The sequence below is a fragment of the Rhinolophus ferrumequinum genome, chromosome 6 (assembly GCF_004115265.2).
Source record: "Rhinolophus ferrumequinum isolate MPI-CBG mRhiFer1 chromosome 6, mRhiFer1_v1.p, whole genome shotgun sequence".
Classification (NCBI taxonomy): domain Eukaryota; kingdom Metazoa; phylum Chordata; class Mammalia; order Chiroptera; family Rhinolophidae; genus Rhinolophus; species Rhinolophus ferrumequinum.
In genome coordinates this window covers 23,796,966-24,045,649 of record NC_046289.1, presented here as the reverse complement: position 1 = coordinate 24,045,649, position 248,684 = coordinate 23,796,966, and the positions used below count along the sequence as shown (strand labels likewise).

The 248,684-nt window shown below is 46.3% G+C and overlaps 5 protein-coding genes and 1 non-coding gene across 11 annotated transcripts; 3 read left to right on the top strand and 3 right to left on the bottom strand.

Moving 5' to 3' along the window:
* Positions 1-29,929: 29,929 nt before the first annotated feature.
* On the bottom strand, positions 29,930-39,680 carry NPC2 (NPC intracellular cholesterol transporter 2). The gene is made up of 4 exons (XM_033109458.1): positions 39,394-39,680; positions 35,139-35,246; positions 32,864-33,036; positions 29,930-30,736 (listed from the first exon to the last, which is right to left on the bottom strand). Exons 1-4 carry the CDS (start codon positions 39,473-39,475, stop codon positions 30,650-30,652), a joined length of 450 nt encoding a protein of 149 aa, XP_032965349.1. The 5' UTR covers positions 39,476-39,680; the 3' UTR covers positions 29,930-30,649.
* Positions 39,681-39,850: 170 nt separating this feature from the next.
* ISCA2 (iron-sulfur cluster assembly 2) lies at positions 39,851-43,406 on the top strand. Of its 2 annotated transcripts, none has more exons than XM_033108395.1 (4): positions 39,851-39,982; positions 40,220-40,322; positions 40,436-40,551; positions 40,977-43,406. In XM_033108395.1, the coding sequence occupies exons 1-4, from the start codon at positions 39,912-39,914 to the stop codon at positions 41,149-41,151; spliced, it is 465 nt and encodes a 154-aa protein (XP_032964286.1). In that variant the 5' UTR covers positions 39,851-39,911; the 3' UTR covers positions 41,152-43,406. The 2 variants fall into 2 exon arrangements, with proteins under 2 accessions (XP_032964286.1, XP_032964287.1); XM_033108396.1 differs by having other exon boundaries at positions 40,436-40,565.
* Positions 43,407-45,107: 1,701 nt separating this feature from the next.
* On the bottom strand, positions 45,108-141,025 carry LTBP2 (latent transforming growth factor beta binding protein 2). Of its 3 annotated transcripts, XM_033108392.1 has the most exons (36): positions 139,838-141,023; positions 132,290-132,360; positions 118,894-119,140; positions 91,391-91,581; positions 89,227-89,397; positions 88,736-88,942; positions 87,604-87,890; positions 86,508-86,610; positions 76,894-76,968; positions 73,641-73,763; positions 70,405-70,569; positions 69,939-70,154; positions 68,805-68,824; positions 67,568-67,607; positions 66,560-66,673; positions 65,349-65,477; positions 64,518-64,646; positions 61,849-61,968; positions 56,924-57,043; positions 55,721-55,843; positions 55,370-55,495; positions 54,822-54,947; positions 53,824-53,946; positions 53,598-53,723; positions 53,047-53,169; positions 52,215-52,346; positions 51,783-51,908; positions 51,065-51,208; positions 50,026-50,217; positions 49,834-49,917; positions 48,952-49,080; positions 48,448-48,585; positions 48,185-48,352; positions 47,584-47,865; positions 46,063-46,212; positions 45,108-45,639 (listed from the first exon to the last, which is right to left on the bottom strand). In XM_033108392.1, the coding sequence occupies exons 1-36, from the start codon at positions 140,329-140,331 to the stop codon at positions 45,494-45,496; spliced, it is 5,460 nt and encodes a 1,819-aa protein (XP_032964283.1). In that variant the 5' UTR covers positions 140,332-141,023; the 3' UTR covers positions 45,108-45,493. The 3 variants fall into 3 exon arrangements, with proteins under 3 accessions (XP_032964283.1, XP_032964285.1, XP_032964284.1); XM_033108394.1 differs by lacking the exon at positions 52,215-52,346 and having other exon boundaries at positions 139,838-141,025; XM_033108393.1 differs by lacking the exon at positions 56,924-57,043 and having other exon boundaries at positions 139,838-141,024.
* Positions 141,026-184,725: 43,700 nt separating this feature from the next.
* On the bottom strand, positions 184,726-219,972 carry AREL1 (apoptosis resistant E3 ubiquitin protein ligase 1). 3 transcript variants are annotated; one of them, XM_033108407.1, is made up of 20 exons: positions 219,818-219,972; positions 206,064-206,384; positions 203,545-203,605; positions 202,454-202,680; positions 201,280-201,517; positions 197,728-197,897; positions 197,300-197,480; positions 196,851-197,098; positions 195,316-195,393; positions 194,509-194,650; positions 194,254-194,375; positions 193,234-193,309; positions 192,588-192,697; positions 191,738-191,917; positions 191,437-191,562; positions 190,269-190,398; positions 190,123-190,181; positions 188,053-188,142; positions 187,459-187,634; positions 184,726-187,353 (listed from the first exon to the last, which is right to left on the bottom strand). In XM_033108407.1, the coding sequence occupies exons 3-20, from the start codon at positions 203,558-203,560 to the stop codon at positions 187,251-187,253; spliced, it is 2,472 nt and encodes an 823-aa protein (XP_032964298.1). In that variant the 5' UTR covers positions 203,561-203,605; positions 206,064-206,384; positions 219,818-219,972; the 3' UTR covers positions 184,726-187,250. The 3 variants fall into 3 exon arrangements, with proteins under 3 accessions (XP_032964298.1, XP_032964300.1, XP_032964299.1); XM_033108409.1 differs by having other exon boundaries at positions 202,484-202,680; XM_033108408.1 differs by having other exon boundaries at positions 206,064-206,379.
* On the top strand, positions 214,592-214,665 carry TRNAT-AGU (transfer RNA threonine (anticodon AGU)). The gene has a single exon. It is a non-coding gene; the product is annotated as a tRNA-Thr (tRNA).
* Positions 219,973-220,020: 48 nt separating the features above from the next.
* FCF1 (FCF1 rRNA-processing protein) lies at positions 220,021-235,947 on the top strand. Its single transcript, XM_033106967.1, has 8 exons — positions 220,021-220,082; positions 220,390-220,457; positions 221,841-221,912; positions 222,427-222,575; positions 230,421-230,493; positions 233,394-233,481; positions 235,109-235,203; positions 235,889-235,947. Exons 1-8 carry the CDS (start codon positions 220,080-220,082, stop codon positions 235,935-235,937), a joined length of 597 nt encoding a protein of 198 aa, XP_032962858.1. The 5' UTR covers positions 220,021-220,079; the 3' UTR covers positions 235,938-235,947.
* Positions 235,948-248,684: the final 12,737 nt, after the last annotated feature.

Here is a 248,684-nt window from a genome sequence, read left to right as displayed (position 1 = left end):
ACCCCACTGCACCCCTATACCTTGTGTTTCACTATTAGAAAACAATGGTTGCATTTCTCAGGCAAGCTGCCATGTGTCAGTCTCTCTCTACACGTAGGACAACCTAGTCCAAGATGTTAGCACATTTGTTTGGTGGCTCCCATGGCTTGTGTTGCTGTCTGTAGTGCTGAGTTCCCAGCAGGGCCCCCAAAGCCCTTGCGTTTTAGCCAGGTGCGTCTGCCCCCACAGATGACCCAGCCAATGAAAGGAAGGTGCACAATACCTTACCTGAAACCCCTGCAGCCAGATGTTTTTCAGAATTCAGAATTGTTCAGATTTTAACAAGGTAATATGGTGCAGCTACTGTATGTAAAACCCTTAGTAAGGTCTGGGGCAGCACCACATAATCAAGCACATTGATATTTCCTCAGAAAAATGTATGACAGCTCATCCCACGTGTTATCAATAAAGACATTAAACAGCCTCATGGCCGTTCAGGGTCTTCCCTCCAAATGAGTTCGTTTGCCTTGGACTTATGAACAAGCTTTTGGTCTTAGAGTGTTCTGGATTTCAGAATGTTGGTTGAGGGATTGTGATCCCACAATAGTTCCAGGGTTTGAGTTCTACCTTGGGTCAAATTGGCCTGCAAAAATTTCTAGGGTTGATTGAAATGTTTAAGCTTGTAAATTTCCTGGCTGGGCGTGCATAATAAGGTCTACTCGCCCTACTGACTGCCCACTACCTGTCAGGCTCTATACTGTTTGATAGGTATTATCTCTCTTATCCTGGGAGGTAGGATTGTCCCTATTTCACAAGTGAGGAAACAGGTTCATAGAGGTTAAATAACTAAGTGTGAAATCATAGACTAGTAAATGATGGAACCAAGGGTTTGAACCCTGATGCGATCCCAGTACCCGCATTGCTTTGCCACTCTGACTTTGCCTTAATGTCAAGGTGTTGGTTTGAGTGTGAACAGGGTCCAGATTAGTTTGTGGTGGGTTTTTAGTTGCCTCTACTGTGAAATGATGTATATTTACCTTGACAGTATATGTTTCAAGTTTCAAAAAATCATCCAAGTAATAATTGCTCATGAAGTAGACAAGGGAAGAGTAAAAGGCAGCTTTCTGCTTTGTGGCCTCCCCAGGCCCACTTCCAACAGATTAATGGCTTAGTGTGTATCCTTTCAGGAGTACATAGGGACCTTTTAGTACACATAGATGATACATTGTTTACCATGGCTTTCTTTTTTGTCTTAATATCTTTTCCTATCTGAACATACAGAATACCTTGTCTGTTCTTATTAAACTAGTTTTTTAAATGAAATGATAAATGTACTAGGCAAACAATAGCAGAAGGAATGAATTTCCAGTTACTAGACTTTAAGACATGTCTGTGTGGCTGTTTGTTTTTGAAGGAACGTAGTCTAGCAGTTAAGGGCTCTAGACCTAGAGGATTTTGGATACAAGTCCCGATTCTGTCCCCCATAAACTCTGTAACTTTGGATACGTTAATCTCTCTAAGCCTCAATTTCTTTATCAGTAAATGGACTTAATTGTGCTACCTCCCTCACAAAGCTGTAGACTCTAGAAGAGGTAATGGAGTTTATGGGTTTAGTGGTTTACTACGGTGCCTGGGGCAGAACAAACGCTGTAGTTCAGCCACACTCCTACCATTAGAGTAGATGGATAGGGACCCCCCTAAATTTGCTTGTAGGATAGCCGCTGTTTGATAGCACTGAGTTCTGTTATCCTGGAAAGTAAAAATAGGTGGATCCAGGGGCTGCTTGCTCTCTGCTCCCCTCCTCTCATTACAAATTGACCAGTCAAAAAATTTTGGAGGTCACTGCTCTTGGAAGATTGAACCTTGGACTTTGGCCACTAGCCTCCTGCCCTGGGAAAGGAGGTCGGGTGGATACATGGAATTAGGGTATAAATGTAAAGCATTGAGTTTAGAGTTAGAAGTTCTCATCCTAAATCTGCCACCACCTTTTTGTGATTTTGGGCAGAGCACTTCTTCTCACCAGAAGGTATCTAAAGCCCATCCAACTCTAGGGTTTTAAGATTCTGTTCTGATTTCCAGGATTCTGTTTTTGATTTCCAGGACTATGCAGACGTGGCAGCAGGGAACTCTTATTCTTAGAAAGCTGCTGGTTAGTCTGGCTTTGCTGTTTGGCCCACTTGGGAAAGCAGAATGCTGCTTAAGCATTGCCGGCTCTGGAATCAAAAAGGTAGGTCCAAATTTTGCCTCAGCCATTTCTTAGCTGGGCACGTTAACCTTGCTAAGCTTCCATTTCTTCATTATGTAACCTGGGGTTAATAATAGTGCCTAGCTTAAAAATAATACCTTTGTTATCGGAGAGTGGGCTCTTCTCAGCGCGGTGTCCAGGTTCTTGGCGTCTTGAGCAAAGAATTGAATGAGGCACAGAAATAAAGTGGTGAAAGAATAGTTTATTAGAAGAGATAGTACACTCCAAAGAAATTGGAGTGGATCCGAGCAGCAGAGAATGGCTCAAGGGCCCATTATTAAAAGAAAAAGTACACTCCAAAGGGTTTGGAGCGGTCCCTGAGCAAAAGGAAGGCTCAAAAGGCTCAAAGGGCTTAGGGCTCAAGGTGGCATTGTTAGGAGAAAAAGTACACTCCAAAGGGTTTGGAATGGGCTCCAAGCAAACTCAAGAGGCTCAAGGGACTCATTATTAAAAGAAAAAGTACACTCCAAAGGGTTTAAAGCAGACCCCTGAGCAAAAGCAAGGCTCAAAAGGCCCAAAGGGCTTGGGCTGGTGAGTTTTTATCTTTTTTCTCTAGAATGGGCTGTTCCTTTCTGGGTGTGGGACCACTTGATTGACACCTGTGATTGATAAGAGGCTATCACCTCATATTTTTAGACTGCGCATGTTCCTTTCCAGAATTCAGTCTGTTATAATGATATTAATGAATGTCCAGGCATATGTATGATATTATAATGACAGTATAATGAGGCCCAGGTGAAATGAAGGTCGTCGTGGCCTTTACTGTGCAGGTGGGAGTGGCCGGTTTAATCTAGTTGGGTATTTTGTACCCATTTGTTCCTCATAGGGGTAGATAATTACAATGAAAAGGGGAAGTTTTGGGCAGAGAGCGGAGGTCTTTTGGGCGGTTGCATTCTGTGGATTATGCAGGGATGCAGAGACCCGAGGCCCATCTCTAACTGCCTGCCTTGTTTTCCCCTTGAGAGACATGATCCACATAAAATCTCTATGGGAATTTGAGGGACAGAAGGTCTTTTCTTCTGTATCTGCTTCCTGCTGGGCAGGGCCATAGAGCTGTCCCTACCTGTGGGGGGATTCGTGGAACTCTCGTCCTGTCTGATCTCAGATGAGAGGAAGGGGTCTCGAGATCTGCCTGGAAGACCCCATGGGCTTCTTTGGTGGTGACTGGCAACCTTGCTGGGGTATCCTCTGTATCCCCAAGGCCCCTGAATGAGGAAAAATAGATTTTAATTAATAAATCCATTAGCTCTATAGAGCCTGTGGCCATTCAACCAGTCATTCAGGTGTTGTTAATTGTCCAGGAGTTAGGCCCGGAACGGGTAGGAGAGAACATTAGGCCTCAATGATTACAATCAACAAGTATGAATCACAAGTTTTAGGGTAATTACCTAAAGCAGGGGTAGGAGATTTCCATGATTCAGGTTAAAAACAATCTATTATTTATGATTAAGAAACGAATGGAGTTAAAACACTAAAGAAAGAAAACAAGAGTTTCTGTAGTGAGAAGCCCTTTCATTTGGCCTGTATCACCTTGAAGCTTAGTCCAGCCCTTTGCATCCACTTCCATAGGTTCTTGCGGTCGCTCTTCAGACCTCAGCCGCCAAAATGGTGGCTGAGGAAGCCTTGAACGGGGCAGGAAAGAAGCTCGTAGTGATTGACTTCTCAGCCACCTGGTGTGGGCCTTGCAAAATGATCAAGCCATTCTTTCATTCCCTGTCTGAAAAATATTCCCACATGGTATTCCTTGAAGTAGATGTGGACGAATGTCAGGATGTTGCTTCAGAGTGTGAAATCAAATGCATGCCAGCCTTCCCGTTTTTTAAAAAGGGACAAAAAGCAGGTGGATTTTTCTGGAGCTAATAAGGAAAAACTTGAATCCACCATCCATGAATTAATCTAATTATGTTTTCTGAAAACATAACTAACCATTGGTTCTTTAAAACTTGTAAGTTTTTATTTACAAAAAGGAAAGATCAAGTAAGAAATCATACTCAACTGCCATCTATTTATAAATGAGAATAAAATATTAATTCTACTGTCTTTAAAACTGTCTGGTGTCTTTGAATAGCTTTCAAAATAAACGAAAAGGGGCCATGAAAAAAAAATAGTACCTATCTCTTTTTGATCCTTCATTCTACAGATGTCTGTTGATTGGCCCCTGTGAGCCAGGTACCATGTTAGGCACTGGGTACAATTATGAGAAATACCAGAGGTAACTTACAGTCTAGTGTGAAACACAGACAATGATTGAATAATCATACTAACAAATATAAAATTGAAACTGTGACAAGTGCGGCTAAGAATGGCAATGTGATGTTTTAAGAACCTATAACAGAAGGACCTGATGTGATAAGACATTTCAGGTAAGGTTTTCCTGGGAAGGCGATGCTTGCATTGAGCGCTAGTTAGCTAGAAAAGAGGGGAAACGGAATGTATAAAAGTCCTGTGGTGCAGACAAGGAAAAAAGCCAGTGAGGCTGAAGGGAAGAGAATACAAGGGAACCAAGGACCAAGTGAGGGTGGAGAGATAAACAGGGTCTCACAATATTTTGTTTTTAATCCTAAAATCAGTGGGAGGCCATTGAGGATTTAAGCTCAGGCCACTATTATCAGATTTGCTTTTAAGAAGAGATTTCTAACTAACAATAGGTTTGGGGGAAGGTGCTAAAATGAGTTTAGACACACCAGCTACTGTGGTCCAGGTGAAATAAGATGGTAGGTTAGAATGGGGTAGGAATAGAGGGAGTTAGAGAGAAGTGAACAGATCAGAAAACTATTTAGGAGATAAAATTGACAGGACTTGGTAATAGAGTATGTGGGGTAGGGTGGCGTGGGGTGGCGGGTAGTGAGAGAGAAGAATTTGTCAGGAATGATGCCCAGATTTCTGGTTTGAGCAACTGGATGGCTGGTGGTGCCATATTCCAAGAGAGGGACTCCCAGAGAAGCAGCAGGGGTGGGGGAAATAACCTGAGTCACTTTGTACTTGTTGGCTTGTGGTGCCCCTAAGGCATTCAAGCTGAGTTGTCCAGCAGGAAGCTGGATATGTGGGTCTGAACTGGAAATACAAAGTTGGGGAAAGTTAGCAGAGACAGTAATTGATGCTCTGCACATGAATTAGATGCCTCAGGAATCAAGAATAGTGTAAAGAGGGCAGCCGGTTAGCTCAGTTGGTTAGAGCGCAGTGCTCTTAACCAAGTTGCCGGTTCGATCCCCACATGGGCCGCTGTGAGCTGCGCCCTCCACAACTAGATTGAAACAGCTACTTGACTTGGAGCTGATGGGTCCTGGAAAAACACACTTAAAATAAATAAAAGTTTTAAAAAAGAAGAGTGTAAAGAGAGAAGGCCTGGGTCTCAACCTTAAGGAAACCCAACATTTAATTATTGGGTATGAAGAGAGAACCTGAAAGGGGGACGAGGGGTGTGGGAGGTAAAACAAAGCCTAGAAATCGTTGGTTACAGAAGTGAAGGGAAGAATGATTCATAAAAGAAGGATTGCTCCACCACATGCAAAGATGATGAAAGGTCAAGTAAAATGAGGACTGAAAGATATTCGTTGTGTTTAACAACACAGACATTATTGGTGACCTTAGCCAGGGCTATAAATATTGAATGATGGGGTAGAAGCCAGGGTTAGGGAGAGAGTGGGAAGTGAAGAAATGATCACAGTGAATATAAAAGTGTTTCGCAACTGTGAAGGAGAGGAGCGAGATCGGGCAGTAGCCTGAGATTCTTGGAAGGTGCAAATTATATGGTGGGTATGAAATGCTTAGAATAGTACTTCGCCCGGATTGAACTGGGCCTGAGGCTATTTGCATTAGAGAAAAAGATACGACTTCTTTGAATGACCCAGGTATCTGACTTTAGTGCTTCCACATGACATTGGTGAAGCTTGCATTCTAGAAGTACACATGAACTCTTGAAAGGGAGACCCAGAGTACAGTTGGGAAAGGAGTAGATGCAAGCTGCTTTCTTCAGGAATCACATTGTCCCAGGTCAGGTAGGGCCAGCCGAGTCAATAACTGTGTTTCGGGATGAGGGGTAGGTAGAGCTGATTTCCCTGTGAAGATCCAAACCTGCAGGGCATACCTCTTTCTGTGTAATCCAGTCAAACTCCATGAAGCTTTTATCAACTACTTCAACTCACGGAGTTCTCTCAACTCCTATAGCTCTTAGGGCCTTATATAATTTATCAATTGTTTATATGAGACTACAATAAATGCAACAGATAAAATGGTATTTATTAGGAGGAATTTATTTTATAAGTTCAATTTTTATTTATTTATTATAAGATGAGTAAATGAGAAAAATAAGGCTGTTTGATAATGTTTTGTTTGTTTGTTTTTTAGAGGAATTCAGGGGTTCTATCAACTTCAAAAACCGACTTCTTTATTTTGTTTTGACTGTAAAAGAACCCCCAAATCCTGGTTCATTCAGATAAGCTATAGCAAATAACAATTTTGCCTTGCAATACCAGGATGTTTTTTAATTAATCAAACATGGTAGAAGGATATTTATTCTAAGGTCTGCAGAAAAATGAGCTAGCCCAGAGACAAGCTGGCTTTTGGTGTGTTTAAAACTATATATATGTATGTATGTACATTTGTATGTGTATGTAAATGTATATGACCGACTATTTTATGAATACTGTATTACCTGCTTCATTATATTTATTTGTTCCTCAAAACAACTCTATGAGGTTATTATTATTATTATTATCCCCATTTAATGTACAAGAAAATTGAAGCTCAGAGAGATTAGGCAGACTTCTGTTTTGGGAAACATGAAAATCTAGATACACTAAACAACCCTTCCAGTGAAAACACCTGAAAATTGTGGATACAATATTTTTAATGCATCGATGATTTGGCAAGAAAGTAAGTACTCTACAGAGTGAAAGAAGGAATTCAAATAATTGAGCAGATTACTAGAGCTGGCTATCACCCTGGAGATTTCTCAAGTTTAGTAAACTTAAACTTGAGATTTTGCAGACTTCCAGGGCTCAGGAGACATAGCCTAAGTGTTCTAGGTTTTTGTGATGTTTGAGAAGAAGGTAAAAATATTAATTTACTTTAGATTTCCATAATTTAAGCATGTAGAATTTTTCCAATATAATCACCAAAAGAATAATAATAGAGAATGTAGCTTTCAAACACACACCAGAAACAAATGGAGTGAAAAAAATAATTAATGCAAAAGAAGTCAAGGAAAAAAAGGGGGGGAACATAGAAAGGATGAGACAAATAAGATGTGCAAAATACAACATCAAAATTAATCCAAACAGTGTTTATTGCAGTTATAATAAATATTCATGGACTAAATGCTACAGTAAAAGATTCTCAAACTAGATTAAAAAACAAAACCCAGCTATATGCTTTTTAGAGAAGAGACATCAAAAGCATAAAAATACAAAAACAAGTGGAAAATAATATATGAGGCAAATGCTAACTAACAAAACTCTGTTGTGGCTATCTTAATAACAATCAAAATAAAATTTAAAGCAAAAAGAAGAAATAGTATAATCAGAGATAAAAAATGTCACTGAATAATGATTAAACTTTAATTCACTAGTCAGACAATAACAGCAAAAATTCCAAACTTACATGTTCCCAATAAAAAGGCCTCAAAAGGAAACTGAGACAAACAATGTTAAATATGCCAAAGTTCATATAATTATTAAGGGACAAGGTCAGGATTTGGATGCAGGACTTCAGATTCTAGTTCCAGCGCTTTCTACAAGTCTGATGGTAATGTCATATCTGACCCAGCGCTCTTCACCTGACTGAGCCATGGGGAGAGCAGAAACCCCAGAGCTGGGGTCCTAGCTCTTGTCCTGGCTCTGCTGCCAACGAGCTGTGTGACCTTGGGCAGTCACGTACCCTCTCTGGGCCTTGGTTTTCTTACACATAAAATGAGGGAGGTAGAGTAGGTAATTTTACACTTGAGCTTAGCCAAAAGGCAGAGAAGCAATGGTAATTTTAAAGATCTTTTTCAACTCTGATTTTCTTGATTCCATTTCCTTTCCCCCAGTTAGTTTTATCTTCATTTTGCTTCCATCTTAAAGAAGGGCCATTGGAACTCGGTGGTGATAGGGTGTCACATAGTCGATTTCCTGCCAAGTGAGAGCTGGAATCCACAGTCCAGCAGCCTGGTACATTGCAGTGTTCATCTGTCAGGGCTGAGTGAGTGCAATTAGACTTCCCAGGGAGGCACTGAGAGTCCAGGCCACAGGGTTCCAGGAGCCAGGACCAAACCCCTGCAGGAGCCACTGAGAGACCACTAAGCCTATAGAATTAGGCTGAGGGGAGGAGACGACAGCCTAGAACTATTCACAGCGAAGTCTCCCCAGGCGTTTCATGTTTTTGAAAATGGCCCTGAGAGAGATACTATCAGGAGGCGTAAGGCGTATTTAATGGGTTTTGGAAATTGGTTAATTTTGTCACTACTGTCTGGATGCTGCCCCGTGCATGCTAAGCATCTAGGGCCAGTGTGGGCTTGTGAAGAGGGCCAGGGTGTCCAAAGCCTTCAGAGAGATGTGGCACGGGGAGGTCAGGGCAGAGCTTCTGGCTGTTTCTGGTTGCCAAACAGACCCCAGCTAAGTTCAGGCCACTGGGCTGGGTATTGGGTCCGTGCCCTCTCCTGCTCCACAAGGAGTCACACCACCACTTCCTCCATCCCCATCTCCTTTCACATAGGTCCTCCCTCACCTCTCTTCCTGGGCCTTCCCACCCTTGCCCATAGCCCCTGGGTCCCCCACGTCCCCTGCCAGCCCTGAGTAAAGTACTTCCTGCATTCTCCCTTCTCCCATGCCTTGGCTCAAGAAGCCATCAATATCCTGCACTGAAAAGGAACACATAACTCCTCCCACGCCTGATTCACCGCGAACTGCTCTCTCTCTCTCTCTCTCTCTCTGTCTCTCTCTGTCTCTCTGTCTCTCTCTCAGCCCCTCCCTGGGCCCCTGGCACACACTTTCCATCCTCTGGGCCCTGCTTTTCCTCCTCCAGAGACATTGCCATCCATCAGCTCTCTGCCTCACTGGTCTCAGTTACTTTCCCTGACTGTTTTCAGCTTGACTATTTATGTTCATCCTCTCCCCTCTTCCTACTCCCCCTTCCTCCATTTGTTGCTGGATTTGGGTTTTCTGTAAGTTGTTTATCAGGGTTATTCTGCAGAATGGGGCAGAAAAGATGCCAAAGCAATGCACTTCCTTTCCCCCCCAGCCCAGGTGACTCTGTCCCCTCTCCAAAGTTTAGGGTCTTCCAGGAAAGAGGGCCATAGTCGCCTGCAGAAGCATGAGGTGTAATTTAAAGGGCCCAAGATTTTGAATCAGAAGACAGGAGTTTCGGAATTCGTTCTGAGAGAACTTTGGGTAGGTTCATTAATCTCTCTATGCCCCAGTTCTCTCATGTAAGCAATGGAGCTGTGATGACTGAGTGAAAAAAAGAATAGCTATCATTTATGGAGTATATTCTGTATGTGTAGTAGGCACTTTCGAATATGATTGCATTTAAGTGTGTTTGGGCTTTATAAATTAGGAAGTGCTGTGCAAATGCCAATTATTATAGAAAAACCCAGAAAACCACTATAGCGTCCCCATAGCTCTCCTTTGTGCCCAGAAAGTAATTAAACGGGTGCTTTTGAACAGTTCTGCTAATAAATTTTATACATACATCGTCTCATTGTTCTTCACATGAGTACACTGAAGTAGGTAAGCAAATATGATTCGCTCCATTCTATGGATGAAAGAGACAAAGACCCAGAAAATGCAGTCTGGGGAACTCTGTTTTTGACAATTTCCTCTGTTTCCTCCTGTCCCCTGTGTCATCCACCCCCCGTGCAGCGGGCTGGGGAGTATACCTACTCCATCTTCCCAGTGGTTAGTGGGGGTTGGGGTAGGGTGGGCAGTGTGTGTGTGAGTGTGTAAATGTGTGTGTGCCATGGGCAGCATCTTGAAAGATGGGATGAAAGGCCAGGAGAAGTTATTTGGAACAGCCAGGATGGAGCTGAGAGAAGCAGAGTGCCCCCAGCTAGCTGGGGTGACAAAGCAACACTGTCTCCAGAGGGAAGGGAAAGCTCCCCAGGTCAGCGTGTTGGCAAACTAGCTATTAAATTAGAAACCAGCAGGAAATGGAGCTGCCTAAGAAAAGGCATGGTGTGTTGTTACATGACAGCTTTGGAAGGCGGGGCTCTGAGTCCAAGAGTCTCGCAAGGACTTGTTCTTACTCTCTGCTAACCTTGGGCCAAACAGCTCACCTCCCAAACCATACCTGGTACCTCTCATCCTCAGGCCATCGGGCCGGACTTGGGCCCAGGAATCTGTGTGTGAACCTGAAGTCCTTTACAGGCAGCCAGTGTAAGTTCCAGGCCTCAGCTAACTTGTTACCTCCAATCATCAGAGGCTACTGCTAGTTCAACACAGGCTGAGTCACGGTGAAACTGGAGGGCAACCACGTCTGGGGCTCGTGCTGCCCACGCAGCTCAGCCAATAGACCCACCCAGGAGCTGGGCTATAAGAAAAGCATTTATTATCAGAGCACCGGTGATCTGAAAAGGCAGCAGGTTAACACCTTCAAAAACTGCCTTGACATTCTCAGATCACTTAGGGTATTTAAGGGAAAATCTGGAGTCTGCGTGGAGACTTCCCTCTGGCAACGTGGCTCAGCAACCCAGGAATAATGATAGGAGTGGCCTGGAAAGAATGCTAGACCACAGAGATTGTGATCAATAAGCATAAAGGTGTGAATCATAAGTTTCAGGATAATTTTCTAAAGCAGAGAACTGCGGACAAGGGACATTCCAGCTCAAGCCACAGGGGGATGATCTATTGTTAAGCTATAGGTCAAGGAAAGGAGAGGCCAGGGACATTGCAAGGCCTCAACATACTACCGCAGGGGTCCCCACCAGGCCCTGCTTCAATTGCACCAGCTTGCATACGCGGACCAGGACTCCCTCAGAAGTAAGAAGAAGACGCGAGGCTGTTGCTGACCCTTTCAGAGAGGCTCCAGTTCTCCTAGCCCTGACAACTCACTGCCCAGGTAGATTCATTTAAAAATTGCAGACAGCTGACGTCACCAGACACTAGGATAGGCTCTTCCTTACTCTCACCTCCATGTCACTCCGAGCATCACTTTCTCACCTCCCATGGCCCCTTTTCCCCCACCATTTCCTCTGAGCACTCCCCCCACCCCTCCTAACGCCCTGTGGCTCTCCCCTAGGGACACGGTTTCCCTTAGGATCATCTCTGATGGAAGTGACCTCCTCTCTCAGCCCTTGGGATGAGATGGTGCGATGGTGGCTTCTGACTCAACAAACCATTACACCCTCCCCTCTCTCAGGAAAAGCCAGCTGCAGTGGGTTCCTGCTGCCTGCTTTGCCCTCTGTTCTTCCTTGGTGCTGTCATGGGTACACTTTGCTCATGGAAGACATGGCTCTCCCTCTTCTGGGGACAACTTTAACAGCTACGAGCCTAAATGTCATCATCATCTGGGATGACATCACATCTGGGATGACATGGGCCACTCCCTCAATAACTTGGTCTCTTGCTTCAGACCTCCACTCCACAGCCAGCCCCGGAACCTAGTCATCTTGGAACTGCCCCATCTTTGGGATGTTAAATCCAAACACCATGGGGGCAGGCTACAATCCCACACCCGTTGTGCTCTCCACAGCCTGTCCTACAACTGTCCTGTGATATCATGGGTCCTCCAATTCCTTGGCTTTTTATTTTATCCCTGTAGCAACTCCTCCTGCTTTCCCTTCCACCCTGGGCCAGCCTGAGGTCCACATTCCACATCTTTTAATAGCCCTACCTCCATTGCCCCCTTGTTGTTTTATGACCCCCTTTTCGTAAATCCCCAGCCCAAATTTAATTCAATTATCCACCCTCTCTGCACCTCTATCTAGGATATTGGGCACTATTGGAGAAAAGTCAGACAGCTACACAGACCAACGGGACTACACAATCATAGATGGCATCACAACCAGGCCTTCAAATGGCCCAGAATTTTCTTCCCTTTCCTTAGCCAACTCCCTCTCTAGAACCCATCATCAGCTATTTCAGATCTTTTCTACTCTCCTCAAGATACCACCTTCCCTAACATCTCCCTCCACATTCTCAGCAGAGAACCTTAGAGAAAGTTAAGAGTCATCAGGCAGAGATTCCATCAACATCCTCCCATCAAAGGGACTTCATCCTTTCCATCATTTCTCTCTGGTCACAATGAAAGAGGTAGGGATCCAGAATTTAAGCTAATTCCTTCAAATGCTTTAGATCTGCTCTTTTCAACCTCTTTGAAACCTCATTCCATTGATTTTCCATACTTCTCTCTTCTCTTGCATTTCTTCCTCTCTGCAGGCTCCTACTCATTAGCATTGAAACATGTTTGAAATTCAGTCTTTAAAAACAAAACAAAACAAAGAATTATCTCCCTTATCTCCATCCACATCCTATCTCAATCCCTGGTATTCATTATCTATTGCTTGTGTAACTAATTTACCCCCACATTTTGAAACAGCCAACACAAAATAGTAAACATTTATTAGCTCAAAAAGTTTCTGAGGGTCAAGCATCTGAGATGAGCTAAGCAAGATGGCTCATATCTTTCATGAAGCTGAAGTGAAGATGGGGCAGCAATTATCTGAAGGTTGGACCAGGTCTGGAGGACCTGCCTCCACTATGGCTCGCTCACATGGCTGTTGGTAGGTGACCTCCATTCCTTGTCATGTCAGCCTAATGATGCGGCAGCTAGTTTCCCCCAGAGTGAGTGATCTGAGAGAAAGCGGCTTAAAAGGAAGCCACAATGTCTTTTACACTAGTAACTTGGAAGTGACATTCCATCACTTCTGCTATATTGCATTGGTCCCATGGAGCAACCCTGATAGAGTGTAGGAGGGCACTGGCAAGGGCAAGAGGAGGAGGAGCTAGGGGTCATTGGGGACCATCTTGGAAGCTGCTACCACGCCCCACTTCACAGCCAGACTTTTTCAAAGAGTTGTGCACCCTGGCTGTCTCCACATTTTGTTCCCACCTCTTCCCTCAGACTATTCTCACTGAGTCCCCAGTGACTTCCTTATTTTGAACTGAGAATTGAAAGCTACTTCTCAGTTCCTCTCCTAGCTGACCTCTCCATAACATTCCACCATGGCGAGCCCTCCTCCTTCCTTCTAAGCACTTTCTTCCTTGGCTCCAGTGATACCACAGGCCCCTGGGTTTCCTTTACATTTTGGCCCCTTCTCGATTGTATTCACAAGCTTCTCTTCACCCATCTGTCCATCTCTTAGGGTTGCTGCACCTCAGGGTTCTGCCGGGGTTCCATTCTTTGAACATCATTTGGCCTCGGCTAACCTCATCACCTGACACTCCCTGCACCCCTGTACTCTACCTGCCAACCCTACAGAACGTCCCATGGCTCCTGTCCCACTGTCATAATTTTCCCACTGTCCTCAGTTCAGACTAATACCTCAGGGCGATGCTTTGTCTAGTTTTGGATTCCTCAACTAAAGGAGGAAGAGAGAGGCCTGAAGGAAGTAAATATAAGGCCGTAAATTAACGGGGGGTAGTAACTGAGATTCATCAACCTCTCGTGGAGAAGCCGCAGGGGTGGTTTGATTATTGTTTTCAATAATCAAAAGCCTATAGAGGCCCCTTGCTTTGAGAAATACGGTCAACTGTCCTGTCTCCTCCAAAGACCAAAGAGGAAAAGGTTAAGTTTTAGTAATGATAGAAACAACAGATCCGGGTTAGAGATAGAGAAGCATTTGAAATGGCAGGATTAGCTAGAGCACTGTAAAATCTGATCAGCAGATTTTTACAAGTAGGTTAGTATTTTGCACGTCTGAGAGGACGCCTGGGTGGACGGAGCTAAGGGCACGCAGGTGGATTGGGTAACCCACTACACCCAAGGGTCCATACCTTCTGTGGCTGCAGGAGGGACGAGTCCAAGGCAGCACTGAGCTCAGAACCCAATCTCTTGTTCATTTCCAGCAGTGGAGTGTGATTTTAACAACCCCTGGGCTGCCGGATGGGTTCTTTCTGGCCTGTAGGTCAGGGCCGTCTGGCATTGCTGCTTGGTTGCACCAGTCCTAAAAGAGGCCAGAGGCTGGGGTTACAGGGAGGGAGGAGTAGAATAAGGACTGGCATGGCTTGGTATTTAGAAAAGAAGCAGTCAGGGAGACTAACCTTGGCTCAGGAGCTGGTTGGTGTGTCACATCCTCCAGGAAGCCCCCTCTGATATCTCCAGGCTGGCTTATGGCTCTTCCTCTGTGCTCCCACAATACCCTGTGCTACCGTGGTCCTGAAATGAACTCTGTGGCACTGAAATGGTCTAAGGGTTTATCTCCCTCCTCATCAAACTATGAAGTCCTTGATGGCAAGAACCATGTTTTGTTTACAGATGATTCTGGGCCTGGCACAGGGCATAGACGATGGAGAGCACTGGGTAAGACAGTCTTGAATAATTGACCTAGGGGACAAAGGCCTTGGGGGACTTTGTGCTACATCGTCCCCAGAGGAGATTTCAGAATAGCCTAGGAGAAAGCCCTGGCTTTTTGGAACCATGTTCCAACAGGACAACTGAAGAGATAACCCAAGGATATCTGGGTTCTGGTCTCTGCTTAGCCAGTCGTTAGCAGTATGACCTGATTAGCACAGGATAATCCCTTCCCCATGCCTCAGTTTCCTCATCTATCTAATGGGGATGATGACCCCACACATTCACTGAGTTGCCTTGAAAATCAAATGAGATAATGAGTGTGCAGGTGAAAAACATCTAGAGAGAGGGCTTTAAGACTTATACAGAGATAAGAAGTTATTAATAGCCTCATTATTATTCTTACCCAGAATGCCCATGGAAAAGCAGAATAGGCAGCCCCAGCCCCCGCACCCCACCCTTCCATACTATTTCTGTCCCTGGAAAGCAGGTTCTTGGAGTGGTAGTCCCCGCTTTGCCACTGTGGGAAAGGGGGTGAATATCGGGCGGAGCTGCAGTCTCTCCAGCTCTCCAGCCTGCCCCTCCTGGTGGCTCTCACCAAACACTTTGATTTAGAAAGCATGGCCAGCACTGGCACATTGGACATCTGAATGGCTGTAGGCAACATCTTGTGTCTGTCACAGAATCACTGGATGCGGTGGGGGTGTTGGAGAGGTGCTCAGGTGACCCCCTCCCCTTCCTCAGGCAGGTCCAGGTACAGGGGAAAGGAGCTTTCGTTCCTCTTCTGCATTTCGGCGGAAGAGTAAACAGCTCAAAGAGGCTCATCCTATTTCTCTTCCTACTTTTCTTCCCATGGCTCCTCCACTGCCTGCCTCCCACCCTGCCTGGGGAGAGAGAGCTATGGCCGGGAGTGGGAATAGATCCAGGTTTTCTCCACCCCACACCACTCCCTTCCCTATCACGCCAGTGTGATGCTGGTGTGTTTCAGCTGGCCGGTGACAGGGAGCAGCCAAGAGAAGCAGGTGACCTGAGGATAAGAAGAGGAAATCCAGATGGGTGGGGTCTGAGGGGGGCCCCATCTTCCATTACTTTCTGGAGACAACATTCAGGTTCTGCCAGCCAGCAGAATCCTCCAGAATGTAAGCCCTGCCGACTCCCAGTAGAGTGCCTGACCTTTCCATCACTGGGCCTCATCTTTCAGTTTTCCTGGTCTTAACGCGAACCTGTGAATGTCAGCATGATGGCAGAACAAATCTATAGAAGTGGGGTCTGAACTGGCTTTGGGGATAATCAAAGCCCCAGGCGGGACAGAGGGGAGAAAGCCAGAAGAAGGCATCTGAGGCCCAGGGAAGGCTGGTACCTGGAGTTCAGTGTCAGACTGAGGCTCCGCCAGCCTTTTCCAGGGCTCTGCCCACAGGAGGAGGAGGGCCAGCTGTGGTTATTGCCAGTCTCATAGGAATGGGCCATTATCACAGAAATGCAGCCCAGCTGCTCTGAGGAGGTTGCCTAACTCAGCTTAACTCCCCCTCCCCACTCAGCCAGCCAGGTCGGCTGGCTGCTGACTTAAAATGCTGCCCTCAATTCTATCTTTAGCTCTGGCTGCTGAGCTCCCAAGTGACAGGCAGGTTGGGGGCTTGTGCTAGGGTGGGAAAACTTTGCAGCTAGCAGGTTTGCTGAGAAGGTGGCACGGCTGCAAGGGGCAGGGCCGTGTCGTCTTCACTGCTGCCATTGTGGCCAGTGCAGTGGTGAGCACAGAGCTCCCTCCATACTGGTTGAATGGATGGGTAGATGGAGCAGAGGCCTCCAGAGGGGAAGTTGAGAGCACGGCCAAGTGGTCCACAGACCACGTCATGAACTCTGAAGAAACTCTGTGTCATCTTGGGCAAGTGACTTCCCTCCTGCCTTAGTTTCTTAATTTGTAAAAGGGGACTAGAAAAGCAATTTCCAGACCACCTGCATGGACCACTGCCACTCCCTCCACCATCACCTTTCATCCCCTACCCCCCACCCCTATAAATAAGGCGCTGCTGCTGGGCTTGATTCGGACAGAAGGGAAATGATGGATTGACAGGGCTCTCTTACCCCTTCCATCGGGTTTGAGTCATTTTTATCAACTCTGGGTAGTGAGCTTCCTGGAAAGAATTCTCTTAGACAAAGGGCAGCTCAGTTCCCCAAGCTCATCCGGACTTGAAAAGCCAGAATGAAATTGCTTTTTGCAGCAGGTGGCAAGAATAGCCCCTCAACTTCCTCTCATCAGAAGTGATGTGAAAATCTCTTATCTGAGCAATAAAACAGCAGCAAGCTCCCACCCAGCCAATTTTCTTTTCCAGTAAGAGAAAGTGAAGTGCCCAAGAAAGAATGCGGAGGCCCTGAGGGAAAGCCCTTGCAGGGCAGTGGGAGGGTGGGTTGGAAGTGTTTGGCCAGCGGATGAGCCAAACCCACAGCTGAACCTAGAGGAGAAATGAGCTGACAGAGAGCTGGTAAGGAGACTAGAGGCAGGGAGTCAGGACCCCTCCTCCTCTGTCTGTCCGGAGGTGGGAGGGTACAGCAAGCCTTTGTCTGAGGTCTTAAGGGGGATCTAGCAGCTTAGTGTCCTGGGACCTGGATGCCTAGGGTTGCTGACCCAGTGGAGCTCAGGGAACAAGGTTATTGGCAAGGCTGGAAGGCCCCTGTGGAAACGGGAGCCTGATCCCTGGAACTCCTTCTTCCCTCTTCCTCCTGGCCTGCTGACAAAAGGAATGGGGTGTGACTGGGACATCAGGCAAGCTATTTTGATCATACCTGCCTCCATTTTCCCATTGTTATGGTCTATGGAGATAACCTTTGACCCTGTCTATAGCGATATTCTGATCAAATCAGATTATGGATGTGAAAGTTTTTCTTTTTAAATGTTAAAACTGCTTTACAGGTATTATTCAATGGCCAGAGGGCTGGGGTTTAGTAGGCAGGTCTCTGTTTCTTCTAGGCTCTTCTCCCTCCTGCTCTTGGAAATGCTCCAGTGAAGCCCAGGGCCTGCCTCTCTCCCTCCTTTGAACTTCCTTCCCCCTTCCTTCTCAAAGGCATTCTCCTCCCACCCTTCTTTCCCCAGCTTTTATCCTGGTCCAGCCTCTGGCGCTGAGCTCCCTATAAGGCAAAGTTCCTGTTTGGACCCCCAGCTCCAACCTCCCAGCTGCAGCTCATCCCACACACTCCGGATGGAATCACTATGCTCCCTGCTTGGAAACCTGCTGCGTGTTCAGGTGTGCGTTGCACGTGAAGCCTGAGCCACTCACTCATCGGGGACTCACCTAGGCCCACTCGCTTCTGACCCAACCATCCCAGGCACCAACCCTGAGTGGCCCCTCTGTAGACAAGCTATGTCCTCCTGTCTCCAAACCAGCCCCTCACCCACCACCTGAAATGCCCTTCCCTTTCTCTCTGCTCACTCAAGAAAATATCCTTTGCGTACTTGGTCAAACTTTTCCTCCCCAAATAACCTCACTGAAACCTTGACCTCCCTTCCCTTGAACACTTTCTAGAATAAAACAGAATTGGCACTTCTGTAGTGTGTGCATATGTGAAGTGTGTGTCTGTGGGTTCTGGAAAGTTCTGTGAGGGTCATCCTTCCCAAAGGCACCATACTCACTGTTTCCCCTATGGTGTGTGTGATTGGTACAGGCTGCTGACTCACAGACTCATTAAGTAGGAAGATGACTGGGTGAGGTTTGGTGTCGGGGAAGGTGGCAAGACAGCGTCAGGTGCAGACGCTGCAGTGACCCTTACGACAGTAGGACTCCCCAGAGCCTTTTCACTAAGACGGGGCCACGGGTGAGCTCCTCGAAAGCCACTCTGCAGCACTCATCACCTGCAAGCTGTGGCGGGGATGTCGCCGAAGTGCAGACATCATCATCTCTTCCCAGAATGGCAGGCTGGTTGGTTTTGGCTGCGTGCACATTGCTAAGGGGTAAAGGCCCAGGGACTGCTTACGTGCACACATTGGGCTCAGCACATAGTCCGGGCCTATTTGGTGGTTTTAAATTCAGGGATGGCATGAAGAGTGCATTTTTGCTGCTAAGTCTGGCAATTTAACCCAGAATAACCTCTAGGTGCTTTCCAACCCTGCAATTTATTTTTGTATTGTTCTGGTTGAAAAATGAAAACCCCTCTCTGCCAGCAACTAATTTGCCAAAATAAACAAGAATTCTGTTTTTCATGACAAAGACGGCCCCTGAATGCCAATCTTAGGGCTGCCAGATTGCAATTTGAAGTGGGTGCATCCAGCACGGTGACAACTTGCAGGTGATTTATCGTGGAGGTTATGAGAAAAGGAGAAAACACAGTCAATAGGGAGTGGAGAAGTGTTGCCTCGTTCTTGCCTCACCTCTAACTTCTCTGGCAACAAATCTTGTGCCCTTGACTTTCTATAGTCCCCCCTTTTAGTTTTATTAAACTGCAGATGATTTTTTTTCCCCATTCTGTTCTATTTGGCTTATTTCCAGCCCTGTCCTGACAAGGGTGCCGCCTGGCTTGCTGCTTGCAAACCACATCACTGCCAGCACCTCACTCCTTGCCTTCCCTTCCCCTGAACGATGCATTGGAAAGGGAGGGGGCAGGTGTGGATCTGAGATACAGACTTGCTGAGAAGCTGGAAAGAATTTGCTCAAGTAGGCAGAGTGGGGTGTCTGGGGGTGGAGGCTCTGAGTGGTACCAGCCAGGGACCATTAGAGATTATGATGGGGGAATTAAAAGCAGTGATTATGTCTGAGAACACTGTCTCCTTCATCTCAGCCTCTGGGGAGAATCTATCCCAGTAATCACCACTCCTCTCCCCACTGCTGCTCTCCAGGCTCAGCTCACTCACAAGGACCCACCAGCCTTCCTCTCACACTTATTCTTCCAACTTCCTGCTTCCTACCACCTACCGCTGTGCACTTCACTAGTCATGGCTTTGCAACTTGAATGGTTGTCTTTGCCAAGATTCTATCTACTCTGGTCCCTGGGATTCCCTGGGCTGGACAGCAGGCAAGTATTTGTTGTACAGTGGTTTCAAGGTGCCTCATTTTAAAAACAGACACAGCCCTGACTTCGAGGAGATCACGGTTTCTCTTGGAGTCGCGGTAAACAAGATAACATGGAAACATGCAGAGAAACTAGGGAGCAATTTCCTTACAGGCTAGGGCAGGAAGTTAAATTCTCTTCCTACGTTCTGCTTTCATCTCGCGCTTGCTGCCTCCCCACCGTCCCTCCACAATTCCTCCCTGAATAATTTGGACACAACACGCCATGGAGTCTCTTATTTAGACCCTCTCCACAGAGACACAGAAGTGGCCCCAACTCTCTCTGGAGGAGGGGGCAGGCAGAGCACTCTTGATAATAAAATCCAATGAACAATTTACAGCCCAGATTAGGAGTTCTTTGCTATGAGTCAGTTCAACACTTAATGTGCAACTCCTCCGCCTACGGAACCCTGTGCCAGGTCTCTTTGGGAGTGGTGGGGGGTACAAAGATGAATAAGAAAAGTCTTGCCTCTAGAGAGCATGTCCTCCATGCATTCGTAATACCACATGACTTACAAAGCTTCAGTCATACAGAATCCTCCGGAATATGGTACTTTTGAGGTATTAATGCGTCTCAGACTCACTGCGCTACCACTAAAGTCATTAATGTCTTTAAAATCTCATGAGTTTTTATAATCATTGTAAAATTTATATTTTACTCTATATCAGTATTGGTTTTAATAGAAAATGATCCTCCTTTCCCCAATCCCTCACTCCTCAAAGTCTAGTTATAACTGAAGCGGTAGGAAAATGGGACAGTTATTCTGTATTTTGTAACCCAGCATCTTATCTGACACCCAAGGAACACAAGTACCCCCTGAGGGACAATCAGGATAATAGACACTCAATACCTATTTATCTATTCCCCCTCCTTCCCAGGCCACCTCCTAGGGCTGACCTTGCCAGGCCGTCCATTTTTTCCACCCTGAGCCTCCATTTTTCCTACCGTGGGCCTCCACCTCTTCACGCCAGGAACCTCCTCGTGCTGGGACCGCCCACCCCTGGCTTACCTTGTTTTCATGCTCCCTGTCCAGTTCTTGTTTTTATGTTTGGTATTAGTTGGTTTTGTTTTATGTTAAATTTTTATTGATCTTGCTAATAAATTATAAATTCCAAGGTAATGCATAGAAAATTTTAATGAAACAAAACATTTTTACCATTATTTCCTTTCAAAGGATCTAGGAAGTACCTAGATCATCTTAAGGAATTAATATTTTATTAGAAAATCGTAAAACACCAGAGCAAGGCTCTGAGGTAGGCATTTTCTGTTAGCTCATTCAGTCCTCACAACAGTGGTATAACGTCTCTCTTTATTTCCACTAAACGTGAGATTAGAAAATAAATTGCTGAAGGTCCCACAGTTAGTCATCGGTCGACCAAGATTTTGAATACATGGTAACAGGAAGTTACAAACCCATGGGCTTTCTTTCCCATTGCTTCTGATACACTGACTGAAAAGGCCTTATCCTTCAAATTGATCTCTCAAACAGGGAAAAAAGAAATTCTCTACAAGATCACCTCCTCTCCTTTCTCAGAATACTGCGTAATCTTTATAGTTCCTAATTTAGGGACTAACAGCTTCCTGCTGTTATTATAAGCAATGATGATTAATCCAAATGGGTTAGATCGCCTGTTTCCTAGTGTATTAATTTCAGGTGTTATTTCCTGAATTTGACTTATCCCACCCAGTTCAGGGGACTTAAAGCCTCTATGTAGATGAAGGAAAATGACGCAGATGTCAGATCTCCAGGGCTCCTTTTGTAGAGAGTCGGGAAGCGGTGAGAAAAAGTTTGAGTCTACAGGATTCTGGGTGGGCCCCTGAAAAACGAGTTAATCGGTCAGGGAGTATTCGTCAGGAATATATGCCCACATTAGCTACGAAGACTGCTAACCTCAGTCTGACTGACTGGCATTGTCTCTAGTTACTTTTGACTCAGGCTAACCCTCAGGCACATTTGCTGATTTGGGTCTAGGTTGCCAACACAGCCTGCAGAGTGGCCCTGTCCAACCTGCAGCCAGGAGCATGAAGTTTTGTTTGGTATTGTTTTTGGTTTTGGACACATAACCATTTAGGCCTGAGGCAAATAGTGGCCCAAAAAAGTCATTAATCAGTCCAATAATGAATTCATTCAAAAAAGATTTATTGGCCACCTGTGCCTTCAACTAAAAGCTGTGCTTGTCTCTGGGAATGATGCGATGAGCAAAGCAGAAATGTGTTCTACCCCAATGGTGGTTACAAGTTCCTGGGAGAGACACACATGAATCAAATCATCCCACCGGCATGGAATTCTGAATTGTGCCATGAAGGGAGAGAACAGGAGGCTGTGAGAATGGAAGCAAAGTACTTGATCTGATCAGGGGAAGGTGTCAGCGAAGACTGCCCTAAGGAAGAGATATTTCAGTAGAAATGTGGAGGATGAGTAGGAATTAACTAAACGAAGGTTAGTTCAGGGAGGGGGAGCATTCCAGGCAGAGGGGACAGTATGACATAAGAGACTCGTGGTTGGGGGTAGGAAGACAAACAACTTGAGGAACTGAAAGGAGACCAATGTGGTTGGAGGGGACAGAGAAGGAGAAGTGGGTCAGCGGGGCTGAGTAAGTGGGGGCCAGAATTCTGAAATCCAAATACATCATTTTAGCTGAGTATGTGTATAGTCACTGGGTGTGTAGTCAGGACATAACCAGTTCCACAGCAAATTAAGTAGGAGGGACTTTAAGTAAAAACAAATTAACCAGTATCAGTAGTTCAGGAGGAGGTAAATTCACTACAAGGAATCTTCCAAAAAACCTCAGAAGAAAAAGATCAGGGACATGTTTGTTGAATGAATGAAAGAAGGATAAATGATGGATGAATAAAGATCAAGGACAGTAGTAGACGTCTCCATTTCCAGCCATGCTTCCAGCAGACGTCCCTGACTGGACCCTGCCTCTTTCAGAACAAATCGCCCACAGTGCTCTGCCCACAGTCGGGTTGCCACGTCATTCTGTACCTGGGACGGTCACGGCGTTGTCCCACCGTATCACAGTGATTTGCTGCTTGCCTCTCCCACTAGACTCTGAGTTCCTTGAAGGCAGGGATGTTGCCTTACTCATTTTTTTCATCCCCAGGGTCCAACACGGTGCCTGGCGTTTAGTAGGTGCTCAGTAAGTGTTGCTTGAAGGAATGCACACTGTGCTGCCCATATCCATTCAACCAGACTGCATGGCGATCAGGACGGTAGACGTGAGCAGTTGCCTGAACTTTCTTATACGCGCCTGACTAACAGCAAACGTTTCAGGGGAGCCAGCTACATTAGACAGCTGTTTTGTGGCCGAATCTTAAACTTGTTCTTAAAGTGTTCAAATCCAGGACATTGCTTTTCTTGTGGGTTTTTCAGTGCGTGCGTTCAGCTCATCAAATCAGTAGGAGCTAAGCAGGAAAATGCAAAGGGTGAATTGCCAGTCTTTCCCAATAGCCCATGGTAAGTTTCTGAGTGTGAGCAGTCTTTGTATTTCCAAGCTACAGGTATACACCCATCATCTCCTTTTGTCCATATAACACCTCTATGAGGTATTTAACTAAAAGGGATGAAATGATTCATCCCAGGTCATGGCAAATCAGTCAGGCCAAGCGGCTTTTCTCCTACATTCATCCCACTGCCTTACTCCCTACCCAGCACTTGTCCTGATCTCAGTGGCCAGTCTGGGAAATGCTTTAGCTAGTTCTTTGGGCCTTGTTCCTGCTGAGCAAGGGAAGCTGAGGGGCGTCTGCCATGGGCTGCAGAGATTCAATGTACCAGAGATGGGAGAGACTTGGGGAAACCAGATCTGATTTCTATCACCCTCTCAAAGGCAACCTGATACAACATGCAGCTACAGAGCCATCGTCATGACCCAGGCAGGAGCAGCCAGGGGGAGGCAGGAGGCTTGAGGAACTAAATTGGAGATAGACAGCAGCCAGGAGGGAGGGGGAGCCATTTCCTCTGGAGCCCAGGACCAGGGAGCCTGCAGGCTGGAGACAGCTAGTGTTGTCAGTGAGTCCTGGACGCAGATGACAGCCGGCTTCTACAAGATTTGAGCTCGAGTCCTGTTCTACAGCTACCTATCTAGGATAGGGCACTATGTATCTTTCTTTAGAAGAATGAAATCACTTCAACTGTTAGCTTCCTGTCCCTTTGGAGACTAAGGCTGCTGTAGGGTTAAGTGGTCAGATTCAAAACCTAAAGAATCATGACATTTTTCCATATTAAAAAAAAATTCACTAAACATGAACTGCTGAGTGCTGAGTTCTAGGCATTTACTTAAAAGATGAAAGGGCAGTCTCTATTCTTAATATGTTTACAGTAGGTAAATTGACATACAAAAATTATACATGAAAAAGAATGTGGTTAAGTGTCATGAAGAGAGGATTAAAACCTGCCTTAATGAAGGCAAACCAGAGGGAGGGCCATCAGGGAGGCCATCAGTTTTGAATGGCACCAGGAATTAAATCTGGAAGACAAATCCATGGCAAATGCCTATGATTCTGGGCCATTGAGCAGTTTCCATGGCTGCAACCTCCCTTTCTTATCTAGGAGAATAATAACAATCAGGTGCTTGTTAGACTCAGGCACTACACGGAGCACTCTGCATACACCACCTCAGGTCGTCAGGAAACCACCCTGAGGTGGGTATTATCCTATTACACAACTGAGAAAATAGGGGCCTTCAGAAGTTAAATAAAGAGAGTAGAGCTTAAGAGTACTCCTCACACACACACGCACACACATACACACACACATATGCACGCAGAGTCGATCAGCTGGAGAGAGTTGGAGGTGGGATACGATGCCAGCTTATGTTGAAAAATTTTAATGTTATAGAAGTCTACAAACAACTACTGTGATCTAACAGTGAAAACCTCGCCACAAACCTTGGCGCAATACTCAGTTGCCCTGTGGAACAGTCAAGATTCTAGGTGGCATCTCTTTCTCTGGTGCCAGGCTCCTAGAGTCTAAAGCTCCCTGGGAGGGGCAGAGACCAACAAGCCCAGGGAGGAGAAGATAAGATGAGGAGAGAAAAGCGAGACCACACACTTCAGAATTCTGGAGAATCAGGTGCAAGTCTGATGGGCCAAACATATCTGTGATGGTCTCTCAATGAACGTCTTGGCCTTTGTCTCAGCCCTAAGCCCTTATGGACTCCCGGGATTTTCCTTGCTCTCACAAGTGTGATTCATGTCTGCTTCCCATGGTGTCCAAACTTCCCTTTTGTGTCTTATGAATGAAAAAGGGACTATGTAGCAAACCTGGGGGTTCCGGGGGCTACCTAGCAGACCTGACAAGCCCAGTGACCAAAAGTAACCACACGGGATGGTCTGGTCATAAATTCCTAACTGGGCAGGTCATGGCGGCTAGTCACGATCTCAGCTTCCTTAGCGAAGGTCAGTCTTTTCATCAAGTGAGTTCTGTCCATCGTCCTTTGCCTCTAGAGAGCATGTCCTCCATGCATTCGTAATACATCTAGGTATGCGTCTAGGATAACATACCTTTGAAATGTCAGAGTCATTTTCTATTTTACACCCCTGGAAGGCACAACACCCCCCCAACCAGAACGTAAGTCCAGAGAATCCCTCATTGTTATCTTGTTCCCTGCATACCACCTTCATATCCTGTAAATGTTAAATGTCAACTATCCTGTACCCACCAATGTCAAAGAAGTGTTTCTCCATTTTGTTTTTTATCCATTTCTATAGATTGACTCACTTTGCTTTCTCCTACCTTCTTCTTTTTTTAAAAAAATATTTTATTGGGGAAGGGGAACAGGACTTTATTGGGGAACAGTGTGTACTTCCAGGACTTTTTTCCAAGTCAAGTTGTTGTCCTTTCAATCTTAGTTGTGGAGGGTGCCGTTCAGCTTCAAGTTGTTGTCCTTTTACAGTCTTAGTTGTGGAGGGTGCAGCTCAGCTCCAGGTCCAGTTGCCGTTGCTATTTGCAGGCGGCGCAGCCCACCATCCCTTGTGGGAGTCGAAACCAGCACCCTTGTGGTTGATAGAACGCGCTCCAACCACCTGAGCTCATCCAGGAGCTCAGCGGCAGCTCAGCTCAAGTGCCGTGTTCAATCTTAGTTGCAGGCAGCACTGCACACCATCCCTTGTGGGAGTCGAGGAATCGAACTGGGAACCTTGTGGTTGAGAGCCCACTGACCCATGTGGGTATCGAACCGGCAGCCTTCGGAGTTAGGAGCATGGGCCGGCCCTCTCCTACCTTCTTAATCTACCACCAATCCAACCTTCCTTTCATCTTCTCCTTTGATTCTCATGTATAAAATAAGCTGCAAAACTGCCATTCTTTGGAGCATTTTCTCAATCTGTTGACTTCTTGCTTCGGGTCATGTCCTCAAAATTTGACTCAAATAAACTTGCATGAAACTTTTTTGTAGGCTGGAGTTCTTTCGTTGACAATCTCAATGAATCAGAAACTGTTAGTTCTGACAGAGATTCTAGAGATTATCTAGCGCAATCCCTTCAATGTATACACTACACGTTAGCAGTAGTTAATGGCAGAGCCACTAGAATGTTTTCTGTTTGTTTCAGTAAAAGGTCATCTTACTACTAAACACTGATATACGTTATTTCCCTTGATTGTAAAACCCAGAAAAGAATCTTACAACTGCTGTGCACATTCATTGAGAACCTCCATCAAACCTCGTCTTTAATATTTTGCTCCATCAGCAGTACCCCCTTTCGGGGTGGAGGCATGCGGGTGAGGAGGGGTGAGACAGGGAAGTAATGCATTTCTCTAATGCTGAGAACAGCGACTGCTAGTGCTGGCCTGCCCTTCTGCTTCCTCACCTGGAACCCCCGCATCTCTGCCACGTTCAAGGCCAGCAGCCATTCATTTCGTCTGCGAGGATCCTTATTGGCCTGACCCACTGGCAGTCAGAGCTAAACTGATTCTTTCACCTACTGGCTGCTTATCTGGGACACACAATGTGTAGAGAACAGCCTGCCATGCAGAGAGCAGCCAAGACTTTCCCTCTCGGAGCCCAAGCAGATGAGGCTGGCAGCACTGACATGCTAGGCCCGCCCCAGGACCTCACGTCCTTCCTCTCCATCTGGGACAGCAAGCATCTGCGCTCTGCGGCTAGCGTGGGGCAATGAGCAGAGAACAGGTGGGGAATGCCTGTAGAAAGCAGAAGTCACTGCTGTTCTTTCCCAGTGGTAAGGAGCTAGCCAGGTTCACCACGTTGCTCGCACTCTTCTGGGACCCTCAAGCCAACTATGCAGCCCATCTCCTGGGCTCTACCTGCCACTAGCTCCTTCACTCCTTGTTAGGAACCAAACCCCTGGTTTGGAGAGCATGGTAGGTTCCCATAGCAATGGGCCTTTTAACTGTTTCCACGGCAACCAACACCCAGACCATTTAGTTGCTAGTCAACTGACAGCTGTAAATGAATAGAATTCAGTTTAGAATATGAGGGCTAGGCTAGGAGATTCTCTTCATAGAAAAAGACACAACCACCCCAAATGACTCAACTTGGTTAAAGGCAGCATCTGTGGAGATCCCGCGCCACTTTCAAACTCAGGTCACACAATACTGCCCATCTCATTCCCAACATACACATGCAGACCCCTCAAAGGAGAATCCAAGGCCTTTAAATGCCCCAAGCTCTATTTCCTGTTCCATCTTCTTCCCAAAGGGCCCTTAGGAAAAACAGTTGTTCAAGGTGACTGTCATCGTGGGGACATTTCTCACACATAGCCCTTTCCTCTGCGTCAGTGCTTTTCCTCTGTACCATGACCCTGTCCTCACACCAACCCAGTCATTTAAGCAATATTTGCTTTTTGGATTCTCTGCCATAAGTAGCTAACTCCAGACCATCTTCCCTTAGTCTGAACCTCACCTATGTCAAGCCACCCTCCCCACATCTGTAGGTGTTCTCCGAGAACAGAGAACAGACTGTTTTTAATCAACCTTTGCAAAGCATGACTGAGATCAATTGGTTTCTTTCAGAAAGTCAAGTAAGATCTCAAAACTAAACATAGAGGACTGGAAATTACTCCATGCTTTATTGCTTTTTATTAGTCTGGTTTGACTAAATGCCAGGCCTCCCACCTAACACACTACCAAACTGGGGATACTAGGTATTGTGTTTCCTTGATTCTGTAAGCAGGGGTGATGCTCATGTTTTTTTTTTAAGATTTTTTTTTTTTTATTGGGGAAGGGGTACAGGACTTTATTGGGAAGTGTGTACTTCCAGGACTGTTTCTTCCAAGTAAAGTTGTTGTCCTTTCAATTTTAGTTGTGGAGGGTGCCGTTCAGCTTCAAGTAGTTCTCCTTTCAGTCTTAGTTGTGGAGGGCGCAGCTCAGCTCCAGATCCAGTTGCTGTTGCTAGTTGCAGGGGGCACAGCCCACCATCCCTTGCGGGACTCGAGGAGTTGAACTGGCAACCTTGTGGTTGAGAGCCCACTGGCCCATTTGGGAATCGAACCGACAGCCTTCGGAGTTAGGAGCACGGAGCTCTAACCGCCTGAGCCACCGGGCCGGCCGGTTTTTTTTTTTTTTAACAACTGGAGTCTGGGATTCTTCTATCCTGGAATTCATGCAAAAGAGGAGCTGTGTCTCCTCCATGGCTTGCTCAGTGGACTAGAAAAGTATGAGACTCAGAAAGAACATGACCTTTTTTATACAGCCTAAGATCCAGTGCTTCTCAAAGTTTTAATGATTTGGGGGCACCAGTGAACCATTTGTACAGAAGATGCCCTTTCAAACCAATCCCCCAGCGGGAGCCTACCTAGTTCACTGCTGCAGGCTCGTGTAGTCTCACAATGGCCGGTGAACAGCTATAAGCTGTTGCTTTACCCTTCTGCTCGGACTGAAGGGTATATACTAGCTGAACTGCTTTTCTTCTGTCATTTAATGTATGAGACAAGAGTATGAAATGCAGAGCAGGTAGCTGTTAGCCTCAAAGGAGCTCAATGACATGAGGAGTCTTCTGGGAAGAGGGAGAGAGCACACACGAGAAATGAGCTTTTCCAGGCACCTCAAAAAGTTCTGTACACTGTGGGTAGCCTCATTTTTCTGAGGCGACACAGCACACAGCAGATTGAAATGTGATTTTCCTGCTGTTTCTAGATGAGGAACAATGTCTGTCTCCTAAAATAATAGTTTCCGTTTACTATCTGTGCTGTGTGTGAGGGGTCATTCCGAATCTTTTATGTATCATCTCCTTTAATGATGTATCATCATCTTCTTTATCATAGCCCTACTGTTACTAGTTACTATCCCAATTTAACAGATAAGGATACTGAAATGCGGGAGAGGTTAAGGGATTCACAGATCGCACTGGTGGTTCTATTAATTGGTGAAGCCAGGATCCAACTACTGGCAGTCTGCAGCCAGAGACCACAGCAGTTTAACTGCTTTGGAATTTATACGGGTCCATCATGGGGAGACAGAGTGGGCTGTGCTTCTGGACACAATGTGAGAGGATACACAAAACGTCTTAGCTAAAGAGTACAGTGGTTGAATGGCTCCGGGAATTAACTAGCAAATCTTGGCTGTTGATAACTTCATTCCTGATCTATGGCTGTCCCCTGGTGGTTTCCCTGGGAAATTCACAAGCCAAAGAAATCCAAGTGAAATTAGTGGGATGAAATGAACTGGACCAAATAACTTATTTGCTGTATAAGCAACCCAACAAAAAACAGATAGCCTTTCGAGGTCCACGTTACTCAGCTCAGTTATAAATAGGGTTGTAATCCCTGTGACGGCTAAGAGCTGATTGACAGCACGTTGACTGAAACAGGAAGCAAAATACATGCTCCATGATTACACTTGTACTTCCAAAGGAGGCGATTCCAAGATTTAATGAACTCGGCCATTACTTGCAAGATCACATTTCATTGTTAAGCTTCTAGGCTTTCCTCAAGACAGAAGGTTCCCAAGACGACTATGCTTCACGCCAACTTGTGACCTCACTCCGAGCCCCTCCTCAATTCAGTTCCCTTGACCTTTCAAATGTTATTATTCAACTAGGTGCAGTTTGCTTTCACTGCTTATTTCAAGCATACTTGGTGGTATGAGATTATACAAAATAAAGCAAAACAAGGTCATTTTGTATAAAATAGATAGGTAAGGTCTACCAGGGCAAAAAGGGGAGAGAAGGTCGTTTCTGAAGAGTCATGTTTTTCCTGCACTCTGGGACACGGGACTGGGTGCCTACCTTCCATGGATCTGGGGTAAATACTCCATCTGAAAGAAGCAAGTGACCACGGCACCAATACAGAACACTGCCATCTTTTTATTTATTCAAAGGGACATTTCCAGGTACAGAAAGAAATCACAAGGTAATATTAGAAAAAAATAAAAATCAAACACCTGCTAATCAAGTGTTGCACTTAATGAAAACTACCTAAGACAGAAAAGGAGCCATGAGATCACCACTGAGAACAGTCACCCAAAACACCACCCCTCCACCGAAACGCTGGATACCACTGGAGAGCAGGGCATTGTTGTTGTTGCAGCGTAGCTAGAGGTGTTGTCAAGAGTCAGCAGACTTGTGGGCCAGATGCACTGAACTCAATGAGGCACTTGAAGATGTACTATCACAGCTAGAGGGATGTGGTTTGGAACCTGTCCTCCACTGCAAATGCCAATACCCCCAGGGCAAGTCAACCAATATCCTAAGCAGCCTCATCTGGGTCCTGTCTAGCTGGACCCTCCTTATTCCAACAGCAAAGAACACTGCAGACAATTAAATCAATCCCTACAGTCTCTCCTTTTCCTTCAACCCTTTTACAAAAGATGTTATTACAATGGCAACAGTTCTGAGCTCTCAGGAAATAGGGTCTTAGGTGCGGTTGGAGGTTGAGACGCATGAAACAGTTGTCTAGAAATTCCTTTCATCTTATGGCACTGATTTAGTTTAAACTGGACTTCTCTTTCTCTCCCTCCACCCAGGTGCTCTCATCCCCAGATGGACATATTGGCATCAAATAGTTCTAGCTTTCAATCTGTACTGGGATTTCCCAGCAGAAGAGACATTTCTCTTTGTCATCCTGAAGTTCCCACTTCACCACCAGTTTTATCTGGAGAAAGAGAAAAAGAATTGGGAAAAATGAAACTAGGACTTCACCTCAATCCAGAATTGGTTTAACTACGAATCCTAGATGTACATTTAAACAAACTGCCTAATTCTTGATGCTTTTCTTCTTAAATCCTCCCATTATGAAAGCCGCTGCAGCGGTGGGCACACCCTGTGTCCTTAAACTTAGAAGAGTAAACCAAGTTATACCTATGATTTGGTGTCAGCACCATATACTAACCTAGTTAACTTATCAAATATAATTTCTAAAGCATTGTTTTTCTGTTTTAGATCAATGGTACATAAACAAAGGCTTACATGAAAAATAATTCTACATTTAGACCATTTCTCATGTATGTGGAGATGTGATCCAGCTTTTTTCGACTGTAACCACGAAGAGCAGAGAGTAAAAAGTTAGATTCTTAGGTATAAGGAAACTTATGTGTTAGTTGGAAATGGAAATGTCAAAGCACAAAGGATGTCCAAAGAAGTCTACTGTTGTATGAATAACTTCAGTAGCGTTGCAGTATATAGTTTCAGTTAACTTCCTTAAACTGCTTTTGATAATAGTACACCTCATTAGGTATCTCTGCCTTAACTTGTTACACTCATACTATGAGCTGTCCTTTCTAATTCTTTTCCTTTGTGCATTTAAAAAAATGTATTTATTTTTCTCAGTCACAGTTGACATTCAATATTATTTTATATTAGTTTCAGGTGTACAGCACAGTGGTTAGACATTTATATAATTTATGAAGTGACCCCCCCATTAGTCTAGTACCCACCTGGCACTATACATAGTCGTTGCAACATTACTGACTATATTCTCTATGCCGTACTTTACCTCCCTTCTAATTCTTAATAAATCACTGACACTTTGCCAGTCCTTTCTTACGTGGACATTAGCTTACTTGGTATTAGTTACTACCACTCTTTTGTACTCAGCTGTTTCTTTACAACACAACATTTGAGGGACAGTGATACCCAGCTTTTGGAAACTTGTTTTGTGAGTTTTTCAAGACAAGTACATATTAACTATTTCACGTAGTGCTTAAGTTAACATAGCTTAAGCTGTTTTTCAAATGAAACGCAATTCACCTAACAATAACTACCATATATTAAGTGCCTACTATGTATCAGGCCCTAACTTGACACTCTGTATAAGTAACGGAGGCTCTGAGATGCCCAAGATTATATGGCTACTCTGCAAATTAATGTATAAATCTATCCCTGACCTTTAGGGTCACTGACATCCTGTAAACACAGACTCTCTATATTGGAGACTCTTTAGAATGTTCTTTACTTACTTGCTGCTTCTAGAAAATAAATGGCTAGATTGCGCCTGGTTCTATTTAATTTCCTTTCAAAAAATGTAACTCTCTTTTCTTCATGGAAAAAAGTAATCCTTTTATGTCTCCATTCTCATCAAGATTTGTGTCTTTAATACAGGCCCATTCCAGCATTCTCTACCTTACAAATGTTAGGTAAAAAAAGAAGTAGGTATAGCAGAGTCAGAGGTGAAGGTAGGGGTTGGCAGGCGGTGGAGGGGAGAACGAAGAGTGGAAAAAGCTCCCTCTGCTGTGGAGCTAACAAACTACTTATAGCTCTCTTGTTAACAGACAAACTACTTACAGCTCTCTTGTTAACAGACCAGGATTTTCTGATGACAATGCTGTAACCGCTTGAAATCCTGAACTATTTGATAACTGGCTAAAATCTTTCAACACTGCATAGGTTTTAGAGTCAGAAAACCTGGCTCTAAATCTAGGCTGTAATATTTCTTAACTGAGTGGACTCTGTTCATATTACATAACACTGGAGACTCAAATTTCTTCATCTGTAAAATAGGGATAATACCACCCCTGCACAGAGTGGTCATGAGAATCCAGTTAAATAGTAGATATAAAAATGGCTAACCATTAGACTATAGACAAAGAACGGGGGACACAATGGAAAGTATCTGCCATACCTCTTGGTTCCTAACACTCTAGTTTATCTCCTTTCCCTCAGGCTTCTGCTTCTTCATCATAGAGATGAAGGACTTCTACTCTAATCTTCTCTTCTACCTCATTCTTCAAATATATAATCTACTCACAAGGCCTCCAGTGTCCTTAACAACAATGTCACTTACAGAGGGGTAGTCACTCTTCACTGGTAGTTTATTCAGGTAGCTGTAGGTCTTGTTTTTTTCAATGGGGCAGTTGACTCCACTCTTACAACCATCAGACTCAGGAATGGGAAAAGCAATTGGGACGCCCATCAAGATGCCATATACCATGGCTTTGCTCCCTTGAGACTCAGTACCTGTGAGAGAGAGAGAGAGAGAGAGAGAGAGAGAGAGAGAGAGAGAGAAGAGAAGAGAATCAGATAGTGAAGGAAACAGCCTATTTCCAAACTCTAAATAAAAAATTTAGATACATTCTCAAGCAATGGCATTGCTATGATAATATGTACCTCTTAATTCCTAGGGCCTATTTCTCTTTGTAGTTATGCTACAGAGCAAGTATTCACTCCAAAACTTGAAAAATTACTGAATTATGGGGGGGGGGGTAAGGAATCACTGGGGATTGTTTTCTTTGCTCTTAACCCCACCTTGCTCTTCACTGCCTTTGTTTCTCAGGAGAATCAGAGCTACTTGGATAAATCACCTAATCCGACAAAGTAACTGATTTTTGGCAGTACACTTTCTATTTACTATTTACATCAGCTTCTGTCAAAGTGCGTTGTGTATCTTAAAAAGTGTTAGGAGATTGGTTTCTTGAATTCTCCAACACTCCTGACTAAAGGATTCCATTAGAAATTAAGAATAAAATGGAAGGCGAAGAGGGAATAAGGAGTCTACATGGACATGCCATGGATTGTAACAGTAGAAAAAGAGGCAACCTTTTAGAAACTAGGTTATTAGGTTGGTGCAAAAGTAATTGTGGTGGGGGCTGGCCCGGTGGCTCAGGCGGAAGGCTGCCAGTTCGATTCCCACATGGGCCAGTGGGCTCTCAACCACAAGGGATGGTGGGCAGTGCCCCCTGCAACTAGGATTAAACACGGCACCTTGAGCTGAGCTGCCACTGAGCTCCCAGATGGCTCAGTTGGTTGGAGTGCATCATCTCAACCACAAGGTTGCCAGTTCGACTCCTGCAAGGGATGGTGGGTTGCGCTCCCTGCAACTAGCAATGGCAACTGGCCCTGGAGCTGAGCTGCGTCCTCCACAACTAAGACTGAAAGGAGAACAACTTGAAGTTGAACGGCACCCTCCACAACTAAGATTGAAAGGACAACAACTTGACTTGGGAAAAGTCCTGGAAGTAAACACTGTTCACCAATAAAGTCCTGTTCCCCTTCCCCAATAAAATCTTTTAAAAAAAAAGTAATTGCGGTTTTTGCTATTATTTTCAATTGCAAAAACAGCAATTACTTTTGCACCAACCTAATAGAAAGAGGCACATTTCTTGCTAAGCTCTACCCTCCATATAACAAGATGGGTAGGAGGAATAAATATAATAAAATTAGGGCAAACAGAGTTACGAGCTGTTAGGTTATTCTGGAGATCCAGAGTATTGACTGTGCCCTTCTTTCTGTCTGGGTTGGTGATTACTTTTGTTTAGAAGGTATTAATACTGTTTTGGTTTGGAACAATAAAGGGGCCCGGGTATCATCTTGAAGCGAAACTAACTCTAATACTTAGAGCTGTTTTTAGGCTTAAGAACAAGAGATGGCAGGAATGTTGAGATTTCTTTTTTAGACTGTCTAGTCCAGTTCCATAGGATAGAAAATCAGAGAGGTATTCTAGAAATAAAGACTTTGCATTTGTCTAGATTCCTGGGCATCTGAAGGTGATGAATGTGGTACCAGAAAGCAACAAGTTCCAAAAATATTTCCTTAAAGTTAAAGAAAGCTCTCAGATTTCTTGATTGCTTCTTGGGTCCCCAGTGAGTTCCCTAAACCTTACCGAGGCTAAGTATTAACTGCTCTTGTATTTTGAGGCAGAACATAGGTATGTTGCTTGAAATAACAGTATGGAGAAGTTCTAAAGTCTACAGATTTGGGGTCTGTGCTAATACTCTGCAGTCTGTAGGTAAACAGAACTGACATTCCCATAAAAGCCTACTGTGCGATATGATCCCAAATAGGAGAGAGAGAAGCCAAGCTGTCTTTTCTCACCTGTAAACACATGGAAATCTCTCTCTTTGCTTAAAGGGAGTCTGGATTCTAGGAAACAGACATAGGGGAACCCCATTATGAGAAGGGTATCTAAGGGCATAGTGAAAGCTAGCTTTGCACAAGTTAGAAGGGAAGGCACAGAACTCTTGATTGCAGTTCCCCTCCCCCACATCCCTAAGCTCTTCCAATACTTGAGATTGATGTCATGCTTTAAGATGAATTTGAAGGTAACAGTCACTTTTACTCACTACTAGTGAAGGTGACATTGACGGTGTAAGACTCTCCTTTCTGCAGATGGCAGGGCTGGATGGGGCATGGGCTCACATTCACTTCCTTTATAACTCCAACCTCGGAACCTGCAAAAGAAGGAAAATGATTTGGAAAAGGAGGAAAATAAACCACCTAGGCTGTCCCTACTTAATAAGATGATGCTCTGCTCTCCCAATGAGGGTGAGCTCGTTCTCCAGGAAACTGCTTATATTTGATGGGTAAAGGGGAATTAAGGGAATTATAAAGTATACGAGGTCTGATAATTAAGTTCGCAAACTTGTTGCAATAATGTTGCTAACCTTTTTTTGCTATCAAGGGATAAGTCACTATGAATCTGTACCAACTGGACAGTTAACCAAGTTTACTATTTGGAAGTGCTGGGAAGGCTGCGTGAAAAAGTTAGACGACCTGAACTTCTCGCCAACAATTCATGGCTCTTGCATCTCAACAATGCACCAGCTCACACAGCACTGTCTGTGAGGGAGTTTTTAGCCAGTAAACAAATAATTGTATTAGAACACCCTCCCTACTCACCTGATCTGGCCCCCAATGACTTCTTTCTTTACCCAAAGATAAAGGAAATATCGAAAGGAAGACATTTTGATGACATTCAGGACATCAACGGTAATATGATGACAGCTCTGATGGTCATTCCAGAAAAAGAGTTCCAAAATTGCTTTGAAGGGTGAACTAGGTGCTGCTGGCATCGGTGCACAGATTCTCAAGGGGAGTACTTTGAAGGTGACTGTAGATATTCAGCAATGACGTATGTAGCACTTTTTCTAGGATGAGTTCGCGAACTTAATTGTCCACACATAGCCAGCTCCCCTACTCTACATCCTGGGAGGGCTATACCATGGAAAATCATCTCCACCCCTCTTTCCACTCCGGCACTGGATTTTAAAGCAGCACACATATGGCACAAGTCGCAGTGCTACTGTTTCCATTTGGAATCTTGAGAGTGGTTGCTCCCAAACTGTCCCCCCACCAGCTTTCAATCCTGTCCTGGTATCTCTCCAAATCAGTGGTCTCCAAGCTCTGTATACCCCACCAGTGAGAACAATTTAAGCAGGCACCTGCAATATACAGAGGTACACTCGACTGTGGAAACCCGTGTTCTTCAAAATAAGTATCTTTGAGGTAGGGTGGGTATTTTTTTTTAAAAAATGTTCACTCTAAACAAGGACAAAAGTGCTATTTATTCACAATAAATGCTTGATCAAAAAAGGTTAAGTACAAATCGTTAAAAATCCTGTTATCTCATCCAGGCCCCTGACACTGGACAGCTGAATAGGAGAAAGTGTAAGTGAACTGCTTCCTACCACTGCCGGTAACAGGGTCAGCATAAGCTCTCAACTCAGCCATCACTGTTGAGATAGACTCTGGGACCTGAGCCTGGGTTTGAAATCTCACTGGCCGCATTACTTACCGTGACCAACCTCAAGGCGACATGCTGAACCACTCGGGGATAATAATGGTACCTACCTCACAGAGTAGGTGAGCTAACATACATATAGCTCTTAGGTAAGTGTTGGGAACACAGTAATGCTATACAGTAGTCCCCCTTATTTGCTTTGGGTGGTTTCAGTTACCTGCGGTTAACTGTGTTCCAAAAAAGATTAAATGGAAAATTCCAGAAATAAACAATTCGTTAAGTTTTAAATTGTGAGTAGAGTGATGAAATCTTGCACTGTCCCACTCCATCCCGCCTAGGAGATGACTCATTCTTTTGTTCATCTAGGCACTTAGTAACCGACTGTTCCAGTCCCCGTATTACAGTGCTTATGTTTAAGTAACCCTAACTTTACTTAATAATGGCCCAAAAGCTCAAGAGTAGTGATGCTGGCAATTCAGACATGCCAAAAAAAAGCCATAAAGTGATTCCGTTAAGTGAAAAGGTATGTATGTATATATATATATAGTTTTTTCCATATATATATAGTACTATCCCTGGATTCAGGCATCCACTGAACGTACCCACCTCAGATAAGAGGGGACCACTGTATAAATGTTTACCATTATTGTCATTATATCAGGATTCAGTCGATAAATTGAACCTAGAATAGCTGCTCCTGGGTGGGTTAGCACATTCCCTTTTGACACACAAGGTGGGACTCTCACCTTGAATATATTTTGTGGGTAGAAATTATGGATCCAGCTGATAGAATGGGCTCTTTCTGACTCAAAAGTAGAACACAGGAAGACAGAAAGCAACCCGCAGGTTGGGAGCACATTTTCTGCTTTGCAGTCACCGGGTTAGCCCAGTCCTGGTATGAACTGAGAAGCTCATGGGGATGCTCTCTGCTTTCTCAGCCTGCACCTGCTCTTAGGTGGAACAGTTGAATCATAGTGAACAACACTGCTCCAGCTAGGTCGGTAAATATCTTGCAGTCCTTTATCCCCAGTTTGTTTCTCCATCATGGCAAAATTCTCAAACTATATAGGCAAGAATCCCCTTCTCTAAGACTCTCTCCCACTGTGTCCTATCTTCTACGGACAGGAAAAAAAAAATCCAGAACTTTAAGCAACAACCTATTGAAAATCAGTGCTTATGCTAAAGCTTTCCATGTCCAGCTTCTACCTGCTTCTTTCAAGACTGGGTCACATGATCTCGTAGGAATTGCGTAAAGGGTAGTACTTGTAGCTCCATCCAGTTTTTTGGTTGACAAGAGGTTCTTGGACTTCCAATGTCAGTAAATCAAACTCCTTAGCCCTAAAGTGCAGAAATTGCAAAACTAGTTTGCCTGACCCCATTTCTCACTTAAGGAAATGCCACTCCAGGGGAAAGTGGGTGTACAGTGGAACTCAAAAACTTTTGATGTGGGCGCTGAAGTTTTTACATTGTGTTTCCCAATTCAAAAGTAAATCGAAAATCTGTAACTGAAACTCTCCTTCCCGTAAGAAGTTCCTGCCATCCGCCTATGCCTGCTTTTTTCAAATGAGTAGAGCAGTCTCTGGATTTGGTTTCCTTAGGTTTTTTTTTTTTAAGGTTAATGTTACCATTGAAACAAAGTGGCTCAAAAACACACACTAGTTTCTTATTGCCTACCAGCTATGAGAACTTGGGCAAGGTACTCTATGTGCCTGTTTCCTCATCTGTAAAACAGACTGTGAGGGTTGAATGAGTTAATAAAATTAATACAGTGTCTTCATCCAAATGTTGTTAACTAAGTTTAATGGAGGGAAAGGCAGTAATTTGAGGTAATAAAAATATCTTCCAAGTGCCAGTCTCCTAGTTCAGTGGAATAGCGTTTGTTAAGAATTAATAGGCTAGCAGCGTTTATTCCTTAATTAATCTATCCCCCAGTTCCCACCTTCGTTTTTGCCTCAACATGAATTTTGATGACATAGTGGAAAGAGAATTTATTCCCTCATTTACTTTTTCAACAAATATTTATTGAACAGTTACTATTCTCTGGGCACTGGATATAGAGGAGCAAACTTATTCTGGTTCCCATTCTGCTGTGTGACTTTGGGTAAGTTACTTAATATCTCTGGAATTCAATGACTGAATATACGATCTCCAAGTCTTCTTCCAACGTACAAATTTTGTAAAATCAGTTCCATGCTTCTTTCATTTATCATTATACCTCTCCACTTCAGAAAAGCATGGTTGGAACAATTCTATACGCCTGACTGAACGAATTCACAATTTCTACAGCTCACCCCTGTATTTCTCAACAAAGATTCCAACCACAGCGTCGAGAGGGTTATGTGTCACAAGCTGTGACTGGAAACACGAGTTTTATAGATAGGAGTAATCACAAAACTTCCATAGCCCAAGGGAAACGCTAACGAAATAAGGCTTGAAAAAGAGAACTGACTTTTGACTTGTCAGCAAAAGGTAAATTAAAAAAGAGAACAGAGTGGGAGGGAGAGGTCATCCAAGATACAGACAAAAAAAAGTTCTGCGCCTCACCCCTCACTCCCCGCGCCTCATATGGAGCTTCGGTTGTCGGCCCTACAAACTTGAGGAAACTTCAGCAAAAGGCCCACATCCAGGAACGTCCAGGGACCCCAAACACTCGTTCCAAGGAAAGACACAAAGCTGTGAGCGGTCGAGTTTCCTCGAGGCCGGCACCTTCTCCTCCACCCCAGCCCACTCCACCAGGCGTCCGAGGCTAAGCCTGGGCGCCCACGGGATCGGCCCAACCTAGCCCCGGGTCTCAGCGCGGTGTTCTGGCGGAGGCTCCCGCAGAGGGCGCCGGAACCTCGGGCTAGTCCCGGACTCACCGCAGTCCTTGAAATGCACCGGCTCTGCCAGGGCGGAGGCGCTGAGAGCCAGGAGCAGCCAAGCGACGGCCAAGAAACGCATAGCTGCTAAAGAGCTTCCAAGCGCAAGGAAGGAAGACGCGACCGCCGTAGTCACAAGATATATGGGCAGGGGCTGGCTGGGGGTGGAGCTCAGTCAGGCAACCCGGTACCAGCAACCAAAGCAGAAGCCCCGCCCCCAACTCCTGGGAGCTTGGTTCTGCGGGATCTCGCCCGGGCGCCCCTTTCTCCGCCCATGTTGTCCGCTTTGCGGCGGGGTGGGCTACGATACATCTCCACCCCGCCCCTCTCTTTAGCTCCCGGCTTTGTTGGTGCGTCCCCACTTCCGCAATAGGAGCTTTTCTAGCCAACCAAATTCCTTCTTCTCCCGCACCACCCAATAGGCGTGCCCGGAGGCGGGGTCTCTGTGGGTCCTGCCTTTTGAGGCCCAGGCGAAGAAGAGGATTGGAGCGACGCGAGGGGCGGGTTGTGTGGAGAAGATGGCGGCCGCCTGGGGCCTATCCCTAGCGGCCGCGGCGCTGAGAGCGGTCACCCCCTGGCCGAGGAGCAGGTACCAAGCCTAAAAGGGCAGCTGGGAAGTGTTAAGATTTGCGCCTCCAGGACTAAGCAGAAACTAAGGTCTGCGGGGAGGTGAGGGAGTGGCGTGAGGTTGTTCAGTTGGAGGTCGTCAGGTTTGGCGTGAGCCAGTCCTGATGGGGGTCGTCAGGTTTGAATTGAGTCTGTCCAGGTGGGGGGTCGCCAGGTGCCCCTCTGCTCTGGGTTCATCCTCCTCTCTTGCGCGCGGCAGGCTCCTGGCGGCCCCCGCTGGATGGCGGGCGCATCGGGAAGCGTCGTCTTCCAGTCCCGAAGCTGGCGAAGGGCAGATTCACCTCACAGACAGCTGCGTCCAGGTGAGAGCAGCGGCGGTGCCTAGACGAGGGACGGAAATGCGGGGACCTCCTCTTAACCTACCCTTTTTGTTCCCTTTATCCGTCATTCCTGATCCTCTCTCCCTGCATTTCAGAGGCTTCTGGAAATCACCCAAGGGTCAGAATTCCTCAGGCTGGAAGTGGAAGGAGGTGGATGCTCCGGTTTCCAATACAAATTTTCACTGGATACAATTATCAACCCCGACGACAGGCAAGGAAAAAGGGGTGGGTCCTCAGAATGTGTATGGGGGGGAAGTGTCTCCGGTTTGACGTGCACTTTTATTCCAAATTTAAAAGTTTTTCTAAGGATGCTTAACACCACCCTTCTCACACAGTAGGGATACAGTGAAGATATGTTGCCTTGATTTAAAATAAGTTATAGGAGGAAAATATGTCCATAGGGTAGGTGGTAGAGAGTCAGGCTGGACTAGATTCCAGGCCTAAATCTCTAAGCATTTCCCAGTATGCGTTCCATTGAATCTTTTTGCCTCAATATCAGCACCTGTTGGAAGTAATAAGGGTGCTTTCTCTGTATTTCGGACAACTGAGGATGTGCACGTCTCACATCAGGGTACAGAGGGTGTCACGTTTTTGGTGTTTATGATATTCATTAATGCTTTCCTCCTATCTTTTCAGGGTATTTGAACAGGGTGGGGCAAGAGTGGTGGTTGACTCTGATAGCTTAGCCTTCGTCAAAGGAGCCCAGGTGGACTTCAGCCAAGAACTGATCCGAAGCTCATTTCAAGTGTTGAACAATCCTCAAGCGCAGACAGGCTGCTCCTGTGGTTCATCCTTCTCTGTCAAACTTTGATGCGATGACTGGTGACCCAGAGATTGCTACCCTTTGTACCAATTCGAGGAACCTGGGATTAGTGCAATTCTACAGGTTTCCTTCCAATCATGTTCCTCTCTCCGTTTTATTTCCCACAGTCCAGGAGTGTTGTGTTTTGCCACTGTTATTTTTAGAATGTGAAGCTTTTACTTTTGACTTAATTTCTCTTGCACAGTTCTAAAGCTAAGCTTCTAGATGCTGTTAACTAAAATTTAATAATTGAAACCCAGTATAATCTATAGAGCCTCCAAGATTCCAAAATTGGAAGTTACTTCTCTGGCCTTCAGAGCTGCTTGTACATATGTATATAGCTACGTATAAAAGCTTCATTTTAAAGAAAGTCCTCATTCACTCGTGTTTTGGATCAAAGTCAGAGAATAGGTAGTTTGAACACTGGTTACTAAGCTAGAAAGGATGAGAAAGGCAAATGAAATGTTCTTATTTTCAGCTCACCCTTCTTGAATGTGGTAGTTGACATCCTTATTTTCTGTGCAACACATTCGCTGCCTCCCATTTGTTAAAGCAGATACGTTTTCCTTTCACACTCATGAATCTGCTAGATTCACAAAACCAAAAGTCCATCACTCAGAAAGCAGACTTAAGCCCCACTGATAACTGAATCACTTGAAAAATAGCCTCTATACTCCGTACTCCTACAGACATTTCTGGATTCTATGATCATTTAGTGACTGAATCTTTTTAAGACATGTTGCTTCTCTTACCTTATGATGTAAGATGTCTCTGGTCTCCTGCATAGCAGGAACCTGTCCCTTTGTTGGTATAGATAACTTAGAGATTTTCTTTTAGGTTGGATTACCAGATAAAGTGAAGTATGTCCAGTTAAATTTGAATTTTAGATGAGTGACATAATTTTTAGTATGTGTCCCAAATACTGCATGAAACATACTTATACTAAAAATTATTTGTTGTTTATCTGAAATTCAATTTTAACTGGGCATCCTGTGTATTTATTTGTTAAACCTGGCAAGTTTACTGTAGGGTCAGTGAAAGAAAATCGTTTTAAGCCACACATTCCAATGAATTCTAAAGTACTTGTTTGGGTATGGCACTTAAACAGGCTACAGAGCTAGAAATCGTTGTGGTATATGTATGACAGTGCTGGGCAGCCAGAATTGCACGGACACCTAAAAATGGACAAAAATACCATCACCATGGTGAGTGATTTATACACGCTAATGTTGGGGAAACCACAGCCAACTTTCTTCTGAGAATTGAGCCGTGTTCTTTTGGCCTTCTGTTATAAAGCATCGAGTGGAGGGTCCGTATTTGGCAGGAGCATCCTATCTAGAGAAATGGGTAGCACTGATCATCACAGGGTAGCCCTCCCTTAAACTGTGGCCCTGAGCTCATGTCATGCAGCTCAGGCCCTAACACTGTCCAGAAACATTATTCCGGTTTTGTGTGTTTGTCTCAAGGGCAGGAAAGTACTTTTCTAGGAATCTAGCATTGATGTTTATGATTCCTCTTAAAATCCCTCTTTGCCATTTCTCCATAGAAATGCCACAGGGCTGCTTAAAGGAAGTTTGCTTTTAGAAGTTTTGAAATAATTATCATCTGGCTTTAATTGTAAAATAAGGTTAGGTAAATACATAAAGAGAGGGAACATTTAAGCAGTCTATGGCCAGCAGCTGTATTTAAAAATATTTTATTTTTTTTGGACTAGGTAATACATATGGTACAAAATTCAAAGAGACACAAAAGGGGATATAATGAAAAGCCTCCCAATCCTGTACCCATCTACCCAGTCACCCTCCCCACAAACCACCCTTGTTTCTAAGAATTGAACCCACAGGCATAACCCCATAGATATAATGTGAAATAACATTTGCACAAGAATATTCATTACAGCATTATTTTTAATAGCAAAAGATAGGAAACAATGGAAATGTCCATTACTAGGAGACTGATTAAATAAATTATGATTTATCCATTCAATGGAATAGTATACATTTGTAAAACAGAATGAGACAGCCCTTACGTGCAGGTATGTATTAAGTGAAAAAAGCAAAGTGTAGAACGGCATGCAGGGTAGGCTATCTGTGTTTGTAATACAAGGAAACGTGTACATGCATGAGATATCCCTGGAAGGGCAAGCAGGAAGGTGAGGGTTGGGAGGAGGGACAACGGGAATCGCATTTAAGAAGGCGCAATACCAGCAGGATATCCCAAGGAATGCTGAGGAGTTCTGTGAAACATGGGGTGTGAGGTGGAGTGCCAAGGTGGAGGTTAGCAGATACCCAATTCTCTCCCCTTTCTTGAGACAAATAGCAGCATACGTTACACTTTGTCATACAACCCTCCTTTTCCCCTTAATCTATTTTGGATATCAAGGCAGTTAGAGCCACTTTTTAGGGCTCCATAGCGATTGCTTCTAATCTTTTGCTATTTCAAATAATGCTATAATAAATAATCTCTTACATACATCAGTTCACATTTGGTGAGAATGTAGCTGAAGGTTAAATTCCTAGAAGTGGAACTATAGATTCAAAGAGTGCTTTTATAATTTTGAAAGACATTTTCTTATTATCCTCTTCAGAAATTGTATCAGCTTGTACTCTTTCTCCAGATGCTTGCCAACCAGGAGTCTTAACAAACTCCTTGATCTTTGCCAATCTGACCAAGTATCTGGGTCTGGTTTTAACTTGCATTTCTTTTATTATGAATGAAGGTCAGAATACTTTCATACGTTTAAGAACAATATATTTTTATCTGCTGCAAACATCTCAACTAGTATAGTGACCTAGAGCAAATTATTTAAGCTTCATGTGTCTTCATTTCCTCAGCTGAGTTGGTAATAAAAATATTAAGTAGGATTGTTGGGTGATTAAATGAAATTTGTGTATAGCATTCAACACTGCGGACCTAGCACATAGCAAGCATTCAATAAGTTATATGGCGGCTGACAATCAGAGCAGCAGGTGGGACAGGACAGATTAAATTAAGAAAATAGTGTTCATCTCCATGTCTCCAGGCACACGGAGCCTTGTTTACTTACATTGTTATTGATAAGAGAGATACAAAGTCAGAGCGTTCCTTGTCTTAGAAGAGTAAAGAAGCTTTTCTCATTGGAACCCAATCAGAGAGCTGGCAAAGGGGGAGGCACAGCCTCATTTCTAATACTTAGACTTAGCCAACATGGTGAAGAAATTTGGTTTAATATGAAACAAAAATGTGAGAGACCAGATGAACATTTCTTTATTCTACCGTGGTTCTAAACTAGCTAGCCAAGGTTGGAGTGGGTCTTTACTTGTAAACTCAGAGGAATGCCAGCCAGCCATTTTATGAAGGGGAAGAGGGCAGAGGCTTCTGGGTAGAGAGGAGAAACAACAAAGGCAATCTGGCTTCCCCCAAAACATGACTACACTGCATTTCACAAGCTCGAAAATAGACCTCTTTATTTTTAGCACATCAAACTGGTGTCCACAGAAGGAGAAGCCAGGAGAGAGTTGCGTCCTTTAAGGTGCAGTATGCGTCTAATGCAGGTCTTCGGAGATGGGCCTTGCCCGTGGCAGAACCCCTCGTGCATTAGGTGCTGTACTGGGTAGGTTTTGAATGTTTATTTGCTGGAAGCTACTGAATATTTTCTAGAGACTGTGTAAAACCCTGGCTCCCCCTGTCCTATCAATTCCCCATATTTTTAGTATTGCCCCCTTGCTTTCTCAGGCTCCTTGCTCCCCTTCACGTCTCACACTTCAGCAAGCTGGCATCAGTCTTGCTTCTCTCAGATGAGGGTATCTCCTGCCCCTCCCTGGGGCCACAGAAGTGACTACAGGGTGGAGATGTGGCAAAATCTGGTCCCGACCAGATTGAATAGCAGTGATGGTTCTTGGGGGAGGAGGCACTGGAGTGACTCCCCAAACTTCCTCCAATCCTTTTTTGCTCCATGGATTCGGAAGGCCCATCCGAGGGCAGGATGATCATCGTGGCTGGAAAAGGGTGTCTGTAGTGTGAGGCCGAAGGACCTCGCATGTTTGTACAGCTTGAGAGGGTTCGGGGGGATGAGGGCCATCCTTTGGTACGCATCCCATAGCAAGGCCAGGACAGATGGCAAACTGGGCCTCACGGCCAGTGGCTGAAGCATTAAAGCATTTGGTGGTGGTTGAGCCGAGCGAGGGCGTGGTGGCACGGAGGCTGTGACAGAAGCTCACCGCCAGCACCGAAGCTGGAGAGATGGAGGCAGGGCTGGCTGGGTGTGGGGCTGCAGGGCCTCCCGCCTGATGTCTCCCCAGCTAGGAAAGCGTCCTCAAGGCCCCTGCCTGAGGCCAATTTCCAGGTAGCTGCCCACACTGACTCCTCACTGCTACTCCTTGGCGGTGCAGTGTGGGGGGCCTGCCTCGGCCACATAACCTGGGGAGCAGTGGCAGCGGTAGGAGCCCTCGGTGTTCTCGCAGTGACCGTGGGCGCAGAGTGCAGCAGGCCCGTTCAAGTCCTCACACTCATTGACATCTAAGGAAGGAAAACAGAGCTGGCCGGCGCTGAAGGGCCTCTGGTCACTAAGCCCTGGCCCCTGCCCTGCAGTGGAATCCTAGGGATGGCAGCCAGAGGCTGAAGTGACTGTCCCAAATGAGCAACTCGAGGACACAAATTAGGTAGTCATGAGCCCATACCGTGCCCAGGAGAGTGGCCTGCTCCCTTGTCCCTGACGTTTTTTGGTCAGGGCACCTCCATGGAAAGGTCTTTCTAAACCCAGTGTAAGGCCCTCCAGCCGACCTGGCGCAGGCAGTCCCACTAGGGGGCAGTATGGATTTTCCAGCTATCCTAAGTTCAGACATGCATTCCTAACGTGAGCAGCGGGCCAGTCTGACCTCCACAGGGAATCATCAGGGCCAGTTTGCTTCCCGGGCATTGCCACTCTGAGGCTAAACTTACCCACACAGGCCATTTGGGCCATGTCCAGCTGGAAGCCCTCAAAGCAGTCACAGGTGTAGCCCTCCTGCACGCGCACACAGCGGCCATTCTCACAGCCATTCAGGATGCCACACTCCTCTGCCTGAAGCCCTTCGAAGCCGGCCTGGTGTTCTGGTAGAAGGAAGTCAGAGAAGGAAGCTGAGGCCTTGTGCCCAATCCCTGCACGCTCACCCTCTGTTGAATTCCTGGGGTGGGGGTGGGGAGGGTCTTAAAACTCATAAAAAGATGCTAAAACAAAAGACTATTCTTAAAAAATAACTGTGTGGGGCCGGCCTGGTGGCTCAGGCAGTTAGAGCTCCATGCTCCTAACTCCGAAGGCTGCCAGTTCGATTCCCACATGGGCCAGTGGGCTCTCAACCACAAAGTTGCCAGTTCAATTCCTCGAGTCCCACAAGGGCTGAAGGGCTGGTGGGCTGCGCCCCCTGCAACTAGCAACGGCCACTAGACCTGGAGCTTAGTTGCGCCCTCCACAACTAAGACTGAAAGGACAACAACTTGAAGCTGAACGGCACCCTCCACAACTAAGATTGAAAGGACAACACCTTGACTTGGAAGAAAGTCCTAGAAGTACACACTGTTCCCCAATAAAATAAAATTATAATTATATATATATATATATATATATATATATATATATATATATATATAACTGTGTGTCATTTTAGGTGGGCGAGACCTTTAAATGAGGCCTCCCAGGCAGGTTGGGATTCACTGCTTTTACAATGCCAGGCTCCTGAGCAGCTGAGTGTCTCTGTACATTTTAGGTTTTGTTGTGGTTGCGGGGAATGTGTTTTGTTAAGATCTTTAGATATATAGTTTTTTTGCTTTGTTTTGTTTTGTTTTTGCTGGGAGGGGTTTGGCAGCGAAAGTGGATTACCCTCACTCAATACCAAGCAAAACTACCTCTTCTCTCTAAGCAGCTCCCCACCACTGAAAAAGACCCCCTCCCGAATCTCAGTGCCGTCTTGATCAGTCTGATAAGGTGGCCGTGTCCGTGGCAGGGACCTGTCCATTGCACAGATGCCAGGCCTGAGGTCCTCGCTAGCATCCAAGTCCTGAGTGCTGGAATCACTGCCACTTACAAATCAAGTCACCACAGTGGGCTTTCAAAGTGATTAGAAATCCTTAATTCACATTTCAGGTCACAAGTTTGAACCTGTAGAGCAGGTTATTCTGCATACCCTAGGTGGTGTGGAGGGGAAAAACCAGACAGTACCCGAGGGCACCGGCTTTCTCTCAACTCCCACAGAAGGTTTCGAGGTTGGGACAATGGTGTCCCGTGCCTTTGTGTCCCCTGTGCTAGTTCGTCAGAGGGAGTTATTAGGGTCATTTGGAGCTGTCCCCTGAGTGACCTGTGAGGGGGCTTGGTGTGTCTTTCCCTTCCCTGTCCTCACCCTGCTGGCAGCAATTAGCAGGTGGAGGAGACGGAAGTGAAACAACTTTGATGCCCCACCTCTTCCCCATTTTTGCAGCCACACAGACCTGGATGGCTGGCCACATAGTACGGTTGGAGTTCTGAGGGCTGCAGGGGAGCCTCAAGGACTGGTGTACGGTCCCCGGGGTGGCTGGCAGTGTTGTGAAAGGGCGGCTCGGGGATGGCATCCTCAGGGCCCAGGTAGTTGTAGAAGGGGGCCCCGTCTGGGCCGTAGAGGCTGTAGTGCAGGTCATCGGGCCCTGGGCCGTACTCATAGCCTGGCCGGAAGTGGACCCCGGCCTCCCGCTCCGCTTCAATCCGGGCCACGTTGCACAGCTGAGCATAAACCTCTGGCAGGGAGGAGGGAGAGAGGAAGATGGGCCCAACTCCTGGGAGCTAAAGCCTGGTGAGTGATCCCCTGGCTTACTGCCCCAGGGAGAGAGGAGCCCGCTGGGATTGGTCCCCTCTGAGAGTTCCTGGCAGTGCTCTCTCCCCACCCCATCGCCTGCCCCGTTTTATCCCCAAACAATAGGGACAGAAGAGGACCACTATGATTGCCCTACTTTCCAAATCCCCCTTCCAAGGTGAGGGCATTCCCTACCCCGGGGCCTATCCCAGCTCTGCAGGTGTCTCCCCTCCCTCCAAGCAGACACAGGCCACCCCTCTCACCAGAGTTCCTGGGGGGGCACAGAGCACACTGCTGGCTCCAGGCCTCGCCATCCTGGCAGCAGCATTCTGTGTAGGTGGTGCGGCGCCCGTGCAGGGGTTGGCTGCACACATAATTGGTGACTTTTTTCCAGCAGATGTCCATGTGGATGTCGTGGTCAGGTAGGTCCTCTGGTGGCACAGGCACAGAGGCACATGAGTCCCCGACCCCCGTCCTGGTCCACTCCCCCTGCTGCCCGTTGCCCCGCTACCCCAGGCCCACTGACCCATGCCGTTGGTGCTATTTACGCAGCGCTGGTGACTGAGGTCCAGGGTGAGGGGTGGGCTACAAAAGCAATGGAAAGAGCCTTCTGTGTTCACACACTCGCCATTCTCACAGGCCATGTCCTGGCACTCGTCGTGATCTGTGGTGGCAGGAAGATGGGAGGAACGTGTGGGGCAGTGCCAAGGCGGCTTGCCCACGGACCACCTTCATAGAAAGGAGTTTTCTTGTAACTGACAATGAAGAGGTAGCACCTCTTCCCTGCTTCCCCTCCCTTGCTCCAGCCCAGCCTGGAAGGCCCCTTCCGCAGGGATACTTCTCCAACAGGTCCTCACGTACAGACCCTGCGAGCCCCACAGCTCCCCTCACCTCAGACCTGCCGGCAGCAGCCCCCTGAAAGGGGACTCCCAAAAAGAACGGGGCTGGCTGGCAGGGCTGGGTGAGTGTTCAGCTGTGGGCCTAGGTCAGCTGTGGGCCCACGGGTGGGGAGGGCAGCGTGCGTCCTCACCCTCACACTTCCTGCGGGTGGCATCATAGTGGTAGCCAGGATTGCACAGGCAGATGTAGCCAGGCACCGTATTGAGGCACCGGCCGTTCTGGCAGAGACCAGGCCCGAACATCACACACTCATCCGCATCTGTGGGAAGGCAGAGCTGAGGTGAGGGGAAGGTGAGCAGCAGTGTAGGTGGTACTTGAGACTAGTGGCTCTGAAGCCAGGCTTGCTGGGTTCGAATCCTGGCCCTGACACTTGCTAGTTGGGTGATTTCGGGCAACTTGCTTAAATTCTCCTTGCCTCAGTTTCAACCTAAAAAATGTAGACATGACTCTTAACCTCTTATGGTTGTTATGAAGATTAAAAGGTTAATACATATAAGGTACTTAAAGTTGTGCTTGGCACATAGCAAACACTTGAGGAAAACTACTTCATTTTCTATTATTTCCTTCTCCATCTTCAGGATTACGGCACTGAAGGGCTCACACATAAACCACCCACTTTGAGTATGGGTTCCCCAAAGTTTCTGGCTTTGCAAGTGTGGCCAGGGAGATAAGCAGCTGCCTCTGGCCTCTGTACAGCGGCACTGCCTGCTTCCCACTCTGTCCCTGTGCCCTGTGGCTGGGTTAGTCAAGGCATCACAGTAGTTCTTGGAGGGTTCAGCCTCGGGGGAGCAGAAAAACCAAGGTGGGGCTGTCTGGACACTCCCAAAGGAGCTCCGGTCAGAACTTGCAGCTAAAACTCTGCAGGTTGTCAGCCCTGGGACAGAAATGATGAAAGTGACCTAGGAGGCTGGGGCTGCATGCAGAGCTCCCCTGGGGACCTCTGGAGCTCAGGGGAGTGGAGCTCCAGCTCAGGTGAGTGGAGTTTGGGGATCAGGGTCTGTAGGGAGGTTACCTGTGTATGTGGTCTGTCCAAACATCCAGGCCCCTTCCACAGGGATGTAGCCTTTTCCACTGGGGCAGATCTCACTGAATTCGACTGTAGGGAGGCATCCAAGCTTAGAGAGAGCAGCACTCTGTCCCCATTCTCCCAGTATCATCCTGCAAAGCTGACCCTGAGAGGATCTGGGACCCTCAGGGTCCTTACCTGAGTCCTCGGCCGGGCAGACGTCACAGGCCTCTCCCCAGCTGGCACCCTGGGTGCAGCAGCATTCAGCCTTCGTGGTATTCCGACCCAGAAGGCTAGAGCAGGGCGGCTGGCCCTTGCGTCCAGAATAGCATTCCATGCGGATGGGGCCTGAGAGGTGGTCCTTTGGGGAGGCCGCAGGGATACTCTGACCTATGTGTGACAGACGCCCCTTGTTATTGTGTGTTCATGGCCCTCTGGGACACCCTAGTCTTTACAAATTTCACATTTATATACCATTTTACAGTGTACAAAATGCTTTTACCTATATTATCTCACTTGATGCTCTCAACAACCCTATGAGGTGGGCATTATTATCATCAGCTCCCTTTACAGATGAGGCAATTGAGGCTTCGAGAAGCTAGGTGACTTGCCACAGCCACCAGCTGGTAAATGACCCCAGTTCCTCAGGCGCCAAAGCCCCTGCTCTTTTCAGTATACCACTCTTCCTCCACTGCAGTGGGCTGCCCCCAGGCCCTGGCATGCCATATGGGCAGCCCTCTGCCCACTCCTCTGCTTTATACTGTACCCCAGCCCCTCCCACTCTTCCTTGTTCTAGGTCCTTTCTTTTCCCCAAGTTAAAGAAAGCTTGGGGTGAGAGGCTGAACCCAGCAGCTCCTGGGTGGAGTGAGGAGAGTCTAGCTTAGCTCAGCCTCCAGGCCCTCCTTAGCCGGAGGGCTTCCAGGGGTTGGATTGAGGAGCCCTCCAGGATCCCTGGACTGGTGCCCTCACCTGGCCTCAGAGCTTCCTGAGCCTCCTGCAGCGTCTTCACAGCTTGCAGCCTCCTGAATGTTTCCTGCCCTGGAGCAGAACCCCCTCTTGTCTTGACATTTGCTGCACTCTCAGACTCCTCGGCCTACCACACTCCCTTCCTAAGCTGCACCCCTATCCACACTGCTCCGATCTCGGCCCGGGCTCCCTCTCAGGAGCGGGAGCAGTGGAAGAGTAAGCCGCAGAGCGGTTGTGCATCATGGCTGGATAGACTACGGGGCATGCTCACCTCCAGCCACCCGCGGGCGGCAGTGCCCCTCCTGAGTGTCGTACTCCTCCAGGTCGCTGGCACAGAGGCACAGGAAAGAGCCCTCCACGTTTTCACAGAGTGCCGCCCCACACACCGCCAGCATGAGCTCACACTCGTTCACGTCTGCCAGGCATAAGGACAGGCTCATGGGCGCAGGAGAAGAGGCAGCCCAGGCCCTGCCCCTGCCTCCAGCATGGTGGGCCGATATTCATCCTCCCAAAAGGAAGAGGGTAGGTCTCAGGGGAAGAGCAGAAGTAGGTATGAGATAGCAGGGAGGAGGAACAGGTGAACAGAGGGCATGGGATGGGAGAGAGGAGGAGAAGGGTGACAGACAAGGGCCACTAAATGGACAGAGGAAGGATTCCTCCCTGTGCACATTCTCGGAACGCGCCCCTGGACACTGTGGTCTCTGGAGAAGGGTGGAGCCTTCATTGATGTGCTTGCTCCCCCTGCTGGTAGGATGTGGAAACGCTTTCCCCACCAACCTGGCCAAGGTGCCCGCGGTAGGCTGGAGCTGAAATCTCCCTTCCTTGCCCACTCTAAGAGGACCCATTATGGAGCCGTGACGGCATGAACATTTCAGGAGGAGGGCCCTAGGGCTTCTATCCAGGACAGCTAACATCGGTGGAGATGGGAAAAAGGGCCCGAGGGCCTGCCGTTCCCTGGCCCACACCCAGCTAGCCCGCAGGCTTCTCACCAACGCACTCCCAGCCGGAGGATGAGGTCTCGAAGCCCTGGTCACAGAGGCAGCGGAAGGAGCCCTCGGTGTTGTCGCAGAAGCCATGGCTCCCACACACAGTGTCATTGGCACACTCGTCTATGTCTGCAGGACAGTGGTGACAAGAGTGTAGGGGGTGCTCTCACTTGCTCCCTTTATTTGCTGAGACTACTTATTTATTTGGTCTAGTAACACTAAGATCTGTGAAAAATAACTCGGAAACAGAACAAGAAAACTGTAACATTAACATTCCTCTTCAATTTTTGTGTAAGCCCTGCTGTATGGAATATATAAAAAACTTAAAAACTTCAGTTGCAAACATAGTGTCCTCGGGAGAAAATAGTTGCTAGCCGGATACATGAACGTAGGTGTCCTCAGCCTTCCCACCTCTGACATTTCCTCCCTACTCACCAATGCAGTCTCCAGTCGGGGCCATGTGGAAGCCAGGCGGGCAGCCCAGAACACAGCGGTAGGAGCCAGGGCTGTTCTCACACCTCCAGGCCCCACACACGGGTGCTCCGTAGTCCTCACACTCGTCAATATCTGTCCCCAGAGCCATGAGAGGGAACAGCAGTGGCCAGGTCACTGCTCTGGCCCCACCTCTCTGCCATTACAAAGTCATGCCCACAACCATGCTGTCCTCGATCTATTCGGCGTTATTGTGCTTATCTCCACCCCAGAACCTCAGGTTCAGAGTCATTTCCCTGACCCAGCAGGGATGAATGTCTAAAAGAGAGTTCTGTGCTATTTAGGAAAGCACTGAGCCCTTAGCCTTTTGTGACACTCCTTTCCCCCATCCTCTCTTCCCTACATCAGAGCACTTTATACTTCTCTTTATATAAATAAAACCTTCACCAAAGTGTATTACAGAAAGTTGTCTTCATAACTGTCTCCCTTGCTCAATTTCAAGATTGCCCATGACTGTCTATTTGTCCCAGGAAAAAGACATTGAATCTAGCAGGTTTTTAATAAATGTCTATTGAATCAGTTTGGCTTTAAAAACTAGACAGTACGCTCTGCTAGCACGAGGATTGTGATTGTCTTCATTCTTCTCATCCTCGCACAGTCCCTTAGTCAGCAGGGGCTCAATAAATGCATTCTCCATTGGATGATTAATCTGTGGAAAGTGCTCTGCTTCCCGGAAACTACAGTTCTTGGTCCCAGGGAGCCGAAGACCAGGCAGGGGTTGAGGTGGTCAGAAATGGGCAGAACCCTGTCCACTCCCCCACCCTGGCACCCTTACCCACACACTCCCCACTCTCTGGGGAGGGCTGGAAGCCAGTTTCACACAGACAGTTGAAGGAGCCCTCAGTGTTGACACAGCTCCCTCCCAAACACCGGTCTTTGACTGCACACTCGTCCACATCTAGAACAGAAACACCTGTCAGCAGACCCAGCCACGGGTCCCTAGGGCCCTGGGCAGCTTCCTCTGGGCCCTAAGTAGCCCCCAGGGGGCCAGGGAGTGGCTCAGGGTAGGAAAGGGCTGGGAGATCTGAGGAAGAGTTCAGAGCTGGAAGCCCGAGGCCAGGCTGGGGGAGGAGCCCTGGAAATAGGGCTCTGTCAAGGGGAGAAGGGTGACACTCAAAGAGCTCAGAGGGCAAGTGCCTGCTGTAGACATCATAGAGAGGCCCTGGTGCAGGGTCCCGCCCTGACACTTGGCTCCCTCTCATCGCTGTCCGCCTCCCATCTTCCTAACCACGGGTGGGACCAGGAGAATTCTATTTCAGTACTCTAGACGTAGCCTCTAGCACCCCCTGCTGCTGGCAAGTGGACATGGCCACGCTGGCTTCTCACCCAGGCAGCTGGTGCCTCCCTCTGCGCTGGCAAAGCCCGGCGCGCAGAGACAGAAGAAGGACCCCTGGCTGTTGAGGCACTCGCCATGGGGTGCGCAGTACTCGTCTCCCACACACTCGTCCACATCTGCAGGGAGACGATAGGCAGTGGGGTCTCCTGGGGTTGCTCCCACCTCCCCATACACTCACTGCCTCCAGTCCCTGGTGGGGTGACCTGAGCAACTCACCCTCACACACGGTGCCATTGACCAGCTGGAAACCCCGGGGGCAGAGGCACTGGTAGGAGCCAGCCATGTTTTTGCACTCGCCTCCCAGGCAGCTGCTCTGGAGGTCTTCACACTCATCCACATCTGCAAGGTCACACAGGAGGAAGGAAGCTCCTAGCAGCACCTCCCAAGGACAGGACGATGGGGAGGACTCCAGAGGACCTGTCACCTGCCTGAGGTGTCTGGCCCCAAGGAGCATCATCCCTTATGAAGCAGCATAGTTTGGAGGAGCTGGGGAAGGAGGCTTTGGGGAGCAGGATGACTGCAGCTCCCTCCACTGTTGCTCCGGCTCAGCAGGCCTCCTTGCCTCTGGCTGAGCTTCTCTAGTTTCCCACACTATGCCCACCTTGGGCACACTCGGGCTCTCCCAGCCACCCTGGCCTAGGCTGGCCAAACCCCACTGCCTTTCTGCCTAAGATGGCTTAGATTTTACTGAGAAGCAATAGGAAAACAGATGAGAACCAAACCAAGGAAACAGATACAGGGAAACTGAGAAGGTAACAGAAACCAGAGTTTTGAAGTTGGCCTACAGATTGCCTGGTATAGGCCAGTGTTTTTCAAAGTACCGTTCCAGCACCCACTCTGATGAGGAACCGTTGGGGAACTTGTTAGAAAACAGATCCCAACCTCCCCTGCCCCCAAGAGAAGTTAATTTAGCACGTCTGGGACAGGCCCAGGAAGCTGCATGTCAGCAAACTGCCCCAGTGGTGCGGGTGCACAGTGAAGCCTGTGAGCCAACGGCTCATTGCCCCCTAGTCCCAGATCTTCAGTCGCCTTTCCAAGTCCTGTTGGGGGAGGGGTGAGAATAAGTGTCCCAGGTAGCCACCATCCAAGCTGGACAGAGGGTCTCCTAGTCTGGAAACAGCTCCTGCTATGTCTTGGCCACTCCCTTCTGGGAGGGTGATGGATTAGTGTCTCATATCCCATCTGTGCTCTCCTCACCTGCGGGGGGCTCTCACCTTCACAGGTGTGGCCCAGGGGGCTGGGCCGGTAGCCCTGGTCGCAGTCCCTGCAGGAGAAGGAGCCAGCAGTGTTGGTGCAGACTCCTGAAGGGCAGACTCCCGGAAAGGCACACTCGTCTAGGTCTGGGGCAGACAGCAGTCGGTCACTCCGGGGCTTGGGAGGGCTCCCTCCACCGGGCAAGGCAGGAACCTCCCCATGTCTCTGGCCTCCCTCTCTGAGTTTATAGAACTCTCTCCAGGCCCCTGGGGAAGGGCAAGTTTGGGGGAGAGGGCCAACACCCTCTCCCCCAAACGCTCCTGGGGCAACTCCACTGTCAGCTTCCCTCTCGTCCCTGTGACTGCCTTTTCTTTCGGTCTTCACCTCTAAACTTTGGGACTATGATAACAGAAGCTCTTCTTGGGGCCACGTCCATGTATAGGGTCCTCTAGCCTAGCCTGGAGGCCCTTCGCATCCGTCCAAAGCTAGGGGACAAACGGAGAGTTCTTGGAAGGTAAGAGAGCCTATATTCTTTGTCCCTCTCTGCCAACCCCTTCCCCAGGGTTACCTTCACAGGCAGTGCCGTCTTCATTCACCCAGTACCCACTTTCGCAGGCTGAGCAGGCAAAGGAGCCCTCAGTGTTGAGGCAAAGGCCCGTGGGGCACGAGGACCGGCTGGAACATTCGTTGACATCTGAAACAGGCCATTGAGTTCTGTGTGGGACTCTGCAGGACAGATATGTCAGGACAGTAGGGACTGACAGGTAGGCATTTGGGCAAAGGACAGGTCTTGGCAGTGATGTCTTGGGTCCACGTGGTTAGGGATGCAGGCCCAGGGGTGGATTAGGAGTGTGTGTGCGGGAGGAAGGAGGTACAAGCTGGTTTGCTGTGGAGCAAAGGCACTCCAGCATCGTCGTACCTTGGCAGCCCTTCTCATCTGAGGTGACCTCGTAGCCCCGCTCACAAGAGCATCTAAAGGAGCCCTCCAGGTTGATGCACCTTCCATGGGCACAGACCCCAGGGGTCAGACACTCATTCACATCTGTGGGAGAGAAGTCCAAGATGGTGGGCTGGCCTCCTCTCCTTCATGCAGCCCCCTTCATCAGGCTTACAGCATCTCAATTACGAGGCCCAGGAATCACCATTCAGAGGAGCTATAGGCCACGTTGGGAAAGCCATGAGGTCATCCCCGCGCCTGACACCACCCACATATGCAGGGCAGGGTGCCCTCCCCACCGAGCTCACTTCAGTTAACACAGAGCACGCTGCATACATCCTAGAAAAGGGCCCCAGGTCCCCCAGCCCTGGGGCTGCTTTGGCCCACCTGAGGACACCTGCAGTAAAGTGTGCAAGACCCTTGACTCATCTTACAGTGGGTCTGAACCTCTCTGGCCCCCTCCATGCCAACCAACTTAGAATGGTCTCATGTTCCCAGCCTAACAACCAGCTTCAATAGGTGAGTGGGCAAAGCAGAAAGAGGCCCAGCTATGCCTGGGTACATGAGTGCCACTGTCAAGGGCCTGGGAAATGTCTGCCCTCTCCAGGGCCTCAAAGCGTCTATTCACAACTCAGTCCCTCCTGACATTCTGAACCCCTGACCCTTCTTTCTGCGGGGGTGCAGGCGAAAGAACATTCCTCCTACAGCTGCCATGCAGCCCCCTGTGGAAGGAGACGAGCACCCACTGCTCTGTCGGTGTTGCTGTTTAGAGACTGCTGTTGAGACGCAGAAAAGTAGAAGACTCCTCCTCCCTGGAAACCAGATTGGGGTCTGGCTGCTACACCTCAACACCAGAGTCAGCCTCTTCCTAAGATGCTTGTCACTTCACTCTACCCAGCAGGAGCCAGCCACAGAAGCTTCTGGGACCTTGTACTATAACTACTGAACAGATATGGCCAAGAAGCCAGAGGGACCTGCACCCACGCTGGTTGCGAGGGCAGAGCACCAGTAACTGGAGCTCACCCATCTCATGCCCAGGGTCCTCTGGGAACCTGGCCGGATCATGGAGAACAATAGCCTCCAAGACACTTCCCTCTGCCCACCTCTTTCTCTCCCTGTGTGTGGGCTCAACCTGAGGTCCCAAGGTCAGACAGTCCTCTCAGGGCCCTGGCAAGCAGTCCTCACCTACACAGCTCCCGCTCTGGCCCCTGTAACCCTCCTCACAGGCCAGACAAGTGTAGGATCCGGGGGAGTTGACGCATTTCCCGTCAGGGCAGGTGCCAGGGTGACGGCATTCGTCAATATCTGCAAAACAACATCCCCTCCCTTGGTCATCCATCCCTTGGGAACCACAGCACGTGGGTGGGTCTGTGAAGAAGCAAATCCTTGACCCTGCCCTTGGTTGTGCAGAGGGAGGGATTCCAGTTTCTATACAGATGGAAACTAGGAAAAAGTGAGTGTTGTCCTGTGTTCCCAACTCCACCTTCCACCCACTGTCCCGGACAAAGATGGAAGAGAGATGGAAGAACTTTAGAAAGGGAGACACCCTGGGTGGATGTGAGAGGATGTGGTTACCACGAGCTGTGGGAGGGTGAGAGAGCTCTATTTCATGAGCAGGATTTTTGGGAACGGCCTTCATATCTCCCTTGGTGAACTTCTGTTCCTTTACAAGTAGTGACAATTACTGGGATTGTACATACTTGGGACAGCAGGCCCCAGAATAGATCACCAGCTGGGCAATGAAGGCAAAATGGGTTTCCTTGCACCAGAAAATGAGGACCGAGGATGACCCCCAATCTTGGATGTGGCCAAGACCAGCCCTGAGACTGATGCAGAGAGAAGGGTGGACACTGGCATGCTTTCTCTGCTGGAGGGCAGACTCTTCTTCAATCCAAGAACCATATAGGGCTCCCAGCACCCACTCTGGTGAGATCCAGGAAAGTCAACCATAAAGGATGAGCCTCCATACCAACAGGACAAGCAGGGAAGAGGGGGTCCATGGAGGGAGAGGAACAGCCGTCCTGGGACAAAGACAATACAGAGGAGGATGGATATCTTGTTCCCAGGAGCTGCAGGAAGGGTTCTTTTCCAGTGGGACCTGGCATCTTGGGGAGTCCATATCCAAGGCACCCAGGGGGCCTGGCTGAGCTAGGGAGGTCATAACACAGGGACTAAACCCTGGGTCGGGGCTGCAGGAGGACGCTGTGCTCCTCTGGCCCAGCGTTGAGGTTCCCAGTCATTACTCGTGACACACAGATCCACCTAGCTCCAGAGGAAACAGCAGGGTCTATTGTTCCTAAGTGGGTAATTGTCATTCTTTTGGAGGAAGTCGACCCAGTTATGCAGGTTCAGAGGCCCTACTGCCCAACCGGAAGACTTACTCAGCCCCATGGAGGAAATGCAGGAGGCAGGGGCAAGGGTCAGAACACAGGCTTATTGCAAAGGGACTAAAGCCAGCAGCTTTGGGCCCTGTTCTATGGGTGGATGGTGAAAATGAGTCTCCCCTGGAATCATTTGCTGTACATCAAAGTCCTCTGTCCCAGGGAACAGGGCCCTCTCAAGACCAAAAGTTCACGCTGAGGGTCCAGAAGAGAAAGACATTCACAGAGCAGATGGTTGGTCAGGTGGGTGTTTACAAGGAGATACCCAGAACTCCTAGGGAATCTTAGGATGAGGTTCACCTGAGATAAGGCTCATCGGAAAGAGGGCAGCCAAGAGCCCCGAGTTGGGATGTGGTGACACCACGCTAAACTATTCTAAGTGCTTCTGTAAAGACAGAGATGGAGAGAATGAGACAGAGATGGGGGAAATGAAAGCTCTAGGACTGCCAACTTTGGCCTCCCAGAAGAAAGCATCCAGGACCACATCCTGCTGACCTTGGCTGAGGTACCAGAAGGAGGCTGAACAAAGATATTGGGAAAGATAAGCAATCTTTGCTTCAGGGAAGCGAGATTTTGGGATGAAGAGAAGGAGAATAAGGAGGAGGCAAGGATCCTCCTCTAAGATCACCCGGAGGAAAAAAAAAATTAGTTTTGGGGCCTCTCCTGTGGGGATCAGTTAGTGTAGGAAGGAGATTAGATTTACCAGCAGCAAAGAGCCCTGGGGTCTGTCCTCCCCGAAATGTTCTGGGCACTTATGTGGAGGTGGAATGTCTTATGCTGGGCCTTAGGACACTTGTAGTCCTAATGCTGTTCACTAAATATCCCAGCTCTCTGCTTTGGACTAGTGCTGGCCAGTGAGCTATGAGTAGATATGCCATGTGTGATTTATGGACCAAAGCATATAATTGTGTACAACCCTGCAGAGTGCTATTTCTTTCTTCCATGGAAACTAGCCACTTTCAAGATGTTGGCTATTCCTTTAATCTGTTTCTAGAGTGAGCAAATGTGGGGTAGGGCACCAGTTGACCCACGATGGACATAGGGCCTTGGTCAGATATAAGTTTGCTGTATCCTGAGTCACTAAGATTAGGGCTGTTTTATTAATGCAGCAGAACCTATTCTTTCCTGGCACACCATTGCTGGTTTCCTTCTTCAAACCAGAGTCCCAGCCAGAGATTATCACACGTGAGAGGTCTGTCAGCAAGTGGGAGAAGAAGAGCAGAAGATCAAAGCAGCCCTGAGCCAGGGAGGCCTCTTCCACATGGGAGCCACTGGCTAAACCAATCAGAAGGAGCCAGATAAAGATCTGGATGAAATGGAGTCCACTCCTAACCACTCCTAACCAGTCTGTGTAAAAGGCACTGCATAACCTCACCAGATATCCTGAGGCTGTTCTCCCAACCCCTTGGTGCCTGGACTGGAGCCAGAGTTTTCTGCCTAGTCTAGGGTTTGATTTTTAATGTTAAGATCATGGCATGTTTTGGTAGGTTTTACCCTGGGCGTCAGGGGCAGGAGCTATCATTCTTACTTACTGCTATATTCCTAGCCCACGGCTGGGACACAGCTGGCATTCAGCCAATGTTTGGAGACCATGTGATTAAAACACCACATCCTCCTCGAATGAGGCTGCTGAAGAGACCCCAGAAGACCCATGGCAACAGTCACCCCAGGGACCAGCTTGCCGACCTGCTGTCTGTATGAGGATTCTGGAGCTTCTCTACCAGCACTTTAGTCTGTGCATGAGGAAACATAAGGGCACTCGCCTCTGTACCTTGTGAGAGCACAGGGTGGGGAGGGCGCTCAGTCAGGGGCCAGAAGCTCAGGTCACCTTGGATATGGGGGTGGGTGTGGGTGTGGGGACAGTAAAGCCCTTGCAGCCTGCAGGAGAAAAGAAGCCCTTTCCGTGGGAACCCAGATTCCTGGTACGACGGAAATGCCATTGAGACTTCGGATGGGCCGCTATCCAGACCACTCAGGCCTTTCACCAGAGATTTTGAGTTTAGTGGAGAAAGTGGTTTCTTAGTTGGAGAAAGAAAAAAGAGAGAGAGGAAATTGACTGGGTTCCCAGGGTGACGGGCTGGGCCTGTGGTTACCGATGGAAATCTGGAGAAGAGTGCAGGCTGTGTCAGTCTTTCTCTCAACAGACTCAGAGTGTCTGCCCTGGGCCAGGAACAGCCTGACCTCCCAGCCCAGGTGTGTCGGGAACCTTTCCTCCAGAGGGGAAGGGGACAATCCAGAAGCATGGTCTGGGACACAGGGGGAGTCTAGATGTGAAAAAGAATGGGGCCCTCAGATAGTAATACTACCCCTGTTCACTTAGGGTCTGTATGTGTGTGTTGTATGTTTTAGCTTATTCGGTCCTCACGTGAGTCTCTGAGATGTGCGTTGTGGTTCCCATTTTCAGAAATTGAGACAAGAGCCAAACCCAGGCCCCTCTCTGCCAGAGCCTGTGCCCTGAACATAGACTGGTTAGGATAAATCTGATCTTTTCAATATTCTGGTAATGTTTTGGTTCATTTCTTTTCATTTTGCTTTTCTTTTTAATGCAGTCTTATGTCAACTTTGTAATGTGATGACGAAATGAGGCAACCTGTCAGGTAGCACAATACCCGGCTCCTAGTCGGCCCCCACCAAATGCTAACTCCCTTCATTCTCCATTCTCCTGGAAAATACAAGGCTGTCTCCCTCTCTCACACTCATGAGGGAAAGGGGTTCCGGCTCTGATCATGCTTAGGCTTGAATTTTAAAGGGGGAGCCCCAAGAGGGAAGTATTGAGAAGGGAAGGTGCCATGCGGGGTGAGGGTGTGTGCAGACAGAGAGCTGTCTGTCCTGCCACCCCAGCCACCTCTCCCCAGTGCTAGGACCTTCTAGGACTCCGGACTTTGCTCCTGTAGTAGTGACATTGGGAAGGGGACTTGCCCTTCACAAGGCACACACGCTCACTCCTCACCTCTAGGACCCTCTGAACCCAGGCAAGTCTTGTCCATGAAAAACCTGGAGTCTGTGAGGAGGCTGGCCCTGGCCTCGGGTCCAGGGCAGGATTTCTCTTTAGGAAGAACCTTGATTTACCCTCATTTATTCTAGTCTCAGACAGTCTTGGGAGCATAGAACCCAGGCCTCTTGTAAGCATTTGACACTCCAGCCTGGCAGGAAGGTGGTAGTGGCAGAGTTGTCAGGAGGTGGCAGGTGCAAGACAGTCTGTGAGGTGACCAGTTAGCAATGTCACAGCCACTTTGGCTTAGGAACAAGGATAGAGGCTCATTCATTCATTCACTCATTCATTCAACTAGCATTTGTTGGGGGTATCCAATGCATAGACAATTATCATGGGTCATCTAAGGGTATGGTCCCGTCCTAAGGAGCTCACAGCCTAAAAGCTTTAGCAACAAGGCCAAGGCTAGGGCTCCAGTCACCTCCCTCATAGGCTGGTTCCTCCTCTCCGAACAAGGAGAGAGCTATGGCTCAAAGTGAGAGGCACGAGTGTCCAGAGGGAATGTTCCCGGGGTCTCATGTACATAAGTTGCTTGTGTTCCCTGCTTCAAGGGACGAACAGGATGCCAAAATGTCGCTGAGGGGAGGAAGGGCTCAAGAATTCCCAGACAGGTCTCTCTCCATAGGAGTGGGCTCCACATCAAGACGCCCCGTCAGGGACAAGCGGAAAGGGGCGTTGGGGGCAACCAGTGTGCGGGGAGGGACGAGGAGAAGGTGGCGCGGTACTCAGGTCCTTACCCTGGCAGTGTCCCTTCCTGACCATGATGTAGCCCTGGTCACATCGGCAGTGGTAGGAGCCCTCTGTGTTGGTGCACCGCCCCTTGTGGCATGCTTCTGGCTGCTCACACTCGTCTATGTCTGTGAACACACACAAAAGGCCTGAGTGGAGACCAGCCCTGCAGGGGGTCCTGGGCATCCCTTCAGCGGCCAAGGACAAGGACGGCCAAGCTGAGGCCCAGTCAGGGAAGGCATTCCGGCTGCAGCCACGAGTGGCCGGGGCTCCTATGCCAGGTCTGAGACTGACCCAGCACAGGCCCTGGCAAACTCCCGAGTTCCTTTCTCCCAGGGAGGCTACTTTTGGGGCCCATGAGGACCCTCACAGTTGTCTTCTCACTCCTCCCGTCTTCAGGCGGCGGCCCATGATCTGAGCAGGCCAGCAACGTTTCCCTCCTGACCCCAACACATCCCCCTGGGTTGGTCTGCTCCTAGAATTCTCAAGGACCTTCTTAAAGGTTAAGGAGCGAAAGGCGGGAACAAGCAACTTCAAGGTAAGGAAACCCAACCGCTAACCTACGAAGAGATGCTCATACTTATTAGTAAAGTGTAACTGTTACTGTAACTATTTAACATTCAAATAATTTATATTAACTAATGATATTACTGGAATTCTAGAGATTGTAATGATTAATATTAATGAATTATATAAATTAATGACATCATTCATAAATAAAAACAAAGTAAATAATTAAAATAATGGGATCGTTTTATGCGACTGGCAAAATTTAGAAAGTGGATGTTATCCTGGATGAGGCCTCATAAAGCAGCGGCCAGGCCCCACTGGGAGAAGCACGGAGCGCTGACCTTGAGCTCCCTCCCTCCTCCTCTCTGTTTGGTCTGGCAGAGACATCCCGGATACCCAGGCTGGCACGCAGTGGAACCCCTTGTCTGGACCACCTGGAGGAGCCACTGCTGGTCCTGGGCCAGTACCTCCGGCTGGGCCTACAGAGAGCATTGCCTCTGGCCCACAACACCTCCAAGGCCCTGAAGCCCAGAGAAACCTCTGGCCCACAGCCTCTTCCCTCGCTAACTCCAGCCTGTTCTGAGGACTGCTGCCTGAGTCACCTTCCTGAGAGCCAGCTGACCGCATCGCCACTTTCTGCTTATAGACCTCTACTGGCTGCCACTGCCTGCGGGCCAGCGTCCAAACACTTCAGCTTGGCACTCAAGACACTTCACAACTGGCCTCAGCCCCTGCCACTTCCTCCACATACCCCACGCTCCAGTCACACTGGATTTATCATTATTCCCAGCATATGCCAGGCTTGTTCACTACGCTGCTTTTTGCAGAAATGGTTCCTTTTCCCTGGAATACCTTCTGCTCCCTCTGGTCCTTCACCCTGCACGTAAGGGAGTATGTTGTTGGAAGCAAACCATGCTTTGGGACTTTGATTCTGTTTCCAGATTTGTCAACTAGGTGTGAGGTAGCTTGGGGTTTAAATTCACCAATCTGAGCCTCAGTTTGCTAACCTATAAAATGGGGATAAGGATTTCTACTGTATGGGGTCGGGGTGGTGAGCTTCATATAATAAAGTGCTTAGGACAGTGCTGGCATATAGTAAGTGTTCGTTAAGTGGTAGCTACTATTTATTCTGTTCCAGCTCAAACACCCCCCTGGGGAAACCTTCCCACATTCTTCTATACAGAACCAGTTGCTTCCTCCCCCCACAGGGCCAATTCATGCCTTACTCATCACACTACCCCCAGAGCTTACACAGCACCTGGCACATAGATGCTCGGTGCTGGAGTGCTGAGCGAATGATTCATACAAGTCTCCCATTCTTCGGTTAAGGTAGGTGGGTTTTTTTCCTCTACTCCCCTTGCCCCCACAATCAGGTGAAAGGACCTGGATGGTTTTGGTCTCTGCAGACCAGACCTTTAGGGAATTAGAACCCAAGGGCACCCTGGCAATGGGAGGATAGCCAGCTGCCTTGGCTTCCAGGAGAGGACCATTTCTGGGCTGCCCATCCCAGAAACACACTGTGAGTCCCAAGAACAACAGTGCCATTCTCCAGGTGAAGGATCCAACTGGGTTATGAGTCTTAAGGCCCTGCTTGGAAAGTGCTGCATCATATTCTTTGTGAACGTTTGCAACAATGTAGGTATGGCAGTATAAATTCTGCATATAAAGGTTTGTGTTGGAAGCATTTTTACCCAGTTATTCATGCAGAGCTTCCCAGGGAAGTTCAAAGCCTTGCAGGCATCTCCATGCTGCCGAGGACCCATGCTCTTTGTGCAAAGCCATGCTGGCTCCCCAGTCAGCCGGGTGTCCCAGACATTGCCCTCCTTACCCAAAATGAAAGCAGTTCCTTGTCACTCAGAATTCGGGAACCTGGCTTTTAGTTTTCCTCCCTAGCCCTGTCCCTGGACCCTCACGCTCTTGGCTTCGGCCACAATTCCTTGGAGTTTTTATGAATGTTGCTGCTTTTTGGATTCCTCCCTCTCCTTCCAGTCTCAGGGTACGTCAGCTTCCTGCCAGGTGCAGGTCAGAGCCCTGCTCCTGGTTCCCACAGCCCCTGTAACTCCCTGCACGCTGCAGCATGGTGACCAGGTGCTGTGAGTGCCTGGCTCTTCTTCCACCCCAACACGATGTGTGGGGTTCTGTGCCCATGTCAGGGGCAAGGGCTTACCTTGGCATTCCGGCGTGGTCCCGGAGGTGGCTGGCGTGTAGCCAGGGTAGCAGAGGCAGGAGTAGGAGCCCATGCTGTTGACACAACGCCCTCTTCCTGCGCAGGGATCCCTCAGACACTCGTTGTCATCTGGGCAGTGGGAGACGGGGAGGGAGGTCAGGGAGGTCTTGCTTGGGTACCTGCTAGCAAACTGCCCGTGCTAAGGCTGCACTGGGCACGGTGCTGTGAGCTGAGGAGGGGATGAGGGAGCAAAGGAGGCCAGAGGGATGAAACATCTCTAAGGCTGGGAGCCACAAAGGTGGCCCATTTGGCCCATTTGGGCACCAAGGGCCCCGGCGGCTGTCCCATGCCCCTCTTCCAGTGGCCCCACGCTCACGTCCTTTCTCCCTCAAGGCACAGCGGACGTGTCTACTTTGCACAGTAGTATTGGATGGGAGGAGGGATCAGGCCCACACGTGATGCTCTGTCTTGGTCCCAAACCTGTCCCCCAGGGATGCCCTAGTGGAGACATTTACAACGAGGGCAGGTCTCGGGCTGCTCTGCAGGCAGTGGGATGGCCAGTTGGGTGGTGGGCTAAGCTCAGCGCTGAGGCCTCCAGGCACCAGTTGGGGACCCCTGGGGTGGCTTTCCACTCTTCTGGAGTCCTGGAGACTCATTGGATGGTGCTTCTAGAGACTGGTCTCCCCAAGGTTAAAGTTAGTTTTGTCCATAGTGACTGCTCCCCGCCTAAACCCACCAACCACACAGAACTGCGTGGACATGCTGCTGCCTGTTCTCTTGACTCTGTTTCCCAGCCCTGCTGCCATCCAAGCCCAGGACATGAGTAAATACCCATGCAGTAGGCCTGACTGGGGTGCAGCCGGTAGCCGGGGTTGCAGATGCATCTGTATCCATCTGGGAGGCTCACACAGGTTCCAGGGCCACAGATGTTATTGGCTCCAGAGGCACATCTGTCAATATCTGTGGGAGACAGAGCGAAGCAGGGGTTATGGAAGAATAGGGGATGGGCAAAGGCAGTGGAGAGGGGTGGGAAGAGTTTGGGGGCAGGGCACAAGGGCCTCAAAGGAGCCAGAGAAACCTCATCCCACTCTTAGCTGGGCCCTCCCCTATCTACGTAGTACTTTCCTTGTCATTTCCAGGTACATTTTCCTTGTCAGACTCAGACTCCTGAGCTGAGCCCTTTCACCCAGCTCATATTGCTTTCCAGGCACAGGGGAGACCAGAACACTCCCTAGAGCAGTGCACTGAGCCCGGAGGAGAGGTCCTTGGAGCGGGCAGCGGGATGTCTTGGTTCAGGCCTGGGAAGCCCAAACCTCCACCCACCCACACTCTGACTGTTCCATCAGGCTGCAGGGCCCTTCTTTTGCCACAGGCAATCCAGACATTCCCCCTCCCCCAAGGTGGCCTCAGCCTGTGGGGTTAAGAGATCAGCGAGGCCCTAGTGCGGGCACATGCGAAATCACACAGCACAGGGGGCAGCAGTGGCAACACGGCCTCGCTTCTCTGGAACCAAGTCCCCAGACAACGAGCCTTTGAGGAATGACATTCCAGAGCAAGGTGGATTTGCCAGGGATCTCCCCACACGGCACTCCCTCACCAATGTAGTGGGCCAGAGGGGTGGGCACAGGCTTTCAGGCAGTTAAACAACCTTGGGAACTAGAACCAGTTCCTTCCTGAAAGTTGGCCCTCTCCGTGGGCAGGGGGCTGCCCACTGCCAGGGTCTTCAGCCGACTCAGGCTCAGTAGCCTGGAAGAGCCAGGCTCCTAGAGGCTCTGCATGCTCCCTTTCCTCAAGAAGGCCCCTGGATTGTCCTGGAAGGTCCCTCTGAGTAAGACCCTCCCCCAGGAGTCCCTTCTGTTTCTCTTCCTGGCTGGAACAGTGCTCCAGAAAGGACTCCGTGTTCACTAGGGCGCCCTGTGCTCTCTGAGGCGAGGCCGGGGGCACTGAGCGTGGGCAGGAGTTCACTGGACACTGTTCATCAGGTTGAGAGGCCATGGAGTCGGCTCTGGGCAGTAACACCTCATGGGGCTGGCAGTAGGTACCTGGGGAACCCAAGGTCACCAGCACATTGGTGGGGGTGGTCAGTTGCTCTGTTTCCTGGGTCTCTGTAATCCCCCGTCCAGGTAGTGGAGGTGATGGTTGTCCTGTGGCATCTCCTGCAGAGGGGAGAGGAGCAGGTGTGCCGCGGCCCCTTGGCTGCCTGCCTTCCGATCCTGGACAGTGTTCCATCCAGAGATGCTGGCACTGGCCCTTCCCTTCTCTGCCGTTAGTACTCCAAGAGCCGTGGGTGGAGCCTAGAACCCCTTCTGCCTCCTAGCCTCCTGAAACTTGACCTGGCTCCAAATAAAGTCAGAGAATGCGAGCGCCATAATGGGTCTTAGAGCTCATCCAGTCTCTGGCTCCATTTCACCAGCAAGGAGACGGAAACTCGCAGAAATGGCCACTTGTCCAAGGCCACCTAGCTTGCTGGACACAGAGCCAAAGCCAGGTCTCCTGGTTCCTTCAGCATTCTTCTCTTTCTGTTTGCAAAGCACTTTACAGCTTCCAGAGCTCTGCCATGAACGTGAACATCTCATCTGCCTTGGGAGGCAGCAGGGCAGGTATTAGTGTCCGTTTGACAGTACAGGAAGCAGAAGTTCAGCTGTCTGACTTTGGAACAGCGCCCTGTCTGCCACCCAGCAACTGGCAAGCTGGGCTCTGCAGAGCCCTCACTGCTCCCAAGGGAAGATAGACCACTGGCAAAGGGCTCTGGGAACATGACCAGCCAGCTAGTGCTTCCTTCTTGGTCTCCTTTCTATGCTGTGTGGCACTATGAAATGCAGACAGAATGCTGTGGTAGGGAAATATTTGCATAGCATTACTGCTTTTCGCTGACCTCCTTAGGTGTATAGGGCTCCCAGAAAAGCATTCACATGTCACATAGTCATCCACGACCTCATCTGATTTGAGCTCCGTGTATCAGCTCAGGTGTACGAACTCTACTACTAGATGAAGGTCTCTCCTTCCCTCCCTTTCCTGTTTCCTGGGAGCTGCTAGGAAGAGGGACTCACCTGGGACCCAGGCAGGTACTTGGGTAACACTGGTTGTGACCTGCACAGAAACGGGAGAATGTCACTCTTGGCTCCTCTGTCACCCCCATGACACTCTCCCTTCTGCCAGCCTCACTCCTGCCTCCAGGTTTCCCATCCAAATCACTCACTTACATTTTCATGCATTCCTGGCATGGATGAATTTTTACTACATGCTGGGCATTTTGCTAGTTACTTTATGTTCACTGTTTTAATCTTCTTAACTTTCCTATGATAGTAGGTTATAATGATTAAATGAGCTGATGTATGTCATGTGCCATCTCAGTGTCATATCACCACGTGTCATGTCAATGCTGTGAGCTCAGATACAGCAACAGAAGCTCCAGATGTTCACTGCCTACCTAGGGTCGTGGGGCCAGTGTGGGGAAGCCAGGACCCTAGGCCACACCCGGTGTCCCTCAGCACAGCCCACAGACAGACGCAGATAAACCGTGGGAACCTGGAGAAGGAGCATGGGCAGAGGATGACAGAGGAGCAGGAGCATGGCTTGAGGCTGTCAGGACACAGAAGTAGAACTTCGGTCTGGGAGGACAACATGTGGTTCTCCAGGGAGAGAAGCTCATTGGAAAAACAGTGTTTGGGGACAGTTAGGTATGTAGGTTGGAGGGGCAGGGGACAGGGAAAAGATTGGCAGACTAGAGAAGGAAGAAGCTGATTCACTCTTCTGGAATGTTTTTCTAGGAGGTCACTCAGTGTTTTATAGCGGACTCCTGGGTACAGGGAAGGGAGTGGGATCCCCCTTTCTCAGTGAGGGGGTTTCAGGCTATACACAACGAGGCCTCTACTTCCCCATGAGCCACTCACAGAGGAGACCTTGAGATTTAAGCAAATCAAGCTCAGAAAGTGCCAAATCTGAAATTAATCCACAACTAGTTCTAGACCTCATCCACAGTGTTTGAATGACAGCCAGGACTAACAGGACACATTCCTGCTTCCCTTTTGAAGGGGGGCCCAAACCATCCCAAAGAGAGCATAGAAGCTACTGGATAAACAGGAGCTGTTGTTATTGCTTCCTTTCGGGTAAAACGAGGTGTTTGGAGTAACCCTCCCACTTCAGCATTTCTCCAAGTAAAATCCTACATGTACTCCATCCTTCTCTCTTTCCTCCCTCATGGGACACGGCCCCGTGGCCTCAGTGGCTACCAGGTTCCACTCTCTGCCATGCTTGCCCAACTCCCTTGTGGGAGGACTCACTTACCTGGCCAGCCTGAGAGTCACCTAGGAAGGAAAGGTGAGAGCATGAGCTCAGGGAGAACAGTCTGGCTGCCTTCTCCCCTTCACCCACTGCCAGGGCTGGTTCAATCATGACCTCTTGACCTTGTCCCCCGCAGGTCAGCAATGGAAAGTGCTGGGGTCCTTCTTGCCTGCCTCTGCCCCTCCTGCCCTGCTGGGACTGGCCACTACAGATTCCAGAATCCCAGGTTTGGAGGGCCTACGAGGTGATTCACTTGGTGAGAGGAAACCTCCTGCTCCCTTTACGGCTTCTGGTGACAAGAGTCCCACCCCCTCCCAGGCTAGTCCCCCATCAGTCCTAGCTGTAACCCTCCTTCTTGCACTGCCACCTCCTCCTTGCCAAGCCTCCCAGTCACACTGGGTCACTCTGCCTCTCACTCTGGGTTACAGGCCAGGGGAATCGTTCTAGGAAGGAGAGGATCTGCTCCCTGCTTGCCCCATGTCTAGTTTCCATGACAACTAAGGCTCTGTCCTGACATCTCCATCTGTCTGTTCCAGATTCCTGGAGCAATTTTGGCCATCACTTAGTTCTCCTTGTCCTAACATATCCTTGGCCTCCTGCTCTCTGCTACCAGTAACTTGAGCATGTTTTCTGCATGATTCCCCAGGACACCTGCTGGGGATGCCATAAGCCCAGTCTCTTCCAAGCTGCAGGCCTCCTGGGCCTAAGGCAGTTAAGCTGGAGTTAGTGTTTTGACTCGAAGGCCAGGGAAGGGGATCTAAAGCCCTCAGACCCCCGGCGTCCACCTGCCAGCTCTTCAGGCCTTGCAGCATGCACCAACCTTCGAAGATGCAAGGCCAGGGGCAGGGCACGGAAAGGCCTGATCAGCTGGAGTGAGGACTCCTGCTGACCTCTCCCACCTCCACCAGCAACTTCCTGGGATGTAGGCACCTCCTAACTGCCTACAGACGAGGAAGGGGGTGAGGCTTTCCTGTCATGCCAGGCCAGGAGAGCAGGTTCCCAGGGCTGGGTGCTGCTGTTCTAAACTCCCTTTGGAGAGGGGATGCCATGCATCCAGGATAAGTACCCAGTGGCTCTTTGAGGTGCTGTAACCCAAGGGGAAGGGTAATCCCTCAGGCATCTCCCCCGAACAAATACCCTTGTCAGGGGTGGTTCCAGCCTCCAGCCAAGTGCCAGTGGCTGCCCGGAGTGGCTGCCTCTCTGCTGTCTCAGGCAGGGTCCCATTGCTCTTCTGTCCTTGCTCCCATAAGGGCCTGGCCAGTTCCTCCTCCTCGGCTTTCCTCACCGTCAGGCGGATGTCTGAGCTTGAATAGGTGTAGCCATGGCCAGCAGGGCAGATTTCCCTGAAGGCCTCTGCAAGATCAACAGTCAGAGGACACGCTGAGAGATGCTATCCCTGCAGGAACGCAGCGTCATCCCTTCCCACCCTTTGGAGGACAAAGCTACTGTGGCAGCAAGGAGGGAGGGACCCCAGGTTGGGTTAAGGAATTGAGCCAGAAGAAAGACTAGGGTCTTCTGGCTTAAGGTTAGGGACAGGTGGGGGGAAATGGCCCTTGGAGGAAGCCCCTTGAAGGCCAGAGTGGAGAGGGAAACAGAGGGTTACCTGTGCCAGGCAGGGGGCATTTCTCACACTTGCTGCCCCATGCTTTGCCCACTCGGCTGCAGCAGCATATCTGCTTGGTGATCCTCTGGGCCAAAGGCAGGGCACAGATGCCGGGCCCCAGTGACCTGTAGCACAGCCCCTGCTGCATGGACACGGCCTTGTCCGCTGCAACAGACACAGCAGGTGGGGTGGCAGGTAGCCAGCAGGAGAGGAAAGCATAGGAGGGAAAGCTGAGGATGGAGGCATGGCTGGTTGCGTGCACTGGGATTGGCCTGGCCCAACTCTCAGTCCGGAAGTTTGGGGCCCTGACAACGCTCACAAGAATGTTAGGAGGAACAGCTGCAGTGGAACACTTCAGCACCTCCTTATGCTACCTGTTTGAGGGTAGTCTTGTGGAGTACCTGAGAGCAGGAAATAGGGAGGCACCTGCTTGTCTCCAGGTGCTGAGTTTACAAGTGTCTACCAAAGCCCATGGGGGTGAGTGGGCAGTAGTGTGCTCTGCGGGCCACAGTCTTCTTGGGGAGATGACACAAGGTAAGAACCTAAGGCCTGATGGGCAGCTTTGAGGACAGGAACCCTATCTTGGTCATCTTTGTAACCAAGACACCCTACACAGCATCTGGAGCAGGCAGCTATTTAGTAAATGCTGTTGGATCGATGGATAGATGGCTAGATCCATGAATCCAACTCTGGTGGACCACAGTGAGGGCAAGCTGGGCAGGGTTTCTATAATAACAATGCTACCACCATTGTCCCCTTGCTTGTAAATATTACAGACTATTCTCTTGTAAATTAGCTCAACAGAAGATGAGGAGTCCAGGCCTTGGTGGAAGAGACTGAAATCCTAAGAAGGCTGGACAAGGGGACGAGGCGTGGGGTGAAGAGAGCAACACTTACAGCTCAGGAACTGATAATTCTGGGGAGTCCTGGTCAGGACTGAGCAGCCCAAGTTCAAATCCCTGCTTCACCATGAGCTACATGACCTCCCTGGGCTTTACCTTCTTTATGTGTGAAATAAGGTGATGAGTCCATGGATAGTAGATGCCTGTATTTCTGCCTGTCTGGCACCTATGCCCCCATATTCTGATAACAGCACCCTCATTTTGCTATGGGATCCACCCCATCCCCCGGCTTTGGTCCATGTGATTGGAGTGGAGGCTGACCCCACTTCCTGGCTGGTCACAGCGCTCGGGTCAGGGATGAACACTTGACAATTAGGCCCAGTGGTAATAATCAGTTTGGGGACTTTTCCTGGATTTTTAGAAAAGAGATGCTTTTAATCTTTCTATTTTTTAAAAAATTGAGTTTGCAAGGCAGGGAGATGTAGGCCTGGAGCGTCTGGTGGCCACCTTTCAAAGAACTATGAAACTGACACAGAGGAAACACTAGAGCAAGAGACATCCTCGTGACCCTGGGGGAGCCTGGATCTGGTCAAGCCCAAGGCACACCTACTAGGTTTCCCCGAAAAGAAGACCGGGTCTTTAATTAATTAATGTGTCCAAAAGACGCATTAGGGCTGATGCTCAGGGGCTTCTTTTCCAGTTAGGTCTTATTTTCAGGGAAACACGGTAGCCCTGGCCTTCCTAGTTGTGCAGATGAATTCATTGTACTTGTTTATGGTGGTTTGAGTTGAGGTTCTGTCACTTGTAACCCAAAGACTCCTGACTGATAAACCTTCTTTACAGTGAGTGATATGAGAGAATGCCTTGTCAAACATCATGTGCTACCCACCGGTCAGTTATCAGTCAGTCCATGAACCTGGGTGTCCAGGGGCAAACCTGCCTCCAGCTGCCACTTCCCTTGGGATCTTGTATGGAAGGGCTCTGTCCTTTTGGGCAGGAGGGTAGAGGTGACCTAGCGGGGAATATCGGGAGGCGGCCCAGCCTACAGGGACCCTCGTAGATTGCTCTACCAGTCCTGGTCAGGTGACAGGGAAGAGGGCAACGCCCAGACATGAAGGGAAGAGAAACTTTGAGCCTGCCTCCTCTTACTTCCAGGGAGATGAATCATCAGAGGAGACTGGAGCGGATAACATTAGGGAGGGAGAAAAAAAATAAAGAACAGCCAAGGGCCATCTCTGCTTTCCTATACTAAGGGTCTCTTTTTGGCACTAATAAATATGTCACCTCAGACATTAAACACACCTGCTTGATAAAGGAATCTTAAGTGGGGGTGGGGGTGGAGAGAAGGAAGGGCTGTATGTTCATCAGGGACTTGATTACATGTCTCTGTCACCAGGAGGTCTTCCCGAGAGTGGCCTGACATGTTCTCCCTACTCTGGGCCCACTGGCTCTGTGGGTGTCCACTCCTAAGACTCTTACTGTGTCCTCTCCCTGGAGACACACGCTGGATCGACTCTTCCCTTCAAATGGGATGCTTCCTCTGGGTGGCGCTGGCGTCCTGTTCATTCTGTGATCTCCTCAGACCCAGTACCTGGCAGTTTGCAGGCTGAGGGCTTAGATAGCTTGAGGGAGCTTTGCTGAGTGGGGGTGGCTGACCTGGGCTATCACTTTGCAGGGGCCAGTGGGGACTGGTTTTATTCAGCTCTGGTCAGGTCTCCCTGCCCCAGGAAAGCCCTGTCTGGGCCATGGCGTCAGCTCTGACATGGGGGTTGGGGCTGTCAGCCTGGGCCTCTCCCAGCTGTAAACCACAGAGGTCACTGGAAACAGCTGCCTGGGTGTGTACACGCATGCGCACGCTGACACGATGCTAATACAACTTGTGACACACTTGTGTTCATGGGTGCCGAGACATATTCAAAACCACAAGGGACCACAGGATTATGGAAAGGCCTCGGGGCTGGGGCAGCAGTGCCATTCATGCTAGAGACAGACCCCTCGAGAAAGGTCCACAGCTAAGTGACCAGACTGCTAAGCTCAGGCTCTGGAAGAGGCAGCCGCTGCTCAGCCAGATATTAGAGCAGAGGCAACACGTGTTCCCCCAAAGTAAATGAGGCAACAGGTAGGACAGAAATGATTAGACAAAGTAGAAAACCTCAAACTGCAAAGTCCCCAAAGAAATGCCTAAAGCCAAAAGTGAAGTAGTAACTGTCTCCGTTCCAGCAGTAGGAAACAGATCCATTATTGCACATTGGGCCCAGTTCCAGCTTGAGTTTTTGACACTGGGCCCTGGGATGGGGCCTGGTGGAAATTTCTGCTCTGGGCCAAGCCCGTGGATGCTGAGGGTCCCATCTTGCCTCCCAGTGTCCCCCTCCCCCGGGCCCCACCAGCACTCACACACACAGCGGCTCCTCGATGGATCCAGCATGAGGCCAGGCCTGCAGGTGCACAGGTAGCTGCCCCTGGTGTTCACGCACTCCGAGTCCTTACACAGGCCCAGGGTCAGGCACTCATTGATATCTGCAGGGATGGAAAAGATGACCAGGCGCCTGCCCCACGGAGGCCTGCTGGGGGGGTGAGGCAGGGCTGGGGCAGAGATCTTCAAATACTTTCTCCAAATGAAAGGATAACAATAAGAGAGCTGTCATTTATTATGTGTGATCCCTCTCTCTGTGCCTCAGTTTCCTGATCTGTAAAATGGGGATAATAATAGTAACTACGAGATAATCATAGATAGGAGGATAAAATGAGATAAAAATTTCAAATCACTTGGTCTTGTAACTGGCAATAATGATCACAATATTAAGAGCTCATGTTTATTGAGTTCCTATTATGTGTCAGGTACTGTTCCAAGTGCTTTACATATAACATCTCATTTAATTCTCACAATTTTATCAAGTAGGTCCACATGTCCTCATTTTATAGGTGGGGAAACTGAGGCTCCAAGAGTCACTTGCCCAAACTCACGCAGCTAGTAAGTGACATGCTGAGAGGCAAACAGAGGAAGCAGAGAAGGGGACATTTGGGGTTGGAAGGTGGAGAAAGTGTTGTCTAGACCCTCTTATTCAGCTTTCCTTGCGAGATCTCGAAGCTTCTCTGCAGGACCCAAAGTCTGGAGAACATGTCTGCAGTGAGCTGCAGTATGGAGGGACCCCAAACAGAAATAGGAGGCAGGCGCTTGGGGGCAGAGGGTTAGGAGGGTATGTCTCCAGCTCCTTCAAACTCTCCTTCCTCAGATCGGCCACCCGCACCCACCGAGACCAGGGGGTGCTCACACTAGGAGCTAAGTCAGCTCCCTTTGTGATCTCAAAAACGTTTCACACCCCAAACTTCTTTGTGCCAAGAGGAGATCCCAGCTCTCATACTCGAAGCTCCAAGAAGCCAGGGCCCCTCTTGGTGATGGCACCTTTGTGGCTGATGTGGTGGCAGCTGCGATGGTGAGCATGAACGGTGTGTGAAGGGCTCCCACCTCCAGGGCCAGGAGACCACACCTGGCAGCCCAGCATCAGCAGCGCCGTCGGCTCACTCACAGGCTTGGGGGACACTGGCACTGAGCACAGGAATGAAGGGCCTGAAAGACGACCCAATCACTCCTCGGCAGGACGCCCCGCTGGAGGGAGAACTAGGAAGGGAACCTGATCTATTTGCTTCCAGACTGTGGCCAGAGTGATATGTCTACACACAAATCTGACTTGCCTCCGCTTTGCTTGAGAAGTCTCCAGGCTCCCTATCAGCTCCCGGACGGAGCCCCTACACCCTGACATGGTATCCAAGGCCCTCCACCACATTTCTCCAAAGGCCTGTGGGTGAGTAGTGGCTCTGAGGAGACCCTGGGATGCCTGTGTTATCTCCTGTCTGTACGCAGTCTCTACTCCAGCCAGCCCAAATTACTCCTTTGTGTACACTTGTTCTCTGTCTGGAATGCCCATCTCCCCTTCGGCTGGCCAACACTATACATTCTATAGGTCTAGGTCACGTATCACCTGAAGACTTCCCCGAGCCTCCAGTCTGGGAAGGGCGCCCACCAGGGGATCCCATAGCACCCAGTGCTTCTTTCCATCGAGAGCACTTTGCTCGTGGTGTATAATTTTTAAGTTGTCTGTCTTCACCTGGGACAGCAGCTACGTACGAGCCATCCTTGTGTAGTAGAACCTAGCACAATGTATGCAGTTCATAGCAACACCCCAAAATTACCCTGTGGAAGTGGGAGAGAAGAATGGAGAGAGAGGAGGGATGGTTCATGTGAGTACAGAGTTGAGTGGGTCCCTTCACGGACAGGGAGACCAAGGCCACAGACATGGCAAGGGTAGAGGTTTCAGGGGCATGGCCTCCTGGGGAGGTCCCCTTGGCATTTTACATACTGGGGCCTCCGTGGAGGGAGAGCAAAGAGCTCATTTGAGATTCTGGGAATAAGTTTAACCTTGGCAGGCTGGGAAACCTTCCAAGAGGAGAGGCCCCTGGGGTCAGTTTATGTGTGAACGACCTTACTGCCCCCTTCAAGGGCAAAACTACAGACATCTTCCCACATCCGCTGTCCACTAGGCCCACAGCCCACTGCCACTCAAGAAGGCTGCCCCAGGCTGGGCTAGGGCAGAGGCCCACCCTTTTGCCTGGTCCACCTTTTCTTATCCATGGGCCAGAAATCCCCTCTAGGGCCTGGTACCCCACAGTCACCCCAGGGCTCCTTAGACTTTTTTGTCCTGAAGCCTCCAGAGAGAAGGCCCTAGAAGGCCATCTGGGTCAATCCCTTGTCTCCAACCCAACTTCACCCAAAGTAAGCCATACAGAGCCCCCGGCTGGAAGGCCCTGCTCAGATCAGACCTATTGCCAGGCCACAGCCAACAGGGCCTCTCCACTCAGAGCCTGAGCTGCTCAGTGGCAGCCGCTGTCCCCTCAGTGAAGGCTTCAGGACCCCTCAGTCATTCTGGTACTCCTCACCCCCTCCAGAATCCTCTGTAGTGACAAAGCCATAGCTGAACCTACTTCCCACCCCTCTGTCCCAAGGTGCCCCTGGGCCTTGCCCCTCTAGGGGCTCTCTAATGCAGAGCACCCTGGGCCTCAGCTGACCTTACAGAGCTGTCAGCAGGCCAGCCAGGCCAGAGTCTGCGCTGTACAGTCCTTCTCTCCTCCAACTGTGCCCTTCCCTCCCCCCTTCTTGCTGTGGGTTGAGGCAGGGGACGCTGAGCAGCTGAAGGAGCTTTGTTGAGGAAAGTCCACAGAGGTCCCCATTAACTTAGGCTGACTTGATTTTGCATCCTGGAGTCAAACGTCCTCCCATCCCAGGGAGATTAGCCCTGGAGATGAGTGGATGTATGGAGACTGGGCTGGCGTCCTCAGACATGGAACTACACAGCCCTAGAGAGGTGCCTGGCCCAGGTCTGGGAGGGGGTGGGTGGAGATGGGGAGGAGGGGCTGGGCTCAGCTCCCAGGTCTTCTCAGGTCAATCTATCACTATCCCCCGACTTCGTTAGGCCCCTGGAAACAGCAGTCCCCATAACTCCCCCAAACTGGGGCTTAGAGGTTCCTAGTAGAGACCACTCCGGCAGCATCAACTGCTTCTCCTGTCTGGGGTGGGTTGGGGTGTCCCTACATCATCAGATCTCTGCCGTTTCCCTTTCCCAAGCCCAACCTTGGCCCCTGTCATCCTTACCTTGACAATGAGTGACATTTAGTCTCTTGTAGCCCTGGGGACACTCCAGATGACCATTTTCAATCACTGGGGAGGCTGAGGAGTAAAGATACAGGCAGGTCTCAGTGAGGGCCCTTGGGCTCCTCTGTCACCCATGCTGGGAACTGGGGTGCAGTCTGGATCTCTAGCCCACCCTGCAGGTGTGAAGCTCCATCTCTCTCAGCCATCACCCTGGGCAGCTGTGCCTCCTTGGCTGAAATCCCTTCCCTGGTTCCCACAAGGTTACTCTTATCGCACCTTGCTCTTAAAAATGATACTAAGTAACTGTATATCTTATAGACAGTTATATATTCTATGTCAATATAATGCAGTATCAATATAATACAATAATATCAATATAATGCAATATAACATATGATTGAACATGTTTTGTTATTACTTTTCTAACTTTTTCTTTCGAAATGATTATAGATTTGTAGGAAATTGCAAAAAATAGTACAGAGAGGCCCTGAGTCCATCACCGAGTTTCTCCTAATGGTTACATCTCATGTAACTGCAGTTGTTTTATTAGTTTTTAAACATCTGGATACAATTCACACCCTGGATCAATTTATGTTGATACTTGGTTTTAATGCTGCAGTACCTGACAAAGTATCCTAGCTCAAGATGGAAGAAGCTCATGAGTGAGTGCTCTTACAAAACCATTACATTCATTTTTCACTCACATTCACCAACCATGTGATGCTGTTGTTGAAATCTGGCTAGTAAATTTCCATCTTCCTGGAGGTCACTTAGTTGCTCTTACAAATTCTAATTGAGTTATAAAATTCCAGCTTTCAAGTTTTTCAAGAGTGCAGATGGAGATGGTTTACATCCATCCCATAATGAGGAAATAGTTTTCAGTATTTTGGTGCTGATACACTTCCCGCCTTGATTTCACAACATCCCCCCTTACTTTACAGAGAAAAAAAATATTTATGTTAAATAAAACTGGGGGGAAAATCTCCATTACTTCGAAGAGCCAGAGTAGTACGGCAACCTTCTTCTGCAGCTCTAGCAGGTAACAGTACTGACAGCCGCCTGTCATCTCAGAAAAAGGCGGCAAATGGAGAAAACCCATCTTTTTGTTTAAAACATAAAAACTCATCCTTAAGTTTGACAATTCCTTTGCCAAGGCATAGCCAGCAATTCTCAAGGGGTATAAGGGATTTTTCACAGACATTATTCCAACACAAAGTTCTAAAAGAAACCATTATACTTTAAAGGTCTTTTCTTATAAAGTTAACTGCATGACTTCCTGTAGCAATCTGCCTTCTTCAGGCTTGGACTTCTTTGTGGCAATAGCTTGCTTATGAAGGCTGTGATAAGGGAATTCTATATCCAGTTCTCTGCCTACTGTCATAGCACCAGCAGCTACACTTCCAAAGTTGTGTGATAGAGTTGATTTTTATTCAAGAAGTTATTTATTGTTGAGAATATATGTCCTTTGGCTCATCCTTTCTTTAGTGGCTGACAAAAGGATAGTTCTTCATATATTTTATTGTTAAAATAGATTCTTGCAAATACCAAGACACATGTTAGAAATAGCTATACTTTCATCCAGTTGCACAGCCAAGTTTGAGTGTTTCCTTGTTTTTACATGTTTTTCTAATCAATGCAGCTTTGATTGTCATTAGCTGCTATCTTTGGGCAAGGTTTGTTAGTAATGACAGCAGATAAAACTATATTTCATATAGCCTTTTTGATCTTTGGATTCTGGGCTCCATTTTGGGTCATATCTGAGAGGCTGTCAGTATTTTCACCTTGACATATGGATGATTACAGGTTAGAGGAGAAGTGTCAGCTTTGCATTTTTTAATGATTACTTGTGATTATGTTATTAGCATTATTTTGAATTCTATTTCTTTGCAGGGATTTTTTTTTTTTTAGAATCACTTCTCCACTTGGTGAGTGTGGCTTGAGTTAAAACTAGACAACGTAGGGTGGCCAGATGGCTCAGTTGGTTAGAGCGTGATCTCTCAACAAGGTTGCCGGTTCAATTCCCGCATGGGATGGTGGGCTGTGCCCCCTGCAACTAAATATTGAAAACAGTGACTGGACTTGGAGCTGAGCTGTGCCCTCCACAACTAGATTGACGGACAACAACTTGGAGCTGATGGGCCCTGGAGAAACACACTGTTCCTCAATACTCCCCAATTAAAAAAAGAAATCCAGATCTAAAATTATAAAAAAAACCTAGATAAAGTAATTGAAAAATCCCATAAACCGAGCATTGTTGTATGTTGTGTGTTGTGATATGCCAGACAAATGTAAGAGGCACCACCTTTCCTTGGAACCCAAGTTTACCCCAAGGACTGTCATTAGCTGCTATCTTTGGGTAAGGTTTGAATTGCCAAATATGACAGGTGACAGTCTGACATACAGAACGAAATAAGTGAGGATATAAATTAGTCTTATTTTTTAAAAAATTAAGGCTTAATGTTTTTTAAGATTAAAAAGATTGTAATATTTGTTCCTCCCACGGAGGGTTTTGCTAGGGGTTCCCATGTTCTCGACTGTGGGGGACTAGTCTCCGGCCTAAAAGGTCACTGAGTGGATATAAATGTGGATTCTGAAAATGCTGGCGTTGAGGCAGAAGGATGGGAGAGATACTGGGAAATATGAGCAGCCCCATGCCCAGCATTTGAACCGTACGATTCAGAGTGAGGGGCGAGGACAGGTATCACTGCCCCTGCCAGTGCCACCCACACCAGGCACGCCTCTCAGGTGCTCCCAACACAGGCAGGATTTCCCTTGTCATAACATTAATACGCTGCTCCGTGACAGCCTGTTGTCTTGCCCATCTCTCCCAATAAAGCATAAGCTCTCTGACAGCGAGGACCTTGTCTTCTTCGTCACTGCTATGTCTCTAGAGCCAAGCATGGCACATGTAACAGTACAGGCACTCAGTCAAAAGGGAATGAATAATAATAGCAAACACTAAAATGGCACTCACTAAGAGCCAGGCCCTATTATAAAGGCTTTTACGTTTATTAACTAATTTCATTCTCATAACAGCTCTTGGAGGTACTTACTAATATTATCCCCATTTTATACATGAGCAAACTGAGGCACAGAGGGGTTAGGAAAGCTGCCCAAGGTCACCCAGCAGGTGGATGGAGCTGGTATTATGATCTCAGTCACCTGCTCCCAGAAGATAAATTTTGAACCATTACTTTCTACTGCCTCCAAATAAATAAATGATTGAATTTATGCAAGTCTTAGGAGTTGTCTAGGCTGAGAATCCTAGGGTCTAGAGGCCCCAGGGAGACACCTGCCCAGCAGGAAAAGTATCACCCTTCCTGGAACTCTTCCCTATCCCTTTGCCTCCCTTTTAAATAAGAGATTAGGAGAGTGAATGAAAAAAAATACAAGGACACCCGGGAGGAGGCCAGAAGAACTAATCAGATGCTGGATAACTGTATATAACCAAAGTGCCTTGCAGAACAGATAAAGGAAATGGTGAAAAACCTATACTACCCCTCCTGGTCCCTCAGCCAGATCAAGGATAAAATAACAGGTTGGAAAACAGAGTGAGGAGGATTTGTGAGATCTGGAGAGAGAGAGTAGCTAAGCCGTGATTCTTATGGGTGCTTCCAGGAGACACCTGGGAGCTGCCAGCAACCTTGCAATTGGGACTCTTAGACCCGAGGAAGCAAAGCAGCGGCAGACGGATCTGCTAGAATCGACTGGCACTCCAAGGAGTCTGAACATCACAAAATGCCCAGGAATTCTGTAGGGCAGAGATGTGTAACTTTCCTGGTAAGGAAACCTGGGCCACGTGAGCCTGGAATTCAGGTCTTCTGGCCCCTGACCTGCGCCCGTCCATTCACTGCTGCACCTTTGCCTGGGCACGTACCGGGAAGGAAGCAGAGGGCCCCTGGCTGCAGCCTGCCCCTGCCCTGCACATGCTCTCCCTTGGCTGCTGGGACTCCCAGGGAGGCCTCAACAAGGGCAAACTATTTGCTGGAGACAGTTTTGGCCCCGACTCCATGACAGAGCTTCAGGGAGGAGGAGGAGGTGGAGACACGTGTCTGGCCAGAGGGCTGTCGACTAGCCATGCCAGTTTCAACCTAATGACAGATGGCTGCAGCAGAGAGGTGTGGAGGGTCCCCTGCCACCTACCCCTCTGCCCAGAGAACACACACACACACACACACACACACACACACACACACGCTGGATGAAGGTGAGCCAGCTGGAGCTGAACCCCCAATTTGCAAAACTCAGCGTATGCTGGAGAGAAACTTCTAGTCCCCAGAGCAGGAGAAAGAATATGGCTGCTGGGGGCAGCCAGACCTGCATCCAGTTCCTGGCTCCAGTCTGAAGAACTGTGTGACCTGGACCACATTTCTTAACCTCTCTCAGTCTTAATTTTTTCATCTGTAGAAGTGGGGACAGAAACTCAGTTCATGGGTTGTTGTGAAGATTAACTTTACTGAAACAATCAGTGGCAGACTGAAGCTAACACGATGCCTGCCACAGTCCCATAAAAGCTCCCCAAGGCTCCCTCCCTTCCTTCCTTCCTCCATTCCTCCTTTCTTCCTCCCTTCCTCCTTTCCTCCTTCCTTCTTTCCTCCTCTCTTCTTCCTTTCCTCCTTTTTTCCTTCCTTCTTTCCTCCTTCCTTCCTTCCTTCTCTCCTCCTTCCTTCCCCCTTTCCTTCCTTCCTTCCTTCCTTCAACATAGTCTCAATAGCAAACTGGACTGCTGCCCCTTACTGGCTGGAGAGATTAGGGCAAGTTACTCAACCTCTCTGAGCCTCGGTTTTCTTATCAGTAAAATGGGGATGACAATTCCTTCCTGGATGGGTTATTGTGAACACTGAACAAACATGTAAAACTCTGAGCACAATGCTTGTCACGTGTTGGTAATTATCATAACGTCCATTATTCCACATTTTCCTCCTTGGTGAAGTCCTAATGGGTCCCCCCAGTAATTGTGGAAATTCCACCCAAAGATGGGCTCTGACTGCTTCCTCAGGCACAAAGTGGGCATCTTGGTCACCACAAACAGTGAGGTGGAGAGGGGTCTGGTCAGGCCCCTGCCTCAGAGAGGTGCCATTCCAGCCACCCCACCCCCATCCCTCCTTGGATGTGGCACCAAGCCAGGCCAAGGTGCCACATGTCAGCGACACCCCCGCTTGGGCAGGGAGGGCAGGAACTTGAGTTCAGGCAAAATTTCCAAGAGGCTTCAAGTCCCTTGGAAGAAGCTCTCAGAACATCCTCAAGTCAAAGAGACGCTGCTTTTTCTAGTCCAACAACTGGAATTCTGAAAACTCCATTTCTTTATTGCAGGAAATGGGGTGTCTCACCCACAGTTCCAGCGGAGAGGAGCCCCACCCAGCACAGCTGTTCCCCAAGCCAGGGTCCCTTAGTTCAGTGAATGCCGAGTGCACGAGAAGCGGCGCAGAAGGCAAAAGGGAGAGTGGTTAGAAACAGGGCCCTGGGGTCGTGCAGACCTGGGGGTTCAGACCCAGTTTCCTCACCTGTAAAATGAAGACAGTAACACTCAACTCCTGGAGACATTGTTAGCATGCAAGGAGATAAAGCACCTGGCACATATGAAGCGCTGATTCACGATGATGGTGACGATAACGGCATTGCTGCTGTGACCTGCCTCACATTTCTCTTCTCCAACCTGGCCACATGCCCAAATCACCCTCACGTGCCCAGGGGCTGGCATCACAGACCTGTGCCTGTCACACTCCTCGTGGGCAAGGGCCATGACAAAACCAAGCTTATTTTCTACTGAGCGTTTCAAATAAATGTTCAGATGTATATATAAACCTCCATTCACCCTCCCCTTGCCCCAAATCAACTTCCTTCCCCAAGTCCTTCCACAAACCTGTTCTCAGTAGACACCCTCCCCGTGGCAGAGCTCAGTACTGCTGGGCACACGCCATTACATTTCTTGACAGTTGCAGTTTTTAATAAGCTGCTCCTTGCACTCAGTTTCGAGTTGAGCTCTGCTTACAGAAACACCCACACGTCAGCTTTTGCCCTCCTGAACTGCACGGAACAGGCCTACCCACTTTTCTCTGGACCAAGTCTTTCAACACATCTCTGTTAACTCTTAGGCCTGGGCCGCAGGTAGCTGTCCTGCCTGTCCACTTAACCCCAATTTTGTGGAGGGCCATTTGTCGTTCACGCACATGTTATTTATAGAACACCTCCTCCTAGAGATAGGGTTAGCATATGAAATTCTGGTCTGGGGTCCTGCTTTTTGTTGTCTTCAGGCAGGCTCAGGCCTTTCCAGAACAGTCAGGGAGATTGTGGTCAGGTGAGAGAGAATCAGATGCACTGTGGTGTTTGAACCCTAGCTGCAGTTGTCCTATCTCTGTGACCTTGGACAAGCTCCTCAGCTTTCTCTCAACTTCATTTTCCTCACCTGTCAAATGGGGATAGAGCCTTGGCTTGCAGGTTTTTGTAACAATTAAATGACGAGTGACGAGCCTAGCATAGTGTAAAAGTTCAGTAACTGGCGGCTATTATTGTCTTTAAGAGAGAAAGCTGCAGAATCCTTTGAAGGGGCAGAGCAAGAGTTACCTCTCCCTGGAGATACAGGGAGGGGCCTGGGTTCTGAGGTGAACTCCTCCTGTGCCAGGCAGATGGAAAGACGATCTCGGGCAAACAGCTGGAGCCCACCACTGCGGGCCTTGAGCTGTGTGCCAGCCCTGCCTGCCCCAGCAAAGGGGCCTTGGGGTTGACACAGCCAGTGCCAAGCCAGATGGGGCAGCGGCCAACTTTCCAGTCAACCCAGATGTCTGTCTTTCTCAGATGAAAACTCAAAAATGTAGCTTTCATCAAAGTGGCTTTTGAGAGCTGGGTTCTCTCCAGACCCTGGCAGGGGGACTTCAGAAGCTCTGAGCAGGGACCTTTGATAATGCTTGCGGGGTCAGGAAGGTCCCTCAGAGTGAAGGGAAAAAGAGGGACCATAGGCTAACCTAGATTGACTGAGCCATCTCCCTGGGAAAGAAAGCACTAGGGAATTTTTCTAGAAGAAAAGGGATTTGTCTGTGCCATGTAATTGAGACTTCAAGATGGTCCTTTTCCATGTCAGATATAGTAGTATTCTGCAGGGATCTTCTTTGACAGTCCAGCACAGAGCCTCAGAAGCCAAAGGTGATTTAGGGAAAGCCATGAAGTCACGTGGCTCCCCAAATGCTGGCTGTGTTACTCCCCTCACACTCAATTCTGCTAGACCACCCCACTGGGGACGACAAAGCCCTTTTCTGAGGGACACAGCTTCATTTTATCGGAGGAGAAATAGAGGCTCAGAGGGGCAAAGGCACCAGGGCTGAGAATGTCCTAGAATCCAGAGGTCCTGCCGGTCTGGCCCACCATTCCCAATCCCACCACAGCAGCTGGCCTTTCCTTCCGCTGACTCTTGCACAGTAGCTTGCTTGTCATGTCTACTTAAAGAAACATCCCCTGCCTGGCCCCAGGCTTGGGCGTGGAGCTAGGTGTCTGGCACCCTGTCAACACAAACAAGACTCCCAGCTCTTGCCCCCTCTCTACACAATGCCCAGCTGCACTTTAACGTGTTTTAAATGTTTACGTTGCCCTGGTCTTTGTTATTGTGCTCTTTGGTGTGCTGGAATGCTTCACATTCCAGGGTCTGCACTGTGGTGCCCAGCTTGCCTAGATGTGCTGAACACAGTGGGGGAGAGGCGGTGGGAGGGGATACCTGGGACAGGGAGGGGGGAGGACTCAGCCTGGGGTGTGCTCTGCTTCAGGAAATGTTGCTCACTCTCTTGGTCTCACCTGCATGTGCAATTTCCTTGGCTTGTTAATTAAGCGCTTCCCCATCTCTTTGACTGACAGTACTCTAATAATTCTCAGACCTCATCCTGGATGTCACCTCCTCAAAGAAGCTTTCCCTAATCCACCAGTTCGAGCTAGGATTTCCTACCCTGCAGTGTATACAGATGTGCAGGTTGTGCACTGCACAAAAGTACGACATCTAAGGGAATCATTGGCATCCTAGATTTGTATATTAATAAAGACTGTTTTGAACACATAGAAGGGGCACCTTTCTCTAAGTTGCACAACGGTGCTACAGGACCTATCAGTGTCCCCGGTTCTGCTGTCTGCTCCCACCGTATTTGGCACCGTCTCGTCACTGCACTAGCATTCCTTTTCTGGTGCCCACTACCTGTCAGCATTCGCCCTCCCTCACTAGACTGTAAGCTTTCTCCACTGTCTGTCCAGAGCTTGCACACTAGGGGCACTTTCAAGAGTTGCTTCATCAATGTTAAGAGTTGTTGACTAAATGGAAGGCGGGATATGGAAGTCTCAAGGGTCAGCGGGAAGAAGAAAAGTGGCAACGACATCTCTGGCCTGCAGGGGGAGATGCTGAGCAGTTCAACGCACTCCCAGTGGGGCAGTGGGTCCATTCCCTTTCCCTTTTTGGAGAGATACTTTCTAATAATAATATTAACCTCTACCATTTATGGATCTAACGCTAAGCACACATATCATCTCATTTCCTCTTCACAGCAGCCCTACGAAGCTGGCACTGTTACTGTCTCCATTTTGCAGATCAGAGATGGAGCAGAGAGAGGTCAGCAGGCAGAGCTGGGACTGGTATTTGGTATTTGTTAAACATTCAAGCCTGGAAGCTTAATACTACCCTTTGCTGCTTCACCAAAAATTCTATCACAGTGTGAAACCGTCCACACTTATTTTTAGTTTGGAAAATATGGTCACTGCTCCACAGCCCAGACTGAAGTTAGCCCTGCCCCTCCCACCTTTGGGCTCCAGTTCAGGCTCCCCCCCAGCAACGCTGACTCACTGAGTGGATTGCTGACAGCAAAAGAAATATACGGCAGGGCCCAAGCCCAGGAGTGAGGCTTGGAGGTGGAAGACTGGCTGCGCGGGCAGAAGCCATACTCTGGCACACGCAGCCTCTCAACTGCAACAATGCCTGGGGGGCAGCTCTCTGCTCACTCCTGAATTCTCAGTGCTGGGCACACACCAGGCACCCGGTGAGGACTTGCCGAGTGAGTGAATGAATGAATGAATGAATGAATACATGTTAGGTTTTCCCGCCACCCAAAAGAGGGCAGGGAACTGGATTTCCCACACCCCAAGGCCAAAGACATTCTGGGACAGACACCTAGCTGTGATTCAAACACTGGAGGCAGGAAACAGGTGAGGAGAAGGCCTGAGGTTCCCCCCACGGAGAGAATGAGGGAAATACTAAGTCCCCAAAACGAGGCCTCTGGGCCCCTTGTACCTGGGCAGGGGGTGTATGGGAGGAGGCCCAGGGGTAGAAGAGGGCCCAGCATAGGATGGGACCCCTAAAATCTGAGCAAGAACAACTAGCAAGAGGGAGGAACCCCTCCTACGCAGTCAGCTGGAACAGGTAGGCCAGGCTGTATTCAGCAGAGGGTCTAACCTGCCTGAGCCAGTAGGAGCCTCAGCTGCCAGCCAGAAGCACCCTCAAAGCAGTTCTGGACAGGCTTCCCACTTTACCAGCATGTTCTATCTGCCTGGCCTCTGAGACGCTGGTGAGAGATGGTTGGGGGTACAGCAGAGGCCAGGCCCTGGGAGAGTTTCCCCCACAACCCCAGACCCTGGCACCCAGCACTCACCTGGTCTGGGCGGGCACGGGGCACACAAGGTCACCCCCCAGAAGGCTCCCACACTGCCACAGCAGTCCTCTTGGGTAGTCAGCTCCAGCAGGGGGTTGGCACACTGGAAAAAAGGCCATGGACACCTGTCACCACTTCTTCCCTCCCTTGCTGTGCACAGAGGTGTCCCAGGAAAGTCTGAGATAAGAGCTCCCTTCCCCCACACATCTTGTCAGAGGATAGCTCCACCCAAAGTTGGGTAGGAGACAGTCAGCTGATATCCCAGAAGGAAGCAGAGAAACTCTCAGTCCACTCCACCGAGCTCTAAATTCAAGGGGTGAAGACACATCCCAGGCAAGACAAGATCTCTGTGCAGGTCTGCAAACTGCCCCCTTTCATGTCCCAGCCCGAAGACAGAGGGTCCCAAAGGATGGGCTTTCCTCCGTCAAACTCCAAGGCCACCCGCAGTAACAACCTTCCCTGTGGGCAGGTCCAGGCTCAGGGACACCATAAGCTGAGAGGTCAGGGGGGGCTACCCCCCACCTCCTCCAGTTCCTTAACCTCGGAGGAATTTCTGGAAACACCAAAATGCAACCCCCAGAAAAATCATCCTGCATCTGGCTTAGCTCTTATTCTTAGGTGCCTGGACTCAGTAAAGCTCCCCCGATTTTCTATCACTGACGATGATGCCTCCAGAGGGGGATGGAGTGTCTTTCATCATTGCACCCCAAGACTTTTGGGGTTAACCTGCATTTGCTAATTCCACATCTCTGTGACCCCAGTCTCAGCTGAATATGAAACTCCTTCTTCTTGCCAGATCTAACAGCCCCACTGTCCATGCACCAGGGGATCCTAGACTTAGGATTTGTTGGGACCTGAGTGCCCCTCTAGAGGGGGACTCTCTGGGGTCCTCTTCTACGTCTGTCACTGACAGATACCTCGTGGAGCCCAGGTAGGAGGCACAGCACTCTCCTCACTCAGGCAATTTTATGTCCTGAGTTTTCCTATCTGGGGAATGGGAGTCTCTGCAGACACTCACATTCAATAAGAACAAGGAGGAGAGAGAGAAGGAGAAGGGACAGGGCTGGGGAGGGCTGAGGCAGGGGTGTGTTCTCACCTGGCCATTCACAGCGCTCAGGTAGCATCGGCCCAGCAGCCCCCGAGGCCTGGGAGCTGCCGGGGGCAGCGGCCGCCGGGCCTCTCCAGGCTGAGTGGGGATGCTGTTGCCGTCCCAGTAGCCGTGGCCAGGGCTGACAGGGAGGTGCAGCGAGGGCCTGGTCTCCACACTGTTCTCCTCCGGGGCCTCCTCGGCCTCGCCCCGCACGCGTGCCACCTGGTGGACCTGCACGGAGGCCTCGGGCGGGTGGTGAATGTGCACCTTCACCAAGGAGGGGTTCACAGAGGCTGGGCACAGGGGTTGGGGTCAGAGTCGGGGAAGCAGGGCCCCACCCTCTGAAAAGTGCCCACCAGGCCTGGGCCAGGCAGGCCACTGGCTGTGCGTCGCCCCGACAGTCTCCTTCCATTTCTGTACTCTGTACTGACACCCTAGCACAAGTCCCCTGTGAGGACAGGATAAAGTGTAAACTCCTTCACGCCCTGCCTTTCAATGAAGGACCTTCATTATCAACTTCTAAACTACCTTCCTGATTCTACTTTCACCACAGTCCTGTAGCGCCCTGAGCTCCAGCCCAACCAACCCTCCATGCCTTCCTTCACGCCAGTGCCTCTGCAGAGGAAACCTCGCCACGCCCATCTGCCTAACCAAAGGTCACCATTGTTTAAAGCCTAACTGGAGCCCACCTCCTCCACGCAGGCTTCCCTGAACACCAGGGCCTTACGAGGCTCTCCATCCCTGACCGCCTACATTTTTTGTACCTTTTATTTGGCACTTAACAATGGAAGGCAGGGGCAATGAAAAGCTTTATGATGCTCCTCTCTTTCCTGTGCATCCTCCCTCTGTTGTTCAGGTCTGTGGGTTTCTTGAAGGGAGGACCCTGTCCTTATACTCTTTGGTCTCACACATAGCACCCAGTAGGGGGTAAGGGCAAAAATATTGATGAATTCAGATAGAAGGGCAAGGAGAAGTTTAGGGAATGGAACTGGGCCTGAGGGTGGAGGAGAAGGAGGGAGGTTTGACTGAAGAAAGAAAGGCCTGCAGACAGCCTCCTGTCCCCTCCACCAGATGCCAGCACCCACTCTACCCAGTAACCCAGTGTGTCCCCAAGGCCCACACCCAGCCCTGTACTTACCCAGCTGGTTGGAAAGAGGCAATGTGAAGGTGGACTGCTTCAAGGGGCCCTCCAGTGGGCCCCTGTGGCGGGAGCCCCCCTCTGAAAGCTCCCTTGCCAGCTTTGGGATGGGCAGATGACAGAACTTCCCAGTGGAGTTGGCAGGGCACCAGCATTCGTCCCTGCCGATGCAGCGGCCTCCGTTCAGGCAGGGGATCTGGCAGAAATCTACGACATCGACCTCAAGGTGACCGGGAGTGGAAGGACATAGCAGTACCCACCATGTCACTGGTGGGTGACAACAGAGAAGCAGTACTCCAAGTCTGCATGGCTCAGGGATCCCAGCGTGCCCTGAAAGGCAGGGACTTCCCAGGGGGCCCGGGAGTGAAGAAGGTTGATAATAACCAGTCCTTGCCTTTCTAAAGAGCCCTTTCATGTCTTTCGTCCACCCCGCAGTAACGTGGGAGACAGGGTCAGCCAGGAACCCTCATTCAAGAAAGGAAGGGACTCACAGATGCGGAAGCCAGACTTGGGGTCATGCCCGTGACCACCCTGGCTGTACAGGGTGGTGGTGTCGCCACGCTCACAGCTGTTGGCACAGTGCCCATGGGCACAGGTCTGCTTGCAGATAGTAGGAGTGAAGACGATCTTGATCTTCTTGATTTTCTCCGTGAGGTTCAGCCCTGCAGAGAGAGGGCTTGGGTCCAGGGGGCAGGGCTGAGAGGCACAGCTGTGACCTCCAGAGGACGGTTAGAAAGGCCCATGGGACCAGGGCTGAATCCATCCCAAGGGCATGTGTTAAGTACCCACTGGATGCAAGGTCCCATATGGGGGCAGGGTACCACCTTTGATAAGTTCACAGTCCATCCAGCATTTACTGAGGGACATCAGTGTGCAGTCAACTAAGCTCATGTTTTATGCACATTAACTCTCAACCCTCTTGAGTATTATTTGAGGTTGAACCATCAGAAGTTGTCATTTTTTGTAGGTTAGAATGATTGAATATTGGCATTGTTCCTGTATCCACCCAAATATTCCCATTTTACAGGTAAAGAAACAGGCTCAAAAAAGACTGGGCTGCAAGTGGTTCCCCTGGGCTTTGAACTGAAGGGCAGAGATCAGAGTGCAGCTCAGACCTGCTGGAGTGAAGAGTTTTCTAAGAGAAGTGGAAGAAGATAAAGCCTGAAAGAATGATTAGAGTCAGGTTTAGCGGGGGCAGCGGGGGCTGATTTCCAGAACAAGAATCAATAGTGGGGAGTCACTGAAAAAGTCCAGTAAGAGATCAAAGAGAAAGTGTGTGTGTGGGGATGAAGGCCCTCCCACCTGGGTGTGCAGGTGGATGGGGAGGCAAGGAAATCACAAAAAAGCAGAGAAATAACTGTGTGTGTGTGTGTGTGTGTGTGTGTGTGTGTGTGTGAGAGAGAGAGAGAGAGAGAGAGAGAGAGAGAGAGAGAGAGAGAGAGAGAGAGAGAGAGAGAGAGACAGGAGCTATTAACAAGTGTATTTGCTGTCAGGAAAGGGTTGAGAGAGGGACTGGTTGCAGGGGGAGGACAAGTGCCGGCCCCGCGGCCTAACATTCCAGAGGCGTCAAGAAAGGGTGTGTGTGCCTTAGACAAGAAGAGGGACACCTCCCTTTTAAGGTGACAAGAAAGGAGGTCATCAACCATAAAAAGGAATGAAGTACTGACATGCTATAACATGGATAAACCTCGAAAACATTACACTAAGAGAAAGAGCCAGACACAAAAGGCCATACATTGTATAATGCCCTGTATATGAAATATCCAGCGTGTGCAAATCTGCCAGGAAAGGGCTGAGAGAAGGACAGGGTGGGGAGAGGGGGGAATAGGGAGTGACGGCTTCAGGGCTGTGGGATTTCTTTTTGGAGAGAGGACAATGTTGTGGAATTAGATCGCGGTAGCAGTTGAGCAGAATTGTGAACATACTGAAAACCACTGACACTTTAAAATGTAATTCTAAATGTACACTTTAAAATGTAATTTTATGTTGAGTGAATTTCACCTTAATTTTAAAAATGGAGAAAAAAAGAAAGGAAGTCGGCAGGGGCATGGGTGGAGGTAAGAGAGCCCTGTGTGTCGTGGGCGCAGGGAGGCAGGAGCTCTCTGGCAGGGGGCAGGCAGGTCCACGTGCTGACTGGGTGGGACCTGGGAGAGTGGTAGTAGCAGCTTGGAGGATGACAGAGTGTCCAGGCACACGCGGAAAGATTGCCGGCAATGACCAGAATGTGCAGAGGTGCGAATCCACGGGGATTCTCTGGGAAGCAGTGGCCTAGCCGGAGGTGCTAAGGAAGCAACTGGTCAGGTTGGTCCAGACAGGTTGGGGTTTTCAGGAAGGATGAGGTGGAATGACCGGGTCCGGGGACGTGAGGTTCATAGCGGGATATAAAGGAAGCGAAGTCCAGATGGGTGACAGGTGGGGCAGAAATGGAGCATTGAGGTCTAAGGGTCTCAAAGGATCAAAATCCTGATCAGCTGGTTTGGGACTTCTGGAGCCTGGCACAAAGCAGGCGCTCTACAACTGCTGATTGGCTGAAAGGATGAGGGACAGGTAACAACTCAGCCCCTCCGTGAGAGTGAAAGGGAGACGTAAGGTGGGGAGAAGTTCAGAGATTTAGATGCCCTGCTCTTCTAGGACCCCAAGACAGAGCATCCTTACCCCAGGGGGATGACAGGTGGTCCACATATGCTGCCTGCTGGGTACCATCCCTCCGCTCAAGGCCTGGCCCTGCGGGCAGGGCATTGGAAGTCAGCTGGCCACTGGCCGAGGTGGCCGGGTAAAGTCGGACAGTCCGGGACAGCCCCACACTTTGCTGGGAGGTGTGGGTCTGGCTGAGCTCACTCAGGGTCCTGTGGAGACAACCATGGCACACGGGGTTTGCACTGGGGAGCAGTGTCTCTGTGCCCTTCCTTTTCAGGATGCCCACCCCATTCATGCACCAGAAGAGTGCTTTCTGTTTGGCTATTTTCTTGCCAACTCTGGGAAAATGGAGGTGCCCTACAGAAGTGGACTGAGCTAAGACAGCAGCTAGTTTAGTGGGAGTGCCTACGCTTATGTGAAATCACCAGGCTTCGGCTGGGTTTTCTGGACAAGTCACTTAGCCTCTCTGGGCCTCAGGACACTTGACTGCAAAATGAAGGTGTTAGGCTGGTCCCATGTAGCTCTGACATGCTGAGTCTTTGATGCTGTTACGGACTAGGCCCTGCTCCCAAACCGTGGCCTGTGCCTACCCCCTGCTGTTTCTTAATGCAACCCTTCATACCAATTACCTGTGGAGCAGGTGCCCCATAAATACATGTTCACAGATTGATTTGGGGCAGAGCCTAGAATACTCTTTTCATTTATTTTATTGTAAATATTCAAGGAGAATAAATGAATTCATCATCCCTCACCCCAACAGAACAAATATGTTTGTATATTTCCTTTCAACGTTTGCTCCAGTATATGTTCTTACTCTATTTTCATCACCTGTAGAATCAATTCAAATTCTGACTTTTCACTTAACATTAGATCATACTTTATGCAATTCCACAATTTTCGTATTTATCCTCTTAATTGCTACATAATAGTCTGTCTGAAGATGAATCACAGTTTATTCGGACAATCTCCTGTTACATATTTAGATTGCTTTTAATTTTTAACTCTGAACATAGTCACTCACATGGCTTTTTTCTTCTCTTACAATATTCCTTTCGTATAGGGGGATTTATTATACCATTCTATTTTATTCTGTATGTTTGAAAAATTCTAATAATGAACATTTTGTAAAGGATTATTATTTTAAGATTAATTCTGTGGACTAGAATGACCTTATCAAAGGTTACAAACATTTATGGCTCTAGGTACACACAGGTGTGTATTGCTTTCCAAAAGAGCTGCATCAGGATGTATAAATGTGCTAGAGTGCAAGCTCGCCAGCATAGCATACTATTAATATTTTCATACTTGGCTAATCGAGTAAGCATAAGATGATGCTTCAATATTGTTTTTATCTTCCTTTCTCATTACTTCTGAGGTGGAAATGTTTTTCATACACCTATTAACCACTTGTGAAATTTTTCTGCTCATATTCTTTGATATCTTAACTATTGGAGTTATTGACCTCATAAATTTGAACGAGTGCTTTCTGTGTTTATTATTAAGCACGTCATTCTACAAGGAAGCCTCCGTTGTAAATACTCTTGTCCCTGTCGTTGCATACATGACAGTATCTGGACCGTGGTGGGTATGAGCACACTGCAGACATTGAAACTAAGAGAGTGATTACGTGTTCAAGGTTATATAACACGTAAATCAGGGCTCTGGAATTCCAAACCAGGGCAGCCTGACTCCTGTGCCACCCAACTAACCAGACCAGACCATGACGGAAGTTCAGCCTAGAAGCATCTGCTCAGACCTGGGGTGTTCCCCTTCCCCTAGTAGTTCCCACCTCTAGCCTCTGCACTGGATTCCTTGCCCAAGTGGGATAAGGTCCTGGAACCCTCTCCCTCTGCCATCCCTACTCCAGTTCTGTTGGCCTTGGATGCCCAGTCCATGAGCAAGCTCCCTTTTATCCTTTCCTGGAAGAATTCAAACCAGGAGAGATGTAAGAGCCCAGCACCCTGCAGCTCTTCCCCAGCCCTACTGGCCTAGGATTTTGCTCCTGTGAGCTTCAGTGCTGCTCCTTCTTCCAGTACCACCAGCAGCAAATCCTCATCCTGATAGACCCCAACCATGCCTCACCCTGCTTCCCGAGTTTGGGAGCTGGAGTGGGAGAGAGGTCCTGTTAGCCACCCTAGAAGCTTTGGGAGCTGTACTGGACCAGAATTGGGAGCCCAAACCTCAGGCATCCGCTCCTCATTCCCAGGAGAAGGTCGGCACAACCAGCTGCAGCAGAAAACACAATCATTTCAACAGCTTTCAAGGGAGTGCTCGAAAGAGAGGTAGGCAAGCTGGTGGGTCAGTGGGATTCTTCTCCTGGTGTTACCAGGCTGATGCCATGGCTCAGCTTAGTGTCAGCACCACAAAGCGTCCTAGAGAGGTGACAGGAGTGGCTCACATTCTGCCCAGACCACCCGGAACTTATTTTGATCTTGACCCTGACAAAGAGCTCTCCAATCTGGTCAAGATGGAAACTGAAGGGGTTCTTTCTTGGTGGTTTGTTGTCATTGTTGCTGTCATTTGTTTCTCTAACTGGAACTCAATGCTCATGGCCCCAAGATTCCTGAGTTCAAATCCCTTAAGGGCCAGTGGTTAACTTTGCAGAGAAATTTAAAAAGAGAAAAGAAAAGGAAAATAAAACAAAACACGTACTCACTAGCTGTAGATAGGACCTGGCTGTCCGGAAGAGAGAGGATAGGATTTGGGCCAGGCAGATGTCAGTTCTGCCTCTTACAAACAGTTTGGTCTTGAGCAAGTCATGTAGTTCCCCTAGCCTCAGATTCCTCATCAGTAAAAGGGAAAGAGTGATACCTACCTCACTGAGTTGCTACGAGCACTATGAGAAGCAGGGATACCATGTGGTTATTTTGCAAATATTAGTAAATGGTCACAAGTTGAGAACTATGTGAGAATTTTTTTTTTTAACTAAAGTTTATTGGGGTGACAATTGTTAGTAAAGTTACATAGGTTTCAGGTGTACAATTCTCCGTAATACATCATCTATAAATCCCACTGTGTGTTCACCATTGTGTGTTACCTCTGGAGAATTTTTAAATCATGTGAACAAAGAAAAAAAAGTGCTAGATACAGTTCAAACAATTCCTCTCTCCAAGCCACTAAAAATTCTTCTTCATCTAAGTGGAATTAAAGACTCCAAAAAAAAAAAAAAAACTTTTACTGGCCAAGCAAACTTATATGCAAAGGGCCAGGTGCTTAATGTAGTGTCAGCACATTTTTAATAACCAGAGGAGCCTCTGAGCCCAATCCATTGTCATCAAGTGCTGTGATGGGGATTTTGGGTTAAATGACAAAAATCAGAAAGTCCTGCCTGTAGAGTCTCAGAGTAAAGGAAGAAGCCCCTAGTTCTTTGATAGGCTCTACCTCTTATACCAAAAGCTCCTCATAAGAAAACTGCTGTCTCCCTTCATAAACCCCAGCCTGTCCTAGGAGGTGGGCCGGGAAGTTCTCCAATGTGTTGAAGGCTGTGGGCCCCTTGGTGGTATTCACCTGGTTGCTTGTGCCATCACCACTTAGAAGGTCTTAGGCAGCTAGGATGGGGAGGAGATCGTGAGCTGTGGAGTTTGTAAGCCCAGTCATTGGGCCTGGTGTTATCTTTGAGCTCATTTCTCTCAAGTGAATCACAAGCCTTTAGCAAAGTCCTAGTTGCATGCCCCACCCTAGTCTTAGTTAGGTGGTAGGGCATCCAAAGAAGACTCCAGCACCACGTTTGGCTCAGGGTGGTCCAAAGAAGCAGTGCCCGCCTTAAGGATAAGAGAGTGGTGTCAAGAGAGACAAGCAAGAGCCTTGCTGAGAAAGTGACTTTCTTGGACCATAGACCTTGGGCAAGACTCTGTCCACTCTCTGCCAAAGGAAGAGCTACTTTGATTTCATCAAAGGATAGCAGTTCTCAGACGCCCCTGACATGAGCATAGGATTCGCTATCTCTCTGGGATTGTTCCAGGGAAGTCCTAGCAAAGCTGCCACAACATCTAGAACATCTCTAGACTTCAGGATTTCATGGATCAGGAAAATTTTAAAATAAATTTAGAGGACCAACATAAAGTTGTCAACTTGTTATTTAGATAAGACATTAAAATACATACACACACACATACACACACACAACTACCAGTTATTACCACCATAATTTCAAGAAAGAAAAATTATCAGTGCCAAAAAGAAACATCTGAATAAGCTTAACTCTATGAAAATCTCATCACATTGACTTTATTTTCCTTGTTTCTTCATGGACCAATAAAAATTCTATCACAAACCAGCAAGGAGCCAAAGAGGAGCCACTGGACCACATGACTGACCAGGTCTGTTCTGACCTGAGGATTCACATGTTCTTTCAACCAATTTGGGAAGAAAAAATTTCATCCCTGCTGGCTAGGATCATCAGACCTAAGCGAAAACTTCTTAGACAGTACATCCCATAATGATGTCACTCAGCTAAATGTGATGTGCCCAAACTCTGCCTAACACACTAAGGTTTTCAGGCAGCGATGAGAAGACAAATGGGTGAAGGGCTTTATGCCCTCCACACCACCAACTTTCACCCTAGCCTCACAACTCCACTGTATCGCATTTATAAATGGGCTTCCATATGCTATTTTGTTTGGTAAGTATTCCACTGCAAAAAAAGAACGTTTAAAAATATCACTACATCCCAGACAAGAAAAAGCTAAAGGAGTTCATCACCACCAAACCAGTAGTACAAGAAAAGGGACTTCTTTAAGATGAAGAAGAAAAAAGATAAAAAATACGAATAATAAAATGGCAATAACGATATACCTATCAATTACTTTAAATGTAAATGTATTAAGTGCTCTAATCAAAAGTTATAGGGTGGCTGAAGGATAAGAAAACAAGACCCTTACATCTGCTGCCTATAAGATACTCACTTCAGGTCAAAAGACACACACAGACTGAAAGTAAAGGGATGGAAAAAAGATATTTCATGAAAACGGAAAAAAAAAAAGAGCTGGGGTAGCAATACTTATACCAGATAAAATAGACTTTAAAACAAAGGCTATAACAAGAGACAAAGAAGGACCAGTAATTCCACTTCTGAGTATTAATCCAAAGAAACCCAAAACACTAATTCAAAAAGATATGTGCTCATTGCAGTGTTATTTACAATAGCCAAGATATGGAAACAACCTAAGTGTCCATCAATAGATGAATGGATAAAGAAGAAGTGGTACATATATACAATGGAATATTACTCAACCATAAAAAATATGAAATCTTTCCATCTACAACAACATGAAAGGACATAGAGGGTATTATGCTAAGTGAAATAAGTCAGAAAGAGAAAGACAGAACCATATGATTTCATTGTATGTGGAATCTAAAAAACAAAATAAACTATCAAACAAAACAGAAACAAATTCATAGATACAGAGAATATTTTGATGGTTGCCAGATTGGAGGGGGGTTGGGTAATGGATAAAAAAAGGGGAAGGGATTAAGAAGTACAAGTTGGTAGTTACAAAATAGTTATGGGAATGTAAAGCACAGCATAGGGAATATAGTCAATAATGTGGTAATAACTATGTACGGTGTCAGATGGGGTGATCACCTCATAAGTTATATAAATGTTTAACTACTATGTTGTACACCTGAAACTAATATACTATTGTGTGCCAACTATAATTGAAAAATAAAAAATTATTTAAAAAAACCCATTATTACAAACTGTATAGAACAGTTATAGCTACTTGGCTCAGGGCTTTAAAAGCATCATCTTATTCATGTTATTTTACGAATGAAAAAAAGCAAGTTGCAGAATAATATGGATAGTATGCCCAATTTTGTGTTTTAAGAAAAACTTCTCTCTTCCCCCCCATAGATATTTATACACGCATAGGAAAGGGCTGAAGTACCTGTAAACAGTGTCTACCCCTGAGGAATGAGAATGCTTGTGTGTATATAACTTTATATGTTTTTATATTTGTGAAATGTTTTCAGTAAAAATTTTTTACAGTAAACATGCATCATTTCGTAATAAAAATAAACCTCTATTTTCCCCCAGCAAGTCTATGTTACAGATGAGGAAACTAAGGCTTAGGAAAAGCATGGTAAATGTGTGTCTGTGACTAGGATCCAAGGTGGGCTATGGGGGCGTTGCTGACAGAGGATTAGGAATTCAGATGCAAGAAAGACTGTGACTTTTGAGATGCTCATTTAAGAGATTTGTAGGATTTTTACAGTCTAAAACGAGGAGGAAGATATTGCAGAAAGAAAAGTCTCATAAGAACATGCATGGAGGGGCAGCCAGGTGGCTCAGTTGGTTAGAGTGTGAGCTCTGAACAATAGGGTTGCCGGTTCGTTCCCACATGGGCCAGTGAGCTGCGCCCTCTACAACAAGATTGAAGACAACGAGCTGCCGCGGAGCTTCAGGAGGGGTGGGTGGCCTGATGGCTCAGGTGGCCGGATGGCTCAGTTGGTTAGAGCACGAGCTCTCAACAAGGTTACTGGTTCAATTCCCTTATGGGATGGTGGGCTGTGTCCCCTGAAACTAAAGCTTGAAAACGGCAACTGGACTTGGAGCTGATGGGCCCTGGAGAAACACACTGTTCCCCAATATTCCCCAATAAAATGTATTAAAAAAAAAAAGAAAGAAAGCAAATGCATGGGGGTAAAAGGCCTGCACCATATTTAAGGAAGAATAATGAGCATAGTTGGATAAAGTACAGAATGGAGGAAAGGGAAGGGAAGGGAGAGTAACTACCATTGAATGCCTACCTGGCAGTGGACCTCATGCTAGGCGTTTTACATAATACATCATTTACAAGTCCAGACAACTCTATGATCAAAAACTTGTGCCTGCCCAAAACCACCTTAAACAAAGTAAAAAGATAAATGACAAAATTTGAATAATATGTACAACTCATATCACAAAGGACAAATTTCCGTAATATACAAAGAACTCTAAGAAACTAAAAAAACAGACCCATAATCCTAAAGAAAAAATCAGCAAAGGAATATGAACAGTTCACAGAAACAAAAAAAACCCCCACAAATGCTTCTTAAACACACGAAAATATGCTCGACTTTTTTCATTCTAAGAGATGTGCAAATGAAAACTACTCTGAAGAGTGTTTTTTAATCCATCAGATTAGCAAAACCCCAAAAGTTTAATCAGAGACTAATTTGGTAAGATTGTGCTGAAACGGGCACTGTCAGATGCTGTTGGTAGAAATGTAAATGGATACTGCCCTATGGACAGCAATTTGGCAATGTCTACCCACGTCACAGTGCATCTATGCTTTGTTCCTGCAGCTCTACCTCTGAGACTAAGCTGCAGATAAACCTGCTATGGTGTGTGCTGCTGACGCCCAGCCCAGGTCCAACTTGAAGCTGGTGCACTCTCCATTGGCTTTTTCTGAGTCCTACTGTTAGCTGATGGCAACCTCTTGACAAGCTCCTCCCACCACCATGACCACTAAGTGGATGACTGCCTGAACCGGAAGTTCAAAAGCCCCAACCCCTTACCTCAAGGTAGGACAACTCTGCAAGCTCCACTCTCCATCAGGCCTTGGCTTGACTTCCCTGGGACCAATCCCTGCTTGGCTCTTTCCACCTTTCCATTCTGCTTCCCTCCCTCACTTTGCACTCCCCCAATAAATCACACACACCCAAATCCATTTTCCAGCTCCACCTATAGGGAAATCTGACCTAAGACACTTGTAAATGTCAGAAATGATGGAACAACAAGATTATTCACAATAACACTATTTTGTAATAGCAAAATATGTTGTAAAGAATAGAAACAACTTAAGTATCCTTCGGTAGGGGATTGGTCAAACAGACTAGGATGCATCCACAGGATGGAGTCGTATGCTGTCAAAACAGAAAGAAGCATCTCCTTTACTTCCATAGGAAAAGCTCTCCAGGATATATTGAAAAGTGAAAAACAGCCCAAAGCTGGCCCTCTGACTGTTTTTGTACAGACTGTGACCTAACAATTTACATTTTTAAATGGTTGAAAAAAAATCAAAAGAAGAATAATATTTCATGACATGAGAAAGTGATATGAAAATCATATTTAATTTTCCATAAATACCGCTGTGAGCGGCTGATCGACGAATGGCGACCGACTGCCTCAGCCAGGGGGGAGCGCAAGGCTCATAATACCAGCCTGGGCCAGGGAGCTGTGTCCTACACAACAACTAGACTGAGAAACAACGGCTTGAACGGGAGTGGAGTGGGGGTAGGGAAGGCGGAAGAAAGGGGGGAAAATTTTTTCCATAAATAAAGTTAATCGGAACACAGCCACATTCATCTAATACAATTGCTTTTCCTCTGGGATGGCAGAGCTGAGTAGTCAGTCGCAGAAACCATATGTTGTTCAAAGCCCAAAATATTTACTCTTTGGCCTTTTATGGAAAAAAATTGCTGACTCCTAGTGTGGGATATGTAAACTTTGTGTAAAAATAGAGAAAATAAGGACACCTGTTGCATTTATTTGCATATTCATAAAGCAACCTTGGAAGGACGCCCTGGGAATTAGTAACAGTGGGAAGTGGGTGGATGGGGAATAAGCTAGTGCTACAGTGTAGTGAATGTTTATTCTGTGCCAGGCTCTGTGCCAATAATGCAGGTCGCATGCATTATCTAATGTGGGCCTCTCCATAACCGTAAGCGTTACTCACTATCTCCATTTCATAGTCTAGAAAACAGAGGGTAGGGCGGTTGTATGCCTTGTGGAAGGCTGCAGAACTTCCAGGTGCAGAAATGAGGCTACCAAACAGGGAGGTTCATCCTGAAGCCATCCCAGCATTTATTTCTTTACTGCCGTTTTAGGCGTGAGAACACTGAGGTTTTGAGGAGTTGAGAACAGCTCTGGTGCATATGGTGGAGGGCTAGAAATATCAGGGACGTGTCTTGGCTGTGCAGAATGGGTAAGGGGGAGTCCCTGGAGACTTTGGAGCAGCCCACCCTCTTTCACTCATTCAAGAAGCACTTGCTGAGTGGCTGCCAGGCACTGAGGCCCAAGGATGCCAAAGACCCTCTTATCCTTTCTGCTGCAATGGAGGCTGGGCAAAGGGACCAGCACCCCGGCAAAGGCATTAAGGCACGAGGCAGGCCACATATTAGCCTTCAGATACTCATGATCTTCAAGCCGGTCTAGGACATGACGGGATAGGCCTTTTCAAATGATTATGACTCTGGTAAAAGATTACCTAGTGGTGGATGGACCAGAGTGGGAAGGGCTGGAAGGCAGCTGGAAGGCTTTGGCCACGTTCGAGATTACAGGGACCAAGGATGGGGCCATGAAGAAGCCATTGATTCAAAGGATATTTAAGACAGAGAGTTTCCTAATGAATGTCAACTACAATTTTATATATATGTATAGTCACAAGAAGTGGAGTACAGCATTAGGAACAGAGACAGTGGAAATGTAATGGCTCTGTGCGATGTCACAGGGGTAGTAGATGGGGGGAGGGGGATTATCACTGTGTGAGGGATACAAATGATAAATGTTGAACTATAAAAAAAAATTTTTTTTTTTTAAAAAGAGAATTTCCAGCTGTGGCTTAGACAAATGGGCAGAGGGGATTCCAGGAGCCAAGATCCCAATGTAGAAGACCTAAGAAGTAGCTTGGTGTTGGACGTGATGAGTGCTGAGTGCCTGGAGATGGGTCTCCAGATGGGTACACCCAGGAGGCAGCACTCAGGAGCGAGTGGGACGGGGTGGGGGAGTCAAGTGTAGACGTGGTGGTTACAGAGTTAAGGAGGGATGATATCATTCCAGGAGCATGTGCAGGACAAACCATACCTCCGAGTTCCTTCCACTGCTGGACCGCGGCGTTAACTCTGCTAACACTTCCCAGTTTCAAGGGGGAAAAGTGTTAATGAAGACACTGGTCTCAGTTATGACTTATGCTCCCGTCAGTTTGTCTCCAACCTTTGGCGCTTGCTACCATTTGTCTGCTAGCACACGATACAACAAACGCACAAGCTGTAAATGAATATTAACGGACAAACGTGGCAGCAGCCCACGGCACTTCACTTGACAGCTTGTTCTTCTCATGGATACGTGCGTGTGCCTGTAGCCGGGTTTTCATTTTGCACACAGACGATCGTCACAGTTTCTGCTAATAAAACTGTTCCCGGCTTTAATCGTGGAATTAATTATATTGTTAGTTTATGGGATTTCTTATGACTTCCAGGTGCTCTGACACCTAAAGAGTAAGAAATAGAGGAGAATAAAGAAGGGTCGAGGAGGGGGTTCTGGAGAATACCAACACTTGAGAGGCAGACAGAGGAAGAGGCTGTGAAGGCAGCTGAGAGGGAGCCACTGGGGAGGGAGGAGGGAACAGGGAGAGAGCACCCAGACTGGAGGGTATTCCCAGAACTCCATCTCTGCTTCTGGCCTAAGGGGCAGGGTCTGTTCCTTCCTGTGACTGCAGACCCAGCTCATTACAGGTGAACGTGCCCTGGCATCTCCCAGCTGGCCGAGTCTCCCCTGAGAATCTGGGCACTGGCAAGGCAGGGGAAGCCCTCACAGAGCTCTGCTCCTTTTCTCCGGGCTGGCCAGACCACGGTCAGATGGCTTTTGTGCGAAACCCCCAGGCACCCCAGAAAGTGTTGCCAGACATCCTGCTCCAGCCCCTGCCACAAGCCTGCCCTGCCCCAGCAGGGAACAAGGGTGCACCCAGCCCTGGTGGGTGCAGGGGAGGGACACTGTGTCCTTGGCACAGAGCCAGAAACCTGCTAATTCCAGGTGATGCACGGCCTGTGGAGTAAGCAGGTGAGACCCAGGCTGGGCTAAAGCAGGAGCTATCACCCTCCAGCCCCTGGGTGTCGGAGGGGCCAGCCTGGTGGGTTCCCGGGTGTTACTGTGAGGAGGGGAGGATTCGAACCCTGCTCCACTTGTCCTAGACAATAATAAGGAATATTCATTGAGCACTAATTCCGTGCTGTGTATTATTTGTTATATTTGCCTTATGTTATCTAATCTTCACAACCACCTTAGGGGCTAGGTACTGTTATTGTCCCCATTTTTCATCAAAGGAAAATGAGGCACAGAGAGGTTAAAGAACTTGCCCAAGGTCGTTCATCTAGACTCGCACTGTCCAATAGAACTTTCTGTGATGATGAAATGCTCTATAGTCCATGCCACCCAATATGCTAACTACTGGTCACCTGTGGCCTTTGAACCCTTGGAAGTGCAGCTGGTGTGACTGAGCAACTGAGTTTCACGTTAACTTGAATTGAAATACCCTGTGGCTGGTGGCTACCACACTGGACAGCACAGAGTGGAAAATGGAGGAGCTGGGGTTTGAACCCTGAGAGTCTATCTTGGGCTGTAACGATGTGTTTAGAAGGCTCCTCGGACTCCCGCCCTGCATTCTTTGTCCCTGGAAGGCTTCGCTCATACCTCGGGCACTCGGGTCCCCTGGCTGCCCCGGTCTAGGGAAATCAGTCTCCTCCTAAACCTTCCAGTCCTGCCCCCAACTACAGTATCTGTCATCAGGTGTTAGCAGGGCCGTGGCAGGAAAGGAGCTGGATTTCCAGAGGACAGACCCAGGACCTTGTCACAGGGAAGCAGGTTTCAGCAGGTGAGGAGGCTTCTGAAGAGCCCGAGTTGACCAGTGACATAGTGGCCCCTGGAGAAGCAGGAGCTCCCTATCCCTGGAATCATGGAGCTGAGAGCTGGTGTGCCAGAGTGACAGCTGCAGGCCATCCTGCTCAGGGCAGGGCTCCCGGTCCATGACCTCCGGGAGGCCAGTGGGGGCGGAAGCTCAGTGGGCAGTGCCTGGAGGACTCAGCCTGCCTGCCACCTGACACACTGATGTGGCTTTGTCGACACCAGTACCCTCATTCCCCGGTGCCCTCCTGAACAGGCCCAAAGCCGGCCTCCCCCAAGTGTCTCAAGACTCTCCCGCTGCAGATCCTGCTATGCCCACTTGTCCAACCCCTCGGCCTCACTGGTCAGTCCCTACTCCACGCCTTATGTGTCTGCCTGTGAGTCACATCTGCCCTCCAAGGTTTACCTCTTTCTTCGGCCACACCCAGGTCTGAGGGGTCTGGAGCTCCCGCACAGAGACCTCAGGGGATGCCCCTGTAGGGTAGGGGGGGAGAGGGGCAGAACCCTGGGAAAGTCTCTCCTGCTCAGACCACGCCCTGCTCTGCTCGGGAGGAACACAGTATCCCTGTTTCCTTGTAGGTAAATAAAAGGCAGAGGTGGACAGGAGCTGTGCAGGTCTGGGACCTGACCCTGCCTGCAGAGCAGCCCTGAAGCAGGTGCTGCCTCCGTCTCCCAAGGGTCCAGCGGCCCCTCTGAGGCTCATAGCTCTCCTCCATCCTCCGGACCCCTTGTGCCTCCACTGACTGTGGGAACTTTTCCACTGAGCAGCCTACCAGGCTGCCAGGCTGCCAAGTCCTCACCTCTCAAGACTTTTTCTCTCTGGATGTTAAGGGAGTAGCGCAGGAAAGCCAGAGCAGCTGCCCAGGCCCTGGGATCAAGCCTGGGGCACCTCAGGAGGCAGAGGCAGGAGGAGAAATTGCCCTGAGGGGCTTCTAAGGGCCCCAGGAAATGCCCCTCATTTTCTACCTAGCTTGCCCAAGTGTCAGAGTGCTGGGGCAATCACCCCTCCCTCTCCCCAGGAGAAAGGGCCCCTCCAAGTACTCCTTTTCCTCCTTCTTGGCCCAGTGCTCCATCCAAAGAGCTGCAGCTCAGCCAGGGACACAGACCCCCCAGAGAGGAAGGGAAGAGATTAGGTCTTACTCTTCATGTTCTCCATGGTGTCATCACAGCACTGGGCACACAGCTGCTGACCCCCCAATATTTATCATATTGAACTTCAAACTTCTCTGTGGCCTCTCCCAACTCTCTCGCCTCCCTGGAACTATCTATCTCCTCAGCCCCGGCTGTGCCCCATTCCATAGCCGGCAGGAGCAGCAGGCAGTCTGAACCTCTGTCTCCCCCAGCAAGACCTGTCAGCTGGCGGTGTGGGTGGGGAGAACCTGGATGCCGTGAATCCATCATGCAGCTACTTCCACAGTGCACTCATGAGCATCTCGTAGGGCGCATGGCCCCACGTGGGCACTGTGGGAACGGTGTCTTGCCCGTTGAGAGCGAGCTTATAATCTAGGTAGGGAAGCAGAGGGTGTGGGAGGCCTCGCACACCTGGTGCCTCTGTATGAATTAGAAAAGGGGCCCCCTCTGGGTGGCCAGTTTACAGAAGCTGTCCCTCTTCCTTTAGGATGGCACAGCATGATGCCAGGGCTAGGTTTTAGCCCCATTCATTAGCTGACCAGTACCTTTGTGCAGGGCATACATAGCACGCACACCCATGCACACAACCCTGGCACAAGACCCTGCATGTGCGCGTTTCGTAACACTCCAAGAGTGGAAAAGCAGCAGGTGCCAGGAGTCTCACTGCAGGATGCCTGGGGAAGGTTTTCTGGAGGTTGTGCTATGAGCTGGAGTGAGGGGTGGGGAGGGCAGAGTCCACCCAAGGCAGAGAGAACAATGAGCCAAAGGGACCAATTCAGCAATGTGCTGGTGGTTGTGTTCACAGAGTAAGGAGGCCTGTCTGGTTAAAGGGAAAGTGGGAGGGGCCAAGGGTGGCAAATTGCTACATATAATAGCAAATAGCTACATAGTTCGTATTATGTGTCAGGTACTATTCCAGGCACTTTACATATATTAACTAATTTAACCATCATTAAAATTAGGAAGTAGGTATTATTATTTCCTATCTCCATTTTACTGATGAGGCACAGAGAAGCTAGGCAACTTGCCTAAGGTCACACAGCCAATGACTAACAGAGCTGGGAATCAAACACAGGTCGCCTGCAGATATTCTGGTTCCAGAGCCTGTACTCTAAACCTCTACACTATATGGCAGTTTGAGAACCATGCTTTGGGACTGAGCTGTAGAGCCAAGGGTCCAGCCCTTATCCTGTGGATCTAGTGCATAAAAGGGAAGTCTTGAAGGAAGGTGTTTTTACCAGGAAATAACAAGGTTAAAAATGCTCTCTTAGGATGGTGATTATGTCAAAATTCCTTGGAGCTCCCCTGCCTGCCCTTATTGCCCACACTGCTCACATATCTCCTGTCTGGATCATTCCCAGAGGCCTTCTCAGGGTATTTGTGGCCCCAAGTGGGTGGCAGGAGTGAGACAGTGAAGTCCCTGGAGGCTCAGCACTCCACATACAACCCACCTTGATCAAACAACGGCTCCACTTACTGAGCACCAGGCAGAGAATAAACATCACATAGAAAGGTCCCCCAGTGCCCTGGGAGGCAGGCCTCACCATCCCCACAGCACCGAAGCCACGCTGGCAGTGTGGAGAAGGTAAGTCTCTGGCTCTGGCTCACATGTCTCATGAATGGCAAAACCCAGGATTCGAACCCAGGTCTACTGGAATCGAGTGCTCATCGTGCTCCTTCCACCCTGCATCCTAACTCTTGCTGCAAGCTGCTACGGGTGGTGCTGGATGAGTTACAAAAACGCGCATGAGAAAAGGAAGGGGTTGAAGAGGTGAAGCATTGAAAGGGAATGAAAATACAAGTCAGGACCAATGGGCAGCTGGCAAGGGCTCCAGGAGATTAGAGGAGGGGGAGGAGGAGGGAGAGGAGAGAGCTTCAGGCTGAGGGGATAGAGGGAGGAACATTTCCCAAAGCCATGGAGGACTCGGTCCATGGGTATCTCACCACCACCAAACTGACATGAGATGCCCACCTCCTGGACCCTTGAGTTTCCAGCTCGAGGGTCTTTGGGACACCTGTACCCTTCAATATACGCCCCTCCCCACCACAAACATGCACACACACACGGAATTGAGCAGGTCTGCCTTATCGGATGGCAAACACAGGCCTATGGCTTCAGATGAGTTTACCCCACTCCTGGACCTGCCTGGACAAGCCCATGGTAGACAAAGTCCGCAGAGTGTCCCGGGTCAAGGATATTCTCCTCAGGGGCTGGCCAACGTCCTGGCAGCCTGTAGCCAGCCTGATCCTCCAGGGGCTGGAACTCTGCCCCAGGACCATAAACAAAAGAAGAATTTCTACGAGAACTGGGACCCCAACCTGAGAAGTCTTCACTCAGCAATGCAGCCGTCCAAACCTACCAACTGATGACATGCAGACATCGGTTACAGGTGTTTCATTTTTTATGTTTGTTAGGCCCTTTGCATTTGACGCCTCACTTGATAAGTGCAACAACTCTCTGCTATAAAACTATCATTCCCCATTTTACAGAAAACGGAAGCACAGAGAGGCTGTTAACCTAGCTGGTATCCCCTAGAGTAGGGAACAGCTGGGGCAGAGTCTCAGGGCCTGAGCTCTGTCTGACAGTCCCCACTCTGCTGTTCATCCTTGGCCATGACAGGAAACTTCCCCAGAACCAGAAACACCTTCACGTGGTCTGGGCAAACTCTCAGAGTGTGTAATTACCACTGCTGCTTTTCTGATAGAAACAAAAGGCTCAGATAACCCCAGAGTCTAGAGAAAATAAGAGTGGGTGTCATTCACAGAATACCTAAAAGGTACCAGGTGTATTTACATACATTAGTAAACCCTCCTGACAATTCTATAAGGTAGTGATGGTTATCCCCATCTTACAGATGAGAAACTGAGGCTTGTGAGGTTAAATCACTGCTTTAGGCAGTATAGTTGTTAAGTGGTAGAGCTGAGATTCAAACCCAGACTTGTCTAATTATAAGATATAAATGATTTCACAATTCTTCCCTCACATACTACTGCCTGCTACAGGGACTCTGACCTTGACCCAAGAAACTCGAAAGAGAGAGAAAGAAAGAGAGAGAGAGAGAGAGAGAGAGAGAGAGAGAGAGAGAGAGAGAGAGAGAGAGAAGGAAGGAAGGAAGGAAGGAAGAAGAAAGAAAGAAAGAAAGAAAGAAAGAAAGAAGAAAGAAAGAAAGAAAGAAAGAAAGAAAGAAAGAAAGAAAGAAAGAAAGAAAGAAAGAAAGAAAGAAAGTGAGAAATCACTTAGTTTCCCACGGGTGTGGCTTGGCTGGGGTCTCAAGAGGACACCCCCGCTCCCTCGCAGTACCAAATCTCTTGAGTGGGCTCTGATGCAATCCCCTTCCCTCTGCTGGGCACACGTTGGGGTGGACATGTTAGCTAGCAGTCAGGGGCTGAGCGCTGGGAGGAAAACGCAGTGTAGGTGACCAACTGGAAACAGAAACGTGGTAGTTCCAGAAATTTTGACTTGCAATCTTCATTTTGCAAGGAATGGGGATTTTTCTTTTCAAAAAGCACTGGACTTCCTTGAATTTTAGACCTTTCACAAATATTTTTTTAGGAGAAAAAATAAGAAAAAAAGCCACAAAATGCCTGTCGCAGCTACTCACTTCCACAGTGAATCATGGACGTAAAACCACAGCTATGTGGCTAACAAAGGAACTATGTGTTTTCACATTTTGTTATTGGAAATCATTTAGCAATCTTCATTATGTCATCTGCAGACAGACAGACAGACAGACAGACACGCATACACACCCCTCTGGGTCTTAAGCAGCCACGGTCTTACAACCAAGGTCATCAGATGACTTTGCCTTTAACCCCTTTTCCGTTTCCAATCCTTTTCTGGGAAAAGGCTTAAATCTTCCGCCTTCGCCCTGCACCAGAGGTGGGGAGTGTGTGCATGCACGTGCACACAGGTGAGCTGGTGATTGAGGGAAGATGGGGAGGGATGCTGAGATACGGACTCAGTTAGCTCCACAAGTGGAAACAAGTGTACATTTCGGAGTCCCCTTTCTATTACTGTTATCTTAATACAGTTGTTTCTCAGTATCCACGGGGGACTGGCTGCAGGACACCCCCACCTGCGGATACCAAAAGCTATGGATGCTCAAGTCTCTTATATAAAATGACATAGTATTTGCATGTAATCTACCCATATTCTCCCATATACTTTAAATCATCTCTAGATTACTTATAATACCTAATACAATGTAAATGCTATGTAAATGGTTGTTATACTGTATTGTTTAGGGAATGATAAAAAAAAATCTGTTCGGGACAAACCAGAGGCCTAGCTACATAGTACCTGTCAGCAACAATGTAACATTTTTTTTCTGAATATTTTCAATCCACATTTGGTTGAATTCATGGACGTGAAGCCCATGGATAGGGACGGCTCACTATACCACTTCACTTTGGTAAAGTGATTTTCACCTGGGAAACTTACAGTGCCTTTTTTGACAGTGGCAAATTAGTTAACTGGTGGCAGATTTAAACATTGCATAACTGGAAAAACTACTGGATCCATAAATCAGAAACTTCCTTTATGTTGTGGACAAGGGGTGAAACCTGATATATATTCGAAAACCTTGAGCTTAAAAGGAAAATTCACAGGGCCTGAAAAATCTCCATTATGATTTTTGAGGCATGTTCTCTCAGCACAGCTTTCCACCTACACCCCATGTCTGTCTGTCTGTCTGTCACTCTCTTCTCTCTCTCTCTCTCTCTCTCTCTCTCTCTCTCTCTCTCTCTCTCTCTCTCACACACACACACACACACACACACACACACACACACACACACACAACAACAACAACAACCCAGAGGGTGGTATTCACTAAGCAGCCAGATTTCTGTAAGAAGCAACCAGATGGGATGGACCTTCCCTGGGGCATCTGAAAAAGAACATCGACTGTCTTTCCATTCCCTTCTCGCTTCTTGCTTCATTCCCCTAAGCCTTTCCTTTCAAACAAAAAGAGTATTTAGGTCAGCTAAATGCTATGAGTACAGCCACAAGCTTGAAATGTTTGTTGTTGTTATTTTTTTAAGTTGGATGCTGGAAACTGTATACGTTAATGTTGTAATGACCCCAACAAGCCCCCATCAGTCCCCACACATGGCCATGGGGGACTCATGTCACTCCAGGCTCTCACCAGGTGTCTGTAGTTTTCTGAAGACACTAGATGCCACGCATGACCCAGTTCTCTGCAGCTCCCACACCAGCCTTGCTGTCTGCACCCGTCTGAGCTCACCTGCTCTGGGGGCTGTTCACAAAACGGGTCCTGGAGTCTGGAGCAGGGTGGGCTTGGAATCACCCTCCCTTGGTTTCTTCATCATGGAGTGGGGATAACAGGAGTATCCTCCTCACAAGGTCCTTGTGAGGACTGGTTACTGTGCTGGAGAACTTCCACTTGCCCCAGTCCGTGTAAGATCCAGCAAGAGGCAGAGGCAGCAGAGGGAGCGGAGGTATTGAGCCTGCTGCTCTCTGCTCACAGGCCACTGAGGGTGGGCAGTGGCTGTGTTCTTCTACCAGAGGCCACAGCCCTGTTGTGGCCTCCTCCTCTGGCAGGAGCTATTCGGGGTAACGCCTGGCCCCTGGCTCCTTTAGTCCTGGAGTGTTAAGAGCTTCCCTGCACAGCTACCCCTGGGGTACCCAACATCCTTTGTTATTTGCCCTAACCCTGTCGGTGCCTTTACACATAGAGCCTTTATCAAACTGTCCCCATTGAGTGTGCCATCTGTTTCCTGCTGGCACTCCAACCGATACAGATAAGAAAGACTATCAGCTATTGAGTATTGAGCACGTAGGGATGTGGCTCAGCACTCTATCCACTTTATTTTACTTTGTTCTGACTGTTTTATTCTAGCCAGCATTAGCACCATCAATTTAACTCATATAGCATCAAACGGCTGGTGAGCAACAGAATCAGATGAAAGGTCTGCCTTATGACCCATGCTTTGAACGATTATGCAGTATTGTCCCCAGTATTGCATTAGGTGGTGCCTGGACAGTGCTTCAGAGTACTGCCAGCTGACTCAATAATGCTCATAGGGGTAGATTAAAATAATAACCATACCACACTCGAAAATCCCACAGTCCTTAATTCTATGGTGACATAACCCTAACCCAACCCTAACCACAGCCCTACGGTTAAAACCTCATTATAACACCACACTAAAGTTTCCCTAACCACCATTCTACTGTGAAATAGGACGTCACCTCAGCCACAATCTTCGTCCCACCCAGTCCTGACCCAAACATTCACCACAGTAACCACAATTCTAGACACCTCATTAGGGTGAGGCTAGGGTCAGGGCTGTGGGGAGCACGGGGAGTCTCCCTGCCTCTCTGCTCTCGGGTGCCTGTCCCCATCCCAGTGGCAGGTGCAGCCCTGCAGCCCACTCCACTTATACGCTGCTACTTGAACTCAACATAATTGGCCAAAAGGCTTGTGTGCAAAACCTCCTCCCACGTGTCACTGAGCTGGTGACTTTGGTGTGGGGAGGGCAAGGAGAGAGGAGGGCAGAGTACTTAGCACAGAGCACTTAGCACAGAGCACTTAGCACAGGGAACAGTGAACCCTGTGGATGGTGATGATGAAGAAGGATAATTAGAAGAGGAAGAAGCTCGTAGTTTTTTTCCTCCTTTTGCTGTGGGCCGATAGGAGGTGAACAGCATGTCTCAGAGATTGTAGAGGGCTGGGGCCAGCTGGGCTGGGAGGGTGCACCTCTCTGGAACCAAACCTAGGGAATAGCCCTAATAATCCTCAGCTCTGGGAGACTCCTGGAAAAGAGTCATTCGGTCTTCATTCAGAGATTTGGGGGCTGCCTTGGGCCACCTCCGTCCAGATGTCTACCTCCAAGCTTAAACAGGAGAGGGAGGAAGGTAAGAGGAAGCGTGCAGGAAGCAGACACCATTTCCTTGAATCTGTCCACTTGCTCTGTGTGGGGAGCAAGCGAGGTGTTAGAAGGCCCTGTGCCCTGGAAAGGGGTCAGGTCCGGGGTCACCACATACAGCTGCACAGGCTGTGCACTGCACAACTGTTGGGGTACCCGTCACAGAGACTATGACGTGAAGCACACCTCTTGGTGCTGTGTCCATCGGCTAAGGTTAACTCTAAGGTTAAAACCGTGAAAAGGTGGGGAGGGAGGGCCTCAATGAGGAGTTTCTCCTGAAAGTTATCCACTCACATATGAGATACAAGAAATACCCCAGCCCACTGTCAGAACTGCTGAATGATAATAATAACCAGCATTTACAAGGCAAGCTACAGTTCACAAAGCAACCTTTCATCCACATTGTTTTAGTTAATCCTTACAACATTCCTGAGGAAAGAATTATCCTTCCCATTTTACAGATAGAGACATTAAGGCTTAGTGAAGTTAAGTACCCATGATGGAGGCTGGTTAGTAGTCCAGCTTGGAAGCAAAATTGGGTCTCCTAATTCTAAGTCTTTTCAAAATAGTGTAGTCAAGGTCCTAAGGGTTGGGAAATTCCAGAAAAACCCCAGGGGGCAAGCTTGGGGCTCAGAGTTATAAAAACAATTGAGAAAAAAATAAAAAAAAGACTAAGGAAAGAAAAAAGAAAAGGAAGGAAGGCGCTCAACTCCCAGAGGTCCCAAAAGCTTGACTCAGTCAGATTATAGGGGTTGAGTCAACCCAGCAGGGAGGCCCCACTCAGTAGCAGCTGAGGAAGTGGTGACACAGCATAAAAGATGTGGGCTGCTTAACCCCATCGCAGCCTTGCCAAGGAGGACTTGAAGCCAGATTGTCAGGGATACCTAAGGTCTACCCTGGTGAAAGGCATCACATGTCCTTGTCACGACCTTGGAAATAGGTAGAGGGGGAGGAAGCAAGCACATTTCCCCATCGGGGATGGAACATGGCCAAGCTGAAGGCCAGCATCCGCAATCATTAACTCTGGACCTCAGAGAAGATCCATTCTATCCCTCTGATCTATAAATGGGGAAACTGAGGCCTAGAGGGAGGGCAAGGGACTCATGCTAGAAGTTTCACAAAAACTTCTCCAGGTTCTCTTAGCATGAGTTGGTCTCTCATCATGTCCCAGGGGGATACTGGAGAATGGTCTTGGGTCCAAGGGACGTGAGTAAGGAGGAGGGAGAGCAAACGCGGGGTCATGTTGCCCAAAGGAGCAAGCAGAAGCCCAGAGCAGAAAAAGGGGGTAGGTGGAAGGTGTCTGGAGCAGGAGCCAGGTTCAGAGGGCCCAGCAAGCCTTCCAGAGTCAGGAGCTCGTGGGTTCCCAGGATAGACCCACAGCCTAGCTGCCAACCTTTGTCCTGCCTCAGTTTCCCCATCTGTAAGCCCAGACATCGCGGCGAGAAAAACCTGTCACACACATGGGAATAGACAGGTAGGGTAAGAGATTTCACATGTATTAGACCTACTGTGTACCCTAGCAAGCACTCTATCTGCATCATTTCAGTGAATTCTCTCAACTGCCCTATGAGATGGTGTCGGTTTTTACACTTCAGAGTCAAGAAACCGATTTCAGTGAGGTGATGTGACGGGCATAACTAGTTTGTGCAGGTATTATTGTCATTCAGCAGTTCTGACAGTGGGCTGGGGTATTTCTTTGATTTTGGACCAGGGTTGAAATTCTGCCTGACTCCAAAGCCCAATGCCCTCTGACACACACACTGGGGTTGCCTCCTTGCACCTTCTCAGTGTCCCTTCTATGTCCAGCTGCCTTCTTCCCAGGGACCTAGTTTCTGATTCTGGGTCGTCAATCTCCTGGGACTATTCCTTGCCATTCGATCAGGAAAGGATGCCTGGGTCTCCCCTGCAGCGGCTCCAGGTACAGTGATCTACTGAGAGGTAGATCAGTGATTGATGCCAGCAACACCTCACACTGGCAGAGGCCACCCTTGGGGACAATCTCTCCCACTCATCCCACAGGAGGCCTGGGCAAAGCTGTGGTGAAGGGAGGCAGCACTCCCAGGGGAAACCTATGGACTCAGTCTCAGCAATAGCAGATTAAAGGTCACATGTCAGGGTGGGGGCGGAGCAATGTCGGGTCCTCCTCTGAAGCAGCCAGTCCTGCGACTACTCACATACAGGCACACATGACACACGTGCTCAGCGGCCCAGCACTCAACCCCAAGGCTGGACTTTTGGCAGGAGTTGCACTGATGACCCTGTCCCCACAGACAAAAGCTCGGCACAGGCCTGGGTCCCAGGCTGGGCTGTGGGAGTGGGGACAAGTAACTTCACCTCTCTGTGCTTCATCAATAGAATGGTGACCTTGGGAACCCACTGCAGGGAGTTGTGAGAATTAAACAAGATAGTGCGGGTAGACAGCCAAACCTGTTCACTCAGCACATATTTTTCTCAGCTTGACTCTAGGCCAGTCGTATTTGAGGTGCTGAAGATGCATCAGCAAAGAAAACAGATAAAACCCCTGTCCTCCTGGACCTGCCATTTTACTGGGGTAAGAAACACAATAAATCAAAGAAATAAGTCAAATATATAAGACATTATGCTATGGAGAAAAATAGCTTGGTGGAGGGGAGGGAGTGTTTGGGAGGTACAGTTTTAAACTGAGTAAACATGGAGGGCCCCACTGAAAAGGAAAGACCTAAAGGAGGGGAGTGTGTGGGAAGGGTGTTTGATGTGGGTTGAACTTTGTCTCCCAAAAAGATGTGTTGAAGTCCTACCCCCCGACCTGCGAATGGGATCTTATTTGGAATTAGGGTCTTTGCAGATGTAATTAGTTAGCTTTAGAGAAGGTCATACTGGATTAGGGTGGACCCTAAATCCAATGACTGGTGCCCTTATAAGAAAGACACCAGAGAGAGAGAGAGAGAGAGGAAGGCCAGGTGACAACGGAGGAAGAGCTTAGGGTGACGCAGCTACAAGCTAAAGGACACCAAGGATTGCAAGGAGCCACCAGAGAGAGGCATGGAACAGATTCACCCTCTAACCTCTGGAAGAAACAACCCTACCAGCCCTTTGATTTTGGACTTCTGGCCTGCTGAACTGTGAGAGAATAAATTTCTGGTGTTTTAAGCCACTCAGGGTGTGGTAATTCATTATGACAGCCCTAGGAAATGACCATAATTCTCCTGGGCAAAGCGTCTCTGGCATGTTTGGGGAAACACCAGTTGGCTGGTATGGCAGAAGCAGGATGAGTGAGAGGAGTGATTTGTGAGAGTTGACGTCAGAGATGTCAGAGAAGTTTTTTGGGCCCGATCGTGTAGGGCCTCCCCGTGACAAGCCCTTGACAAGGGGAGTTGTTACACTTCAGATGGAGGGTGCCAGCTGGAATGGGCTGTGATGTGTGGTGTGGTTGGCCCCCACGATCTTTGTCCCCTGGTGTTATGCCTTTGAACATGTTACATTAAACAGCAAAAGGAAATGAAGGTTGCTAACCAGCTGGCCTTAAAATAGGGATGATTCGTGTGGGCCCAATGTAATCACATAGGCCCTTAGACGTGGAAGAAGGCAGAAGAGTCAGTGAGAGAGACTCAGGAGAAGGAGGAGGAAGAGGGAAGATTCAAAACATGAAGAGTTGCTGGCTTTGAAGATAGGAAGGTGTTCACAAGCCAAGGAATGTGAAGGGCTTCTAGATGCCATGAATGACCCTGAGGTGACAACCAGCAAGGAAACGGGGACCTGAGTCCTACAACTGCAAGAAACTGAATCCTGCCAACATTTGAATGAGCAAGGAAACAGAGTCTCCCCTAGAGCCTCCAGGACACTTTGACTTTAGCCTGCTGGGGCCCATGTGTGAGGTTTGACCTTTAGAACTGTAGGATAATACATTTGCATTATTTTAAGCTGCTAAATTTGTGGCAATCTGTTACGGCAGCCATACAAAACGAACACAGGGGATAAAAAGGTGAGGTCCACAGAGAGGAGGTGAACCAGAAAGAAGAGAGAGAGACTGAATCAGGAAAAAGAAGGCTGAGTCCAGCTGCCTTCTGGGGGAGCAGCCGACTGAGAACCACCACCATGGGGTCCACAGCTGCCCAGACACCTCCCTGCCACCCCCGCTTGCCCTGCTCAACACTGTCCTCCAGACCTGTCCTGAGACCTGACGCTCAGCCCAGACCTGCGGCATCAGAAGCTGCATGTGAAGGTCCCAGATCATTCACATGCACATTGCAGATTGAGAAGCGCTGTGTAAAGCACTGTGGTTCCAAGGCCTGCTGGTCCCAGGTGGTTCTTGCCACAAGCTTCCCCAATCTCTCAAAGCCCTTCCCCAGCTGCCTGGCTCTTGCTTCCAGGTGCGGAGGCCTTCTGCCCAGCCTTGGGGAACAAACCTAGACCAGGGGCTCAAAAGGACTCTCCAGGCCCCTGTAGTCAGCCCAGGATGCAGCTGTACAACATCAATCCATGTCTGGCTCTCTGTAGGGCGTCCTGCCTGCTGCCGGAAGCTCTCCTGGCTCCTCCTTCTGGGACATCAGTCTCTTGGCCTCTGTCTAGTTCTACAGACGGCCTCTGGCCATCACCAATCCCTGCAGCGTCTCCCCTCCCTGGACATTCTGCACTCCCCTCTCACTTCTAGAATGTCCCTGAGTCATGTCACCCCCTCTAGCTGGACACCAAGGGCCTGTCCAAGTTGCCATCAGGAGGAGGGCCAGCAGCTGCTTGGGAAACCTGGCTAAGCTCACAGGAAATGTCTGACACCACCAGGCAAGTGAGATTTGGCCTCCCAAAGCAAAACACAGCTGGGCCGACAGTGGACCACTCGGACTTTTCCAGATTTCATGGCATTGAGGTCTTAGGGCAGAGAGAGACTGGGCTGGCCTGGAGGCTCCAGCTCATTAAAAACATCACAGTAGCCCTTGGCCAGGAAGCCCGTGAAGCGCAAAGAGGATGGCCCCGCTGTGGGCCAGAGACCTCACCCCGGGCCTTCCTCTCCGGTGCCTCAGGCACACGTGAAACCTTTGCTGGGAGATCAAAGGCTCCCACAGCTCATCCTCCTTCCCTCCCAGCCTCCTCCTCTCCCCAGCATCAAGCCTCATTCATTTATTCACGACTCCTGTTGATTGAGCACCCACGGTGGGCCAGGCACTGTTAGATACTAGGGCCAGTTTCATGAATGAGTAGGACACAGTCCCTGCTCTCTGGAGCTCCTGGTCCAGCGAGCAAATAAACAGACCACCCGAAGGCAGAGTAAAAAGTGCTAGTGACACAGGGAGCCTCACCTCCTCCTGCACTCTGAGTAGAACTGGGGGCCATGCCCTCGGTTCCAGGTACAAGGTGAGAGTTCAATGCCAACTCGTCAGTATGGACCAAGTGACAGAGTGCAAATGCAGACCAGGTGCTTTCTATAAGCTAGGACCGTGGGAGGAGCTGTGGGGAAATACAGAGTGTGGGACAGTCACCACCTTCCAGGGCACAGGCACACAGTCTGACTGCAGACGCAGGGCACAGACCCCCAGGGACGTGTGCCACGTGTGTGCTGCAAGGGTCAGATAGCTGGGTCGACGTGATTAGGACTCGGGCTTTTTGGAGGAAGTGGGAGTGGGCTTTGGAGAATGTGAGGAGTAGGACGGGCCGGGAAGATAGGGCAGGGGATGTCAAGCATCCTGTGACTCAAGGGTTTGAGAGCAGAATGACCCACCACCCCCCAACACTCACACGCATGCACATACACAGGAGATCAGTGTATCAGAAAATGAATGAATCACACAAGCCCAAAAGAGAGCTTGCAAGGGGAAAGCCCAGATGGAAGGACTCTGCTTCCACCCTGCACCTGGCGCGTCCTGGAACGGGCACCTCTGGGGCTCTTTCAGATGCCTTCATACCATGCCCACCCACCTTGGAATGCAGTCAGGACCAATCAGAACAAGGCTCAGGCCCTGCCCACCTGCTCACAGCCAATCCCAGGCCTTTCACCTGCCCCTGTGTTGTCCACCTGGCCACTTGGCTCTGTCCCTCTCTCTGCCCCAGCATCCCAGGGCCTTGGCTGAAAGGTTTGGCTCTTCTGGTTTTGATCTTGGAGCTCCCTAGGCCTTGATCTGAGATCATCCTTTAGCTCTTCCTGCTCCTGGCTATTTTTGGAAACTACCTGCTTGGGTGTTAGGGCCCTGGAACCTACCTTACCAAGACCCTGGTCAGCCCACCCCGCCACTTCAGAGTTGATGGACAATCTCAAGCTCCTTTTTTTTCTCCCCTGAGCCTTCTGGCTGGGGACCTGACTCCGAGGTCATCTTCCTCTCCCTGCTTCTCCCAGCCTCCGAGAGGGCAAATCCTTTTTCCCCTTAGTTCAGCAAGCCAAGGTTGCAACATTTCACAAAGAACTTCCTAAGTAGGAAGTAAATGGAAAAATTAACCTGAAAAACCAAAAGGAAAACATAACCCCCTAGAAATAGACCAGTTTACAAAGTTCAGATTTCCTGTCCTGAGCTAGTAAAAGTCGAGCCAGGTTGGTTGGCAAGCAAGCCAGGGAATCCTGCCCATGAACACTCCCTCTGCCCACTTTTTATTCTACTCCCTTCCCCTACATCCTTCTCTTCCCCTCCAAGGAGACAGGTCAGCACTGGGTGGTGAGTAAACCGAAGGGGTTTTTTTCTGGCAGAGGAGTCCTTCCTGCATCACAGAGACCACAGGCAGAGAAGGAAGAGACATTTATAAAGGGTTTTCTATGTACCAGGCACTGTTCTAAGCACTTTCCTTATGGTAACTACCCTGGTCCTTACGACAATCCCATGATGAAGGTTATCACCGTTGTCCTCACCCTACTGACGAGGAATCAGAGCCCCGGGCACCCACCTGGGAAGTGGCAACGCCAGGATTGGAAACAAGAAAGCCTGGTCCTGGGGCGGCCAGATGGCTCAGTTGGTTAGAGCGCAAGCTCTGAACAACAGGGTTGCTGGTTCGATTCCTACATGGGCCAGTGAGCTGCGCCCTCCACAACTAGATTGAAGACAACGAGCTGCCACTGAGCTTCCGGAGGGTCGGCCGGATGGCTCAGTTGATTAGAGCGTGGGCTCTCAACAACAAGGTTGCCGGTTCAATTCCCACCACTAAAGATTGAAAACGGCAACTGGACTTGGAGCTGAGCTGCGCCCTCCACAACCAGATTGAAGACAATGAGCTGCGAGGGGCGGCCTGATGGCTCAGTTCGGGGGTGTCCAAACTTTTTTCAACCTTTTCACCAAGGGCCATATGCGGTAAAATACACAAACAGCCGGGCCACTCACTCGAGGTGAAGTACGTATTGCCTCACCTGGTTTATTTAAGTAAACTAAATATATTTTTGGAATTTGCTGCGGGCCAATTAACAATGGATTGCGGACCGCAGTTGGCCCAGTTGGCCCACGGGTCACAGTTTGGACTCCCCTGGCTCAGTTGATTAGAACGCGGGCTGTCAACAACAAGGTTGCCGGTTCAATTCCCACAACTAAAGATTGAAAACGGCAACTGGACTTGGAGCTGAGCTGCGCCCTCCACAACTAGATTGAAGGACAACGACTTGGAGCTGCTGGGCCCTGGAGAAACACACTGTTCCCCAATATTATCCAATAAAATTAAAAAGAAAAGAAAAGAAAGCCTGGTCCCAGGGACATGCCCTCCAAAGCTTTTCTCCCAGGACCTGGAGGGTAAAAAGTTCACATCCCACCTCCAACCTCCCCAGGCCACCCCAGCCTGGCAAAGCCTGGGCCAACCCCAACACTCGCTCTCCTGGTCTTTACATCTCTGGCAGGGGCAGGGAAAGGGGACAAGAGTGGGAGAGTGGAAGGAAGAACAACTCCGGCCTTCTCCATCAAGTCTTCACCAAACGGTCCTAAGGAAGAAGCCCCTCCAGAGAGAGAAGGGGACTTACCTGGTCGGTGGCAGCTGCGGTGCCAGTGGCTGTGTTCTGGCCGCGGTGCTTTCTCTGGCTGTGCTGCTCCTACGCAAGTTGGGTGAACCCTCCGCTGAGCGTCGGGGTGCTGGCCTGGAGTTCTGGGGGTCAAATTCCTCCTCAGGGATGACTTCCTCACAGCGGGCTCCACGGAAGCCAGAGCGGCACACGCAGAGCTGGGGCCGGCTGCAGGAGCCCCTGTTCTGGCACGGCGGCTGGCACACAGCTGGGGAAACAGGGAGAGGTGAAGGCAGCGGCCAGGAGACTCCCACCTGTCAGGAGGGCCTCCTGCCTTGTGCTGCTTGGCTTTCCTCACTCAAGCAGGAAGCTAACTGCAAGCTTCAGAGGCTCCCTGGGCCCATTCACTCTCCCCTCCACCTACAGGCCTTAGGGTGACGTTTGCCTGTCATCTCGGGACAACCAATCAAAGACTGAATGACCAGAGGTGTGCAGCCGCTCACACCGCCACTTCTAGCAGCACCTCCTAATATTGTGTTATGCCCTTAAGAGTTTGCTTTTTGTCATCTGTCTCTCTACCAGACTGGAAGTCCCATGAGGGCAGACATTCAGATGTTTTGTTTTATTCCCTCCTGTAGCCCCAGGACTTAGAGACTCACAGAATAGATTATCAATGATGAATGAATGAATGAATGAATGAATGAATGAAAGAATGAATGAGTCTCTTTTATGGGAAAGGGCTTGACACTGTCCTGAAAGTCAGGGGGTTTGAGTTGTTGAGTGGGCGAGGTTCTGTCTTCCACGAGCTGTGTGATCTTGACCTCAGTGAGCCTCAGTTTCCTTATGACCCACATGAGGGGTAGGCTGAGAAGGCTGAGGGGATTCTAAGGGTCTCTCGAAGGCATCTTCAGCATGACAATCTCTCCTCTTCTTCCTCTTCTCAGAACAACTGCTCTGAAGCTCCCACCCTTCCTAGCACGCGGTGGAACTCCTGACTGGGAACTAGAAGGATTTTGCCACCTGGGTTCTGGGTTCAGCCTAGGGGTAAAGTGGGGCTGGATCTGCTCCTCTTCAGCCAAGTCAGCACTGGCCACAGGGCCCAAGACTGCTCTCTTCACCGCACTTCATCACCTTGCAAAATCTGGAGCCACCTCCAGTGACCAGCAGCCAAGGGAGATCATAGACAGGAACACACGTTAGAGAGTGGGGCCCTGCCCACCTCTCCTAGGGCCTTCCCTGGGGGACAGGTAGGAACCCAGGAGAGCTTGGTCAGGCTCATGCTGGACCTCTAAATCCAGTGTCTCTTCCATCTGTCACTCATTCATTCAACAAATATTTGCTGAGCGCTTATGGTGTGCTAGGCACGAGGGACAAAGTCTTTGCCCAGGTGGAGCTTGCAGGCCAGTGGGGAGGACCAAGAAACAAAGAAAACAACAGCATAATGTTGCTTCAGGCAGTATCGTGGGCTGTGAAGACAATTAAACATGTGATGGACTGGTTCGTGCCCCACCAGGCACTTCAGATGGGGTGGTCAGGGCAGGCCTCTCTGAAGAGTGAGATGCGACTGGTACAAAGGAGGTGGATGGGCAGACATCTAGTCAGACTCTTCCAGGCAGAGGCATAGACAAGTGCAAAGGTCTGGAGGCTGAAAGGAACATGGCATGTTCCAGGAGGCGCTAGAGCCCCAGGGAGGCTGGGGTCTGGTGACAGAATGGGAGAGTATGCGAGGTCCACGAGGGAATCAGACACAGATGATGCAGCCCCCACCTGACTACCCACCAGGCCCCTGGCACCACCGCCACCACCAGACACAAGCCCTGCAGGCAAACCAGGACCAGTAAACACTGGGGAAGGAGATGTGCCCAGGCCAGATCTCCGCCCTGGCTTATTTTAGGCAGGAAGTAGAAAGGGAAGGGCTGAATGGTTTCCCACGTGGACCACAAGTGCTGTATCACTTGTAGTCCCTCAAACCCATACCTCTCTGCTGACAGAGACTCAAAGTCTGGCATGGGTGACAGGAAGGTCATGTCGTTTCTCCCAGTCTAGGTGTCGCTTCCTCTTCTCAGTGGGTGGTCCTTGCCCTCAAAACCAATCTAGCTTCCATCCTTCCCCTATTAGGCCCGGAGGATGGCCCACCCTTGACTTTAGCAATAAGATCTTCCATTCTCTTAAACTAAACTAAAACCCAAGATCCCAAATCCCTGTGCCTCACGGTGACTTGCTTACTTTTGGTTCTGCCTTATTTGCTAATACCTTCCACAAACATTTAGTGAGCACCTTCTCTTGGTCAGACTGGGTGCCACGTGGTACAGAGACAAGAGTCTTCCCCGCATGGCAGAAGCTCTGCCCAGAGGTGGGCTCTCATAACCACAGAAGCGCCTTGCCATGTGGGGGGTTAGGTCCTCAGTGCAGACCAGTGTTGGCAAGCTTTGGTGGGTACAATGAACAGCTCATGGAAAATGGGTGGTTGGGGGGCACTATAATATGGCATTTATATACGAGTATGCATGTAACATCATGGTAAATAAAAATTCTAAAATGTTTCCAAACCAGCCAGATTTTTTTTTGGTGGAAAAACCTGCTTGGGAAGATAACCTTTCTGGATCAACCATTTACAAACCTGTGCAGAGGCCAGATCTGCTAAGAAAGATTTTCCAGCAAGTTTTGGGGTTTCAGAGGGGTTGAGCCAGCCCTCATTGATTTCATTTGTATCCGCTCTTATGTTGTTTTCACAAGTCTCAGCAAGAAGAGACTTCCTCACTAAAGTGGTGAAGTGTTTTGTTCTGAGCTGAACTTCAGCATTATGGGATTGGAAAAGAAACTCCTCTCTTCTCTCTCCATTCCCCCAAAAGCCACCTTCAAATGGTGGCTCCAAGTGCCTGCCTATGAAAGGGTACATTCTTATGACAATTTTTACTAGTCTGTCATAAAATGAGAAAAATAAAAAGTTTTCTATAATGCTATTTATTTCCACTTAAAAAGTGTCTTTTATTTTGAGATTGTCTTTTCTACCTGTTGGGTGTTAAAATGTTCTTTTTTAATTAAAGATGATGGCAAATGGTAGTTTGTTTCTCTAACATCCTCACTTGGCAAAATGGAAAGCTGGCTACTATATTTTGATCCATAAGATGTTTTCAGATCTTTTACTGGTGCAAGTTTGGGACCCTTTGGGAAGGAGGGGGCAATAGTAGTCATATGTCCTTTTGTTTAAAGGAGACTGGAGCAAAAACATTCCTCTGTCAAATGAGCTCCGATTTCAAAACTGAAGTATCTGAAAAGAAATCAGCCATCTCAGAATGGCTGATGGCAGGGGCTGTTGCATAAAGCAAAGAAGGAAAAGCTGAGAGTCCAGGAGAGACAGTTCCATGCAATGCTATGGGAATTCTAAGAGAGAAAATTTCCAAACGTGGAAGGCCAGGAAGTTTTTTGTGTTTTACTCTTGGAGCCTCATCCCATCCATTTTACCTCAACAGCAAAGACGATGCCTTATAGCTGAGGAATTACCCCCGGAAGGGGTATGTGGCTTTAATGAATCTTCGTGGATTGATTATTAGTGAAGGCTTATCTAGCATGATGTCACGATGTCCATGTTGAGCCATAGAGGACACACCCTGGCTTCTCCCTTTTGGAGGCTGGCATCCTCAGACAACCAGAAGGTGATGCTGTTACCAGCTTCCCTGTGCCCGTTTGCCAATGCCAGTCTTTAGCCATTCATAATTTGGGCTCCTCCTGAACCCTTTCTTTTCCACACTCCCCTGGCACTCTCTTCCTCACTGAGGACTGGGCATGTGGAAAGTTTCAGCTTTGGGAGTTCAGCTCTGTGAGTTAGCAGGATGCCAAAAAGAGAGGGGAATAAAAAGAAAACTCTCAAAATTGCTTTGAAAGTAAGAAATAGGAGGCATTGTTCCTCCAACCCCCTGCCTCCTGGCTGTGCCCCTTCTACCATCACTCTGCTCCAAAACCGTCAAGCAGAGGTTTGCTCAGATTTTCCACACAAAACCCCCACCTTTGGGAGGAGCCCAAACTTGGAATGGGCAGGCCTAGGGGAGATTCTGGAAACAGCTCCCACAGTGCGGGCTGCTCAGCTCCCACTATGTGGGCTGCTCCTACCATCCGCTCAGAGTCTCTGTGATCAGCTACTTGGTAGCAGAAAGAACATGGCATCGGGAGTCAGGATTTTGTTTGACTTCATCAGCTTAGCCACATCCCAGCTGCGCGACCTTGGGCACATCTCATCTCATTGAGATGCCTCAACCAGTGCCTCAGTTATCTCATCCATAAAGTGGGTCTGATCATTCCTGCCTCAAAGAGTTGTTGTAAGTCTCAACAGAAATCATGGATGTAGAAGTACTTTTTACTCTCTAAGCTGTGCTGTCCAATAGTCTAATGCTGTAGCCATGATCTATATGTGGCTATTTACGATGAAATGAGTTACTGTTAAATAAAATGTAAAATTCAGTTCCTCGGTTGCACTAGCCACATTTCAAGGGTTCAATAGCCACATGTGATTCATGGCTACCATGATGAACAGGAAGATATAGGACATGTCCATCATCACAGAAAGTTCTATTGGACAGCACTGCAAAGCTTAGAAAAAACACCTACCATAACCCCAATGGCAGAGGCTACCATGACCCTTTTCCCAGAGAAAGGCAATGTCCATACAGGCTCCGGTTAGAAAGATGGACCAAGCCCTGTGGTGCAGAGACAAGGCTGCTTTCCCGGCATTCAGTACAGCCAGTCCCCTCTCTACCTCCAGTCTCCCAGCCCACAAGGAGGTCTTTTGTCATCAGCTGTCTCTCCTGGGCCCCAGAGATACCTCCTCCCTCCACTTATAACCCATTAGGTAAGGCACTGATTTTGGAGTGGGCCCTTTAAGTGTCTGTGCCCTCCTCTGAGGCCTCCAGTGCCATCCCCTCTTGTCCGGAAGATGACCCCAGCTCGAGATCAGACTCTGGGCCCAGCACCCCCACCCCTGAAGCTCAGCAGCTCCCCCATGAAACCTCCATCTTTCCTAAAATTGGTGTCAGTGGGACACTAAGAACCTACCCCCTGAGCGACCCACATCCTCCCTCAGGACGGGGCCGATGCCCTTCCACACCCACAGGGCTTTGCAGACAGTAGTCTCCTACCCACCTCAGTACTTCCCTGGGTGCCCTACCTTCGACACTGACCTAGAGACCTCAGTTTGCCAGTGGAATTCACTTCTGGGAGGAGGGGGTCATCTGTTGTCCTGAGCTGTTTCTTCCCAGCCTGGACCTTTGGTTTCCACAGTAAGGGGACCCTGATGACAGAGATCCCTAAGGCCAAGAAAATCCCTCTCTGGCCCCCACACACCTTTAGAATCCACCCAGGGCCTTGTCCTTTCCACATCCCAGCTCTGCCCAGGGTTTCTGTCCTGAGGCCCCAACCTCAGCCCTGAGCCCCAGGCTACGGGAGAAGTCAGGTCCTTAAGGACTCACCCTGCTCCCCCTACAGCTGTGCTGGGGCTGCATCTCCGACGGCTAGAAACAGCACTGGGGCTCAAGGGCCGGCCAAGCGCCCAGCTCCAAAATAGCAGTTGTGTTCACATAAAAGCCTCTAATGAGAGAAAGATGCCGTTCTTGGCCCCTCGCACGTTCTCTGCAGACGCTGTCTGGCAGGCGGAGCGGGCCTCTACTGTTTGGCGGAGGGAGGGGAGGAAGGGGAGGTGTGAGTCAGACCTTGGCCTTCAGCCCGTCAGCATGGACCGCCCTGCTAATTGCATTAACAAATGCCTCAGTGCTGGGCCAATTGGGGGCCTGGGCCAGGGGGCAGCCTCAATTCCCACGGGCTCCAGCAGGCATGAAGAGGGGGACCACGGGCAAGGCTGTGGCCCAGGGCTCAGGCCTGGGTTTGCATGTAAGTCTAGCTCCTGCTCCTAAGCAAAAGTCACCACCCACCGTGTCACAGCCCCAAGGACCTTCCTTGTCTGGGAGGAGGCAGGACTTGGGAGGCCTTACTGCCGGACGGGTCTCTGGAGATGAAACAAGGATGGGACGGGGTCCTGGGGTAGCCCCCATCAGGGATGAGCCCGGGCACCAGTCTTTTCCAGGGGAGCAGCTCCAGGTCTTGGGAGACAGCTCTATGGCTGACTGGAGCCATCCAAGCCCTTCTGCAGCAGTACAAGCTTGGGAGAGTTGGAGGACATCTTTCTGCTTACAACTCAACCAAGGCCAGGGCAGAAGCATGGAGGAGAGAGCTGCTCTGATTTCCAACTGCATGACGTTGGGCAAGTTTCTTCACTTCTGTGAGCTTCAGTGTCCTCATCTAGAAAATGATTGTGCATCCTATAGATACTGTTGGCCTAGGATGGTAAGCAAGACAGACATGTCCTCTTCTTCATGGAGTTTCCAACTTAGACCGACTGTCGAGTGTCACAACAACAAGTGAACAAGCAAGAAGAACAGAAATCGGGATATGAGTTATGGTGAAAACAGTCGAGGGGTTGAGATCCAGAATAACAAGGCTGGTGGGGGTAGCTCTAGACTGAGTGGTTACGGGGAGCTCCTCCGAGGAGGGAAGCTTGAAACAGAGACTGGAAAGATGACGAGGAGCCAGCCTCAGAAAGCGAGGAGGGAAAGCAAACAGAGAGAGTAGCATGTGTGACAGCCTGGAGGCTGACATTCCAGGAGCCCGGGCTGGATTGGGTGACGGAGGGGTGAGTGCTGAGAGAAGAGGCTGGATACACTACAGCAGGGAGGCGTAGACAGGGATGTGTTATAATCTAATTTATGGAGAAAGAGCTGGAGGGTAAGGGGGACAGCGGATGAGCTGCCAGCCAGTGGCTGCTGTCACACAGGAGAGGATGCTTGAGCCTTGGACTAGAGGAGAAGCAGGGGAAGGAGGGAGAAGCAGACAGTTTCCTCAGAAAGTTAGTAAGTAAAACGGGGCCTGTGACAGATTAGCCATAAAACCCGAGGGAGAGGAAATTGTCCTGGAGGGCCCCCAGGTGTGTCTGGCTCCAGCATTCAGGTGGATTGGAGATGCTTTTAATAGGGGATGGAAGACCCTATAGGGTGGGTTGTTGGCTCAGAGGGAAGGAAACCACGAGCTCGTTTTGGACAAGTTGTGGTGGGGTTGTCTGCGAGGCCTCAAGAGCAGATGTCGAGTGGGCAGTGGGATGAAGGAGTCTGGAGGTTGGAGGAGAGATCTGGCTGAAGATATACATAAATCGGGGTGTCGTCAGCCCGGAGACGATGTTTACATCCCTGGGAATGCATTAGGTCATTCCAGGAGCGGTGCAGCGAGAAAGAACAGAAGAGGACCCAGGACTAGTTCTGGGAAGCCACATGTCGTTGCTGGGTAGAGGAAAGGCAGCAGCAGGAGGGACCCGGACAGAGAGTCGGTGACGGCCACTCACAGGGTGAAAGGGTTGGAAGTGTTTAGTGTGGTGCCTGGCAGAGGGAGCATTGCTCTACTCATATTATTGCTGCATGTTAATTGTCTGGTATGGTGCCTACTGGTGCTTGGCTTGCCTCCCATGCCCCCCCCTTCACATGGGGGATTTGGGAGATCTGGGGAAAGTCCTGGGGCAGCCCCACATTAAGATGTTGGGTAGAAAAGGAGAAGCCAGCTACGGAGGCAAGAAGAGGCAGCTGGGGATGAATGGAGGAAACTACCAGGGCCCCATGGAATCATACACACACTCCGTCCCTTAACAAGCACATGTCAAGTAGATAGAGAAGGCTCGCACTGCGCTGCTATGGACAGGACACAGTCCCCGGCCTCAGGGGGCACCTGGGTAAGAACAGCTCCTAAGTTAGGGGGCATGGACCTACTCACCAGAAAGACCTAAGGCGCCTGTAGGTGGTGGTGGTGGTGGGGAGATGGACGGCCTCTTGCTGGGACTGCACCCTTCATGTCAGCTGGGTCATGTGATTTCCCCCTTAGCCACCTCCCTCCTTCCTCTACACCACTCTCTTGGACTCCTGAGTCTCACAGGATGGTCATGCAGAGATGAGCCATGCAGAGGCTCCAGCTTCTGTCTCCTGGTGGTTCCTAATCAGTGAAGGACCTGCAAATCATATCCCTGCGCTGACCCTTTTCCCTAACGTTTCTTCAGCTCTCACCATTACGAGGCCCTGGGCGCATTTCTTCACATGTATCTCTTCTCTTGAGTGTTATGACTAACACAGGTACTATTCTCATCCCCATTCGACATATGGAAAAACTGAGGTTGAGAGTGGCCAAGCAGTTGCCTAAGATCACCATGCTAGTAAGTGATGGAGCAAGGGTTTGAACCCAGGGAATCTGGCTCCAAAGTTGCGGCTCTTACCCATCTGTCCATAGTCTTTCCCTTTGGGGTGGGGTCATTACAGGGCTGGGATGAGTGGTCCAGGGAAGCTCCCTCAGGGAAGCCAAGGAGAGACCAGATCAGGAGCGATGGAGCCCTCGTAGCACTGAGATATGAACCAGAATGAAACTACGCAGAGGCTCTGGACCAAGAAGATACGAGCAAATGCCCAGGCCCACTCCAGGATCTCCTGAACACTGTAGGGAGTTTCCCGGCAGCACTGATAGACCTGGGGTCTCAGACACAGACCTGGGACAGGCCCCGTATTATTCGGTCCACACTTACTGAGCCTTTTACTTTGTATCCAGTGAACACTTGCCACGTATTGTGCAGCATGCGGGGGGGTGGGCCGGGAGATACAGTCCCTGCCCTCAAATCAAAGCCAAACGTGGGTAGAGCACATCGAACATACCAGGTCTTGAACTGAACATTCAACCTGCATCATCTCTTTGTCTCTTGCAACTCTGTGAGGAGACACTAATATTAGCCACAGTTTACAGGAGAGGAAACTGAGGCACAGAGAGCTTAAGCATCTTGCCGTAGCCACGTAGTTAAGTGGTGGAGCTGGCACTTAAACCCAGGCAGGCAATACAGTCTCCTGGCTCTAGAATAAGACAACAGCCAAAGTTCCAGGTTCTGCTATAAGACTGGGACAAATAGTTGCCCTCATCTGTAAATGGAATAAAGATAAAATCTAACTTATAGGGTGGTTGTGAGGATTAAAAATTAATAATGTAAAGTCCTGACCCCCTGGAAGAGCTACTGAGTAGTATCTTTGTTAATCCTCAAAAACAGCTCTATACAGTAGATTGCTATACCCACTGTTTGGCTGAGGCTGCATGTCTAGAAGAGGACCCGTCACTTGCCTGAGGACACAGGGCTGGGATTCAAGCCTATGACTCCTTGAATCTGTCACCAGAATCCGAAGCACATGCTCTGAAGCTTGAGCCTTCCTGCTGGGGGTGGGGGGAATGTAGTGCACCCAGCCCCCTCCCCAACAGCTGCAGGGACTCCCTCTGGCCTCTCCAGAGCAGCAGCAGTGTCTGTGCAGTTAGGCTGAGACAAATTCAAAGAATTCTTCCAATCATCTTCTCCAGGGTGAGCCTCAGAAGCCCCCAAAGCCTGTGTGTGTACTGGGGTGTGAGTCAGTATGGACAGACTGGACAGTTTTCCAAAAGTCCTAACTGTAAACAGGACCCCAGCACCCCACCCTCTACAGTCCTCAGCTGAGCGGGCCGGACAGCCTCAGTCCGCTGTCTCCACAAATGCATAAACACATACATGGTGTGGCAGAGCTGGCAAAGCCACAGAAGGAAAGGCAGATACCAAGACGACAGGAAGAGATGAGGGCCCCGCTCAAGACCCTGCCAAGGTGGAGGGAGGAGCTGTGGCTCCAATAATAGCCACCTGTGGACATAGTGACTCCCCAAGGTCCAGGGACTGGCAGGGGTGAAGGAAGGGGCCTGCCAGGGGGATGGTCGGTATGTACCAGCAACCTAGGATTCTGTGAGAGGAGGCAAGAGGAGGCCAGGGGGTGGCCCAGGGGCAAGGGCTCCTCACTCCCTGGGCATGGACATTGGGTTGGACCCACAGATATCTGGAGAGACCAGGAAATGGACTAGGTCGACACACGGTTCTGGGACTAGACTTCATTCTTGGCAATTGGGAGGATGACACACACCCATCCTGGTCAACCCTCCTCTCCTGCTGGCCGAGGAGTCACCCCATATATGTGAAACTGCTCGGACAGAGGCATGAGCATTCCCAGGCATTGCCAGTCTTGGCTCCAGCCAAGAGGGCAGCTGTGGGAAGGGGAGAGGGAGACACAAACCACTGGGGGAAGCAGGAGAGCCAGCTGACAGGGTGCAGAGCCAAGAGTTCCACATTCTACAGATCTCGGGACCCAGACATCCAGGGCCAAGGCCCCACAGCCTAAGTGGTTCTTGTCAGGCTCATTAGCAGCAAGACAGCAACAAGCAAACAGCACAGGCCTCGCTCATTAGTACACAGACCTTCCGTAGGCAAACTGACTTCAAGTAGAAAAGACTGACGCCCACTGGCAATTCTTCCAGGAGAGCTGCCAGCCTGCGTGCGTGGGTCAGGGGGCGACCAGGGGAGCAGCAGGGCGAGAGGGCCAGGAGAGAAATAACAGGGTGAGGACCCCCAGGGTGGAGTGGGTATTGGCAGCCCCAGGCTAGGGCACTAGAATGCACACACACGTTGGTTCTGACAATCTGCAGACTCACCCAACCTCGAGTTTCCAGTGTCGAAACTCCAGTTTGGCAGAGACTAACATGGCAAAATCACGTGCAAGTTAGGAAGCTGAGACGCAAGGCCTGTGCCCGGACTCCCTGGGCAGCTGGTGAGAAGCCCACCCCCTCTGAAACCACCCTGTTCCAGCTTCAATTCAAACCTCAGCCACACTCCGCTCAGCTCACTAGAACTTACCAAGGCCCCTCCCCTTCCCCAACCCCAAATCCCTTCCCAGGCCTCCAGAGTCTCCCAAGGCCCTGCTACTCAAAGTGGGGTCCCTGAAACCAGCAGGAACAGCATCCCCTGGGAGCTTGTTAGAAGTAGAGACTGTCCAGCCCCATCCCGGACCTGCTGAATCAGAATCTACACTTTAATAAGATCCCAGAGGATTCAGGGGAACATTCAAATTTGAGATCCCCCCCAGGGCAGATCTTCCTACAGTGTCTTCAGCTCTAGCACGAATCACCTAGGGGTCTTAAAAAAAATCACCAATGCCCAGGTCCCAGCCCGAGCGCTTCTGTTAAGCATAAAACCACCTGACTACCCACATCCCTGGCTTCTCTTTCCCAGGGGAGTCACTGATTTTGAGTCACAGATCCTCTTCTCACGAGCTGTGTGACCTTGTGCAAGTCACTACCTCTCTGAGGTTCACTGTCTTCATCTTTAAAATTATCAGACGTCCCTCCGCCACTCTTCCCCCCTGCCACAGAGGGTCTGTCCTCTGACAGCCCCCACTAATTCAGGGTTCCTGAGAAGGAAAGAATTTTCAGGCAGTAGATCTGCTTTGCTGTTTGTTTTGTAGTTTGGGATTTTGATTTCTTTAATGGGAGAGCCTTCGAGAGACCGAAGATTCTGCCTGAGCTTCATTATCACATAGGGAGAGGTCAGGGCCAGCAGGTGTGAGGCAGAGCTGAGAGCTTGGTAAGCCAAAATCCCCATCGCCGCAGGACTGGAAGCAGCCCATCTCTCTACCTCGTCCCCATCCTGTCCCCCTCTCGGGGGATGTCAGACCAGACATGAGGGCCTCCATCAGGGCTGGGAGCACCACAGATTTTGTCACGCACCTGGAAACCCTCAGACTGCAAAGGGCCTGGGGGCTTGTCCTTGGGCAGGAAGGGGTGCTGGTGAGACAGGCTTTGCAGCCAGGCTTACGGTCTGGCAGAAGGTAGTGGCAGTTCCAGGAGGGACAGTCAGGGGAGCTCTTGGAGCTGTCATATAGAACTGAGGAGCTGACAGGGGCTAAAAAGGGGCCCTGGGTGTGAGAGGGAAAGGCCCAAGGGGCTCCCTAAAACCCCCATATCTGTTATCACCTGTGGGGATTCCAAACTCCAGAAGGCCCAGCCTCAGTTGGTGTTGGAAGAGAACAAAGCCTCGTAGAGAAGAAAACAGGGCTCTGGAGTCAGACTGCCTGGATCCAGTCCTGCTCCAGCACGTGTGGTAGAATATCCGGGGCCATGTTTCCCAGCTAACATGAGCCTCAGTATCCTCATCTGTAAGTGGGGGCGATCAGTGAATACTCATGTTATAGGATTATTGAGAGGCTTAGCTAAGACATGTACGTGAGGAGCTTAGTACAGTGTTGGGCACATAGTGAATCCTCAGCTGTTAGCTAGTGGTGTAGTAGCAGCAGCAGCAGAAATGGTAGTAGTAGTAATGGTGGTAGCAGTCATAATGGTAGTAGAAGTAGTAATAGTAGTAATTGTAGTAACAGTGGTAACAAAATTAATAGTAGTAACAGTAGCAGTAATGGTAGTAGTATGTGGTCGTGGTACTAATAATGGTAGTACTACTATTAGTAGTGGGGTAGTACAGTAATGGTACTAGCAGTAGTAGTACTAGTAATGGCAGTGATGGTGGTGGTGGTAGCAGTAATGGTGAGACTACTACTGCTAGTAGTAGTAGTAATAATAATAATGGTGGTAGTAGTAGTAGTAATGGTGGTGGTGGTAGTAGTAGTAATGGTGGTGGTGGTGGTGGTAGTAGTAGTACACTGTCATCCTCAGTTCACAGATGTAGAACATGAGGCCCAGAAAGTACAGTAAGGCATCTGACAGCAGGATATAGTGATTAAGAAGAGAGACCCTGGAGTCAAGTTACCTGAGTTCAAATCCTGCCATTTCTGGGTCATGTGACTTGTCTATGCCTCAGTGTCCTCATCCTCCAAATAGGCTATGTAAGTGCACGTTGCGTAAAGTGAGTATTGCGTGGGTATTGGCTCTTGTCATTGTTACTGCCTCCGACACCATCCGTGGAGGCTTGGGCATAGAGCCCCTGGCTCCTCCTGCCTTACTTCTTGCTTTCCACGTAACTAAGATGAGTGGTCTCTCTTTTCCTCTATCTGGGCCAGCCAGCCAGCCTTCAGAGCAGTCCAGAGAGGGCTGTGCCAGACACGGAATCAGAGCCTCGACTGACCGTCCTGGCAGGATGCCTGACAGAGGCCAGGATCAGTGGGGCCAAAACAGAGGTGGATTCCCATAGCACACACTGTGAACGGTGCCCCTGGAAATGTGCAACGCAGAGGCTCTGGGTCAGCCACATTCTACAGACCACAAGAGCATGTGGGCACATAAGGGACAGAATAAGCAGGGTGCCAACACAGTGGGGCAGCAGGGAGGGAATGCAAGGAGCTTTAAAAACATGAGTGCTGATTGTATTTGAGAAGGTGTTTTCAGTTGGAGGCATTTTTAAATCTCCTCCCTTCCACAGCACATTGCCTCCACTGTGGAGAGAAGCTGCATCCTCAGGAGACAGACTAGGGAAGACACTTTCGCTCCAGGTTCTGGAGTCCCCATGCCCAGCCCACTTTGAAGGAGAGAGAAGGAGAAGGGTAGATGGGGTGGAGGCACTCACGTTTGATACAGTGGTTGGTGCTGTTTGCTGTGGTCCACCCTGGGCAGCACTGTCCCCCACACACGTTCCTCCTGTGGAGTCACCAAAACAGGGTCAGGCATAAGGACGCTCAGACAGGACTATTCCCAGGGCCCCTCTGAATGGTCCCGCTCTCTCACAGGTAAAACCTAGGAGGACACTGCCAGGCTGGGCAGACTGTCCCCCTTATCTAAGGAGGCTGCACAGCCTGGGATCCTGCAAATCTAATAGGAAATACTGACTCACCATTCTCTGCAGGATCTTGGGAAACCTCACTCGCTCCATCTGTACAATACCAGAGATAACACCTGCCTGACTGGGTTGTCGTGAAGATTAAACGAGATAGGGATATATAGCACCTGACACGAGCAAGCACTTCACAGGACAATAGCGACCGAGAACATGAAGATGATCAAAAAGCAAGTTCAGAGAGATTCAGTCACTTGCCAAGGCTACACAATAAGCGAGTGCCAGAGCTGGATTTAAACTGGAGCTGACCCAACTCTAAGTCATGCTCCAACTCTACATTGCCTCTCACCGAAGATAAACACCATGGTTCTTGCCCAACAGATGATGACAATCCAAGGGAAGCTAGAAGACACATAAAAGTGTCTTAAGGACATACATATGCATCACCTGCCAACAAATCACACTGGGAGGAGCCTTAGCCCTTGGGCAGGCTGGTGCGTGGTAAGACTGAGCATGGGGACCTAGAATTTCTATTTAAGAGGGGTTTATAAGGTGGCAAGCTGGTAGGAAGATGGGGCTGGAGATTTGGGGTAAGCCGCCTCTGCATAAGGAGCACGCTGTTCTAACTTTGGCGGGCTGATGGGACTTACTTTCTGGGGGAGAGTCCTTCTCCCATCTACTCTTTAGTGCTGGCACTGAGGGCACCCACAGGAGTCACTGACCTGCGGCAACGGCTGGGGCACTCACACAACTCGCCCAAACTCTTCTTTCAGGTGTCTGGTCAGGCCCCCTGCCGCACCAGCAGGTGTCACCAGCCCTGACTCTCAATCTAAAGACCCAAATGCTTGGACCTCGGTGACTTCCCTAGAAGGGCTCTTCCTGGAGAAGACCTCTGGGGGCCTGACGCCTGCTCAGCCTGGGCGGGGTGCTGGCCTGTGGACCCCATCATTAGCATTGGAAATGATCTACCAAGCACTCACTGAAACTCAGTGAGGGTGAGTGGGTGGCAGAGGTACAGAGGAGAGTCAGGGTAAAGAACAGAGCCGGGGCTGTTCCTGTGACCTCTGTGGCCAGCATGATGAGCATCTGGTCCCACTTAGGAGTTTGTTTGACATTTGAGTGGACCCCAAAGTTTGTGTGGTTTTGTAGCCTTACAAAATATTCAAAATAAATTCCTGCAGCTGGAAAAAGCTTAGGCTCATTCCTGACCCTTTGGCCCAATGTTGTGGGGAGCTGCCTCCCAAGGAGCTCCCAGAATGTCCCCCTAGCCAAAGGCTGTGCCATTCCAGCCACCTCGAAGCCTCTCTGGACTGCTGCCTTCAGCAGCTTCCGGCACCTAGACAGGCTCCTTTCCATCAGGGCACAAGCCCTGGGTTCTGGGAAGGGGCTGGACCTCATACCCAGGGTTTCTGAGCGCGTGCCCTGGTGGAAGGGGAAACTGCTCATCCATTTGCAAGTCACGACCCTTGTGGTGGTGACAAGGCCTCTCAGAGGCCTGAGAGGTCTCCAAAGGAAACAGAGTGCATGCCCTGGGCGTTTTCTAGGGCCTGAGGGGCCAGCCTGCCTGAGCGATCATTGCATGGAGCCCAGCCCAAGGAGGCCCCCTGAGCTGGCTGTCACCTCAGACGCCTTTAGGATGGTTTTGCAGCTGACTGTAGGAGGACAGTAGCGAGGCCTGATAAGTCCAGTGCCCATCTGACAGCCTACATAGTCTTCACATTATTGACTATATCCCCCACACTGTATTTCATATCCCTGTGACTATTTTGTGACGACCAGTTTGTTTGCCTGCCTGCCAATGGTGGAGCTGAGGACAGGCCGGTGGGGGGCAGGCTGAGCCTGGAAGGGCCCTCACGAGGGATTCAGGCTCTCAGCGAAGTCCTCTGAGGATCCTTTCTAGGCCAGTATAGAGTCTTGGGTAGAGGCCCGGGGATGTGGCCAGCAGGGAGATGACCATTTAGTGGCCTCTGGCTAGCTGGCAAGAGTAAATAGCCTGACTAACTGGAGTATATGACTCAGGGCTTCTGACTTCCTGGGAGGAACCACTCAGAGACCATATGAACCCAAACTTCCAGGTGACACCACTTAGCAAACGTTAGCCCACTATGCAGCCTCATTGCCCAGTCCTCGAGGACACTTCTGGCTAACAGCCTGGGATGGTTGCTGCTCCCCCTGGGACAAATCGGATCACACCGATCCTTTGTCTAAAACCTGCCATGGCTCTCCACTGGCCTCTACGAAGCTGCCCAGGCCCCCACCCCCTGTGGAGTTTAATTAACATCACCACCCCTCCCTCATCTGCATGACCACCCACAACCAAGGCCGTGATCCTCCGAGGACAGTTTGTCATCCCCCAGGTGCACTCTATGTGGTCACATTTTGATGCCTTTGCTTAAGCTGCTCTCTGCCTAGAATACTTTCCCTCTCTTCCTTGACATCAAAATCCTTTGCATACTCCAAGACTTACAGATCAAATGCTACCTCCTTTGTGTAAAACCTCCCCTAACAGTTACTACCCAGCCTTCTCCATTCTCCATCTCCTGTGATCTTAGTGCTGATTGTCCCAGGTTGTTGGCTGTATGGGTCGCTGTCTTGACTATCTTGAGGGTTCTTTCTTTTTCTTTTAATTTTTAAAGATTGATTTCAGGTGTACAAAACAACACAATGATGAGACATTTACACCCCTCACAAAGTGATAACCCCACCAAGTCTACTATACATCTGACAGCGTGCACAGCCATTATAACACCATAGCTTATATTCCCTATGCTGTACTTTACATCCCATGGCCATATATATATATATGTATACGTATATATATATATATATATTTAATTATATATAATTATAGTTGACAGCCAATATTATTTTATATTAGTTTAAGTGTACAGCGCAGTGGTTAGGCATTTATATGATCTATGAAGTGATCCCCTGAGAAGTCCAGTGCCCATCTGACACCCTACATAGTCTTCACATTATTGACTACATCCCCCACACTGTATTTCATATCCCTGTGACTATTTTGTGACGACCAGTTTGTACCTCTGAATGCCTTCACCTTCTCACCCATCCTGCAACACCCTTCCCATCTGGGAACCATCAGTTTGTTCTCTGTATCTATGAGTCTATTTCTGTTTTGTTTGCTCATTTATTCTGTTCTTTAGATTCCACATACAACTAAGATCATGTGGTATTTGTCTTTCTCAGTCTGACTTATTTCACTTAGAATAATATCCTCTAGGTCCATTCATGTTGTTGCAAATGCTAAGAATTCTTTTTTATGGCAGAGTAATACTCCATTGTACAAATGTACCATAATTTCTTTATGCAATCATCTATTGATGGGCATTCCAGTTGTTTCTATATCTTGGCTACTTTGAACAGCACTGCAATAAACATAAGGGTGCATATATTTTTTCATATTAGCGTCTTGGATTTCTTTGGATAAATACCTAGGAGTGGAATTTCTAGGTTATAAAGTTGTTCTATTTTTCATTTTTTGAGGAACCTCCATACTGTTTCCATAGTGGCTGTACCAATCTGTAATCCCACCAACAGCGCACGAGGGTTCCCTTTTCTCCTCATCCTCACCAACACTTGTTCTTTGTTTTGAAGGTTTTTTCCACATTCCTCTTTGTGCCTCTAGAGTCTAACACAGTGCCTCACACGTGGGGTACACTTAATACTTCTTTGTTTCACTTAATCCAGTGCTTCCCAAAAAGTGGATGAGCAACACTGAGGGCAGGAAAATGGGTTTTGGGTTTCCACAATCACAGCATTCAACAATGCTGAGTCACCTGGTGAGCAAGTGATTCTCATTTCTAGCCTTATTAGATCAGTGAAAAAAGTCTGTTTGAGGTTAAGTCTTCAAGCCAGGTCCTTTCCCCAACACTTGCCAGTCTCCCTTTTCAATAGGGAGCACGCAGGACTGAGTTTCCTAAGATAAAGGTGTGTGACTAGAATTTGAGAACATTTTGTTTTCATTTCAATTTTCCTACACTTACCTTCTTCTCTTCATGACCAGTAGTTCTATTTTCAACTTATGATAGTGACACAAAGTTTCCTTGAATATGAATTTATTTATGTAGAAAAATGAGTCAAGCACTGTTTGTAACAGCAAAAAAAAAATTAATTCATTTAAATGTCCAAAAACTGGAGGATGAAAAAATAAACTGTGGTATATTCAGACAGTGGCATAATATACAACAGTTTAAATGAATAAACTTGGATTAACTATATTAACATGGTTAAATCTCAAAAATCGAATGAGGAGGAGGAGGAAAGACAACTTGTAAAAAAGGATAATACAGTATGGTATCACTTATCTATGCTTAAAATATGTAAAACAAATTATGTATTTTATGGGTGCATGTATTTATAGTAATAGTATAAAAACATACTTTGGAATCATAAGTAAATTTAGGGTAGTGGTTGACTCTGGGGAGAGAAGGAGGCAAATTTATAGAGGAAATCTCAACTAAAGAAATTAGAAGCAAAATATGCCAAAATATTAAGGTTTGATGAAGCTGGATTGTGAGTTATATTATATCCAATACATTTTGTATGTTTGTACGAAACTTCGTAATATATAATACTTTAAAATAAATAAAACACAACATCCTGTTGACTTAACAGTACATACATTTAAAGAACAATAATAGAGCAAGAGGGAAAAGACAGAGAAAATGTGAGGATGGTATGCCGTGAAGCTAGTTCAAGAAACCCTGAATATTGTGAAACAATGACTTAAAAAGTCCCCTATAGACTGTAAATTTCATTCGTGCAGGAACTGTGTCTGCTCTGGTTCGTTGTGTGCAATAAGTCCCCACTACATTGCCAGTTCCATGAGCAGAGAAGCTGTGTTCACCACTGTGATATCCCCTCCCTCTAGCACAGTGCCTGGCATAGGAGGTCCTCCAAATACTTATTGAATGAATATAGAATCCCCAGCAGTGTTGATGTAATTCCCAACTTCACCAGCAGGTGGCACTTGGTTCTTGGCCCTGAGCAACCCACAAGGCAATTGCCAGAGAGGTCAGCCTGGCCAAGAGCCATGAGCCAGAATGGACCTGGGTAGAGGAAGCCCATTAACAAGATTGCCAATCAGCCCCTTCCCTGTTGACTTGGAGTGGCTGGCTGGAGTGCCAAAGGAACCTGTCCTTTATCAAAGTTGCAGAAAATAAAAATAAATCTGGGGAAGGAGCCAAACCCAGCATGTGATATGATGTGTGCACCTGCATATGGCAGGTGCTTGTGGGTGGCACTTGTGCACATCTACCAGCCTGATTGTTGTGACAATCTGCTTTGCTCGTCATCACCTCATTTCACGACTTCTAATAGTGCTCTCTGCCACCCCCACCCTTTGCTATCCCACCTTCCCCCAGTCCCCACCTAAATGCCTATGGTTTCAGCCCCTCCATGATCTGGCCTAATCTATGCCTCCAGCCTCACGCCCATGGCTCTCTACAGGTGCAGTCCTGCCCAGGTCAATGCCAACAATGAGAAGCTCTTGTCTTTGGGCAGTGCTATACCTCTAGGCCTCACCCCTGCCACCTCCTCTATGCTTCTTCACACGCTGCCCATGGAGTGCCAGGGGGTCCAGCTCACAGGGCCTCCTTCTGCTCTGAGCTCCTAAGCCACAACTGTCCCGTTCCTTCATGCTTACCATGAAGCTTCCGGTACTAGAAAGCACATTCCCTGGTACATATCTGTCCACTTCTCTAACTCGGTTTTAAGTGATTGAGTTGCTCTCCTGGCAGGAGCAATGCCTTTATCTCTGGGGCCCATCCACGATCCCATGCTCTGCACACTTGCTCTTAAGACGCATGTGTTCATTTGCACAGGCCAGGAAAGGAAAATAGTGAGACATGGCAAGGTGCTCCATTAACGCTTGTTTGCTGATTCTATGTGTAAGTGGCTTGGCAGTACATGGGTCTACTCTCTGCCTGCTTGAAGCTGGACCTTCTGTGGGCAGCAGGGAGTTCACTCACTCGTTCAACAGTTACTTTATGTGCGTCACCTACATGCAGGCACTCTTCTAGGCACTGGTAACACAGCAATGGACCAAACAAAGCCTCTGCATTCAGAGAACTTACATTAGCATGTGCTGGGAGACCAGACCATAAACACAGAAACAAAAACAGAAATATAATATGTCAGATGGGAATAAGTGCTATGAAGAAGCTATATAAAGCAGGGTGAAGGGAGAAAGAGGGTGGGGCAGGAGTAGTCTGCGAAGGCCTCTCTGGGTAGACATCTGAATGAAGCAGTGAATCCTGCTGAGTGTGGGAGAAGAGTGCTGCCGCCAAGGAAAACAGGAATGAAAAGGCCGTAAGAGTGTCCTGGGGAGTGGAACTGGTGTGCACCAGGAGTAAACCATACTGGTAAATCAGGCCCAAGCCACGAGGGCTGCCAGGTTCCTTTCCAGCCTCCCGGATGGTGCCCCCACCCAATCGGGCACTTCCTGGGGCTCCTGTGCCGTCCATGCTGGCCATACCTGACAAACCTGGCAAGGCTGAGCGCCCTGCAGCCAGGATGATCCCCGACTGGGGAACTGGGGGCACTGGGGAGACTGCCCACGCTGCGAGGGTGCCCCAGCGGGGCAACGGGTGTTGCCCCAGGAGAGGGGAAAAAATCAATTGCAGCGTTGGGGAGAGGCTTAGCCCTGCAAAGTGCGCCCGTCACGCTGACATCTAGTTGCACAGACGGACACACAGATCCACTCCCCCATGTAACCACTGTGCGGCATCCACGCCGGGGGCAAGTTTCCAGTCCAAAGTGCCCTCGAGCCTACCTGCGCCCATCCCCACGTTCAACAATCCTTGTGCCCAGGCCAACCTGCGCCCCAACCAAAACATTTCCCCCCAATGCACAGGCTTCGCTGCCAGCTCCCTTCCCAGAGATGCATCTGCCTTCGCACTTTGGAGCCTCCGACATCCTCCACCTACCCGCCTTCTGTGCCCACTGAACCTCCTCTGGGCCTCAAGTGCCCGGAACGCCCACCCTGCGGCCCTCTCCCGCCTCCTTCTCGGACCCCAGCAGCACAGCCGGCGTCCGCGGGCACCGGTTAGCCGAAAGCGGACGAATGCAGAGGCGCATTAGGAAAGGATCTAACGTTGGGTCTCGGAAAGCTGGTACGAAAAGGTGAGGATGTTGTTTCTTTCCCCTAAACTCTTCGAAAGTGGTCTCGGTGCTGTTTCCCTGCAGTACTGAGGCCAGAGGGAGGAAGGGCAGAGCCCAGCACCCTCTCCTCTCGCCCGCATTAGCCCTCCAGTAATGAGTGCACAGCCCTAGCCCCAACCCTCGCTTCCCCCAGCCCCCATTTCCCTCCCCAGTGCTCACCCCGTGAGCCGCCCTCGTGGCGGAGTTGGGGGCGCAGCCCGGGTTCGCTGCAGGGTCCTGAGGCGCGGGAGAGCCGGGGCGGCCCGGGCCCGGGGTGCAGGCTGCTGCTGGCCCAGCGGACTGCTTCTCCAGGTCTGCGCAGGTGGCTGGACTCGCCGCAGCTGCTGCGCGCGGGGCGGTCTCCTGGCCTCCGCCTTGCCGGGCCTCCTGGGGCTCCCCCAGCCGGGTTGGGTCTGCTCCGCGGGCGGTGAGCCCGGGACGGGCGCGTCCTGCTCCCGGAACAGGCTGTACACCTTGGCTGCAGCCGCTACAGGGTGGCTGCTCCCGGGGCGCCACAGCCGATTCAAGTCCCTGCCAGCCGGCTCGTATCTTCCTACCCGATCCCTCTGAGCATGACCCATACCCATGAAAAGAGCCAGGGTGAGAGGCAGGAAGCTCCTCCAGGGGTTCCGCAGGGCGCGCCCAGGGTAGGCGGCGGTGGTCGGCGGCTTCATGGTTCTGGGGGCCTCTGGAGAGCAGTGCGCGTGGGGAACAGTGTTGGGGGTGGAAGTTGGTGCGCGAGGCGACCCGCAGGCTGCGCTCGGGTCCCCTCCTGGCGGCCCGCTTCTCCTCGTTTAGGGGGCCCCGAGTCGAACTGGGGGCCAGGCTCTCCCCGGGTTGAGGGCTGGACGGCGGGAGCTGCCTGGGGCTGCAAGCCCTGCGCCTGGGGTCCACGCTGGGTCTCCAGCTGGGCGCGCACCGCGGCTACACCTTCGCGCCTTCTCCGTGTAGCTGTAGCCTTCTGAAGGGGAACCAGAGGGCTTTATTTTTGGAAACCTCTCCGTGTTTTTTCGTCTCTTTTATCCACACCATGCCCCCTCCTCGGAGGGACAGCTCAGCCCCCTCATTACGGGAGAGGGAGAGAGGAATTCCAGCAACACCCACTTTGGCACCGGGAAGCGAGCGGGCGGCGAGGGGGGTTAACCCGTGAGGAGCTGGGGACCGCGCAGGGTGGACCCGAGGGCTGAGAACCGAGATGCCGCCTGCTGGGACAACGGCACCTGAGCCACCTTTGTCCTGTCCTGGGCAAGCTCGAACTGCTGACCTGTCCCGAATATATCTCCCGCCCCTGACCTCAGGGACAAACTCCGGGTTGGATGACCAAGTCTGCAGCCTCGAAGGTCTGAAGGAGGCCAGGAGCGGTACCAAGAACGGTGTGACAGAGACAGGACCCTAGGGACCGGCGTCCGGCCCTTTCGCTTCCCGCTCCGGCCACTGGGGCGTCCGCCTGGCGTGCCGGCCTGCGCTGGGACAGCGCGGGGGTGCTCTGGAAGGTCGCCTGGTCGCGGGAGCGCTGGAAGGTCGCCTGGGGGCGCGCGCCCTCTAGTGGAATTGGCTGCGTCCTTGGCCATCCTGCAGCTTCTAGACAGACCTGCCGCTGCCAGCCGCCCTCACTCCCTCATCTCAGTCCTCTTCCTGTTGCATCAGGGTCCTGCCTGAGGAGATGATGGCGGATCCTGGAAAAGGTGTCTTCTTTTTCACCCAGGCATAGACCTGGAGGATCTGGAATAAGGTCACTCAAGGGGACAGATTGTATCCAAGAGGGGAATTAAATCTTTCCTCAGGCTCAGAGGTCCATCACTTCCTCAGAAATTTCCACAAGGGGGATGAGATTTGCCTCTGATTGATCGGGTGCTCACATCTGGTGTTGGCAGTGAGGGGATGGGGTGCAGGAATGTCAACTGCCACCCATCTGAGCACCTCCAACAATCAGCTCATCATTCACATCCATGGCCCCCTGCCGTAAAGCCTAAAGACTTGGCAACCATGGCTGCCTCTGGTGCATTTCTGTAGCCTACTGTTTCCTGGACAGACAGAGCAGGCAGGAGGGCAACAGTTTACAACTTCTCACACTACGCAAAGGAGAGGCACAGTTAATATCTAACGTTGGAACATAGCCTCAACTCCTGACCTTGTCCTACAAAGCCCTGTATGACTGGCCCTCTCTCTGATCTGTTTCACCTCTTGCAGGAGCACTCACCACTGTACTGTAGCTGCACTGGCCTCTCTGCTCCTTGAACAAGCCAAGTTAATGCCCACTTCCCTCTCCCTGGAACGCTTATCTCCAAGATGTTTATAGGACTAGCTCCTCATCGTTTCTCCTCTCAGCTCAAATATCACCTCCTGGAGTGGCTATCCCTGACCCCCCAGTGCAGACAGCCATCTCGCTCCCAAGTCACCACTTTCTAACACATCCCCTGTTTTACCTTCATGGATGGTATTGGATGGGCTGAACCTGAAGACAACAGGTCTTCAGGACAGTCAGGAAACAGCTGTATTTTTCTCCCCCCACTGTCTTCAACCATATTATGGTGAATTTCCTTTCCCTACTCTCAATCTCAGAGTCTTTGGCTTGCTCTTCCTTCCCTATCAGTCATAAGAACAGTCTCATTTCTATAATTAAGGCCAATTTTCAGGCGCTAAAAAATCTGGTCCTGTCCAAATCAAATCCCCATCCAATTTAATCAATTGTGAATCCAATTTAATACTCCTCCCTGCCTGCCATGGGACTCTCCCCTGGCTTGAGATCCTGTAGTGGATTGTGGTCTGGTTTTCCAACCTCCCTTTTCTGCTGTGGCTCCTCTGTGTCAGATTTGGGGGAGAGGTGTTAGAGGAAAACTGGCAAAGTCTTATGTGGCAGGTGCCCTCAGCTGGCAGGTGCCAAATTCTGGCTCTTTCATGAGCACATATGTGGGTTCCTGGGAGGCTCTCTGCAGGGCCTCCACCCTGCACTGCTCTAGCAGAACACTCTCTGGCCAACTTCTTGAAGACGGCCATATCCCCTGCCCCTCATGGACTTTTCCATCCATGCCAGCAAACTGATGTTGAGTCAGCTGTTCCTCAGGTCATAGAAGCCATTGCAGTCAGGCTCCAGAGTCAGAATTCTCCAGGCCGGAAATGCCCACAAGTCTCTTCATCTACGTGCATCTCCACTTCCTAAAGACATATGTTGGGTTTCCCCAAGAACTTTCTTGCTGTGCTTTGTTACTTTGGGGTGCTTGCAGTTTCCAGCAACTCAGCCAGCATCAGTGGAGGAAGAGTTATGGGGAGTCGTGCTAGCGTCCTCTTCTTGGGGGCCCCCAATCTCTCTGGCTCCCTTTATTTGGTTTACACTGGGGAGTACCCTCAGAGGAAACCTCAGGCCTGCCTGAGTTCTCTACATCAGTTCTCTACATCAATGCTTTCTTCAATACTTTCTTCTGCAACCGTTCTCTACATCAATGCTTTCTTCAATCCCTTTCATTTGTAGACTGGTGTTGAGGGATGTGGCTTGATAGTTGTTGAGCCTGTTCTGCCACGAGTAAAGTGTGTAGTGCTTCTCTTTGGAATGTGAGACTCTTTAGTCCTTATTGTTCTACCCTGTGTCTTCAGCAGAAATTCGAAGACCATACAAAAAATGCTGTTCAACAACTGAAAAAAATCATTGTTGTCTGACTTCCCAAGCCACAATGATAGCTCTGAAGGAATAAATATCTTGGCTACCTGGCTCGCCACTGTTTCCCCAGAACCTAGAACAGTGCTTGACTCTAATAGACAGCCAAGAAATATGACTTCGATGAATGGCTAACAGAATGAATGACAGCACAGTCCCATGAAGTAGGGAGGGCTGGTATTATGAGACCCATTTTAAGAGAGAAAAACTGAGTTCCTGGTGGTAGTTACTGGTCCAAATTCATGTGCTTACTGCCTCGAGGGATCTCCTTGAATTCTGTGCCTTGCATTTTGGGATGAATGCCATTTTGCTTCCCAAAATGCTCCATTCTCTCCCTGAGACACTGCTCCTTCACAACTATGGGAAAGCCTCAGCTCCACACTTCCCTCTCCGTGCCCAGTTGTCCACCCAACTCTTTAGTTCCTGGCTCCCTTCCTCTCCCAACTACCTGCCTGTTCCTTCAGGAGCTCTCCTCTTCATCCCTCCGTGCTCACCTCAGATCCCCATGAGGCTCCCAAGGCCAGAAACCTTGGCATCATCTTCGTCCCTGAGCTATTTTTTCCTCCCGTGTGTCCAAGTCATTATTACTGCTCCGTCTCCTCTGTCTGCACTCCTGGAAGTCTGCCGCCCATTCAGCCTCTACCGCTTGGCCTCAGCCAAAGCCTCAGGCAGACTCACTTCCCTCACCACAAGGCGCCCCTCCTGCTCCTTGGTGAGTACAAGTGGTCCTTGGAAATTCCCATCTTGTTGTCCTGGGAGCCCACAACCTGGCTGATCTACTCGAAAGATTGCGTCTCCTAGTCCCCCATCCCAGTGCCCTCCTCCTCTCCTGCCTTCCACTTACTGCCCGTCCCTCCCTTTCCCTGTAACTATTGGGATTTGTTGGTGCAGCTCTTTAGATCTCCAATCCCATAGACTCTTGAGCTTTTTCTTTCTCTTTTTTAAAGCTGCCAACATTTATGGAACTTAACTATGGTTCAGACACTGTGCTAAGAAGCAAGCTACGTAAATTGGCCCATGTAATCGAATAAAGGCGGCGTTAGTATTTCCATATATACAAAGGAAGAAACTGAGGCTGGGAAAGCTCCGGGCTTGCCCAAGATCACACAGCTGATCTTCAAGCTGCTGCAGGATTCAAACTTTGGGCAATTCCCACCTGTGCCCAAGTCATTAAAACTGCACCACCTTGCCTTACCCCGTGGACTGGTGACTCCATAGCCCTCCTCACAATTGAAGTGGCATCTTTCCCAACCACCTCTGCTGCTGTCGTCACCCAAGTACCTCGACTGCACATTCCCAATGCCTTTTTCCCTGCCTCCTAGCCCACAACTCAAGCCCCTGGGAACATGGAGTTATCAGAACTTTCTGTCCCCCTCTACCCTCCCTGCCCGTAAAAGAAGGGAGCTCACTGTTTCCAGCATGGCTCTTGACTCATCATGTGTCACTCCCTTACCTCCTGATCCCAGTCTCCCCCTTAATGAGGCACAGAATGCTGCTAAGTCTATTCTCCCATCTCTTGGGTCTGGGGAGGGAAATCTCCCCTGGAAAGCCCTGCAGAGAGACTCCCAAGGGGTTGATAAAAAGATTGCAGTGGGGAAAGTTTTGCCAGGACACACACCACAAGCAGGGATGGCCGTCTGCTGGACACGCAGGGCAACCTAATTGCTTTCTCATGTCTTGCTGGAATAATGCTGGTGGCCAGAAAGCTACCAGAACCTGAATTAGTTTGGTAAATAAGGACCAAAAGCAAGGACTGCATTTCTGCTTGCTTTGCTGAGACTCAGACTTCTGACAGAATTCCAGGGATTTTTCTTCCTTGGAAGTGACTGGACCTCCAGCCCCGAATTCCTCTCCCCAGGAGAGCTTGTTCCCTTGCTCAGAACAAATAACATATTTCCTGGTTAATCAGTGGGCAGAATAGCTGAAGAAAGGTTGATTGGGCCCCAGCCTTCCAGATGGGAGCAGCTCAGGGACTGGGATATCCTTCCTGGTCCAGATGCTGGGCAGCTGAGACCCCTGCCCTGTGCAGCTTCAACCTCCAGTTTGGAAGGTGGAGGCTGTATGAAGAGGTCCCAGCTCCCTCCTACACGAGGATTTCAAGGCCCGCAGAGCCAGCAAAGACCAGTCCACCTCAGACACCGTGGCCTGGCATCTCCCCAGAACTCACAGCCACCCTGCCCTGGACTGCCTGGGCCGTCTCCTCCCATGAGCGTGAATGTTTCTGTCTTGTGCGAACGGAGCTCAGTTTTCGGCTACACATGGCTTCTATTTTCTCATCTGAAAATGGAGATAATGGTGCTCTTCTTGCCACCCCCACCTTTAGCCCCATGTAGCCTGTGCTGAGAGGGGGTCAATTACTGCTACTCCATTTACCAGCTGATATTTCTCGAGTGCTTAAAATATACCAGGCACCACGCTAAGTGTTTTATAGATATTTTCTCATTTCATCCTCATGTAATCTTATGAAGAAAGTGTTATTCGTTCATCATGTAGCAGATGAAGAAATGAAGGCTCAGAGAGGTGAAATGACTTGCCCACAATCACAAGGCTAGTAAGTAGCTATGCTAAGATTCCCTCCTGGTTTGTCTGGTTCCAGACAGTAAACCACGGCCAGCTTCCAGAGTAGCATTTCTCTGGAAACGCAATTCTGCCTGCAGTGCTCTGGGAAACAGAAGCGTTCACAGCTGTTTGTGGTGTGGTGGGGGTGCTGATGGCCACATGGAATTGCTGTCACAAATTAGCCCCCACCGGTCACATCTCACCCTCCTCGGGCCTATTTACAGCTGGGATCCACTTTGGGTCAAGGGCAGACAAAGCCACATGGTGAGTTTCAGTGAATCTGATTCCCACTCACCAAAGAGAAGGCAGGAAATCAAATTTTTTCAATTGCTGGGTAAGGCTCATCTTAACCCTCAGCTTTTCTCTTTGGAAAAGAGATGTGACATAAATAGAGCGTCTATGTGGCCCTGTGAGGTAGGCATGATAATTGCCATTTCACAAACCCATGAAGTCTCATGCTCAAGGTCATAGAGCTAGGAGTCGAGCCAGGATTCAACTAAAAAGTCTGAACGGCTCCAAAGTCCGTGCTGTTTCCACTACAGCACACTGCACTCGCTCCAGGATGTCCTGCAATGATGTGAAATGGGCAGCTCTTCAAAATAACTGATTTCACTTAGCTTCCCTTCATTTCCAGTCTCTGATACGAGGGTGGGCTGATCTGAAAGCTCTGTGCATTTAGCTAAAGCTCAAACAACATTTCCTACTTACCTCCGGTTGGAGTAGAATCTCCTCAAACTCCTGGGGGCTGAAGCATAACTTCTCCCCAAGTAGAATCTTGAAGACCTGAACAGGAAAACAATATGAGCAGTCTGGAAAGCCTCCTTCTTTTAATCCTCCCCCCACCCCCAGGAAGATCACAGAGGCTTCAGGTACTCTACTGGGGGGGGGGGGTTGGGAGTGGGTAGAGCGGTATTTGGATTGGGAGGAATCACATACTGTATTATCCTTTCAGAACCTCCAGGGAGAAAGCCCTGTGGGCTGATGGATGGTGGAGACCTATCCCAGATCTGGAATGGCTGTGCCGGAATAAGAGGACAAGGAGAGCAGGAAACAACTTCCCTGTCACTAGAATCTCCCAGCTACTTCCCTTGGCTGTCATTGGAGTCTTCCTAAGAAACCTTGTGCCTACCTAGGTTTCTTGATGGCACCCAATGTCATCCCTCACAGCCCAAGGGATAGAGGTGATGGGGACAGAAACAGGGGCAGCTGTAGGGTCTTTCTTCGATTAAGCTCTTCCCGACAGGCCTGTCAGTGACCTCCCGCTTACTCTACCTCCTCAAGGCAAAGAAAGGGGATGATACCTTCTGCCATCATCTCCTGACCTCCATTTTCCCCTGGATCATATGTCCTGAGAGAATAGGGACACTCGATGAGGTTTGCCCTGGTGCCTCCCACTACTCTCACTAGGACTTCAAACCCTTAGGGACAGGCCCAGAACCTAAAACTCCCCAGTACAGGGCACAGACGAGGGAGGGTAGGTGCAGCCTGGTCCCAGCCGGTCTGCATGACTCATTCCCTGTTTCCGTCCACTCTGGTCTGAGTGCCTTGGCCCAGGGGCCTCCAGAAGGTTGTAACACAGGCTGGCCCTTTGCCCATCGGGGCTCAGCAGACAAAAATTAAAGACCTCACTCCTCAGGAACTCACACAGACAGCAGAGGCATGCTCTGTGCTCTGCCTCACCAGACCAGACCTCAGGCCGGAGGAGGTTGCTGGCCAAGAGGGGAAGGAAAGGCGTCTCCGCTCTTCCCCCGCCTCGGAACTCCCCATAGCCAGTCGTGAAGCCCTGCCCCTTGCCCACTTTCTTCTCACTCCTCCTTGGGTCTTTGCCTAAAGATGGTGCTGCTCTGGGCACATTCTCAGCTCCTCTCCACTCCTCCCCACCTGTGCCCGAAGACAGCAGTGAAGGAGAAACAGACTTGTAAACAACCATCATACTCATACATGTTTTGGCAGCGCAGGTCAAGGCAGTCAGTTCGGACAGGGTCAGATCATGGCAGGGAGCACTGACCTGGTTCTGACCTGCATGTGCCCCTGGGGTCTTACTCCCTTTCCCTCCCAGGACCTCAGTTTCCTCATCTATGGAAAGAGAGGATGTTACTGGATGAACTCAAATTCACTGTCAACATTAAGGCTTTGATTTGAGGAGCAGAGAGACAAGGGGTGGGTGTAGATCCAAGAACTACAGGAGGAACCTCCCTGAACGATCAGCCAGCCCATTCCTTCAACTGATAGTTGAGGAAACTGAGATCCCAAAGGTTTGTCCAAGACCACGTGACTGGTTGTTGGCAGCACCAGTACAGGAACCCGAGTCTCCTGACTCCTAGGCCTCTCACCACTTTCTCTTTCAATTCCCCCAAGAAGCTGGGAGCTGGTTGGCCGTCTTGGCCAGGGAAGCCATGAGCGGCTGTGCATGTCAGCATCAGGGCCTCAGAGCCTGGGAACATCTCCGACAGGGTAGGTGCAAGCGCCAAAGCCGCTGGTGGAGAGGGATGGGGTTGGGGGCCAGGAAGGGTGTATTAGAGATAAGCTGTCAGCATCTCTGCTCTTCCAGTTGGCACGAAGAAACAGAGAAGGGTCCCTGGTGATGGAGGGGAAACAGTCTCCATTTCTGATTGAACCATTGCTCCATGGAGGACTGGTATCTGTCTATTTCTCTGTCTCTGTCTCTGTCTCTGTCTGTCTCACACACACACACACACACACACCCACACACACACCCACACACCTGCTGTCCGCCCCTGCTTAGCTGCTGAGACCTGCCACCCACAGCCTGGGTGTCATAACGTATATTTATCCGCTCAGGAGCGCTATTTTGTGGGGCCTAGGATTTCTTTTGCTGCCCAGGATGCGTCTAGGCACCTGCCTACGTTCTAATGCTCAGCCTTTTTGGCTGGGAACATGATGTCCTCCATTCCATAAACTGTTTTTTGAGCACCTACTATGTGCCAGGCCCTGTGCCAGGTGCTGAGAATGGGTAGGACATCCTCACTGCCTTTGTGATGTAAGTGCTTCAAGGGGGGAATTAACAGAGTCTTTCAGGGTCACTGAAGTACTGCCAACCATGCAAGGTGGGGTGTGGCTAGGGAACGTTTCTCAGGGTCCTGACTTTGACTGAATACAGAAGGCTAAGGAAGAGTTCACTGTGTAGGGGAGGGAGATGTACCAAGGAGAGGCATAGATGCAGAGGCATGGACGTAAGACAAGTGGGGCTATTGGAATCACAAGTCACTTGTGTAGCTGGAGTTTAGGTAGGAATGGGGGTTACGTAAGGGGACAAGGCTGGAAGGAGTCAGGTTGGGGTCATTTTACGGGGGGCTTAGCTCTAGTCAGCTCCTTTTATCAGGAAGATGGACTGTTCCCCACATCCAAGCCACCAGCTGGCCCTGGAGGGGTCAGATTGTTAATCTGGAATTCTGAAACTGATGTCCTCGGGCCAAGAGCAAGGAGTCATTGATGTGGGGAGGAAGTGGCCTCCTCCTAACCTCCATCGACCCACTCAAAGCCGCTCTAAATGAACACCAAGCAACAGAAAGCCAGTGAGCTTGCCTTGCTTCAAAGTCCCTCAGCCCTGCTTCGAACTTGTCTGTCTCCCCGTTACGGCTCCTCTTTTATAGAAGTTGTGGAGCTGCTGATGTGTCAGGTCTGGCCTGCTTTCCCAGCTCCTGCTGCCATGACCCACCAACCTGCCTACCCCTTCTTTCCCAAGTATACCTCCCCTATCTGAGTTCCCCACATGCTCTGGACCCGGGTCTCTCTGGAGACTCAGTCACCCAGTCAGGCTTCTGTCCCTAGCCTCGCTCATATTTGGCCTCAGGTTCTTCTCCAATCCCACAAGCATATGTTGAAGTTACGTCATGCCTTAGTGTCATAATACACATATCCAAGCCCACCCACTCTGCAGCCTCCCTCATAGCTTGGCTATTGATAGATGAGCCATATGTGTTTGACATCAAACAGATAGCTGGGGCGTGCCTAGTGCATTTCAGCCATCATTGAGCACCTCTTTGTCAGGTGTCAGTGTTGCCAACAAGAATAAGGCTTAGTCCCTATCCCCAAGGAACGTCTAGTGTAACAGGAAAGGCAGCAACACCTATCATGGGAAATGCTGTGTGAGATAAGCTCAGGGTGTGATGGCAAAACAATGACAGAGCACTTCAAGATGGGAATATGGGACAATTGGTCAGGGAAGATCCTAGAGAAGATGCTATCTGAGTGGGATCTGAAAGGCAGGGCAAGTCTCAGCCTGGAGAAGGTGGAAAGGATGAGAGGAAGAACACAGCAATGTTTACGAGAGCCAAGTTCACAAAAATTAAACCCTACCAGGATCTACCCCATTTCCTTTTTCAGTGGGGTTCTTGATCAGAGAAACAGTTAGATTTTTGAATGACAATCACATGAAATTCAAATGACATTCAATGTGGATAGTCTGGGAAAATGTGGATCCTACAGTAATGCAGTTAGATGTATGTGTAGATGTTTAAACAACCATTGTCCATACTGAAGAATGGATGAAGGTCATTGAAATCTATCTATAGCAGCACAAGACAGGGCTGGGCCCCATGCAAGACTTCTCACAATTTGGATGAAGTCAGAAAAAGCATTTTAATCAAATTTTCACATGACATAAAACTGGAGGAATAAATGATAAAACTGGATGATAGAAGCAAGATATAAACTGATCTATAGAAGTTGAGATTTAATAAAGATAAGTGAAAAAGTCTTGCATCTTGGTCCAAAAAAAGCAATAATTAAAGGATGAGGGATACTTGCTTTGATAGCAATTCATGTAAAATGACCTTATTTGGGGGAAGTGGGGAGGTGCAAAGACTGTTGAAAAAAGAGAACCTATTAGATTGATGCAAAAGTAATGGCGGTTTTTGCACGTATTTTTAACCTTTTAAACTGCAATTACTTTTGCGCCAACTTAATTGTTAACCAATGGTTTGAATAACTAACAATGTAAACTTCTAAAAGGTTTAATGCCATCTTGGATAGAATCCAGGGCTTAGACAGGGAGGATAACAGTGTACTCCATGCTGTTAAAACACGATGGCGGCTTTGTGCTTGATTCTGTTGCCATGTTTTAAACGGCTTATTACAAACTTGAAGCACGTCTACAAGAAGGTGACCTGAATGGAGATAAATACAACCCAGGAGTCGCTGAGATACTAGAGAGAGAGAGAGCTTGATGGACGATACTGGCAATTTTCAACTGTCTGTAGGATTATCGGGTACGAGAGGGGTTCTGTCATTCTGTTACCATTAGTCATAACAGATTAATTGTAGTAAGAAACAACCCCAAAACAGTAAGTTTATGTTTATTTACATCAAGCAGGGTTCTGAACCACATTGTCATGCTGGGCTCAAGGATCCTTCCATTATGAAACTCCAATACAGACATTCTTCCACCTTCTCATTCAGCCAGTAGCTGGAGAGAAGAAAAACATGTAGAGGATTGCACAGGTTTTTTTTTTAAGGGCAATGTCTGGAAGAAGCAAAGATCATTCAGTCCACATTCTGTTGAACAGAACTCAGCCAATGGCCATACCTTACAACAAGGGATGCTGGAAGATGTAATCTAATTGTGTGTTCATGAGAAAAAGGCTGTGGGTATGGGCTTTAGCCCTGTGGACTTGGAAGAGATTGCCTCAAGAGTGAGAAGTGTGGAAGTTCAGAATCTCCACACAAAGACTTGCACACAAATGATACAGACTTAGTAGCAGTATTCCTAAAAATCAAAGGTTAATTATTGGCTGACTGTCCTTCGACTGGTGAATGGATCAATCAAATCTGGTCTGTCCATAGAATGAAATACAATTCAGCAATAAAGAGGCATGAACTACCAATAATACATGCTACTAACATGAATGAACCTGAACAACATTATACACGGTAAAAGAAGCCAGTCACAGCGCCACATATTGTATGATACCATTTATATGAAATATCCAAAAAGATATTTAGGATATTTAGGACATTTAGGATATTTAGGATATTTAGGATATTTAGGATATCTTTTTGGATAGAAACATCTAAATGCTCTAATATCTCTCTAATATCATCTTTAGAGAGATAGAAAGTAGATTCAAGGGGCAGGGCTAGGAGTACGGGGGGAGGAGAGTTAACAGTAAATGGGCACAAGAGATCTTATTGGGGTGATAAAAATGTTCCAAAATTGATTTATGGTGATGGTTGCACAATTTGGTAAATTTATTGAAAAATAAATGAATTGTACTTTGAAAGGGTGAATTGTATGATATATAAAATACATCTAATAACGTTTTTTTTAAGAGTTAAGGGTTTAGTACTTTGAGATTGGGGAAAGGAGAATAACCCTGCAAAGGAAATAAAAAAGGAATATCCCAGTAGAAGGAGGAAGTGGCACAGAATCCAAGGAAAGATTAGGTTTAAGGAAGGAAAGCATGGACAACTCTAGTCAAAGTTACTGAGATGTCACATAAAATGGAAAGTTAATAGTATCGTCCCTGCCACAGCAGAGTTCTCAGTGTTGTTCCAGATCCTGGGTCAGGAATAAGAAAAAACATGGGAACTCAGATTTCCATTTATAGAGTATATTATTTGGGGTTGTCCAACAGCAGGACAGATCCCATTTCTGAGTAACGAGCCCTCTAAGAATGGAAGTGTTCAAAGAGAGGCTGATGGGCCTTGTAGAAAGGATTTCTACCTGGGAGGAAGAATTCCAAGGAGTGTCTGAGTCTATTAAAGGCTCGGTGTTTTCCTAAGATTTCATTACCTCTCTTTGCCCAAGGTCTCCTCTCCACTCTTGGCGTTGGGCTCCTCATCTCAGACATTGAGAGTTAACCTTTGGGACGGCCGAGTGGCTCTGACTCCTGAAACCCCAGGCGCCTCACTGCTGGTGTTCAAGAGCCTTCAGCCACTGGGGTCTCCCTTGAGCCATGAATTAGCTCAGGGGTCAGCAGTCACACAAAAGCAGGTTTCACCAGAGTCAGGACCGAGAACTGAGTAATCGCAGGAGACCGAGGCAAAATAGGCCGAAAGGCCATGGAGATGGCATGAGAGGACCAATGCGTATTTCAAAACACACACCTAAAGTTCAGCCCCACAGCTGCCTTGTCTCTGCCTCTCACTCATCCCACATCCGCACAGAGATAAGACACGGGAAGGAGAGGATGCAAGATGAAGTTCATGGTTACCATGCGGAGATTTCCTGAGATAGGAAGAAGAGGAGGAAATGAAACACAAACGTATCTGCACATCTCCTGAAGGGCAACGGGAACTGGGGACCCATCATGTGAGTGGGTTCAAGAAGAATTTAATGCAGCTTTCTTAACTGGAGCTTTGTTTATTTGACGGCCTGTTTTAGTCACCCACAGAAATGGCCATGATGGTATAGAAATAAAAACCAACATCTAGAAGTTGGAAGACTGTTGTTTTCAAGGACTTGGAAAGCTGTGTGGAGCTTCTGCTTAGCCTGAGTTGCCAATGGTCATGACTAGAGTTGGTGGCATTGCTCCAGCATGAACTCTGATTCCACGGCAAAGGAAAAGGAATCCTTAGCAGCCTCCAGTTATAGTGCTGTCTGGTCACCAAAACAAACACTCAAGAGCCGATTAATTCGTCCAGCCAACATTTGTTGGGCTTCTATGCACCAGACCCCCTCACAGAGCTTGCAACCATTCATTCTGGGGTATAAGGGCAACTGCTCCAAAGTTCCAAGGAATATGACAACACAGGTGGGTAGCAGAGCTGGAGGAAAATGAGTTAAATTCATGCTTCTGAATGTGCTTCATGAAATCAAAACCAACCATCTTTCTTATCTCTGAGTAAGAACCACAGCTAGAGGAGGGAGGTAGAAGAAGGAGACTGCAACAGTTTGTGCTTCACGTTGTATAAAAGACAATACTGATAGCAGGTTCTGCATGTCCAGCCACAAGCGGCAGCCTGTGTGACAAGTAAGCAGAGCTACCAGTCTGAATACCTTTTCTTGTTGTGTAAGGATCAGAACAAAGGGGCCTGGGTCTCCCTCCCAGCATGTGGGAGGAGTAAAGGAAGAGTGTAATGGGGTACAGTGCACAGGTGGGGCCTGAGCGGAATCTCAGAGCTAAAGGGACCTGGGGGGCATCTAAGCTCCAGGCCAGCCACTCCCCATCCACTCACCCAACAACCATCCAACACTGCTCTCACAGATTCCAGTAGATAGTGTTCCAGATTATGCCTTCTCTGGTCTCTCTTTCCACATCCCTGACCCCAAGGAAATCCCAGGGCCTGGCCAGATCGTGTCCCTCTCTTCCACACTAAATGGGACCAACAGCACAAGTCAGCTGAGAGTGGTGGCTTTCAAACTTTGTAACCACAGGTCACAGTAAAAAATACATCTTACAACACAACTCGCTATACAAGGGCATGCATCTATAACTGGAACAACTTACCCTTATGTGCAATGCATTCTCATGTTTCCTATTACCTCTCTTCTATGCTTTTATTTTGAAAATACTGGTTTGATTCACTACCTTGATTTCACAACCCACGAATGTATTTCGAGGCTCACCTAGGCTAGAAATACAGGTCTGTCCCTGGAGTCCTAAGGTCACATAACTCAGGGCAAATCAAGAAGGCAAGTCATAGGGCAGCCAGATGGCTCAGTTGGTTAGAGCATGAGCTCTTAACAAGGTTGCCAAATTCCCGATTGGACTTGGAGCTGAGCTGCACCCTCCACAGATAGATTGAATGGCAATGACTTGGTTTGGAGTTGATGCGTCCTGGAAAAAAACACTGTTCCCCAATATTCCCCAATAAAAAAAATTTTTTTAATAAGAAGGCAAATCATGAAGAAGCAACAGAGATGGTCAATGTATATGCCCCCAGGAGAAAGGTCTTAAAACCCCTCAGCCCAGAGAAAAAGGCGGCAAAAGAAGATTTTACCAGGTCTTCATATATATTAAGGTGTTTGCTTTGTTTAATGTAGAAGGTGGTGATCATTTATTCTTCAGACTTGCTGAAAACAGTGGGAAGTGCCATTGACTAAAACTGGAGTGGAAATTATTTCAGTTCAACATGAGATTTGTAGGTTTGTGCAGGGAGAAGAGACAGTAAGAGATTTTACACATTAAAAAAGTTTCATGTTAGTTCAGTGGTTACCAGAGGGCAAGGGGGCAAGAAGGATAGTAGAAGAGGGTAAAGGGGGTCCAATATATGGTGATGGAAGGAGACTGACTCTGGGTGGTGAGCACACAGTGTGATATATAGACGATGTATTACAGACTTGTACACTTGAAACCTATGTAACTTTACTAACCATTGTCACCCCGATAAATTTTAGTTAAAAAAAAAAAAAGAAAAAAAACACTTCATGTGACATTTCCTTCTGTAAAAGGCAAGGGGAAGGCAGCTGTCCCTAAAAGCCAATTAAATGCTTGCAGATCTGGGATGGTTTTAATGTTTTTTCCAGAAGACAGAGGAAGGCTAGAGGGCTTGAGGTGGTCCCATATAGCCTTAGGTGTCATGACCTCTTCAGATCACCACAATAAAACCTGCCTGTGGACTTTCAAACTGACTCGGTGTTGGCTGAGAAAGCGTGGGCTAGATCTGTGGGATCCCCAAGCAGAAAAGCCTTCCTATTCCAGACCCTGGAAAGAGGGCCAGGCCAGGGAAGCCAGAGAGAGAGAGAGAGAGAGAGAAAACCCATAGCGCAGGCGATGGGAGGAGGGCTGCACACTGTGTGCCAAGTACTCTAGACTGGGTGGGAAACAGGACGCTGGGGCAGGGGTGCGGGAAGGGACCTGCCCCAGCAGGACCGTGAGCTCAGTGTTAAGCAGGAGATAGGTCTGGCTCCTGTCATACCTGCACTAATGAGCTAGAAGCAGGCAGAAACAGCCCAGCATGAGAAGGCCAGCAAAGGCAAAGCCCTCCTTATGCCAGCTGGACAGAAGAGGATCGAACAGGGTGGGAAGAGGGCCCGTCCCTTCTCCCCACCCTGGATGCTCAAGCTGGAGCCTGTACCTTCCAGGAGAAGGAGCTTGGGAGGTGAGAGCAGACCTGAGGCTGAAATGAGACGTCCTTGGGGAAAACGGATTGGAAAGATGCCAAGGGACAATGGCATAGGGAATGAAAGCCAAGGGGCTTCCCTGCCAACCCTAGGAAGAAAAAGGCCCAGGGGGGTGGTCAGCTATAGCCACAGGCCCTGAGGAGAGAATCTGAAGAGAAGCAAAGTCTGGATGGTCTACTGATTTAATAAAGGCAGGCAGAAGGGATGTGTCCTCCCAGCACTGCCAGGGCAGCAGAAATGGCCACAGGCGTTCACAGACTGTAAACAACAAGAGGGATGGAGCTTGTCTGGGTCTGCAGGAACCTGGCTAGGCCTGGCAGGCGTGGGACAGGGCTGAGACGGAGGCCTGAGCCTGGCATTCTCTGCAGTGAACCGTCCTGAGGCTCTAGAGGGAGGGTCACTTTGAGAGTACCAGGGCCAGCTCTGAAAGCTCCAGTAGAGCCAGGAGCTGGACACAGCCCCAGACAGGTCACTCCCGCAGGGGTCCAGGATCCTAGCATTTCTGTTTGGATCCTGGACATGGTGTTAGAAGTGTGGGGGAGCCAACTCTGCCTCCCAGCTCCAGGATACAGCCAGGGCAGCTGGGCAAATATTTATGGAACATTTGCATTAACCCTTTATGTGCAGGGTCTTAGGACCCCTCCGATGGTTTCCATAAGGACCCTCACCCCCTCTCCATTTCTAATATGGAAACTTTCTACCAGAAGCAGAACCCTGTGGGTCCAGTCTGGCCTTCTGTGTACTTGTTTAGCGCTGGCTACAGGTTAGAGAGGCTGTGACCAGGAACAAGTCGCCTCCCATTTTGGTACCTCAGTTTATCCACCTGCATCACAAGGAGACTAAGCCTACAGTGTACACAGTGATTTTCGTTGGTTACAGCCTTTCACTCAGCCATTGCCATGGGAGCAGCCCAAGCTGAAGGCAGACCCAGCAGGCAGGGGTGTCACCCTCTAGCCTGTGACTAAGATGGGCTTTGTCATGTTGTCTGCCCAGCATCCCTTCTCTCTCTTATTCTGTTAACAGAATCCCTTTTCCTTTAGGAAACTGTCCTTCCATTTTCTAGATCATTCTGATGGGGCAGCAATTGCAATACTTGCCATGAGCCACGTGACCCAAACTGGCGAATCAGATTCTCTGCCACGATTTGATCCTGAAGCAGAGATACACAGTTATAACTGAACCATCCAATAGTAACTCCCAAAAAAGACATACTCCAAGGACTTCCTGGGGCCGAGAGCCCCTTTGCTGCCTCGATTCCTGACCTTGATACCTATCTTTTCAGTTCTTATTAATATTCTATTTGCTCCTAAAAATCTTTCTGGTAACCCTACTCTTTTTCGTGTACAAATTAGTCAGAGTCCTTTTCACTGCTTGCAACCAAAGAGCCCTAACTTATATACAAACCGAGAGAGAGGCCAGGTGGATTAGGGGCTGGGCCCCTCTTCTCTGCAGCCCTCCCTCCTTTGTGGTCCCAGGGCAATTGCCTCATCTCTCCAACAGCACTCAGTTCACGTAGCAGACAATGTCAGTAGAGTCTGTTTGCTCAACAAGACTGCGAACATCAACAACAAGCACATTTTATCCCAGATACAAATGGCTGAAGACCTTTCAGGCTTTAGGTGCTCAGTTGCACTGAATCAGCATCTTATAGTCTGAGGGCCGGCCCAGTGGCTCAGGTGGTTGGAGCTCCATGCTCCTAATGCCAAAGGCTGCTGGTTCGATTCTCACATAGGCCAGTGGGCTCTCAACCACAAGGTTGTCAGTTCGACTCCTCTACTCACTCAAGGGATGGTGGGCTGCGCCCCCTGCAACTAACAACAGCAACTGCACCTGGAGCTGAGCTGTGCCCTCCATAACTAAGATTAAAAGGACAACAACTTGACTCGGAAAAAATCCTGGAAGTACACACTGTTCCCCAATAAAGTCCTATTCCCCTTCCCCAATAAAATCTTTAATAAAAAAAAAAGATCTTATAGTTTGAAGCAGGTAACTCCAGTGGGGACAAAACTTAATAAGTATCAGGGGATAATAGATGGAAGGCAGATACAGACAGCTACTGAACAGACCAGGACTGGGACAAAGCAGTTCCCAATACACACAGGTGATGAGCTCTGGGGAGTATTGGTGCGGGCTCATTTCAGGGTGTTTTTGGGAAAGCCCTCTCTGTCCCCAAAGTCTCTCTTCTACCTCTTCACAAATACTTCCAATTTTTGAAACAAGAGGCAAAGGCACTCAGTTAACACTTAGACATAGGGCTGGAAATGCATCTAACCGTATGAGAGTGAGACAATGTTTTCATTCACACTGAAGTGTAAATGACAGGTGTAGAGTCTTTCCTGAGAGTAGATCTTCATAGGAGAAAAAAATGGTTGGGAGCAGAATGGTTTTGGGGATATAGAAAATAAAAATGGATCTGCAGGGGCAGCCGGTTAGCTCAGTTAGTTAGACCACAGTGATCTTAACAACAAGATTGCCGGTTCGCAGTTAGAATGGCTATCATCAACAAGACAAATAGTAACAAGTGTCGGAAAGGCTGTGGAGAAAAAGGAATCCTCACACACTCTTGGTGGGAATGCAGACTGGTGCAGCCGTTATGGAAGGCAGTGTGGAGGTTCCTCAAAAAATTACGAATAGAATTACCATATGACCCAGCAATCTCACTCCTAGGTATCTACCCAAAAAATCTGAAAACATTTATCCATAAAGACACGTGTGCTCCAATGTTCATTGCAGCTTTATTTACGGTGGCCAAGACATGGAAACAACCAAAATGTCCTTCGATAGATGAATGGATAAAGAAGTTGTGGTATATATACACAATGGAATACTATTCAGCTGTAAGAAAAGATGAAATAGGAGCATTTGTGACAACATGGATGGATCTTGAGATTATAATGCTAAGCGAAATAAATCAGACAGAAAAAGCAGAGAACCATATGATTTCACTGATATGTGGTATATAAACCAAAAACAACAAAAGAACAAGACAAACAAATGAGAAATAAAAACTCATAGACACAGACAATAGTTTAGTGGTTACCAGAGGGTAAGGGGGCAGGGAGGTGGTAGATGAGGGTAAAGGGGATCAAATATATGGTGATGGAAGGAGAACTGACTCTGGGTGGTGAACACACAATGGGATTTATAGATGATGTAATACAGAATTGTACACCTGAAATCTATGTAACTTTACTAACAATTGTCACCCCAATAAACTTTAATTAAAAAAAAAAAAGATTGCCGGTTCGATCCCCACATGGGCCACTGTGAGCTGTGCCCTCCACAACTAGATTGAAACAACTACTTGACTTAGAGCTGGTGGGTCCTGGAAAAACACACTTAAATAAATAAAAATTTTATTTAAAAAAATGGGTCTGCAGGTGAACCAGAGGAAGAGTAAGGGTTGTAAAAGAAGGCCAGGTACAAGCATATGGGATACACATCACCTTTGGCCACAAACTCTAGAAACGGACTCCTGCAAACTTACGTAAGTGGACACAAAGAACTTATTGGAAATATACAGGGCACTGAAGGAGGTGCTCAACAAGCAGGCCTGGGAAGCCAGGGACCAGGGCAGCTCTGGGAGTCTGGGTGGCAGGAACCCGTGGGCTGGCTTGGTGTTGGCTGATTCCAAGGCAGCCACCTTCTGTGGTCAATAGCAACTATACCCCGTGTTGAAATTCCCCACAAGAGAGTTTGGTGGAAGTTCCTGGAGTCCTGTGCCCATACTTTGTAGGTAGGGGGTGGGAGGGCCCCCACGGCTGACAGCTCCACCAGGAATGCCTGGAAGAGGTGAGGCGGAGTTTCCCAAAGGAAAATTGAGTTTCTCTTATCCAAGGAAGGGAAAGGCGTGCTGGTCATATGCACACAGCAGACGTTCACTACACATGGCATTCCGTTTAGAGAGGGGGGACGTGAGTGGGGTGGGGTATGGGAATTTCCAGGACACTCCAGAATCTGCCATAGGGGCCAAGGCTCTTGCTCCAGTCCTGGATTTCATCTCCCTTTTCCCCTATAAAAGCAAGCTCAGGGAAAGAAGGCTGTTTTTCTGTTCTTGACAGCTCGATAGAATTGTCTCCTTAGCTTCCAGTCACGCTTGGCTCCTGCTAGAGTAATTACCACCCACCTGTTCTCCATGCAAGAATTCACAGCCAGTGGACACACATCTGGCCTGCAAAAGACATGCTTGGAAGTCTCCCAGGCTGCTTGGAACAGGCTGGGAACAGCACGGGGTCAGCCACCGATTCAAAGGCAAGGAAACAGCTGGCCTGAGAGCCGTGGTCACTGTGGCCTGAGTGACTGCCCCTCAACCCCTGGGCAGCTTGATGGATGTGGGACAGGTGTGCACGGGGACAAACAAAACCCCTGGGACTTAGTATTGGGCCCTTCCCTCTTCTTGCAGCACACGGCTGTCCTCCCCACCCCCACCCACTTCTCCAGTGGCGGGGGAGGAGTTATTGCTTTTCTTTTCTTGGGATTTCTTTATTTTTCTTCCCATTACTGTCCACATCACTGCCTTCTGAAGCACCTGAGAAGTTAAGAAAAGACCAGGTAAGGTTTTAATGGGGAGGGCCAGAAATATTTTGGTGGTAAAAGCAACTACATCTAAGTTTTAAAGATGTGAATGCAGTATTGAACAGGCCTGAGAAAGCCTCTATTTTTCAAACTGTTTAAGAAATTAGCAAAACTTTCATGCAGTATTTCAACGTTCAGTAAATATTTATTGAATGCCTACTGTGTGCCAGGCGTTCTGCTAGAGGGACACAGCAGTGAGTGACAATACGGACCTGGTTCCTGCCCTATGAATTTATGGTCTAGTGGTGGAGGCAGACATTGAATAATTAGGCAAGTAGACCAATAATGAGTTGCAATTGAAGTAGGGCCATGAAAAATGTGTATGCAGCTAGGTGGCCTAATATAGACATGGGGGATGTTTCCAAAGAAGTATCATTTGAGCTGAGATCTGAAGGGTATACAGGAAAAGAGATAGGGAGAAGAGTGGTCCAGACAGGACATATTACGAGAACAATCCCCAAGTAGAAAGCACTTGTGTTCAAAGAAGTTGTAGAAGGTGGCTGTGGTGGAGCCAGGTAAGTAGGGTGGCTCGAATGAAAGTGGGGGAATGCAGGGACCAGACTGCCAGGGCCTCACGGGCCAGCTCAAGGACGAAAACAGGAAACTGGGGTGCCAACCCACCTCCCTCACACTCCTATTCACACACACACACACACACACACACACACACACACACACACACACATCTCTTGCTTTGTATCTAAGGAACGACAGGGCTTATCAGAGCATCGCTTGGAAACCACTAATACAGTCCTACTTGCCATTTTCAGATGAGAAGAGTGAGACCTGATGGCCATCCATCCCTAGTGCCCTCTGTTAACTTTGGATGCTTAACTCAGCCTCCCTGGAGAGAAAACTGGCCATGTGTGATCTGGGAACAGACTCTGAGAACATCTTAATGTTTCAAGGAGCGGGGCAGCCGCAAGAGCCAGTCCAGCATCTGGCATGGGCCCCAAGAATGGGATTTTGCCCCTTGCCTGCCCTGGGCCTTAAGTCTCCCCTCTCCCTACCCCCCCACCCCCCAACCCCCAGGCTGGGAGAGTACCTGACCCCTTGGCCCCTCCGCATCACTCATCCCAGGCACAGGAAGGCTGCCTGCCAGGATAGCAGATCCCACACAAGTTCCCGCCTAAACATTCCTCTCCACCCAGGGGTCAGGGTCAAGTGTAGGGTATTTTCCCAAGCCCTGGAGAATAGCTACAGCTACTGCCCCTGGCCAGAAGGGCAGCTACCAGGGAAGACGGGCTGGAGAGGAGAGCAGGCAGCTGGCTCTCAAAGCAGGGCTGCAAGGGGAAGGGGTCCAGGAGGGGCCTGAATAGATCAGCAACTTCAGCCCTGGGAAGTAGAAGCTGGTGATGGGAAGAGGCAGTGCACAGCAGGAGTCAGAGCTGAGCCTAAGATTTTCCTGCCCCAACCCAGCTGGTCCTCATCCAGCTAACGCCTCTGGGTTAGATGGGGTCTGGCCTCTCTGGAGACCTTGACTTGTCTGTCCTTAGCTGCTGGGATAGAAGCCCAAGGCAGCCACCAGCCTGGAGACAACAGCTGGACCAACACCCCCCCAGCAGAGGCCAGCAGTGCAGGCATTGCAGACCCCTTTGCAGCCCTACAAGAGGACAAAGCTTAGCAGGTCAGGCTGCTGAGAAGGTTCTGAAGATGAAGGAGGAGGCAGAGGCACTTTCCTCTGGGCTGGATCAGGAGTAGCTGCTGAGAGAGAAGTCTTTTGGGGCCTGGAAGGTGGTTTCATCAGCCAAGGCTGGCCTGAGGCTAACCTGTGTCACAATAGCCTCCTTCCCCTTCTCACTTCTCCCTCCTGCCACTTGTCTGGCACACTGCTTTGTGAGCATCGGGCACCTACCATCCTCCCCAGAGGAAGGCAGATATCTAGGAACAAGGAAGCAGGTGCCAGAGGCCTGAATTCAAGTTCTAGCCACTCCCCATTGCAGCTGTGTGATCTTCAGCAAAGAATCTCAACCTCTCTGAGACTCCACTTCCCCTTCTGTAAAAATGGGATGAATGAGACCTACCTTATAAGACTGTAAAAATGATTGGATGAGAAAATGAAGATAGAGATCTTAGCTCTTACTGAGTTAGCTGTGGATACTCCAAATGGGACAGGGAGAAGCAGGAGAAATGAGGAAGTATTGGGGACCTTTGAATTTTGAAGATGGGGTGCTTGATGAGTGAGGAGCTTCCAAGAATTTTAAACCCCATTTCCAGGTAGAGGCTGGACTGGATAGTGGGTGGCGCAGGCCTGAGGCAGGGAAAGTTATTCTATCTTAAAAAGAAAACGGAAAAAGGGAAGTCAGATCTTACAACACACGTCAGCCAAGAGCCCCAGGCAGACAGCATTCGTCTCCTTTGGAGAGAGGGCTGGTGTTTGCTCTATTGCCCTCTGGCAGCCGCTTAGCTCCTGTTTTCCTCGTTAAGCATAGCTGTAACCTGGCCCCTTTACACTGCTGATACAAGGTCCAGGAACACTTCAGAGTCCCCACACAGACAGCATCAGCTGCTTTCAACATCACCTCCAGATCGGGTCAAAAAGGTGAGGCCAAAGTGCAGGGAGTCAGGGCAGAGAGCACCGTCTCCTGGGAGTGGAAGCCAGGCCCCAGGGTCCTCCCTGTGTGCTCAGTAATACTAAGCACCATGACACCATAAAACAGAAAAAGCTAATATTTATTGAGCACACACTATTTGCCAGGCTTTCTGTTAAAGTGATTACATTGAGGTTATCCATTTTTGGTAAGAATACCACAGAAGTGATGCTGCGTCCTTCTCATTTCATTATGTCAGGGGGTACATGATGTGGGCATGTCTCCTTACAGGTGATGTTAACTTGTCATATGGTTAAGCTAGTGTTTGATGGGTTTCTCCACTGTTTCTCTACTGCAAAATATCTACTATCCTTTCCTTTGTAATGACTAAGTGTCTTGCTGTGGGGAGATGTTTTTAGACTATGCAAATATCTGATGCTCCTCAAATTTTCTCCTTCCAATTTTAGCATCCATTACTAGTGGATCTTGCCTACAGCAATTATTACTGCTGTGTTGGCCTAATGGTGATTTTGTGTTTCCCTCATTACTTTGTATGTATTAATTGGAATTTCTTCTGTAAAGAAGAGCTGCACTTTCTTCACCACGACCACCCCCAATTTTTTCAAAAAAATTTTTTTTACCTCAGTAGGGGCTCATGGCTATTTATTTTATTTTATGAGTTATAATCTAATAATTGTTTTTTTGTTGTTGTTCAAGTTGCTCCATCCATTGGGAGCTCCCACCGTGGGCTCCTATGTCCTTCCAACATGCCCACCCTTTTCCAAGCACTTCCTTATATTCTGACACCACAATATGTTCCGATCTCAACTTGTTTAGTAAATATTTTTGAATGACTGAATGGTGGAATAAAAAAGAAGGTGCTTGTATAGAAACTCAGCTCCTCTGTGATTCCCCAACTCGGAAGGTTTATCCAATTCAATTTTCAGCTGGGAGAAGGAACAAGAAATGTTCTGATGTCCCACAGAATTTCTCACTTCCACTTCCCTGTGAGGGTCAAGGAAAGACAAAAGAAATAGTATTTGTGGAAATTTTACGCTAGGAAATTGATGTTCCCTGTGAGTCCAACTCATGGACTTTTCACATCTTCCAAGGAGTATAATGTAAGGTTTAAGGGTACACGTGCTGGAGCCAGATGCCTGGGTCTGACCATAGTTCTGTTACTTACTATGTAAACCCCTGTGCCTCAGTTTCCCCATCAGTAAAATTCAGGTGATAATAACAGCACTTGACATGGAGTTGAATAATGACTAAATGAGTTTAAATATTTAAATTGCTTACCGTGTTTTCCCCAAAATAAAACCTAACTGGAAAATAAGCCCTAGCATGATTTTTCAGGATGGCATCCCCTGAACATAAGCCGTAATGCATCTTTTGGAGCAAAAATTAATATAAGACCCGGTCTTATTTTCAGGGAAACATTGTAGAACAGTCCATGATATATGTTAATATTCACTAATTATTAGCCAGAAATCTGGCATTTCCAGCAATTGATTCAGCTTGCTGAATTCATTCAGCAGTTATTTATTGAGCATTGTAGCATGCATTCTTGTCTGTCCTGTAGTTCCATCACTAAACAAGAGACAAAGTCACTGCTCTTGTGGAGCTTGCGTTCTCCTGGACTAAAAATATCTGAAACTTACAAAAGACTGAAATACTTTTTAAGACAGTAGTGAGGGGATGGGAACTTTCCTGGTTTTCATTTTCCTCTGGGATAATGAGGAAAGTTTTCATTTTCCTTTGGGGTAATGAGGAAAATGATCCTATGGTGGTATCATAGGATTCAGGTCTTAGCCAATCAATGCATGTATTGCCCTAGCCACAGTAATTGGTTCAGGCAAGGAAACATGACCCAATCAGCATCAGTGAGACTTTTGTGCTGGGGCTCCTATTGGTCAGAACCTGTGAGCTAAGAGCTAAGGCGGTGAGGGGTGTGGCCTGAGAATAAGCCACAACCACCTAGGAAGGAGTCAAGAGTGGAGGAGAAACAGAGTTCTAATGGCATTGTTCAAGACCCTGAGTCAAGAATGGGCCTGGAGGAGATCCAAGATGGCAGAGTAGATAGACACCACACCTGCTTCCTTCCACAAACATAATAAAATTAAAACTAGATTATAGAACAACCTGCAGAACCATCTTAAGTCTGGCTGAACAGAAGTTTTATAACTAAGGATATAAAAAAGAAACCACATTGAGACTGGTAGGACGGGTGGAGATGTGAAACAGGCTGGTCCCAAACCTTCACGTGGCAGTTGAAAATAGAGAGTTCCCCCCAACGAGAGTTCCCTGGAGCGAAGGACCCCAGCCCTACTCCAGGCTCCCAAGCCTGGTGCTGGGAAGAGGAGCCCTCACAACATCTGGCTGTGAAAAACAGTGGGGATTCCAACCATCTGGTGGGAAACCCAGTCGGTTCTCTTAAATGGGCCACGCACAGACTCACTCACAGGCACTCACCTTGGGCTCCAGTGGAGGGACAGTGACATGGGGGCATCAGAGATGTACGGGGAACAGACTGAGGTGTGTGACTTTGAGGCCAGGGCTGGAAGACACTCGCCATTTTCCCTGTATGGGGTCCTGCTCCAGTGCAGCTAAGCAGGCAGCTGCCATCTTTAATGTGTCACGGCCAAATCTGAATCTGATTGGTCTGGTGAGCTCCGGGGCTCCACCCTGCTGACTCACTGGAATTCTGCCCACCCAACTCTCCCAATGCCTGAGGCACTTTCTCTGGGAGCACCCAACCCCATCCGAATTGCACTCTTTCTTGGAAAACTATCAGAGGGCAGATGGTTGGCTCAGTTGGTTAGAGCGCGAGCTCTGGGCAACCAGGCTGCCGGTTCAATTCCCACATTGGCCAGCAAACTGCATCCTCTGCAACTAAAATGAAGTCGATGAGCTGCCACTGAGTTCCCGGGTGGCCAGATGGCTCTGTTGGTTGGAGTGCGTACTCTCAACCACAAGGTTGCCAGTTTGACTCCCACAAGGGATGGTGCGCTGCAGCCCCTGAAACTAAAATTGAACATGGCACCTTGAGCTGAGCTGCCACTGAGCTCCTGGATGGCTCAGTTAGTTGGAGCATGGGCTCTCAACCACAAGGTTGCCAGTTCAACTCCTGCAAGCGATGGTGGGCTGCGCCCCCTGCAACTAAAAACAGTGACTGGACCTGGAGTTCAGCTGCGCCCTCCACAACTAAGATTTAAAGGACAACAACTTGAAGCTGAACGGCACCCTCTAAAACTAAGATTGAAAGGACAACAACTTGACTTCGATGGAGCTGATGAGCCCTGGGGAAAACACACTACTACTGTTCCCCAATAAAAAGCCCTGGAAATGCACACTGTTTCCCAATAAAAGTCCTGTTCCCCTTCCCCAATAAAATCTTTGAAACAAACAAACAACAACAAAAAAAAAAACACAAAAAAACACTATCAGAATCCACAGACCCTGGGTGGTTGATGACTAGTTTCAATGTGCTCTGAGACTTTTCTTGAGTAGCTCCAGGCTCAGCACTGGTACCAAACCAGAATCTATATTAACCTGGTGAACACAACTCCTCCCACTCTAATGACTTCCTGAGACACTGCCTCACCCAACTCGAAAACCACACAAGGCTTTATCAGCAGCTGACCTTTAAGAGAGTTGGCAGGCCTTGAGATGTCCTAGCTTTTTGCAGAGCTACCCCAGGCCCAGTATTCGTGGCAGCCATCCTTGGTTCACATTGTGGCCTCTCCTGCATGCCTCCAGGTTTAGCACAGCAGTGAAAAATTGCAATTACTTTATAGCTCCTACCAGGTAACCCCCAGCTGGTCACAGGCAGTAGGTGACCTAGGCCTGCACCAGAGCCCCTCCCAAGAGGCCCCAGAACCAACATACCTGGAGGTTGGCTTCAGACCACAGCAGAGCACTGCTCAATTAGCCCCACAAGCAGCATACACAAAGTGTGGTCTCAACAGGTGCCAGGGCCCACTGAGATGAATCCCACTCACTGGGGTAAGTCCCCTGCACCGCAGCCTGTAAGCTGTGGATATGGCCAAACCCCACAGCCAACCAGCCTGAAGGTCAATCACACCCACTGGCATGCAGCGATCAAGGCTCAACTATAACAGAAGGGCACACACAACCCATACAAGGGACACTCCTGGAGCAACTGGAGCAGGTGACCAGGGAGACTATGCCAGGACTTCACAAGGCACCTATTACAAAGGCCACCTGGCCAAGACTGGGAGACATAGCAGATCTACCTCATACATAGAAACAAATACAGGGAGGCAGCCAAAATGAGGAAACCAAGAAATATGTCCCAAATAAAAGAACAGGAGAAAACGCCAGAAAAACAACTAAATGAAATGGAGGCAAGCAACATACCAGAGACAGAGTTCAAAACAATGGTTATAAGGATGCTCAATGAACTTAGTGAGAACTTCAACAAAGAGATAGCAAGCATTACAAAGGACATAGAGAAAGATAAAAAAAGAACATAGCAACCATAAAACATAACCAGTCAGACATGAAGAATATAATAACTGAAGTGAAGAATGTACTAGACGGAATCACCAACAGACTAGATGAAGCTGAGGATCAAATCAGTGATTTGGATAACAAGGTAGTAGATAACACCTGTCAGAATGGCAAAAAGAAAACAGAATCCAAAAAAAATAAGGATACACCTTTGGGACACTATTTAGGGTAACAACATTCACATCATAGAGGTACCAAAAGGAAAAGAGAGAAAGCAAGGGATTGAGAACCTATTTGAAGAAATAATGACAGAAAACTTTCCTAACCTGGCAAAGGAAGTACACATACAAGCCCAGGAAGTGCAGAGTCCCAAACAAGATGAACCCAAACAGGTCCACACCAACACACATTATAACTAAAACAACAAAGGTTAAGGACAAAGAGAGAATCCTAAAAGCAGCAAGAGAAAGGCAACTAGTAACTTATGAGGGAGCTCCCATAAGATTGTCAGCTAATTTCTCAACAGAAACTTTGCAGGCCAGAAGGTATTGGCAGGAAATATTCAAAGTGATGAAAAGCAAGGATCTACAACCAAAACTACTTTACCATCATTTAAAATCGAAGGACAGATAAAGTTTCCCAGACAAGAAAAAGCTAACAGAATTTATCACCACCAAACCAGTATTACAAGGAATGTTAGAGGGACTTCTTTAAGTCAGGGCCAGGGGAAGATCAAAATTATGAATAATAAAATGGCAATAACTATATATCTTTCAATAATTACTTTCAATGTAAATGGATTAAATGCTCCAATCAAAAGACATAGGAGGGCTGAAAGGAAAAGAAAACAAAAGCTTTACATATGCTGCCTACAAGAGAATCACTTTAGATTGAAAGACACACACAGAGACGGAAAGTAAAGAGATGGAAAAAGATATTTCATGAAAATGGAAACAAACAAACAAACAAAAGCTGGAGTAGTCATACGAGACAAAATAGACTTTAAAACAAAGGCTATAACAAAACACAAAGAAGGACCCAGCAAGCCTGCTTTTGGGTATTTATCTGAAGAAACCCAAAATGCTACTTGGAGGGGACGTGTGTATCCATGTTTATTGCAGCATTGTTTACAATGGCCAAGATGTGGAGGCAACCTGGGTGTCCATCGATGAAAGAATGAATAAAGAGTAGGTGGTACATATATACAATGGAATATTGCTCGGCCATGGAAGGGAATGTGTTCTTGCCATCTGTGGTGGCATGGATGGACCTGGAGGGTAATGTGCTGATTGGAGTATGTTAGACAGAGAAAAACAGATGCAATGTGATTTCATTTATATGTGGAATCTAAAGAACAAAATAAACAAACAAACAAATCAGAAACAAACTCATAGATACAGAGAATATTTTGATGGTTGCCAGATGGGAGGGGTGTTGGGGGTGTGGATTGAAAAAGGAGAAGGGGTTAAGAAGTACAAATTGTTTTTTAAAAAGTAGTCATGGGGATGTAGGGTATAGCATAAGGAATATAATCAGTAATATTGTAAAAACTATGTATGGTGTCAGATGGGTACTAGATTTGTTGGGGTGATAGATGGGAAGGGGTTGGGGGGCAGGGTGAAAATGATGAAGGGATTAAGAAGTACAAATTGGTAGTTACAAAATAGTCATGGGGGGGGGCCTGGCCCGGTGGCTCAGGTGGTTAGAGCTCCATGCTCCTAACTCCGAAGGCTGCCGATTCGATTCCCACATGGGCCAGTGGGCTCTCAACCACAAGTTGCCAGTTCAATTCCTTGAGTCCCGCAAGGGATGGTGGGCAGCACACCCTGCAACTAGAAAACAGCAACTGGACCTGGAGCTGAGCTGCGCCCTCCACAACTAAGACTGAAGGGACAACAACTTGAAGCTGAACGGCACCCTCCACAACTAAGTTTGAAAGGACAACAACTTGACTTGGAAAAAAGTTCTGGAAGTACACACTGTTCCCCAATAAAGTCCTATTCCCCTTCCCCAATAAAATCTTAAAACTAACAAACAAACAAACAAAAAAACAACAAAAAAATAGTCATGGGGATGTAAAGTAAAGCATAGGGAATATAGTCAGTGATATGGTAATAACTATGTATAGTGCTAGGTGGGTACTAGACTAGTCAGAGGGATCACTACTTAAATTATATAAATGTCTAACCACTATCTATACCACTATCTGTATTTAATTAACATAAAATAATATTGAATATCAACTGCAATTGAAAAATTAAAAAGAGTGAGGAAAGGTGAAGGGCAATAAGAGGTCCCAATTTCCAGGTAGAAAACAAATAAGTCACGGGGATGTAATGTCCAGCATGCGGAATGTAGTTAATAATATTGTGTCAGATGGTTGCTGGACTTATCATGGTGATCACTTCTCTAGGTGTATATATGTTGAACAACTATGGTATATCCCTGAAACTCTTATAATATTGTATGTTAGCTGTATTTTTAATAAAAATCTTTAAAAATATATAAAATAAAATAAGAATGGGCCTGAAGTCTGTCTAATTCTGGACTTTTTGTTTACACATCGCCAATAAATTCCCTTTTACTTCTCATTACAGAAAGAGTCTTAAAATTACTTCAGTCCTTCAGAAAGCTGACATCTGAGCAGGAAACTGGACACTGTACTGAGCCCCTGCTCTTACTCTGAATACTTAGTTTTCTGCCTTGTCCCCAAGTGTCAACCCTCACACACCTATGTCACACCACTCCATCCCATTTCCCACCTCTGGCTCACCCACCCCTGCTTCATTCCCCAGGAGAACCCTGCACAAGAACAATAACCAGCCTCCCTCCCCCATTCTCCACAGCTGGAGCCTCTCCCCCTGCTCACCTAGCCCCTACCTCCCAAAACTCTTCTGTCCAAGACTCTCCTTCCAGGCAAGCCTGGCTGAACTCCCAGCCCCCAGTCTTGCCTTTTGTGGCCCTGCCTCCTCCTCTTCAGCAGGACTGAAGGGCACTGCCCAGGCACTGATGGCCAACAGAAGCAAGCCACCCCCAACCTCATAAGTCACACTAAGGCTCACACCCTACAGGGCCCCCTTTAATTCCCTAATCTCCTGTCCCTGGAATCTTCCTGTAACTCTAGGCCCAGGCAGCTTCAGGGCAGACTCAAGCGTGCTCGAGCTCTCCTCCCTCTATGCCCTGGTAGAAGCCAGGTCCTAAGGGCAGACTAGGGAAACCCAAACTTGCACTTCCTCTGAGAAGATTCCATCTCCCTCCTCTAAATTCTATGGAATTTACTGTCCAAACTACTCCATCATACACTGACTTACAACATTTCTTGAGTTGTCCTCTAAATTCCACTCAGTATGAGGCTTGCCTTTTTGACTGACTGGTGTCTTAGTTCTGCCTGCCATAACAAAATACCACAGACTGGGTGGCTTAAACAATGGAAATTTATTTCTCACAGCCTGGAGGCTGGGAAGTCCAAGATCAAGAGGCCAGCGGATTCAGTGTCTGGTGAGAGCCCTCTTCCTGGTTTGCAGATGGCTGCATTCTTGCTGTGTCCTCACGTGGCAGAGAGAGAGAGAACTCTGGTTTGTTCCTTTTCTTATAAGGACTCTAATCACATCGTGGGACCTTCACCTTCATGACCTTATCGAAACCTAATCATCTCTCAAACCCCACCTCCAAATACCATCACACTGGGGATTAGGGCTTCAACATACGGATATTGGGGGGACAAAAACATTCAGTCCATAACAACTGGACTGTAAGCCTAGCACAGCGTTCAACAAACACTGAATGAAGAAATCAGTGATTAAATAAATAAATTATTGAATGAATAATGAAATGAGCAAGTGAATGAATGAATAAATGAATAGACCAATGAGGAGAGCATTAATAGGATTGGGGTACAGTGGCAGAAGGGTCAAAAAGCCCTAGAGGAGGTGGGGGTTGGGCCCAGGCAGGGAAGGAGCAGAGAAAGGAGACAGGCGCTAAGATGGGGCAGCTACAGTGTCAGAATGGCAGGAGGGAGACCCATGCCATCAGTTCGGTCAGCCTTGTGTTTACATAAAAAAAAAACCCTCTGGTTTCTTCCTTTTACAGAGCCCATTTATTAGCTTTTAAAGACTTTTTGTTCACATAAGTGCCATTTGTCAAGGACATTGTGCAGCTTGCTTCGACGTGGCCAGTCTTGACGGCTGAGGGTTCTGCTCTGGTGTATTCCACCTCCAGATGCAGGGAGTGCAAGCTGGCCGTGTCACCAGCACACCAGGTGCAGCCTCGGGGGAAGGGCCTTGGGCATCCAGTGGACGTGGGGTGCCTCCCGAAAGCCCTCAGGCAAGGACTCCAAGGCCTTTCCAGGTCAGAGCCAGGGGAGCACCGTGTCCCCTCCAAAGCTCCCCTTTTCAGCCCTCTGCCACCAACTCTGCATCCCTGGTCTGCATTGGGTCTGCATTGGCTCTGCCGGAGCCTGCGGGGCCCCACACAGCCTGAGAGAACCGCAGATGTCTGCATGGATTTGCAGCTACGAATGAAAAGCCACGGTTTGTTTTGAATGGATTGTGGCTCTGGAGAGAAAGCCTGGGGATGCAAATCCGCCATGAGTGGGATCCAGATGGGAAGCAGATGTGAGATGTTGGAAGGCCCTGCTCCAGCACCCAAGGCCCACCTTGGAGAATTCCTCCCTTTCCCTGCAGAAGGCTGAAGGGCAAGGCTGTGCTCAGATCTCATGGGAGCCCCAGCTCAGGGCCCAGTCTGCTCAGCTGTCTCCACTGCTTCTCTTTTCTTGCATTTGGCTTTCTCTTGTGTTCCTATAGGATAGGTCTGTTGTCCTGGCCTCTCCTCTGTCTCTCTCTGCGTCTGTCTCTCTGTCTCCCAGTCTCTGTTTCTCTGACTCCATCTCTTTGTCTTCATGGCATCGCCTGTCTTACTCTGTCTCTTACTCTCAGACGGTCTCTGACTCCCTCGGTCTCTGGCTCACACTCCCTCCTTCTTCCTGGCTGCTTCCCAAGGCCAGTGCCCTACCCTCCATGCTTGGATAAGTCTGCCAATCAGCTTGAGCCCCTGGGGTGAGGAACAGGAAGAACAGGCTGAGGGCAGACAGCAGCCCTGGTTCCACGAAGGAAGGCGATTTTAAGCCAGAGAGGCCTGGGCAGGCAGAGGCCAAGAATTTCTCACTTACCCGCAGGGCTGGATATTTAGTCTGAGTTGGGGAGGGCAGGTGGCATCCAGCCTGGAGCTCCCAAGCCTGCAAGAGCAACTCCTCCAAGGCCCCTCCCCAGCTGGAGGTCCCCTTCAGCGTGACATTTCTCTTTCCTTCTTGGCCTGGATGGACCCTCCCACTCCAGCACCAGGGAGAAGCACCACAGTCACTGTTTCCTCCAAGGACATGGGGCCAGGTGAAGGGAAGGCAGGACAGGATGGGCTGTGTTTTGTGTCCCCCCACTGCTCTGCCAAGGGCTGGGAGGGGCCCTTCCCTTTCAACCCCTGCTGGGCCTCAGACAGTCTCCAAAGGCAAATGTGCTTTTTCTTTAGCTTGTGTACAGTCTAAATACTTTACCCATTGATATGGGCTCCATAGCCAGTTGTCTTATTTTCCTTTATGGTTCTGTCCACAACCCTCTGAGCACTCAGGCTGGACTTTGGAGTCATTTGTGGCACATTTCAGAGGTCACTGGTGATCTCACACAATAAGTTTAATCTCATCTCCAGGCTGTGAATGCCATACAACTTTTGGGGGGAAATTGACGGACACACTGAAAACCATTCCGAAACAGGCGGCTGTCATTCCTAGGAGACTGGAATCGTTTAGAGGGCAACTTCACAAAGGCTTCTGCGGATGTGAATGAGGATGTAGTCAGAATACAGCTGGGACCCATCTCCCTGGCGCTCTCCATTCTCAGGGCTGCCTTCTCCTCCCTGCAGACATTTGTTCCACGACCCAGGGGCACCCTGCAGTCCTTGGCACTGGGCTAGCACTGAGGGGGCATCCCCACAGTGCCACATCACGAGGTGTGGTCCCCGGAGGCGGGGCATTTTATGTAGTGGCTGAGCCCTTGGTTCTGGAATCTTTCATGAACTGAGCACCTATTCCATACGTGCCGCCCTTGTGTTCGGCAGTAGGTACAAGTGGTGAGCAAACCAGACAGGTGCCTTGGCTCGTGAAGAAAGCAAATGGGGTGGTGAGACGTGGTGTAATAGGCAGGCAGGACCTGGAAGAGCACTTTGCAGCTGACGCAGATCACAGCAGCTGTCTCCGAACTTCAGTTGCTTCACCCATGAAATGAGGGCGGTAACAGGGCTGTGTTGAGGATTCGATGAGATAATCGATACATGGTAACCAGTAGTGATGACATCCTGCGGGTAAGGACCAAGTGACAGCAGAGAGGCTGATGTGTAGCAGGTGCTGTCAGTACACCATCCATAGCTCTTTGAGTCCCTGTATCGTTTCAGGACACCCCGGCCAGCACCTGTCCCCAGCTGTTGGAACCTGCTTTGGCCCCCTGCATGCAGGTTTGGGGAGTGTCTGGGAAGTTACTACCCTCAGCCCCCACAGGCCCCTAACCAACATCTCTGGGTGTGGGGTATAAACACCTCCATATCCCACGTTCCCTGCGCACTGAGACACTTCTGCCTGTGGCCGCTTGCTTGACACTGCATCCTTGTTTGGCCTCCTCCTCTTCCCAACCCCCTCCCTCATTCCTGGGAAGATGCCTAAAAAACCATCACTTTCACACAATCCTTGTGGCTCTGCTTCTGGGGAACACAACTTAAGACGCTGGGAAATACCAAGGAAACATTAGGAAGTGTTTCCTAAGCTGTGTGTCCCAGTCTTTCTGCAGAGCCGACCTCTGGCCAAGGCAGGTCCTCCCAAGTTCCTAAGAAATAAGTCACAGTGGCTTTCTAAGTCTGAGGAAACCTGTGCTCCCTGTATTGAACATGGCAATGGCCAGTGCCACGGGAAACTTGCAGGATGGCCCCTTGCTGGCAGCTCTCAGCCCTCAATTCAGGAAACTGAGCCACTGGCTTCGGAACTCTTGCTGTCCTCTCTCCAGCAATCTGCACAGTGCCAAAAGATGGCATAAAATTCATATTTAATTATTACTGCCATCTTTCTTCATTCCTGGGCACCCCAAATTGTTATCCTGAAATTAACCCTTATTGTGCTTCTTTCCACATCCCATCAGAGGAGAAACAGCAGACCTACACAGGTCAGAGACACACCGCGGTTGGCAGAGGCAGAGCTACTAGACGCTGTCTGGATTATTTCTCTGGACTTTGTGCCGTTTGTGATATTTGCTAGCTTTTTTAAATTTTGTGACTTGTGGGTTTTTTTTCTTATTCCAAACAAATGTTCTCCTTAATAGCTAATTTTGTATTCTTTTTCTTAAAGCATGCTCCCCAAATTTTAAAAGCTTCAGACAACAGAGAACATCAATATGCTTTGACAGTCGGATGGATGGAAAGATTTTTCACAGACTGGCTCCTGGCTCTGCACATCTCAGCCCTGGCTTCTCTTCTCCTACCTGTACACTTCTGGTACCAGATGTGATAAGCCTCTGGCCCTGCACATGTTACTGCGTCAGGTGACTCCCCATAGTGTGTGGTGGTAATATTCCGGAAATCTATTTCTAAACAGGTTGGCCAGCAATAAATATATTACACGACATAAATGTATTACATGTAATCCAAATGAATGTTTTCCCAACATAAGCAAACAAATATATGATAATAAACCCAACTGAATATATTCCCAACTCAAATTCCCTTAGTCATCCTGACATGCTATAGCCACCTCCCACCACTTGACATGAAGGAAGATGTGACAAAGAAGAAATGGGGGTGGAGACAGTGGACTGAACCTACTGTGAGGACAGAGCCAGGAGTGCAGTTTCCAGGCTCTCATCCTCACGTGGAAAGGTGCTCACTCGGGTAGTAAATGGCCATCACCTGTGGCTAGTTGGCCGTCAGCTGTAACCAGTGAGCCATTGGCCACTAATATAACTGCTGTGGCTACGCTAGCAGCAAAAAGGGGGCTAGCAAGAAGATGGCGGCTGAGCTAGCAAGCGCGGATTGCAGTTAGCAAGTGGGGTTGGTTGGATTGCAGAGAAGTGGACGGCAGGTTGCGGAGTATGTGGCTCCTGCTTCCTGTGTCTCCAACCCAGCCTCCAGCGAGACTATAGTGGTGTGACTCCCCTATCTGTGGCTCCGTGGGTGTTCCTTTTTGGCCTCACCATATCCTGCGTTCTTATGAGGGGAGCGGGACCAGAGACCCCGCATGACACCCTGCACGACACCTACTACATAAGAAAATCTTACTTTAGCAAGTATTATAAAATACATGACCTTGAAAAGTATGTGACCTTGGAAGGGGCTTATGCAAGTGAAAGGGCCTAAGTGTAAGTCTCATTAGCTTCTCAGGACATCTGCCTCTGATGGCTGGACTCACTGTGAGGCTCAGACACAAGATTTTAAGGTCTGTGGGCTTCAGCCACACCCTATGTGTGTGGCGGGCGGAGGAGGGTGACTCACTATTGTTCTTGGCTCTCCTTTTCTTTGGTGCCCCTCAACCCGGAATCCACCAGACAAGGCTGAGGAGGAATAACAAACGAGAACTGTGGTCAGGACTCATGCTGAATTGGGCCACCGAGGCTGGACTTCCTAGCAGGAGACATCGGTATTTATGAACCCAATTGCTCCTCTTCTTTTGCATCTTCTTGTTTAATTTACCTTCTTAATTTTTAAACCAAAGTTTCATCTGAAAAAATTCCAGACATGTCTTTGCTGAATAGAAGGGCAAAGGGATTTAGCTCTACCCAAGCCAGGCCAGCGGCAGGATTCCAATCACCCCAAGGGGCAGGCATGGGGGGAGCTGGAGCTTCACCAGAGCACCCCACCCCCACGTGAGCCAGTGGAAGGGGGAAAGGCAATGCCAGCACCTATGGGAGGTTGTGCAATTTACAAAACATCTTTCACATCCATTATCTCATTTGAGCATCACACTCCCTCTGGGGGGGTTACACTGTGTAGGTGTCAGAATCAATCTTTTCTAGTTAAAAGAGATTAACCAATTTATCCAAGAGTATTCAACTAAGAAGTGGCAAGGTCAGGATTTGAACCCAGATCTGCCAAATTCAAATCTATAACAAAGCCGAAGATAGCTGTGGATATTGGATTATCATTATTAACAATAATACTACTTTCTTTTTTAAAGACAGTATATGTCAGGCTGTGTTAGCACTTTTCATGAATTCCCTAATCTATCCTCACATCCTCCAATATGAGTTGGTTTGAAGGTTAGATGAACCAAGGGAGGTTAGATGAACCAAGATGGGCAGCAGTCCACAGCATAAGCAAAGGCTCAAAGGCGGGATGAGTGAGCTTGTTCAGACCATTTTCAGACCCACACAGCCTCTCTCCTTGGGCCTGGCCCAGTCAGGTGGGCCTCCTAGGACCTCTAACCAGCACACACTTCTCTCTGAGGTGGGCTGCTCCCCCTGAAAATGGACTTTGGCCCAGTCCCCGCAGCAGCAGCAGCTGAAAGAGGCCTGAAGCCTGTCACTACCCGTAAGATTGCTTCTCTGCAAGACAGACGCCTGCCAGGGTGAGCTGCTATGTCACCCAGGCTCCCAACTTTCCAGCCAAGTGATGGGCGTGGCTCCCAACCCTCAGCTTTGAAGTTTAATGGGGCTCCTGGCGGCCTGGGCCTTGGCCAGCTCTGCCCTTTAGCTCTTCTTCCATTCCCCACCAGGGGCCTAGCATCCGGGCAACTCACTCAGGTGCCTCCCCCAGCTGATTTGGGTCAGGAAGTGGAGGGGCTCCTCCTGCCTGAAGGGGAAGGTGGAAAGCATAGGCTCTGCCCTGACAGGGCAGCAGACGGTGGGACTGGATGGAGAAGTGCCTGACTGGCTGGCTCCTTGTGGTCCCAAGAGTCAGAGGCCCAATAATCTGCCTCAGGTTTAGAGGAGGAGCAGACAGAACACTAGCTACTCTCTTGCCAGCATTCTCTGGGTTTGGCTGTCCTGCCCCCAAACTCCAGCTCCTTTGAGCTTGAGTGAGGTAAGGTGTCAGGGACAACTTGACACATAAACTCACCACTGGACATTTAACCTTGGGCAAGTTACTTCTCTGGGCCTGAGTTTCCTTCTCTACGAAATGGGAATAATAATATTGTTTTTACCTTGTAGATGGCTGTGAAGAGTAGCGGAGTTCACACAGGCAGTGCTTAGAATATGGTGTGGCTGATATTATTACGAGATATCTGAGATTACTCCCTTAGGCTCCCCAGTATTTTCCCTTAGGGAGTTTCTGTCACTTATGATTGAGATTTCAGGGCCAGTGCTAGAGACACTTTAATTTTCCTCCTAGTGAAACATTGGAGGTTTCTGTGACCAACGGTGAGGGCTGGCTTTTTTTTCTCTCCTGCCACCTCCAGTCCCAGGCTAGTTCACTACTCTGACTCCAGGTGTTTGTTTCAGCTGCGAGCTGGAGAAGAGGTGTTTAATACCTCATTAGCGCCTCCCAACTGCTTGTTGGGGGCACTAATCACTTCAGCTTGCTCCCTCTGGAGTGACTCTGAGCTGCCTTTGAAAAGCAAGTCATGTGATGGGCCAGAGACTTCCCCCAGCTGGTCCCAATTCTCTCCCTTGGTTGCTCCCTTTACTCAGAAAGTGAAACAATTCACTGGTTAAAGTTTGGTGATACACATGCACATTGAAAAAAAAAAAATAGGTCAAACCCTTCATCCTTCTGTAGCACCTGAAAGAAAACCCTTAAGCAGCTTTTCCCAGAGTCTTCCTCCTCCTCTTTTTCCTCATCCCACACCTGCAGACCTGCCCTCCCGCCCTTGCCACCCACAGTCTGGTACAGGAATCAGGGAGAAGGCAAGGACCCAAATCTGAAGCAGATGTGTGGGACGATGAGCGAGGTTGGGGTGGAGACAATAGGAAGGATATGGACCCTGCTAGAACTGCCTGTTGCTCTGACCTGCTGCCAAGACTGAGAAAAATAGAGTGACTGTTCCTGGTTAAATACCCAGGTTTTACTCGTGCCAAATTTTCCTGGGCCTCAACCCTCAGAGTCTCTGGCTCCGCTTCCAAACTTCTCCATATCCTTGTGCCAACCACTATCTTGGCCCCTTTTTCCCACCACACCAAGCCTGTAAGCCTGACCCCCAAAAGTCAGGACTGGGGTTTTGCTTTTCTTATCCCCCCCCGTACTAATTCACAATGGCATTTTTGGAGCCAACATTCAAGATATGGTCTGACAAAAGAGTTGTGTGCTGCTTCCGAGTGTGAGAGGCTGGAAGACATAACTTCGATGCCAAAACAATAGAATTTTCAAGGTGTAGGAAAATTAGAAGCCAGAACTGTGGAAACTAGAACCACTGTGGAAGAGGCAGATGCATGGCTGTGGTACCCACACCACCTCCGGACACTTCCAGAGCTGCACAAGTGAGCCTGCCAGAATCTGACAACACGTCTGTCTCCCCTGACTGGGACTGCAAATGTCAAATCTACAGGAAAACACCCAAGTTTAATTCCGTCGCTTTGACTTTTGGAGGAGATAACAGGCTGGCACCATCATGAACAAGGTGTCGGAGGAGAACTCCCTCTGGGAAAGGAAGCCTGAAGGTTTTCCTAAAGGTAGTGGCCTGACCCAGGGCCCATCCAGCTGTGATCCAGCTCAGAAGCTTGGGGAATCAACATTAATATTCGCCCAAACCCCAGAGGAATAGGCATGAGCTGCAGCACATGACAAAAAGATGACCAAGGCTCCAATTTCCTGGGTTTGATTAACATCAAGGGAAACTGGAGTGAAGCTGTGTTTCCATCCACACTGGTCACAGCCAACCAACTTCATGGCCGTCCATGAAGTGGATTTGCCTCTTCATGTGTCTGGGTTCACTGGGAAATGGCATTACTTTGTCTTTCCTCTGTCACCCCTGGTCATTCTGACCATAGTGCAAACCCTCTGACTGCTGTTACTATGGGAGATGTCTTCCTCTCCCCATCCACTCAAGATTTTAATTTCATTCACTGAGCTGCAGGCCGCTGGCCAGTCCCCACTGCCAAAATCAACAGCTCATGGCTGCTTTGTCTGGGACAGTGGGTAAAAAGGAGCGTGGGTCCTGAGATCGTGGAGTTCCCTTTCCCAGCCTTTCCCAGGACCTGCTCAGTGATGGCATATTTATGCACAATGCGGGGCAGCTCCTTGGGTCTCTTGGTTTGGAATCCATCCTTGCAAGGGTTCTTGCTTCTCTGAAAATCAACCGGGAGAGTAATTTCCTTTGCTTTGTATATGTGTAAGGAGCTAGACAAATTTCACTTGCAGCTGTTACTCTATACTATGGAAAGTCTCCAAATGCATAAACAGAAATGTTCCCCCCCCAAATTAAACAGGAATGAGAGAAACGATGGGGGTGGCTGGTGATGGGGTTGGGTGCTCAAGCCTTGGGGGAAGAAAACTCCAAGAAAATGGATTGTTTATGTGTCTGCCTCCCCTGACAAGACTGGAAGCTGCTCAGAGGCAGGGATCACATTCTATCTAGCTCCCTGGTCCCTGCAGGACCCGATACACAAGAAACGTCTGCTGAAATGCAGAGCTGCAAAGAACTAAAGGGAAAAGGGAGGTCACCAACCCAGTGATGGAATAGAAACATCAGATTTTTTGGTGGTGGTGGGGGGGGGGGGCGGGGGAGATACATTATAGGAAATGAAATGACAACTTGGAGTAGGATTAGACCTACGAGCACAAAATGATGACACACACATAATTTCCTCTTACACAATAACACAACATTTTGTTTTCAACAAACTTAAAAGCCGTCAAATGCTCTCCAGCTGGCTCGCCGATACTCTGATATCCCTGACTCCGCTAACGGGCAAGCAGAGGAATGTCTTGGCAATTCCTTCGAGTGGGAGTTCTGAGGAGAGGAGGGAACATTGTTGGTCTGTAGAAAGAGGATGGGAAGATTCAGAAAGATTCCTTCATGTGCAAATCCATAATGCAGGTCAAGCGGGGGTTGTAGAAATGGTGACCTCGTCCTAGAGAGGTATAGAACCCCCGACCCTGGAGAAGATGCCATGCTTACAGTTCTAATAGAAGCAGTCTTGTTTGAGGTGCATGCTCCCTTTAACTACAGCAATCTTGAAAATGTTTGCTTCCTCACTGAGCTAGCCACCAGGACTTCGGCCTTTGCCAAACGGTGCTGTGTTTCATGGAAGGAGAGTTTAGAGACAAAAGATTTATAGAAATCATCCTTTTTTTGCAGACTTAGTTACCAGAGATACACATCAGGGTATTGCGTAGTATGTCTGGTCTCATTCTAATTATTTCATTTGCATGCAACCTATGGATTTTCCACCTCTGTGGGGATATTAACATCTCAGGATCCCCCCCACCCCCCAATTATATCCTCAGGGTGTCTTGTATTCTTTATGCAGGTCTCATTTAAACTTAGAAGTCACTTCACTCAAGTCATTAGTTGGTATTCTATGGAACTTTCTACATGCAAAAAATTTTTAAGCTACTACCAATAGCTGTATCTCTTAAAGTAGGGCCTTCTCATAAATCCTCAAGTGACTGACAGGTAAACAAAGGTAACACAGTATCACGTAACGTACGTGAGGCAGAGTCCGTGAGCACTGGCAGCCCAGTGCCTGGGCTATTTCTTAATCTAAACTAATCTGCCTGAGACAAACCAGCCATGTGGAGAGTTTGGGTTTTGACATGAAACAGGCCCAGGTTCAAATACAGCTCTGCTACTTACTGGATACGGAATCTTGGCAGTTGGTTATCCTCTCCTAGCCTCAATTAGGTCTTATGTAGAATGGAGAAAACAAAACGTACCTTGTCATTGTTGACATGTGACAATATATATTAAAGTTCCCGGCATAAGGAAAGAGCTCAAAAAACGGCAGCTATTGTCATGATTCAGTGATCAGGTGAGTTAAAGTCAGGGGTATTAGTCTACTTATTAGTAGGTGCCCACCACATGACATAGGCGTGCGACGCGGTCCCCTCAGATGCGTCCTCTGGCCTTTGGAGAGGCATATGAAGGAGGTCTCTTTTGACCTGGGGTCTTCTTCACAGGTGTTTGGACTAGGTGTCTTGAATACCCATTCTCTCTGGCCTGCCCGGACGTGGCACGGTGGGAGAAAAGCCACCACCCCATACCAGTCCTCCCCTCTAGCACACTCTACTGCTCCCGCTGTGGAAATTCCGAGGGCCCTAAGCCGTAATCAATATGGTATCACACATACTACATACTATTATATATATAGAAAACTTTTTTCCAAGAGCTCCCAGTTATTAGCCCATTTTCTTATTTAGTTAATAGCATCATTTTGCAGATCAGGAAACTGGTATTGAAAGAAGGATGTCTGGCCCAAGGTTGAACCAGGGAAGTTAAAGTGTGGATGTTCAAGATCTCAATTCATGGCTCTCCATCCTTCGAGGATCCCATCCTGCACACTTCTGCAAAAGTGTCCAAGGACATATTGAGAAAAGTCCAAATGACAGAAGATTCTTCTGCTGCAGGGGAGGCTGGAGGCCCAGAGCCCTGGAGTCAGAAACATGGACATACAAGGAGGTTCTTGTCATCAGGATGGGCCACCCAGTCAAGGACACAGCAAGGTTTATAGAAGAAATCAAAGAAACATGTGCTCACTTAGCTCCTCTGGTCCGGGACGGACTTCTTCCTAGAGTCATCCCTAAGAGACGAAGTTCTAAGACCTCGCTCGCTCAGCAAGTTGCCTAGTTTGCCAGATGAACCTGGTTTGGGGCATTCCTGGCCATCAAAGACGACAAAGGTCACACTGCCCTGCTGATTGGTACTCAGGGGAAGCAGCAACCTCTCCCCAGACTTTATCTTGGATAATTTATCCACCATCTTCCTGAAGGAAAGCTACAAGGGGAATTAGAGAGGGAGCCCCACACTGTTCTTTCAAGGTGACTGGATACTACAGTCTTGTGCTGGTGTCTGATCCCTGCTCCCAAAGGTACCAACATTGTCACCACCTTGTGTTTAAGAAGATGCTGCTGCGGGTATGAACACACCAGGGGTCTACTGCCAACCTGGTCAACTTTGTCACAGCCACCTCGGGTGCCGTGTCAAAAACCTACAGCTATCCGTCCGCTGACTTCGGGTAATCAACTGTGTCCTCCAGGAAGTCACTTATGCAGACTACACCAGAGTTCACTGTCAAGAACCAGGGCCCTGCTGTGGCGACCACAAAGTGTTCTTCCACAAGAAAAATGAAAGTGAACTGAATCGGGGGATGAGGGGTTTTCATAGTAAGGCATATCCCAAGTCTAGGCAGCACCATTCCATCATATGCAAACCAAGATCATCACAACACCCCCTGCAGATTTCTAAATCCACTCCCTTTGCACTCCAAACGGGACAACTAAGCTCTCCAATAACTTGGGGATGGCTTTCTGTCGGACGGTGCAGGTTCAGTAGTCTGAGTCAGTCATTCTAGCCCATTCGACGTTTGAAATGATTTAGTGCTGAGTCATTTTCAGTGCTACTCTGCTCGATACTCAAGAACCTGCCACTGACCACCAGAGAGAATCATGGTCACGTGAAGCCAGCCCACCAAACCTGTTCGGGGTATGAAAGCAAAGGAGCATCCAATTTAGAATACCTGGGGGAAAATCTTTGCCGAGAGGGCTTGTTGTCTTTAAATATGATTCATCAGATTCAGCATCAGGAATCTGAACTAGTCTCATGAGGCAACGACGGTCTCAGAAGAATTTTTAAGCTAATTGTGAGATATAGTTCTTTCTGTGAAGAATTTGACCTTGCTTAGTGTCTTATCAAGAGATCCCATGGGCTCATTCTTCCCCTTCCCCACTGTGAATTGTAGGCTTTTGAAAAGAGAATTGTAAGACAATTATCGTAAAAGTCGGGATAGTAGTTACTGCGAGAGGGATGGAATGAGACCTGCTCTGCAGTGCTGCGATGTTTTATTTCTTGACCTGAATGGTGGTAGGTCCATGTGCACTTTCTGTACACTTCCGTACTAAATTGTACATGCTTATCTACATTTTTTGGGTATATATCTCTCAAAACAAACTATTCATTTTTTATATAAAGGTACTACTGGACACCTGGAGCTGCTCTAGTATGCTTGAGGGTCTAAGTGAAACCAAAGTAGAAGGAGCCTCTGGTTCAAGCCACGTGCTGGAGAACTTCTATCATGTTCCTATGAGAAGTATGGCTGAGAGCTCTACCTGCAGCAGCACAGAGGTAGCAGTGCACGGAGAGGCTCTTGCTATTAGTAGCATTTACTGTGTTAACTCCAGAATAACCCTACCAGCCTTTTGAGTCTTAATAACTTCCTGATGGACTGAAATCACTCAATGCCGCATGTTCAGTCACAAGAGCAGCAAGCACAAAAGGTGTATAGGAGCAAGTACAAAAGGTGTGTTTTAGTGCAACCCTAAAAATGTAAAGTCAGAGAGAGAGAATTTTGTTTTGTTGTTTTGACATCTCCTATCACTCAGGAGCTTGATGAGGTGGAAGTGGAATGAATGCAGTCTAAAAGAGTAGTTTTTAAGCTAAGATTCCAATTCACTGAGTCCGGGGAGTGGCGGCAAAAATCTGTTTTAAAAGGAATTCCAAAGGGGATTTTGTTTTGATTTTCCTGATTGGTAACCATTGTACAAGACACCATGATAACTTCCCTTAGAAAGCCAGGGTCCCTAATACTTTTCCTTCTAGGTCCAAATCAGGCCTTTTCTTTTTCTGTCAAACTTAACTTTGGTTGGAAGAGAACTGGTGCCATCTGCCACCCAAACACTTTTGAGGTGCAGTATTTTTGTTTGCCACACCCAGAGCACTTGTGGGAGAATGGGGGGTAGGATGTTGGGAAATAAATGTGTGATTACATGCAAATCAGAAAGCTATATACATCAAAGTGTTTACAGGGGTTACCTGTGGATGGCAGGTGATTTATTTCCCTTGTATTTGATCTCCAAATTTTCTACACTGAGTTTCTTACGTAGTGAAATAATCAATTAATGTTTAAAAGACTGGTGAGAACAGACATCCTCTGCTCTTGCCAAGTGCACAAGTGCCTGTCCCGCCCGTGGCTGTCTGTGCGAATGACCAGTGGTCCTGCTTGGACCAGGGACAGCACTTGGGGAAAGGTGAAAGGGCAAGCGGCCTGGGACAGGGCACTGGGTGTCCATTCTGCCCTGAGCTGACTGCTTCTGAAGGAATTCCTCGGGGAAATGCAAAAACGTTTCTACTCCTTGGTCCTTTTAAACATTTATTTATTTACTGTACAAAATATTTACACTATGACTGCAATTGTATGGCCCTTTTGCCTGGCCTGACAAATTTGCAGCAGGGCGTGGTCTCTGCTGAAGTTCTAGAGACACCGATGCTCTCCTTGTTGTTCACTTCATGTCTGGTCTCCTTCGAAGACATGGAAAGGCCAGGTGGCTAGCTGATTCCCCCAAGTACCTGGGCTACAAGGGGGTAATTAAAAGAACTGGCCAAAATAAGAAATATGAGTAGAAAATTGCCCAGGAAGTAACAGACACTCTTCCTTCTCTCCAACATATCGTATCTTTTTCCCACACTGGCTATGCAGTACCGAAGCAGGATTAGGAAGAAAGAAAAAGTAAAAGAAAGACCTAAAAAAGCAAAGACATTTTTGAGTAGAGTTAGGGGGGAGAGAGTAAACTGGAAGAATAGAAAACCACAACAGTACCAAAGGGTTTTGTTCAACAAAGACCCTGGGGCGAAGGACCACCACGGGGACACAGCTTCCCCAGATGGGCTGCAGTGGTGCCCAGGATGCTTTGAAAAGTGCTATGACTAGAGCTTAAAATGACAGATCTAGCCAAGAAAATCATATCGAGCTCCAGCATCAGTCTCTGGAGGGCTGCTGGAGGGAAGGATGTAGAGTCCAGAAGAGGAATCCCTGCCAAAGACAGCAGAACCAGCCCACATGCCCGAGTTGGAAACTCCTCTCTGGGCCCGAGGGGCAGCATCGCGCTTCCCGGGGTGATGATGACACCTGCCTGGACACAGCCCATGGGAAACCACTGGGGCAAGCAGCAGCACCTTGTCCTGGTCCCTGAGGAGAGCAGTGACCATGTGGTATGGAGGACCCTGTGGTGAGAGGCCCTGATGCTGGCTCCTGGACCCCACGAATGAGGGAGGTCAGCACCCGCGCCGAGGACAAATGACAACTGGAGGAGTGAGGTCACGCAGGAACAGCAGCAGCTCAGGAGGGCTGCTTCCTCACGGTCCGGGAACAGGAGGGCTCAGACATGCTTCCAGGAGGCCCCGGCAGCGCCACAAGTCCTGCCTCCTCGCTGGACTCCGTGTACTTGCTGGTTTTGGCAATAAAGATGGCTTGTAATATTCGCAGAGTTGAATGCCCCATTGGGAACGGTAGCTTGCAGCAAAGGCTTTTGAAAAACAGAAATTTGGGGGAAGTTGATGAGAATTTGAGTCTTGAAAATGTTTTCATTCAAATCGTAATGAAAAAGGATGTTGCCATCTTCCAGAGACAGCAGCAGGCGCTCGTCAATCATCACGTAACAGTGAACCTGACGTATCTTCCTCCCTCCTTAGACCCCCTTGCTGGTAACCGATGGAGTGAAGAGAAGTAACTAGGACGGCGAGGTGTTTACTATCTGATGTACCTTCTCTATCTATGTTCCCAGGTCCTGACTCCAAGGACCTGTGAGAAGCACTTCAATGACTGGTCCCCTTTCCCTTGGCTGCCTGAGTGCTGCCAGAGAACAGCAAGCAGAGAGAGAAGCAGGGGTCAGTGGCATGCTGTTCTGACTGTCCCAGTCCTTTGCTACAAAACTGTTTTCAGTAGAAAGCTAAAGAATCCCTAGCTCTTAGCAGACTGCAGAACTTGGAGGTAGGTGGCCAGGCCCACCCAGGCACACCTCAGTGCTAAGAACAAACTCGGGGACAAGCGTCAGTAGTCTTCCAGCCAGCCATGTGCCTGGACGTGCCCCAAACCTTACAGGAGAACCTGATGCAGCACTGCAGGCCACGGCCCAGCTATCTTTCACATTCTTAGGTCCGTCTGTTTTTCTCACTGGCTCAAACTCAAGAAAAAGCTTAGAGTGCTTCTTTAGGGATTAATGAGCGTTTCCAGAAATGCCTTCGGGGAAAGCTCCTTTTCCAGTTCTAACACCACAAAAAAAGATCCTTTTGTGCTCTCAGTCCCCATTAGAGGTAGTCCCGTGCCACGGCCTGTGCCTGCCATTGTGCAGAGGGACAAAACCAAAGACTGTGAATGTGGGCCACTTCCAATCGGTGCTTGTCCTGGCTCCTGAGAAGAGGCAATGACCCTGTCCACAAGAAGGACGCGCATACCTCAGGTCAAGTACTGAGGGCCACAGGGGGGACCCTGGAGGAGCTTAGCAGAGGAGGTTGAGCAAGGCGAGGACACCAGCTACCCAAGAGAGCTGAGCCCTTTGTGTCATCTCCTTCAGCCGCTGAGGCAGCGCCCGCTACCGAGATCTAAGAACCACGTGAAATGACTGCAGCAGTCCTCTTCTCATGCCTGAACGAGTAGCTCAGACTACATACCACACCAAAGTGGCCTGTGGGGAAGATGCGCGGGGCGGGGCGAGGGAAGGACGAGGCTTGTAGGTGACCGAACACTCCAGACACTGGGGCGCATGCACAGCTTCTGGTTGTGGTGATGTGTACGTTAGGGTCAGTGGCTATGAAGTGGTTACGACGTCTGTTGCGTGCACCCAGATCCTCCAAAAGCACGGGAGCCAAGAGGCCGGCAGGGGCGGTCAGAGCATGCCGAAGCCTTCGCAGCCCTCACTGATGGCCACCTGCAGCATCCTGTGCACCTCTTCATATGAGTCATACGTCGGGAGGCACAGCTGGTTAAAACTGGAAGGGCAAGGGGGAAGCAGTTAGCTCAGACCGCCCGCAACACTGGCACAGGCTGGAAAGGGGATCCCCACGACAGCATGCACTGGGCATTCAGGTACCTACCACGTGTGTGCGGTTGGCAGCGTGCTATGGGTCGGAGCGGCAATAATCTGGAACGAGGGACAAAGGGCGGCAAAACCTCCAGGAGGCAGTTGGGAGGAGCCTGTCGTGAACTGAAGGAGGCGGGCGAGCTCCTCCTGCGTCAGACTGGAAACCACGGTCCAAAACCACCGCATGACCTGGCAGGGAGGGCACAGGCTGGGGTTGCACCAGGGTGCCGCCTCGGATTTGGCCCCGAGGGGAAGGAACCGGACACTCTGCAGCAGGGGTGTGCCCCAGTGACCATTCTATGAGGACGCAGGTAGGAATGGGGAGTCGGCAAACTCTAGGAATACACACTGTCACACAGTCGGGAGAGTAGTCACCGATTGCTTGGTTCTGCTTCTCTGACTTTCTAGTGCACTGCCTTGTGGCCAACAGCACAACAGCCAGCAGGGACCAGGGCTCCCTTCTGCCTAAACAACCACCTGGCTTTCCCACATGTATTACGTTTTCCCAGTGACATGTTTGCTTCTGTGACTCCTCGGCTTTCTTCTTCTGAAACTTTTTCTTTACAACATGGTACAGATCCAACTAAAAGATAGTTGGCCCACTTACCTTTTCTCTGAAATGCCATGAGCCACCAACGACCACTGCATGGGCTTTGAAGTCAGATACACTGATGTCCCCCGTCCCACACATCAGCAGCTGGAGAAAACAGTCAGGTGTCACAAGGACAGTCAGAGGGACAAAGACCCAACATGAGGATAATTACCTCTGTTAACATGCAAAAATGTGGAATAAAGAGAATACCAGGAAAAAGACCAAAGGTGAGGTCAGAATGCCAGAATACTGCATTAGGAAAATCAATTATAATAAGCTAATGGTTCCTAATCAGTGTGGTACAAATCACAGCTTTTAAAAAAATACATAGATGCCTGTGGCCTTACCTTAGACCTATCGAATCAGAATCTCTAGGAGTGAGTTAGGAGCTTGTGTATTTTGAAAAAGTTCCCCAAGTGTTTCTGATGCGCACATCTAATTAAGAACTGCTGCTGTAGATTATTTTGAATTGAAACAAAGGACAAAAAGGAAACCACGTTTATCGACAGTGTGCTCTGGACACAGCTTAGAAATACCAGGGAGCAAAGCAGGCCCTTTCCCTTTGACGAAGATCCCCAGCCCCATTTATGAATTTGTCAGCTGGCCTTTCCTTTCCCCCAGGATCCATCCTTTTGTGGACTGAACTTTTACTACCTTCCTTCCCTTCAGCCCTGACTCTACTTGATCAGATAAATTAGAAAGCATGCCAGAAAATGAGAACATTAATGAGATAAAAGCCCCAATAAACATTTTGTTCACGTCCTAATCTGGTTCAGGATCCTGCATGCTGCTTAGGAGACTGTGAGTACTCATCCAATAATTATAAAGAATGATACATCCTAATCAAGAGAGAAGAAAAGCCCAAATTAAGCCTGAGGAGTCTTGGCTCCTTCAAAAAGAACTTGCTAAGCTAATGAGTAACTAAGAGCAGAATGTAGAACAACTGTAAGAGACTGTCCTTCCTTCCTTTTACAAATTGTTACAAGCGCTCTGCTTCATGATAAAACAAAATATACCAGTAGCTATTTATTCCGCAGCCCCCCAAAATAACAGCACAGGTGACAAGTCTATCAGAAGCTTCAGGCTGAGAGACAGAGAGTTTATTTTGTTTAGATTTCATATCCAAAGATGCAAAATGTGATAAAAATTGCATAAAACTTTGATTCTTGTTCTTGAAGCCAGTTTAGTAAGAATAAACATTGTGTAAGACCACCTGAAACTGCTTTTTTGTTTTTTCATTTTCAAAGAAGCACTTTCTCCTTACAGGAAACAGTTTGCAAAAACACACTCCTCATAAGGCATATGGGAAACTGAAACTAATAATTTGCATTTTATGTATCAGCTGTTAGCACTAGGTAAAAACAAACTGATTTTATTTTTTGCCCATACCTGACAGAACTTCAATTTTGCTCATTACAGAATGGTATTTACCATCTTAGAACCATTTTTTGGTTGTTTCAGGATCTGAAATAACACTGTATTATTAGGTTGGTACACAAGTAATTGCGGTTTTTGCAATTATTTTTGACCTCTTAAACCGCAATTACTTTTGCACCAACCTAATATATATCATTGTGGTCCCAAACTTTGAAATATGTCAACATCTGTTGGTTTGTTTCCATCCCTATAATGTAGCTCCACAAGAGCAGGGACTTTGTTTTATTCACTGCTCTCTCCCCAGTGCTCCAGACAGACATGGCATGTAGGAGGCACTCACTAAACAGTCCCTGAAAAAATAAATTCTATTATTCCCTTAAGTCACCTTTAAATGTCACAGATTTGCAAAGACTGTACATGATACCAACATTCTTTAGTACTCAACCAGTATCACTAATAATTGGTAAATAAATGAATATTAATTATTACTCTTCAAAACTATTTATTTGCTGGTTTCTAATTTTCACATTCTAACTTTGTAAAAGCTGAAGAAAGGGTCAATGCACAGAAGAGTGACAAAAGTGAAATCAACTCTTGCCTAAAGGGCTCTCCTACCACATCTCATAACAGAAGGTGTAATAAGCTGGTTCCTGTGGGCATACTAAAACACCGAGTCAAGAACGGGGGTTTGCAATTGTAAGCACTTACCTCAAGCTCATTTTCATCAAAAATAGCCAGAAGGTTCTCAGGGACCAACTCATTCAGGCCTGAAACAAAGTAGCCCAGTTAAAGCCATACCCACACCATGGATACAGGTATCTGCATCTCAAAGCCAAGAGTAGACAGAATCTCACCTTTGAGGAAATGTTCCACCTCCTCTTTCACTTGACTGGCCAGCCGATATTGAGCCAGCAAATTTAAATAGAAGATTTTATTCGCATTGGTGACTGGGGTTTGAGCTCCACCTGTCATGAGTTCTACAACCTGAAACAGGAGGCAAAAGACAGACAGGGAGAGGCTGCAGATGGGAGTTTATAAGATGATCTGCCCCACAAACACAGCATGACGGAACTCCATCACCATCACGTTTCTGCATGCATTCAGCTTCTCAACACTCTTGGTTTTATGTGTTACTAAGCTTCAGGGTTCCTACCACTATTGTTATTCTACTAGCTACAATCTCTGAAGTGGGTATTTGAGTGAGTTTTCTCTGACTTGATCAAATAATGGGGATGCAATAGGAAGATACTATGGTTCCTTGCTAGCAATTTTTTAATGTCTCTATGATCCAAAATTAAACCAGTACTTACCTCTTCTCTTAAGCCCCTGAGCCAATTGAGACTAAATAAAGCCAGGTAAGTAGTGAAGAAGTCTTTTTAGGTCTCAGAACTTCTAAGATGAAAACAGCTGTTTCCTTACATTCTTCCCTTCCAGTCCCACAATGGTCACAAATGATATGATTATCAGTACAAGGTACCAGTGGTCACACTTTTTCAGTCATTGCTATTTTGCTTTCTTTCAATTGTATGTTACTGCAACTTTAGCTTCATCGTTAACATTTGATATTGTTTAACCCCAAAATATAAACAGAATCACATTTGCATCAGAAATACTTTTGGTCAATAGTTTCGTAATGAAGTTTAAAAATATTCAGGTACAGTGTTACAACAGGAGTCATGTACATCGCCACCACAGAAGCTGAGAGAGGCACTGCCATCCCTTCCAAAGCTCCTTGTGCAGTGACACTTCATTATCACTAAGTTCTTTTTCTACTGGAAAGGAAGAATGGGGGGGATAGATGGGCTCATGCATCTTTTGTTCCACTCAAATGGGCTAAGATCATAAAGTGTGGGACGCAATGCCCTAAAGCTGTGATGCCCAACATGCCTGCCACCAGCCAGAGGTGGTTATTTACCTTTAAACTAATGAAAATAAAATGAGCAATTCAGTTATTTGGTTACATTAGCCACATTTTGGGTGCTCAAAAAACAGCACAAATAGAGAACATCTGGTCTTTCTCACCTTATCCAGTTGACCTGATTTGTTATATTTCTCTTCAGCAAAGACCAGCTCCATTTCACTCATGTCATTGTTGAGGATGAAACAAACTTTAGATTTGTAGAATTCTGGGTCATCGGTTTCAAAGTACTGAGGAGACAGAAAGACACAGAACAGAACATGACTACTCTTAACCAGAAGTGAAATTTGTCACTGCTTGGAACCACTTATCCCTTCAACCTTAAGAATAACAAGCTCAGAGGCAGAGATTCCAGAGTTAATGGCCAGAGAGGCCCTAGCAGAAAATGTACACCTCTGACATTACCTTGTAATGCATGCGTAGTCCTATGATTTGGGCCAAGAAAGAACGGGTGAAGCGAGCGCGGACCAACTGCTTGTAGGCTCCTCCTAGTGAGGACTCATAGAGACACTTGCCCACCAGCCGCCCTGCAAACTCATAGATCTTCAAACGCAGATGAGGGGGGCGATTAGGGTTGGGATGTACCTGTCAAAGAAAGAGATTAAAGGTTCTGCGCCATTTTTCTTCAAGCCTAGTTTTAGAAAGACCCTCCCTCCTAACTCCCTCTCAAGGGAGCAAAAATTTCAGTATTAGGATCAAAGAGCCCATCCAAATGATACTGGCTTTTTGGTAGCCACTACTGAGTAATTCAGAGTGACTGGAGGATAAAGAGCAAAGATGGACTTACATTAAGTTGAAGATGAAACTTACATTAAGTTTGTGGCTTAATCTAGCAGAGTATGAAGTTAACTTGATGTGGGGATGATGTGATGTCTTTTCCCTAAACTTCCTTCAGTAAGCATCTACCTCTCTAGTCCTGACACCTCTGCATAGTCAAAGATCTGGGACAGAATTCAGTAGCGTCAAGTATGTTTTGAGAAAGTGGCTTAATTCTTATTAGTAGAATAGCCACTGCATTAGAATGCTTTTTAGTCAAATATTCATCTGTCTGCATTTTCTCTTATCTTGCAGATGAAATAATGAAGGCAAAGAGGAGGGAGGCAATCTGATTAGTTTATATTGTAAGTATCAAAATTAAGAAGAGGGCCCAGGTCGTCAGATTCCCAGGACAGGTTCATAACCTCAAACCTTTGTTAGTCTACCCATTAACATAAACCATGTTTTCCATCCACCCATGGCGAAGTCACAGACTCACTAATGCTTGGTTGTTGTCACTGAATCGGGTGAAGAGCTGATTGGTGGTATCAAATAGTGCTTTGCAGATTAGCTCAAACCATTCCCGGCGAGGCCCTCCCCAGTCCAGAGCTGAAAAGTATAATAAAAATAAAAAGTGACTCTGGCCTACTACCTCTTATCATGCTTATTCATTTATTCATCATTTTACACTCTCCACATTCTCTCCATTCTGCCACCTTAAGTGTTTCCCCATTCCAACTCACCTAAACTGGACTTTTTTTTGAAATCCCACCCTTTCCTGTAAGATTATTCTGATCACTAAGCTAATGGCCTCTAGTGTGAAAACACAGGCGATCAGAGATCTCAGGAAATGGACATCTCTCCTGGTTCTACAAAGGCTACTTGGCCCTCCTGGTTCACACTCTTACAGCTCTCTCCCCAAGTCCCTGTATGTCTGTGCTCTACGAGCTCCACCACGCCATCTGGCCAGTAAACACCACTCTTTTCATCTTGACTCATGACTTTTTTCCCTTGGAAAAAGAAACTGGTGTGTGCGTGTGCGTGTGTTAGGGGAGTTGTTTTCTTTTTTGTGGAGAGGGGGTAAGGAGGAGGGTAGGAGTGAGGAGGAGAGTTTAAAAAGATGAATATGAAATTCCAAAACTGACCTTCTTCATCTTGGAAAACCACTTCAAAGTTCTTGCTCCAATCTGAGATGGAAAAATTCCGAGTGGCTTTCAGAGACTGAAAAGCAGTGAAAGGAAGAAAAGGATCAGAACACCGGGTGGCATCTCTTGGGTGTGAAGGACAGAAGCTTAAGAACATTTAATTAATGACTCACAAATAAACTTTAATAATACCATCTTATATTTAAAATGCATGTATTTCCAGAAAAAATTTAAGGTTTTAAAAAAATAATCTAATTCATCTTCATACCACCACTTTGTTGGCAAGTTGAAGCTTTTTTTCCCTTTTTTTTTACAATTCTCATTTTATTAATGAGAAAACTCTTAAACAGAGAAGTAAAAATAGCTCAAATTAGTAAACTGTCAGCAAGAGAACGAAAGAGTCCTGGTTTTCAGTAAAGTACAGTCTATCCACTAGATGTCTTTATCTGAAGGCTCGGTTCAGACAGGGAGCCATGCCACACAGAGAATGTGGCTGAGAAAAGGGGTTTCCAGTCTCACCTACCAGAGCCAAACATCACAAACACATTTTGGACAGGGACCAAGCCTTCTCATTCTTGGGGAATGTAAGAACTATGCCAGTGTCTGTGAAGTGGAGACAGACACACATCAGGTGTTCCTTTTCCATCAGACCAGAGTGACAGCAAAAATCATTGCCTTTAATTCAACAAGAGCTCTCTATTTCAGGGATTCAATAACAAAACTTTCTTCTGTGACAACTACTTATACCTGCTGACATAGGAGTTCCATGAGATTATTCAGGAACTGGTTCAGTACAGATTCTAAAGCCAAGCAGCTAGTCAACCAGCCTCTGCCCTCAGTAATATACCTCCAACAAGACTGGCCCAAATTTAGTATAATCAAACACACAGAGCAGTCTTTGATATGTTTAAAGAAGAGAAACATAGGTTTCATGAAAAAGATAGCCTGCAGAGTATAGCCAAAGAGGTTTCTAAGGTGGAAAAGTATGATAACTATTGACAGAGATGAAACTTTACGCACCGATTCCAACAAAGCATGTCTGCTGACCTTCAGGGTGACTTTGGAATGTGGTCTTTTCATATGTACCTGCCGAAGCTCTCGCTGGAAAAAGTTCACCTTGTCCTGAAAGGTCTCAGAGCCTCCTGAGGAGCAGCAAGATCCATCATGATTACAGCCTTAGTCATAGCAGATATCTGTGAAGGCCACCTCCACACCCCCAGGCACCCAGGTAGCTGGCGCCACGGCTTCCCCATGAGAAGTCATGTCCAACCTTACCTATATTCTTATGGAGGGAGCGGATGAAAGTGGCTGCTAAGATGTTCCTCTCCTTACAGCTGAGCTCCACAGGAGGCTGAATGCCATCATCCACCACCAGTGTGAGGAGCTTATGAACAGGGTCAGGGCCCAGGTATGAAAACTAACCAAGGAAAACAAAGGAGTTAATCCATAAAAACCTCAAAGCCAGCAAAAGCCCTCCACATCCCTGCCCTGTACCAACCGACAAAAACAAGCTAAGCCTGTTTTCTCCAAGAAAGTACCTACCAAAAGTACATCTCCTTGTTTTCACCTCAGTGCTCTACAATTCAAATTTTATTTTAAATTATTTGAGTCGCACAGACTGCCTTTAGTAAGGATCACAGGCAACAAACACCACAGACCTTTCAACATAAAATGTAAGAAAGGTGAAAGTAGTAAGGATATATAAAACAGCAACAATTACCCGAAGAGACTGAGCAAACGGGATGGAGGAAAGTCATTTGCCTTTAGACTACAAAGCTCAGAAAAGTTAAAACTAAACATTTTTTTTAATATATGAGAATACTGATTTAAACGAGCTTCAGCACACGGGGAGACTAAGCTTGGGACAGAGTTACCAACACCCTCGCTGTTAACTTAGTCTTAGGGGCAAAAGATAACTGCTAAATATTCTGACTTGCATCTAAATTCCTGATTCTGGAAGGACATGTCTTTCTAAAATGTCTTTATTCTTCATGCCTTTCATGAGGAGATAATGACAAAAAAGCTGAGACATTCTGGAGTTGAAGTCTGCTCAGCATGAACCAGGTATCAGGTCCCACTTACTTTGGTTCCTGGGCACACGCGGAAGGTGTAAAGGCGCCAGGGAATGATTTTCAGGTAGAACTCCTTCACTGAGAATTGCTGGAGGACCAACATACAGAAAATGAAGTGAATGATAAATAAAGGGCTCTATTTGGGTATTGTAATTCAAATATCAGAGTCTCTAGCTACATTTCTCATGATAATCTTTTTACTCTATGAACAAAAAGAATAATTTAAATCAGTACTGAAATCAAATAAATAACATCACTCTATCTTAAAATGGGCAAATTAAAAATATTACTCTGACAGTAAATTTTCACCCAGAAACATTTCATAATCTTGACACTCCAGTTTTACTACCATTTCTAAATAGCTGAGGTCTGGTTTTCACTTTATGAGTAGAGAGCAATTCACCTATCAACAAACAAAATCTCCTTCTGCTCAGCTGGGTGCTGCTCAGAGAGACTTCCTCCACGTCAATGGACAGGGAACACCAGTGGCCATACCCACTGCTTTATCCCTATTTGAATGGTACCAATGGTTTGCTGGGGAAGAGGGGGTGGGGTGTCTCATACAAAAAAAAGTTCATAAAAATCCCTTATGTAAGAATAAAGAAGGGTTCTTTATGTCATTTACAAAAAGGGAAAAAACAATGCCATAATTTTTAATATTAAAAAAAAAAAACGTATCCGAATGTGTAGATCAGATTTTCTTGAATTTTAAAAACTCTTCATTAAATTTCACATACATACTAAAGAAAACAGTATGATGAACCCATCACCAGCTTCAACATTCATCAATTCATAACCAACCTTTGTTCATCTATAACCCAGCAGCTCCCTCATTACCATTTCCCCAGGCCAAATTAAGGCTAGATTTTAAAATGATAAATGTTACAGAGCAAAGTGTCCTGAAGAACAGAATCAGAACTCAGTTTGAGTTATGAGATTAAAGGGATGTTTCAAGAGTCTCAGTTTTCTGAGGTTTGAATGAATAAGTAAAATGCAAATGTTAAAAAGAAAATCCCTAACACAAAGCACCTCTTAGTTCAGGGGCCTTGAGAAGTTCACCTCCTTGTCTCTGCCAAAACTTCTCTATTCCAATCCTGAAGCCTGATGGTGACATCCACTTACTGTGGTTTCACAAATCCAGAATGAAAGATCAAATTGTTTCGAAATAGCACAAGGAGCCAACAGTAATTTTTACACTAGTAAGAAATTTGTAATGGTTAAAGTACCTTTCTTTAAAACTCTAAAAGCCATGCCTTGAAAAATCTTCTCAGAAGCAATCAAAGGGCAGAATGCCACAGGTGCTCCAAAGCTCCAAGGCACACAGAATCTCTAGACAGAGATTTCATCTAGTCCAAACCAAACATTTGCAGCAGGAGAGATGGCACGGTCTGCCATTCAACTTTAAGTAGCCTCTTTTAGTATCCCAGTCACCCTACAAGATCTGGCCCTGATTCTCAGACTATTACTTTGTGGGTTTTGTTACCAAATACTAATTACATGCAGGGTCAGGCAGGGGGATTTTGAGGCAAGAATGGGAGTTCCAACCTTTGGTGACACATAGCAGTACACCTTCTTCGGTTTCTTCACCTTCTCAGGGGTTTGACACTCAGAGGGTGAATCTTCTTCTTCCTCCTCAACAGCCGTGGAAGGCCGGCGCTGGGAAGAGCTCATGTGCATTGGTGGAAGGTGCCACGGCGTGCTGGTACAGTTGGTAGCATTATAAAGATAAGCCTCAAAGTAAATGCTCACTCCTGAGGTGGACACATTGCGTTCGACAATATTCTTCTCATTCTCTGAAGTGGAACAAGGAATGAGGTTTAAAGTAGGAGTCAGGAGAAAAAAAATCACCTATCATTAGACCTTTAGTCCACAGAACTCTAAACTAAGTTTGGCTCAAACAGCAAATGTTTGTGAGGTTAGTCAGAAGAGGGTAGATATGCAAAGAACAGGGAGCTTGGGGACAGGACTAAATCACAGTTTTTCTTTCAACTCACCACTTAGGACAATAATGTCAAATTCGCCATTATTGATTGGCTGATTTTGGTATGAAATGCAAGCATGGAAGCAGCCGCGAGAATGCAGGGTGAGTCGCAAGAACACCTGGCAGGTCTGCCTGTTGGATGTCACTGACTTCTCAAATGAGACACCTGTGCTCTCTTCTTCTTGGGGACCGAGCTATAAGAGAAAACAAAGCATCACAAAACATATATAATTTTCCCTATTTGCATAGCAATTTACTCTTTACAAAGAACTTTCCTATCTATATAAGCCAATCTAAGTCTCATAGTTACTAATGAGATAGGTATTGGGAGATGAAGAAAGGATGGCACAGAAGTCAGGGCAGAGATAAGAGATGGAAGTGAATTAGAAAGGATGACAATGAGAGAAAGGCGTGCACAGAGAAAGAAAGGAGGCTGCTTACCTCATGAATGGACAAACTGTAATTGTGCTCATCTCTCAAGGACGTGGAATTGTTTGTAGGATTGTCGTATTCATCTCGGGGCACTATTTGAAGGGTGTGTGGCTGCCCACAGGTCAACACGAGAGTAGAAAAATGGCACACAATTTTGGTCTTGGAAGGTACCACCATTCCTGCAATAAAGACAATGGAATCTAACATTTAGAGAGGTGCTTTCAGGGCACAAAGATCACTCAATCAGTGAGTCTTAGAGAGCTGGGTCCCAGCCCAGCTCCTCGGAGTAAACAACACCATTAAGAGGCAGAGAGCAAGAAAGAAAACAAAGAGATTAAATCAAATAAACTTTGGGGACTCCGTTTTACAAATTCCTAACCACTGCAGGCACTAAACAAAATGAGAAAAGAACCTGGAGAAAACAGAACTGAGAGCTATAGACATAGTAGCTAGAGTCCCACTGGGAATTTACAAGTGAGACAGGCCTTAAAAATAAGTGCTGAACAATCGCAAAACAAACAAACAAAAAAACCCCTAAATACTTAGGTGTAAATCTAACACAACGTATTCAAGACTTATATACGGAAAACTACAAGATGCTGATGAAAGAAATATGAAAGGTCTAAATAAATGGTGAAATGTACCATGTTTATGAATTGGAACACTCAACATAGTAAAGATGTCAATTCTCCCCAAATGATATGAAGTTAACACAATTCTTATCAATATCTCAGCAAGATGTTTTGTAGCTTTAGACAATATTATTCTAAACCGTATATGGAAAGGCAAAGGACCTAGAATGGCTAAAATAACTCTGAAATAGAAAAGTGAAAAGAGTCAGTTTACCCAATTTCAAGACTTACTATATAGCTACATTATCAAGATTCTGTGGTATGGGTGGAGAGATAGACACATCAATCAATGGAACAGAAGAGAGAACCCAGAAACAGATCCCTACAAATAAGCCCAACTCTCCCTGACAAAGGTGCAAAAGCAATGTAATGGGAAAGATACCTTTTCAACAAATGGTGCTGGAGCAGCTAGACAGCTATATGCCAAAAAAAAAAAAAAAAAAAAAAAAAAAGAGAGAGAGAGAACCTTGACCCAAGTCTCACAAGTAAAAATGAACTAAAAACAATAATGACCTTAAACATAAAACGTAAAACTATGTAACTTTTAGGGGAAAAAAAATAGGAGAAAATCTTCAAGATCTAGGATTAGTCAAAGGGTTTTCAGACACCAAAAGTACGATCCAAAAAAGGAAAAACTGATACAATGACTTCATCAAAATGAAAAATTTTTGCACTGTGAAGTCCCTGTTAAGGAGATGAGAAAATCAGCTGAAGATTGAGAGAAAATATCTGCAAACCACATATTTAACAAAGGACTAGTATGTAGAGTATGTAAAGAACTCTCAAAACTCAATAGGAAAAAACCAAAAAATCCAATTACAAAATGGGCAAAAGACATTTCACCAAAGAGGATACAGAGATGGCAAACAGCATATGAAAAGATATTCAACATCGTTAACCATTAGGGAAATACAAATTAAAACCACCACACACTTACCAGAATGGCTAAAACGAAAAATAGTGACAATATCAAATGTTGACGAGGATGTGAAGAAACTGGATTATTCATACACTGCTGGTGGGAATGTAAAATGCTACAGGCACTCTGGAAGAGAGTTTGGCAGTTTCTTAACAATACTAAACATGCAACTACCATATGACCCAGCAATTGCATTCCTGGGCATTTATTTATACCAAAGAAATGAAAACTTATGTTCACACGAAAACCTGTATATGAATGTTCATAGGTTTAATCATAATAGCCCAAAACTGGGAAAAAACCAAATGTCCTTCAACTGGTGAATGGTTAAACAAAATATGGTACATTCACACAAAAGAATACTACTCAGCAATAAAAAGGAACCAACTATTGATACACTCAAGAACCTGGATGAATCTCCAGGGAATTCTGCTGAGTGAAAAGAAGTTATATAACCAAAAGGTTACATACTATATGATTCCCTTTATATAACATTCTTGAAATGACAACATTTATAAAAATGGAGAACAGATTAGTGACTGTGAGGGGTTAGGGGAGAAGTGGGTGTGAGAGGAGAAATGGGTGTGGCTATAGAAAGGCAACAGGAAGTATCCTGGTGGTGGGAAACGCTCAGCATCTCGACTGTGCCCGTGTGAGAAACCTGGCCGTGATACGGTACTACGGTTATGTAAGACGTTATCATTGAGGGAAACTGGGTCAAGGGTACACCAGATTTCTCTGTATTATTTCGTACAACTGCATAGGAAACTATAATTATCTCAAAATAAAGAGTTTAACTTTAGTTTAAAAATCAAAGGGCTGGCACATATTACAAGGATATGAACTGTTCTCCATTGGTGGCAAGGAGGTGGGGTGATGGTAATTCATGTGGAAAGGAGTCTGTGAGAGGCAATGAATCAAAGGAGGAGATACATGGAGAGAGAGAGAGATGGCTTGGGAGCCACCCTATCCAGAGCCTTCCAGGCAAAGATACACAAAGCTTCTTAAGGCTCCTCTCATTATGTTTTGACCCCAAAAGGTTCCCAAGGTCCTACCACTCTTTGACCACCAGACAGGCTAGTATCTAATGACACCCTCAGAAGGCAGACAGGATCTCAACGCACTAAAACAGATATGTTGCAGAAGCAGGAGTCACAGATTACACTTTTAGGCTTAGAAGTCAGTGAGCATCTATTATCTGGCATGAAGGACATGAAGGGGGGAAAAAGCGGTAGTTATTTACCAGAAACTTGAGTAGACACTATTCAGTGAGAAGTAAAACACATACTGGCAGCAAGGGTGGGATTAGGGTCAAGGTGCTTTTACTTGAAAAGGTTTCAAAAATCAGAAGAATTTACCTTTTGTCTATTCTGGGACCCTTACCCCTTAAGAACTTACCAGGCTGATGACCCAACGATTCCACTCCCAAAGAACTGAAAACATGTGTCCACAAAAAAACTTGTACACAAATGTTCACAGCAGCATTACACGTAGCAGTCAAAAGCAACAACTCCCAAATGTCCATCAACCGATGAACAGAAAAATAAAATGTGGTATATCCATACAAGGGAATATTATTTGGCAATTAAAAAGACATGAAGTACTGATTAATGCTACAGCAGGAATGAACCTTAAAAGTATTATGCTAAGTGAAACAAGCCAGTCACGAACGGTCACGTGTGTTATGATTACACTGATTCGCAATGTAAGTAACAAAGCAGTAGCCAGAGTAGGCAAATCCACAGAGGCAACAGGTTAGTGGTGGCCTAGGGCTGTGGGGTGAGTGACTACTAATGGGTACACAGTGATGGGGTGATAAAAATGCTCTAAAATGAATGTGGTATAAGTTGCACAACTCTATGAATTTTAAAAACCGTTATATATTTTAAATGGATTAATTATATGGCATATAAATTGAATCTCAATAAATATGTTGTTTAAAAAAGGGTACTATTGCAAAAAGAAAAAGGAAGGAAAGGAAGGAGGGAGAGAAAGGGAGAGAGAACGTACCCGGCTGAAAAATTTTGTAGTAGGGACTGTAGGCTACATTTAATCCCCCAAGCTTCACTGAGATCTCGTAACGCCCGGCCCTGCGCACAGTGAAAGCCACCTTGACCACGTTGGAACTGGGCTCCTGGAGCACTTCCTGGGTCACCGGAATTTCCACTGCTAGCTCAACATGAGAGATGTGAACTCTTAGTCCCACAGGCCGATGTGCGGGGAAAGGCTGCCCGTTCTTATAGAATAACTACAATGGGGAGAAGAGAGGAACTCATTAGCGAGCAGGGGGAGAAAAATCATTTCCCATCTAACTCCAAAAAGTGTGGAGCGAGAGGAGGTAGCTGGTAAAAGCCAGTAACTACTCGCTCCCACAGTCCTGCAGACAAAGGGAGACACAAATTCTCTCAATACTTCAAGGAAAACCATTAAATCATGAACAAATTCTTAACCTGTTTTGAGGGCGGGGTAAGATACATCATTAAATCAATTTCAACTTGACATTTCTGAACGACAAATGCTGCCTCCTCTGTCTTACCAGCCCTTTTTATTATGTTATCACTGCTAACCCAAATGGAAAGGTAAGTCAGTGGGTACCACTGGCACCGAGTGCACTAAAGCACGAGGCGAAGCTAGGAGGGTTCAGGCTATCAAGCCAAGCACAACCCCTGTGATGACTGCCCCCGTCATCACAGGGGGCAGAACACTATTTCTCTAAAGGGCCAGAGAGTAAATATTTTTGGCTTTATGGGTCATACACAGCTATTCGGTTGTGGTTAACTACTCAAGCGTGAAAGCAGCTATCAGCAAAACGCAAAGATGAATGGGTGTGGCTGTGTCCCAATAAAACCATATTTACAGAAATAGGAGATGTACCTGATTTAACCCTTGGGCCATAGTTTGCCAATCTCTGATCTACAACATCTATTCTTTTCAGTAATATTTTTCTTATTTTGAAAAGGTAGTATTAAGCTTTATACTTCAAAGCTAAGCACCCATTAAACCAAAATGATAGAGAAACTTTTGACTCTTCAGATATTAACAATTCCCAAGTCCCTGGGAGGGACTGAAAAACAAGGGAAAATGTTAACCTTCCAGGCCAGCACCACCAACGGACTGAACTGGGCTCGGGAAAGCAAGTGACTCAGAAACCCCAGTGGGTATGGAGACAGAAACATGCCCTTACATGCACTCGGAAGGCCATGCTGTGGCCCACCTCATAGGGGTCCTTCCAATCCCAGGAGACTTTGCAAGACCGGGGATCCAGGTAATTTCCCCGCACGTAGTCATAAATAGTCCGGTCCCCTCGGCGCTCACGGTCCTCATTCTGGAGAAAGCTGACTACACGTGCGGCGAGCTCAAAGAGGAACTTAATCGTGAAGAAGAATGCAACCACAGACACTGTGATTCCGCCTATGCGAAAGAGAGAACACACAGACACCTGCCAGTTACACATTACAGCTTCTCATTATGGAACAGGCTAGCCATCTCTCAGAAATTAAAGAAGTCAGGACGAGATAGCAAGACTTCCAAAGAAACACTGCACTGGGTGTACCTCTGTGGGTGAAGAGAGGAACTTCTCTACCACGGCTCAGATACAATAGTCCTTGGGCCAACTCCCACCCACTGCCTGCTTTTGTAAATACAGTTTGATTCATTTACATATCGTCTAGGGTTGCTTTTGAACTAAACCAGCAGTTGCGACAAAAGACTACAGAGGCTGGAAGCTGCAAATATTTACTCGTTGGCCCTTCATAGAAAACGTTTGCCAAGCCTTGTTCTATACAATGGACCACATAATCATGCCCACCCCCTGCACGTGCTGCCCCCTTTCAGAAATAGTAAAAAGAGTGTGCATTTTATTCCCGCCATTTGGAAGCCTTCCCCTCCTTTGTCCTCTTGGCAAAAGCCCTTCCCAGCAACCACCAGGTAGGGCTTCCCTCTTCTGGGTTCCCTCAATCTCCTGTACATTTATCTATTATAACTTTTTCCCCCCTTAACCACTTCCCCCTTCATGGTATGAACTTCTTGAAGGCAGATTTTTGCCTTATTCGACTTTGACTCTGCAGGAAACAGTGTCTGGCACCGACTATAATTACTCAATAAATATTTCCCAAATGAATGAATTCCACTGCCAACTCTGTGAAGGTACTTTCTGGCATAACTGGAAATATGTCCAAGTCTATTTTCAAGGGGAAAAGGGATAGAAAAGGAAGCAAAAAGGATGTAAGTATCCCCAACAAAAAGATAATAAAGAGAACTCTTTCCAGAACCTACCAATAACGTAAAACATCAGGTCCCTTCAATGCCGACAGACAGCCGAGGATCACAGCTGCAACTGCAGAAGAAAACTTGTTCAGTTTTTTTCTCCAACTCTTTCTTACAGCCACCTCAGCTTGACAGGTGCCCTATGACATACTTCAGAGAAACAGAGACTGCATCATTCCCCCTAAAGACTACTAATCCACTGACCACCCTAGGAATACCACAAACAGCCCCTTGCTTTATTGCTAATTACAAAATGTAACAACATGGCTTTCATCTTCTTAGATCCAGGGCCCCGAGACAGTTTCCCTCCCCCATACGAAGCGGTGCTAATCAACACAAGCGAAGAGGACAATGGAGTCCCTTTCCACTTATATTTGCCTTCTGGAAGTAATTCATCCAATTAGAAATAGTTATATAAAATGTGGATTTATAAAAGCAAGTATTATCATCATTTCGGCATTATATAATTAAAATGAACCCTGGCTCATCCCCATAACAAGCAGTAGGCATGTCAGAGCAGTCCTTTTTGCTGTTACCAATGAGACAAACGAATGGGCCCTGTGGAAGATGAGCTCAGCAGAAAGGCACAGGAGAGAACAAGAGGAGGAGACTGTCCTTCTCATCCTACGTGATGCCTGCCAAGGTCAGAACAATTCATATAGGGGCCAGAGTTGGAGGGGAAACTTTCACTGTTTATTAAACCTGTTTCCAGAGTAAGACTTCAATTATTACTCATTTGAACCACCCAACGTACTGTCAAAGAAAAGTGCAATGGACACTAACATTTGTATCGTACCACTGAGTTTTGACCTTAGTTTATGTTCTCCATTCTACAATGCACTGAGTTCATTCTTTCTTTTAGGGCTAATATATGTTAAAGTTATCGATGTTATCTCAAGCCAGCACCTTTTATCAGCTCTTTTAGCCCCTTGTGTGTTTTCTTTTCCATTTCAGAGTGGTAAATAACATGAGGCAAAGAACTAGTCTTAAAAATTCTCCACAGCATCCAACATGATTGCATATCATAACTGCAATAAGTATGAATAAAATATCTGCTGAATGGATAAGGTCAAATGTCTATTTGAGCCAGAATGTCTAAGAATCGGGAACCTTCCAGAGGCGACCTCCCTTTGAGACATACTTTTTAAAGATTTACAGGCTTCTTAATTAGTAGTATATTCACGTGAGCCGGGGGTCATAAGCTCTTCAGACCCACAGTTGTCAATTTACCTCAGTTCTACAAGTACGTATTAAATACCAATGCCTAGAGCCGTAAGTTCTCATGCATGGCGTGCTGTCCAGTTTTATGGTCCTATTTTCCTTATCTTGAGCTCTTATTTTTCTACAACAGTTTCCACAGCACCCTCCACTTTCTGCTGCTCACACTTCTCCTTCATAAAATTATTTTGGAACTCTTCCCCAGTCTAATTCAAAGCACAAAGAAGCAGTATGTTAAGCCTCCACCATACTATTTCATGCAATTCAGCTACATGAGTAGTTTGTTTTTTTTCAAATTCATCTGTCTAGTGTCCTTGCCCTTACACAATTCAGCAAACTGTGATACCCAAAGCTAGCGGGATAACAGTAGTATGTAGTAGTAAACTAGTACTTACAACCAACTTATTGATCCACTTACCGTAAGCCAAACACTGCACTGTTTTACATATTAGCCTAAGTAATTGTCACCATAACAACTTGGTAAAATAAGCATGATTAATCCTCATTTCACAGATTTTAAAAAAACAAAACTGGGTTTAGAAAAGTTAACTTGCTGAACATCTCACAGCTGGTTAAGTGACAGAGCTGAGACTCAAATCCATGTCTAACTCTGAATCCCAGTGGTATTAACCTCATAGAACACTGAATCGTGAAAAAGACTGGAGTCACAGAGACAGTGAAGTATTTGGGAAGAGAAAAGATTTAAGAAAACAGGTTAAAAAAAAAGGTATGAAAAACATTACCCAATCCTGCTGTAAGAATCTCACCGTGAGGCTAAAATTAGAAAGATAAATTGCTTATGGCTCTTCTAAAAATTTTTCTGAAATAAAAATAAAGCATGACAGAAGAAAAGAGAATGCAGTACCAATTATCTAATGCAGAAGTATCACTTGCTTCCTAAAAGATCCCAGGCAAGATGCTTAATACTACAGCACTTTGGCTCACATTACCTACAAAAGCAGGGGAGGAGGAAGTACTTGAAAATATCTCTCTCAAGGGAATGTTAGAAAGTTGATTAATATGCATATTCTAAAACTCTTTGCTTTTTTTGGAGTACAAAGACTTATAATTACAACATCAAACAAATTTTAGCCCTAACATTGAAGATCAGTTGTAAAAAAGTCATTTCCCAGAAATGGAGAATTTATTTCTTTTTACTCAAAGATGCCCTTCTGGGAGCAAAGTCAATTCTAACTGCAACCGTGCACTTCAACAGCTTTTCCTTGCTGAAAAAAGGCACAGGGACTGGCCACGGAGTTCATGTACTGCATCCCAGTAACAAGTGAACCTTAACTAGGCTATTGACTTACCTTTAAACGAGGGCCCATGTTCTGAGAACCGAGTGCAGCACACCTTCCTATTCACCGAAGCAGGTAACGTGGCCCTCTCACCTTGTCTTCAATTTCCACATGCGAGAAAATAGCCGCAAGAACAACGGAAAGTGTCTGTCCATCAGACCTTCACTGAGGGTGTGTCACAGAAGCAGATGGTCAATGTTTCTGGAATGAACTGGGTGACTTCCCGGGTGGAGAAATATAACCCCAAAACATATCATCCCTGGGCTTCTCTCTAGTGCCGGGCACAACCAACTGCCAAAGGATGCATCTGTTGTGCTGCCTCAGGATCCTACCCTACAAGAAAAAAGGGTCAGTGGAATAGGTTTTTATTTCTGACAGAGCATCCCCAGAAAACAAAAAGAGGAGGTAGAACAGACAGTGGGAACGCCGAGACACTAAAGACAACCACGGCAGGTAAACTCGGACCAAGGTTTCCCAATTAAAACTCCACAAGAAAAGGCAAGCAGCACTGCCGCTGCCCTGTGTCACTCCCAGAAGGAAGCTCCAGGACTTCAGTTGAAGCCAACGCTTCAGCAGACACACAGTAGAGCACAGATTTAGAGGGAGCCTCATCACAACCACATGCCCCGTTTGTCTGATGGGGCTGGAGCAGGGGGTCTGGCAACAAGGTGAAGAGACACGGGAGAGAGGCTGGGTGGTGAGCAGGATACGAGCGCCTGTCCATGCACTTCCAAGGCACGGTTAAACAATGCCGAGCTTATCTTTCAACAGGAAAATTTGCTACTATGAGTGAGGGGGGAAAAAATCTTTGAACTTTCAAGATAAAGTCCCCAAGTAATAAAATTCAATAAAGTCCATCTGTAACTCAAAGATATTCATGAACTAATGTAGCAGAAAGGGGGTTATGGCAAGGCATACACAAACAGCCACCATAAAACAAATGAGAAGAGACTACTAATCACTAAATGAAGACACAGTCTCTTTCCATAAGGCAGGGACTGTTCTCAGTGCTTCATACATATTAATTCACAACCCCAAAACATAGGTGCAATTATCCCTATTTTACAAATGAGGAAAGTGAGGCACTTTCTCAAGGTACTTCCTCAAGATTATACACAATAGGTAGCAGACTTGAATCAAACCCAGACAACCTGGACCCAGAATCCATGCTTTTAATGATTATTCTCTATCATGGGAAATCAAGAAAACACAAAATACTAATAAGAGCACAAGAACAGAATGAGTGAAGGCCAGCAGATCAAACAAGTTGGCAAACTTTTATAATTAAAAATAAATAAGTATATGTATTTATTTTAAAATATGGTGACAGACTTGCCAAATACATGAGCCAAAACCTGGGTCAACTAACAATTGGAACCAGCTTAAAGGATCTACAAACAAGAGAAGAGTTACATAAACTATAAGAGATCTATTAGAATGCTATATAAGCATTTTAAAAATGACACTCTTAAAGAATAACAACACAAGGAATTGCTCACAAATAAAATGTTAAATGGAGAAGCAAGCAAAAAATTATTTACATTGCATGAGCCCAATTTTTAAAATATTACATTACATAAAGAAGACTGGAAGGAACAACACAAAAATGTTACCAGTGGTCATCTCCTGGTGTATGGAATTATAAGTAATTTTTATTTTCTACCTGTACCTTTTAGTGTTTTCTAAATTCTTAATGATGCAACAACACATAAAAAGTTTCTATTTCTGAAGAATGATTTTTTTTTTCCTAAAAAAGAGAAAGAACAGGCAAGTGGTCCTTTTCTCAAATAAGAAAACTGTATTAAAAACTTAGCTAAAGATAATAGCGTGTACTAAACTTTTACTTCTATTCATTGTGATCTTTAATGGGCCTCCAACCAACCCTGTGATCAGCTATTTAATTATAAATCAAATAACTCCTGGTTCCATCATGTTTACTGTACCCCGCCATGAACTACCATGCTTTAACCCCCGCACCCCCACCCCACCTCAATGCTTCAGTGTCTCTAATGAGCTTCAAGACTCAACTCAAGCACCACCACCTTTCCTGGTCCAACTCCCAGGCCCCTCTGAGGGCTTCTCCCATGCCAGGCAGAACCAACCACTTCCTCTGTTGTAATACTCCTATACTGAACATACCTCTATTCTAGCATGTACTAGTCTGCATCATAATACAGTGGTCTCTCCTGATGGATTGCGGGCTTCCTGAGGACGCTGACTGGGTCTTACTCATCTTTGCCTCCCAGTGGCTAGTATGTTGTTCAGAGCCTATCTCAGAGCTTGTACTATCACAAGTTCCCCAGGTGATTCTTACGCACGTGAAAGTTAGAGAAGCATGGCAGAGCAGTCAGCCTGAGAAGGGACCCAATATTCTGCATCTCTAAGAGGCTCACAGGGCATGTTGATGCTGCAGATCATGCTTTCAAGAGCAATGGCTACAGAAAGAGTTGGCAAACTATAGCCTCAGGCCAAATCCAGACAGCCACGTGTTTCGGTTAAAAAAAAAAAGTTTTGTAAAAACAGAACGAACACAGCCAAGTTCGTTCGTTTATATGTTATCTATGACTGCTTTTGTACGACATCAGCAGAGTGGAGTAGTTGCAGCAGAGATATATGGCCTACAAAGTTTTTCTATCTGACCTTTGACAAAAAGTTTACCAATCTGGTGTAGAGGTCTTAGAAGCTATATAACTGCCTTGTATAAATAAAATCATTTTTATAAATCAAAAGAGTATAAAATCATTTTCTTCCAGTTCTACCATTCCTTTCTTAGGAATAGAACTATAAAACTGCAACATTCAAATGTTTCTCCTGGCTAATTTCAACTGTTATTTAAAAGCTTTATGCCTCCCATACCCCAAGTAGGACTTTTATACAATCATTTCCCAAAGTACATGTTTCAAACAGGCATGTCTGCATTTCATCAAGGCTATAATTTCCTAAAACTGGTACCCCAGGAACTAAATACTATATCTGGGTTTCTAAAATTATTAAAATACACATCACTGATTCAGTCTCTACTTTTAAAGCGCTATTCTAAAAAGCTATGAAAAAAATGATGTGAAAGTCCACTTATAATTTTTGTGAATAAAGAGGCAGTGGCAGCACACATGAGTTCCAAATATCACCCACTGAGCTGCACAAAACAAGATAGGACAAAAGAAAGATGTTGGCTTGGGTAAGATGTAGCCTCCAGCATTGTCTACACAGAAGCACCAGACACGAGTCCAAGGAAATCAAAGGAAAAAACCAAATCATTCAAATAGCCATAGGCCCATGGGTTAGTGGTCTAACTAAGGAGGTTCCAAGAAATAAAGTGTACCATCAGATACTTTAGATTATTCGTTTACATTTTTCCTTTGCTTCATTTCACCCTTGGTTTATTCTCCCCACCCCCACATCCCACCATAAAAGATTGCCCTCCCTCATCAAGTTTATACTCTTGAGATATTTATACAGTTGTGTATTCCTGCTATCTTGGTTCAGCCAAGTTATACAGTTTTCATTTATATTCTTTCCTCATCAGTCAGCCCCTCCAGTCTCTTAATCATTCCTGTGGGTCTTCTGTGAACTCTCTCCAGCTAGTCCCCAGTGAGCTGGTAATGAGGTGCCTCCAACTGACTGCAGCCTTCCAGGAACAGCCGCGTTAGTCAGAACAGGATGAGCTCACCCTTCTTGGTTCCATGACATAATACTCTTGAGTAGACAATCCCCCAAATTACAGAAAGCTAGAATGCTGCCATATTAGACTATAACCCCATTCCATGCTTCCCAGATTTGGGTGTTGGGGCATGCCAGAATGTGCTAGAAGCCAGAGAATAAATGACACATGTTCCCATAGCATATAGTTAATAGAGAATCAGGTGGGTGAGGATAAAAAAGTATTTTCATGTTGAAACAAATTCATAGATAATAAAATAGAATGCAAAATATGCATGCGTTTCTAAAGATAAAACATGGATACGTTAAAAATATTCAGCTATTTTGTACTTGAAGCAGAAAGGTTGCTTGGAGCTCTGCTCCCAGTCCCCCAAGGGGTTCAACACCCAGCCCCAGAGGGGTTCCATACCCACTATCCTCTACCACTAGAGGTACTTGGGCAAAAACTTTGAGAAGCACTATTATCCCCGCTCAACTTCTAGTCTATTACCCCATTACCACCCATCCCATATACTCCCATTTTGAATAGAACTGTATTTTCTCTATGTTCCCTATCCCTAGAGATCTGTATTTTTCTCTTAGCCTAAAATGCACTGTAATTCACTCCCTACCAGCATCTTTAGGTTCTTCTATATCGTTCGTTCTTCATTTCCTATTTCTTGAGCATATGCTATATGCCAAAAGCTAGAGTCACAAGGATAAAGAAGAGTGGGGGGGAGATGGACAACACAATGCGGCAAGTACCACAAAAGAGGACTAAACAATGTGTGGTGGGCAAAGGCAGGTGAGGGGTAACTTTGTCCGAGAGTGGGGAAGTCTTCCCAGGAGAGACAACAGAGATGTTATTTAAAGATGAGTAAGCATTTACAAGGCAGGGGGAAAAGACTAGTATCCAAGCAAAAGAACAGCATAAGCGAAAGTACTGAGTCAAGACAGGGAGTGATGGAAAGCCCAGCGTTAAGAATGCAGTGTTTAGGAAGACCACCTGGAGCCAAGCTAGGGTGACTGATTCTTAATACAGTGTAATGGTCAAGAGCATGACTCTTACTGCAGAGTGACAAGCTGCTTCAGTTGCCTCAGATGTAAAATGGAGATGCCCTGAGAAGAGGAAGGAATTTAGCTGCTCTTGGGGAGCAAGACTCCCCAAGTCTCACAGGGAAAGGAGGGCTGGTTGAGACTGGAAACTAGACCCAGGTGTCTTGGCCCTACAGGAGTGCCTCGAGAGACAGGGCTCTTATGTGCAAACCTGGCTGCTGGGTTGCCAGGTGGTGATGGTAGTGTGTGTCTGTGCTACTGCAGCCCATCCCGCAATAAATGAGCAAGATGGCATTGAGTACCGGAGGGACTAACGGGTTTTCCAGAGAAATCCCATTTGGAAACAATGACAGCAACAATCCAAAATACTAAGTTTTCTGGTTTTTTCTTTTTTTTTAAAGTATCATGATAAAAACAAGAATCCATCTTTATTAAGAACATATTATATGCCAGCACTGTATGAAGTGCTTCATATATTATCTCATTTAACTCTCACATCAACCATACAATCATATTATCTATATTTTATAAATTAGAAAACAAGAGACACAGAGAGCTAAAATAACTTGCTTGTAGTTACCCAGTTGACAATTGAAGGAGCAGGCAATGTGATTCCAGAGCCTATACTCTTAACCAGGAATGAGGCTGCATCAGAAAAATCCCCAAAAAGGAAAAAAAATTAAAAGGATGAATGAGATAGAGAATGAGAGTTCAGAAATACTTAATTTGGAAATTTAAAGGAATATGACTTCATTTTAGACTTTAAGCAATAACAACAACAAAACCAAGAAATGTTTTTAACTACGGGAGGAAGAGGATCACACACCTTAAAAAAAATAACTCTGGGGACAATGTGAAAGAGACTCTGAAGAGGACAGGCTGATGGCTGAGAGACAAGAGGTGGGTGACCTGTGAGATCGAAAAGATAAAGGAGAGCAAGAAGCCAAGGCCAAGTTGGGATTTTCTACGCTTGGGAGCCTGGATGAATGGTGCTGGAGAATGAAGGCGACAGAGCAAACGTGGAGGGAAAGATGATGAGTACAGAAATAAACACGTTAAGTCTGAAGGGTCTATAGGATATCCAGGTGAATAATATATCCACAAAATAAAAGGAAATAGGCATAGGAAGCTACAGCAATACCAACATCCTGAGGGCAGTTAAAAGACATGGAGAATGGAAAAGACTGCCATGGAAAGCAGGCAGACCAAGAAAAAGACTAATTATAGAACCCTACAGGGATCAACCTTAAATGTACCCTCCTCCCCACCCCAAAAAAGAGGAGCTAGCAAAGAAGAATGAAAAGAAACAATCCTAGAAGAGGACAACAATTGTAAAAGTGGTTTATTGAAGGCAAAAGGAAGTGATTATTTCTAGAAATTGGTGGTCAATAGTATTAGACCCAGTAAAAATTTAAGCCAGAGAGGGGATTCAAAATTAGCCCAAGTATTTTTCCCTTATTTAGAATTCTCATTTTCTGATTTAGTGACTTCAAATAAAAATTTTATCTCATTTTCATCTATTTTCATTCATAGTAGTATTAACCTAAATTTGACCCAACACTGATATATGTAGTAAGCTCTTTGAAATTCAATTCAGTGATATTGATTATTATTTCAATATTACTTTAGTGCCTATAACAAATTCAGATCCAAACTAATCTGAATCCATTATCTAATCCTGTATAAGTCACTGGCAAAAAACTTCCTTGTCAAAATCAGTTTTGAGATATAATTTACATATAGTAAAAGTCACCAATTTAAAGTTAACAATTCAAGTTTTGACAACTGTATATGGTTATGATATAAAAAACACAATCATGATATACGAGTATCAGTAGTTCGTTCCTCTTTATCGCTGTGTAGACCGTTATATAGACATACAACAATGTGTTTATCCAGGCACCAGCTGAAGGACATTGGGGTTCCATCCAGTTTGGGGCTATTATGGATAAAAGTGCAATGAACACTCAAGTACACGTCTGTGTGTGAACATATGTTTTCATTTCTCTTGGGTAAATAACTAAGGGTGAGATTGCTGGGTCATATGGTAAGCATACACGTTTTTAACTTAAAAGAAACTGCCAAACTGTTTTTCAGAGTGACTGTATCACCTTGCATTTCTACCAGCAATTGGGTGTGCCAAAAATGGTACTGTAATCTTAAATCTTACCCATTTTAATAGGTGTAAAGTGGTATCTCATTGTGGTTTTAATTTGCATTTCCCTAAGGACTAACGATGTTATCTTTCCATGTGGTTTTTGGCTATGTGTGAACCTTCTTTGATAGCCAAATCTTTCACCATTTAAAAAAATTGAGCTGTTTGTCTCCTTACTATTGAGTTGTAAGAGTTCTTCACATATTCTGAATACAAGTACTTTATTAGAAATATTTTTGACAAATATTTCCTGTGGCTTGGGTTTTCATTTTCGTAATAGTGTTGTTTAAAAAGAATGAAAGTTTTTCATTTGATGAAATCCAACTTATTGATTTTTTTCTTTTGTTTTTTTGTGTCCTATTAAAAAAAAATTGTTGCCTAACTCAAGGTCACAAAGATTTTTTTCTGTTTTCTTCTAGAAGTTTTATCTACAAGTTTCACAACAGAAAATCTCTTCTCAAAAATTTTGATAAGAGTTTTAAAACTCCAGCATTCCATTTCTCATCATCACTCAGTTTTATTATCCCTTTGTTTCTTTCAAACTGAATTTCCCACATTACCAAGCATTAATTGTCTATTTCCGAATTTGGAAAGATTTTTATCTTTTAACAGATTTCCCCCTCTTCAACCTAATAATGGCATTTCTAAATTTAGCCGTTTTAGTCCCTCAGTTCTTCTCAAATTGACATGAAACCTCTGGACCTCTGATGCTGGTTCTTCAGACAAAAAAATTCTAAAACCCAGAGTATTTACCTTCAAGTTAAGCCAGGGACAATGAACTACTTACCCTTCTGGTTTTAAAGAGAAACTTTCATAAGATCATTCTCACCATACTGAGTCACTCTAACCTGGAAGGAGGCTGGAAACAGTTATCACTCACTGGTTAAAAGAAAATTTAGGTTTATAAAGATTAAGTTCACCAAGATAACAGCACATTTTTAGACTCAAAATGTACATTTCAGACTCAAAATGAAATGAATAGTACATATAAAAGCATAGTTTAGATTCAGCTGCCCTGCTGGAATAGACTTTGCCATTCTTAGCACAGTTCAGAGAAAGTAGAAAAAAGGATTCAAAGCTAATGTGAATAAAACAGGAAGAAGTGACAATTTATTACTGCTCATTTTTGTGACTTTGTGAGATGTCTGGAGAAAGACAAAATAGAAAACTGGTTCATGTACACCACTGTCACAGTCTTTAGTCTAAATCAAGAAAATAGTAATTTCACTTTACAGCTCCTTCCTCTTCTGATGTTTTTTCTATTTACCAAACTGACTCTACTGTGCCTGATCCACAGAATTAGGACAGACCCCTGTGTTCCCATACCATGGCAGCTTTTATGCTTAGGTGACCCTGGGCCACAACGAATCTTGGCTATAACAGGAAAACTTTAAAACGAATTCTCTGAATCTGACAAGCAGTCTCCCTCAATAAGTCTAGGAAGTTGTTATTTCATTACCTGTGCATGAAGTGGCAGGCAAACAGCCAGATCTACAACCCATGGCGGGTGAGGGGTGGAATTAAAGTTGTCACACATATACTCAAAAGCTAACAAATTTCTAAACCTACAACCATCCATTCCTTTCAATTCTACTCTTATTTTTAAGGAAAATAAATTATTTCTGTAATTAAAAGAAAGAGCAACCTTAAATGAGCTTTTACAGTTCTTTAAGGTTCCAGGAAGATGGGTGGCTGGTTAGCTCAGTTGGTTAGAGCATGGTGCCAGTAACACCAAGGTTGCCGGTTCGAAACCCGCATGGGCCACTGGGAGCTGCAACCTCCTTAAAAAAAAAAAAAAAAAAAAATGTCCAGGAAGACAAACTCAACCAGCCACAGAAACGGCAACCTAAGATGGCTCGATTTGAAGGAGAAATTCAACACTTATGGTATTCAAAACAAAACTTCCGTTGACCTAATAATCAGTGTTACCAAACAAAGGTTAATTTCTTCAAATGTGTATTAACAACCATATGCGAAGCAATACGTTGGTTCTGAGGATTCCAAAATGAGTAAGATGGCCCACGACCCTTTACAAATATGGTTTAGTAAAGAGGACAGACATGGTTTAGTAAATAATTGGTGATAGTTCCATGTAGTAAAATCTATGAGGTAAGCACGTGACATTGGTGGAGCCCAGGAAGGGCCCTCTCACTCAGGATCAGCTCTTAGCTTCTCAGGAAACTTCACACTACCCTTATGGGAGCAAAGCCAACTCTTCCACCGAGTTAAGAGTGCTTTGGGATACAAAACACTACCATACGCCATACTGTTTATTCTCACGGTCAGTGATTTTCTTTCTTTAGCACTGGTCAGATTATGTCTTGGAGAAGAAGGAAACCCAGACGAGGCTGGGGATTACTGGACCACATACATGACACAGAAAAAGTTCATTGGAAATCCCAACCTATTTACCAAAATTATACATGGTCTAAATATAATGTGGTATCCTGGATTGAATCCTGGAACAGAAAAAGCGTATTAATAGGAAAACTTGTGAAATCCAAAAAGCCTGTAGTCCAATTAACAGTAGTTAATTTGTTAGATGTGAGAAATGTACCATAGTTATGTACAACATTAGCATTAGGGGAAAGCTGGGTGAAAGGTATACAGGAACTCTGTACTATCTTTGCAACTTTTCTATAAATCTAAGGTTTTTCCAAAATAAAATTTGTTTTTATTTATTTAAAAAATTACATATGGTTCCCCACTTCCCATTCTCACTCCCCCTTAGGCTTCTGATCATGCCTTCCTAGTCATTGCCCAATTCAGGTAATGCTTGGTTGAAACGTTTTTTACCCCCAAATCCTTTTCAATTCCTTTCTATAAACCATTTACGCCGCCTGGCTGGGTTTCCTTCTTCACCAAGACATGAAAAAACAAGATCAAAGTTGGGAGATTTTAACTATTTCCTTTTACTAATAGCTCCACCACATACAGGAGGGGGTATCTTTGGAGGTGGAACTTTCCTAAGTGGACAAGAGAGGGGTTAAAACAACCTGGGCTGGATCTCTGGATAGAAGCAAGGGGGTACTACAGAAAATGTATGTTATTAGATAATCTCTGGCCAAAAAGGATAATGAATAGAAAATACAATGAACAGGTGTTGACTATGAGCATCTCAATACCAACAGGCAAACTGCACTGACATGAACGCTTTAGCTACAAGCTCTGAAAACATGGTGCAAATTCTTCAACTATTCAAAGTAACAAAAATTTATGTTACATTCATATGGTACTATTCAATTCAGGCTACATAACAAAACATATATCCATCCTGACTATTTGGTTTCTAATAAGTAAACGAACACTCATCTCCCTCTATTAAAGCATAGCTTCTAGAACAGGTCTTGAGTCCTACCTACCAGGAAAACATCATGGCGATATAACACTGTATCAAGGTCTAAGGCATACACACGCGCACGCACACAAACAGCAATAAGGTTAAACAACCTCAAAAAATTGAAAACTACTATACAAAAGGTTATTAGTGAAGGCTAAACATGCATGAAACTTTCAAAGAACAAGAAACCAAAGAAGGAGAACTGAAATTTAAACCTAAGCTATTTAATGGCTACAGTTATTTAAAAGTTAAAATGATATACTAGAATCCGTTAAGGTCACACAATTTGATCTGCTATATGTTATGTTATAGTACTAAATAAATGTTATACAACAGTACTCTGACCTGGACCACTTCCAGAAAGATGAACAAGTAAGTCCTCTAAAATATTTTAATTTGCTTACCTCTGTCAACCACCTGTCATAATTTATCTGTTCACAAATCTTTCTCCACTACACGCCTGAGCTCCGGAAGAGTAACTAGCACATTGCCCAGGGCAGAATGGGCCCTCAGTAAATGCCCTCTGAAGGAATGAATATTCAGCAGCCATGTACCTCCAAAGCATCCTTACAAACCTATTCAATATTAAAATCTTAGGAGCATACCATGCTACCACATTTAGGAGGCAGTCAGGTTCACTGAAAACTAACAGCAACTAATATTTGTTGGGGGAAAGACTCATGTCACATGAGACATAAAAATAAGTGTAAAAACTGTAACTTGATAATGAATAAAATATCTGCCAACTGATTTTTCCCCTTCATGGCCACAAAAATGAATCTACCTTTAACCTTCTAACACTGAAATACAAGATGTTCAAGGAATCTTTCACCAGCCATAATTTTATAAAGAAATTTATCAACTTAAATTAGTAAGTTAAACCAATTAGTGAATGGAATGAAGGTCAAGCCCAATTATGTGTTCAAACTGTGGGGCAAATGCTTTGAGCAATTTTTTCTCTGCAGACTGCAAAAAATACAAAACAACCCGCTTGACTGCTGAGAAGGGCTAAACTCATTTTTTCCCTCATAAGTATGTAATCAAAAACAGTTACTTCTGCTCCCACCCAACACAAAGCAACACCATCTGCCCCTCCCATCACCATCAAAACATGCTATACACAGTATCTGAGTACTTTAATCTTAGACCATAAGAATCTCAGATTGCAATAAAGTTACAATGAAACAAAAACATATTTTTCTAAGTATGTTCTGTTCCCCTATAGTGTCCCTACACTAATTTAGCTCCCTATCAAGTATTAACAATCAAGGAAATCAGAAAATTCTCAGACTAGATACTACAAATTGCTTGGGGTTTTTTTTAACTTGTTATTATTGTTCATGGATTCCAAAATTAAGAGTACAAATTACCAGGAGTGTTTTTCTAGTTTTTCAATGCCTAATTGTAAATGCAAATTACTATTTAATTATATGCAATTTCCCTTCTACACCTATATATATATAATACTAATCAGTCTCCAAATGTTTAATATAAACAAACTGATCATGTTTACTTAAAAAGCTTATTGCCTCATCACCAAGAAGTTCTAATGTGTCAAAAAAGTGGCCATTGTCAGCTCTACCCATGAATGACAGACAGCTTGGCAGACAAGCTTTCGGAAAAGATTAGGAACTTCTAGTGACCGTAGGAGGTACACACAATATCTGTATATGCTTCAATAATTCATCTATTTCAACATAAAAAATTCAGAGCCTACAAAGTCAGATATGTGATCTTCAAAGTATCTAAGTGCATGCATGCCTAAAAGAGAAAGAAGCAAGAAGAAAACTGTCTATACTCAAATCAACACGAGAAATCACCCTGCGATTGAGCTTTTCAAGAACTGAAAACTTAATAACGTTCTTGAGGTAATCAACATATTCAAGTTCCAAAACAGAGCAACTATATTAAAATATAATCAACATGAAATTCCAACACCACCACATCCTCTATGTTGGAAGATATACAATGACAATAATAGAAAACACTTTAATAGAATTTACTAGTAGTGGTAATTCTAGGGACTTCATATTTTAACTCATTTAATCCTAACAACATCCCTGAAAAACAGGTACTATTATGATTATCTCCATTTCACAGGTGAAGAAACAGAGGCACAGAGAGATTAATTCTCCCAATACCACACAACTAGTAAGAGGGAGGGCATGGATTTTAGCCCCATCAGACTTCAAAGTTCACGTCAACCAATTCACTATGTTTCATAGTACGGGATGTGTAATGATCGGCTTTATTTTTAACCTAAAAACCTTTCTAGATCTCAAACACTAGAATAGCTTTGTGCAATAAGAAAAGTACAGGCTTACTTCAAGAATACTACGCTAAGTGAAATAAGTTAGACTGAGAAAGACAAATACCATATGATCTCACTTATATGTGGCATCTAAAGAACAGAATAAACAGACAAACAAAACAGAAACAGAGTCATAGATACAGAGCGCAAACTGATGGTTGCTAGATCGGAGGGGGGTTGGGGAGATGGATGAGAAAGGTGAAGGGATTAGGAAGTACAAATGGTAGTAAAAAAATAGTCATGGGGATGTGAAATATAGCATGGAGAATATAGTCATTGGAGAATATAGTCAATCATGTTGTCAAAAACTATGTACGGTGTCAGATGAGTACTTGACTTATCAAGGGGATCACTTCATAAACTGTATAAATGCCTAATCATTATGTTTTTTTTGGACACCTGAAACTGATAAAAAACATAAAAGGAAAAAAATGTACAGGCTTTGCAATCAAAAAGACCCAAACAAACCTCTGAATGAAGTCTGAGCCTCAGCTTCCCGTATGTAAAACGAGGGTACTTAAGTTACTGTGAAGGTCAAAGAAGGTAATACAGCCAAAGTGCCAAGTACAGTCTACAAGATAGGGATTCATAACTTTAAGTTTACCGACACCTAGAGGGTCCATGGATGGGCTTCAGAGTCCAAGAGTCTCATAAATTGTATAACAAATAGTATATGTGCACCCATTTTTTAAAGAATCATCCCTGGCTTTCCATAAACTTTCAAGGGTTATGTGATTTCCAAAAAGTTAAAACCACCAGAATACATAGTAGCAGGAACTCAAAAACTGAAAGCTATCTTTTCCTTCTTGTTCAAAAACTCTCCCTTTTCCATTAAGGATGACACACCAAGGCTTCACCATAAATGTCAATTACTTCCCACCATTTTCCTGGCTTGGTAACTAGTAACATATGCAAGTTTATGCCCCAATTTTCTAGAATCTAAAAAGGGCCCTCAAACGCTGCTTCATCCCTTTCTTTACCGAGAAGAATACACAGTATCAACTAGGGGAGAATCTTGAGAACAGTCCACCCGGCTGCAAGAAGCACCAAGCCGGCTAGGAGAACCAAGTAGGAACCGAGTAGGAACCGAGTTGCACGATAGAGACCTGACGCCCAGCGCTGGAGGATGAGGAGAAGGTGTTTCCCCAAACTACTGGGCAGCCCAGAATTCCGTCCCCCCCTCCACCCCTGTTCTCTCCCTCTCTCTGGAACTCTGGTGCCGGCAGGTCATCCCGTGAGGGAGTGGTAGCGGAGAGAAACTTTACCAGAGCTGGAGACTGCAACGCAGCGATGTCCCAGATCTGCTGCCCTGAGACGCGGCAACACCCGGCAGAAGACCGGTCCTCAACCCTCCCTCCGAGAGACTCAAGTGCAGACCTCCGTCGGGGATGGGAACCGGCTCCGGGCTTTTCCGTTTCTCAAAGCGGCTTCCGCTTCCGGGTTATCATTTGCCGGAAGCAGTGTACGGGTGACGTAGAAGTGTCGCGCCGTTGGTGATTCCGGAAGAAACAAGAGTGTGGCGTGAACATGGTGAGAGAGGAGGGTTCGAGAAGGGACAGTGTCGGACCACATTTTGGGTGGAGGTTGAAAGAGTCGGCCCCTGGCGAAATTTCGTCCACATTCCCCCTGCTTATTTTCATTCTGATCTTAGCTCTTAAACTGCTTCTGATATGCTCCAGCGAATAGGGAAAGGATACTCTGCCTGGGTTGGGGCAGAGAGGATAAGAGGAGCTGGGTATTTGAGGGAAGAAGGGAAGGGTATGGACAAAGAAAAGAAGGAACTCAAGAAGATGGGATGTATTTCCAACTCTTTTAACTCTAAAATTTCTGTTTCAAGGGGAAGCAAAAGAAAACAAGGAAGTATGCGACCATGAAGCGAATGCTTAGTCTCAGAGATCAGAGGCTGTGAGTGTCTGGAATCTACTGGGTTCATAGACTGCACAGATAAAGCACTCAGGAGGGGATAAATAGTAAAAGTTTTTGTTTTTATTTCGTGTTTATTTTTAATATTATTGTGTCTTGGATTTATATAGCTTGAGATAGTAGTCAAGTGTATCACAGCTGCTGAGCGAGAACACTGGTGAATGGGATGGGAATTAAACATCTCTTAAGTGTTCACTTTGTTCCACCGTTTTTATATGCTGTGTTTCCCTGAAAACAAGACCTAGCAGGACAATGAGCTCTAATGCGTCTTTTGGAGCAAAAATTAATACAAAATCTGGTATTATATTATACTATATTATGTAAGACCCGGTCTTATATTAATTTTTGCTCCAAAAGACGCATTACAGCTGATTGTCCAGTTAGGTCTTATTTTCGGGGAAACACGGTCCTTTATCTACCACATCACATTTAAGACTCCTAACAGTTCTGTGAGGTAGGTAGGGTAATTTTGTGTTCTTGTAATTACACTACTACATTCCCCAGGGAAAAAAATGTTTGTTAAAATTGTTGAAAAAAGAGGTCAGTTTGTCATGTGTCTCCAGCACCTGACACTCAAATATTTTTGAAAGAAAGAATGGGAAGACACCTAGATGTCTCCATTGTATAAGTCTTATAAGAATTCAGTTGGCTGTGGAAGTAGATTGTAGAATTATAGTCCCTGTTGTACGGAAGACCTAAAAACCTTCCCTGCTTCAATGAAGAATGGACAAAGCTGTTAAATAAGGACTGATGTTCATTGTGTTTAGGAGCCTAAGCACAAAGGAATGGTCATTAGAGTCTTCAAAGTTATTAAATTGTATTCTTAGTCTTTAGTATGTGTTTATGTAATTTCTAGGAAATTTACCCCACTAATAATCTTTCTAGTTAAGGGTTAAATTTTTTATATGTATTATTACATTTTAGCCCTTTGTAAGAGGCATGTGGGGAATCTTTTCTCCCCTACCATTGAAGCATCTGAGTCTTCAGAAGATAAATGTCAGCCTTTTTACCCACTACTTGGAAGTGAATTTTGATCCTTGATATAAGAGCGTCTGACTGAGAAAGAAATTATAACATAACCAACATTTATTTACCCATTAACAATTTTTATGGATTATTGGCTAGATTTTTCAGTTTAATTATGTCTTACAAATTGATTATGTTAATTACAGGCTACTTCCCACAGTTATTTGTGCTTAAAATATGTATATTTATATTGTAAAAATGTGTGTGCTTATACCAATGTAAAAAGTCACAAAGTAGGATTTCTTCTGAAGACAAAAAAAAATATTTGATTTTGAATGAGATTATAATTGCTGTGTTTTTTTCCTTCTCCCCTGCATTTAATTTACTTTTTTTTCCTAGGAAAGAAAAGGATAGGTTAAAACCTAAAAAGAAACAAAAGAAAGATCCCAGTGCACTCAAGGAAAGAGAAGTGTGAGTAATCAAAATTTTCAAGTTTTCCTTTAAGACATTCTAAAATCATAGACCTCTAAGAAATCCAGGCTTTCCCTGAGCTGAGTTGTTCAGCCGCTTTTAAATACAGCACAACTATGCAAATGAAAGTGATATTGAATCTAAGATCGATAATTTCTTTTTTTTTTTTCCCCCAAGATTCTTTCAAAAGAAATAATTACTGTTGTTTAACTCACTGGCATTTTATGAAAGAGGGACTACATCACCACAAATATAGTAAGGACATAGTTTCAGAATCGAAGTCATTCCTTTTAAATAAATACATTTAGCTTTATGAAACCTTATCACATTTTCCTCGTTTTGCCCTGGAGTGGTGATGGATATATCATCACAGAATTTATTAGGATTTATTTCCAAGAATGAGGAAAAAGGAACTTAATTTATACCAACCTGTTTCAAACAGAGACTTCTTATTTTTGTTGATACCAGAGTATCAATGTAGGCATTACTTTCTGTCTTGTTTTTTTTCTTTCAGCCCCCAACACCCTTCCTGCCTATTCTTCCAGTATAACACACAGCTGGGCCCACCTTACCACATCCTGGTTGATACCAATTTTATCAACTTTTCCATTAAAGCCAAACTAGACTTAGTTCAGTCAATGATGGACTGTCTGTATGCCAAGTGTGAGTATCATACTTTTACATTTCTTTGACATTTGTATAGAATAATCATTTATTCAAATATACGAAAAGAGAGGAGTGGAGTCCTAGTTAACTGAATTGCATGCCATTTAATTTGTTCATACCAATGACCATTTTCTTTTTTTTAATTTATTGGGGTGACATTGATTAATAAAATTATGTAGGTTTCAACTATACAATTCTATCATTTATAGAGGATGCCAAAAAATGTATACATATTTTAAGAAAGGATTAAATTGTAAACCAAAACACTCAATATATACCGATAACAAAAGATGAATACAAGACGTGTATACATTTTTTTGGCTCCCCCTGTATTGCATTGCATGTTCACTACCGAAAGTCAAATCTCTTTCTGTCACCATATATTTGACCCCCTTTACTCTTGTCTACCTTCCTCCCCTCCCCTTCCCCTCTGGTAACCACTAAACTGTTGTCTGTGTCTATAAGTTTTTGCTTGTTTGTTTGTCTTGTTCATTTGCTACTTTCGGTTTATGTCCCACATGAGTGAAATCATACGTTTCTTGACTTTTTCTGTTTGACTCATTTCACTTAGTATGATCATCTCAAGCTCCATCCATGCTGTTGCAAATGGCAGTATTTCATCTTTTCTTATGGCTGAGTAATATTACATTGTATATATATGTACCGTATCTTCTTTATTCAGACATCTGTCGAAGGACACTTTAGTTGTTTTTTAATTTTTTGAGGATCCTCCGTACTGTTTTCCATAGTGGCTGTACCAATTTATATTCCCACCAGCAGTATATGAGGCTTCCTTTTTCTCCTCAACCTCTCTAACTGTTGTTATTACTTGTAATTGTTGATATAGCCATTCTAACAGGTGTGAGATGGTATCTCATTATAGTTTTGATTTGCATTTCCCTTCAGCTAGTGAGATTGAACATCTTTTCATATATCTGTTGGTCCTTTGTATGTCTTGGGAGAAGTGGTCCTCTGACCATTTTTAATTGGATTATTTGTTTTTTTGTTGTTGAGTTGTATGAGTTCTTTATATATTTTTGACATTAGCCCTTTATTAGAGGTGTTGTTTGCAAATATCTTCTTCCTTTCAGTTGGTTGCCTCTTTGTTTTGTTGTTTCTTTTGCTGTGCAAAAGCTTTTTAGTTTGATATAGACCCATTCATTTATTTTTGCTTTTACTTCCCTTGCCTTTGAAATCAAATTCATAAAGTTCTCTCTAAGACCAAAGTCTGTAAGTTTAGTACCTATATTTCCTCTATGCAATTTATTGTTTTAGGTCTTAGATTTAGATCTTTGGTCCATTTTGAGTTAATTTTGGTGCATGGTGATAACAATCTGGTTTCATTCTTTTGCATGTGGTGGTCCAATTTTCCCAGCACCATTTATTGAAGAGGCTTTCTTTTCTCCATTGTATGTTTTTGGCTCCTTCGTTGAAAATTATTTGCCCTTACAGATGTGATTTTATTTCTTGAGTTCTCAGTTCTGTTCCATTGGTCCACATGCCTGTTTTTCTGCCAATACCATGCTGTTTTGTTTATTGTCTCTTTGTAATATAATTTGAAGTCGAGGAGTGTGATACCACTGCCCTTGTTCTTTTTTCTTAGGATCGCTTTGACTGTTCAGAGTCTTGTGATTCCATACAAATCTGATTATTTTTTTTGTTCTATTTCTTTAAAAAATGCCACTGGGATTTTGATGGGGATTGCATTAAATCTGTATATTGCTTTAGGTAATATGGCCATTTTAACTATGTTGATTCTTCCAGTCCATGATCATGGACTGTCTTTCCATTTCTTTGTGTCTTCTTCAATTTCTTTTAAGAACGTCTTATACTTTTCAGTGTGTAGGTCTTTTACATCCTTTGTTAAGTTTATTCCTACGTGTTTTATTCTGTTTTTGCAAATACAAAAGGAATTTTTTTTTCATTTCTTTTTCTGAAAATTTCATTGTTAGCATATAGGAAATGCAATGAATTTTTGTACATTGATTTTGTATCCTGCAAATTTATATCTGTGTCTTGTTTCTAATAGTTTTTTGGTGGAGTCTTTAGGGTTTTCTATATAAAGAATCATGTGGTCTGCAAAAAGTGACATTTTGACTTCTTCATTCCTAATTTAGATGCCTTTTATTTCTTTCTTGTGCCTCATTGCTCTGCTGGGACTTGCAATACTATGTTGAATAATAGTGGTGAGGGGGGCATCCTTGTCTTGTTTCTGACCTTCGAGGAAAAGCTTTCAGTTTTTCACCATTAAGTATGATGTTAGCTGAGGGTTTGTTGTATATGGCCTTTATTATGTTGAGGTACTTTCTTTCTATGCATACCATTTTATTAAGTGTTTTAATCATAAATGGATGTCGTATCTTGTGAAATGTTTTTTCTGCATATATTGATATGATCATCTGATTTTTATCCATTATTTTGTTTATGTGATGTATCATATTGATTGATTTGCGTATGTTGAACCATCCTTGTGCCCCTGGAATGAACCCCACTCAATCGTGATGTTTCATCATTTTAATGTATTGTTGTAGTCAATTTGCTAGTATTTTGTTTAGGATTTTTACATCTGTGTTCATCAGATATATTGGTCTGTAGTTTTCTTTTTTGTATTATCCTTACCAAGTGTTGGTATCAGGTTAATGTTGGACTTATAAAAGAAGTTAGGAAGTATTGCCTCTTCTTCAGGTTTTTGGAAGAGTTTGAGAAGAATAGGTATTAAATCATCTTTGAATGTTTGGTAGAATTCATTAGTAGAACCATCTGGTCCTGGACTTCTGGTTTTTGATGATTGTCTCAATTTCTTTGCTGTTAATTGGTCCGTTTAGATCAGGGGTGTCCAAACTTTTTTCAACGTTTTTCACCAAGAGCCATATGCGGTAAAATACACAAACAGCCGGGCCACTCACTCGAGGTGAAGTACATATTGCCTCACCTGGTTTATTTAAGTAAACTAAATATATTTTTGGAATTTGCTACGGGCCAATAAAAAATGGATTGCGGGCCACAGTTGGCCCACGGGCTGCAGTTTGGACACCCCTGGTTTCGATTTTATAGTACTTTGTGATTCAGTGTAGGAAGGTTCTGTATTTCTAAGAACTTGTCCATTTCTTCTAGATTATTGAATTTGGTGGCATATAGTCTTTCAGAGTATTCTTGTATGAACCTTTGTGTTTCTGTGGTATCTGTTGTAACTTCTCCTCTTTCATTTCTGATTTTGTTTATTTGTGTCTTTTGTCTTTTTTCCTTAGTAAGTCTAGCTAGGGATTTGTCAATTTTATTTATCTTTTCAAAGAACCAGATCTTTGTTGCGTTTTATTTTCTGTTATGTTTTTGTTCTCTATTTCATTTAATTCTGCTCTAATTTTTATTATTTCCTTCCTTCTGCTGACTTTGGGTTTTATTTGTTCTTTTTCTAGTTCTTTAAGATGTAACATTATGTTGTTTATTTGGGCTTTTTCTTGTTTTTTGAGATAGGTCTATAACGATATAAATTTCCTTCTTATTACTGCTTTTGCAGCATTCCAAAAGTTTTGATATGTTGTATTTTTATTCTCATTTGTTTCTCTATATATTTTGATGTCTCCTTTTATTTCTTCTTTGACGTAGTCGTTCTTTAGTAACATGTTGTTAATCTCCACATATTTGTGATTTTTCCTGCTTTCTTTTTGCACTTAATCTCCAATTTCAAAGCATTATGGTCAGAGAATATGCTTGGTATGATTTCAATCTTAAATTTGTTGAGGCCAGTTTTGTGTCCCAGCATAGGCTTTCTCCTTGAGAATGTTCCGTGTGCACTAGAGAAGATTGTGTAATCTGGTGTTCTAGGATGAAAGGCTCTACATGTCAATTGTGTCCATTGGTCTGTGTCATTTATGGCCACTAATTCCTTATTGATTTCTGTTTGGATGATCTATCCATAGCTGTCAATGTGATATTTAGGTCCCCTACTATAATTGTGTTTTTGTTAGTTTCTGTTAGTAGTTGCTTTATATATTTTGGTGCTCTCTGATTAGGAGCATATATATTGACAGGTGTTATGTCTTCTTGATGTATTGTCCCCTTTGTTATTATGAAATGTCTATCTTTGTTTCTCGTTAACTTTTTTATCTTCAAGTCTGTTTAGTCAAATATAAGTGTGGTCACGCCAGTTTTTCTCTGGATGCAATTTTCTCAAAGTATCGTTTTCCACCCTGTCACTTTGAGTCTATGTTTGTTCTTGCAGCTGAGATGTGTCTCTTGAAGGCAACATATGATTGGGTTTTGTTTTTTGATCCAACCTGCTACTCTGTGCCTTTTCATTGGTGAGTTCAGTCTATTTACATGTAGGGTGATGCTTGATATATGAGGATTTCCTATAGCCATTGTATCTTTTGTTTTCTGGTAGCTCGGCATCTCCATTGTTTCTTTGCCCTTGTGTTAGCAATGACCATTTTCAGTTAGGTGAAATGTAACAAAAACTTGACTGGGAATAATTACACTTGCACAATTCAGAAAACACTTGTTTTGATTGTCATTATAGGCATCGATTTTGAATGTAGGAGGGAAATTTTCTGTTTCCGAATTCTGGATTTAAAAATTCTGGATAAATGAAAGTTTATTGTATTTATCAATGTATATATTGTTTTACACTAAGGAGGAAACATTCTCTGTTCCACTCCATTGTAGGAAAACTAAATAAGACATTTTGCCATTTATGATCACAGAACCAGAAGTGATGATGGTCAAAGATTCCTAGTTTATTCATTTTGGCATTTATTGGTACCATAAAGGATCTGGGGTAGTTTACTTACACCTAAGTATGCAGTTTACCATTAATAGAGTTCCCTGGTGTATTTGGGTGTCCCCTCCTTGCAGTGATCTTCCCTCATTACCATGAGTAGGAAAAAAAAAATGTAAGCCATGTACAAGGTAATCATTATAGTGACATCTGTTGCATTTTGTGGTAGGTTTATATTCATAATATTTTTCAGCCATCTAGTTAAAGGTACAAATGAAAATTAGACTATAGTTTGCCTTAAAGAATAAATTATTGGAATCCAAGGAAAAAATTTGTGCTTCCTTCTTTAATGTTTAAAAGATACTATGTAATGAACAGCATCACAGAGTCATAGTAACATAAATGTTTATTGATTTATTAGAACTAGCAAGATGGGAAGTGGGTAAGGGATGTGTGATGGGTAAGAACGCTAAATTCTTTAAAAGCTTGAAATTAATAAACATAAAAAGTGACTGTGTAAGTTTATTATATCAAGATATGAATGTAACCACCAAATGAGGAAAACAGCTAATGAAGTAAAATAATTCATTTCTAAGGATCAAAACTGGTGGAGTGGGAAGGATCAGGGGACAGTTATATTTTCATATAGTCCTCTTTGTATTTCTCTTTAAAACTATGTTTATGTAATACTTTAATTTTCTTTTTAAAAAAAGTCTCTTAGAAATAATAAAGAGTAGGCTGTAGGCCAAGATTGTGAACAACGGCTCTCCCTGGGGCTGGGCAGTGGGAGGTCAGCATGAGCTGCCATGGGCTGCCACAGGCTGCTGTGGGCTGTGGTGGGCTACCGTGTGCTGCCAGAAGCGGCCGGTGGTCAATATGAGTGGCCAGCAGCCAGTGTGGGTGGCCGGCGGCCAGCAGGAGTGGCCGTGTGCTGCTGTGGGCTGCCGTGGGCTACCGTGTGCTGCCATGAGCGGCCGGTTGCCTGTGTGAGTGGCTGGTGGCCAGCATGAATGGCTGGCAGCCATCGTCAGTGGCTGGCAGCTGGCGAGGGCTGTCATGAGCTGCTGTGAGCTGCCAGACGATGACCGGTGACCTACTGCCTTAGCCAGTGGGGGGTGGGGGGAGTGCAAGGCTCGTAATACCAGCATGGGCCAGGGACCTGTGTCCTACACAACTAGACTGAGAAACAACGGCTTGAACCGGAGTGGGGAGGGGGGGAGGCGGGAAAAGGGGGGAGGTAGAAAATGGATCATACGTTATTTAACTGTTTTGTTTTTAAATTTATTATTATTTTTTTATTGGGGAATGTTGGGGAACAGTGTGTTTCTCCAGGGCCCATCAGCTCCAAGTCAAGTCGTCCTTCAGGCTATTTGTGGAGGGCACAGCTCAGCTCCAAGTCCGGTTGCCATTTTCAATCTTTAGTTGCAGGGGGCACAGCCCACCATCCCATGAGGGAATTGAACCGGCAACCTTGTTGTTCAGAGCTCCCGCTCTAACCAACTGAGCCATCTGGCTACTCCTGTTTGTGCTTTTTTTTAAAACAGCTTTGAGATATAATTCACATACCACACAATATACCCGTTTAAAGTGTAACACCCGTTTAAAGTGGCTGTTAGTATATTCACAGTCGATTTTAAAACATTTTCACTATTAAAAAAAACTCTGAACCCTTTAGCTGTCATCCCCCACCCCTTCCCATTCCCACCATCCCTAGGCAACCACAAATTTGCTTTCTGTCTATCAATTTTCCTATTCTGGGCATTTCATTAAAATAGGATCATACAGTATTTGGTCCTGTTTAATTTAGCATAATGTTTTCAAGGGTTAAGGCATGTATGTACATAAATTGCTTTTTATTACCCAATAATACTCTATTACATGGATAGATTGCATCTTATTTATCCATTTCGCCTTGCTTTTTATATTGAACAAATATATCTTGAATGGTTTTCTATCGGTATATAAAGATATACCTTAATCTTTTTAAAATTATGTAGTATTCTATTGTTTAAATAATTTTTAAAAGCCAATATTCTACCAGACATTTGGATTATTTCCAGTTTTTACCCTGTTATAAACAAGGCTGTAGTGAATATTTTTGTGACTATTTCCCTGTGTTAGGGTGGAGTATTTCTTTAAGATACATTTTCTAAAGCTATATTTCCATATTAAGGAGTGAATTATTTTGTTTTAATAGGTATTACAAAATTACCTTCAAATAGTTATAAGAATTTATACAGCTACTAATGCAGTGTGAGAATACCTGTTTCCTCAGTAATAGCCTGACAGTCTCTGTTCAAATCTTGCTTTGACCATTTGTTATCTAGTTACTTTATGTCTCAGGTTCCTCATCTACAAAATGGGTCTGATAATAAAATTACGTGATAGGAATTATTTTGAAGACTAAATGAGATAATCTTTGTAAAGTACTTAGCACGGTGTCTGGCACATAATTCTAAGCTATTATTATAAGCTCTTTGAGAAATGTGTAGTGATATTTTCCCGTTTTATTTGTATTTTACTTTAATGTCTTTTTGTTTGATAGTTGTCAAACAAATGTTTTATATTTTTATATTATCAAATTTACATTTTCTGGTTAAGTTTATGGTTTCTTTTGGTTCACATTTAAATTTCTTTTCCATTTAGAATTTATTTTAATATATAAAGAATGACGGGAATCGAGCTGAATTTTTTTCCCCAGATATGTTTATGACAGATACATTATGGAATCTGTAGTGTGGTGTTGGGACAGTTCCCTAGTTTCTTTATAAATATTCTCCTCTAGTTCTTATTGTTCTTTTCAGTGTGCTTATTCTGCTTCATTCCAGAAGTCTCGTGGGTCTTTCAAAGATTGTCAATAGGGGGCGGCCGGTTAACTCAGTAAGTTAGAGTGCAGTGCGCTTAACAACAAGGTTGCTGGTTCAATCCTCACTTGGGCCACTGTGAGCTGCGCCCTCCACAACTAGATTGACACAACTACTTGACTTGGAGCTGATGGGTCCTGGAAAAACACACTTAAAAAGAAAAAAGATTGTCAGCAGAATGTAATGTAATTCAGAGAGTTAAATCAGTTTCTTCACATATTCTTTTATTAACTTTTTTTTTTTTTTTTTTGTCCCTGGCAGGTATCCCTTGTATAACTGACTGTGTAATGGCTGAAATTGAGAAACTGGGGCAAAAGTATCGAGTGGCTCTAAGGTAGGAAGGAGCTGATCTGTCTAAAATTGTTCTAGATTAGTAGACAAGATTTTTTTGACCTTCCTTCATCAGTTTGCTGTCCTAAGATTTGTTGCCTGATTAGATTAAATAAAAATACAAAACTAGTTAACTGTTTATGATTAAGAAAGCAGACATTGAAAGGTTAGAGGTTTTTAACCTGAAGCTCTTTTTTTTTTAAATTAAATTTGTTGGGCTACCATTAGTTAATAACATTTTTTAAATTTCAGGTATACGACTTTATAATGCATCATCTATATATTCTATTGTGTGCTCAGCACCCAAAGTCTAGTCTCCTTCTGTCACCATATATTTGACCCCCTTTACCCTTTTTATTCTACCCCCACCCCACCACCCCTGGTAACCACTATACTGTTGTCTGTGCCTATGAGTTTGTTTTGTTTGTTGCTTTTTGTTTTATATCCCACAAATGAGTGAAATCTTATGGTTCTTGTCTTTTTCTGCTCAACTTATTTCACTTAGCATGATACTCTCAAGATACATCCATGTTGTTGGAAATGGCAATATTTCATCTTTTTTATGGCTAAAAGTAGTATTCCTTTGTATATATGCATCACATCTTCTTTATTCAGTCATTGGTCGAGGACACTTAGGTTGTTTCCATGTCTTGGCTATTGTAAATAATGTAAGCTGAAACTTTTTGCATGAAGTTAATTAGTTGTATTGGGCCTCCTTTTAAGTTCCTCTAAGATTTTCAATTAGAAAGTGTCTGTCTTTCTCTTAGTTTATCTAGGCATCTACTTCAGTATCTCACTGTTAAAGAATTCACATTCTAAGTTCTCAGTTTATTCTAGAACGTACCCTGGAGTTTAGAGTAGCAGTTCCCAAGGTATGGTCTGCACCCAAGGAGTCCCAGAGAACTTTGCAGGGAGTTTTCAAAACTATTTTCATAATAATAACAAAACATTGCCTTTGTCACAGTGCTGACATTTGTACTGATGACAGCCCAGTGATGTCTTGTTGTTTGATAGCTGTCGAACAGAAGTTTTATATTTTTATATGATCGAATTTACATTTTCTGCTTAATTTCATGGTTTCTTTTGGTTCACATTTAAGTGGTGCCTTCGTACAATGCCAGGCAGTAGGCCCAAGTAATGCTAATAGTCTTTGTATTCTTCACTGCTGCCCAGAGTTACTTAACTGGTGAAACGGTAAAATTTGTTAACTTTGTTTCATCTCAATCCTGGAGTATACATCATTGTTCCTCGTGGTTTTGCGGAAGTGCACATGAAGCACGTCTGCGTACCAAAGGATGGAGTTTACCTCCCTGGGAAGCATTTGTGTGCTTGTTTCAGTTGTGAATTGAACCAGTTGCTTTTTCATGGAATGTCATTTTTATGCAGAGAACAACTGACAGATACTGATTTTTTTTTCAGAATTTGATATTTAGCAGATACTGTCTCAAAAATTCAGTGAACCTGTCACTTCATGGAAAACAAGTTACTGCCTTAGTTAAAGTTTTCAAGTGAAAATCAGAGTTTTAAAAACTCATGAGCTTATCACATTCCCAATACTAAAGACCTTTCCGTTGAGACTAATGAAGATATTAATGAATACGATGTTGTTGATATTGTATAATGAAATGTGTCCATATTTGGAAGATCTGTGTAACTCAGTGAATCAGTATTTTCCCTGGAGCCCCTTCCCAGTCTGCCCTCGACCTGCCTTTCCAACCCTATTTCACTCCCCTCTGTACAAACACTCCTCTCACTCTTCCCTGAACACAGCCAAACCTTTGTACAGATGGTTGGTGCCCTGTTTGGAATGTGCCTGCCTTCACTTTGCTTGGAGCATTCTTTCATCTTCATTTTATTTTTATCTCCGTGTAATTTTTTCTAACTCTATCAAACCCACGTTGACCTGACTCTGAACTACTGTGATGTGGAGTATTTTTGTGGTACTTGGTACCTGTGTGCTGCCTTGTATTTTTATTCATTTTGTGACTCATCATCGTTGTGTAATAGAAAGAGCATTGCTCTGGGGATCATAGACTTGGGTGTTTCTTTTTCAAATTTGTATGAAAATGATACATGTTTGATTTGTTAATAGCAAACAATATAAACACATACATACAATAAAAAGTAAAATTCCCTCTCCATATTCACACTTGGTCCATTCTCCTACCCTAAGAGCGACAACTGAGAAGGATTCATATGTAGTTTGTATGTGTTTTTCCAGACAAATGCGAATCTAGAGAATCAGGGAAAGACATTTGTACTTTCTTAATTGAATCATATACGTATAATGTGTACACACACACACACACACACACACACACACAGTTCAGTGGCCTGCTTTGTTTATTCACCAGGTTATTATAGGTCCTTCCATGTTGATACACACAGCTCTCCACCTCTTTTTTTAGTAGGATAGGGACATCAAAATGTATTTAACTTTTCCTTGTTGATGGATATTCAGGTTATCTCCAGTTTTTCACTATTATGAACTGCTGTAGGGACCATCCTTGTGCCTATATTCTTGTACATTTGTCTAAGACAACTTTCTCAAAGTGAAATGATTGAGTTCAAATTGATTTGGTTTTGCGTCTTGGCTTTTCCCAGCTGGGTAACTTTAAACAACTCAATTCATCCCTCTGAATCTGCTTCCACATCTGTAAAATGGAAATATAATAATTCAGAGTTTTGTGAAGATTCCATGACATAAGGCACACCAGCTGTCAGTCAGGAAGCTTTAAATTCCCTTTTCTGTAAATTGTCTTTACAATTAGAAGGTAAGCTTCATGAGGAGAGGAGTGCCTTAAAAATCTACACATAGATCATGTTACCCTTATTTCACTGATTGAGACTCAAAGTTCTTCATTTGCTGGAATGTTTTCATGAATCCATTTTATAACCCTATAGGATTGCCAAGGATCCAAGATTTGAACGATTACCATGCACACACAAAGGAACCTATGCAGATGACTGCTTAGTACAGAGAGTAACTCAGGTATCATTGGTTTTTAAATGTTTATTTTGTGCTTTTAAAAAAGAAAAGGTGAACTATTGTCTCCTGAATGTTCATGGTCAGTAAGTATCAAGGAATATAAATGGTAAAAAAAAAAAAAAAAAAAAAAAAAAAATAGAATCCCTTCATAGGAAGCATAGGTGTCCTCATTTACTTGAGAACGTGGATTGGAAATGTATACCGTAACCATAATGGAAAGATCATGGGCTTGGGAAGGAGATGTGGGTTTCAAATCTTAGCACCTGCGTTTATTAGGTGTGTGATTTGAGGCACTTACTGATTCTTTATTCCATAAATCTTCTCTATAAAGTGGTTTAAGTGAGTGAGTATAGCTATAATAATACAGTTGAACAACGTGGGAGTTAGGGGCACTGAAACCTTGTGCAGTCAAAAATCTGCATCAGATAACTTTTGACTCCCAAAAACTTCAGGTGTCCTTCCATATCCATGAGGGATTGGTTACCCTGTGGGTACCAAAATATGCGGATGTTCAAGTCCCCCATGTAAAATGGCATGGATCAATACATACAGTCTGCCCTCCGCATCTGCAGGCTCCCAACCGCAGATCAAAAACAGTACAGGTATTTACTAAAAAAAACCTGTATATCAGTGGATCCACACTGTTCAAACCTGTGTTGTTCCGGGTCAACTGTGTATCAGATTTCACCTCCCTATGAATCTAAAATAAGGATCCATTTCCATTTACTCTCTATGCAGGAATTTGGTTCCTCTCTACCATGCCTAACCCAGAAGTATTTTTCCGTTACATCTGAGTCTCCCAGAGTGCTCTGTCACAAGTACCCTGGAATAAGTGGGTTTTTGATTGTTATGTTCTGGCTTCCTCGTCAAGCACCACAACAATTTCACCTACTGATTGCCCTTATAAGAGCCTCTCTGCTGAGGATAATCATCTTCATCTAGTGACCACACTGCCAGTCTTTTAGCAGCTCTACCCTGTGGGTATTGCCAGTATTTCCCATAATTTCCCACAGCACAGCTGACACCAGGCTGCAACTCTTTATAAAACTCAATGGGGGATTTGGGCATGATGGAAGTAAAGTACAACACAAATTAGCTCTCAGCTGGCAGCTAATTGTTGCTTTCAGAGCCACTAGACTCAAACTTGTCCTGCAGATCCTATTCTGGCTTCATGGCAAAGGAGGTAGCATACCTCCACCACTAGGAGGCTTCAGAGCTGGCCCTGCTGGCCCAGGAAAGGCAAAAGCTGTGCCCTCTGATCCAAGGTACTTTGCCTTTGCGTAGAGTGCCCCAGGGCATTTCCCCCAAACCAAAGAATTGTCTGCCCCAAATTTGAAAGTCCCTACCACTTAGCAGGCAAAAAAACAGTTTGTAGCTTTTAGTTTTTCTTTCTTCTTCCTTTCAAGATTCTTAGAGCTACGTTCAACCCAGGCATCTTATTATCTATTTTACAAATATGAGCTCTTACATCATAGTAGCTACTCAACAAATTGTTATAGCCTTTCCTTTGCTATTTACTGTGAAAATAAATGATTCTTCAGACTGGCCAGTGATTGTACCGTTATAGTATCATTAAGTAGACTTAATAAGCTCTATTATTAAGTGACTACTCAATCGGTGTCTCTTACAGCACAAGTGTTACATTGTGGCTACGGTGGACCGGGACCTTAAACGAAGAATCAGGAAAATCCCCGGAGTTCCCATCATGTACATTTCTAACCATAGGTGAGAACTTCTTGTGGAAGTGATTAAAGTATATAGCTGATAGCAATTAAAAATGAGGTCAGGTTATGGAAGAATTTGAAAGAGTATTAAATGTTTACATAGTTATATTTGAAGAAATGAGACAAAGTAACAAGAACAAGAGCAAGACATAAAGCTGGGATTTAGGAATGAGGCAGACATTCACATTGTTACAGTAGGATTACCAGAAGAAATAGAGGAATGTGTTGCTTTCAATACAAAGCAGTAATTTGAGCTAATCTTCTTTGGCCAGATTTTTTTTTTTTAAATAAGCCTAGTGCATGTGATTAGCACCCCTCTGGGAAACTAAAAGCTTATTAAAAACAAACAAACAAACAAATTGCTTTTTATCCTTCTTGGATGTTATGTCAGTCTTCAGACTTTATTATTTTCAGCCTGAGGAAAACACAATATAGAGGAAATGATATGGGCTAAAAAGTTGGGCTTCCCTGGACTCCGTTCCTGGCTCCCCCACTTGTTAACTTCTGACTTTGGAGAATAAAGATATTATAGTCAGCATTTTGCTATAAATCGTTCATTATAATGTTCCCATTGACAAAAAGGATTCTTAGTGACCAGTGAGAGTATTGCAGTCAGTAAAGGATGGCTTTTTAGGTGGGTTCTGGACCCACCTTTCTTACCAGTGTTAATTCTTTATCCTGATCAGGTACAACATTGAGCGGATGCCAGATGATTATGGAGCCCCTCGATTCTAATTCTTAAAAGCCAAAAATTCCTCTGCTTTCCTTCAACCAATTTTCTCTGTTTCCAGTTTATGAAACACGCTACAGCATGAATTATTATTCCACCCACCCGTTTGCTCTATTATGAGTTGAATATGGTTAAAGACACTTTTTAAATGTTGTTTTGAAAATGATATTTCTGTATCATTTTAAAATTTGTTGCATCTTTTTATAAATCCAATGACTGCTCACAAATTTGATGGTTGTTTTATATTGATTTACTCAACAAATATTTATTAAGGTTTCAGTAGGCACTTAATAAGATATGGTCCTACCCTCAAGACACTTATATTATGGTGGGAAGGAGAAACACACAGGTGAATAAATACAGTAAAATGATGCTAGGATAAAAGTAGGAGGGAGCAGACACATACAGAAGGAAAGAATGATTTCTTTCTACGTGGTTGGGATGGGGAGGGAGGAAAGGCTAGAGGTAGTCATGTTTGAGTTCATCTTTTCTGTTAATTTCATTAAATTTATTGGGGTGATAATGGTTAATAAAATCACATAGGTTTCAAATGTACAGTTCTATGATACATCATCTTTGAGATATTCTTTAAAAATAAATAGGTGCTTGCCCAATAAAGAGAATGAGGCACAGTAAGCATATGAACAAAAGCATGGACACAGATATTACATGGAATGAATATGCTTGGCCTGTTCAGACAACTGCCAGAAGATTTTTATAACTGGAACATAGGGGAAAAGGGTTTATACCCACATCTGAGACCCCAGAGGGGAGAGGTGGGAGGAAGGGGGCCTTATATGACATACTAGAAGGTTTGGACTTAATCTTGAGATCAGTAGGAAGTTGTTAAAATTTTAATTAGGGTACATAACATGATCAGATTAGATAGTTTAAATGATCACAGGGTATTATAGGAATAAACAAATAGAGCATTGAAACAACAGAAAGTCCATAAACAGGTCTATATGGCAGTTTGGTGTATTTTAAAGGTTTAATTTAAAATGTGTGGCAAAAGAAAATGGTTTTAGAAGGCCAAATAGTGTGGGCTCATTCTACTAGGGTTAGAATCCTGATTTTACCAGTTAATGTCAATGAATTGGACAAACTACATAACCATTTGGTATTTTCCTCATTTCCACCTTAAAATGTTTTGTTTAGTCCTGAAAACAACCCCAATAAAATGGGATTAAATTGAATAATACCTGACACAAATGTTCAATAAGTGTTAGTAATTATTATAATGGCAATTGGCTATCCATTTTGAAAAAAACTTTTAGATTCCTACTTCGTATCCTTCATGAGAATATATTTCAAGTGGAACAAAGATCTAAATTTTTTTTTTTTAAGTTGTGAAAGTATTAGGAAAGAAAGACGCGAAAAATGTGTATAACATTTGGGTAGAATTCTTAAATAACATGAAGAATATCAAAGCCATAAAAGAAAAGATTGATAAGTGTGAATATATTAAAATTCTAGATTTCTGTGCAAAGCAACTCCTTCAATTATTGAGAAGTGACTGACCAGAAGATTTTCCAAGGGTGTGAGGAAATGGTTAGTCATGTAGTGCTTGCCAAGTGCAAATAGGTATAACTATTTTAGATAGCAGTTTTTCAAGATCCATTAAAATAAAAATTGCAAATATCCCTTGAGCTCAATTCTATTTTTTGGTTATTTTTATCACATAGGTGATTTCCTTTAAAATACATAATCAGTATCATATAAATGCTAATAAGTGTGATACAGATGTGTAAAGAAACGTTCACACCTGTACAAGGAAGCATATAGAAGAATGTTTACTGCACCACAGTTAATAATAGAAAAAAATTTAGAAGAATGTAAAAGTTTGTCAAAAAGGTCTTTGTTATGTCTATACTATAAAACGTCACGAGCATTTAAAAAGAATGGGGTAGATTTAAAAATTGGCAAAGGACTTGGATAGACAATTCTCTGAAGAAGATACACAAATGACCAACAAGCACGTGAAAATATGCTCAATATCACTAATCATTGGGGAAATGCAAATCAAAACCACAATGAAATGCCACTTCACACCTATTTAGGATGGCTACTGTTAAGAATAAATACATATGGAGTGTTGACAAGGATGTGGAGAAATCAGAACTGTTGTTCTGTATTTTGATTGTTGGGATGGTTACTCGGATATATTGATTTGTCCAAATGCATTGAAATGTATACAAAATGGGTACATTTTGTAAATTATGTAAATTATATCTCAGTGAATTAAAAGATAGAAAAGGCATACAAAAAGAATATGCTGCTTGAATATACAATGTGGAAAATACTGAGGTTTTCTTTGTGGCCTCACATGGTCAATTTCATGAAAGTTCCATTTATATTTGAAAAGGAAGTACATTCTCTGTTATTTGAGTATTATCAAGTTAAAAATTTTGATGTTTATCCCTGAGATCTGATTGTTTAGGTCTTCTATATACATTTTTACTTTTGACTCTACTCTGTCTCAAACTAAGAGAAGTACATTAGTTTCTTAATATTTTTTTACTATATTTTGTGTATTTCTCCTTGCAGTTCCTAGGGTTTCCACTTAATGAAAGTTGGTACTGTATTGTTTTGCCCTATGGATACTCATAACTGATACATTTCTTGTGAATTGTAGCCTTTTGCATTATAATATATCCTTTTGCCTCATTTAATGCTTTTGTGCCTGAATTCTGCTTTTTCTGATACTAAGAACAAGACCTCTGCTTTCTTTTTTTTTTTTTTTTAGGTGTGTTTTTCCAGGACCCATCAGCTCTAAGTCAAGTAGTTGTTTCAATCTAGTTGGGGAGGGTGCAGCTCACAGTGGCCCTTGTTGTTAAGAGCACCGCCCCTCTTTTTCTTTTTTATAACACATTTGCTTTCTAAACCTTTGCCATCCTTATATTTTCAGCTTTTCTGAATTCCTTATTTCCAAAGTAAGATGCCCATGCATGGTTTATCTTTTTATCTTGTAGACAGAATTGCTGGAAACTATTCACTTCTATGAGTTGTTTTTTTTTCCCTTTTCTGAATGGGAGTGTTCACTGTGATTGTCCTGTTCCTATCCCACCAATTGTATATTTGGTTTATGAGGACAGATAATTTGCCTTCTTGGTGCATAGGGCTCTAGATTGAAAAAAGCCACACCTGATAGTGATACATATCCCCTTTGCTGCAGAGACTGCTATGCTTCACCTACCGTGTTTCCTTGAAAATAACACCTTAGCCAGACAATCAGCTTTAATGCATCTTTTGGAGCAAAAATTAATATAAGGCCTGGTCTTATTTTACTATAAAACTGGGTATAATATAATTAATATAATACCGGGTCTTATATTAATTTTTGCTCCAAAAGACACATTAGAGCTGATTGTCCAGCTAGGTCTTATTTTCGGGGAAACAGGGTAGATATCCTGGACTTTCAGCATGACATCATACCTGGACTGGAGAATATATATATGGAAGAGGAGGTTGTGTATACTTGGCCTGTGATAGGGAAAGTGAGGTCAACATTTGGTAACTAGGAGGGTAGAATGTAGCAGTTGTTGGTGCTGTTCACCAAATATTTCTGGCTCTCTGTTTTATGGCCCCCAGGTAGGATTGCTCTTCCCCACCACCTTTGAAGTTATATGTGGCAATATGAGTGAAGATGGCATATATCATTTCTAGGCAGAAGCTTTAAATGTCATTGTGTGGTTAGCAATGTTTCCTTTGTCTTGCTTTGACAATCATGAAAACATTGAGATGGAATCTTGCTTTGCCTGGATTCCACAGAACATTCTAGGTTAATGATAGAACATTAGGGTGAATGATAAGCATTTGTGGTTTTAAGCCACTGAGATTTGGGTTGTGTTTTTGTTTGTTTGTTTGCTTTTTTTACTGTAGCATAACTTAGCCTATGCCAGTTGACAAAGTACATGTTAAAAAGTCTGGGTTAGAACAATTGGACAAGAAATAAAAGGCACCCAAACTGGAAAAGAAGTAAAATTATTTCTGTTCACAGATGACATGATCTTATATGTAGAAATCCATAAAGAAATCAATTTTTTAAAAACTGTTACAACAAAATTCAGCAAAGTTTTAGAATACTAAATCAATGTAGAAAAATTAGTTGCATTTCAAAACACTAACAATGACCAATTCAAAAAAAAAAAAAGAGATGAAGAAAACAATCCAGTTTACTATAGCTCAAAAAGGATAAAATGCTTAGGAGTAAACCTAAGGAGGCAAAAGACTTGTAGACTGAAAATTACAAAACGTTGCTGAAAGAAATCAAAGATAACAAAGAAATGGAAAGATATCCTGTGCTTGTAGATTGGAAGACTCAATACTGTTAAAAAGTCTGTGCTCCCCAAAGCTATCTACAGATTCAATGCAATCTCTCAAAATCCCAATGACATTTGTTTGCAGAAATAGGGGGAAAAAATGCTAAAATTTATGTGGAATCGCAAGGGATCCAAATAGCCAAAACAATCTTGAAAAAGAATAAAGTTGGAGGCCTCACACTTCCTGATTTCAAAACATACTATGAAGGAATAGTAATCAAGACAGTGTTATTCTGACATAAAGACGTATATAGACCAATGGAACAGGATAAAGAGCCCAGAAATAAACCCTTGCATAGATTGCCAAGTTATTTTCAACAAGGGTGCCAAGACTACACAATAGTCAAAGGACAGTCTTCAACAAATGGTTTTGGGAAAACGATATCCACATGCAAAAGAGTGAAGTTAGACTTAATTTACACTATGTACAAAAGTTAACTCAAAATGGATTAAAGACCTAAACATTAAGACCTAAAACCCTAAAACTGGAAGGAAACGGGAAAAACTTCAGGACATTGGATTTGGCAATGGTTTCTTTGATATGACACCAAAAGTATAGTCAACAAAGGCAAAAATAGTCAAATGGGACTGTGTCATACTTAAAAGCTTCTTTGTATCAAAAGACATGAGTGAAAAGGCAACCTATGGAATGGGAGAAAATATTTGGAAATCATGTATCTGATAAGGTATTAAAATCCAGAATTTATAAGGAACTTATACAACTCAACAACAATAAAACAACCCAACTTAAAAATGGGCAAAAGAATAGACAATTTTCTGAAAAAGATATACAAATAGCTGACAAGCTCATGTAAAGATGCTCAACATAAGAGAAATGCAAATCAAAACCACAACGAGATAGCATCTCACACCCATTAGGATGGCCACTATCAAAAGAACAGAAAATAACAAATGTTGGTGAGGATGTGGTCAACATCCTAGTAATTGGAACACTTGGGCGCTGTTGGTGGGAATGTGAAATGATACAGCCACTATGAGAAACAGGACGGTGGCGCTCAAAAAGTCAAAAAGGGGCCGGCCCGGTGGCTCAGGCGGTTAGAGCTCTGTGCTTCTAACTCTGAAGGCTGCTGGTTCGATTCCCACATGGGCCAGTGGGCTCTCAACCACAAGGTTGTCAGTTCGATTCCTCGACTCCCGCAAGGGATGGTGGGCAGCGCCCCCTGCAACTAAGATTGAACACGGCACCTTGAGCTGAGCTGCCTCCCGGATGGCTCAGTTGGTTGGAGCGCGGGCCTTCAACCACAAGGTTGCCATTTCGACTCCCGCAAGGGATGGTGGGCTGTGCCCCCTGCAACTAGAAACGGCAACTAGAAATGGCAACTGGACCTGGAGCTGAGCTGCGCCCTCCACGACTAAGACTGAAAGGACAACAACTTGACTTGGAAAAAAGGCCTGGAAGTACACACTGTTCCCCAATAAAGTCCTGTTCTCCTTCCCCAATAAACTCTTAAAAAAAAAAAAAAAAGTCAAAAATAGAATTGCCGTAATCTGGCAATCCCACTTCTAGCCAATTAAATTCAAAGCAGAATCTCAGACATTTGCACACTCAAGTTCATGGTAGCTTTATTCACAATAACCAAGAGGTGGAAGCCATCCAAATATCCATTGACAGCTGAGTGGATAAAATACGGCATATACATACAGTGGAATAGTATACAGGCTTTGAAAAGAAGGAAATTCTGTCACATGCTACAACATGGATAAACTTCAAGGACATTATGCTAAGTGAGTAAGCCAGTCACAAAAGGACAAATACTATGTAATTCCACTCATCTAAAGTAGCTAAAATCATAGTGATAAAGTAGAAAGGTGGTTGCCCGGTATAGAATAGAGGAGGGAAGGGGAATTAGTGTTTAGTAGACACTGAGTTTCAGTTTTGCAAGATGAAAAAGTTCTAGAGATCTGTTGCACAACAATGTAAATATACTTAACACTATGAACTGTACACTTAAAAATGATAAAAATGGTAAATTTAATGTGCTTTTTACTACAAAAAAATATGAGATCAAAGCATGCATGGTGAGAAATGAAAGATTAACTGTCAAAGGAAGTCACACACCCATTAAGAACCGCTTCTTTGTGTGCTGTAGTCCTGTGGGACTCGTGGACACAAGGCCTGTTGGTTTTCAGAGCTAGGTGTTGTGGGGACTCATCCTTGGTTTGGGAGCCTTAAAAGTGGGGGCACTAGATGTGTGGTCCAAACCCTCGGCTCCTCAGGGAGAGGCTGGGAGTTGGGGCTTCCCTTGCAATTGTATGGTGCTATACTGAGGGTGAGGTTCATGATGAGAATGTGTCTCAGCCTTTCCTACCCACTTTGAGGTGAGGATTTTCTCATTTTGCCCGATGTGTAGGAGTCACTCAACTAGTTTCTGGATTTCTCTCAAGAGGGAATTGCTCTGTGTGTAGCTGTACATTCTGTGGGTCTGTGGGAGGAGGAACATTCAGGAGCCTCCTGTGTCACCATCTTGGTCCTTCTCTTTAGGAAATACATGCTGAATGCTTAGGTGTGAAAGGTCACAATATCTTCAAGTAACGTTTTAACGGTTTGGGAAAAAAGATAGACTGACAGGCAGGAAAGAGAGAAGGAGGGAGAGAATGTGGCATTAACAAATGATGTGCCTAGATGAAGGATACAGGGGTGTTTATTTACTATTCTTACAACTTTTCCGTAGGCTTGGCATTTTTCAAAATAAAATATTTGGTGAAAAAATAAGATACAGTAGAGAGAAAAGATAACTGACACAAGAGTGTCAAGAACTGGGCTCTAGACCACAAAGGACAGGATGAACTTGGGAAAGAAGAGCCACTCAAACTAGAGGATAGGAGGCAGGTGTGGCTGCCAGTACAGGTTAGTGTGTGCGTGTGTGAGCAGAAGTTGGAGGGGTTTGTGCCTACTCATCTCAACTCTCTGTGAAGTTGAAAGCAAGGCCATGTATTGAGAGACAAGGCTTGGGGTAGTGGTGAAGAATTTAAATAGCTACTGTAGGGATGGGAGAGGTCAGTCAGTGACATACAAAATAATGACAAAGTGATGTTGAGAACCCAAGCAAGATTGCAGAACCTGAATTAGCAGGGGCACCAATTGGGTGTTATGTGTTTTCTCCAGAACCATTCAACAAAAGACAGTCAATGGGTCGAATGAGCTATGGTTGAGCATTTACAAGGCAAATACAATAGTAGAACAATGAGTTGAAGATGCGTGCAAGATACGGAATTGACGTAACATATGCATAGGTTCAGGAATTGATAGGAAAAAATGGATAGGAAAGTGAAATCATGAGAGGTGTGGTAACCTGGGGGGAAAGGAATCAGTCCAGGGACCGAAAGCTCAGGAAGGTTGATGAACACATATATTAAAAATTAGGCAGTGGCTGGTTAGCTCAGTTGGTTAGAACGTGGTGCTAATAAGACCAAGGTTGCCAGTTGGATCCTAAGGACCATCCAGTTCCTGAACTATATTCCAGTGTCTGTGAGGCCCACACATACAGCCCTTCTTGTAATGCCAAGTGGGGTTCCTGAGTTTCAGTGGGGCCCAACTGAGTGTCTTGAGATTCCTGTTTCCATTATGTATCCTTAGAATATGTATATCTACAGGTTTCAGTTAGGGCGCTTCCAGTGCAAGTAGCAGAAATCCTAACTCAGTCTACCTTAATAAGGAAATGCATCTCAAATAACAGGAATTTCAAAGATAGTGCCCCTTTACGCACGGCACAATCGGAACTGAAGCTCCACCTCCTTCAGTTCTGACCTTCTCCCTCTGTCGGCTTTGTCACCAAAGCCCCCATTTGGCTGTAAAGAGCAATTGTAGCAACATACCTCTTGTTCACAATCATTGGAGAGAAAGAGGGCCTCTTCCCCAGCCATCTAATGAAAATACTTCCCTTCAATGTGATTGTGCCAAAGTTGGAGAAATGCCAATTTTTGGCTAGCCACAGAAATGCCATGTGCTCATTAGGTTAAGCCAGAATCTGAACCAATAAATGGCAAGGGTGGTGATACTGCTGTGATTGACTTAAATTAATTGGGGTGTGTCGTGCTGGGCGTCCGGCGGGGTCTCTGGTCCCACTCCCTACACAAAAACGCAGGACATGGCTAGGCCAAAAAGGAACACCCACGGAGCCATAGGTAGGGGAGTCATACCACTATATTCTCACTGGCGGCTGGGATGGAGACACAGGAACCAGGAGCAACACAATTCTCAACTCTCACTGTGCCGCTTGCAGACTCAGCCACCATCTTCTTGCTAGCTCCCCCTTTTTCTTTTTGCTACTAGCCTAGCCACGGCAGTTATATTCATGGCTAATGGCTCACTGGTTACAGCTGACGGCCAACTAGCCACAGCTGCTGGCCATTTGATCACAGTCGATGGCCATTTACTACCTGAGCCAGCACCTTTCTATGTGAGGCCGAGAGCCTGGAAACTGCTTTTTGGGGCTCTGTCCCCACAGGGTGTCCTTTGGAGCTGGAGACAGTTCGCTTTTTCTGAGTGACATGAGATAGGTAAGGGGAGATGTGCACACCTGAACAAAATTGGTATGTTTATCAAGACAGAAGAAGGAAGGGAACCATGTTCTGTAGGCAAACAATAGTGTTCACTACACCTCATTCTCAAACACTCAAGCCTGAATGTTTGAGGTGGAACTTGACACAGTAGAGTTATGTTTCAGAGTGGAGGAAGAGTGTTTGAACAGTAGTTTTTCTGTTTTCCTCAACTCACCCACCTTAATATTCCTCCATTCTCCTATAATTTTCCAATGTAGAAATATGTAATACTTCATACATTCAAAGATATACGTTTATACTATTTAAATATATATTATGGTATTTAAAATGTATACCTTTGTATGAAATATTGTGTAATAGATAATATAGAATATTGCACATAGAGAATATATTTAAGGCATAAAGAATATTACCAAAATGAACACCCTTGCATCCATAACGTGATTTAAGAAAATGAATATTACCTATAACTTTGAAGCTTTCTGTATGTAGTAGTCCTCTCTGATACCAGTCCCTTCCCTCAACTCCTCCCCACCTCTGGGGTAACCGCTCTCCTGCTTTTTATATCTGTCACCCTGTTGATTTTCATTATAGTTTTACCCATTAACTGTGTACCATAATATGTTTGTAATGTGTGTATTTTGAGCGGCCTATAAATGAAATCATGCTGTGTATATAGTCTTTTTATTGTGGTAAAATGTACATAACAAAATTTATCATTTTAACCATTTTCGAGTGTACAATTCAGTGGCATTGAGTACATTTGCAATATTGTGCAACCATCACCACCATCCAACTCCAAAAAAATTTTTCCCCAGACTGAAACTCTGTTAACCCATCAAACAACAACTGCCAATTCCCCCCTTCCTCCAGCTGCTGTGCATCAAGATTCTGTTTTTTGTCTCCATACATTTAACAACTCTAGGTGCCTCATGTAAGTGGAATCATACAGTATTTGGTTTTTTTGTGACAGCCTTATTACATTTAGCATAATGTTCAAGATTCATCCATGTTGTAACATGTATCAGAATTTCCTTTCTTTTAAGGCTGAATAATATTCCAGTGTACATATATACCACGTTTTGTTTATCCATTATTCTGGCAATGGACACTTGGGTTGCTTCCACCTTTTGGCTATTGTGAATAATGCTGCTATGAACTTGGGTACATGCTTTCAATTCTTTTGGGTATTTACCCAGTAAAAATAGTCTTTTGCAATTTTCTCAAAAAGAGCAAAAAGTTAAGTTTGTGAGATTCATCCATTTTAATATGTGTAGCTTTAGTTCTCTCACCTTAACTGTTGTATGATATTTCATTGTATGAGTATTAAACAATTTGTTTTCCATTCTCGTGTAGATGATCATTTAAGTTGTTTCTAATTTTGCTATTACAAACAGGGCTGCATTCTTTTACATGCCTCCTGCACCTATATACAAAAGTATCTCCAGTCCAAGATAGATACTTAGAAGTGAAATTGTGTCATAAGGTATTGTATACATTCAGCCATATCAGATATTACCAAATTACTCTTTAAGTATACATCTGTACTCCCATCAACAGTGTGTGAGAGTTTCTCTTGCTCAGTAGCCTCACTAGAACTTGGTATTGTCAGTGGATTGTCCAGCATCCACTCTCTTCCTTTAATGATAATTCTCATGCATTTCAGCTACTTTCCCTAGGTATTTCCTACCTTCCTTGCAGTAAAGCATGGCCAACCAAGTTGTAGCCAACCAGATATAACTTAAAGTTATTTGTATCTCTTCCAGGTCATGACCTTAAAAGGCATGCTCCTTAAATGGTATGCTACTCTAACCCATTTTACCTCTCCAAGGCTAGATGCAGATTAGATGGCAGGAGCCAGAGCCCAGAGATGGAAGCTTTATTATGTTGAAGATGACAATTTTGGACTTCTTTCTTCTGAACTATTCTATGACTGAAAAATGAACTTTTATTTTGTTTAAGCCACTGTAGTTTAGTGTCTCATTGTAACAGCAACTTAGACTGCATCCTAATTAATACATTTGTTCTTTGATTTTAAAGTCATTCCCAGTGTACCCTTGCTCAGAAAGCCTGTTTATTCTCTATCAAGATAATTTTGGTGATGTTCTTTTTGCATTTGATCTGTGTTGATAAACTCCTTTTTATGCCCCTTGTCTTAGAGGACATTCGCCTGGAAATGGTGGCCCTTCCCCAGTGTAGTGGATATTTATTACTTTTGCTTGCCTACATCTTCTCTGTCTTCCTCATAGTACCCAGACTTTTTTTTTTTTTTGGAGTGTCACATTTCCCCAAATTGTGTGCAGTTATATTTGGATTTAGATCAAAGTGCCCAATCTTTTCACTATAAAAGCTGAAGGGAACACTAGAGGCTCCTTCCAGATCCTTCCTCTTACCAATCCATATATCTGAGAAGGCATTGAGTGATTAAAGGGGAAAAAAAAGAGTTGAACTTTGTTTCTTACAGCATTCAGAGCTTTGACGGTAGAATAGCTCCTGCCTTGGCTTTTTCCTGCTCCTAGACTTAGTTAATATGTCTTTCTTGTCTATTTTGTGACTTCCACAATATTTTCCAATACATTACAAGTTTTAGCATTACTATGGAAAACTTCCAAAGAATTACAATGGATACAACCATCTTCAAGTTCCAGGCTCTTCTAATCTGTGCAGACCCATTGGCAGTGGTTGGAAGGACTGACGTCATGCAATTGAGATTACTTATGAACACCTATGAGTTTCTTTAAGAGAAAATGAGAACATGACTCTTTCGACGTAAGAACATCCAAAACTGTAGAGAACTTTGTAAGAGTTTATTTCAACCCAATTGACAACGTGCTGGGAAGCAAGATTGCAAATGCTCCAGAGAATAACAGTTTTTCAGTTTCTTTTATACATTTGGAATTAAGGAGGGAACTAAGTAAGATTACATGAAGGTGAGAGAAAGCAAGGTGGGGAAATCTCTATGATTGGATTACAAGATTGTGTAATCTAGTTAACAAGATTATGTGTTCCCTTGAGGGTGCTTAAGCCTGTTTGTGAAATTCATTTGAGTTGTTGCATGTAGTTACAATTCCTTCATTCTCATTGCTGGTTTTTATTCCATTGTATAAATATACCACAATTTGATTATCCATTCTAATGTAGGTGGACATTTGGGTTGATTTCCAGTTTCAGCCATTAGAAATGCTGCTGCTATGAACATTCTTGTACTGTCTTCTGGTGAACACATGTATGTATTTCTGTTGGTTATATGCCTAGGAGTGGATTTCCTGGGTCATAGGCTATGGGTTTCTTTAGCTTTAGTAGATACTGCCAAATAGTATTTCAAAATGGTCATCCCAATTTATACTCCCACCAGCAATGTATGAGAATTCCATTTGTTCCACTCCTTGACTTGCAGCTGCATAACTCTAATCTCTGTCTTCACATTACATGACATTACAAGTTTCACATGTCCATCTTCTCATAAGGGTACCAGTCATATTGGATTGGGGCCCACCCTACTCTGTTATGACCTCATCTTAACTAATTGCATCTGCAGCAACCCTATTTTCAAATATGGTCATATTCTGAAGTACTGGTTGTTAGGAATTAAAACATATCTTTTTTTTTTGGAGGGGGAACACAGTTCAACCTGTATGTGATGGTAGTTCTCTATCTCAGTGGTAAAACTTTCAACTTTTCACCATCAAGTGTGATGTTTGCTGTATTTTTTATGGTAGGTACTCTATAAGATTAAGGAAGTTCCCTTTAATTTCTGGTTTGCTAAACTTTTGATGATGAAATTTATACTCTTTCTGCATCTAATGAGGTAATCATCTGATTTTTTCCTTTTGTTTATTACTATAGTAAAATACATTTATTTATTTTTCAAAACAATTTCAATTGAATGTATTAAAAATACAAGTA

What these genes read in the sequence shown, in the direction of transcription:
- NPC2 (XM_033109458.1), bottom strand. Translation starts at nt 39,475, where the DNA reads ATGCGTTTCTTGGCCGTCGCTTGGCTGCTCCTGGCTCTCAGCGCCTCC. An exon ending in GGTGCATTTCAAGGACTGCG is followed by an intron (nt 35,247 to 39,393) that starts GTGAGTCCGGGA and finishes CTTCTTTTGCAG; the next exon opens with GTTCCGAGGTTGGAGTTATA. An exon ending in TGAAGAGTGACTACCCCTCT is followed by an intron (nt 30,737 to 32,863) that starts GTAAGTGACATT and finishes CTCTTTCTCCAG; the next exon opens with ATAAAACTGGTGGTGAAGTG.
- LTBP2 (XM_033108392.1), bottom strand. Translation starts at nt 140,331, where the DNA reads ATGAAGCCGCCGACCACCGCCGCCTACCCTGGGCGCGCCCTGCGGAAC. An exon ending in TGGAACCACCCCTGACAAGG is followed by an intron (nt 68,825 to 69,938) that starts GTATTTGTTCGG and finishes TTTCCTTCCTAG; the next exon opens with GTGACTCTCAGGCTGGCCAG. An exon ending in AAATAGCACCAACGGCATGG is followed by an intron (nt 48,353 to 48,447) that starts GTCAGTGGGCCT and finishes CTGTGCCACCAG; the next exon opens with AGGACCTACCTGACCACGAC.
- ISCA2 (XM_033108395.1), top strand. Translation starts at nt 39,912, where the DNA reads ATGGCGGCCGCCTGGGGCCTATCCCTAGCGGCCGCGGCGCTGAGAGCG. An exon ending in ACCCCCTGGCCGAGGAGCAG is followed by an intron (nt 39,983 to 40,219) that starts GTACCAAGCCTA and finishes TGCGCGCGGCAG; the next exon opens with GCTCCTGGCGGCCCCCGCTG. An exon ending in TCACAGACAGCTGCGTCCAG is followed by an intron (nt 40,323 to 40,435) that starts GTGAGAGCAGCG and finishes CCTGCATTTCAG; the next exon opens with AGGCTTCTGGAAATCACCCA.
- AREL1 (XM_033108407.1), bottom strand. An exon ending in CTACAAAATTTTTCAGCCGG is followed by an intron (nt 197,898 to 201,279) that starts GTACGTTCTCTC and finishes TCTTTATTGCAG; the next exon opens with GAATGGTGGTACCTTCCAAG. An exon ending in CTGCCAACCGCACACACGTG is followed by an intron (nt 187,354 to 187,458) that starts GTAGGTACCTGA and finishes TTGCCCTTCCAG; the next exon opens with TTTTAACCAGCTGTGCCTCC.
- FCF1 (XM_033106967.1), top strand. An exon ending in GGACTGTCTGTATGCCAAGT is followed by an intron (nt 222,576 to 230,420) that starts GTGAGTATCATA and finishes TGTCCCTGGCAG; the next exon opens with GTATCCCTTGTATAACTGAC. An exon ending in AAGTATCGAGTGGCTCTAAG is followed by an intron (nt 230,494 to 233,393) that starts GTAGGAAGGAGC and finishes ATAACCCTATAG; the next exon opens with GATTGCCAAGGATCCAAGAT.